Source organism: Uloborus diversus, chromosome 4, assembly GCF_026930045.1.
Source record: "Uloborus diversus isolate 005 chromosome 4, Udiv.v.3.1, whole genome shotgun sequence".
Taxonomy (NCBI): domain Eukaryota; kingdom Metazoa; phylum Arthropoda; class Arachnida; order Araneae; family Uloboridae; genus Uloborus; species Uloborus diversus.
Window position 1 is genome coordinate 82,639,842 of NC_072734.1, and position 250,633 is coordinate 82,890,474.

Here is a 250,633-nt window from a genome sequence, read left to right on the forward strand (position 1 = left end):
GCCCAAGCGAACACAAAATTTGATTAAATAACATTTCTCCAGCAAACACTCCATTTTTGTCCTCTTCTCACTGTGACCAAAATCTGACTAAGAAGTCTGTTGCCCAAGCGATACACACTGGACCAGAGCTCAGAGCCGACTGCTGCGTGGTGTGTTCGAAAAGCGTCGAAAGCGTGCTGGAGCGCACCGCTCAACAGCCAGTCTCATTACTTAATTTACACACCCTGTACATCCACACAAACATACTGGCAAGGCACCACCTCAATTTTTTTTTTTCTAACAGCAGTGTTAAGAGTCAAAATCCAGTTTATATTTCATCTACCCTCATAAAAATACGTGTATGTTCCCTATACAAATCCACAGCTTACGTCGGATCTCAACCAAATTTGACAGGGAGGTACTTGGGTGCCCAAGAAGAGAAAAATAGAGAAACGATTTTTCTTTCCAACGATGTAAATTTCAGTGAGAATAGAGTGCTGTATATTTGTAAAATTGATGGGAACCTTACTTTTGGATCAATTCTCGTTTTATTTACTTAAAAGTTTTTTCAGTGGAACTTAGAACTGAAAAGTTCATTTTCAGTTCTATTGTTTCTCCAGAATTTGAAATGAAATTTAACTAAACTAGTTGATATTAATGGCTAAATAATTCACTACTCTTGAAAAATTTGATATTTTCTTTGGTTTTTATTTTTGTACCTTGATTTCAGCTTTATATTCATCATTTCTTGATAAACAATTGGCTTTAATTAATGAACTTAAAGAAGAGGAAGAACTTCTACTTCCAGATGATTTTGATACCATGATGTAAGTATTTTTCTAAGGTCAAGATTAAAAAAAAAAAAAAAAAAACATTTGCTTGTAATTATTTACTTTATTTCTTAAACTACTCTTAGTTTAGATGTTATTCATATTTGTTATAAACTAATTCAGTTATAATAGTACTGAAAAGCTAACATTTGAAGAATAATTACGATTCATATTTTTTTTTAGGTTTAATTTTTGACAAACCTCACAAAAAATTTATTCCACTTTTACTTTTGAAACATTTCGAGTTCAGTTGGATGTGTGTAACTATAAATTTTTCTCAAAAACTAATTTACATATTTAATCTACAAAAGATAGAAAATTACTGAAATTTACTATCCCCGATTATTTTAATGTCAATGAGTTTAAGTTATTTTGATAGTAATTTATTTCAATTCTAAAATAAAACCAATGATTTTTGTTCTGATGTAACTGTGTTATATTGTGGCAATAAATCTTCGGAATTCAGTTTCTAAAAATTTACTGTTTTAGGAAAAATATACAAGTTTCTAATGAAGTGAGAAAAAAACTCTTAGAAGCAAGACCAATAAGTGTGAGTTTTTAAAATTTTTTTTAGTATTTAGTATCCAGGCTTGACACTAGAGAAAAAAGTAAGGTAAGATTTTCCACCCTGACCAAAATTTTAAGTGGGATTTTTTAATATTGAAGTGGGAGTATTTTTTTTTTTTTTTTTTTATAAATCTGCAGTTTAGTTTATCTCTTGAATGTTTTGATAAATATTTCCATTTACAAAATTTTTGCTTATCCCGAAGCAAGATATTTATTTAATGAGCATTGCATCGAAAGAATGCTGAACTTGTTTGTTGGACCAAAGATGCATCTTCTTTTAGTTATTGACCAATTTTTTTTAAAGGAAAAATTAACATTAAAATCTCTTTTTAGTGTCTGTTACTTAGGCAAGATTTTTTTAAAAATCAGTTATTTATTAAATGGTGTGCTAATGAAGTATTTATTTTCTTTGGGGAACTAGAAATAGAACATAAAAAGTTTCAAAGATAATTGAGCGTTCAGTAATACAAAAATATAAACCTATTCTATATTTTTTTTCCCGTCTCTCAGCATTTTATCTTGGCTCAATATTGGCGTGAGATTGTTCACGTTGGCAATGTCTTGGCCAATATTGGCACGATTTTTGCAATATTAAGCCAATATTGGCTTTCCATTGTATTAACAATATTGTTCTTAGATTGGCAGATAATCTTGTGCCAATATTGGCGTCTTATTGCATTAACAATATTGTACTTAGATTGGCACACAATCTTGTCCCAATATTGGCTTAACAATGCGCAACCATTATTGTATTTAGGCTGTGAGACAATATTGGCGAAAAATTGGTCGAATTATGGAAAGCCAATATTGGGCGGAAGATGGCTCTTTGATGTTCAACCGATTTTGAAACAAATCTGAAAAATGATTGATTTTCCTTAGTAAGCAATTAAACACTGAGTCTGATTACCTGAAACTCCACAAACTGTTTTAAAGCTAAGACAAATTTTGAACGTAGAGAGAGTCCTCAAAAATTGGAGTTATTTGAGTTCACTTTAAACGCTTTTGTAATTTTTTAAAACCCGGCGAAAAAGAAACTTCAACTTTGTCTGCTCTGCACATTTTGTGTTTTGTTGCTCTTCCTCGCCGCTGCACATGGTAAATGCTTTTGTCCGAATATCGGAGATATTTTCCTCAAAATTTTATTGTTGCCTTCATTTCTTAAATGATATTTTATCATTTTCATCAGTGAATTTTTTTAACTATGTCTAATCCACTCTAAAATTTTAAAAAGCGAAAGAGAAAAGCGTTATTGGAGCAACTCAATGAGAAAGCTTTCTTTTGCAGTGATGAACTTTGTCTTCCAAAATAAAAGTAATGAAATAAGGCAAAAAAATTTTTTGGAGAAATATTAAATACTGAATAAAATTCTGGATAGATATCCAACATTGAAGAAATTGCTGAAACGATGTGAAGCAGTGAAAATTTTGGATCGACATTGTGTTTTCAAAACTCGAAATCATAATCGAACAGTGACATTCTAAATTGCGTCAAACATTGAGAATTCTGAACTAACATTTGAAACTGGAGAAAATTCTGGATCATATTTGACTTTGAAAACACTGGATCAATATATAAAGATTCCAGGAGTTTTATTTTCATGATTCTAAAGTGAGAATGTATCATGAGACAAACTTTCCGTGAAAATTCAAATTTCTACTGGAAAACTGCATTCCTTTTCACAGTGCTCTATAACACCTAAACTTATTGACAATAATCTAGTAAACTTTTAGAAGTCTGAATGCAAAATCTGAAAGAAGATTTTACGGACTAGTTTTATGCTACCAAGTTCATTTCTCTACACAGATTTGCGTTTTGATGATCATAAGACTTTTGGCTCATTACGGAATGAGAATTAAGTTCCATGGTCTATTTTCAGCTGAGCATGTACGATTAAATGGCAGTAAAGTATTTAGCGTCAACCATTGTTACGGAAATAATTGAAGTTCTATCTGATAAAGTAGTTCAAGAAATGTATCCGAAATCGAATAAAACCAAGATGCTTTGATAAACTATGTTTTTACACCAGTGTTGAATTTTTTGTGCCAAACCCTTATTTTCTAATGACATGTCAAGAATCTCTTGAATATACATTCAACACCATGACGTTTTTCATATTTCAAGTTAGAGCTTTTTTCTAGAAATTTCGTAGGTTTTTTAATTGTTTCTACATGCATAAGTATTGAGCAAAAAGAATGGCTCAGTCATCTAGAAAATCTGAACTTTTATTGATAAATGTTGTGCAAATTCTACGTCTAACACTGTGGAATTGTCCATTTGCTTTACAAATAATTCTATTTATACCGTTGCCTGTAACAAACTGTTCTAGTGAATGTTCCTTTTCAACCTTATAAATTGTTTCACTTCATCTCTTTTGCACAAAAAAATTAAGTGTTCATACTCTTTCGTCTATTAAAAGTAGATTAAAATTTAATAATGTTGAAGATTTTGGAAATTTAAAGGTGGGGGGAAAAACATGTAAAGTAAGCCGTAAGTTCTTTTGCATTATGTATGGAATATTTTTTATTTGTTTAGAAATAAAAATAAATGTTTTTATTTTTTATAAAAATTAAGACAATACAGAGCTAAAAAGTGATGTCAGAAGTTAAGCCAAAATGCAAAGGGTTTAATAATCATTTTCAACTTTTTAAATTTTCTTTTCATTATAGTAAGTGGAAGTATTTTTTTATGTGTTTTAGTTTTCAAACATATGTACTAGACTGACTGCTTGTCCATAATTTCACTGCAATAAGTGCAACCTATATTTGCATCAATAATAAATGATTTTCAGATTATTCAGTGTTCATTGTCACCTACATTACATCCATTTTAAAAAATAAAAACTTAACAACTTTGTTTGCAGTACACTCAAACCTGTTTGTGTGCGATCCTTTTTCTTTGTGGTACATGAAAATTTCAATCAAATTGTGACTCGATTGACTAACTTGTCTATAAAACAAGTGCTCGGTAGTATTTTTAAGTGATGAATCGTTCTCTGATGTATATTTTAAAAGCGGATTCAAATGGTTGGCGAGATTCAAAGTAGTTGCAAAAGCAGAGCTGTCTTCAGGGTCCCATCTAACTGGTTAAGCTACAAAAAGTGGTAGGTACAGGGAACTCTGGAGTGAAAAGTGTCTTGAATTTGTTTAAAGAAGAAATTCCTACAGTTGTTTCGTAAGTTTTGGGTTATTTTCAAGTGAGACTGTGTTACGAAAGCATTTTTTTGTAGCTAATAGTGAAGTTTTGAGTGAATTTTTTTATGCGGTCCCTATCCACCACACAAAACTAGGTTTGAGTGTAGTTTGTTTCCACATTTATTATAATGAATGCCAATTTTGTGAAATAGATCTTATTATTTTTCTTTGACAATAATTGTTAGTTCATTATTGAATACTTTTTGTTTATGTGAAAATATTAGACATATGCTGGAGTATTTGATAAAGAAATTTTAAAGATCTACTTACTTTATTTACATAAACATGGTCAAACATTTTACTGAAGGAGTTAATTCTTGCAAAATTAAGTTGCTATTTCTGAACTATCCGGGGCAAAGAAAAAGGTACTTAAAAATGATGTTCATATTTAATTTTTTTAAATAGGAATAAAAATTCCTACCATTAATTGTTCAATATTGCAAAATATCTTTACTAATCAGTTATTTCAAATTTAAAAGTTTATTAATTTGAATGACAATGAAAACAATCAAGCACAGATTTTTAGCAACTTTTGCACTGTACTTCAATTACATTTACTTCCTGCGCAACCGTAGAATTGCAATGAAACCAAATGTGTACAAATTTTCTATTTGTTCGTCGAGGGAGAATTAACTCTAATCTGAATTCTGCTCAGGAACTTTTGTAACTAATATTTAGCAATGTTAGTAAGTTTTCAGCAGAATTCGGAAATATCCGATATTTTCAATTAGCACAAATTAAAGTCTTTAAAATAGTAAATGCTTCCTCAAATCACTCTTTATTTTCTTATGTTATTATTACAATATGTAGAATTAAAATTAAGTTTTCTTTTTATTATATTTCATTTTACATTTTCATCAATTTTTATGGAGTTAGCATTGACTGTTTCATTTTTCTTCTGTTAGCTACTTTTACAGTTAAATGATTCAAAAATAAAATATACTTTAATTGGTGCACAGTCATAAGAAATTCTCTTTTTTTCTGACCAACATTTAATAACTAGGCACTTTTAATATGAATTAAATTGATGATATTGTGAGATTCTGGGCTGTTCTGCTGTGGTCTGAGTGTTGTTACCACAAACGTTTCAACTGCATCTGCGGCAGTCATCTTCAGTGTTTACGTGGTCGAAGCTTCCAAGAAAGCGACTTTTAATTCCTTCTTCCTTTTCGTTGAAATTGTTGGAATCCTAACAATTTCAGTCCTGGTTAAAACTGTAACAGCTACCTACACTGTTGGCCACACAAAATGCAACACCAAGAAGGATAGTAGTCAGAGTGAAATGAAATTTTATACACGTGATGGCAATCTTACTATCAGAAAGTGATTACAAAAAGAGAACAAATTGATCATTTATTACTGGAGAAATCCCAAATGAATGGAGGTTTAAGTCTGCTGTCGAGCTACCTATTGCGTGAATGTACGAGGTAATACAGTCAAACATTGAAGCATATCCTATTACACAGGTACTAGAAATGTGCACCTAATTCCATCAAGCTCATAGCCTACGCAATTTACCATCTCAAGTGATCCCAGATATGCTCAATTTGTGACAAAGCAGGGTGACGCACTGGACATAGAAAGTGGAAAAGGAAGTCCCCTCACACCCTTGCTGTGTGTGATCAAGCAGTGTCTTCCTGGGAGCCCCACCATGAGTGCCAACACATGTGACTGAATAATGACATTAACGCTGTTTGGTGTCATGGGGACCGCAGGGTGACCTGTCGTAGTGCTGTGGATCAATATTAGAAGTGACTATGTTTTGTACATGATTGCAACCCATAAAGGCATCCCAGCTGTGGGTGGGGTATGCCGCTGAAAAGCAAAAGCATTATTTGGTAGTTCACAACGTGTTCTCCATAACCTTACAAAAATGCTATTTTTGCTAAATTCGATCTGGATTCATCGCTATGAGAGCAATCAGGAACCATTCGGTTGCTAACAAATCGATTAGAACTTGAACCTACTCCAAGTGTATGCGACCCTAATAAAGCCTGCTTTTTAGGAGCACACCACATCGACAGCTGTAGTGATGCTATGGGGTGCTATATTGTGTGTGGGACAGGATCACCTCTAACATTGATTCGCTGCACTATCACAACCTAATGGTATATTTTTGTCATGTGTTGAGACTCGTGTTCAATAGGGCAATGCAACGTCACACACAGCAGGGGGGGGGGGGGGGGGTCCGCTCCCACATTATCACCTTTTCTGACCTGCGTGATGTCATGATTTGTCACAAATTGAGCATATCTGGAATGACTTGACGGTAAATTGAACAATCTATGAGTTTAATTGAATTAGTAGTGCTTTACATTAACTGATAGGAATTGACCTATTACATCATATGAGACTAGTATACCTCAATGTTCGACTGTATCGTGTTGTACATTCAAGCTAGAGTTGATTCAACAGGGTACTTAAACCTCCATTCATTTGGGATTTTTCCAGTAATAAATGTTCATTTTATTTTCATTTTGTAATCAATGTTGCCATCAAGTGTAAAATTTTGTATCATTCTGACTGCACCTTCTTGATGTCGCATTTTATGTAGACAGCAATGTAAAATAACAATAATGGAAGCCACTATTTAACCAATATTGGTTTAAAATCGGCATGCAATAATGGCTCAAGAGTGTGATTGCAATATTGGCCAATATTGTCAAAATGTATCCCCTCCGTGCTTCAGCCAATATTGTGAGCCACTATTTAGCCAACGTAACGCCAATATTGGCATTAGATCGGCATGCAATAATGGCTCAAGATTGCAATAGCAATATTGGCCGATATTGTTAAAATGTATCCCCTACGAGCTTCAGCCAATATTGGGTGTAAATCGTACGCCAACATTCAGCCAACCAAGTACAATATTGCGCCAAGATTCAATGCTACTTGGGAGTGGATCAATTCCTGGATACTTATTTTCACTGATATTAATAAAATAATAGTTGAATTTATCATAAGCCATTCTATTTATACTGGCTGACTACAGTTTTTGTAACGTATGACTGCTAATTGTTGAACAGCTGGATTTTGGAGAAAATTGCTGGAATCCCATAATCCCATGCCCTAGTGAGAACCCTGATAATATCAATGTCATGCGAAATAGATACAGTATAACTCCAATTTAACTACTGTCCAGGGACCGGAAAAAGTTCTTGTTAAATCAAGGAACATAAGACATTCAATGCAGTGAAATCCGGACTAGTGAAATGTATTATTAAATTGAGGAGATCGTTAAATCAAAGTTACACTGTTTGTGAAAATTTTCAGGGTAATTTTTAAAAATTAAGTTGTTTTGATACCTTAAAATAACATTCAAGTGTTTAAAAAAAAGTTTTAACGATTGACTTAATTTCATTTTTTGTGTGTATCCATGCTAACTCATCAATAGTTTATCGAACACAAAAGCTCTATTTATAAATTTCATCAGTCTCTAATAACATCAAACATTCATAAAACTTTTAACCTAACAAAACTTCTTTTGGGGAACAAACCTTTTGTTTTACTCTCTAATTTGCTAAAATAGTTACCAATTTTTTACAACTTGAAGCAATGTAATCATTATTGTTTATATTTGCTAAAATACTTGCATAGTCATTTGTGGCAGACTCAAAACCTAATAATGTGAAATGTATAACTACTTATTTATTTATTTTTAGTGTTTAACAATTATGTTTTCAATTTAGATTGGTGCTGCAAGACGAATTCCTGGTATAACACCATCAGCATTAACTGTACTTTTGTATTATGTAAAAAAGAAAAACTCCTGTGAAGTATGTTAAATTTCAGAGGATTTATTTTAGTGAAAGAATACATCAATGTTTTACTTCAAGGTGTTCTACTTTCACATATTGCATCCTGGAAATAGAAGTGACACAACTCTGACAAAAAAAATCGTTGGAGAAACTAAAGGTTTTGGCCAATACTATAAGGGGAATTCAAATGAAACCAGGTCAATAGTGTTAAGTAACAGCAGAGATTTCATAATAGTTGGCACATTTATCCCATTGCGACACTAAGCGGTCAATTCCATCTTTAAAGAAGCTAGTAGGTTGCTATCGGATCTAGGACTGAACCCAGTCGCACACTTGATCGTCCACTGTGATATCCGCGATATTCGATGTGTCGTCTGCAAATAGCTTGTATTAGAGGTCCAAAAACATAAAAAGTCACACGGTGAAAGGTCTGCGTGGTGGATGTTCCAGCTCCACCCTTTCCCACTGAAACTACTACACTTCGTCTTCACCGCAGCCATATGTGGACAACATGCCTGGCCGTTTCGAGTTAATGGCTCTGTAAAGTGGCTTGATAACACTGGGCATTGATGGTGGTTGCCAGTTTCAGGTACTCAACAAGCAGTGGGCCTCCTCCCCGAGTGGGCCCTTGTAGTCAAAATAGGACATGTTTTGTAGTGGATAACTTGTGTGACCACCTTTAACCATGCTGTCACTGTGCAACATAAAACGTTGTGCATGCATGAGTCTCTCTACCAATAAATGGTGTCTCCATACATGCAGTTACATGGCATCGGCTAAATGTGAAGTTAGACGGCTATGTGTTATCTGCTAATGTGAGGTTAGATGCATCGACTTGGTTCCATTTGAGTGAACCTTTTCAACCAAAACTAGCAGTTGCCATTGACAAAGAAAAAAAAAGTTTTTTGAGCAACTAAAAAATGCATTGCTGGTCGCCAACAATAGCAGCCTACACTTTCTTCATTTATTCCCCCCCCCCCCTCCCGAGTAGTAATGCAAAATTTCCTATGCTTCACACTGATTATATATATAGAAAAAATTTTAAAAAATATATATTTTTGCTCAAAATTTTGATCTTTATTTATAAATTTCAAAAAAAAAAAAAAAATTTAGGTTCAGATCATAAAAATAAACCAGACAAACATGCATGAAAAGGTTTCCAGAAATATAAGCAACTTTTTGAAATATCACACACGCAAAACGAGAAATCTTGCACCTGAGAAAAAGAGGCTTAAACAGCTGCTGTTAACCCGTAACAGGGGAGATGAAAAAATAGTATGTAACTGGGGACATGTCTCAGAGGCCGATCTATTTACAATTTTTTGAAAAAAAAAAATCGTGTAATTAAGATACATTCCTGTAATTTTCCTTAGATGTTCTTTGAACTTCTATTAGCATGGGGAAAACATTTTCCAGTTTTGAATCAAAATGTACCTTTTCCAAGGAAAATTTTCTAGAGTCGTAAGGTAGAGAAAATCATATGCTGCAGTAAATAACTAACTACTCGTAAAAAAAATGAATCTATTATTTATTAATGATTTAATTTTAGTAGCTGAAAATTGATTAAATCATGTTACGGGAAAATTTTGACAGTCCTTTAACTATTAGTATTTCGCGTCATATTTTGAGCCTTCATTGTCCCTAGAAAGTTATTGCGTAACGTTTGAACATTTCAAACGAAGCCCAACCTTATCTTGAACTATTTACATCTCTTCGGCTTGATGCAGATAAGATAAATGAACCACCTATATCCTCGGTTCTAGCGTTGAGAGCCATGTTTACTACTACCGAAAATTGTAACACTGAAGGGGAAGTGCAGTCTCCCATACTGCTTCTAAGTAAAGCTTCAATTAAATTTAAACCAGATACACTTGCCTAAAGATAATAAGCTAGGGGGAAGCAGGGTTGTTTGGTTTATACCACGTTGGTTTAAACCAATTGTTTTTTTTTTTAAACCCATGCGGTTTTTTTAAGTGTTTTTTTTTTTAAAGCCAAAAAAAAAAAAAAAAAAAAAATCCATTTTACAGGTTTACATTAATTTTCCCACACATATTGAAAAATGTAAAATTCCATTTATGCTAAGTTCCCAGCTAAGTTGCATAGATAAATACTAAAATTGCAAAGTTGCTTCTTCAAAATGTATTACAAGCTTTAATTGAAAAAAAATATTAATATATTTTTTATTTCATATATGTGCCATAAAGCAGATTTCAGTCAACTTCCATCATTATGCTTAATTTGCATGATTAGTTAAGATTTACTAAGGATTGAATCTTTTATTGTAGATGCAATCCATTATATTGCTCACTCCTGTTGCAGGGGTGTGACATTTTTGCCCATTTATATGCACTTTCCTGGAATTTTAACTTGGACTTGTAAGGTAATCAACAGTCTAACTTAATTGTTTGCACCTAAAAATTAAGATTTGTTCTGCAGGTGAACACAAATGTTTTTTGAATCAAATTAAAAAAAAATGTTTATACTTCATATTATGATACATAATAGTTCCTTATGGTATACGCCCAAAATGTCGCCGGTCAAAAATATCGCCGGCCCAAAATTTGCTAGCTCAATTGGTACGAAAAATTTAAGTGTACGTCGATGCTTTTCAGCATAAAAGTTGCGAAAGAATATTAATTGCCTTTCAAAGTAAGTTCCTTCAAAAATTCCAAACGTTTTCTCCTGTCTTAATTCGTAAACATCAGATTAATTCCAGAAAATTAATAGTTTTCAGAAAAACATACGTTTTTCTGTATACTATTACAAATGTAAACATGCGAAAGGCTGCTGTAACGAAATTCTCTTTCTTGTTTAATCTGATTAATAATAATACTCAAGATGTAACGCAAAGGATCCAGATGTAACGCAAGGATTCAGACAAAAAATTGGTATGGAAGTAAAACTAAACTGTTCTAAATGCGAATGAAAGAATAGTGAGGCGCAATGTGAATATGGCAAGAGAATAGGTAGTTTGTATTTTTTGGCATAATGAAGTAAAAACAAATAACTCCTTCACTCCAGCATATTATACGGTAGGGACAGGTCAGCCATTTAGTGGATCAGGCGGAGTGGCCCCCAACTTTGAATTTTTTTTTTTAATATCCAAGTGGAAGTGGTTTTTATAGCAGTCGTATGAAATTTGCATTGGTTATACGTCCGTTATCCTCCCTCTCCCCTTTCACTGGAAAAATTCGAAATCACGGGCCAGAGTGGAAATAAAGTAGAAAAGTATCTTAATGAAATTTAATTTTCTCATAGATTTATTAACATCACCCTAAGAACTGTAAAAAAAAACAGCTGTACATTTTCAGTAAGATATACGTTGGTTAAAGTAAGATCAAAACTGTTCTGAGACTTTTTCTGGAAATGAAACTCAAGAAGTTTAACAAGACTGCTCGAGACCTTCCTCTGAGAGGACATTTGTATGTCCTTTGCGACCGGGATTTAGGGACAGCAAAACAAATGTTTAACAGAGATGACAGATTATTGCCGTGGGAACTCCCATCTCATATGAGTAGAATTCTGAAATTACGTCGAAATGTTCACCGTCAAATCTTTTGAAATCAATGAAACCCATAACTGCTAAAACAGGTGTCTTTCACTCAGATTTTTTAAAAACGACTCTACGCGATGACAAATATTTTCAATTCTCAACATTCATGAAATTTATATATTCGATAGAACATCAAAGACAATTTCTGAACAGCTATTTTATTGAAGGTTTTCAAGAGGATACTTTCATGCTTGCGAAGTAGCGCTTGTCAGCTGAATCATTTTCCAATTTTAAATAGAAAAGAAAAAATTTCGTAATGTATGGTGAAATAACTGATATCAATGAGATTATTCAGATCAATTTTGACCTAGACTTATTTTTAAAATGAGTTTCAAAAAGTAATAGTTCCAGTTCAATATAGCTTGGTAATTCAGAAAGAAAAGAATATTGATGATAATAATAATAATAAACAAATAAGTTTTTCTCTCTCAGAAAAAATTGCTGTTTTAATTAGTGAAATTTTACTACGCAAATTGTATAAGAATGCAAACTCAGTTTTTATTTAACACCCACGCTAGTTAAAGTGCTACAAAAATGAGAGGAATACACGACTAATTTAGATTTTATTGATATCTTGCTCAACTTCTCATATTTAAATTCAGTATATTTTTCATTGATTATTTAATTACACTGACTCACGTAAACGATTACGAAACACAACTTAGAATGAAAATAAAGCTTGTTTTCGTTTAATTTCACTTGGATGCTACATTTTTGTATGAATCCTCGCATTACTTCTTGAGATATAGCAGTCACATAAAACGATAAAAATTATTCAGTGATCCATCCTTTTGGGATGACTGAAGCCAAAAATAAATGAGCAACTCGCCCTTTAAGATATACCCTTAGACCAAATTTTGTCTTAACCCTTGTACAGTTGACCCTCATTTTACGCGGGGGTTATGTTCCACGGAAATGCTGCATAAATCGAAACCGTGTAAATTGAGACCTAATATTAGTGTCAAAATAGGGATTAGGTTCCGTAGATAAAAAAAATACTTCATTCTAGTGATGACTAATTGTATTGTACAATAAGTTTAATGTGTACTTATATCGATTTTTGTGCATAATATGCTTAAAGAAAAACTAATTTCGTGTTCTGTTTATGAAGAAGACCTGGCTATGATAGTCTTTTGGTAGTCATTAAGAATTTTTCTCTAATTCTTTGCGGAGCATTAACGCATCCATGATCACTTGCGTCATTTCCTTGATAGAATCTTCCTTCACTAACAAATCAGAAAGATCATTTCTATTGTCTATGAATGGTTCAAAATTTTTAATGTGAGCGTTTTTGGTTGTCGGAGTCGGTATCCTCGTTGGTTTTGACCTCCTTTGTCACTCCTAAAAGCTCTTCTTCCAGTGAATTCTGAACTGTGTGAGTTTAATCACTTTACTTCTGATGGAAAAAGCTCTGGAACCAATCGCATAAAATGTCTCCAAGGACCCAAGTTTGATTATTAGCACGCAAAAATGCAATTAGTTACGTGTAATCTTAAGGAGCTTGGGTTTTGAAAGAGAGGAAAAAGTTACCCGTTTGCATTGCCGCATCTGCGTAAAACCGAAACTCATCTGCGTAAATTAAAATAAAGGTGTCAAATCTTCAACCGCGTATAATCGAAACCACGTAAAATAAACCCGCTTAAAACGAGGGTCTACTGTATTACTTTTTGAGATATATCAGTCACAGATAATAAGAAAGAAAAAAAAAACATTCGATTGCTCCACCCTCTGGTGTTATTGGCCCCAAAATCTGTCCCCCTGCTGCTTCCTAATATTTTATTTGATTCCGTTCATCATTTTTTCAGCAATGACAGTCACGCATATTGATGAAAACGTTCAGTTACTCCACTATCTTGAACGAATTGACGCAAAAAACTACGCAGCCCTAAATCATATATGGGTACTTGCAGGTATCGTTCGAATTCTTACTACAGGTTTTGACGTAGAATGGCCCCAAAAAATCGGTCACATACAAACGCACACTATTCTTGAAGAAAAGTTTAAAATAATTTAGCGAACGTTAGAACTGAACGCTGTCAGAACATTTTACAGTTGGTAGATAGCGAGTCACAAGTAATAAGGTAACGTAACGCTTGTATTCTATTTGTTTGCTGAAAAACAGCCGAGAGTTGTGAATCAAAACGGAATAATCTTTTTAGAATTTATCAAGAAACTCAGTCCAGTCCCATTTTTAACGGAGACATTCATTAAAGGCAGTAATCATTTATTCTGCAAATTTTGTGTTAAACAGCATTTTTGTACATTTGCATTTTTCTTACCAACTGAATGAGCAAATTTTGGATCTACGACATTTTGGACCGCCGACATTTTGACCCCAAACCGTTCCTTATATTACAATGTAGGAAGATTAAAAGACATATTTTTAAATTCCCAGAACAAAATGCAAATGTATGTGTAAAAATTGATTGAGAAATATATAAATCTTCACATATAAACTACACTCTCCAATGGTGTTTTTTTTTTTTTTTTTGGATTCTGTGTGCTCAAAAGATTTTGATTGGCTATACACTTATGCAGCTTTATGATAATTGGGTGCAGATAATTCTTAGTCCCCCCCCCCCCCCTTTTATTCATTGGAATTGAGATTTTGGTATTTGCTTTGCCTTAGCTAACCTGTGCAGTTTACAAAAGTTACTTACTCATATTGTTTTAAAAAGAATGTCTATGCATACTAATATGTTAATCAAGTCAAACATTTCAATCAATATTTCCCCGCAGAAAGCTATTTTAATTATTTAATTTAGTTACAAGATTTTGTTATAATCTCTTTATTTAATCAAGAAATTAGGTATAATGTGACTATTGAATAACTGTTAATTACATGGAACGTTAATTACTTTCCGAAAATTGTTTTTCTCGCAAATAGTATTTAAACCAAAAACCAACCCTGGGGGGGGGGGGGGGAGTTCAAGGGCACAAAACAAATAGCTATTGGGGAAAAAGCATTCAATCGGACTGAAAATGAAATAGGGGTGATCGGATGAACTTTTGAGCGGTCTGTGAGACCACACCTCCACTGTTAAGGGTTAACATAAATCTCTATGGGGAAAGTTTATGCATTTTTTTTGCGTAGGATGATAAATAAGGTATCAAATTGTTCAAAATTAAATTAAACATAACATATTTTTTCCAGAAAGTCAAAAATTTTAAAAGTTAAAAGGTCCTTAAACTTATTAAAGGGAAAATCTGAAAAGTTTTTAATCCTAACTTTAACTTCATATGTCCGAAATAAAAATTAAAAAAATTCACTCTTAAAACTGGTTTAAAAAAAAAATTTGTTTAATAACTAACAATCTCCAAAATAACCGAATTCAGGGTCCTTCCATTGGGTGTAGTAAACAGCTTTTTTTTCTTTCTGATACCCTTCAAGTTAAACAAATAATCCAGACTGTTACTTTATGATTACTTTTGAATGCTACATCTCTTGTCTTATGTTTAAAAAAAAAAGTAGCAGCTATTTAGTCATAAGAAAATCTCCATTCTATCTTTCAATGTGGGAAATTTATCACATAGGGAGCAGAGGTTCCTAAACTGAGGAAAAGTTCAAAAAGCTTGTTTCGACTAAAGACAAAGAAGCGAGATAGCATAAAGCCAAGAAAAATTGAAGTTTTAAAAACATTCAGTATATCAAAAGTTATTTTGTTCAAGTTAAATGAACTAAAATTTTCTTTCTCAAATTCAATAACTGATACTCTCAATAGGCTCCTACTTGTTTGTATTTCACTCTTGAAACTGGAAAGTAAAAATATATTTTATTAACTTGAATCTATTTATACAACATTTGCAATCTAGAATAATTTTAGAAACAAATAGAACTATAATACATTGTTTCAAATTATTTTAATCTTGATGTAAGTTTTGCAATATGAGAAGGTTCTTGAGATGATATTCATAACTTAAATTAAATTACAATTGCTGCACATCATTTCTGTTGCTCCGCCAATTTCTGTTTAAGGCTCTCAGGCATTTGAGGTGGAGGAGGACGTGGCAGTCTCAACCAAACTTTAACAGCATCATAGATAAACCATTGTAATGCAGTGAGTGTACCAATCATAATGATTCTGGGTGTTAGACCTTTCCATAAACCTATAACAGAAGAAAAGTTCAAAATCACTTGTGACTCCCTAAAAAATTTTAATTACCATCTATTTTAACACCACTAATCTTGTGTTTATATGCCAAACATTAGCAAACAATGTCACAGTGCCAATATATAATCTTACTTGGGAAGAAGAGGTTAATTTTTTTTTCCAAAAAAAAAAAAAAAAATATAAGCAGCTAATGTAATAAAAAAAAACAATACAACATTGTAGTTGAATATTTTTTAATGGAAGACCATTATAATACAACCTTTGGGACTAAGTAATTTGTTAACCAAATTGAAATTAGTAAGTTACTAATTTCAAGTGGCACCCTGAATTGAAATTAGAGTAATGTTAACATTAAAGCTATCCATTTAAATTCAAAGTGAAATAGCACGCTTATGGATCATCTCCACAGTAAATAAGTATTTAATCGCAAAACTGGAATTAAAGGAGAGAATTGGAAATCTTTTGTGGCTGGAACAGCCAAATTATGTACTAAAGTCAACCACACAAATTTGTTTTGTTAACCAAAAAAAAAAAGCCATCCAGCTCCTAGCATTCATTTGAATTTAAGACATTTTGAATTCAAAATTTTGTTTTTTGCAGTAACATTGTGATTGGAGTCAAATGGATAATTTAATATACAAAATTCCCCCCCCCCCCAAAAAAAAAAAAAAAAATGCAGTTTCATACAAGCAAATTTTATCTTACCTTTCATGCCTAATTTTTTAGCAGCTTCAATAGCAGTACTTCCCTTTTCTTGATTCAATTTCGATACAACAGTATCAGCAGGATGAGATACAATAGCGCAAAATACACCAGCTACAACAACAAAATCGGAAATAAACAAGAGTTGAAGTATTTTTAAATAAGTTTCACAACAATATGGAAGTTTTCAATATAGAAGATTATTTTCTTTTTAATCAAAAGCTTTTTAGCTAAGCATTGGCAATATTTTCTTTTTGTATTACAAACAATATAATGCTTCATATCTTTTTTTAATGACTACAAGCTCAAAATATTTTTTTTAGAGTAAAAGTTAATTAGTGAATCACTGAACATCAGCACATAAAACCATGTCATTTGCAAAAATTTGTTATTTTAAAAATATAACTATTTTCAAAACAACCATTATACCTAAATGAAGCAGTTATTTTTTCCTTCCCTTTTATCAGATTTTTGTTAACTGAACTTCCTTTTAAAATTCAAAACTAAAGTCGGGTAATACAGGTCAGTTTTAAAAACAGTTCCAAGTTCCTTACCAAAGGCACAAATAATATTTTGTTTCTGTGCTGCCTGTGAGTATTATATATTATATATACCAATCATCATTTTCTATATAAAATTAGCAGCAACTTCTACTTTGAAGTTACATATCTTAGCCATTAAATGTTTCTCTTATTAGAAACTTGAATTTAACAATTAAATCTTTCGATTTAAAAAAAGAGGGAAGTACACAATAACAAACAGTGTATAAAATTGTTTGTTCAAAGATATTTCACTTGAAGTGTCAAAAGGAATATTTGTTTGCATATCCTAAGCATTTTATAATTCACTAGTTTGTTTGCAAACCAATGTATATTTTGTTGTTACATGCAATTGTAAAATCTGACCCTCCCCCTTTTTGACCCTATTGTACAAATACTGTACATCAAACATCACAAAAAATAAAAACACGCCACCTTTCAAAATTTCCCATCTTGGACAAGTTGCCACAATCTAAAAATAGGATGCAATGTGCAACATATTTATGAATGATAAATCAAACATCAGCAAACAATCAGTAAATAAAAATACACAATTTTTTTCTTAAAAAAGGTTTCATGCTTTGCTTACAAATATTACTTTAAATTACACTGTCAATCATAATTAGAGCTTAAATTATCATTTAAAGCACACAAGCAAAATAATCATACCAATATAGCCTGCAGCAAACGTTACAATAAGTTGCTCTCCCTTAGTACATTCATCTCTAGGCTTAGGTACAACATATTGATAAATTGCTTCAACAGTTCTTTCAAAACATGCAAACTTCATCATAGTGTAAGGTATCTGTCGCATCCATAGAGGTGAAATTCCTTTGTAAAAACTAAAAGAAAGTAATTACATCTTTAAAAAAGCATGTCAACATTCAAAAATTTAAGACAATTAAAAAAAAAAGAATTTAATGGTACATATATGTACAGAAACAGCATGACACATGTCCAAGTTCAGACTATTTCTTAGTTGAGCATGAAAAGAACCTAAAACATTTTAGGGAAAAATAATAAACTTCAACGAACTAAAACTTGTATCATAGGTATTTTCTGTGTTTAGCATCTCATTTTTAAGAATTTCTTGATGCTAATTTGTACTCTATGATTTGCCTTATGTTGGTTTATCATGCAAATCATTTTTGGCTTTTTAATCTGCTTCACAGATTGCTGAAAAAACTTTTGCATGTTAAGCACTGTAGACCAGCAGTTCCCAACCTTTTCCCCTATGCGAACCCCTTGAGTACTAGGTAATAGCAAAAAAAAAAAAAAAAAAAAAAAATGCACACACAGACAGACAATACAATTTGGGTGTTTTTTTTAAGTTTGATGTTGCTTCATAGTTTAGAACAAGACAAAAACATAATTACAAAATATAGAATTAAATATTGCTACGAACTAAAATGATCCCTATAAAATGAATGAAAAACAAATTCACCAAAAAATAAACAATTGTTCTGTATTGAGCTTCAATCAATTTGAAAAAAAAAAAAAAATGAAAATCCGATATTTGTGGAACTAAGAGGCCAAAGTTTAGCAGAAATTTTTCTGACACAAGGGTACATTGTCTCTATTATCACTAAATCAGAAGTTTAAAAATGAATGCCTTTAAAATACCTTTCACGGAACTGTCTCAGATTAAGTAAATGAACTTTTTTCTTACAGTATAATGAGAAAGATCTGTAGGTCTATCTTCTTAAAAAGGACTACAAGCCTAGCTATTTGATAAAGATATTTTTGCGTGCATTAATTGTTTGATGCTGAAGAATTTTCTTTCAGTTATGCTATAACTGCAGAGTAAAATGCATATATTGAAAAATAATAGAAGTGTTTGTTCAAAATACACATTTACTCTTAATTTTTACACAAAAGGTAATTTTTAACAAAATAAAGATTTTTTTGCTAACTTACCACAAAAGACATTTTCTTAACAAATTTCATAAACTCCTTATTTACATAGAGCAAATTAAGTTGCATGGTTAAATTCTGCTGTTTTTTTTTTTTTTTTTTTTGTGTAAACTTAACACCGCAAAACTTTTACTCGTGAAAACTTATTAATTTTTAATACTTCCTGTGGTATTTTTGGGTTGCTAGTAATTCTTTCCCTTTTTCGACTATAAAGCTCAAAGTAAATTGTAGAATATGTAGAGTGAAAAATATAGCATCAAACACAGGGCCGATCCTAGGGTGTCGGCCGCCCGTGTGCGAAGACCTAATGTGCCGCCACTCAAGAGTAATTTGCATATTTTGACTAATCTTTGACATTCATATTAATATTTCTTCAAATTTCTATAGCAAGTTCTAATTTAAAAAAGAAAAAAAAGAAAAGAAAAAAAACAAGAATGAAGAACTTATAAAAAGGAAGAAAAGTTTCATAATAAGAAATTTCTTAGGTACATTTTATATCTTTGAAGAAAGTAAGAGATACCAAAATTTACTAGTCGTAAAAACGCATTTTATAGTCTGTCTTCGGTGAGGTCAGAGAAAGGATGGAGGAGGGGGAGTCAGGGGAGGGGGGATTGCTCCCAAAAAATTATCGAAATTGGCGTACGAAAAATAGTTTTAGTAATCTTTGGCTGTGTTTGGTTGCAAGGAGAAAAGAGTCGGGTATATTCAAGGTGCATGGAGAAATTTTCGAAATTGACGTCAAATATTGCTATTTTAGGAACTTTGCTATCTTTGGTGACAACAAAACTGGGAAGCTTTGGCGGATCTTTCGGATATTTTTCGATATTAATATCTGAAAAACACAACTATAGACTTTTGTCCACATCACTTCGACGATTGATGGGTATATGCCCTAATGCCGTGAAAAATTACATAAGCCAGTCTCCTCTAGAGTTTTTTAGAAATTGAAGTCCCAAAATCGTATTTTAGGCATTGTTTGATAACGATGGAACAAAGAGCGGATGGGGGTTCAGTGTGCCCTCACGAAGTTTTTTGAAATTGAAGTCAATTTCAAACTGAAGGGGTGGGATTAGGAGGCTCTCTAAAGACGCTAATTGAGAATATCTTTGGTAGTAATGTTTGGGAATGGGTTTTGGGGCCCTCCATCGCAAAAATTTCGCAAAAGAAATACGAAAAATGTCATTAAGCAATTTTTGATGACATTAAGAAGGGCTGTCCTCTAAAAACACGTTTTGGATTTTAAAGCCAACATTTTCAGGCTATGTTTGATTAAGTTAAGTTGGAAAGGTAGAATCAGAGATTTAATTGTGTCCTTAAGATCGGTGGTTCAAACAGCAAAATTTTCCGAAATTTAAGTCCTAAAAACGCCATTTTAAGCCTTCTTTAGCCTCGTTAAGGAGGTCATGGCATCCTAAATTTATACTACCTGAAGCAAGAGCCCTGATCTGAAACCGGGCAGTTCATCCATGATTTTAGTTCGAAAAAAGTGCTGTAAAGGGGGAAATTACAAAATTTTAGTTCATTCATATATGTTTGATTCTTAGGGGAGTCGCAATTTTCTACTGTCTCTCCAAGCAGCCACGATTATTGAAAACAGAATTTGTTGTTTGAAATGCTTGCGAGAGTATCTAATCAGTATAGCTTTTTTTAAATATAATATATAAAATAAGTCTTCATTGTTTAGATCTATAAAAGCTTGGGGGGTAAGCATTAGTGGCCGCCCTGGGCCCTGAGTGCTCCTTTTAGAAAGCACCCTTTCATGCTTCAGGAGGGGGCCATTTCCCTCATCTCACCTCCCCTGTATCCATGCCTGATTACCGGTTCTGTCATAAATTTTGCAACCAAATGAAGCATGTGTATAAAGAGTAGATATTAATGGACAATGAACCAACACAATGTTCCCTAACGATCTATTTTTCTTTAACTGTGCTATGCTGTCAGGAAATCGGCACTTACTTTGACAATTGAACACTTAAAATTTAGCATTTATTTGACTTATTTAAGTTATCTTTTGAGAAATTCTTGAAGAATTTTGCTTGATTAAAAGAACTATATGATGCGGCCTGCGGCCGCCCCTTGCTTTGGCCGCCCTTGTGCGGTGCACACTCTGCACACCTGCTAGGATCGGCCCTGAACAAACAGTGTGATCTCGCTTCTATGCATTTTTGACTCAACACAAGAGCCGAGCGATAGCTCTTCCTCGGACTCAAATTAATGGTAAATAAAATAAACATCAAAATATTTCAGACGCTTGCATATGCTCAATACATACTTGCCAACCTTCGAAGGAAAAAAAAAGGAGATTTTACTAGAGGTATATAGGTGATTCACCATCGACATATCCTCGCTACAGAATTATGAAATTATGCTTTTAAATAACATGAATACTAAATTTAAAGCGAAATGGGGATTTTTTGCAGATGTAAGCAAATTGGTAGCAGGAAGAAAAAATATACTGCAAAGGAAAAACTTAAGTAATAAGGAGTGAATTTGCTTAAAGTTTCGTACATTCTCCAGTCTCAACAAGAAAAGTAGCTACAAAAATTTAATTACTAATATCTGGAGGGGGAAAGGAAATCAATATATAATGAAAATGCAATATAAAATAAGTAGGTATAGGGTAGCACATGTTAAAATAACTTTAAACATTAAAAATAATTGAAATAATTTCAAGATGCAAAAGGATCGGATTCTGCTGCAATTTTCGGCAAAGCAAGTGTTTCGTGCAACATGCAATGTGGAAAGCTTGTAAAAAATTAATTTTTACTAAATGAGTTATTAATTGGAAAAAATTCCTATTCTCTGACATTGGTAGACTAGAAAAGGGAGTCATCTATTGAGAAGAAAGTGAAATTTTTGAATGATTGACTGAAAAAACTGCAAAAACGGGAGAAAATCGTAAAAAATGGGAAATTGGGAGATGGAAGCAAAAAACGGGAGTCTCCTGCTAAAAACAGTAGAGTTGGCAAGTATGTCTATGTAACTTTTTCATCAAGTTTAATAGGGCTCGACCGATGGCATTTTTTGGCCGATGGGCCGATGCCGATTGTTCAAAGATGGCCGATTGTTTTCCTCCAAATGGCCGATGGCAAAAAAAAAAAAAAAAAAAAAAAAAAAAATCAAACAGAAATAAATTGATAAGATTGTCAGGGATTTAAAGGATCATTGGTTCATTTCACTTTACTTCCTTTCTACGAATAAGGAATTGTAATCACAAAAAAAAAGAGAAATCAGATTTCGACCAAAATTTCTATTTTATACTTCACAAGTTTTTTCGGCACATCTGTACATGCATATGTACCTAAGAACATATAGATGACCGAAATATCCATTTTGAACGCCTTCTCAGTTAATTATCACAAATTCTCTTGTGATGTCTTCATGAGCGTAAACTTGCGTCACTCAAAAACGTTATGAAATAGTAAGTTGAAAACTCATACGTACATAATATGATCTAAAAGTCAGGGGTCTGGCCAGATGATATTTGGGTCCGTTAACGGACCCTTCACATAAATCCGATCAACCAAAACGAACCTTTCACAAAATCCCGATCAAACAAAACGGACCTTTCACAAAATCCCGATCAAACGAAACCTTCACAAAATTCTGATAAACAAGATCGGATCTGTCACAAATTGTTTATTGAAAGAGCAAATTTGAAAGCAAAATAATGCATATTTCTGTGTATAAACCGATCATTTTTGGAACCTTTTTTTAAGTCAAATTAGAGGGATCAGCTTATACAAAATCGGCTAATTTTGAAAAAAAAAAGAAAAAATCTGCATTCTTGCGATGCTCCTGCAAGCGATAAATAATTGCTACTGCCAAATAAATATAATGGTTGTTTGTTTTATCACAGCTAATTAGCAGCGGTGTTGTTGTAAACTTTTCTGAAAAGGCATTGGTAAGCACTTCCCTCCCCCCCCCTGCTCATGATTTAATAAACAATAATAATATATATCTGCCAAATGAACTTAGAACTGCAAAGGGATAGTAAGGGTGAGGAAAAAATATGATCGCTTCAGATAGGGTTACCAACTTCGAAACTATCACCACTTAGCGTCTGGCGTTGAACCTTTATAATGACTTGATTAGAAAATATTCTCATCATTTTGTCGGCTTGTCAATATTTGCGTTTTTACGGTGCGGTGCAATGTTTAATTGTTATTTTGGGAGAAAATTATATGGATTTTGATTTTTCGATGCTAACAAAGATGATTAACTTTAAATAAACTCTTTTAATTACAGTTTTTTTTTCTTTAGATGTCTACATTTTGAAAAATGCAATCTTTTAACATCCGATATGAGAATCATATTTTGTTCTTTTTTCAAGCTAACTTCGCTTTATTAGGATTCAAATAAATGAAAAGTCTCTTTATTTCTGTTAGAACTCTCATTTCAAGTTTTAAAGCAAAATTCCATTTTCTGTTATGAGTCAAAAATTAAAATGCTGAATAATGGTTTATTTCATTTTATTATTATTATTTTTTTTGGGGGGGGGGGGGGGTCAACTGTGTCCACAGATATTAATGATATGTTATCATAGGACTTAAAAATGCAATTTTAAAATAATTTTATCAAAAATATTTCTTTTTACAAGCCGTTTTTATACTTTTGCTGCCTTCAATTTGAGAATTGCGATCTCTTTGCATCCTCTATGGGAATCCGATTTTTCGAATTTTTGATGATTATTACGCTTTGTTAAGAGGTAAACAATTTAAATATATTTTTATTTTTGTTAAAATAACGGAATTTATAAGTTTTTAAACGAAATTCTGTGCTTTTTAAGAGTGTCTTGGGTCAAAAAGTTGAATGCTGAACCCTATTCTGAATTTCGCTTTATTTATTTATATTTTTGTTACAATTATTTTAAAAATTGAACAGAAATATATCTAGTATAAAATTTAACATAATGCAGAATGGTAGATAAATATTGATACTTGAAAGAGCGATGCCCCCCCCCCCCCCGCCAAATATCAGAAAAAAAATCCAGAATGATTTTCTCGCCATAGAAGAGGAAAACACTCAACTTTAAGTTTAATTGATGCAGTTTGTGCCATCTCTAAATTCTAAAATTTCGTTTTTAACAATTTTTTTTTGCGAAATTTTTTGATTTTTCACAAAATTAATTCTTTTTTCCCAAAATTATTTGATTTTTCACAAAAAACGGACCCTGTGAAAAATCCTGGACAGACCCCTGAAAGTTCATGGACAAGCTGTATAAAACCTTACCCTGAATAGTTCACAATACTGAAGCACATCTATCTACAAAATAGTGACCTTGAACAACTATGCACTTCTGCCAACGTTCGTATAGCTTTTAGAAGCACTCCTGAAAGACATTTTTCGCAACCTCCTGTAAGGCCTCTTGCGCTGCTGCTTTAACCTCATGGGGAAGAATTCGTGGGGAAGAAGGCGACTTTCATTTTGAGGATGCACGGTTCGATTGGTCAATACTCTGATAAGACAAACAAATAACATAACGTTTCCTCGGGCTTAGCTCCGTGTGACTTTTACCTGTTCCCAGCAGAAAAACATTTGCATGGACACCGCTTTCTTCTGTCAGGAGAAGATAAAGCTGCATCATAGAAGGTAGCGAAAAATGGCTTCCAGGAGTGTTTTAAAATTCATATGAACACTGGCAGAAGTACATAGTCCCTCAAGGTGACCTTTTGAAGGTGGATGTGCTTCGGTAATGTGAACCATTCTGGGTAAGGTTTTTATTCAGCTTGACCCCGAACTTTTAGATTGTACTACGTACAATCCGTATAGGGTGCAGTTATGCTCCTCCTTGTTTGACAGCTGTATGATGAAAGAAAAGGAACAGCAGCCAAAAAAAAAAAAAAAAAAAAGAAAGAAAGGAAGATATTTAAAAAAAAAGGAAGAAAAATAAAGAGACTGTTTAATAACCAATTGATTTGTTTTTTTTTTTAAATTGAACATATAATTAAGAGTTCAGTAATACTGTAATAATGTATAGATTTAGGTACACTAAACATAGTTAAAAAACATTAAACTATGTTGTTTAATCATTCAAAAAAAATTAAGACTATAAATAATAATTTTATAAAACTATGAAACTGTCAACAAATTACGCATTTAAAGTGGAAAGGTTGCACATAGACATTTTTTACTCATTAAATTAAACAAAAAATGGTAACAGATAAATTACAATATTAAATCAAAATAGGAATATTTTTATACTTATTTAAAATTTCTGAATAGAAAAGTTTGTATTTTTCATAAAACTATAACAGTGACATAAATTTTGCTGAAAAAATAAATAGCCACGAAAAGAGCGAGGTTCTTAAAACGCAGCTACAATAAACAAACTCAATATTTACGCCAAGTTAATAACTGAATACATATACTACTTGATCTGATGTTTGCACACATAATTTAGTTAGTTAGGTGTTAGTTTTAAACTCAGAAGTACAACAAGAGTTTAATTTCAGAAATTGAGGGGAGTGGGAGGAGAGACACGCAAGTGTTCTCGAAAATTCAAGGAATATTCGTAAAAAAAAAGAGTTTAAAATAATCATAAACATTGAGCATAAAAACCCTTTCAAAACTTACACCCGAGTTTGTTTTGACGTGCAGTGGCGGATTTAAAATATAGCAAATGTTGCAGTTGCGCGAGAAGCCCCATAACCATAGGGGCACCGTAGGATTTACAAAAATGCTTATGATAAACGTTTTACAACTTCTGTGATAGAGAAAGAGGGCACCAAAATGTATTTAGACGGGCCTCAAACTTGTAACTCCGCCGAAGCGACACAGAAGAAAAGACTGCATTACTGTGAATCATATTACAAATATCGAAAAATTAAAAATTACCGTAGGTTCAGCGGGAATCTAATAAAATGATGCAAAAACCGATTTCGCCATCTTATATTTGTTTCCATAGTCTCCAATACGGCAATATATCACCAAATGATCGTCAGTCTGAGACGCTATATTAGTTTTGCTTTGAAATAAGTAATTAATAGCCACAAAAATGAGTAAACAGGCTTTTCGGAACACCCGATCGAAAACAAAAAGGGAAGTGCAAAACTGGAACGTACGCAAGTACACCCCACATGCAAAAATTTATCCTTTCTACAGCTTACCATTTTTGAGTTACGACTTTTGAAAGATACATACGTACATCCAGGTGCAAGAAACAACGCAATAGTTAACATTTTTGGTACCTGAATGCAGTATTAAACACTCTTTCAAGGGTGACTAAAATAGAAATTCATACTGAAATTTAAGTAAACAATTTTATATGAAAACAATAACTCCCTTTATTTTGTATTAAAAAGTAAAACAGCAAAGGTCTCTTTTTTCAAAAAACATCGGCCAATTCCATTGGCTTTTCGATGTTTTTAAGGCCGATGGACCAATGTTTCCTGCAAGTCAGCATCGGCCGCCGATGCCGATAGCTTAAATTGTTGAACCATCGGCGCCGATGCATCGGTCGAGTCCTAAAGTTTAATCAATCTTTCGGTTCAAAAGTTTCTGAGGAAACAGACGTGTTCAAATTATTTCATCCGAAGACATTGTAGTAGAGCTTTTTCAGCATGACTTCAGGGCGATGATAGGCTAAATTATTTAAGTGTAAAATATGTCAGGAAGTATGCAAATACTTAAATGATAAGAGTATCGGATGAGCGAGAGACAAATAAAAAAGGAGCAAAATTTGCTTGAAATCACTTGAGCATGAGGCATCATCAGAAACAGGCATGTTAAATTTCGTCCATTACAAAAAAAAAATTTTTTGCAAACCCTTTGACAACCTCTCGTGAACCCCCAGGGTGGGAACCTCTGCTGTAGACTAACAAAAATGCTTCATGCAGTAAACTAATGGAATAGGCATGTTTAAAAAAAAAAAATTTGGGGCGGCAAATTTGGAAAATTCCCAGATCTTTACAACTGTGTCATTTTCCCCGACAATTCCAGGTTTTTCCTAGAGCATACGAACCCTGCTAAATTCTACTATTATAGCACTTTTTTATAATTAATTGAATACTGGTACAGTACATCCTTCGTATGTTTGATTTTATACTAATGTATTTATTAAAAATAATAAGAATCAGATTGTGTATACTTGAGATGCTTACCCTCGTATGCCTTCATCTCTTAAGATAGCAGGGGCTACATTTCGAAGAAGAGGAGAACAACCAGGCTGAGTTTGAATTCTGACCTTGCATGCTTCCATAGGGCACAGTGCAATATCGGCAAAGAACTCGGCAGATGCACTAGCAGCTAAGTACAAAGATGTCCTCCAAGTGTAGGACAACTCCTACAAAGGAATTTTTTTTTAAAGCTAATATACTTTAAAAGTTTTTTTTTTTTTAATCAGTTATTGACTGACAGCTTACCTCACCAAGAATTCCACTGTAGATTTTTTTAAATACTTCATAAAAACCAAATTTTCCTAATCCTTGTAAAGAATAACCAATTGCTGTGGGAGCCCAGCCTTTACCAAGACCTCGCATGCCATCTTCTTTGATGGTAACAGAGAATCCATTGAAGATACTTTTGTATTTGGTAGGATTAGTCTAAAATTTAAAAACCCAAATGGGATTAGTCCAAGAAAACCTTTTATAAATTAAAATTGTAATTATAAAGATGGCACTAATTGTACGAGTTATTTTCTGCTATTTCAAGTTTATGCTTCAAACAGAGTCAGGGTTGAGCAATTTAAATCATAATTTAATTTATATCAGTTGACTTTTTTGAAAAAAATCACTGAGTTAAATCATGATGTAAAGATTTGAATTCTATCAGAAAAATGAATTTGAAAGGCATGAAGTTCAGGGTATTTTAATGAAAAAAACAAATAAACAAACAAATATTAAATATATAAACAAGCTAACCAAAAGAAAAGAAGGATTCATATTGCAGTTAAATTAAATACATTGAAACAGGAAGGGGGGGGGGGATGAAAGATTATAGCTATAAAATTAAAAAGAAACGAATTTGCAAAGGATATATGAAACAAGATGCTTCTTTTTAATGAAATTAAACATAATAAATAAGATTGGATATTTATATGTTAAGAGAAGCTATTTAACTATTAATTTAAAAATGAACAGCAAGAGTTTCTTTTTTCTTTACATTCTGGTTACACTGTATTAAGATCATTGTTAAAAATACATTTAAATGAGAGAGCAAAATGTTCTTTTTAAATTCAAAATATACTTCTTACCCCTGTGGCAGAAAGGCCACAACACACCTACAATGTCATGGACAACGAAACCCTAACCCTATCTCCCTATCCCAGACCCGAGCTAAAAAAATAAAAGCTGTGCGCAAAAAAAAAACTAGTCTGCAGAGAAAAAAAAAGAAAAAAGCTGTCTGCAACTGACATTTATTTGCATGAAATGCTGACTCAGGGAGAGAATGATCCCACACACCTGATTGTTGCCTGCCTGGAGCACTTTTAAACCAAAACAAAACAATCTTTTTCTGTGCACAAAAAAAAAGTCAGCACATTTCTGTGATGATAATAAATAATGTAGTGACAAATCATTTTGCTTGTTTGTTTTGTCATATCATTAGCAGTGGTGTTATAAAGTTCCTAAAAATGCAGTGTATCCCTGCTAATGACTTAAAAAAAAAAGCATTTATAAGCAAATTGAAATGTGAGCACTTCAAATATTGTTACCAGCTTTAAAATTATCGCCATTTAGTGTCTGGTGTTAAACCTTTACAAATCCCTTCCCTTTTTTGTCACGACTCCGAATTTTCGCTGAATATGTCAATGATATTAATTAATATTCATCATGCAAACCTGTTAAATGCAATTCTAAAATTATTTTACTTTAATAAACTTTTTTATTAACCGTTTTTTATACTTTTAGGGCTTTCATTTTGAAAAATGCAATCTGATTGCATTCGATAATCAAACTTTTACTCTTTTTTTTTAAAACCAAACTGTGCTTTATATGGAGGCAAATAAATGAAAAGTCTATTAAAACCATCATTTCAACATTTTAAAGCGAAATTCTGTTTGTGTTTTATAAGTTAAAAACTTAAATGCTAAATAGATGGTTTTAGTTTTGCTGCAACTGTGTCGAAATACAAATACAAATGTGACGACCAGCAACAGGCTCTGGGCTCAGCTAGGCTGGTCCTAGTCAACTAATTAGCAGACCTCGAAGTGGTTTTTTTGGGGGGAAAAAGTAGGAAATAAGGAATCAAAAATTTAAAAAGTAGGAAAAGTAGGAAAAAAATCACTTAAAAAAGTAGGAAAAAATAGGAAGAGATAGGACTGAAAACACGTCAAGAGGAAACAGATTTAGCGTAAACTTTATTTCTAATATAAAATAAACTAACAGTATTTTTGATTTAAAACTGTCCCAAAAATAAACTAACAGTACTTTTGAAGTATTAAAGGGATTTAATGAAAGGCCGATTCATAAAAACAAAATGAAAGAAATAAGCTGACAATTTTCAGTATGAAAAATAAACTGTTGGAAACAAAGGTACTAAATACAAAAATATGAAAATAAAATCCAAACAAAAAAAAAATTTCAACAATACAGTAATAAACATTTGAAGAGTGAAAGAATAAAATGCAATATAGCGATCGCAATAATAATAATAAATAAATAAAAAAATAATAACAATAATAATAAAACTCATATTTTGGTGCAATAAAATCATTTTTGTTAAAAACGAAAACATTACTTCGAGAGCACCCATTTATCATTTGAAAATACATACTAACACTTTCAGCTCCTGTTGTCATAAACTGCGATACAAAAAGAAAAGTAAATATTAATTTAATTTTAGTTGAAAATAATCAGCTACTGACATGCATTCTTGCCTAAACAGGGGCAGATGTTTGAATTTGAAAAGGAAAAAGACTGAAAATGCAGAACTAAAATAAATTTGTTCTTAAATATGGGACATAAAATTCATAATAAAATAATTTAAATTAAATAAATAACGAAATAGTAACTAAAAGTAAACTAAAGGGTTTGTATTATGTTACATATTTTTAGCATTCAACAAAATTTTTCTTTCAGGAACGTCATTTAGGGGGGGGGGTCAGAAGGGTCAATTTCTCCCCTCCCTGGCTTTAGAAAATTGATGCTTAACTAGACAAGTTTGTGTGGTTTTTGTTGTTTTCAGACAAAATTTGCATTCAGTATACATACTTCGCTAGGCATCCCCGGGGGAAAAAATCAAAATGACGGGCCAGTTTTAATTTTAATCAAGCAATAAAAATGAATATTGTTTTATTGGTTTGATGATTTTTTACCTCCTTCTTCCAAAATTTTTGTTACGGAATAAAAAGGAAAAAAATCCATGCATGGTAAACAACATTTTTACTCAATCCTCACCATACAACAAAAATATTCATCCGAAAATTGTTCACGAAATTGAGAGGGAGGGGGGGGGGGGGAGCAACTCCTCGATACTCATGATATATAAGATTAGAAAATACCCATTAAAAAGAAAAAGAAATACAGTACATATTTGCTTGTGGCTCTATTCCCCCCCCCCCCCCCCCAACTTTTAAAAATGTGAAGAAATAAAAACGGAATCTCGCATTTAAACTGATTTTCCGATTTCTCTCCAAAAATCGGGAACGTTTTGCCCATCTAGGTTTTGCCGAGTTTTTTTTTTTTTTTTTTTTTTGCAAATACACTCTTTGCAAGGAAAGAAACTGCAATTTTATAAATTTTATAATCATGTTTCCTATTTAGAATGAACAATAATCATGTTTATGTATGAAAAAGGTTAGTTTCTGCAATTATTTTCGAAGTGTTCCGCTTTTGCGAATTTCTGTTACATGGCGCTTTTATTTTGTACTAACATCAAGAAAATATGTACAACAGTGTACAGGTTTTTCATTTTTTGCTTCCTTACGTTCCTTTTAAGGTTTTTACATTGCCTTTCTGTTTAAATAGAGCTCCATTTCGCTTGTAATCATCTATACGAAAAATTGGTGAGAGAGGAAATTCGACTTTTCCGGCACTTTTTGAACAGTCGGGCCATTTACTTAAATTAAAGCTTCTAATTGACGGGTAAGTAATATATAATTGCATCAGAATGTGCCGGTATCCATTTCTTTGTTTCGTTAAAACAGTAGGACTGAAGTCGGGGCGGATAAAAAGAAAAGTCGATCATAAGCGCTAGCAACAGTAAAAAAGTCACTTACGAAAAATTTAACTTTTTAAACACGCAGACGCCTCGGCGTTCCTTCCAGAATTTACTGTAGTCAGTCAATGAAAAAGTTCAGGATCCGTTTGTTTCTTTTGCTTTTCAAAATTGAAACATGCAGAAAATTATCGGTGCGGCATTGTAAAAATAAGAATCAATGCACAATTAGAAGTGCTATACTAAAGAAAGAAAAAGTAGGAAAAAAAAAGGAAAAAGTAGGAAAATAAGGAGAGAGCTCTAAAAAATAGGAAAAAGTAGGAAAAATAGGAACTCTTCGGGGTCTGAATTAGTCCCCAATGAAGATCAATGGCCCTCTTAAAGCCATCCACTCCCTTGCTCATTACCGCCTGTTCCGGTAAGCTATTCCAAGTGCCTACGACCCTGCTAAAGTAGTAGTTTTTCCTGATTTCCAAGTTAACCTGAGATTTAAATAGCTTAAAAACAATGACCCCTTGTCCTGCTTTCCCCGCAAAAATTTAATCCGTTTACATCTTTCATTTTGATAAATTTAAATAACTGAATCATGTCCCCTCTGACTCTCCTTTGCTCCAGGCTATACATGTTAAGCCTATCTAACATATCATCGAACTAATCATTAATATATATTAATGATTGGTTTATTATAGGCTTCTACAATTCAATTCTAAAATAATTTTAAAAAAAAATAATTCTGTTATGATTCATTTTTATACTTTTGGAGCCTTCACTTTGAGAATTACGAAATTGCGATTTTTTTTGCATCCACTTTGAAAACCGAATGTTTCTAATTTTTGACGTTTAGTACGCTTTGTTAAGAGGGTAAACAAATAAATTCTCCTTTTAATTTTATTGAAATCATGAAATTTAGAAGTTTTAAACAAAATTCTGAGATTTTTTTTAGAATTTCAAAGAGTTGCTCAACCACTGCTTGAATTTTATTTTTTGTTTCAATTTTGGAACGGAAATACGGAAAAAAAGAACATAATTCACAAAAAACACCCACTTTGAAACTTCGTTTTACAATCCCCCCCCCCCCCCACCCTCATGCAAAATTATTTGATTTTTCAAAAAAAAATGAATTGATTTTTCACAAAAAATGGACCCTGTGAAAAATTCTGGAGAGACCCCTGTTCAATAGCCAACGCATGTTAGCAAATGTCAGGTGCCCACCAAGGACAGAGGGTGGGGACATCAGATTGCACCATTAAAACTTTTAGGGAGAGGTAATTTGAGAAAGATTTTGGTTTCAGTTTGGTGGGGTGGGGGGGGGGGTCTCGTTCTTGTGAGGGGGAGTGCTTCAAAAGAATTTAGGGAGGTGCGTCATCGTCTTTGGGGGGGGGGGGGCGCATCTCCTGCTTTATTTAGAAAAAAGACTTATTGAAACCATGCTCGAAATTTTGCAGACAGATTATGAAGTTCTAAGAGCTTGTCGCAGACAGCTACAAAACTCTTTGCCACTGGGCTTCTTACATTATTTTTTTTATCAAAATTCTAGAAGTTTTGTGTCCTTTATACTCAATAAAATACCCCACTTTTTTTTGTCATTTCCCCTCCTATTTTTTCTGACAATGGTTTGCCGCAGTATGGCCTATTAAGGCTCCTACGATAATGAATTCATTAGAACCAACCAACAGCGAGGTAGACATGTGCCAACTTGAATTTCCAAGGGTGTCCAAACCTACGCCTCTTTTTGTAAGTTTAGGAATCTAAACAGTGAGGCAGAGGGTACAAAAGAATTCGTTTGAAGCCCCTGGAAGAATACATTTCCCTTCTTATTCTGGTTTCTTTCCACTTTCATTAGCATGAGTGGACTGATGTGCATCCTTTCTTCCCTTATATCTCTTTTAGTTTCCTCTAACTAAAAATTCTTTAATTTTTTGGTGTTCAGTTTAACGATTTACCGGACGTTGGCGTTGTCAGAGGTTTCAATGGTCTTACCTACGGGTCTTTCAACATCGCATAAATAAGGGAGAAAATCGGAGCCTTAGAAAATTGGTCGTTAATTGAGGTGGTCTATATAATATAGATGTGGCCACTCATAGAAGTTTCACTGTATTATTTTAAGAAAAGGAGAAGATATACGTTTGGATGGTTAAAAAGGTCAGGGAAATAGACCCATTTGGTTATAGAACTTTATATTGCAAACTCATTTTACCCGCAATTCATTGTTGCCAGATGGGACAAAAATTACTGTATTACCCGGCATGCTGCAAAGTTTGGGGGGTCACATGATTTTCAATAACACTTGCCTGGTCTATTCCGGCATGCCGGAAAAATCGAGGTAAGGAAAAAAAAATACTGTAAAAATATATGTTCAGCTTAAAAATGAATATAAGTTCCATACATATCTTATTAGTATTAATAAACAGTTTAATTTTGTAAAAATATTTACTAACAATGCCATTTGTTATTTTAACTAGGAAAATATTCTTTAATAATGAATAATTTTATAAAAATTAAATTAAAACTTAAGTATGAGCAAACATTTAAGCAGTAGGTTACCACCCCTAAACCAGTGCTAAAGAATTTACAATAGCTATTCAATAAATAAAAAAATAAACTGACCACTCTAAAAGGAACCTAAAATAATTTATTTAAAAAAATTATGCACAAAACGCAGTAGTAGTAACAATGATTGCTTCTGAATTGATTACTTTATTGGCATATAATGAAATCCATTTATAATGACCTACCATAAATAACAGGCACATATTATATGCAATACACATTTTTTTGTTGAAAGAAGGTTACTTTCAGGAATTATTTATTTTTTTCCTTATAGTGGCTTGCATTCTGATTGGAACTGAATGGGGAAATTTACTTTTACTGTTTTGTTGCAAAATAAACCTTAGATTATCCAACATGCCGGAAAATTCGAATTTCCCGGCATGCTGGTCAACATCGTTTTTTCATGGCATGCCGGATAGTGTGGGGTAATACCGTAAAATTAACAATCTGGCAACGTATGTCTTTTTTTATTATATTGCTCATTTGGAAGAAGAGTGCCGCAACACAAAAATTTTTTTTTTCCCTTAAAGGGTTTTCAAAAGACGTATCTTTTTTGGAAAATAATGGCAGATTTTATGTTCTAATATTAGGGGGGCAAAGCAAATTTACTTTTCTTACAGCAAATTTTCTGAAGAGTTAGACTTCAAATGCTTCTCCTGTAAAATTTCATTTCTTCGTGTTGTGGCACTGTTCTTCCAAATATTTAAATGAGGATATATATTAGGGCAGGGTGAAAAAATGAAATTGAGAAATATATAAAGCCTATATGGTGGAAAAGTTGCCTCTTACCAAGCATATTCATTATACAAAATTTCAGCTAAATCAAATAATATCTTTAGCTGCCCATTTGACTTTGAATTTTAAGTAATGAACCTGATTTTTCAAACTGGCGAAAATGGAATGATAAAATATAATTACCTCTCATTCAGACCTGGATATGTACAAGCTAAGCAATTTATAGCTTAGGTCCCTTGCTTTGCTAGGGGCCCCCAACTCCCGGAAATTAGTATGATTCGTTCCATTAAAAGAAAAAAAAATTTCTTGAAAAAATAAATTTCATTTTCTAGTACTTGAAAATTCGGAAAAGTGTGGCTACAAAGCACAAATGGGAGGGGTAGGGAGAAGGAATGCCAATATATGTCAAATTAAGCTCCTTGCTTTATCATGCACCAAAAATGTAAAACACACCATGGTTCTTAAGTTTCTGAAATATATTACAAATTTTTGTGACTCACATCTTTAATATCTTGCTATTTATATGACTCAGAATCCAGTATTTTGGAAATTCTTTTGATATTTTTTGCTTTTGGCTTATACTTTTTCTGTATATTGTCAATCTTTTTAGCACAGAAAAAAAAACCACTACCTCTACTCCTTTTTGTTTTCTGCCCAACTTACAAAGTTGTCACAGGAGTGCATAAATTTACAATCAAGTACTAGAATATCAAAGATTGGAAAATACAAATGAAGTGAGTTAAATTTAATTATTCTAGAGTCCTTGAAAATAATTAGATAAGTTCAAAAATCCAAAGCAAAGTTGGGCTCCAATTTTATTTCTCATCAAGTGTATAAATTAAGAATTGTTCAAATGGTCAGTATGTTACTCTCGTTACTTATTTTCTAAATCTATACACCATTTATTTTAAAGCAATTTTTTTTAAACAATATATCATTTTATATTTAATTCATTGTTGTATTTTGTCTGTGGGTTGGAGTGGTGATTAAAAAGTAATTGTACTGAAAGTCAATGTGAGCAAGTAACAATGCATTGTCTTTTCTCTCCCCCCTCATACCTGAAACAGCTTAGGGCCCCGTTAAGTCTAAATCCGGCTCTGCTCTCATTTGAAACTTTGAATATTTGAAATGAAACTCTTGAAAACTAAATACTTAATATATAGTTAGTTGAATTACCTGGGCAATTGCAAAATTACTTTCAAACGTGTATTAAGCATGCTAATCACACACTTTACCAGCGCACTTTCTTTTTGCATTTCACTGGTATCAACTGTGTTCTTTGTTCTAGTTGGTTGTCCTCTTTCTCTTTTAAAGTAGTTCATTTAATTTGAATTATTTCAAACCATTAAAATGAATTACTTCAAATATAAATGAAGATGCTCTTTTTGCATATAAACTTGAAAGGAAAAAAGAAAAACAGGCAATCATAAGTCAAGGTTTTTTTTTTAGCATCGTAAAGGAGATTAGCGTCAATTTTTATTAGTGGAAGTGAATTCAAGTCAATTAAGGTCAAATAGTTATCTGCTTTGAAATTTCCTATAGGAATTTCGAATTCTTAAACAGGTTATCGAGTTTAGCCATTTTTCCATTTTAAAGTTGTTGAAGGCCCATCTCTATCGCACAATTTTATAATGTTGGTGAGCATTGACAAAAGAATGTTTTCTTGGCATGACAACGCTATTTTATTATACTGTAAATTGTACAAGTATTCTCTTCCAATCCAACATGCTAATTTAGATTTAATATTATAAATTATACTCTAACAACATATTCTGTTGGAATTTTCACGTTGTCTGATGGGCATTTTCTTGAAACAGAAACGTTCTATTTATTTGTTGTTAACCTTCGACAATTTCTGTATTCTTTCCAAACAAGCAGAACGAAATATTTTCGTTTGAAATTCTATTCCACATTTTGTAGATATACCATTGATCTGTACTAAGTTTATCAGGTGCAACCTCTGCCAAAGATACATCCACTTTTTGAAAGTTTACTACAGCCATATCTTCAAAGGACTCTAGTTTTTTTCCCCATTTCTAAAACACATCCTTGTGGCCCAGCGGTTATTTCCACTCAAATGGTCCATTAAATGGCTTAATTGTAATTCATTTGTGCTAAATTCATAAATAAACCATTGCAAAGAACGTCCAATAGAAATCTCAATTTTCCTTAGGACTTCACTTTTTTGCACTTAACGTACAGCACATTACTTAGAAATATCAATAATTTCCTTTTTAAAAGTTAATATGCATATTTGAATGCTATGAGAGCTACCAGACATAGGAGTTACAAGGATATTGTATTTTGATTTAAGTTATGGGAGCAAAACAACTTGGTCTTTTATTGTCTTTCTAGCTTTATTTTTTCCTTAATTTGAATCAAAATACTGTTCCTTCGACTGTCAAAATGCAGCATATTCTTATGAAAAGTGTTATTCCTCATTTTTTCTTTTCAAGTCAATAGGTATTTTTCTTCCTTTACTTCTGATTGTGACAATCAACTTCTTTGGCAATTATTCAAATACAAATGTAACGATCAGGAACATGCTCTGGGCCTAGCTTGGTTGGTCCTTGGTCAGTCCCTAATGAAGATCAATGGCCTTCTAAAAGCTATTGACACCCTTACTCAGTACAGCCGCTTCCGGTAAACTTCCCTAAACCCTACTAAAGTAAAGTTTTCCTAATTTCCATATTAGCCTGAGATTTGAGTAGCTTAAAACAATGACCCCTTGTCTGGCCTACCATGTAAAAATTAAAAACCCATTAACATCTTTTCATATTGATAAATTTAAACAACTAAATCATGTCCTGTCTGACTCTCCTTTGCCCCCAGGCTATATATATTCAGGCTTTTAAGTCGGACACCATTATCTATACATAAAAGTCCTCTTACTAGCTTAAATGAAGCCCTTCTTTGAGCCTTTGTAATGAAAAAATATCTTTCTTTGGATAAGGAGACTGAAACTGAACAGCATACTAATTACTAAAGATGAAATTTTACCAAATTCATATATATTTTAAAGCAGCATTGATTATAACTGATACTGATTTATCGGAGTCATCATTCTATGCTACATTTGGAAGTTTAATTCTCATTTACGATGCTGAAGAAAAACCTTTATTTATAATTGTGTTTTCTACATTCAAGTTGTTTATATGTAAAAACAGCATCTTCATTTATATTTGAAGTAATAATTTTAATGGGTTGAAATAATTCCAACTAAATGAACTACTTTAAAGAGAAAGACAACCAACTAGAACAAAGTGCGCTGGTAGAACATGTCCAATTAGCACGCTTAATACATGTTTGAAATTTTGCAATTGCCTAGGTAATTCAACTAACTATATATTAAGTATTTATTTATCAAGAGTTTCATTTCAAATGAGAGGTAATTATATTTCATCATTCCATTTTTGCCAGTTTGGGGAAAAATCATACTAATTACTTAAAATTCAAAGTCAAATGGACAGCTAAAGATATTTGATTTTTGCTGAAATTTTGTATGATAAATCGGCTTGGTAAGAGGCAACTTTTTCGTATATAGGCTTTACATATTTCTCAATTTCGTTTTTTTTCACTTCACCATAATATATATATATATATAAGAATTATCTGATTTAGACATTTCACTTGAACAGTTTAATTTTTTAATATCGAACATGGAACTGATGTGATATACCCCACCCTAGGCGATTTTTTCCTGTTGGCGCCAAGAAAACGATGTATGACGACATATGTCATACATTGTTCTTAGGGATGCTTTTTTAGCACCAACAGGAAAAAACCAGATAAAAAAACATGAAACATGATCAAAGCACTTCAGAACACAATATATATAAAACCAACATAAAACCGCAACAAAAAAACATCATGAATATACGCTTCAAAAATACCAGAAACTAGAAAGTTTTTGTACACAAAGAACAATTATTAGAAAGTATTTAAAATGCTTAAATTGACAAATTACTATAACAGCTCACCAATGAAATAAGTACCAATAGAAATAAAAGGTATTTTCCAACATGCATTTCATCGAACAAAAACTTTTCTCAAGAGTAAAGCGATTCAAATTGCGATGTTTTTAAAGCGGAAAACATCCCCAAAATCAATAACTATTTCAGCCAAAAAAGCTCTTTGTTACTCAAATTTCGACGTATGAAAAGTAGAAATTTCTCAACATAACATCCTAAACATAAACAATACAAAAATACCATACATTTGCTATCCAGACATGCTTTCAAAATACCTATTATATTTTACATAAAATAACACCTTTGTTGCGTCACGGGAAGATCCCAAGTTGCGTCACTGAACAGTTGCAGTGTTGCATCATGGGAAGAAATGCGCCTCTGCAAGAGCGCATTGCATTATATTATCAATTGGTTGTTAGCTGTTGGTTGTACCAACACATTGTATGCATGTCGCTAATGGCACATGTAAACGGCTTTTGCCCATTAATACCAATCAAATAAACAAATGAAAAGAAAGCTTGTTACTTGAGCATCTCTTAAGATTTTTCAACCTTTATATTTTTACTAGCTGCGTGCCCGGCATTGCACGGGCTACCTAAAAAATGTAAGAGCAGTCCAGTTGATGCTTTTGTAGTACACTGACACTAGTTTCTAGACAAATGTGTCAGGGGCTGTAATAAATGCACTGAGAATCCTACTGGTCAGAAAACAAATTGCAGTAAAATTATAAGCTTGTCATTATTTTCCGTTAAAACACAAAATATGATGTCTTAATTGAATATTTATGACTTGAATTTCTCAATGAGGTTGTTTCCTTTAGTCAAAAGTAATTAATTTGCAGATTACGGCAAAATAATCGAAAAGTAAACAACTTAAACACCCTGATTACAGGAAAAGCCTTAAAACAAAAGCCTAATTTTATTTCTTTATATTCGAGAAAAAAAATTGCAACAGATGTTTCTTTTCATTTTAATAAAAGCGTTCATCCGGAAAGTTGAGTTGAAGCACTGAATAATAATTTGAATGGAGGAAAGCCTTCGAAAAATATGGATTTTATTTTGAAATCTAAGAGTCATAATTAATAATTTTTAATTGATATCTCCGCTAATTATTATCGGAGGATTATGTTAAATAGCCAAACATGAAGACGGGAAGATGACGAATCCATCGATACCTGGTTCGATGGTCAGTTCACTGTCGTTCGGGAGAAGAAGCTTGGACATAGATAGATAGATAGATAGATAGATACTCAGATTTTATTAGTATAAGATAAAATGCTGGAGTCAACTTATTTTCAGAAATTCACTACCTAAAGGAGGCACGTTAATAGAATGTCTAAATAATTTGTGGCATCGACAAGAATTAACTTTTAGAACAAAATAACCGTACTATTTTTCAGGGTTGTTTGGTTTAAACCAATTGGTTTTTTAAAAAATGTTTTTTTTTTTTTAAAAAGTCAACAAAAAAAAATCCATTTTACAGGTTTACATTGATTTCCTCACACATATTGAAAAATGTAAAATTCCATTTATGCTAAGTTCCTAGCTAAGTTGCATGGATAAATACTAAAACTGCAAAGTTGCTTCTTCAAAATGTATTATAAGCTTTAATCGAAAAAACTATTAATATATTTTTTATTTCATATATGTGCCATAAAGCAGATTTCAGTCAACTTCCATCATTATGCTTAATTTGCATGATTAGTTAAGATTTACTAAGGATTGAATCTTTTATTGTAGATGCAATTCATTATATTGCTCACTCCTGTTGCAGGGGTGTGACATTTTTGCCCATTTATTTGCACTTTCCTGGAATTTTAACTTTGACTGGTAAGGTAATCAACAGTTTAACTTAATTGTTTGCACCTAAAAATTAAGATTTGTTCTGCAGGTGAACACAAATAATATTTCTTGAATCAAATTAAAAAGAAAAAGTTTATACTTCATATCATGATACACAATAGTTTCTTATATTATAATGTAGGAAGATTAAAAGACAAATTTTTAAATTCCCAGAACAAAATGCAAATGTATGTGTAAAAATTGATTGAGAAATATATAAATCTTCACATTTAAACTACACTCTCCATTGGTGTTTTTTTTTTTTTTTTTGATTCTGTGTGCTCAAAAGATTTTGATTGGCTATACACCTATGCTGCTTTATGACTATTGGGTGCAGATAATTCTTAGTTCCCCCCCCCCCCCCTTTTGTTCATTGGAATTGGGATTTTGGTATTTGCTTTGCCTTAGCTAACCTGTGCACAGTTTACAAAAGTTACTTACTCATACTGTTTTAAAAAGAATGTCTAATTCTGGTAGAAAAAAAAAAGACCTAATCTGGCTTTCATTTGATGAAATCAAAAATGAAGCCAGTATTTCGTATCATAAAAGGTCTATATATACATGCATACTAATATGTCAATCAAGTCAAACATTTCAATCACTATTTTCCCGCAGAAAGTTATTTTAATTATTTAATTTAGTCACAAGATTTTGTTCTAATCCCTTTAATTAACCAAGAAATTAGGTATAATGTGACTATTGAATAACTGTTAATTACATGGAACCTTAATTACCTTCCAAAAATTAATTGTTTTTCTTGCAAATAGTATTTAAACGAAAAAAAACCCTGGTTTAAACCAAAAAAACCTGGTTTAAACCAAAAAACTGGTTTTTTGGTTTTTTTGAAGGAAAAAAAAACGGTTTTTTTTTTACCAACCCTGCTATTTTTGTAAAATTAATTTACATACAGTAAAAATAAAGTTAAAAACTACAAGAACCCTTCAAGGATTTGTAAAAACAAAGAATTTCGGAAGTGAGTTTTTTTTTAATTCTAAAATAAAGAACTTACCTTTTTATGGTATAAATCCTCACATTCAGTCTAAAACAATACATCATATCACAATGGCACATTACAGATACACACCATGTTGGAGTTAACTTTTAACTAACGTTCAAGTTTGAAGAAACTGGCATTTTCTAATGTTTTTACTTCAAAACACAACTACTGAATTTAAACTAACACAAAATAAGGTTTCCTGTAAGGTATTATTGCACGAAACAACACGTATCTCTCCTGCGTGAAACCAAGTAAACAAGTTTGAACAGATCTAAGATTGTCTTCGGGTTGCTAAACACAGGTTAGTTTCGCCAGGGATGCCATGTTTAAAAAATTATCGCCTCATTGACGAGAAAAATATTTCAATTTTGTGCAAAAATCGGATGTTGCCAAATGGGGGGGGGGGATATCACATCTGTACCTCAAATATTACTGAAACGTTTGAATTTCAAAAAATCTATTTAAATCAAAAAAGTCAGATTTAAATATCAAAAAATCTGGTATAAAAAAAATTCAATATAAAACAAAAAAAAATATTTTATATTTAAAAAAGAAAAAAAATCATGACTTTTGTCAACCCTGAACAGAGTGAATATACTATACAGACACAGAATTAAAATTAAGGACTTGACAGAGAATACTCATAGCAAAAATAGAGAATATGGAATAAATAAAATAAATGGAACCATCCAATGGATAATCATTACTTTGCTGGAATAATATAATAACAGAATAATTTCTTTTATCATATAATGAAAGAACAATATTTCTACTCAAATGCAGAACTTTACCTGAATTCTACACTTCACTAAATCTAAAGGTACAACTGCTGTATGTGTTATGCCACAACTTAGAATACCTCCAAAGCCACATAGGCCATAATATTTCAAACTTCCGTATTCACAGCTTTCTTGTTCTAAAAAATAAAAAATTTTAAGGATGAAATTTTAGACTATGGAATAACATTTAAATAATACCATTGAAACAAAATCTGAATATACTAGCATTACAAAAGTTATAATCTACAATAATTGCATTTTTTTTTCTTCTTTTCTACAATAATTGCATTTTTCTTTTTCGTTCTTTTATCATTAGTTTTGATAAGTCGTTATTACCAAATGATTCGATTTCAAATTACTAAAACAACCCCCCCCCCACCCCTTTTTTTTATCTAAATATACAAAAGTGACGGTGTTTCTTAGTTTGTACCCGGTGGCTAGAAGAACCCATAGCACCTACAGCCCTGAAACTTGGCACAAAAATTCGAACACACCCCAGGCCAGTGCACCTCAAAGCCGAAAATCTAAATTTCGAACTAGTTTTTTCTAGTTAACTAATTAAGATAAATTTTGACTAATTAGAGTGTAAAAAAAATCCCCCACCCCCAAACATTATATATCGATAGAAAGGGTTTTCCTTCCCAAACAAGATGATGTTTGTTCCATTTCTCTCAATTAATTAGAACATGAGATATAAGAGATTCTAACTGAGCCAATTTTCAAGGTTTCTCTTTCGAGAAATTGCTATACCACTAGGTCCACTTTCCAGACAATTTTAAACTATAACTCTAGGTCCATTTTCCAGACAATTTTTTCAATTTCTTTCTTTTTAAACATTTTGGAGGAAGCTACCTTTGTTGCTTACGAATATTTTGCTGTTATTACTTTTATTTTAAATTCATTGTGCGTACGTTAATTGATTTTCTTTTTAAGTAGAAAGTCTCTTGGCGAATTTGGCGATGAATTATGGAGAATTTTACATTCGAAAGCTACTGCAAATGTAATTTTGATGTAATGTTTTTCTTTACATTTTTAGCACAGGGAGCACTGTGCGGGTACTGCTAGTTAAGTCATAAAATACTGCAAAACCACTAATGTCTTGATAATTGGGGTCAAAAATATTTTAATTATGCAGACCTGCCCAGTTCAAAAACAAAAAAGCAGAAGATTGTCTGCAAGGTAGGTTTCAACATACCAATACACATAAAGGGTGTCCTATCACGATTGTATAAACTAAGCATCTCTCGATTCCTCGTGGGGAGACATTACAAAAAAAAAAAAAAAAACCTACAGAAGTACATCTTTAAGATTCCCGTTTCTGGAGAAAAGTATAATGTCATATTTAATATGGGGGAGGGGGAGAATGAGTGTGCAATCAGCCATTCTATGCATTGCCAAGGCAGCTTCAATGCAAGCAACAATAAATTGAATAATTGAATAAATTGAACATCTTCAGATGCAAACTTAAAATTTTTAATGTTCATGCTTTTGTTACAACATTTATTTTTTCTCACAAACTAGAGATGAGTTCGGGCTCACTTTTGAGAGCCCAGTCCCGAAAATTTGAAACCGAGCCCGAAGGAAACTTTCTTGTATCAAAAACTGAGCCTTCTACAGTCTGACATGATCTCTGTTCATGAAAAATGTTACGTCAAATGTTCTTCATTAACAGAAGTTTCTAAATTTTCTTAAAATGCTCCACTTCGAAATTAATTTCTGTATGACATATTGCAATAGTAATCGCAAAAAAACACTATAAATAAACGTTAATTAATTTAGTTATTTCTTCTTTTTTGGGGGGGGGGGGGAATTGGACATTGATTGAACTGATTTAAATGTTGCTTTCATGTTCTCACAGTAGGAAAATGTTTATTTGCTTTGAATTTGTATGGAGATTGGCGTTTGAATATCTGTGCTGGAGCCCGAGCCCGAAACCTATTTCCGGTTCTAGAGCACGCTTCGGGCCCGGGCTGAGCCCGTCTCATCTCTATCACAAACCTTGATGGGACATCCAGTATATTTATGTACAAATAAACATAGGTACAAGATGTCATATAAGGGTCATTCCATGTCAACTCAACACACACATTTTACCTCAACCCAGTGGCGGCTCATGGGAGGGGTCGGAGGTGGCTGAAGAAGTGAAATTGTTGAGCATAAATAAGATTTTATGTAAAGAAGGAGATCCATGTTTAGAAGTTCACTGTTTAAAGCCAATTGGGTTTGGTCTATATCATTTTCTAGAAGCGAGTAAGTTGTTCCTGTTGGAGTGACTCCGTTTACTCTTGTTAGTAAGTCCACAACAGAGACCCACGGTACTTCAATCAATCAATCAATCCCCCTTCCCCCAAAAAATAGACCGTCAAAGAGACCTCTATGCTAATATATATGCTTCTATATATCCATTTCATATTTCTGCATTTTAGACGTTCTTATAGATTAGACGTGTGCCACTGGCGTAGCGGAAGGGAAGGAGGGCTTTACACCTTCCCTCCCCCCAAGAAGCACTAAAGCTATATGTATACATGCAAATTTAATGACCTTCTTTCCCTGTGTGGACACCCTCAGCTTGATACATGTAAAAACTTAACGAAAGATTGAACACAGACTAATTGTCAATGAAGCCTACATGACATAGATAAAGTTACCTAAATAAAAATTTCATGCATTTGAAAAACCGACTAGTATTTTAACATAACAATTTTATATATACCAGTAGCTGAAGCGGCAGAAATAACTCGAGAAGTTTCCATTGCAGATTTCATATCCATTGACCGACTTTCACCTTGAGCGGCTTCACAGCGGGCATGGAAAGGGGTACACAATTGGCTGTTTTTTGGCCGTTTCTATCAGTGATGAAAACATCTTGGTCTTAGAGTACCTTCAGAAGAAAGTTTGCATTGAAAATTAAATACTTTTACTTAAAAATTTCTTTAAAAAATAAAAATCTCGATAAGAGAACTAACCTCTATGCCCAACCGCCAGGTGGTCAAAAGCCGAAAAGACAAAAGAGTAATCTCAAGTACTGCAGCCACATTCAAAAGAAACAATAATGTATTTACAGAAGCAATAAAATTAATTGTTGCTAAGAACTATCTAATCTATTTTATTGTAGCAATAAAAGGCTTTTTGAAATATTTGACGCGTTACAACGATAGAGGTTGAGAATCTCCTAGAATAGAAATCAAATGTAGGTTTTTGGAGTTTTTTTCAACTCATGGAACAGATTCTAGCTTAAAAAATTAAAACGTCCGCAGAAGAGAGTAGTTTTTGAATCAAAATTAAGTTCTGGATTTATTTTGCATTATTTTCTTAAAACTTCAGTTATTATATAGAAATAATTTTCTCGGTGGCAACACTTTCATCCAAATTTCATAACATTTTGCGAATTCGGAAGCTTGGAATTTTAATTTTTGACAAGACTTGATAGAATTAACTATCTTATTGACAATGGCAGACGCTGAAGATATCGGGTAACTTATGAGATTGCATTTTTTTTTTGTGTCACAAATAAAATTTGTTGTTCTTTGCTTTGCCATGAATTTCTAATTCTGAAAAACTATCAGATTCGAAGGGGGGAAATAATGCTCTTTAAGCATTATTTGCAACAAACTTTTAAAGTTTATTGACTTTAATAATCATTTATCTGTTATAATAATATCTTAAATCTTTACCTTGTAGTGTTATAGTATGCTCAGGTTTTTTGTAACTTGCTTTATTGTCAGTATCACAATCTATCTATCTTGACATTCAACTTTTTTCATCGTGATGAAAGTTTGAACATTACAGTTCGAATGTATTTAAGATTTCTTAGAGTGTTTCATTCATAATGTTTTCACTGCCAGGTGTTGAATGAAATGAGGTAAATTGGGTTAATCTCTACGTAGTATAAAATGAAGTCTCCAAAAAGTGTCTGTTTGTGTGAGCGCGCAAAACGCGAGAACTACCCAGCCGATTTCGCTGAAATTTTCACAGTATCTTTCTTTCAGCCCCAGAAATATTTGCAAACCGGTTTGAAAAAAATTCGACGGGTAGTTCTTTTTTTATTCCAATTTTCACAAAAATTCCCCAAATATAGTGGTGAAAAATTACTTTCACATATTAATATTACATATTGTTGGAAAGAATAGAATTTTTTGCGTTCTATGGAATTTGTTACAATGCTCTAACTTTATTACGGCGGGAGTTATTTGTGTTTTTAAGCCCGAATTTTTTTAGGCTTAGTGAAATTTAGGCACTACACTTTCTACATTAAATCTATCAATAAAAAGTGAAGGAATTGTCCCACAGTTTTCTTTTTGACACCATTGGAAAAAAGGACATTTTTTACTCCGGATCTAATTCAACCTTTGGTTGAAAAAGTAAGCTTCTAACTCCAAATCTAATTTGAAAAATCAAATTTCCATTCAAGTTGTTGACCATTTATTTTCGCGTTTCCATGGTTACACTTTTTGAATCGATTGCATCTTTCACACTTTAATTTCTTAAAGTAATTTTATGTTTCCATGGTTATGCTCTTTAAATCCATCTTTTCCATTTTAATTTCTTAACTTTAAGAAATTAAAATGGAAAAGATGGATTTAAAGAGCGTAACCATGGTTGGGAGGAGCCGGTCGACGCTGTTGCTGCAGAGGGAGGCAGGGGCAAATAAAATCATAGGAACATCAAAAGCACCATCATTGTTTGGAAGGGAAATTTTGCATGATGTTTCTTTTTCTTTTATTTAAGCCTGATTGTTGAGCATAAGTCACTTGACATAATTTTTATTTTCATGGTAGACCAGGCAACGCAACTAGTTACAGGGTTTGTACGCTCCTTTAAAACTCCTCTAATACTCCTTCATTTAGGAAAATTTTTTGAAGGGCGCTTCAAACTCTTTCATTTTGGTTTTAACTCCTTCAAAACTCCTTCTTTTTTAGTTCAAGACTACACAATCTTTCTCTTTATCAGAAACTTAAAATACTTCAAGTGAGAACTAACTTCGTCACAAAGGCGATTTTAATGTAGTAATTTCGTGCATTTATTTTTTTGGATTTACAAATTGATCATAGTTAATTCATAAAAGTTGAAGGTGAAAATTTTATTAGAAGACTAAGACATTTCATAAGTGAAGTAAAACATGCTTAAATGGTGCTTGGCTATTTTTTCAAGTTTTATTATTGTTTTTTCCCCTACCACACTCTCAGCAGCAAAAGGCAAGTTGCCTAATTATTATTAAATATTTAAAGCTGCATAAGTAAATGTACTACACTAAGTGATTGCGTTAAAAAAAAAACAATTGTTTAATTAATTGCAGTTATCTTAATATATAAAAATCTTCTTTGCGGACGTTTGTCACCATAAGGCTTTTAAACAGCGGGACCGATTTTGATCAAATTTTTTGTGTGTAATTAAGTTGTGGCAAGCATGGTTTCGAAACGCGATGGATCGAATCGGAAACGTTTTTGTTAATCAATTAATTCATTTAAACATTGGATGGCAAAATCTCCCAAATGATTAATATTTATTTTAAACTATTGTTGAGCGAGAACTGAAATAAATATTTAACCCGTTGCCAAAGGACAATAAGAAAGCCAGCTCGGCTTTTTGTAATGAAATTTCCTACTGTGATATGTCAGTTGAGAATAGAAAAAAACATAGAGAGTGAGAGCGAAGCCTTCATTTTTTGAAAGCAACGATTTTAGGTCCAGTGATATATTTTAAAGTAAAGTACTGCAAGGTTCACGCAAAACGTGTATTATGTCGTTGTAGTTGAACCATGTGACCGGATCGATGCTTTAGGTTTTCCTAACCAAATGATCAGAAAGTACCATACCTAGTAACATTTGTTTCAAGGCTGAAATCCATCTGAATCTTGGCACCAATGTCAAGAATACTTTAAAGGTTATCTAAGTAATCAGTACATTATTCGCAACTCCAATAAACTATAGAGGGAGCTGCAGCCACTGTCTCATGGCTGACGAAAAAGGTAAAACAAACGCATGCCGTAACTTATTATTTGCTTTGACGCTTATTGAACGACAGTAATTTTTCATCGTGTTTGTAGGAAGCTTTCTTTTCTATTCTTCTGAAATAACATTGCACCAGAAACTGTCTGAAGCCTGTAATTTACCCCGAAGAAAATACGTGGAATGGAATGTTTTTCCTTTTTCTTTAGTATTGTTACGAATTCCGTAAATAGTAATTATTGTAGGAACGTAACCTGTAAATAGTTTCCCGTAATGAATATACATCCCCTTTTTCATATGGCTAAAGTATACGACCCCTATTTCCTTTTTGTTCATTGATAAAATTTGATAACGGTCTACTACTTTACAGAAGCTTGTGGAATATTTGAGAAATTTCTTTTCGGTGTATTTAAGCCGTTAGCGATGGATAAACAGTTGAGTTTCGATTGATATTTCGAACTGAGAAGATTTTTGCTTTGTTTATAGCGAGGCATTTCGCTGTGTTGTTTTCGTATTTGGAAGTAAATATGTGTGTAAACGTTGAGTTTACGGTGTTGTGTGAAAATTGCTTAATTGCTGATGAATAATTTAGCAGTTGTTGAAGATCTTTCCTGTACATAGTGTAAATAAATTTCCTGTGTTTTTATCAAGAACTGTGTCTTCATTTCAAGAAAGTGGAAGTCGCACCGAATCCGTTACAGTATTGATAATAACCGCAAGGTAGCGTATTCGAGCTCTGAAGTTGCGAATTAAAGGAAAAGATGATGGAATTTAAAAACGAAACAAATTTTATTTTTGTTCAGATAAATTACAACAGGGTAGTTCTGTACACAAAAGAACAGTACAGTGGAAGATCTTTATCTTTGGTGGAAAGAACAAATTAGGCAATATATGAAGCTTAAAAAGTTTTGGTTCAAAAATCGGACCACTAATCGGTCTGAGTTGGCTTCTCTCACTGATCGGCTGGATTACAGTAACGTGGTGGCTTGGCGATTTGGGGTATAAACAATAGAGTTGCGCGATCATTTGTTTACATTTTAAAGATACTGCTAATGTAATTTATTGTTTTTTTTGTTTTTTTTTTTTTGTTTTTGTTTATTTGGTAAAATATTTCAAATTGCAAAGGATTGTTTTTCGTTTTGAGGAGTTTTTAGTCATTTTAGTTGAAGAGTGTTTATTTTACATCGGGAGGGGGGGGGATGAGTGATTTTCGCATTAGATAAATTAAGTTGTAATAAATATATGCATTCTTACACCAAGCAGCTTAAAACATTTTCTTTTTACTTATTTTTTTCAACAAAACGGTTCAAACACTTGATAGTTTATAGAAATGTTTTAACTTTTCAATTTACAAAGTTTGAACAGAACAACGTTTGTCGGGTCTTCTAGTGATATTGTAAAAAGGGTCATCCACAACTGATGTCATGCTTTGAGGAGGAGACGGGCTCTTGAAATTGTGACAAGGGGAAGAGAGAGGGTGACAAAAAGTGACATCACAGTTATTGTAACAATATGTTTGTGAAAAATATGACGTGGCAAGAGGAGAAGTTTGGGGTGAAGTGTGACACTTTGGGATAAAGGGTGCTGATTGTCAAATATATTGAAAAAAAGTGTGACATCATTTAATGACACTCCATTAGTACTCCTTCAAAATCTCATTTTACTCCTTCAAAACTCCTCCAAAACTCCTTCATTTTTTTTCTGAAATTTTGTACGAACCCTGAGTTAGCTATAAGCAAAATCTGACAAATCCCAGGCGACTAAAAACATCTACCTTGGCCGGTGAATAGTTCTTTCAGAAGCCATGTCATATTGAAATTTCTAATAAACTCTGAGAAATAATTTGTTTGTTGTCCCCCTCCTCCTCCCCCTCCAAAAAAAACATTCCTGGTGCCTAAGATTTTTGGTTAATGTGATAGCATACTTCTCAGTGTGAAAAGTGATGCAAGTCAAACTCATGTACAACAGCTGCTTTCTAGTGTCTTCTCTGGAATTTAGAAACGTGTCTTGTTGCAGAAAAATAAATATTTTAGTGTTGTAAGTTTGAGTAGTTTCCGATAGGATTTGGGATTACAGTATATAGTCACCTAGCGAAAGGTGCAGAATTACTGTCTGATTTGGATTGTATGGAAAGGCCAATATCCGGTTTAAAGGCGTAAATGGAAGCATCTACTAGTTTTCAGGGATCGCAGCATTTGCAGATGTATGTTAGCCTCTAAATTAACCCTTTCACGGTTCTGAGCCATAAGTAAGATGCGTGAAATTCTTCTCCATGAAATTGTTTACTGGAGTGACCTGCAAGTAAGTGTCCTACCTGGTATCAATGTCTAGCTACGGCCCTGTGCAACAGATGGTTTGACAACTTACATTTAGCATCAGAAAAATATGTGCGAAATTCTTTTGAATGTTCTTGGTAGGGCGTGATAAGACCTTCAAAACAAAAACCATCAGAGTTAAGCATTCAAATGAGCAGAGCACCCGCATCAAATTTTTAATTTTCCCCTCATTCTGATGGGCTCCTCTTAACTGGACATTTGCCTATATTCCATACAATCCATGTTTGAAATGTATTTCATTTTAATGTTATTTAATGGTCTTTTTTATTTGACATATTTTTAGAAATTTTATTGAACATTGAATTACTTTTTATAGTCCAATTTATTTGGTGAAATTTCAACATTTAAATGTCCCATTTAGGATGGTTGTGGAATGTGGAGCCAAGTTTTCTATGAACTAACCACGACCAGGGCTCAAAAATTATATTGCCCAAGCTGATCAGGCATGAATCTTTTACCTTTACATGCCTGGCTGGGCATGTCATTTTTCAATCAAATATTTCAAATATAAAGAATCAAATGTAAATTTATAGTTGCTTAATGTCGCCAAAAATTATCATGTACCTGCCTACTCCTCTGGTTTTTCTGGGAGATTCCTGGACTGCAGTATTTTTCGAAATTGTGCAAATGATGTAAGGAACTTCTGATTGTGCTTAGAAAGATCGTGAAGAATGCTCATTCTTCCCATTATAACGGAAAAAAATTGTAATATTGCTGTATTTTCAGTAAGTTACCGCCCTACAGCCAGGGCTAAGGCAGAAATACATGAAATACACCGATAGCTCAGTTTTCGGCTTGAATGATTGAGCTGTCGTTGTATTTCATGTATTGCTGTATGTCACAATTCTCTATGGAGTTTTTCCTCCCAATAGATGGTGGCAGTTATGCTATCATAGCTCAAAATCACCCTCAGTCGCAGCGGTGCAGTTACGAAGGCACCAAGGGAGAAGGATTCTCTCTACTTTTTAACTGTTCCCTCACTTTAATATAAGCTTTCCAAACTTTTACATTCAATTATTTTGTGCTCAAATCTGAAAAATTTAGGTTTTAGTTTTTAAAAGTGGCAATAAAAAATAAAAATCGCAATAAGTTCTGAAAAATAGGAGCTGGCTGCTAAAATTTCTTACTTGACTTTTAGATTTTTAGAATAGGATTTGCCAACCATTGCAGATAATGCAAATGGAAAGATTATGAAAGAGGTAAAATAAAATACAGAGTATGAACCATAATAAAAACCTGTGTCTTCATTTCAATATTTTGAATTGTCACAATAAAAAGCAAAATATGACATGGTTTATACTGTGCAATTTCTTACAAATTGCTGTGTCTTTGTTAAAATGAGAAATAAAGAATATCAAAATAAGGCTTGGATCTATAAATTTTGAGCCCCTCTGCAACAAAATCTCAAGGGCACATCCCCAGAGTTCAGCACGAAAAATTTGCAATGTTATAAGTCTTAGTGCTAGTTTTTCTGCAATTTCTTGCGGCCTTGAGGCCCTCCTTAAGGGTGTGCCCCCTCCCCCCCTCTCCATCACGGTATACGCCCAAAATGTCGCGGGCCAAAATGTCGCGGCCAAAATGTCGCCGGTCCAAAATGTCGCCGTCCCAAAATGTCGCCGGTCCAAAATGTCGCCGTCCCAAAATGTCGCCGGTCCAAAATGTCGCCGTCCCAAAATGTCGCCAGTCCACAATTTCGCCGGCCCAAAATGTCGCCAGTCCAAAATATCGTCGGTCCAAAATGTCGCCGGTCCAAAATGTCGCCGGCCCAAAATTCGCTAGTTCAATTGGTACGAAAAATTTAAATGTACGTCGATTCTTTTCAGCATAAAAGTTGCGAAAGAATATTAATTGCCTTTCAAAGTAAGTTCTTTCAAAAATTCCAAACGTTTTCTCCTGTTTTAATTCGTAAGCATCAGATTAATTCCAGAAAATTAATAGTTTTCAGAAAAACATACGTTTTTCTGTATACTATTAAGAACGTAAACATGCGAAAGGCTGCTGCAACGGATTTCTCTTTCTCGTTTAATCTGATTAATAATAATACTCAAGATGTAAAGCAAAGGATCAAGATGTAACGCAAGGATTCAGACAAAAAATTGGTATGGAAGTAAAACTAAATTGTTCTAAAGGCGAATGAAAGAATAGTGAGGCGCTATGTGAATATGGCAAGAGAATAGGCGGTTTGCATTTTTTGGCGTAATGAAGTAAAAACAAATAACTCCTTCACTCTAGACAAGTCAGTAATTTAGGGGATCAGGCGGAATGGCCCCCGACTTTGAATTTTTTTTATATATACAAGTGGAAGTGCTTTTTATAGCAATCCTATGAAATTTGCATTGGTTATATGCCCGTTATACTCCCTCTCCCCTTTCACTAGAAAAATTCGAAATCACGGGCCAGGGTGGAAATCAAGTAGAAAGGTATCTTAATGAAATTTAATTTTCTCATAGATTTTTTACCATCATCCTAAAAACTGTAAAAAAAAAAAAAAACTGTACGTTTTCAGTGAGATATACGTTGGTTAAAGTAAGATCAAAACTGTTCTGAGACTTTTTCTGGAAATGAAACTGAAGAAGTTTAACAAGACTGCTCGAGACCTTCCTCTGAGAGGGCATTTGTATGTCCTTTGCGTCCGGGATTTTGGGACAGCAAAACAAATGTTTAACAGAGATGACAGATTATTGCCGTGGAAACTCTGTCTTATGAGTAAAATTCTGAAATTACGTCGAAATCTTCACTGTCAAATCTTTTGAAATCAATAAAACCCGTAATCGCTAAAACAGGTGTCTTTCACTCAGATTTTTGAAAAACGACTCTACGCAATGACGAATATTTTCAATTCTCAACATTCATGAAATTTATATATTCGATAGAACATCAAGGGGGACAATTTCAGAACAGCTATTTTATTAGAGGTTTTCAAGAGGATACTTTCATGCTTGCGAAGTAGCGTCAGCTGAATCACATTTTCCAATTTTAAATAGAAAAGAAAAAATTTCACAATGTAGGGTGAAATAACTGATATCAATGAGATTATTCAGATCAATTTTAACCTAGACTTATTTTTAAAATGAGTTTCAAAAAGTAATAGTTCTAGCTCAATATAGCTTGGTAATTCAGAAAAAAAAGAATACTGATAATAATAATAATAAACAAATAAGTTTTTCCCTCTCAGAAAAAAATACTGTTTTAATTATTGAATTTTTACTACGCAAATTGTATAAGAATGCAAACTCAGTTTTTATTTAACACCCACGCTAGTTAAAGTGCTACACAGGGTTCGTACGGGTCATGGAAATCCTGGAAAGTCATGGAAAAAGTATTAACAAATTTCAGACCTGGAAAAGTCATGGAAAATTAATAATTTTTATTAAAAGTCATGGAAATTTATTTTAAGTCATGGAAAATGTTTTGGGTAGTAAGAAAGTAACAATAACTAAAAGAGCGCTAGAAATATTGAGTGATTTAGTAATATTGCATATAAATTGAGCGATCTCAAAAACAAATCTGAGTTTTGGAATCCAATTTCATCCACTTCTGTAACAGCTGCTCGCCTTTTTTTGTAATGGGATTGTATTACTTGGACGTCGCTAATTTTGAATTAACCATTATTTTCAGCATTTATATTTTGTCTTCTGCATAGTAGTGGACTTGCATATTCTTGATTTTGTCACTCCCCTTCAAAAAATGTAATTCAATTGCATCCGAGTTTGTTTCAACTACTTGGTAAAAAATTCATTATTAAATTTACCAGAGTTTATCTTAATATGTTGAAGGCTTTAGAAAATGAAGAGTTTAGTCAGGCAATAGGACATAGAAATAGGGGAATTCTAATACTCTAAAACAGTGGTGCCCAACATACAGCTCGCAAAACTGATCCTTGTGACCAGCTGAAATATCTGGTTTAGAAAAATGAATTTACTGAAAAACGTGACTTTATTTTAATGAACGCATACACTGTCAAGTTACATGGGTGATTAGATGCACTAATGACACCAAAGGATAATGTTTTTATGAAGAATATTTATTATTAGAAACTAAGTAATGATTCATTTAATTTTGCCCTATTTATTGAATATTTATTTGATATTTAAACATCAGTTGTATTGCATTCACTATATTTTCATTTTGCTTGAATTTATATAATGAAGACACATACGAATAATTTATTAGTATCTGCAGTCTGTGCTGATATTTTTTCAGTCACTAGTAAGTGTTTCAATGAGGCAGTGGCACTCACGTAGCAGTTTTTCTACTGTCCATTTCCAGAAACGTTGTCAAGTTTTACTTTAAATAGTACTATTCTCTTCGTGTAACGAGGTCATGAAAAATTTTATGAAGTCATGAAAAAGTCTTGGAAAAGTCATGGAATTTTTTTATCCAAATTGAGTGTGAACCCTGGCTACAAAAATGAGAGGAATACACGGCTAATTTAGATTTTATTGATATCTTGCTCAACCTCTCATATTTAAATTCAGTATATTTTTCATTGTTTATTTAATTACACTGACTCACGTAAACGATTACGAAACTCAACTTAGAACAAAAATAAGGCTTGTTTTCGTTTAATTTCACTTGCATACTACATTTTTGTATGAATCCTCGTATTACTTCTTAAGATATAGCAGTCACATAAAACGATTAAAAATATTCGGTGATCCAGCCTTTTGGGATGACTGAAGCCAAAAATAAATGAGCAACTCGCCCTTTAAGATATACTTGTAGACCAAATTTTGTCTTAACCCTTGTACAGTAGACCCTCGTTTTACGCGGGTGTTATGTTCCACGGAAATGCTGCGTAAATCGAAACTGCGTAAATTGAGACCTAATATCAAAAATAGGGAATGGGTTCAAAATAGGGATTAGGTTCCGTAGATAAAAAAATACTTCATTCTAGTGATGACTAATTGTATGAAAAGTTTAATGTGTACTTATATCGATTTTTATGCATAATATGCATAAAGAAAACAAACTAATTTCGTGTTCTGTTTATGAAGAAGAGCTGGCTATGATAGTCTTTTGGTAGTCATTAACAGGGTTGCCACGCACCGGGAAAACCGGGAAAACCTGGAATTGTCAGGGAAAATGAAAATGGCCGAAAATCAGGGAAATGTCAGGGAAAATGAAAAATTGCATATTTCCGATCGTTCTTAGCGCCGCCTGCGGTCTATGACGTCAAAAAAAAAACCTTTCTGCCTTGTTTTTTTCGCCGCCATTCCCTTCCCATTCGTCGTTTTGTCATTCCCCTCTTTCTTCTTCCCCCTGCAGTTCTTTTTATCAACAACTCTGCCATTGGCACGTGCGCCATAGCAGTCGGCGTGCATCACAGCAGTCAGCGGCTCACAGCAGTCAGCGGCGGACATGCGCAGAAGGTACTTCTTTTCTTCCTCGTTTGAGCGGGCTCTGTTTAAGCGCTGCTTGTTTACGTCAGCAGTTCTGAAGTTGTTATGATGCACAGCACGTTGTTTTGTCTGGGAGTGCCGACTGAAGTTTTTAATGAGCTGCAATAATCTTTTCATATTTTATATTATTTCTTTAAATTAATTAATGAAATCGTATTATTCTAAACAATTTTGTTCTGTGAATTTAGTTCATGAGACAATTTTAAACTTAGAAAGTTTCTTTTTTACAGAAGTATCGCTAATCTTTTAGTATTTTGGTAGTGATCTTTTAGGACTTCCAATGCGCTTCTTTCTTTCAAAATAAAAGTAATCCGATTAAAAAAAAAATCTGCACATCAGAGAAGTTTCTGATCAATGCTCAAACTTTAACTTTATGACAGGTGCCCACAGGAGTGATTATGGCGCAAGTTGCGCCATCAATTTTTTTTTTTGGGGGGGGGGGGATTTTTAATTATTTATTTTACTTTATTTTTATTCAAATTATTTACTCATATTATTTTACTTTATTATTTTCATCTGTGTGTGTGTATTTTATTGGGGAGCGAGCACACTTTTTTTTCAAAACAATAATAATTAAAAATAAAGAGGTAAAAAAAAAATAAAAGAGGCTTAAAAATAAAAAAGCGCTAGGCGTTCAGAAATATTGGGGGGGGGGGGGGGTTGTGCTATTGAACTTGGGGGGGGGGGGAGCACCCCTGTTTTATGAGCAACAAACAGGGGAAATATGTGAAGCTAAAAGGTGCATGATTTTTTTACAGGCCAAAGTCTAAAAGCGCTTTGAGTTCAATGGATTGGAGGTGTAGAAAGCAATAATTGAAAAAGTTTAGGTTTCATGAGTTTTAGTTCAGATTATTTTAGCAATTAACTTTATTTTTGTGATACAGATGTCACAATTGCTAATTCTGCAGTTCTTTCACTTGATGTAAGGCAGTGGCTCCTCGCTATTGAAAATTAGATATGCTACATTTACATTAATTGTTTATTACAGTGATTTCTTCACTTGTGTTAGTACATTAGGGTAGTTCAAAAATACACTTTAAAAAAAAAGGTTTCTCCTAGAAAACAGGACACCACTCAATGTTTTTAGACTTGTGGATAGTAAAATACTGGAGGAATTTTAACTTCCTATTCCAACTGAAAGAGGATGCTCGACCCCCTCCCTCAAACTTCATAAGTATGAGGAGGGGGTTAAAAAAATTCATTGAACTGAAAAAACAATGTTACATACTATAATCTACACGAGTTATATGCATATTCATTGCAATAAAATAATTACTTACATAAAAAAAAACAGCTGGGGAAATTAAATGTTTCTAAATTTGACTTTTTCTATGCTACAGCTAATTTTAAATGGAGGGGTCATTGAGCACCCTCTTAAAATTTGAGCAAGAAGCTAAAACTTTTACAGCACAATACTATTAGTAAGTCTAAACTAGTATAATGTGGCCATCACGAAACTTTCTTCTATATTTTTCCTTTCTCTGATCCCTCCCCATGCTTGACGAGGAAGCAATATTCCTAACAAAAACAAAATTACACATGCAAAAACTTGACGACCATCCCAATGTCTGAATTATTGTAAAAACAAAACAAAGTGCGAAAATTGAAAGTTACTTCAAAAGCCTTACTTGAATGAATTACAAATATTTTATTTATTAACAAACATAAGATGGCAACAGTTAAAAATTTTAAATCATTGAGATAATATTTCTGATCATTTTAATACAATTTAAATCACGAGAAATACGCAGACGACAATCTACTTATTGTTGCATTAATAAAACTATTTTTATTCGCAAAAAAAAAAAAAAAAAAAAATCAACACCTCTTGGAGCGATCGGCGTCAAAATAGAACCAAAGCCTGTTTACATATGGATTCACATATATTCCAAATTTCAACCAGAACGTAGCATTACTTCTTGAGATAGGGCACTCAAAATGGAAAAAAAGAACGGGTGATTGCGCTACCCCCTTTTTAGCTGTTGACACAAAAATAAAATCAGTTCTTATACCCACTAAGGGCTACTTGCCGATAAATTGTTTTTTCATTCCGTTCATTATTTCTTGAGATACAGCAGTCACAATTGACGACAAAAAACGTTCTATAGCTCAACCCCCTTTTGAGTTATTGACACCAAAATTGAATCAGCACCTGTTCCTGTTAATACCAACATATTGACCAAATTTTGTTTGATTCCGCCAGTAACTTCCTGAGGAATAGGAGGCACGCGTAACTCGAAAAACGTCCCATTGCTCCACCCCCCTTGGAGAAATTCGCGCCAAAAACTAATGGGCACAAGTTCACATAGGGGCACATATGTGTACTAAATTTCGTTCGATTTCATGCGGTAGTTTTTGTTGTAGAGCGGCCACAAAAAACTGGTAACACACAGACGTGACACACATACATACACACACACATACATACATACACACACACATACACACAGACAGACAGACATTTTCCAAAAATGGTCGAAATGGACTCAGCACACCTCAAAACGTTCGAATCCGTCAAAATTCGAAATTCGAAAATTTGCACGAATCCAATACTTTCTTCTATATATTAGATATAGAAGAAAGTAAAAAAATAAGGGGTGTCTTGGACTCGAGCCGAGAGAGAAAAAAAAATTGAACCACCCTTAGTACATATTTTTGATTATTTCAGCTTGAGTAAATTAAATTTGGTAGGCATTGTTTGTAAAGTTTGAAAATGAGGTAAGTTTTATCAAAATTTGAGATGTATATATTAATGTTGCAAAATGAAGGTGGAGATTGATAACCTGGAATTTTTCTCAAAACCACCTGGAAAACCTGGAAATGTCAGGGAATTTCATTCTTGAACTTCCGTGGCAACCCTGCATTAAGAATTTTTCCTCTAATTCTTTGCTGAGCATTAACGCATCCATGACCACTTGCGTCATTTCCTTGATAAAATCTTCCTTTACTAACAAATCAGAAAAAAGATTATTTCTATTGTCTACGAATGGTTCAAAATTTTCAATGTGAGCGTTTTTGGTTGTGTGTCACCGGAGTCGGTATCCTCGTTGGTTTTGACCTCCTTTGTCACTCCTAAAAGCTCTTCTTCCAGTGAGTTCTGAACTGTGTGAGTTTAATCACTTTACTTCTATAATGGAAAAAGCTCTGGAACCAATCGCATAAAATGTCTCCAAGGACCCAAGTTCAATTATTAGCACGCCAAAATGCAGTTAGTTACGAGTAATCTGCAATCTATAGAAGCTTGGGTTTTGAAAGAGAGGAAAATGTTACCTGTTTGCATTGCCGCATCAGCGTAAAACCGAAACTCATCTGCGTAAATAAAATAAAGGTGTCAAATCTTCAACCGCGTATAATCGAAACCGCGTAAAATAAACCTGCTGAAAACGAGGGTCTACTGTATTACTTTTTGAGATATATCAGTCACAGATAAAAAAAAAAGAAAGGAAAAAAAAACATTCGATTGCTCCACCCTCTGGTGTTATTGGCCCCAAAATCTGTCCCCCTGCTGCTTCCTAACATTTTATTTGATTCCGTTCATCATTTTTTGAGCAATGACAGTCATGCATATCGATGAAAACGTTTAGTTACTCCACTATCTTGAACGAATTGACGCAAAAAAACCACGCAGCCCTAAATCATATATGGGTACTTGCGGGTATCGTTCGAATTCTTACCACAGGTTTTGACGTAGAATGGCCCCAAAAAATCGGTCACATACAAACGCACACTATTCTTGAAGAAAAGTTTTAAAAAATTTATCGAACGTCAGAACTGAACGCCGTCAGAACGTTTTACAGTTGGTAGATAGCGAGTCACAAGAAATAAGATAACGTAACGCTTGTATTCTATTTGTTTGCTGAAAAACAGCCGAGAGTTGCGAATCAAAACGGAATAATCTTTTTAGAATTCATCAAGAAACTCAGTTAGTTCAATCCCATTTTTAACGAAGACATTCATTAAAGGCAGTAATCATTTATTCTGCAAATTTGGTGTTAAACAGCATTTTTGTACATTTGCATTTTTCTTACCAACTGAATGAGCGAATTTTGGTTCTACGACATTTTGGACAGGCGACATTTTGGCCCGGCGACATTTTGGACAGGCGACATTTTGACCGGCGACATTTCGGCCTGGCGACATTTTGGACAAGCGACATTTTGGGCCGGCGACATTTTGGCCTGGCGACATTTTGGACAAGCGACATTTCGGACCGGCGACATTTTGGCCGCGACATTTCGGTGGCGACATTTTGACCCCAAACCCTCCATCACTGCACTATAGGGTACACAGATCCGGGCCTTGTCAAAATGTTAATAATCATGTTTCATGAAAGTGAAATGTTTTTTGTAGTGATTATAATTTAAACACTTATCTTCATATTAAACTTTTTGATCTGTTTTTAAAAATGCTCATATATATATGTGTTTTATTTAGGAAACTTTTTGTTGGAGGTTTGAGTTGGGAAACAACTAAGGGTATGTTTCTAGAAATTTCTACTTCCATTATACCCATATTAAAACTTGAATGTTTTACTATTTAACCTTTTGAGCTCAAAGTGATGTCCAACATTTGTACCAGAAGTACATTGTCTACCAAAGACTGATAAAAGCTTCAAGACTGGTAGCCTTTGGAACTGGCTCTTGCTCAAGGAGACTGTCCCAGATTCTCTCTCTCCTAGGCCCAATCATAAAATTTTCAAACACTTGATGACTAAGAAAATGCTTATGGTACCAATGTTCTTTCATCCTGAATTGAAAAGGTTAATAATGCATGTGCATATTTTTTTGAACACATATTTTATTCTTTTTTACTTAATAGCTGAAAACAGCTATTGTATTGCAATGCTAAGCAGCAGGGATTGTCACTGTTCAATGTCAAAAAGTTCGAAATTTTTGCATATGAAATAAGAGGGTGTTTCCTGTAACATCGAAATATGTTTTATGTATTGTAGTTCTTTTAACTAAGAGTCTGAAGTTGAAGATTTGTTAATGGCTTGTGTGTATGTGACATATTTAGGAGTTGTTAACTTATATACAAGAACATTGATAGTTATGTCTTATACTACCAAAATAGTTTGCAAAAAATTACCTTGGGATGGCAAGAAGGATGAAACAGTTTTAAATTGATTTAAGTAGTTAATAATGTATTAGATTGAGAAAAAATATTGATTTCTATTGTGAAATCATATTAAATTCTAGAGATGGTTATGAAGCCTTTCTCAAATTCAGGGTTTTTTTTTTTTTTTTTTTTGAATTTCCTCATGTGTAGTTGACAAATGCTGAAAACCAGTTATCAGAGATTCTGATCATTGTTATAGAATTGTTACTGGAAAAGTTCAAAAACTGACATTCTATGGAAGGCCTTGACTTTGTACACTAAACTCCTGATTATCAGCTGTCGAGTAATACGCGGGTCCTTTCACATTTTTTTAAAAAAAAAACTTATGATTGTGTTGTTTGCTTTTAGATTTTACACATATTTTTTATATTAATGTTAGTAGGTACAGTGTAGCAATGTTTTTAGTTATAATTTAAATGAATGTGTGAGTGTCATCAGTATTTTTTATCTATTGCCTACACTTAGTATTGTTTTTTTCCTATTAGTCGGATTATCCGTGGATTTCCTTTATCAGCAGTTACTGTGTCACCCTATTCTGCAGACTATTGGGAGTTTGCTGTATATAATGCGTAAAACTATCTGGCAGTGTGAAAACCATATTTTCTTCCTTTTTTAAGCATTCTATAGAATGAATTGAGAAGCCAACCAAGTATGAAATATATCTCTGATTTGTTTCAAATAAAGTGAAACCTCTTTAACCGGCCACCCTTGTTTAGTGGCCAGTCTCCCAGGACATGAAATTTATTGATCTATTCGTATAATAGAAAATCAACCCTTAAGAACAGCTACTCAAACCCCTCTTAGCACCGGGTTAATGGTCAGTCTGGGCTTTGAAATAGCCTGGTGACTACACTTTCTTTCTTTTTTTTTTTTTTTTGACTCATATTGTATCCTTTTGTTGGTGTGTGTGTTTAGAGTAAGGGGGGAGGGGGAGTTTGGCATTTTGAGACTTAGGCACGCCTAGGTGTAAACTATCATTTCTACAATTGACTGTTTTTTGATTCTTGATTGCAAAAAAAAAAAAGTGATCTTTAAGCGGTAATTTGGATTTAGATGAAGTTTTAAATATTATTTGTAAAAATGGTTTTCAACGCAGAAAATTTTGGAGAAAATTCATACCGTAATTCAAAAGCCATAGCTGCTGACTCAATTCGAGATTTGCTTTAACAAGTTAAAAATATATTTGAAAAGAAAAAGTACCTTGTTTCTATAAAGCTAAACAAATGCAAATTGAATCATTTTTTTTCTAAAAAAAGAGAAATAATGGAATAAAATCTTTTCTTTTCTTTATTTTCCGAAAGAATCATTTTAAAGTGTTGAGTTATATCATTAGTTGTCTTGTTCGAGTTCTATAATGAGAACCTTTAAAAGCGGCCACACCCTATGAGTGGCCACATTTCCATAGAACCGAGGGGTAGCCGCTCGGAGTGGTTTTTCTGTATCATGTAGCAAGGGGGGCGGGCGATTTTTAACGTACGACGCATTTTTAGATTTGCATTTTTACTGATACAAATCTAAATTTTCTGACACAAAATTTGCATTTTTCCTGATATCAAATAATCATCCAGATACAAAATTAGTATTTTTACTGATTCAAAGCTGATACAAAAAGGAATTTTTTATTTTCCACCCCTGAATATTATTTAATTTAAGAAGTAAGAATTTTCTGACTCACTTCAGACCAAATTAAATTTTTGGATAGCAATTTCATCTAAACTTTTCATAAAATTGAGTAATGGTTAGTGAATAGTCCTTTCTATTTATTATATAATATACATATTTTTATTGATCAAAACTGAATTCTTATCAGTTTTTTTTCTTTATTATTATCAGTATATATTTTTAAAATTTATTTTTACTTATTTTGTATCTGTCATTACTGTATTGATGTGATTTAAAAAAAATGCCATACTTTGCAGTAGAAAAATATTTTTGTTTAGAAATTTCTTTTTCTTATAGAAAACCTCCAGAGTTACTTTAGTCGCTTTGGAGAAATTGTTGATTGCGTTGTTATGAAAAATAATGAAACTGGTAGATCTCGAGGATTTGGATTTGTGACTTTTAAAGATCCTAATTGCGTGAACGCAGTCTTGCAGGCTAAGCCCCATGACTTGAATGGGCGCACTGTAACTAACCTTTTATTCTATATTATATTGAAGTGGTTTTCAATAGCAGTGGTTTCTCCACTGAGAACATACATTGAAACCCATTGTCTCATAAATGTTTTTTTCCCCCTAAGGGATCCTTAATTTCATTATTTTAAATTTTTCAGTTAGCTTGACTTACCATGAAAATGTGTCCAAAGCTGCTTTTAATGTTGAAAAATTAGTTTAATGCATATTTTGCATACTTAAAAAATCTTGTTAAAAATAAGAAGAAAAGATTTTTACCTATATGCTCAAAACTTAAAAAATAAAATAAATAAATTATTTTTTCGAATCTTTCTCTTGAGTTGATTATAAAATGTGTTGTTAATAAATTTTGAATTCTTTTTACAATTTGCTCTTTTTTATTTATTTACTTATTTAAAGAAAACAAGTGTTATTTTTCCCCCATAACAGTTAGAAAAACATATTTTCTGTTGTACCATGTTAACTCTCCTTTTGGCCCAAGACCGGCTCCTGGGCTTGGCGGCCGCCTATGGTGGCAGATTTTAAGGGCGGCAAATTTCAAAGTTGAAAAATTTTTTTTTAAGTACAAGTATCTGTTTCAGCTCTATAAGATTCAATGCCTAAAAAAATAATAATTTTGAGTGTGTACCAATGCTTGGATATACAAAACATAGTTCGGAATTTAATTAGAAATTCAGTATTTTTAGAGACTTCAGACTGCGTGATTTAAAACTCTTTTGAAAATATTAATATATGTTTCAGTGTTTTGAAATGCATTACTTTAATGTTAAAAACGATAATTTAAAGTGTACTTTTATACTTTAGTAAGCAGCATATTTAATAATGTAGCAGTTTTGATTTGTATTAGCAAAATAAAGTAACAGCAAAATCCAAATAAAACAGATATTTTCAGTATTATGTAATGATATATTAGGTGCATTTTGCTATCTATTATTGTTGTATCTGTGCAGATACCTCTAAAACAGTGGTACTCAACCCATGGGCCGCGGCCCATAGGTGGGCCACGAACAGCGTGTTACTGGGCCGTGGACACTGGTCGAGAATCTGAACCAAAATAAATCTTGGTCTTAATTTCCACTTTTTGCGAAAATTCACTTATTAGATATACTGTCACTCAAACTCTCTCTGGCTCATCTCCAATAAAAACAATTACGATTTTTCATATTCCTTAGGATTTCTCCCCTATAATTGAAGATGAAATGTAACGAATCAGACACTCCTTTAAAGAAAATGGCCACAGGAACTAGTATTAGTTCAAAGTTAAAAATGCTCCTCCTTTGCTGAACTGGCATGACTAACAATTGAATTGAGACACTTGAGGGGCTTTTCGACAAGCTACATATTTGAATGAGACGTTTCATTGCAATTTTTTTAAAACAATATAAAATTACTTAACTGTCCATTTTCAATGCAGATATCAATTCCTTCGTAGGGGCTAGGGGGAAAAACAGCGTCAAAAATCCCATGGAACTTTAACTTGTTTTTGAGTCTCCTTACAGCGAGTGAATAACAACAATAAGTTATGCTCTTCCTTAAAAATCAGTTTGAAAAACTTTCTTGTACAGTATATCATCAGTGGTGCCGCATGAGAGAAGAGGATTAACCTCTCTAGAACTTTGTTTAAAACACACTTTCAGCTTTAATACGGTATGTTCTTCACTAAAGGACAGTTATGAGCAGATGCTACACTCCTCCTCCAGAAAGTAAATTTCGGCTGTACAAGTAATATATAGTAGTTAGTGGGCCTCAATGGTTGTTCTCTACAAAACTGGTGGGCTGCACAACTGAAAAGGTTGAGAACCGCTGCTCTAAAAATGACTAGTTATAGTCACTTACAGTGAAATGAACCCTGTATATGAGAAACTTTTTAAGAGAAAATTTGTGGTAATTATATTCATTAATTTTTAATTAAATTTTTTACAAAAATACGCCCTTACATAGGTTAGATAAGTTATTTATAAAACATCTACCGCGAATTGAACATTTAATTAAGTCGCAAATCAAAGAAACAAGTTGTAAAACTTTCAGTATCAATTTCTCATTTTGAGCCCCACTGCAGATACCACATCTGTGCTTTGTACAACAGTACAGCGCATTTAAAAAAGACCATTTTTTATGTGAAGGATTTTGTTGGCCTATTTCGATGACAATATCATTCAGAAAATCAATATTTATCCCTCATCAAAATCAATATCAATCCCTCTGCAACTGAAGCCCATTAAAAACATGTATATTTGAAATAGAATAACAAAGTACAAGCTTGATTTTATTTTTGTTCATAATTTGCGACATTCTAAAATTCGGGAAAAAATTTCTCTGCGTTTTGTCAAGACTTAACATGCCTGCTGCCAAAAGGTTATGAACTCAATGTCACAAAAATACAAGAACACATTGGCAATCAAAAGCACTTGAAGCTTCTACTATTTCTGGCTTCCAATGTGATAAAATTTTCTGCAACCTTAGCTTTAGCAATTCGTTTCACATAGCTGATCCGCCATTTTAGAGCACTTTTTAGGGAGATCCTAAAAGCTCAGGATTTGGGTCTTAGAAGCTAAAAATTTGCATAGGTTAGTTTTAAAGGCACATCTCTGCACATGAATAAAATTTCATGCAAATCAGGGATGGTCGGGAGAGAACCTTTAGGCGACTTGACACGGAATGTCTTAGTTATTTAAATCACTTCTTAGCCCATTAGAAATCAGAATTATGAATTTATATCAAACCATAACTGTCATAAAATTGTACTTTATTATAAAAGATTCTCTTTTGAACCAACTCAATAGAAATTGAAATTTCTCTCTTTATCTAGTGGTGTTGTCCTTAAAAAAAAAGGTAGGAGATGTTTACAGATAGTACTAGCATCAGAAAAGGAAATCAAAAAATAGAGGGATGGGTGCATGTACAGTGGTGGACAAAATTATAGACTCAAATTTTTTTTTATTTTGTTTCAATTACGACATGACTCAGTTTAAATTATTTTCATTGAAGTAAAGATGAATAGTTGAAGAAATAGTTCTAAAATTAGTACATCTTATCAGTTAAATTAAAAAATTCATAAAATTAGAAAATTTGCAAATTTAATATTTTATTATTACGTGAAACCTGGACAAAAGTATAAACTCAAAGGTAAAAAATCCAGGATTACGAGAAAGTTTCGTTCCAAAATGTTAATTTAACGCCATAGAATGAATAAATGTTGCCATCAGTGATTGCTAAAAGTTTTGTTTTTGGAAATTTATGAGAAACATAGAAATGCACCGCTGGACAAAATTATAGACTCTTTTTTTTCATTTTTTCAATCATAATTTAACTCGGTTAAAAAAAATTTTGTTCCAGTAAAGATAAATAACTCTCTCAGCATGGTAAAGCAGGAGAGGCATTTCTTAATGGAAGATAAAACGCTGAAGATTACCAATTAATGCTGGAAGATCGTCTCTTACCTTTTGCTCATCTGATTCCTGGAGGTAACTGGTTATTTCAGCAAGATAACGCGAGTGTACACACAGCGAAAAGTACAAAAGATTGGTTCAAGCGCTGGGGTATCAAAGTTATCAAATGGCCAGCTCGTAGTCCGGACCTTAATCCGATTGAAAATCTTTGTGGGACCACAGTTCGCAAAGTTTATCATGATGGGCACCAGTACCAAACCACAGAGGAATTAAAAAGGGCAATACTTTCAGCATGGAACCATATGCCACTGCAGCTGTTGGAAACTCTTGTGAACTCTACATGCCCAGCCGCATATTCGAGGTAATTCTTAAAACTGGGGGCCCAACTCGTTTTTTAAAAGTTTGTAGTTTACACTAATGCCTAGATTTAATGAAGTGTTAATTTTTAAAACATTTCAAATGTTTTTTTTTTTTTTTTCAATTTATCTATGTTAATAGCAAAATTACATTTTCCTAAATCTATGCTTTTGTTTTACTGAAGTAATTGCAAATGTAACTTAAACTCAAAAAAAAAAAAAAAAAAATTTTGTCAGCTTATAATTGTGTTTATGCAGTATTGTAAGTTTGTAATTCAGCATTGGTTCATTTTTGGTTATTAAATGATTAAGTATTTGAATAAAATTCTACCAAACTTCAGAGTTTCTTACTTTTGAGTTGATTCTTTTGTCCAGGTTTCATGTATTATAAAGATATTAAAGTTGAGATTTTTTTAATTAAATTATTTATTTTATAAAGTTTATGAATTATACTGAATTTAGGACTATTTAGTCAGTTATTTATCTTTACTGGAACAAAAAGTTTTTTAACTGAGTTAAATTATGATTGAAAAAATGAAAAAAAAAAAATGAGTTTATAATTTTGTCCAGCGGTGCACTTATATGTTTCTCATTAATTTCCAAAAACAAAACTTTAAGCAATCACTGATGGCAACATTTATTCATTCTATGGCGTTAAATTAACATTTTGGAACGAAACTTTCTCGTAATCCTGGATTTTTTACCTCTGAGTTTATACTTTTGTCCAGGTTTCACGTAATGATAAAATATTAACTTTGCAAATTTTATAATTTTATGAATTTTTTTATTTAATTGATAAGATGTACTAATTTTAGAACTATTTCTTCAACTATTCATCTTTACTTCAATGAAAATAATTTAAACTGATTCATGTTGTAATTGAAACAAAAGAAAAAAAAATTGAGTCTATAATTTTGTCCACCACTGTATAAAGATTTTAAAAAGTGGGGGGACACTAATCAACTACTACGACTGTCTTAACCAAATTTTTCTGTATAATAGGGAATGATTTTTATAGTTTTTAGACTAGCAGACTTAATTGATACGTGTAAAATTTTTAAATGCTTCGTTCTTTTGTCTAATGACAACATCTGGTTGTTTTAAGACCAGAAAAAGTTACAGGCTGAAGAAATTTCATGAAAAATTTCAGAGTTCTTAAGTGAGAAATTTCCATTTGAGTATTTAATAAGTGAGAGCAGAGTTTTTTTTGTTTCTGGCAGGAGTTAGCCCCTGATTTCAAATTACTGGATTGAAATGAATAGATCAGAAATTCGTTGGGGAACTATCAAACACCTAGAAAAAAAAGGGGGCATATGTACCAAACAAAAGTTCATTGGATAAGCCGCCCCATGGTATACGCCACAGAAGAGCGTATCAAAACATGGCATCCCCCCTCTCTCTATATATATATACATATATAATAGAGGACCCAACAGACGTTCTGTTCAAACTTTGTAAATTGAAAAGTTAAAAAATTTCAATAAACTATCAAGCGTTTGAACAGTTCTGTTGAAAAAAATAAATTTAAAAAAAAATGTTTTGAGCTGCTTGGTGTCAGAATGCGTATATTTATTATAATTGAATTTATCTAATGCTCAATGAGCAGTTGTTTTATTAACTATTTTTCTCCCGTACTTGATGATTTGTTCCTTCAGCCATTATCAAAGGATAAAAACGTCCTCAGATATTAAGAGTAAAAATCTAACTACCCATCTAGAACAAACGGGAAATCCGACTGCTACATCCCTCATATGAAAATGAATAAAACAATCGAAAGGATATTGTTTAGAAAAATGATAAAGTTAAAAACAGTTCTCTGAATAAGCGAAAATCGCTCATCCCTCCCGATGTAAAATAAATACATTCTTCAACTAAAATGACTAAAAACTCTTTAAAAACGAAAAACAATTCTTTGCAATTTGGAATATTTCACCAAATAAACAAAAAATTCAGTACACTACATTAACAGCAGCTTTAAAATGTAAACAAATGATCACGTAATTCTATTGTTTGTAGCCAAAGTATCCAAGCCACCACGTACTGCAATCCAGCCGATCAGTGAGCGAAGCCAACTCCAACCGATTAGCAGTCCGATCTTTTGAACGAAAACTTTTTTAAACTTCATTATATTGCCTAATTTGTTCTTTTCACCAAAGATAAAGATCTTCCTCTGCACTGATCTTTTGTGTACAGAACTACCCTGTTGTAGTTTGTGTGGATGAAAATAAAATTTGTTTTGTCTTTAAATTCAATCATCTTTTCCTTTAATAATGTACTGATTAGTTAGATAATCCTTAAAGTATTCTTAACATTGGTGCCAAAACTCAGATGGATTTCAGTCGAGAAACAAATGTTGCTAGGTGTGGTACTTTCTGATCATTTGGTTAGGAAAACCTAAAGCACCGAGCCGGTCACATGGTTCAACTACGACGACAGAACACACGTTTTGCGTGAACCTTCCAGTACTTTACTTTAAAATATATCATGGGACCATTGCTTTCAAGGGAAATAAAGGCTTCCCTCTCTCTCTCTACGTTTTATCTATTCTCATTTGACATGTCACAGTAGGAAATTTTATTACAAAAAGCAGAGCTGGCTTTCTTATTGTCCTTTGGCAACAGGTTAAATATTTATTTTAGTTCTCGCTCAACAATAGGTTAAAATAAATATTAATCATTTGGGAGCTATAACCGTCCAATGTTTAAATTAATTATTTAATTAACAAAAACGTTTCTGATTCGATCCATCGCGCTTCGAAATCATGCTTGCCACAACTTAATTACACACAAAAAATTTGATCAAAATCGGTCCAGCCTTTCAAAAGCCTTATGGTGACAAACGTCCGCACAGAAGATTTTTATATATTTAAGATGTATATATATATATACGTGTGTATGGAGGTGATCATTTATTATAGTTAAAACGAAACTGTAACAAGCAACTGCATGATAGAAATGGAATTAACTTCGTGTTAAAAAAAAAGATAGGAAAATGCTATGTGTTACGCAAAAAACTAGTGTTGCCAGACGCCATCTACATTTGGTTGGATGAGAAGTTTTCAAATCATTCTGTTCTACTTATCAGTTCATCAAAATATTGTTTACCTTTTATCAATTAATTCCTTTTTTTTTTAATTTATCATCATTGAGACATTTTAAAACATTACTCAGACTATAGGGACTCTAACTCAGGCAAGCTAGCGATTCCTCTATTTTTCAGCCTCGTGAAACGTATGTTACCATCACAAATCTGGCGACACTGGAATGAACAACAAAAGCGAAAAGCGGTAAAATCGACGCAAACTAACGCAGGTTTAAGGGTGTGAGAAATTAAATTTAATGAGAAACCTGTTTCATGGTGCAATTTGATAGCTCTACTAGCGTTTATTAATGAATTTTAACATTGCCGATCGATTGGGCAAACATGAAAAACACTAAAAAAGAAGGGTGGGGAAAAATTTCTTCAGATATGCCACCCTGGAAGATACGTCGCAGATGTTAAATTTCAACTTTAAAACATGTATAAACCGCGGCTTATCTACCCGAAATTACGGTAAATGCTTTAAAAAAAAAAAATGTTGGACAGTCGAAAAATTTCAATTTCTGCACAAATCAATTTTTATTCTTAAAAATCTTTTTAAAAAATTCCTAACTAGTTTTTAAAAAGTTTGGAATGAGCAGGAACTGATGTAGCGGATTAGTATTAAACGAAGAATTGCAAACAGTGACATATTTAACTTTCCCAGCTACAAGGAACCTCCATAGCACATTGGCCCCAAAAGGGATCAAAGGTTGGACATGGAAAAAAGTTTGAAATTGGACAAATGTACCCCGAAAGCATATTGGAATGGGCCCCCAACTGTAAATCCGCTGTTGACTACAATCAATATCAGTTTACAGTACACACGTCCCTCGTATAACACGGTACTTCTACAACACGGTTTCGATATTACACAGTACAAAACTTTTATTCATAACTACAAGGTTTTGTCGTAGCACAAATTTTAAAAGGAAGAATTTAATTTTTTGTTCATTACAGTGTTAAAAATTTTATGATAACAACTGTAGTAAGTATTTACTTTGTTTTTATGAAACTTTCACAAAAAAATTGTTTGTCTTGGGCTCAAAAATTTGGTTTCCCCATATAACACTAACTTTTAAATACATACTTGATTTTTCTCATCAGTGCTCTAAAAGCAAAAAGGTGAATATTATTTTGTTTCCAATGCATTGTAAGAAAATAACATTAGGGTTAAACATAAGCTAAATTTGGCACACCATAAATAAAAAATGTATTTGAAACAAATATGAAATAAAATAAATAGAATGATTCTATTAATTTTGTTTTAAATTTTGTTTTGTTGTTGTTTCTCAAACAAACTTATTGCTACAGAATCGCTCAGATTTTTTTTTTCTTTTGGAATGCGTTTTGTTCTTAGTACAGAAAGAAAAGTGGATAAATTTTTTTTCTTGTTGTGCATAACAGTTTTAATTTGAGGTATGTAAAGTAATTAAGTTTTCTTTTTTATAACAACTCTTATTTTTAAATCAGTGGGTCTTTGTATGTTCTGGTTGCCAGTTTTCATTTGTATGTTCTATTAACCGAAATTTCAGTTATTATAAAATTTGCACCTTATGGATTGGTTTCAATATAACATGGTACACATTCCTTGATTTACATTATTTCAAGGTTTCTTATAATACGGTTTCAATATAACACGGAACATGGTTTCCATATAACACGCTACACATTGACATGGTTTATGATATGTATATGAATAATTAGGTTAAAAAATGAGTAAAAAAACATTTATAAAAAAGTCTCGTATAACACGGTTTTGATACTACATGGAACAAATTAACCGTGTTATACAAGGGACACCTGTATCTTCATGTAAAAGTAAATTGTCAAAAATAGAAATTAGACATAGAAATTTTATGTTCTAAATGTAGTAATTGATGTGTGATATTTGCTTTACAATTATGTTTTAAGCTTAGTTTAGGAAGGAAAACACATTTTTAGCTATTCCTGAATTTTTATATAACTTTTCTGACCTTCATTATAAAGCAACAATAGTAAATAGTGAGGGCAACTGGTACATCTCCTGGATTGTTTATTAGGCTGTTCCTTTTTATTTCTTTCCATCCTGTGAAACTGATTGCACATTATTTTTGCGTTCTTAAGTTATGTCTTTTTTTTCTAACTTCGCATTATTGCAGGCTATTATGTATGGATTACATCATTTATTTATTTTCCAGATTGATGCAAAGGAATGTACTCCCCGGAGTATGCAGAAAGTAAGTTTTTTTCCCATGTTTTAAAATGCTAAAATTTGATAATTTTCTTGGAATTATTTTATCAGCATTAGAATGTTCTTATTTCTGCTTCCTGGAAACTAGAGATAGTTATTTCTGTACCTCAGAGCCAGGCTAACACAAGTCACATATCCACTACTTTACAGGAATATGGGAAAACGTTTGCATGGTGTGTACAGGGAATGAGACTTGCGTTCCTTTAACACTGGTAATAATTACAAAAAAATTTGATATAGAATTACATTCATATTGTTAGATACAGAGTAGGGTTCAACATAAATTGCACTAATAAACTGAAAACCACAGTTTTCGGACTTACATTAGTCTTCTGGCTATGAGGTGCAGAATTTAAAATAAGTATATTTCTGCAAAAGGTTCTGGTTGTGGAAATGTAATTTTATCTAAGCTGCTTGTGTATTTGATGTGTTTATTTTGTGATTATATTTTTCTTTTCGTTTTTTTTTTTTTTTTTTGGTGAAGGGGGGGGGGGGGGCGGTAATGTCCTTTTTTCTCTTATTTATATATTTATGTAATATTTTTGTTTTGTTTTTGCTTAATACTCTAGTTTATAATGTGTCTCATTTTTGCCAGGTTGTAGACAATATTTATCCTTTCTAGGGGATTATCACTGCTCAGTAGGGCTGGGCAATGCATCAATACATAGCCAATAACTTATGAGCAGCCCACATCATTAAACCAGTTTAGAATTTTTCTCTAAACTGATGCATCAGTACTGCTCCAATGTACAGACACCGGTCCACGATTGTTGCTGTTTTAATCTCTAAATTTTTTTTAAACAAATGTTAAATTAGCATGTGTCAATCCGATATGGCTTAGAAACGAAAGTGTGTAGAGTTAGAACTTCTCTTATCTCAAAAGATCATGCAAGAAATGTACATTTGTGTCTAGCTCTTGATGAAATACATTAATAAACTAATTATTTTTAGCCAAAAAATAAAAGCAAAATTTAACAAGCAAAATAGCAACAAAAATTGCAGACATAAAGGGTGTTCCGTTTTAACCTGCAAGACCTCATTTTCACAATCGTTAGTCCTAGATGCATACTTCCAGTTGCAAAAATGTTCAAAACCAGATGCGGAGTTAAGATATTGAAAGTTTGAAATAAAAATTTAAAAAAAAAATACAAAATGTAACTTTTTATACGGGCTCCAGGTTCCCTAACTTATATTTAAGCAAATAAGCTCTATTGAAAAATAATCCCAATGCAAAGAGTTTGAAATTAGTACGACCAATATTCACCGAGATATGAAACGCAGCGTTTTGTGACTTACACCACTTTACACTCGCCTTCAATAACACCTTTCGAGGAAAATATAGCAGTTAACAAGTGTTTAAAATTATATGTGTGCGTAGAGTATGATTTTTCAAATTATTTGAGGTTTTGTGGTGTGTTTTTGCCTATCACGGCATAACATTTACATTTATTTTTGAATAGCAATGAAAAATAGAAATACTTTGGTTTTCTTACTTTGACTTCCTGTCATTCTTCTGAAAGGGCGAGAAGTTCCAATCTCATCTTCTGTATGGTCCCTTAAAACTTTGATGTGGAATATCTCTTCGACTTTTGGTCGCACAAATGTCAAGTTTTTTTGTGTCAGTAATAGTTTTCAATTGAGATTATTTCTCTAAATATGAGTTAGGGGACCTGGGGCCCGTATAAAAATTTAAATTTTGTATTTTTTGACTCATTTATCAAACTTTCAGTATCTTAACTCCACATCTGATTTTGAACATTTTTGCAATTGGAAGTATGCATCTAGTACTAGCGGTTGTGAAAATAGGGGTTTTGTAGGTTAAAACGGAACACCCTGTATATTTTGGTGTTACAAGTGGTGGAGTTCTTAATACAAGTTTCTTACAGGGGTCGATAATTCATGGTGTCACCCCCCCCCCCTCACCATTCTAACGTAAGATTGTGTGAGCTTGTGAATGGAATGCATGACTTTGCTTCCATAGGCTCACATCTTTTTGCATTGAAAAAATAGGCTCATTGTAATCTCAAATCATATGTCTACAATATTTTTTGAATCTGTTAATATGTATCTAGTATGATATAAAATTTTCATACCTTGTATTTATTTTGCAAACTTTAACCAAGCAAGTTAAAAATATGGCAATGTAAGGTTGGGGATGCATCACAATGTAGAAATTCCTACATTACCCAGCCCTACTGCTCAGATTCATGTATTTTTCGTAATTTTTTTTATCATTCTCTCAACTGTAATTTTTACCATTCAAAAGTAACAAAGAAAAATTCTGAAAAATGCATTATATTTTGAATTAAAAGCCAAATTTGTTGTATGACATTTTTAAAAAATCTAATATGTATATATACTATAAAAAATTGAAATTAATATGCTGTTTGATGTGTGCCTAAATGATTTCACATTTGATTGCATATTAATTTCAAAATGTATATTATGGTGTTAAATGTATTCATATATAGTGTTTAAATTTTTATAAATGAAATTTTCTTTCAGAGGGGTGGTAATAAAACCCCAAGTCAATCAAAAATATTTTTGGGAGGACTTCCTCGAGATATAACAGAGTCTGACATTCGAAATGCCATGTCAAAATTTGGAGAGGTAATTCAAATTTTTTAATCAAAATCTTACATTGTAATTTGTTGTTTGTTTCAAAAGAAGTATTATATTTGATTTCATTTTTGTACTTTTGTGTAATTGTGTTAAAATACTTTAGGATTACACAAACTTTGAATTTCTTTTTTGTTTTAGTGCAAAGCCTTTCACATGATTGATTGCAAAAATTAACGAAATAGTTTTTTAAAATGCATTACAATCTTGATATCTTGAATCTCTCAGGAAGAAAATAAAATCGAGATATTGAGTTTTCTAATCAAGGTTTTGATGAAATTTCTCAAGGGTAGTTCTCATAACTACTCATACAATATGTATTATGCTACATCTTCGCATAATAATGAAAAAGTTATTTTGAAATTTGTAGCAGTTTTGACTTTCTTTTTCCATTTATATACTTTAAAGTTGTAATTTTGTCTTAAGGCATACTTAATTTAAGCTTTTTATTAGCCATTTTGTAGGAGATAAAAACAGGGAATGATGAGTGTTGAGAAGACTTTCTAATCTAATAATGTCCCCTCTATATTTCCTTGAATATTTCCAGAGTGAGTTTTAAATAAAAGTAGAATGCCGTTATAACGCCGACCTATATAACGCAATTCTCTATAAACCACACAACTTTTCTGAAGTAAACAATCGGTTTTGAAGTTTAAAAAATCCTTGTTTTGCTTTGCAAACATAAAAATTGTTAGACTAATTAAATTTTGAAACAGTTTTTCATCTTTCCATCTTTATTCAAAGCTTTTAAATGAAAATTAGTACTCAGAGTAAACAGAAAATACCAGATGGCTCTTTAAAATGCAGCTGTTATCCATGAAGCTAGCAGAAGTGCACGATAATTCACTTTCTTTTGATTGTGAAACACATTTATTTGTGAATAGCTGATTGTAATGTTAGGACTTTAATACTCATTGTCGATAAAACTCATTCTGAAGTGCTAATGTATAGATATATTGTGAATATTTGTTTCAAAATTTGTGAAATGATTTGTATAATGCAAAAACCTATATAATGCAAAAGCTCAAGTCCCAAGATGTGCGCTATAACGGTCGTCTACTGTATACTAGTTCAGACTTGAACAATGTTTATTGAACAACAAGATGTAAATCTAAAAAAAAACAGTCTGTAAATCATAAAATGTACTAAAAATGTAACAATTAATTCCATCTCACATTCAGCTACCAACTGTGGCACACCATGTACTAGGTGCTATTATGTATGAGATGGCTAACTTAAAAAAGATGAAATCTAAACTGCATGACTATTATCAACTAAAGCTTTGATATAAAGCTATAAGTCCATTAGGAAATAAGCTGCTACAAGCTCATGATATTGCAGAGAGGCAAGTGGCACGAACAAGCAAGTTCAAATGCCGACGATGCAACAGCCTACGACGATGAGAGATAAGCAGAAGAGAGTGAACGTAAACCGGAAGCAGTTTAAATGTCCCAAGGTCATTAGCATATCCGAGTCACGTGAACATACACGTCACTGCTATTGCTGAGCACACGTGCCATCAGATTCCTTATAGAAGCTTCAATGTGACATCTTCCACTGCGAAGTTCCACTGAGATGAACGACAGTGAAAACAAACATTCCTTCGATTGATTCAACCAACGCGAATGAGTGCTGATAAGCGTTTTTCCCCCCCAGTCATGCAGAATGATTGATAATACATTGTAAGTTACGAAAAACATACTCTTTTACTATTGTTGTTGTGAGGTGATGAGATAGGAATATTTACTGTTTTTGCTAACAGGCATTTATGCCCGACAGTGATCACAAACTTGCGCCGATGTGCGATACTGAATACCTGCTACTCCAAAATCTATTTTTAAACCCATTTTGCATTGAAGCTGTGCCAAAATACTTTCATTGTCAGAATCTCAACTTTCAAAGGTTTTTTGTTGTTGTTGTTGGTATAGTCATTGATGTATTTTTTTGGAATGTTGCAAGTTTTTCATTAATTCACTATTTTGTAAATATTGGGATAAAAAAAAGAACATTCCCTCGATATTTGGAGAGATTTTAATGTGAATTTTTCTTTTTTTTTTTCAATAAATGGTTGATATCGCTAAAATATTGAGATTGAGCTTTATTCAAGCAAGCAAATGAAATGTTCTTCATCATTACCCTCACAACCAGTTATGTCCATATTTACAAACTATTTTTTGAAATCTTAAGCTTCAATGTATATATATTTGTCTTAGTCTCAACAATTTAAAATTGAAAAAATGGCTGAAAAAAGTTTAGGGTTTATGTGTATAATCATTTTGCATCCATAAACAGGAATTGAAACTTTATCTTTCAAAGAATTTCCCAATATTCTACAAAGAGTGGATGTAATTTTTTTCAAATTATTTTTACCTAACTAAAAATTTATTTTACAGTTTTTTTGAACGATCCCAAATTGCTTATTGTTTTCACTTTACGGTTGAATGATGTCCGTCCTTTGATTTTTGGAACTGGGAATCTGCGAACGCCACCGTACACTGGGCCCTGCAGGTGCTGTTCCTCTGGTGCTGATTCTACACCAGCAGCACTGTCCACCAGAATCCGCTCCTCCTGGATGGTTGTGTCCATATCCTACACACACCACATGTCAACTTTTGCAGAAAAAGTCCCTCTTAAATCAATTCAAACTTTTACTACTAGTCTTGTTTACTTAAATTGTTTACATCTCACAATTCAAGTTGAAGTGCGTGGGTATAGATCATTTTTCAGCCAAGAGCTACATGTGGTATAATTTAACTTCAAGAGATTGGTCATTAGCGTGTGAAATGGCGATCGTTAGACTTGAAAATTCAAAATTTTAGCTAGTGCCCAACCGACTTTTATACTACTTTAATATTAATAGTATACCTACTTTTTCAAGGAGTTACACTTTTTAATGAAAACAATTAGGCAATCTTAAGGAAACTTCATTGAATGCAATGGCATGGATAATAAAATGTTATATCTAGTTTTCCCGCCAAGTATCTGCCAAACTACCATCCTCCCTGTTTTCCTCTTTCATCATAACTCTTTTCGCTAGAATCTACCTCATCACCAACTCCTTACCAGTGAGGATAGATCCTTTAAATAGTTTTCTATTCTGTTTAACGGGTAGCTTTTTCCTCACCAAACAACTACCTCACTTTACAAAGCTTCCGGCCAAACAGCATTGTAAACAGTCTGCAGGCGCAACTCCTCCAGTCCTGAGCACTGTCCCCCGTAGCCACTTCTCCCGGGTCAGTAGCGTTCATATCCTACACACACCACGCTCATACACATACACACTCACGTCTTTACACAAAAACACATATGCCAACGTGCATACACACAGGTCTACGCAAACACACTAGCCTACACATAACAACTATACACGTAATCGCCCAAGATGAGAGGCAGGCTTGGAGGGACAGGAGCCGTTTCTAGAAACAAGTGTGTAGGGTAGTAACCAATGAGTAGGGTCCTATCGCAACTCGTGATTGCGAAAAACTTTATTTGAATTTAAAATTTCAGAATTCAAATTAATTTTTCTTTTTTTAAGTTCAAGACAAAATAGTGTATGGTATCACTAAACAAGTAATGGTGGCAATGAACAAAATAAAAATAATTTCCAAAAGATTAAAAATAAGCCACATCACGTACCAGTAGCGAGAAGTACAAAGCAGTCTTCATACTGGCAGGGGTTATTTTAATCGAGATTTTCACTTCACTTAATGGCTTCTTTTCTCGTATAGAAGATTATTTTACATTTTAACTGCTTATATTAATTATTTGGCGAATTATTTTTCATTTTAATCAAACTTTTTGTCTTGTTCAATATCTTGTTTTGTTTAAAAGTTCATTAAAAAGACAAAATAACGTATGGTATCACGGAATAAAAAAAAACCTGAGCTTAAACTTGGATGCGTTGGAAGATCTACAAAACTGTTGGATCTGTTTTAGTCTTGATTGAATTTCATTTCCTACGACAACTTTTGAATAACTGTTAGATCTATTTCATCCTTGCAATTTCAGTCAGAGATTAACAAACCCTATGAGCTGAGAGTAAGTACATAAGAATTTAGGATAAATTTGTGATTTGCAAACTTTCATTACTCTGGCCCATTATGTCCCTATGGGATGAATTTTTGTATATCTACTCAATGGCCCCCCCAAGAATATGTATACAAAAAATCATTACCATAGCCCTCCCCCCCCACTCAAGGGGGGACTGCGATAGAACCCCGGGAAGGTACAATTTGGGTGGTAAAAACGAGGAGGGAGGGGGAGGGGTCAAATGGCACAAAAGGCACATTAGTAGGGTACAAGGAATGTGTGGGCAAAATTTCAGCTTGATTCCTTTTTTGTCTACCCTGTAACCCTGTCAAAGAAAGTGAAAACTTTTTTGAACAGCAATTTTTTAACTTCCCCCTGATGGTCCTGGTGATCGTATTTTAGTATACATCGTCAGGGGCCACTAGAGATGAAGTATACCAAAAATCAGCTCCGAGGGTCTTCATGGGGATGAGATACAGAGGGGTGAAAACCCCAACTTGTTCTGGTGTGTAAACTGTCCATAGTCGCATTTTTAATTTTTTTTTGCCTTTCATGGTGGTGGATATTTGGCTTTGTTGGTGACTGGCATTTGGTTTTCTTGGCCGCCGGGATAATAATAAACCTATACACAGAAATAAAGGGGAAAAAAGTAATATTTTTGAAAAAATTTATGTAGTGTGAAAAAGTTGGATGTTTACATTCAAATTGTAAAATGTATTCTGTTACATGTATAATTAGTAAACTCGTGAACAGTAACAAAAAAAAATTTCTATTCAGAATACTACCTCAAGAGTTTTTCCTTTGGGGGGGAGGGGACAAAAACAATTTTCCCATTTCATAACCGCTTGCTTGAAAAATTTTTAGTTTTTGAATTTTTATTGAAGCAACTTTATTATTATTGTTGTGACTTATTTATGTTTTCAGATTTATTTTTGCAAGATGTTAAACCTACATTTTTGTTGTTGTTCTTATATTAGGAAAGTGGGCTAAGACAAGGATGCAATGTTCTAATTGAAGCGAATTCATATTCCTTAAAATATACGAATATATGCCACCCATATGCCGATATTTCATAAAATTTGAATTCAACCACCATGAGCACTGCAGCTAAGGTGATGTTTAGTTGATTGGTTAACATGATAATGATTAGATTGTGTGCGCTAGTCTTAGTTTACGTGCAAGAATTTCTATTTCACAAAGTGTAACTTTTACCTTCATGTATGATTTATTTCTTTTGATCTTATTGAAAAAGGAAAAAATGTAACTAACTATTAGCAACGCAAAAATCGTTCCTGATTTTCATTTAAGGGAAAAAAACCCCATGTCGCTTTTTTTTTTCAAGGGGGGGGGGATTGTACTCCATAACAAAGTTGACACAATTGTAAAGCATATGCTCCAAACACTGATGTTTGTGCATGTGTCAGTTATTGTCATAAAAGTGTAATAAAATTTTGTCCCTTTTTGTGACCTATCTTTTTCTAAAGTCACATTCCGACCCTGCATTATATATATTTCCCATTATTGGTTGGGATTTTTGTTATCTAGATTTGTGAGAGTCTACTGCATTGAAATTCAAAATCAGCATTAGCTTTTTTTTGGTATAAAATGTGACTTTGTTTGAATGGACATTCAACAAATGCTTTTGTCTGATGTCCCTTTTTTATGCTACTGTATAAAAAAAATTTTAATGTCAAAGTTCTGTGTTTTGTCATGTTATAAATTTTTATTTTTATAAACTTAAATGATCATCTCCAAATGTGTGTGACTGAAGAATCATATGCTAATGAAAAAACTTAAGTGTATGGGCAAAGAAGTTTTTAATTGAAGTGTTACTTTTAATGTTAAAAAAAAAATTGTTGTGCAAGCAAATTTGTAACGCCAAATCTTTTAAAAATCAGTTTTTCATTTGCATATCATGCTTGTGTTCTTTTAACCATGTTTTTTAATTTTATTACTCATGATAAAATTCATTCAATATGCTTGCTTTCTATTTTAAATTAGGTTTCTCAAGTCATAATTATGATGGATTCTGAAACAAAGAAATGTAGAGGTAAGTTTGAATTTAATCTTCAGTTTATTTTTATTTCTAGTCATGTTCTGTCTGCCTTACCTTTAAATCTGTGTAACATATGTTTTTGAAAAGTATCTTGGGTTTTTTTTTTCCTTTTTTTTACTTCCCTGTACTTAGTACTCAAAGTAATGTATTTGTGTATTGTGGCGTAAATGTTTTCACTTAAATATCTACCCATATTTCCTTTTTTTTCAATCCAGAATGAATATTGAGTTCCCCCCCTCCTCCCCCCCAATTTGTACCTACAATTAACGGTACATGCAGTGGACTTCAGGGTTCCATTTGTGCTTACGAATGTGTGGACATCCAAAATGCCTATTTTTACAGTCCACCAGTTATTTTTGAGTTTTCTTATTTAGTTTGTATGTGCATACTTATATGTAAGTGTATCTGGCTTAAGTCAAAAACGATATGTCGTAGAAAGTTGAAATGTGAAAAGTCTGTGTGGGGCCTATTTGTGCACCTTCCCTTTTGATTAGATTTTAAAGTTCAACAAGCCTACTTTCCCATTATACAATGTTGACTATCTAGTATCTGATCAAAATTCTCAAAAATAGCTAAAATCCCAAATGATTTATACCATATTTTAAAAAATATTTTAAGTCATTTTCTAGAAATCAAATGTGCCTCGCTCATTTAAAGAATTAGATGCGTAAAAAATAAATAAATGAACAAATAAAGTGGCAGCACCTTTTAAACAAAGCAGCAAATACATTTTTTTCCATTAGTTAGATCTTTACCCTCATTAAAAAAGAAAATTAAAATTAATAAGCTTATTAAAATAAATGCATCATATCAAAAAAAAAAATATTGTTTGTTTTTCCCCGTGTTTAAAATTATGAGTTCAATCATCACAATAATTATTTTTTACATAAGTGGAACCAAATAAGGTAGGACCAGTAAAAATTTGAATTTTTTTAAAAACGCTCTTTTTTTGGACCATTCTAATACAGAATCATTATTTAACTTGTTTTGAGTTCTTATAGTGAATAATTTTCAAAAATTCATTTTTTAGTATTGTGAGACTTTTATTTTTTATTTCAATATGTAGGATTTGGATTTTTATCTTTTGAATCGGAAGATAGCACGGATCAAGTATGTGCTTTACATTATGTCAGCATCAATGGCAAGCAGGTATAGTGATTTTTTAATTTGTATAATTGTTTTTCATCCTTTCTAAAAATTCTTAAGACATGATTTGTTTAAATGGTCATACAGTCGTGTAACAAAATTAAAAACTTACTTTGCAATTTTATGATGTTTTCTAAATAAGGATTTTTAGCTATGACATTCTAACTTATTAACCTTTGTTTTCAGTTTTGCTTTCATTTTCAGTAACATTACTGTGATTTTCTGCTACAAAAATAATTTATTGGTAGTTTGAACTATTTCTATAAAATATGTTTTGCCATACACAAGAGAGAGTTACTCTTGCAGTGCAACACATAAATGAATCTCAAATGCCATTAGTTCTTTATCCCTAATCGGGACAGCTGATTTAATATGTAGGTTTTAATGAATAGTAAATTGATATGGAGTAAATTTTTTAATGAGAACTATTGAAGATGTATTTTCTTTTGAAGATTGAATGCAAAAGAGCTCAAGCCAGAGATAATATGAGACGAAATCCTGCTCAGCCACAGCCACACATGAACAATCAGAACTTTTATCAACCTCCATTTGGATCATCTGCCATGGGAACACCTAATTTTCAGAGTAGTAACTGGAATCAGTCTATAGCACAATCGTCATATGTTGAGCCAGGTATTCAAATAATTTTAATTTAGTTTTATAGTTTTCTTTAAAAAGAAAATATATTGTGCAAAAGTTGCTAAATTATTTTGTTTTCTTAACTGTTGTGTAAATACTAAGTGACTCTTCAAAATGGTACCCCAATGTTGAAATGCTGATAAATTACTGGTTCTTTGTAATAGTGAGTATTTTTTTTTTCCAAGGTCTGAACGGTTGTGAAATAAAATCTACTTTGAAACTCTGATGGCACTGCATATAAATGTTTCTCAGCGTCTATAACCTTCTATCACATCAGGTTGCTGCTGTTGGTTCTGATAGTGTAGTGTGCATGTAAACATACAGTAAACTCCCAATCATCTGCAAGCGTCTTATCCACGACCTTTCACACTTTTAAACAGGGTTCGTACGGGTCATGGAAATCCTGGAAAGTCATGGAAAAAAAATAACAGAATTTCAGACCTGGAAAAGTCATGGAAAATTGAAATTTTCATTGAAAGTCATAGAAATTTATTTCAAGTCATGGAAAAATGTCTTGGACAAAGAGAAATGAACGCTAGCTAAAGGGGCTTTAGAAATCTTGAGTGATTTAACAGTATAGCACATAAAAGCTATTGAAAGTGGAAAATTGAACGATCCAAAAATCAAATCTGAATTTTTAAATATCATTGCATCCACTTCTGTCACAGCCACTTGCCATTTTTTGAGATGTGATTTTACTGCCTGGACATCACTTATTTTGAATTTCCTGTTATTTTCAAACACTTCTTATGTTTCATATTCTGTAGTAGCAAAATTTCACGTTCTTAGTTTTGCCACGCCCACTCAAAAAAAAAAAAAGCAATTCAATTGCATGCGAATTTGATTCCATCGCTCGTAAGGACTTTATTATTAAATTTATCAGACTTTATCTTAATTTGTTGAATGTTTTAGAAAATAAAGATCTTAAGTCAGGCAATAGAATACAGAAAAAGAGGAATTCTAATGCTCTAAAACAGTAGTGCCCAACATAAGGCACGCAAAACTAATCCATGTGACCCACTGCTACGTTCAATGTTGGGAATTAAACGTGTTCTGGAATTTCTGAACCTATTAATCTAAATGCATTTGAAAATATGCAAATTTGTAAATATATATATATATATATATATATATATATATATATATATATATATATATATATATATATATATATATATATATTTATATATATACTTTTGAATTAGAAGATTGATTCATTACTGAATGGTTTTTTCAAAAAAGATCTGGTTTAGAAACATAGAGAACTAAACGATGTGGCTTTACTTTAAAGAACCAAAATACTGTCAAGTTACGTGGATAATTAAAGGCACTGTTGACACTAAAAGGTATTTTTTGAAGCAAATTTATTGAAACTTAGTGATGACTCATTCAACCTTTGTCCCATTCAATATCATTATGCCTGTTTTTAAAAAAAAAACATATCAGACATTTAAGCATCATCATATTCGCTTCACTGCATTTTTACTTTACTTAAATTTACATGATGAAGACAAATAAGAATAGTTTAGTTTTTTAAGCGTGCACTTATTTTTTTTCCATTACGAGTAAGTGCTTCAATGAGGCTGTGGCATTCATATAGACGTTTTCCTAATGCTCATTTCCAAATATTACCAAGTTTGAGATTAAATAGTGCTATTCTCTTTGTGTAACAAGGTCATGAAAATTTTCATTGAAGTCATGAAAAAGTCTTGGAAAAGTCATGGAATTTTTTTATTCAAATAGAGTATGAACCCTGTTTAAAAAAAATTGTTCATAAAATGCACACATTTTAAAATAAACAAGTGTAAAATTCGTTTTTAGACATTCCTATTGCTTTCTTGCAATGACATTAAACCTCTCAAGATCACCAAAACCTAACTACTTGAAATTTGATTTTTAAATTGACATTACTTATTGCTTTACATTTTCACTGCTTACTGTTTTTTAGACCTACCCAATTTACTAATTTTTCAATCTCCACTACTTACATACGTAAATGAGTGACCAGACCTGTCTTGGAAAAATTGTGCTCCCCTCCTCTTTCTGTGTTTGAAGTAACCTAGATTGATCTGTAGTTAATCTGCTTGTATGATTTGCTCACAGATGTCTGTAATCTGTTTGCTGTAATGAACAATCCTTTTCAGCTTTTACATATACTGTCATTGTTTAAGCTGTTGTTAAAATGTCTGTGAGTGCTTTTGATCTTTTTAAGCACTCTGTGCATACACTAACAGCGTTTTCACATAATTTGCAGATAATCCACAAATCCGCCTATCCTCAATTGGCATGCAACCCTATTCTGCAGATAATCGTGAGTTTACTGTACTTCGAACAGTAGAATCTCCCCCTAAGTGTGATTATGCTGTCATTTGATTTTTGTATGCTAAGGGGTGCAACGTAGCAGAAATTCATCAATAAACTATCTGCTTGCCCGTTGTTGCACTGGCTACCTAAAGAATAAAAGAGCTGTCCAGTAGTTGATGTTTTTGTAGCTCTCTGGCATCAGTTTTAAAACGTGTTAAGATTAATTACGTGAAACTAAAGCATTAAGACTTAATAAATACCATTAAGCATTAATATAATACCAAGTCATCAGATTCCAATTAAGCTTTAGTTGAAATTCTTAAAAACAATCTTTTTTTTTTCAACTCTGTTGCACTTAAAGAAATCCAAACAATCTTAATTTAATGTGTTCTTTTAACTAAACAGGAAGGAAAAGGAGAGTTATAATTCGAAAACTCACCCATGTGAAGGGAAAAGTCCAACAAAATAAACACAATTAGTCGCACATCCTAAATTTACTGAAGTATGAGGCTGGTAGTAATAAACTTACACAACAATAAATAAATATAACTAAAGAAATATTTTTCATATGCTGAAAAGAGTTAAGAACTTTCGCTGTAAAAAAAAAAAAAAGGGCAGCCAATAAAGAAAGGTTATGCCCAAATAGAGCAACCGATCAACCCGGTTGGTTGTTTTGATGATGTCAGTCCCACTGAAACAATTGTTAAAATGTTATTTGTTAACAGAAATGTAAAATAGCAACAGATATAAATAAAAATCATTGCTTAGAATAAAAGAGAAACAAAGCTAATTTATAATAAATTTCTAAACGAAAAAAAATGTTTTAAAGAGTAGTTTTAGGATTTATATATCCGAATAAAAGATAAATTAAACTAATGAAAAATAAAATTCTAGATGGAAACGTTTTAAGATTTGGACAGCAACCAAAAAAATCCCTTTTAAAACAATTATTAGAATTTTATTTGCTTACTCATATGCAAAATGGCAACAGGAAAGAAATAAAAATGCCTGAATAACATAATGTTAATCAACGTTTTAATTAATATCTCCGCTGATTGAAGTCGTACAATTACTGGTTTTATTGCTTTCTCTGGAAAATTTGAAATCAATCGGTACCTTGTTCGGCTTTCAACTCACAGCAGTTCTCGAGAAAATCAAGCTTCAGACTTTCAGACAGACGCGAACAGATTTTAATAATATAGATGAGCAATAGGAAAAGTTTCAGTAACACATGGAAATGTCACTGAAACTTTGAAGAAGGACGTACAGATGTTCATAATACATGCCGGCTAACCATCACTGCTGAAACTTTGATCCTTATGATTTCCATTTTTTTTGCTCATATGAAAATCTGGGTCAGAGGACAAAAATTTGTCTCAGACGATCGACTAACTGCCTACAAGGCTAACTGGCTGCCTTCTTTGACTTGGGTTGGGAAAGTTGATGCCACATTACCTCAAATATATCAGTTAACTGTGACTATGAAGAGAAGAAGCTGGATGATAAATCTAAATATTTCCAACAAAGCAGTTTTCATTTTCACTGTAGTTTCCTTCTACACTCAGATAGGATCTTGAAAAAAGTAATCCATGTACAGATGTGTCATTCTCCAAATTTCACATTTTACCTTTAATCTTCGGCCTCCGGAGAAACTTCTCTGCTTTTTAAGAAAAGAAAATCACTATACTTTATGATTGTTAGAAATACGGCATAACCTTTGGGATAGCCTGAGGACCCTTGAATTGGGAAGGGCTGCTACAAATCAAGGTGGACCCCTTCTCTGTTTGGTGGCTAGGCCCCCTCCACCCCTAAAACTTTGCCAAATTTAAACAACTCGGATTCTGAGCCAGGCCCGTGCAAGGAAAGGCCTTTAGTTTCCAACTAGGCTGATCTCTCGTCGGCCCTGTGATTGGGAACAAAAAGCTTTCCTGATGGCCCAAAGTACACTCCTAGAACAAACAGGGACGTTCACATTCCGCAATCTGTTCTCGTGGTGCTTTGTACCATTGCAAAAACCATTGCCATGCATTCCATCAGCGAGCATCGTTTATATTCTGTTGGATATGCCCTTCGAAAGTGCGCATCTTAATAAGCTTTCTTGTGACATCATTTACTGCAAAGATTGAGAGCTGGTGATAATGGATGAATTTCAAGCTGGTCACCTAATTGCTCTTTCTCTTCTTTTGAAACAAAATGAAATCACTGCATTCCATCAGCAAGCAGCGTTTATTTTGCTTTTTTTACATGTGATGCTAGCATATGCGTTTGAGTTATAGAATTTTGTGCTGTGTATTATTTGCAATTATTTAAATGTTAAGTGTAATTTCTTTTCAGTTTTTTTTTTCCCTTACGTAGTTTAGTTTTTCGAAATACAGGTCTTTTTTCATCCCTCACTCTTTTATGATTTGCTCCATCAATATATAATTCTTCATAAGAAAATATAAAGTTATAAAATGCAAGAAAATGTTTTTGGGACAGTCATTAAGTTTTAGAAAGATGATTGTGTTTTGCAACATTAAAATCAAATTTTATTTACAGGAAATGCTTTTAATGGTTATCAGAATTATGCCCCTCCTGCTGCTGCTCCTAGTGCAAATATTTATGGCCAAACCATGCCTTCTTATAATAGCATGCCTGCTTCACAGTATTCTGTACCTCCCTACTCAAGTTATGGTAGTTTATTTTTTTATTTACAACAGTTTATTTGCAAATACTGAACTTGCAATTCTCTATATTTAAAAATGCTGTTCTTGAAAGAAGACTGTGTGTAAATACTTTGAAAATATAGATTAATATCCTAAACTTGTAGTAGACTTCACAAAAAAGATTCACAAATTAAAAGAAAATGCAAAAGTGCGAGTTAACTTTTAAAAGACCTAAATGATGCATTTGCAAAGGAAATGCAATGATCTGACTTATTAGCATGAGTAGGGATTTCCAAAAACAGCTGTCCACATTACAAATTTCTTTTTGACCAATACCTTCTCTGAAATATCCCGCTTTACACCCAGTAAGGATCCAATCCAAAATTCTACTTGCTATGATCTGCCTCTTTTCTTTTTTGTAGGGAACTTTCTTATTGCAGTTTTAAAGTAAACGGAATGAGGGATGTTCTTGGTTAATGTGAATGCACCAATATTGCAAATGAGGATGTGATGAAAGTGTGCAACAAACAGCAGCTGCCGACTCATTTCCCCTTTGTCACATAATGCTATTTCATAAACTGTCTTTTATTGAAAAGTTTCCCATGCTAAAGAGTTTTTTTTTTTCTTGTCACTGCATGGTTTAATAAAATAGGAGATAGAGGATTTTTGATCTTTAATTTAAAGGCAAAAAATAAATGATCGTAAAAGTTGTACAATTTCATTTAACATGTGCTAAACTTTTGGCAGTACAATATTTAAAAAGCACACATGTAAGCAAAATCCAATGATAATTTTCAAACACTATTTTAAAGGCAAGAGCAATTAAACTTTGGTTTTCACAGTCATTTTTTCGCACTACTGAATATTAGTATAAATAAGTTTCCGTAATTATTTCCTGCAAGACAGGAAAATCTATCAGGGTTCGTATGCTCCTTCAAAACTCCTCCAATACTCCTACATTTAGGAAATTTTTTTGAAGGGCCCTTCAAACTCCTTCATTTTGGTTTGAACTCCTTCAAAACTCCTTCTTTCTTTGTTCAAAACTACATAGTCTTCCTCTATGACAGTAGCTTGAAATACTTTGGTTGACAACTTAACTGTGCTACAAGAGCGAAAAAAGTGATTTTAATGTAGTGATTTCGTATATTTATTTTATTTTATTTTTTCATAAAGATGTGATTGAAAAATTGATCATAGAAGTTATAAAAGTTGAAGGTGAAAATATTTGAAAATATTATTAGTTGACTAAGGCATTTCATAAATGAAGTAAACCATGCTTAAATGGTGCTCGGCTATTTTTTCAAGTATTATGATTATTGCTTTTCCATCCACCCCACTCTCAGCTGCAATAGGCAGTTTGTCTAATTATTATTTAAATATTTAAAAATATATAAGCAGATGTACTATAAGTGATTGTGTTAAGAAACAATTTTTTAGCAAATCACAGTTATGATATTGAGTCATCCACAATTGGTGTCATGACTTGAGAGGGAGACGGGTTTGTGAAATTGTGACAAGGGGAAGAGAGAAGGTGACAAAAAATAACATCTAGTTATTACAACAATATGTTTATAAAAATATGACGTGACAAGAGGAGTGGTAAGATAAAGTGTGATACTTTGTGACAAAGGGGAAGAGGGTCAAACATGTTGAAAAAAAAGTGCGACATCATTTAAGGACAGCCCATTAGTACTCCTTCAAAATCTCATTTTACTCCTTCAAAACTCCTCCAAAACTCCTTCATTTTATTTCTGAAATTGAGTACGAACCCTGTGGGGGGGGATGCTAAACATTTTAACAATGATTTAAGAGTAACCAAGTACATAATATGCATATATCTTTTCTGTCCATCTATGTTTAATCTGAGTATTACATTCTTAATTTACATTAACAGCAAGAATATCACAGGAGCTCATAAAAGATTAAAATCAGCTGATTGTAGTACTTCCAAAAAGCTTGGGAAACCCCTTCTTTAGCAGCAGATTGATAACATACGCATATACATGCTTACATTTTAGATTTAACATAAGCATGATTGACAACATGATATAAAAGTTTTTAATTTTGGCTTACCTTTTTTAATCCAAACTTCACTTGTAATTTACACAGTCTAGATTTATTCCATCTGAAAATTACAAATTAAGCACTTGCAAATAAGGTTTTGACCATAATCACAGTATCTGCAAATAAACTGTATTATTTCTTCCCCATTGATTTGCAACTTTTTTTTTTTTTTTGTATTTGTTTCTTGTTTTGTCAAACTAGTATCTTCAAAATTGATGTGTTTTTGATTTCTTGATTCATTCCAAATTTCTTATGGAGTTATTTTTATCTGGTACGGTTTGTGAATGTCTTGCTGAAACTGCTGTTGCCTTTTTTTCTTTTTTCGAAATGAATTTCAATCATGTAGTAACAGTTTTCGTTATCAGAAAAACTAGTAAAAGTGACTGATCAAATGAAAATGAAATACATCAGATATTAAACAAATCTAAAATTTACACTGACTTTCTGACACATGCAAATTACGCAAGAACATGATAGGATACGATAAATTAAATAGCTTATGCACCCTCTCTCATCTGGCAGGGTTGCTCATTCAGTAAAACCTCAATAAAGCGTTCCATGAAAACCTTCTATGGTACATTTGATTTAAATTATTTGGTAGATTATTTTGTATCTTTAATGTCATAGTTTATTTATTATTATTTTTATTTTTTTTTTAGCATTTTTTCGTAACTTTTAGTCTTATTTAATGGATTGCTTTGTTTAAAAGCAATGCATTATTTTTTTTTATTTCAGCAATATTAGTTTTGGCAAGATTTAATGAGCAAATAAATGCTTTGTTTTGACCAGTTTTTTGCAAAACATTTTGAAAATGAGCCAAATTTTCCATGTTATGATTATTTTTCCGAAATATCTTTTCCGAAATTAGAAAGATAGGATTTAAAGAGCTCAAATAATGCCATAATTTTGTTTAGGAAAATTCGTTAATTTAAATAGTTTTTAGCCTTGACCGTAGGTTTTTGCGGTTTATAAAAAGAGTACAAATTCTTTGCCATTACAATTTATCTTTTCACCTTAATAAAATTTGAGGCAGTGAGAAGCAAAGGGACAAAATTAAAAATTTGGAGTTAACCAGTCTCCTCTGTCTTGGTGCAAAAGATAGTGAAGTACTAGTAGCTCTGGGAAGTGCTGCTATACAGCATGATTTAGAAAAAAAATTCAAAGAAATGTAGGACCTAATCTTTAAACGCATTTTACTCAAAACTTGAAAATGTCCACTTACCTCCCTTTGCTTTTTACTGCCTCATATGATGTGCAAAATAAAAACTTCAAAAATATTTATATGCTATGATTCATTAAGAATTTGGATTTAATTTTTTTTTTTAAATAAGCCTATTTATACAACAAACTTTGCTAAGCACTTTTTTACATATAAAGTTATATGCTTCTTGATATAATAGTATTCCGTTTTAAAATGTAAAAAGTAAATTAGCGGTACATAACTGTGTAAATCTTGTACTCCAAATTTCACGGTAAGAAACAGATTTTATAAATCATTAAAATGAAACCAAATATTTTTAAGTTTTACTAATGTTTATAGTTTTTATAACATATAATAAGCATATTATGCTTAATTAAGCAATTTTTTATTAAAATTTTCTTTAGTTTGATTTTACTTAATTTTAACATTAAATGGTTTGAGAAAATTTCTTTTAAATGCAATGCTATATTTGATCCTTAAAGAACCAATTCTAAAAAGTTGTAAATTGGTGAAAAAGTAATTACTACATTAATTTTGTAATGGTGTTTTAAAAACATATTTTATTAATTAAATTGGCTATTTTGTTCATTAACATGGATGTACTCAGTATCTATCCATATCATTTAATCTCACAATAAAATTTATTTTATAAGGTTCTCAGCAGACAAACATTCCTTCACAGTCTACCTATGATTATGCTCATCAACCTATGAATAATATGTCTCAGCCATCTACCCCATCATATTCCCAAAATTTTTCTACATTCCCTGGAGCAAAGAATTCATCTCCAGCTATGCGTGGCCGCCCATATGGTAATGGACTTTATTGCATACCTTATTTACTAATTAATGTATATTAATTATTGATTAATTTCAATAATTGAAATGGAATTATTACAAACTATTAGCCCTTCCTTTAACAATATATTTGACACCTAGAAAGCTCTCAGTTTTTCGTTTTTTACTATGCTGAAACTTTATTGTACCCTTCAAAATAAATACAGTGAACTCCGAATTTTCGTTTTCTGTCAGACCATTGATATAAAACATACCAAGTGGGAAAACGTAAAATCAAAGATGGGACTAAAAATCTAAATATATTGTTCAATAATTTAATCTAAGCCAGTGAATTAATGGACAAAATGTGAAAAATTGGCTTGTATTTTGTTTTTAGATACAATTTCATTTATAGTAAATTCTGTACTAAAAATGTTTGTAAATTTGCTTCTTGGTTAACATTTGCAAGTAAAAATTATTTCAGAGTTTTTATTCTTTGAACGACTTGATTAGCTGTGGGGACATTATCCAATACTCTCTTCGTCTTCATCACTATCACCAGAAGCAGGTATTATCGGATATTGAAGGAAATCGTGACTTGATGAAATGATACATGCGTCATCGTCTTCTGAAAGATTTTCAAGAAGAGTGTTAGCAGCTCTGATCCTCAATTGTTGTGAAGGAAGATGGGATGATCGGAGGAAAACCTTCTTACTTTTTCCCCCTCTTGCTTTTAAAGATTTTCAAGACTGCTTCTAACAACTATAAAACGAATTTATCTTGAAAAGAACAAAAAGAAAAAAAGTCTAAAAAAAAAGAAGGAAGTCTTGATCTTGTAGATGAAAATTTATTTTGATTTGTTAGTAGAAAAATGTATTAAGCAGAATTTCTCAAAAAAGGACACTGTAAAATCCGCTATATGTTTAGATTATCAGTCTATCGCTTTTCAGTTACCAGCAGAAAATGGTGTCGGAAGCAAGATAACCTATGAAATGGACAACATAAAATGGGAGTTCCACTGTATTAGATTGTTTTTCATTGTTTTAAATTGAAACTTTAATATTATTTCTGACACAACTTTTCACAAGTGTGAAAGAACAATCACTTATTGGTCTTCATTCAAGTTTATTATGATGCAATTAAACATAAAGGTGATACTTTGTTTAAATCAGTCCCCAAATTTGGCAGTTTGTAAAAATGGCAAGAAATAAATAACACATTTGTCTCTTGAAGACACAAAAAGCACATAAGAAGGAAAAAATAACAGGTACAAGAAATGGAAATTCCAGACAAAATAAAAACTTTTTGAATTGAAGAGGACTAAACCTTGCTCACTAAGTTTTAAAAGGAGTAAAAGTGATAGAGATTTAAGAACTAAGGTAGAAGTGGGAAAATATTCAACTAAATACACCCTGTACTAGAAATATAGACCTAAAAAACAAATTATAGTAAAAATACAAATGGGGAGCATTTATATTTCATGTGTGTGTGATAATAAACAGTACATGAAAAGCAAGTTAGGGGGAATATATTAGAAAAAACATGAGTTAAATTGATTTAGATTAAGCAGAATATTGGGTGTCCCATAACTGTAGACAATTTTTAATTTAAAAATAATGGTTTAGGTTTAGAAACAGTTACAAACAAGAAAATTTAATTGTGTTTCTGTTACTTCTAACTTTTTAAACACGCAGTTTTCCAAACAAAGCGTTAAGTTTTATATTATCTATGGGGAGAGTTCATACCATGCTTGTTCCATTTGTGCTTAGACGCCCTGGGCTGAAAGTATTGGTTCCCATTTTCATATTATTCTTGAGTAGATATTGCCACATGTTTTTCGTTAGATTTAAGTCCGGACTAAGCAATATCCAGTCCATGACAGTGATATTATTCATATTGTACTACAGTAAAACCCTTCTAATGCGGACACTAACGGGACAAATTTTTTTGTTCACAATAGAGGAGTGTCTGCAGGACAGGGGTTTAATAATGTTATTGGCATTGGAATCGGGGAATTAAAAAATGCCCATATAAGAGGGGTGTCCGTTAGGAGGGGTTTTACTGTATGTGTTTATTGAGTTAGATTAGACTTATTAGTAGGCACTTTGTCCAGCTGAAGCACACAGTTTGGTCCATACCAGCAAATACTGCACCAGAATAAAATGGTCCTCTAGTATTTGTTAACAGTCGTAAAAGTTAATTTTTTTTACTACAAATTGCGAAAAATGTTTCTCCATTGAACCCAAAACCATCACATAACTCTTAAGTTGAAACCGTGCAAAGAAAATAATGTCCAGTGGTGACAAATGGCTGTCAACAATAGTTTGTGACAAGAAAACGTGAAACTTGGATTGGTTTAATGGACATAAGTTTTTCTGACATGATTTAGAAAGCGGACAAAGAAGTTTTTCCACTAAACAGCAAGGTGGAGGGTCAGAAATGACTTTTTGGTAGACAATGGTGGGTTTGAATTCATTTGAACAAACATGTTATTTTTTGCAAAAATGTAGCTCAAAAGTAAACTTCCTTGACTGTCAGCAAATATTAGAGGACCATTTTTTTTCTAACAGGGGATTTACGGGGAGGACCAATTTGTTTATTTCCTCAAGACAAAACATCGTCTCGTTTGGAAAAACCACACGTTTGGAGTAATTAGATGCCATAGAAACGCAATTAAATTATAACATTTGTAACCGTGTTTCACAACCTTAAATATAATTTATACATTAAAAATTGTCTATAATTTTGGGACATGCTATTTTCTGTTTTCTAATAAATTAATCCTAATTAGTGTTTCACACACTGTTTATCATTCTACACATATGAAATTAAAATCACCCCCATTTGTATTTTTACTGGGTATTGTATATTATGCTTGTGTCTATATTTTTAGGACAGCGTGTATAACTAAATGTACCTAGTTAAAGCCAAACAAAACAAGCCATGCTGAAAGTATTGAAATGATTTTGATCAATCTGAAATAAGTTTGACCAATCCCTTCGGGAAACAAGTACAAGTTTGAATTTAAAGTGCTCATATGTGCAAAAACTAAGGTTAATCGACCAATCCCTTTGACAGAACCCAAAATACCTTCACACCTCTTTCTGACTAAGATTGGGGCAGGTAGGAGTCCACCACAGACGGGCAGTTTGAGATTAAAAGAATTAAAACATATATCCTCTTTTTAAAGCTTATAAAATCTGATGCAATTTGGAAAATGATTTAACTTTTCCTGTAGAAAAAAGCAACGTAGAGAATTTTTTTCTTTCACTCCAGGTTAAGAATGACATTTATTTCAAGTTATATTTATTTGTTTAAGTTAACTTTCTATGCCACCAAATAAAATAATAATAATTTAGTTTTATTTTAGATTAATAAATAAAAAATCCAGTTTATCCGCTCAGTTTAAAATTTTAAGACTCTGTATTTAAATTGTGATCTGAGCTTTTCACACAGATTGATAAAATTATCTAATCCTAATCCTGAATTTTTAATTTTTTAAAACTAATCATGAATTCACTTTTAATTTAGTACCATTTCAATAAGTACCATCGGTTTATTTTGTCTGATGTAATCTCAAATATTGCATAGCCAAAAAAATACTTTTCTTCTTTTAGTACTTCAGAACAGACATCGGAATGTGAGAATTGTTGGACTTTTCCTTCTTCCAACTGTCTCTGCAATTTTTCCTGCAGTGAAAACTTTTCTGCTGTTACTACCTGACAGTGTCACATGTGGTTTTCTCTCATCCAAATATGATTAATGCTATGAAACTAAATGTTAAATCACCTATTAAATTTTTTTAAGGAAAAATCAGGCATTACCCCACCCTCTGGAATTTGAATATGAACCATAAATAATATTTGTAAATAAATTTTTCTTACATTATGCATGGAAAATTTATTTCTTAATTCATTTATTTTCAATTGCACTTCAGTTTAGATACTGTTAAATCCATATTTCAATAATTTTTGTTCCCAAACCTTGAGAGAGGCATGAAAAACTCATAGTTTAAGATTGTAAAATTTTATTCTTGTAGATTCAAATGCTGGTTACTCTCAAGAACCGTATGGATCTGCTAAAATGTATGATGACTTTTCATCTAAAGTTCCAACCAAAGGTATGTTTTTGAATCAAATTTGTAAAATTGAAAATATTTAATGTAAATGCAGGTAGATTTTTATTTCTAATTTTGTATGTGTTTTACAAAGTTTTGTCTATATTTGTGTGCTCTAAAAACAGAACTGTTTCATGTTTAATTCCAATGCTATTTTTTTCTATTAAAATCTTTAAGAAATGAGAAAAATGTTTTTTTGACAAGAAAAGGTTTGAAATGCTTGCTTAACGAGTACTCAGTGTTTCACTGTCACGTAAGTCAAAAAAAAAAAAAAAAGTAACAAAATTGAAAATCAATCCCCCCAAAAAAAACTGGAAATTTACACATGAATCCTGAAATTTTCTGTATGAGATTTCGCAGGAACTTAAGAAGTTTTTTAAATGACGGAGAAATAAAAGTTTAAATTCTCCAAGTTTTCATTTCATACGTATTTCAAATGAGTGTTAGATTTCATACATTTAAAGAAGTTTTATTCTAAGCTTTGCATTTAAGATTGCTTCAGTACCTTTACTAATAATAAAGCTGAAAGTTTGGATCTCTCTCTGTTAGGATCTCTGTGACGCACATAGCGCCTAGACCCTTCGACCGATTTTCATGAACTTTGGCACAAAATTAGTTTGTAGCATGGGGGTGTGCACCTCGAAGCAATTTCTTAAAAATTTGATTTTGTTCTTTTTCTATTCCAATTTTAAGAACAATTTCCCGACCAAAGTTATCATAAGATGGACGAGTAAATTACCAAGTTATAACGTGGAACCGTAACATGGGCAAGTCAATTGACAAAAAATTCACCATACATTATTTGTAAATATACAGGCGAACCAAAAGACTTTTAATTTTCCACTACCGGCAAAGCCGTGCAGGTACCACTAGTTGAAAATAAAACATCTGCAATTTTTCGAACAGTTGTTAATGTATTTAAATAGTTGCATCATACACATTTTCATCTGTTTTCTTTTTTCAGAGTTTTAAAGTTTTTAATTTTACTGAATAATAAATTTAGGTTCTAGTTTTAGTCACTAAAAATAGTCACTAAAAAACCTTTGAGTTTCTGTAGAAGTTCCAAACTTTTTCTCCGTAATTATCCAATTATCTTAAAACCTGTTAGTTTGTGACCTATGTTTGAAAGTAAGTATCAAACAATATTCCGTGAAAAAATATCATTGCATTCGGTTGTGAAGATATCAATGTAATAATTGACAATGAAATAGGATTGCTGCATCTCTCACTGAAGCTCACCATATTGTTGTCGTGTTTTTCCGCACTGTTAAACTCCTGATAATCATTTTGGAAAGTTAAGATGTTCAGGATGTCTTCATGTCACATGTTGTAGCTTTAGAAAACACTTTGTTTTCGAAGTACAATTTCATTTGTACATTATTTTTCGAAAAATATCTTAAGTGCATTGCTGATGCATTATAATGAATTTTAATGTTTTTTTTTCTGATAACAAGATTATTGTGTAAATTTAAAAAAAAAAAATCCTATTGAATATGAAAATTTCTTCACTTGAAAATGATGAAAAATTTCAAGATACCTTCAAATATAAACATGTTCATATTTATTAAAACCTAATCAAAAGTCAAATTACTTTATACTTTCTAACATAAATTATAAAGAAAATACTGAGTTATTTGAAAGAATTTTAGTTAAAGCATAGCAATTTGCTCAAATTTCAATAGTATGGAGAAAAGTGATGCAATTTCTTGAAGAATTCCATGTTTCCTGCACCACTGAACTGAACATTTTTCTTCTTTACATTTAAAATTGCACATCTTGGTTTTATAATATTGAAGCATAATATTTTTAGCTAGTCTTAATGCTTTCATTTGTACATAGACAGTAGGAAAATGTAATTTCAGCGCATTACAGCAAATATGCAGCATCCTTTAAGCCTCTACTTTTATTTCTTTTATATCCTAAGCAGTGGCTACAAAAAAAAAAAAAAAAAAGTAAAATCTGTGACCTACTTCCCCCAATTAATTCTAATTTGAATTCCGAAACTTTGAATTCAAATTATGTTTTTCGCAATCACGAGTTGCGACAAGACTCTAATTAGAGTTATTGTTTCTAGAAACGCCCCCCCCCCAAGCATGTCCCTCCTCCTGGGTGGTTACGTGTGTATAGTTGTGTGTGTAGGCTTACGTGTGTGCACGTAGGCGTGTGTATGTGTGTAAAGGCGTGCGCACATAGGGGAGTGTATATGAGCATGCGTGTGTAGGACATGGACGCCACCTCCCAGCAAAAGTGGATTCCGGTGGACAGTGCTCAGGACCAGCCGCGCCGCCGCCGGTGGACGGTGGTGCTGCAGCCCTGGTCCAAGCTGAAAAAGGAATCGTAACGTCAAGGACAGTCAAATGAAGGCAATAAGCAATCGTGATTGCTCAAAAAAAAAAAAAACATGCTTAGTAATTACTTTCAGTTATCATTAACAAAAATATTTTTGCTGTCCAGTATAGTCATGTACTTTGTATTACTTGGTATACTTCTTTAGAAAATTTGAAGCAAAATGTGTCAGAAATTTAACTTGTTAGCCAAAATAGAAATTGAGAAACTATTTTGGTAAGGCTAAATATAAACCACATACCAGAAACGATGGTTACATAATTATGATTTTTAAACTATTTCATCTTTAACATTTTGTTTATATTTGAAAAGCTGTTAGTTTAAGCATCAAAAATCACTTAAAATATCGTTGTCTGAATTGAGAATATTTTGCATTTGAAGGGCTCAGGGCAAGAATGTGATATGCCACATGATGTGAATTTTCAGTAAGCCAATTTCCAAGTTATGAAAAATATTTGTAGAATTTTTCAAAGGTATATTATGCATTCTATATTCTGCAATACTAAACCAGATATGTTTTTCTCTAAATGATATAATCCATCGTCACGTTTATTTCCAGTTTTAGTTATAAGAAACAAAAATTTTGATCAAAAGGTCACTCCTTGTAGCTTGTCACATTTCTGACTTGAGCCCTTCATTTTTGTATTTTAGTTTATTTTCTTTAAAAGAGGGGTTGCTTAATTTCTTCTTCTTTTTAAATACTTTTAGGCCCAAGTTATGACAATGCAGTTCCTTCATTTCCCAAATCTCAAGGATATCATCCATATAGACGTTGAATGGTTATTCGTATATCTATTATGATGCATATTATTTGAATATGTTTCTTTTAATAAAGTTTATTATATTTAAATAATTGCTTTTAATCAGCATGAGATATCAATGTTGTTCCACTCTTGTTCTATTTGTATCAAATGATGCATTTTTTGTTTCACTCAAGGAATCTAAAAAACCTTTTCCAAAATTAAAGTGACAGTCGGTTTTCATGCTGATCCTCTTTTTTAAATAAATTAGTTTTCTATTAAATGGTATGAACTTATTGAAAAGAAAAATAAGAACAAGCTATATATATTTTAAGAATGTCTTTACAAAACATTCTTATTTTGTCTGGCCTGGATAATACATTTTATTGTTTTCAAAAACTTACTGATTTAGGGCATTTATACAAAATTTATTCTTTACAGTACTCTTTATGCTTAGGATTTTTTGAACATCCTAAACAAATATCAATGTAATAATTTTGAAATTATATTTTTCAAATTGGAAATAAATAAAAAGGTTTTCAGTTTTGATTTTCGCTTAATTTTGTCATTTCTTTATACATCAATTAGATTTTAAATGGTTTTCTTTGGTCTCTTTGTTTGTATGGTTCATTTTTAAATGTTCTTTTTGAGGAAATTTTACATTTATAACAAAAGATACATGGGTCATTATACAAGAAACGTAGGTTTTTGAAGTTGGAATTCATGAAAAAAAATCTACAATTTTTTTAAAAGTTACTTTATATTGTTCCTTTAGGCACCTTTTTACTCTCACATAGTTAGTCACATTCTTTATTGGTTATTTTGTAACTTTCTTTTGTAGTTTAAATTTTTTATGTGAACGGAGGGTAACGGATAGTAAATATATATTTTAAATTTTATTTTTAAAACTTTTCATTTAAATAAACATTGCATCTTGTATGAGGAACACGACTTGAACTGATTCAAACGTACACATCTTTCTTAAAATGGATTTTTAAAGAAAGTTGTATGCTCCATTTCTGATTGTATATCCTCCATTACATCTGTACATTAATGGAGGATACAAATACTTATGTTTTGCTATGATCATTGCGTTGATTTAGGGTTAACTCGACATGTTATTTAGAATTTACTTGATAAAAAGTGATTCAATTTTAACTATAAAATTTTTTTTTGTATACAAACAATTCTTTCCTTTTTAACTCAAGAATGGAGAATGTACAAAGTTAAGGACCTATTTGACTTCAAAGACAATAATGCTGAAATTCTTTCACCCTAAGTTCTTTAGCTTCACTATGAAGACCCAGAGTTGAAAAGGGCTAACTTGTGATTCTAAACCTCTGTAATGAGCTGCCAGTGCTGCCGTCTAGGAAATTCTATTACTTAAATCCTGAACGGAGGATACAAGAAATACTGTGACAGTGATTCAAAAGATTATGAATGCTATCCTTTTTTTTTATTTTACAACATCATTCTTTTAACCAATTAAAAAACATCAAATTATTTAAATTTCACTATTAAATCTGTTACATTTTTTTGTATTGAATAAATAAATGAAAAAGTACATGGGAAGAAATGTGTTGGGACATGTAACGGAGGGGCATACAAGTATCCCTCTGTTCAGTGAAAAAACGCATTTAAAAATTTTTATAACATCATTAATTTGTATTGATCATTTTCAAAATTTGTTCTATTTTTCTAAATCTCATTTTAAAAAAAAAGTGCTTAAAAATAAATATTTTTGAAACTAACCACCTTGGGCCTAAAAAAACTCGTTTTTTGTAGAATGACTCACATATCGTTCTGTAACTCAAAATGTCGGGGGGGGGGGGAGAGAAAACTTTGCTTGGACTTGGTATTTTTGGCACAATCACCTTCCCTCTAAGAACAAAATTTTAATTTTAAATTGAAGCAGAGATAAATTAAGTGTATAATACTTTTCAGAAAATCATTTATTGGGCTATATGATACATCATTTATTCATTTCAAGAATTTTTTTCTACCTGTACAAATTAAATAAAACATTGTACTCATGAGAAAGTTTCGACAAATTTATATTTTAATCATCCCTAAATCAATTTTTATTGGGTTTTTCATGTTGTCTATAGGTTTTTATGTATATTAGGGTGTCCCCCCCCCCAAAAAAAAAAGTCCATTTTTCAAACCACACACCCTCTAATAATTTTCCTTTTAGATCATAACAATTGTAAAAAAAGTTTCATGCGATTTGAACAACAGCAACCTGGGCTGACTTACGCCAGAAATGAAATTTCATGTTGATAAAACATTGCCCCTTTAGCCCCACATATACCACAAAAATATTTATCCAACTTGTGTCCATCAGGATGCCTAAAATTTATGATTTTCTCCAAAAAATGGATTTTTTTTTTGGTTTTAATCTTTTAAAAAACTACATATACATTTCAATAAAATATCAAGTTCAAAAATCATTAGCAAACACATTTCCAAATCAACATTAAAAAAAGTAATATATTTTAAAATGAAAAATGTAACTTAAACGTAAAAAAAAATCCCTATTTTGAGTACTAGGTGGGAGACTTACATATTGCAAGAGAGCAAAAATTTCTATTTGGTGCCAATCACCAAGCTTACTGTTTATATTTTTCTTCTGAAAATATATTACAAATTTTTATAAAAATATAGGAAAAATCAATTTGTTGAAGAAAATTATAAAATTCAAGCCTCCTGCTGGACACTTCAATATTTTTAATTTGGATAAATATTTTAGTGGCACACATGGGGCTATAGGGGCAGCGTTTTATCAACATAAAATTTCAAACTTCCGAAAAAAAAGTCTATTTGGCGTAGTACACACACTTCCAAACGCAAGTCGGCACAGGTTGCCATTGTTCAAAGTATATGAAACTTTTTTTACAATTGTTTTGATCTAAAAGGAAAAAATATAAGAGGGTGTGCGGCTTAAAACATAGACTTTCGATTTTTCGTTGTCACCCTAATGTATTTAGAGTCATTTTCATCATCCTTGAATCAGTTTTAATAAGTTCTGTTATAACTTCTGTATGCACTTGCAGAAATTAAAAGCGGTTTTTATTTAGAACTTTTATAATGTGTAAATTGAGCATTTCATATTTTTGTTGCAATCTCATGTTCTTAAATTACCCCTTTACCTATTTTTGTATCAAGTCATTTCTTGAAAATGACTTACTTTGACGGCATTCATTTCTCAGTCAATCACCACGCCACTTATGTACCCACACATCTTGTTACATTTGCTTTGTGGGTTATAGATGTTTCATTGTCACTGGAAATCATTTTAGTAATTGAACATATAAGAAAGTTATTGGTGTAAACATGTTTTTTTATCACTATAGCTTCAGTGATTTTGTTTATTTTATTACATCTGTGGTTTCTAATCTGTGAGGTGTGCCTCCCTAGGAGACATGGAATTATTGTAAAGAGGGCACACAGCTGATACCAAAATTTTTGAGCAAAAAATAAGTAATGCCAGAAAATAAGAATAGCCAAAACTTGATCGCTATGATGTTCGAGTTTGTTAGACTGCCCACACTAAGAACAGCGATATCTTTTTAATGACACCAAGGTTTGAGAAAATTTGTACTCAATAACAAGCCCACACATCTCATTCAAATTAAGACAATTCAAACAGATTATTTCTTCTTGCTGAAAAAATTAGTATAAATGTGGTGGATATTTTTGACAGTGTTCGATTTTTCCAAACAGGGCAGTAATTGCTGCCCTTACCCATCTTTCTTCAAGTTTTTGTATTGAGTCTCAACTGTAAAAAACACAAGTAGGCGACTTAGCTATCCTCCAAAAAATGCCACCCCGGACAATGGTCCTGGCTTGTTCCCCCTAGATCCGGCACCAATTAGAGATCCAATAGTATTTAGTTTTTCTTTCCAATCCTTTTAATGCATTTTCTACTTGGCAAAATGCATTCAAGGGAAACTTTAAAAATTTACTCTCATGCCTTTGTAGGTATGACTAGAGATGGTCTTAGCTATGACTTGCATTTTATGAATATACTTTTGTTGCTGGTCTGCTAACAAAATTGTTTGACAAGATTTGTTTTCCCCAAAATTTTAAAAAACTGAATCTAAAACTCTTGACTTTGAAGTCAATTAGAAATATGTCTCAAGAAAGTTAATATTCTATAAGAAAATATGTACTATGAGTTCTATAATTACTGAGGCATTACATAGCTTGCACGTGAGCTTACAGGAACTCATGTTCTGTATTTCTTTTTCAATTTTATTTCTATAATTTATTTGACAACTTTCAGGCAATGGTGGTTTACATATGTATGGAAACTTTAGAGGACTCAAGGGTAACCACACTTCTATTACAAGTTAATATCTGCTCTGAGGACTTGTGCAAATATAAATAGTAATAATTTATGAATTGTTTGGAGAGAGGGGGGGGGGTGCATTTTATATTGAACTATCTATTATTGAACTATAAGCTGGATATAATTATAATAATATGGTTTTATCCTTTTTCGCTTTTTCATAAAAACGAGGCACTTGGATCAACACTTAAGCTGCATATATTTCCGCTATATTCTGATTTTTGTTAGGTTTTATTGTTTAAAAATAATTATGCTGATTTAACTATCCTATCAAAGGAAATAGTGTTCGAATACATTATATTTACCTTAGCATAACATCAAAATATTTTTCCTCTCCCAGATTGAACAGCTGTAGCAGTTCTAAAGGACATGTTAATTTAGAGGCAGTTAAGTATTACTGTGCTGAAACTAACAAAAATTGTAGAATCTTAAGAGTTAGGAAAAAATTTTAGGTGGCAGACAAATTATTCCTCAGAAATTATTGGAAAATTCAGCGTTTCTGAGCGATTTTTGTTTTAAAAGAACTAGTCACCAAGGTTTTTTTTTTTAGTCGCCTGTGAACCCGGATCTTGGATTTTGCCAGAGCCTACTTATGTGGTATTGTTGTGTCACAGAGAGATGGCCGATGAACTAGTAGCATAAACAGTACACTTCACTTTATATCAGCAAAAATCTGCAAACAGTAAAGATTTGTGTTCTCACATATCTTACATATTTTAGAATTTACTGTTTTCGCTTCCAGTTCTTCTATCACCTCTTCATGTCACAACTTCATAAATTGTTATGATATGTGTTATATTAAAATGCTGAAGGCTCTTAACATAACCTTATTGACATTTCTCCTTAAAAGCTTCCTCGTTTCAATTAAGGTTGCAAATACTGATTTCGAATATCAATAGTATCAATGTTAGTTTCAGAGCTTTTTAACAGAATGTCCAAAATCGGCTGTAAAACTGATGAAAAAGAAAGAATCATTTCAGGCTTCTGAAAATGATTTATTCCATAGTCTGAAAAATAAATAATTGCAAAAGGAATGTAAGAAAATAGGCGTTACATAAATAGAATAGAAAGGATTTAAGAAGGTTAATGTTCGATTGAGAACATGCATGATTTATATAAGGATTATGTTTTAAAAGAAAAAAACACCTGAAACAGAGCTTAAGCAGGTTCTAAATAGCAGAAAGTGAGCATTTCATTGAGAAACACATTCTACTGCTGTTAATAATATACTCCAAGGAAAGTTAGGAATTTCAAATATTTGCATGAATAACTATTGAAGTTTATAAATTTAGGAATCTCTGAATCACAGTTTCACCTAGATATACATTGAATACTTGATTTAATCTAAATTTTGTTGAAATTTAGAAAGTAAGTTTTCATTTCATATCCAATTGTTGCTAATATTAATAAGGCAAATATAACAAATGTAATAGGAGTTATACAGCAAAATTTAAGTCTTTCTCAACTGTTTTCTTTTTTGGATATCAAATGTAGGGGAAGGCCAAGTTCTGTGTGTTCAATTTTACTACTGTCCAACAATTGAATAACTAATTGCATTGAACTAACTTTAAAAGTCCTGCTGGGTTTTTGTAAGTATTCAAAATGCAGTATAATAATAAATGAAAAGACACTTCACTGTCCCAACATTTAAATAAAGGGTTATTGTATTTTGCAAAATAATAATACTTTATCAAGTGGTTGGAAGTAACTCAGCAATATAGTAAATAACATAACTGCAAATAATTCCAAAATTTGTAAAGTTAATATTTAGCAATCGATATTGAAAGATTACAGAAAGAAAAATATGGTTTCCCTCAATAAAAGTAGTTCCTTCTAAAGCATTTTTTTTTTTGTATCTATATTTGAAATCTAAGCATGAGAGCTAGTTTGATGTTAGAATCGCATTTTGTGGATTTATGACTAACTTGACTGCATCAAGTGGCAAAATCATTTTACTGGATTCTGTAATAACAATACTTCTCCCGGCATTTATCAAATGCATTTACGTAGTTTTTACTAAAACATGGGGAGAAGAGTTAAATATAACAGAAATGTACAGCAACGGTTTTAAAAAAAATGCAAATGTGTTGGAGAGGGGTTACAAGGAACACCCTTTTCAGTGCAAAAAAACGTGAAGTTATGTATTCAAAGAATAATTTAAAACTAATTAATTATCAAATATGAGTTGTAGAGAAAATTTAATCATTCCAAAAAGAAAAAAGGTTTTCCCCCTTGTAAATTCATATGTGCAAGTAAAAAGAAAGAAATGTACAACCCCTCTAATGCAGTATTTGTTTTAATTGCCACAATGGGTTTTTTAAGGTTTTATTCCTCCTCCTCCCCTTATGTGTATGTTAAAACATTAAAAATGCATGAAAATATATATATATATATAGAGAGAGCAATTTAGAAGAAAAAGAAAAAGCAAAGGTTTGTTTTTCTTATATCAACTTGAAGTTGTTTCTAAACTGAAATGTTCTTCATGCTTTTATGTTTGCGGTATTGTGTACAACAAAAATGTGTAATGTAAGTTGTAGACATTCAAAAAAGCCCATGCATGCAAACTGACATCTACTAGTGTTCATGGTTAAAGGGACTTTATTTATAATTTCAATATTTTAAATAAATATATAAACTTTAATAACACAGTTAAGATAAAAGCAAGCTTGAGATTTTCACTAAGTGCACTTTTTTTTTTTGCTGTTTGAAATTAAATATCTGCTAGCCTTACAATGCTAAGATATTAACTATAATCAAATCTAAATGTGCTCATTCTCTTGATATTTATCTTGTAATTTATTTCTTAGAGCTGTTATCAATTTTCCAGTTTATCACAATGATAACATTTTCTAAAATCTCATACTCTTCATTTTGTTCTCATTCACCTAATTAATGTTTCTGGTATAGTAATAATTCATTTTAACTGTAGATTTAATAAATATAAATTTTCAAGCTTGTACATTTGAATGAAACAAAACATTTAAATGATATTGCACTAAAAATACTTGATAGATTTTAAAATTATTTACCAAAAAACTAAAAATGTTTTCTTTTCAATGCTTTATCTGTGTTGATATTTATAATGCATAAAACATTGTCATCACATATATGCTCACGAGTGAAGCTTGGTTTTTAAAGCATACAAATTAAAATAACACCCAACAAATATTTCCACTCTAAGTCCTGCTTATTTGTGGTATATCATTGCTGCATGCCCTAAATTTCCTTTGAAATTGATGGCACTTGTGCACCGGAAGTTGACAGTCTATATACATTTTTGAGCAAGAACTTGATACTTTTTAGCCGTAAGTTATAAAAATGGAGTCCTTAGGCACCTCTTCAAATTTCACACGATCTTGAAACTTGCTCTTAAAAGTTCTTTGGACACATAATTCAAACCTTTGATGTTACACCTTTATCTATTAGGCACTTGGAATTTGCTTGCCATTGCTAACAACTTCTCTAGTGTTATTCTTACCTGAAAAAGAAAAAAAAGAACCATCAGATTGCTACTTTTTGTTTTGAACGATACACTGAAGTAAATACAGTCGAACCTTGATATCTTGAACCTCCTTATCTCGAAACCCTTGATGTCTCGAAAAAACATTTTTCCCCTGCATTTTCTATAAAACCCCCTATGTATTTTCCATAGTTATCTCGAAATTTATTTTTCGAAACCCTTGATATGTCGAAACTTTTGCACAGAAGCAAGTTTCAATTGTTTTTCTTCGGTAATTTTTGTAGTAAAACCAGTCCCGGGGACCAGTTTTCATCTTTCTTCTTGGAAATTTTGTTATTAGGGGATTGAAGCAAGATAATAGGGGAGTGTTGGTATGAAAAGGGTGCTGCGTTTTCCCCAGAGTAATCTCCCCCCCCCCCCCTCTCGAATCTTTGTGCATTTCTCTTGAACATGTTGTCCACTTTGAGGAAAGAGGTTTGATTTTTCGCCAGTCAGTTTTCAAGTGAAAACGGAAAATGCGTTCCTCATTTTCATCATTCTGCTTTTTTAACTCCTACAAAATAGCTGCTGAAAACTTTTTGAATGTGGGGAGCTACTAGTTGAAGATAAGAATTTTTATATTTTTAGGTTTAAAACCAAGTTGAAATTGTTGTTTATTTCAAAATCTCTTCCTGTGAACTTTCGACAATTATAAAATTTCAAATCTAGTAAGATATTGAAGACTACTTTATTGATCGTAATTCAAAGTGGTCTCATTGTACATATATAAATGCATATAGAGTATGTGTGTGTAATTATGAGAGTTTCTAGTGTAGTTTTTTTAAAACCTTGATAACTGAAAAACTTGATATCTCGAATGTTTTTCCCGTCCTGACAGATTTGTACTGTATCGAGGTTGTACTGTAGTCGACTCTCGCTACAACGTGGGTCGACTTACGTAAAATGGCTGTAACGCGAATTTTTCAGGAGAAACGAATTTTAAAAGTAATGTGAGTTTCTTGCCTGAAAAAAGAACATTTTCTGAAGGGAATCACTGGGCTTAAGTATCGCCTTCGTTATTGACTACTAAATATTAGTATCATGAATGAACTTTCTTTTTAGCATCACTGAAAGTCTAAGTTTCACTCATCGTACTAATCTAAACATCTCTTTGTTGGTGTAAACAAATAACCACTCTGCATCATCTCTTTATTATAATTATGAAGTTAAGTAAATATAATTTCATAAAAGCACACTCTTTGTCTACAGTTTGAAAATGGAAGGAAAAAGAAAAAGTTTCTGACAAGTAAAAAAAGGGTAAAGATTTTCAAGATGCTTCAATAACTAAAAAGTGTGTCCAATATAGCTACTGTATCTAATGTACAGTACTAATATAGTGCTGCTGCACTTTATTATTGCTGCATACTATGGGCATGGTACTTTTTCATTTTATGCCTCTCACTCATTGGTTTTTTGGATCGTAAACATATTTTATGTTGAGTATCACAGCCTAAAAATTCAGTTCTTCATGCAAAAACGGTAATATGAAGTTAAGAAATGGGTTAAAATATTTTCAGGGATGTTTACAAATGTCCAAAATAAATGTATATGTTTATAAAAAATTTGTATACAAACCCTTTTTCTCAACACGAAATTTCGACTTTCGCGAGGGGGGTCTTAGAAGGCATCCCTCGCGTAAGTCGGGACACGACTAGTTTGAATTTTGATTGTGTGAGAACTGAAAATCTGGTACTTGTAGCTTACATGTTCTTTCCCAACAATTGAGGATTTAGACAAGTGCACAACTGAAAAGTATTGCAGTTATTCTTACCCTTTTTTTATCCTCACATATATAATAGCAAATTCACTGATCGAGTAACCCTCCTGACGTCACCAACAGTGAAAATCATGCCATATCAAGAGAATTTTAAAATATTTTTTGGTAAGGTTTGACATGCAGGGAAATGTGTTATTTTGACAAGGCTGAACTGGATCCAATCTCTTAACTGCTTTACTGGTAAGACTCATTTTATGAGAATGAAGAAACGAAAAAGTGGTCAACAATTGCACTATATACTGAAGTTTCGGGTTAATCCACCGGAGCTGGGGTTAAAGTGTCAACTATCAAAATATCACAGGCAATTGCTTCATTCAAGTGGAGAAGCAATTTTTTTCTAGTAACTCCAATACTCCTTTATTTCAAAGTTCTCATTGGGTTGGCTCTAATAGAGTTTGACTGTATATAAATCTCATTGTTTAAAAAAAAAATCCACAAAATATCTTATTTGCGAAAGATTGATAAATCGGTTCAAAAGGCGAAATTCATGTAAATTTTGGTAAAACTAATTATCAGATGTTGTTATAATATGAGAATGTAAGGATTTATTGGTGGAGTAAAAATGTGTCTTGACTACTTTGCCTAGTGTTTTAAAAATTTGACAATTTAAAAAATAAATAAATAAAACATTTTTTTTTACAAACACTTACCTCTGCTAAACTTCTAATCCTTTCTTCTAAATTAGAGACTACTATGGAAAATTCTGATGGCACTATGTCAGAAAATTCACCTAGTCTTGAAGGATATTATTAAAATAAATATTAGTTCACGTGTATATGTTCTTGTATCGCATTTATAAGTTCATAATATACAAATACAAATACAAAAGTGACGACCAGCAACAGGCTCTGGGCCCAGTTAGACTGGTCCTAGTCAATTTACAATCCCCAGTGAAGATCAATGGCCCTCTTAAAACTGTCTACTCCTTTGCTCATTACCACCTCTTCCGGTAAGCTGTTCCAAGGTTCCACTACCCTGCTGAAATAATTTTTCCTAATATCCATGTTAGCCTGAGATTTAAATAGCTTAAAACAATGACCACTTGTCCTGTTTTCAGTGCTAAACTTTAGCCCCGTAACATCTTTTGTTTTAATAAATTTAAACAGCTGAATCATGTCCCCTCGGTCTCTTCTTTGCTCAAGACTGTACATTTTTAGCCTTCTAAGCCTGGAATCATAATCTAAGTGGGAAAGTCCACTTATTAGCCTTGTAGTCCGCCTTTGAACCCTTTCCAATACATTAATGTCTTTCTTAAGATAAGGAGACCAAAACTGAACAGCATACTCCAAATGGGGTCTTACCAAACTTCTATATAAGAGCAGAAGAACTTCTTTAGATTTATTTGAAATAGATCTATTGATAAACCCAAGCATCTTATTGGCTTTATTGCTAGCAATGCTGCACTGTTGGCTAAACTTTAAATCCTGACTTATTAGGACCCCCAGATCAGTAACTTTGTCTGCGTGACTAATGACTGAACCTTACAAATAATAACTTGTACACTTATTTCCATGCCCTAAATGTAGCACTTGACATTTCCCAACATTAACAGCCATACCCCATTTATCAGCTCACTCTGTAATATGATCTAGATCCTCTTGCAGCTGATTTGCTTGTTCTTCATTTTCTACAGTCCCCATAACTTTGACATCATCAGCAAAACAATTCATGTTCCCAGAAATATTTTTGTGAATATCGTTCATAAAGACAATGAACAAAACAGGCCCTAACACTGATCCTTGAGGAACCCCGCTTAAGACCTTACCCCAATTAGAATAATTTCCCCTTACAACTACTCTTTGTTTCCTTCCAGTCAGCCAATTTTTTACCCAAATGAAAGTTTTCCCTCCTATTCCTATATCAGCTAATTTGCTAAGTAGAGCAACATGCGGTACCTTATCGAAAGCTTTTTGAAAATCAATGTAAACAACATCTACAGGCTTCTTATTGTCCAAAGCCATGGTAACTTTGTCATAGAAATGTAATAAATTAGTTGCACAAGATTTACCTTTCCTGAAACCGTACTGAAAGCTAGTCAATAGATTATTAGTCTCTAGAAAATTTACTATCTTAATTTTCATCAATGTTTCAAAAATTTTGCAAACCACCGAAGTTAGATTCACAGGTCTATAATTTCCCGCACTCCCTTTAGACCCTTTCTTTAAGAGCGGTGTAATGTTAGCCAGCTTCCAGTCCTCTGGCACTGTCCCCGAATTATAAGAAGCATTGAAAATGTTTGCGATTACATCTGCTAATTCCTCTGCACATTCAACTAAAATTTTCGGATAAATATTATCTGGCCCCGGAGCCTTAGTCTCTTTAATTTTTTTCAAATGAAGTAAAACGTCATCCCTGGAAAATACAAAGTCCTCAAGCTGTACTATAGCTTGTGTCTTGTTGGTGTCAACTGTTGAGATACAGTTATCGTTAAAAACACTCGAAAAAAAGTTATTAAGAACATTAGCAATATCACTATTGTCCTGAATTAAAATTCCATGCTCATCAACCAGTGGCCCAATATGGCTATTTCGAATTTTCCCCGAATTAGCGTATGCAAAAAACCTCTTGGGATTCCTGTTTATGTTATCTGCCAGTCTTTGCTCCAACTCTCTTTTCTGAATCCGTACCAAATACTTAAATTTACGCCTTGCCTTACAATATTGGAGCCTATCTGCACTGTGACCTGTTTCTCTAAACCTATGAAAAGCAGCTTGCTTGTAATTTAGAGCGTCTTTAGTTTCCCTGGAGAACCACATTGGCCAAATTTTAGTGTTGACACCCTTTCTCCTAAAAGGAACATGATCCCTAACCGTATTCGCTAGATTTTCCTTAAACTCTGCCCACTGAAGATTCACATCGCTATTGTCCAATCCAGAAGAAAAAACTGCTTTCAAACTCTGCCGAAGTGCCACAAAGTCAGTATTTCTGAAATTGGGCACAAACCTAAAATTCTCTACTTTGTGCATATCAAATTTAATCCCAAACCTAATACTGTTGTGGTCACTATCTCCAATGTGTTCCCCTACACATAATATGTATTTTTTGACATTTCTGTGTTACTGAAATAAAGTGCTGTTTTCTTTTCCTGCTACCTCAAAAACGTTTTAGTTGTTACAAAATAATACAGTATAGGACCCCAAATTTGGTAGGACATAAAAATTGGCAAATTTTCGTTGTCCAAGATTTGTAAATCTGACAAAGTGAAAAGCTCAAAAATCAGGGAATTGTTTTGAAACCAAAAATACTATTTTTCAGCATTTTTGTATACGAAGCAAGAATGATACTGGTTTTAAACTTCATACTATCATTAAATATCATCATAATTTATAGTTTTTTTTTTTTTTTTTCAGGTAAACTGAACAACACTAAATTATTTTGTGATCTTTCAATGAAATTATATGCCAAACAGAAAACACTTTGCTATGCTCCAAAATCAGTTACCTACTTCATGGATAACTTTTGTAGCACAATTAGACACAAATGAAATGTAGTTAAAAATATTGTTTTATTGCCTTTTCAGCATCCTGCTTTACTAATATTTAATTTGATCACAGTTCTAGTTTTAAAAAAAGGAAAGAAACACACCTGCAAACACAGTACTTGCTGTTTAAAAAAATCGCTATTTTGAATTTGTGTGTTATGTAGTCGTTGCACAGTAAAGTGCCCAAAATCTAACACCCAAAAACACTTCCTGATGTTTACATTTTCAAGTAAAACAAACATTTAAAACATCACAGATTTCTTCAAATAATTTAGACTGAGCTTCTACCTTAAGAAGAAAGGGAAACTAATTTTGAATTGTTTTAGAAAATGATAAGTGCTTTAAATACTTGTTTCATTTAAAGATGTCAGCTTAATGAACTGCTTTTTCAGGGGCCAGCTTTAACGCTCTTTATGGTGAAGTAGGAAATTGTAGTTTTTTTTTTCTATTTTAAAAAATAACAATTTAAGCTTCTGCTCTCATGATCTGTTGATGCAATTTTCACGTTATTTGTCACTTTCGATTTAAATGCTTTTGCAATCATGAATTGGTTTCGAAACACTTTTGAAAAGAAAGGTTTAGCCATGTTTTAATTTACACCTTTTTTTTACTAGTTTGCTTTTAAACTAAATTAGTATCAATAAATCAGGGTTCATACTCTATTTGAATGAAAAAACTCCATGACTTTTCCAAGACTTTTTCATGACTTCAATGAAAATTTTCATGACCTCTTTACACGAAGAGAATAGCACTATTTAATCTCAAACTTGGTAATACTTGGAAATGAGCATTAGCAAAACGTCTATATGAATGTCACAGCCTCATTGAAGCACTTACTTGTAATGGAAAAAATATAAGTGCACACTTAAAAAAACTAAACTATTCTTATTTGTCTTCATCATATAAATTTTCGTAAAGTAAAAATGCAGTAAAACGAATATGATGATGCAATGTCTGATTTCTTTTTTAAAACAGGCAGAATGAAATTGAATGGGACAAAGGTTGAATGAGTAATCACTAAGATTCAATAAATTTGCTTCAAAAGTTACTTTTTAGAGTCAACAGTGCCTTTAATCATCCACATAACTTGACAGTATTTTGGTTCTTTAAAGTAAAGCCACATAGTTTAGTTCTTTATGTTTCTAAACCAGGTCTTTTTTGAAAAAAAATTAGTCAGTAATGAATCAATCTCCTGATACAAAAGTATATTTGTTTTGTTTACAAATTCGCATATTTTCAAATGCATATAAATTAATAAGTTCAGAAATTCCCGACATTGAACGTAGTAGTGGGTCGCATGGATTAGTTTTGCGTGCCGTATGTTGGGCACTACTGTTTTAGAGCATTAAAAATTCCTCTTTTTCTGTATTCTATCGCCTGACTTAAGATCTTTATTTTCAAAACATTCAACAAATTAAGATAAACTCTGATAAATTTAATAATAAAGTCCTTACGAGTGATGGAATCGAACTTGCATGCAATTGAATTGCTTTTTTTTGAGTGGGCATGGCAAAACTAAGAATGTGAAATTTTGCTACTACAGAATATGAAACATAAGTATTGAAAATAACAGAAAATTCAAAATAAGTGATGTCCAGGCAGTAAAATCACATCGCAAAAAATGGCAAACAACTGCTGCAGAAGTGGATGTAAAGGGATTTCAAAATTCAGATTTGATTTTTGGAACGTTCAATTTTCCACTTTTAATAGCTTTTATATGCTATACTGTTAGATCACTCAAGATTTCAAATGCTCCTTTAGCTACTGTTCCTTTCTCTTGGTCCAGGACATTTTTCCATGACTTGAAATAAATTTCCATGACTTTCAATGAACATTTCAATTTTCCATAACTTTTCCAGGTCTGAAATTTTGTAATTTTTTTTCCATGACTTTCCAGGATTTCCATGACACGTACGAACCCTGATAAATCTGGCACTTTAATTTCTTAGAGCTTTATCAAGCATATTTTGCTTTTAGTTTATTTTATAGTTCCATTCTGAAGTGACTGAAAGGGCAAATCTTTGTTGAAAAAAAGGTTCTGTACTGCACACAACAAAATTTAAACATGCATATAACAGGATAAAAAAAGGATATATCATCACCTTGGAATGTTGCTAACGAAAACTTCGTCTTTGGCTAAAAGCTTTTGGTGGAGCAAGTGAATTCTATATAAAAGTACAGCAGTAGACAAAAATAACAGGACGAGACTGCAATTAAAAAATTAATAATTATAAATTAGTCTATACAATTATGCAAATGTTTCATTTCTGAGTTGAAAAATAAAGGCACTACACACAAATTAAAATATTGTTAAATTAAAAAAGTATTGTTATTGCTAATTATGAAAAGACAAATGAAATTTCAAATTATAACTCAAAGAGTTATTGTCATGATTGTTATTGTAGTAACATTTTTTTTTTTTGAAAAACCTATTATATATTTAAATAATGCTTAACTATTATATATTTAAATAATGCTTGATTACTACTTCTATTTCCACTGAATTTAGCAATAATGAAATTGCTAGTGAGTACTGGAGAAATCAACTAATACAGATTTATCAAAATAAAAAGCAGCCCACAACCGTCTGTTTTGTGATGTTTCAATGATTAATGCAGTATGAAAAATAATATGATTCAATAAACCTTACGATGTATTGAAAGGTTAATTATTATAGTGAGAAGAAAATTGATGATAGATCCGTTTATTTCAGAAACCAGCTAAGCGTCAAACATTTAAAAAACATTTTTACCGTTATATGAAAAAAAATTCGAAAAGGATTACAATATTTTAAACTGAAAATGAGAAAAAGTTAGTTTTTTTTTCTTTATAAAAGCTCTGTAATTTCCATTGAATTATTTAATATGATGTATAAATGTTTTCCTAAAAGTTAGAAAGTTATACGCTTGACTGATTTCTGAAAAAAAAAATCAATTTTATTATATTAAAATAGGTACAAATATGAAATTACTTACAGAAACGTGGAAAACATAAATATTAGTGATATACGTGAAAGCCTGAAAAGAGAAAGTAAAATATTTAGGACTAAAATATTTTATGAATCTAAAAGGTGCAAAATTCAATTAATGAGATAACATTGTTTCTGTGTTTAAAAATCATAAATATATTTTAAACATATGAAGCACAACGTCTTAATTACAGTTTAATGTTTTTGTACACTAAATTTCAACAAAAAATCTATATTTAACTTCAACTCTCGTCTAAAAAAGTAGTGTTAAAATTTGTTACGCAAATAACACTTACTGAGAGAGCTCTTTAACCATATCCTCAACTTTATAAACATAACCTACAAAGAAAAAGTAATAATTTCAGAAACATAAATACATTATACAAAATTCACTAAGCAAGATTTTTAATCCTACAATCATGAATTGTTGAAAATATTTCGAATATCAAACTGATCGAAACAGATTTCTAGTAAACTAATGGATTCATTCATTATGCAAGTAGTGATACCCGCACAGCTTTGCCTGTAGTAGAAAATTAAAACGTCATTTGGTTCGCCTGTATATTTACTTTTAATGGATGATGAATTTCTCGCCAATTTGCTATGTTCATTTGCTCGCCCGTGTTACGGTTCCACGTTATGATAATTTGGTAATTTACTCGGTAAAATGTTCTTAAAATTGGAATAGAAAAGGAACCAAATCGAATTTTTGAAAAATCGCTTTGAGGTACACACCCCCATGCTATAAACTAATTTTGTGCTAAATTTCATGAAAATCGGCCGAACGGTCTAGGCGCGTCGCAGAGATCCAGATAGAGAGACTTTCAGCTTTATTATTAGTAAAGATAAAAATCTATTAACTGTGATTCAAATTTAATCCTTTAATTTGGCAAATAAAATTTATTTAAAACATAATTATTGAGTTGTAAATAAAGGAGATAAAATCACTTAACACTTCGCTCAACTTATTTTTCCACTACCCAAAAGAACAGGGAACTGTATGTTGGCTGCACTGCAATGTGCTTATCATCGCAGGGAAACTAGTATTCCTAGGAATCTTCATGCAGCAAATTTATTCGACGCCCTCGCCTGTACATGTATTTCCAGCACGGAGTACTCGAATTGCGCCTATCCACTGAATCAAAACCTTTTGCTGATTGCTTAAAGTAAAAAAATATGATTTTTTATGTCATGTGCGAATCCGAACTTTACACTTCCATAATTAGTCCAATTTCAGTATAAAATTTTCATAATCTTCTTTTTCAAGAAATATTTCAAAAGACTTCTTCGGCTACACAATTTGTTGAATTTAGTGTGTATGGATGGTTGTTAGTATATGTCATTTGAGTGATTTTGCCCCATTCTGGCTTGTTTACTTCACTATTGGACAGTATTAGATAAAAATCATCTGGTGCCCTCGGTGTTTACCAGGTTTCGAAAATATGATGATATTTTCGAAATCCGATATTTTCGAAAATATCCGATATTTTGATGTATCTTACCACTATTATATATGCGAAAGTTTGTATGTATGGATGTTTGTTACTCTTTCACGCAAAAACTACTGAACGGATTTTGATGAAACTTTACAATAATATAGCTTATGCATCAGAATAACATATAGGGTAGTTTTCGTCCCGTTATGAGGGGCAAAACCCCCTTAGGGGGGGCAATAAAACACAATTTTCGTATAAATTCTCTAATATGGGAATGAAAAAATACTTGCACATATTTACTTTATATGTCTATGGAAAGCTCTGATTTTTCTGCTGAAGATGGCACCTGTTCGAAATTTCTAAGTAGAATAAAAAACGAGTTATGAGCTTTTTAGTTCCATGTTCGAAGGCTTTCCTCAACTCAATACAGTATTTAGTGTATCATCTCAACTCCCTGTCGATAACGACAATTGTTGTATTGTTGGCTATCTTTGCTTTTCGTGACTGTTCAAGGCTTTTCTCAAGTCAAATCTTGAAGTAAGGTTTTTGCACAAGATTGGCAAATAATACATGGATTTGGCTGTTTATTTTCTATTTTGATGCAACTTTGAGGCAATTGATGCGGTTTCTTTTATTTATTTGTGTTGACTGGGTATTTAAATCGATCAGCAGGAATCTAGCCAAACTTTTTTTGTGGAATCATTTCAATACCTAAGGCGTTTGGCAATTTTTTCAACTGTCGCTGTTTGCGAAGCTAAAGAGTACGCAATACTGTTTCTCGGTTTTCACCATGTAACCAAATATCGCCATTTCTATAATATTTCTTTCTTTAAATTTGTTAACACGTAAAATAATTCGCCAACTAAATCAAGCAAATTCATAAACAGCACAAAAACTTCTATTAATTTGTCTTTGCGCACAATTTCAAACAATTGCCAAATTTTTACTATTTATTGGAAACACATCGGGTGGCAACATTTTATAATCACCAGAAGTATCTCAGTATTTGGCGACACTATCTTTTCGATGAAAATTAGTAACACACAGTTTTTCAAAGTAGGGAGGGGGAGCCTCATATACGATTAATGCAAATTTAAAAACATTTTAAATCACAGTAAGGGATTACGGGCGGCTACGTTTTTTAAAAGTTTGTACTTCAATAGCAATATAGAGAAGGTTTTAGAGTATGTTCGAAAAAAAAGGATAAAACTTTTTAAACAAGTGAAGTTTAATTTCATATTTTGGAAATTCCTCAAATTTGTAAATGCTTAAGTATTGTTTTTTCGTTTCTAAAAGAGTACTATTTTGTTCTTCATACTTATTGCCATTTTACTTTTATGGGTTAGGAAGAAGCTCCGTTTTTGATCACGTCAAAGCGGTGTGTTTTAAGTTATTTCAATTACAGCAGAGAACGAAAAAAAGTAGCGATTGTTTCTCATAATTATTTCAGACCCCGGCAACGCCGGGTATTTTTGCTAGTATTGGATATTTTGATATCTATCTGATATTTTCAATCAGCACAAACTCAAGTCTTCAAAATAGTAAATGAATCCTCAAATCACTCTTTATTTTCTTAAACGTTGTTATTACAATATGTAGACTTAAAATTAACGCTTCTTTCATTATTTATATCTAATATTTCATTTAAAGTTTTTATCAATGTTAATGTAGTTCAATTAGTATTAGCTGTTGTACTCATTTTTCTTCAATTAGCCGCTTTTACACAGGTATATGATTCAGAAATAAAAAATATGCTTTAGTCAGTGCGCAATCATAAGACATTTTCTTTCTTCTTTTTTTTTTGACCAACATGTAATATTTAATGAGAGGCTTTTAATATGAATTAAAATTGTTACATTACTAATTATTTTATGAATATAAAATAAGAGGAATATATTATTACTTTGCTGTATTAATGATGTATTAATACACCATAAAAATATAATGCATAACTTTTTGTTATGTTTAATAATAAATGAACAATATTACCATGATTAATATAATTTTTGTATTGAAAATACCGTAGTTGAGAAAAAATATCAAAATATCATGATATTTTCAAAATAAATATCGGATACATATATATCATGATATATCGACTGATATATATCGGCGAACCCGGGTGTTTACTAACCCAAAAAATTGAAAGTATTCTAAATACATTTTGATTTCAAATCCTGATATCATAAAACTTCAGATGATAAAGTATTAGTTACATAACTACTCTTTGGGCATACGAAAAAGGTTTCAAGTAAAATAAAACAGGTATTTTTACAAAAAAGTACGTTATAGGAACTTTCTGGCTCTAAATTTGATTTCAACAGGTCAAAAAGTACCCGAAAGCCATTTAAACTGCGGAGACAGCAATTTCATTGCAAACCAATGTTATTTATTAGTAAATATTTGAAATATTGCATTTGATAGATTGTACTGAGTCCGGGGCGATAGTAATTTAGATATAACCGCAAAACTTGGGATGTTCTGAATGTGAAGTAGGGAAACAAAAAAAAAAAAAAAAAACTTTCCTCAAACTTTGTATTTTAGCTTAAATTAACAGATCCAACCTCGCATCTGAACAATTACAAGGAATCTAATCTTTAGAACAAATTTGAATAAGAATCAGAAGAAAACAAAGTTAACCTTTTAGTCAATTCCCTTTTGTCAGAATCTAGTGATCTATAACTAAAGCAGGAAGACTTCTCGATCTTTGAAGCTTTTTTGTTTTATGTAGTGAAAATAAATTCGGAAAAGTCCTTAACTTCAGTATTGAAACCTGTGCAAGTTGACCACTCTCGGTGCACTACTTTTAGTGGTCAGCTTATAGAGGTTGAATTAAATGATATAGATCTAATTCAGTGCCTGAAAATAATGGTCAACTTAGACAGGTGGTAACTTAGAAAGGTGGTCAACTTTACAGGTTTTACTGTACTTACTAAAAATTTAAAAAAAAATTAAAACGTCAATTTTGAAAACTCATTTTTACGGAACTTTTTTTTTGAATTGGAAGTAGAACATTACGATGGAAGTTCAATTACTTTCTTACAAAAAAAAAATTGTTCTTCGTTCGTGGAATGATAACTGCGGGAATGGTAGCTGGAAAGTGCTATTCGGGTCGGATTTTGTTGCAAATTTGCAAAATTTTTGAAGATCAGATTTTCTTGAAATTTACAAAAGTAAGGCGAAAGGGTAAGAAATCAGAACGAAATCATAACAAAAGCTATTCGGGGGGGGGGGGGTTAAATCACACTGTGCATAAAAAAACTTACCTTTGAAATAATCTAGCTTGCATCGCGATGGTAAGGGCTTTGACGGAGCTGGAGATTTTATGAAAGTGGGCGGCATCTCCCCCATCCGTCCGAGGGCCTCCACTTCCGGCGTGGCAGCAGGGTCCGATGCGGATGCCGGCATCTCATCGGTCAACAGGTGGCTGGAGAGGCCGCTGCTCACTGAGGAATCTTCGTCCGCCAACTTGTGTGAAGAAGATAGTTTAAGTTTTATAAAGTTCAATGAATTATTAAGGCATGCATAATAATAATAGACTAATCTGGGTTCACACGCCTCAGGGAGTTTTAAAACTTCCTCAATTTTAGAGAAAAATTAATTTTTACTAGGAAAAAGCACGCCGATGAAAAGGAAAACAACGTTTTCTCGTATGTTTTCGAAATCAAAATGCGTCGATGTCTTCACTGCAGTAAATTATCAGTGCAGCGAATACCAATACAGCGAAACTACCCTAAACAAAATTAATATTCAATCTCGTTTTAATTGCAATTACATTGCTTGAATTATGTTACAACGTAATTCCCGTTACAACCAACAAAACCTGAGGTCCTTTGAAATAATTGTAACGGGATTTTATTCGTTTGTGTTTTTATTTTGTGGAAGAAGACTAATTTTCTTATTAGTGCTCTGGTTTCTGTGCTTTTCAGACAAGAATCTGGGAGTTGAATGCTTTGTATTGCAAACCTGCATTTATCGACTTGTTTGCTCGGCAGCATATACCTTTCAAACATTACTTACATTTTTTAAGAACAAACTTCGCTAAATTCGGGGTTTTATAGCCAAATACACTCGGCAGGATTTTATGTAATATTGAGAGCACACCTGGAAAACTCAGGGAGATTTTTTTTTTTTTTTTTTGAAATGTATATATATGAGTATAATCCCTGAAATGAAGTTGCAACCATAACTCAAATTTAAAGTACCTAAATAGTAGTACTTTTAGAACTAATAGTAAGTAATTTAGGAGAAATGGACAATAAGTTCGGAAAAGTAATTGATCACTGGCAAAAAATAAATTGCGGCGAGATAAAATAATAGCTTGTCGATTGTTCTATCACCTGATGTGCGAAATACTTCATAGCAAAGTAATTTAATTTAATCAGCAACCTGTATACACTTAGTTTAAAAAAAGCCGTGCTGTACTATTGATGTTGAGATCGGTGATGTAAATACCAATGTCAATGTTGCTGAATCTACAACTGCTGAAAATGAGATGGTCTTGTTTACATAACGAACACCAAAGAAAGCGATAACAGATATTCTTTGTTTGAATAAGCAGTATGTATTGAACAGGTACGTACACCACATTATATCCAGGGAATGACCACATTTCAGAACTCTTTTTCGAATTTGGTTGTTTCCTTCAGTCAAAACTACTACTTTTAGTTATTGAAGTTAATTGAATAAGCAAAAAAAAAAAAGAAAAAAGAGAAAGAGCCAGAAAAGTCTTATTTTCCCCCAATAGTCACTTTCTAGTTTTTTTTTCCTTGTGTTTGATTTTTGAAATAAGATGTGATCTTTATGACGTCAGAAGTGATGTACTTTGGTGTGCTATTCCATTGGCGCACTGAATCTTTACGCATTGTTAAAAAAAAAAGGTTGCCATCAAACAGTAATATTAACAATAAAATTAATAGAAATGATGATGAAAATTTTGAATGAATTCTATTCTGAAGCAAACATGAAATTCATTAATATTACTGAGCTATAATGTTTTCATTATCGTTAATATTTTTATTATAGCAACATTTTGGCTTTATCCAATGCCAAAATGTTGTGCTCTGCACTGATGGCGTCAGTGAATGGCATTTCATCTCTTGTGATGCCATAAGCAGAAGCGTAAAAAATGAAAGTGACTGATTAAACATTTTTAAAAAATACTATTGTCAAAGTATTTAAAAAATGGTTAAAACCAATATTTTTAAGCATGCTCTTTCGGAAAAAACCTTTTAAAATTTCGGAAACAACCCAATTTGCATAAAATTGTTTTGAAATGATTTATAAGGCAGTCCCTAGCTATTGTAAGACTGCAATTGCTTTTAGTTCTAAAAATTTCAAGTGTAACAATTTTCATTCAGTTAATATTAAACAGACATATTAATTCAAGATTTGTGTACCAAAGTCAACAAGACATGTTTGACCTTGCAAAGAAAATGACACAACTCAAAGTTTTGAAAAAACGTACTAACTATTGATTCAATATCTAAATTTAGTTCTTCTTTTCTAAATTTAGCACAAAACTCGCAAAAAGTTAGCTCACACACCTGGTGCATGGTGGTGTAAGAACAATATAATCAATAGTGACATATCATTAAAATTTCATAATTTAGAAAAAAACCTTGATTTTTAAGTATGCCATTAATATAAACAACAAACCAGTAAACACCATGTCATAATTATTTAGCTGGTATTGTTAATATTCGAGATGAAATCGCTTAAAACGACAATTGCGTAAATCCTTGATTTTCTCTAATGCCTTTTTCTTTTTTGAACCGAGTTATTTCCTTGCCGGGGTGCAGTGTGAGCTATGTAAGAAGCAATAAAATCTGTACATACCAGCATTATTGCAGGCGAAACTTCACTGTCGCTGTCGTCCGGTAGGCCCAATCCCTGTGAAAACAATGCTCGATGAGGACTATTCACTGCTATATCACCAAACATCATGCAGATAAGTATGAGTGGAAATATGCTTTTATTTATAGCGCAAGATTAAATGTTACCTCATTTATCAGAATTATCAACACAAAATTGTATCAGACTGGTGATAAAAGATGAATAACTTTCCCACTTCTAGGAAATCATGGTTTTGTTCGAAAGTATTCAAAGTTAGTTCCATTAACCCTTTCACGGGTCATTTCTCGTATGGTAAGTAATATTCCAAAGGTTATGAAAGGGTTTGAATGAAAGAAGAAACTTGCGTTACGAAAATATGTTACTAAATACTAAAAGGTGCCTATTTATATTTTAGGTTTGACATACTAACAGGATATTTATATCTTATTCTTGAGTTGAATGTTTTATTAGTGAGAATATAATGAAACTAATATCAAGCATGTACCATGATGCTGATTAAAATGATTGCATATACAAGAAAATTTCCTTCGTTTAATTTTATGTAAAATACATCTCAAACTTTGAAATGCACATGTATTTCTCTTTTTTTCCCCCCCAAATGAATCTTTTTGAAAAGGGGTTGGGGAGATAAAAGTTAGAGCAAAATGCACGCTTTTTTTTTTTGGTATACAAAGAGTTAATTTTTTCCTAAGCACTCAAAGACCGCTTAATGCCTTCTTTGCAAGGTGGACAACGTTCCGCCTATTTATTCAAAACCATTCGTCAAACAAATGTTTCTGTTTGTGTCACTATATCTTCTGCCGAAAAAAGGTCGGTAGTTAGGGGTTACATTACTCCATATAGAGTCCGAATGAAAAGTTAAAAATTAAAATAAAAACAACAACCCTATTTAAATAGGTTTACTAGTTCAATAAACTCAACAAATTAGATACAGAAAACAAATGAAAAATAATTTTATGTTAATAATACAGCTTTTCTGTAATGTTTTTCATTGACTAAACGAAGCAAATCAAAATTCCGCAACCTGGTCAAAACGAATGATAGCTAATTACGGTAATATTCGCCAACATTGATAATAAAATCATTTTAGCAAAGGTATTATTTTTATTCTTAAAATTTTTAATTTTTCAAAAAGAAAATTATCTATTTGAATTCTTTTGTACGCAAAAAGGAAATAATCGATTGGCAAATTTTGCAACCAGATAGTAGAATAAGTACACAGAAGTGAAATCGTATAAGAGACAAAAGGAGCGTTAATCCATAAAATTTATAATCTTAATTAAGCTTAATTTGAAGAATATTAGAACACTAGCGGTACCTGCACGGCTTTGCCCGCAATAGAAAATTAAAAGGTCATTTGGTTCGCCTGTATATTAACAAATAACGGATGATGAATTTCTCGCCAATTGGCTATGTTCATTTGCTCTCCCATTCCACGTCACGATAATTTCGTAATTTACTCGTTCATCTTATGATAATTTTGCTCCGGAAAATGTTCTTAAAATTCAAATAGAAAAAGAACAAAATCAAATTTTCGAAAAATCGTTTCGAGGTGCACACCCTATGCCACAAACTAACTTTGTGCCAAATTTCATGAAAATCGGCCGAATGGACTAGGCGCTATGCGCGTCACAGAAATCCAGACATCCTCTAGACAGAGACTTTCAGCTTTATTATTACTAAAGATAAAGATTTTTAAAAAATTAATGGATTAATAAATCTTTATTAATCCATAATTTTTGACTGGAACTGGAACTTAATTGCAGCATGTGAGTGACGATGAAAAACTGTCAGCAAATTTTTCTATCGCCACCGACAGCTTGTAAAACAATCTTTACGGCCGAGTTATGCATACTGCAGTGAAACATGCTTGCTGCGGAAGGAAGATTTATGCACGGCATCTTTATATCAACAATGTTTTTCTTCTATTTTTTTCCTTTCTTGTCTCAAATTTTACCAACACCCGACACACAAAGGAAGGGGGGTTATAAGTTTGACGTGTATGTGTCATTCTAGCACCTAAACAGATACACCGATTTTGAAGGGAAAAAAAATGTTCGAAAGGAGAGTTGATCGAGAGTGTTCTTAGCTGGGTTGTGTCTTCAGATGACATTAATTAATGAATGTATTAATTAAGAACCTCTAAAAAGATTTTCGCGATTTTTGCAGTGAAAAACATATTTAAAAAAATTAAAAATTTAGTACCAAAATAAAGAATTTTTTTTTCTACGTCTGATAGAATATGTTTGGAACTTCCATGTTGTATAGAATTCGAATTATAACTTTTTAAGCAGATTTTAAATACGGATAAGCCTTTATTCACACGATCGGTAACCGAATTCATTGTTAGCCGACAAGGACAAGGAAAGAAAACGCAAAGATTTAAAATGTTTATCTGCTGCCAATTTATATTTGTTAACAAATAAAATACTTGTAATTGATTTTTAATAGTATCAGGCTTTTGGAAGGATTTTGATACTTTCCTCTTGATTCTACATTTGCGACTGAGTCGTTTTTTTTTTTTTTTTTTTTTTGGAATTTTTAATTTTAGTTTCTTGTGGTAAATTCAAACTCATATTAACTCATGTTATTGCTGTGCTTAGTAACAACACATAATTGTTTTAAACAAACTGCATGTGTCCAAACATCGTTTATTTCTACCTGAAAAGGTTTAAGCAACTTTTTTTAAAAAAATTTGCCGAATTTTTAGATTTGTGGGCGGGGACAAAGGGAGAGGGGGGGGGGGGTCATGATCAGTGTCACGCCGTCGCTATGTGCAAGGTCGTGCGGCGCTAAGTCAAAAAAGCGCCGAGCTCTACCGATCAAAAATGCTCCAAATGGGAGGGGGGGGGGGCTTTATCGGAAAAATAAAATTGAACTTGTTTATTATATCTAATGGTGGCGGTGAAATTATACCTCTCATTGAAACAAACAACCTCGTCTCTCTAAAAAGAAAAACTGAAAGCATGTGATGCTAATTAATGCATGCAATAGCATTTTTCTACTTAAAGTGAAGCCGTGAATGCTATTTCGGTATGTTTACTGGGTGAGTCTGAACTCTTAGGAGAAACTTTGATGCTTGTTATAGGGGAGGATAAAGCGAGAATCATGAGGAGTAATTACAAATACAAATGTGACGACCAGCCACAGGCCCTGGGCTCAGCTAGGCTGCTCATAGTCAGTCCCCAATGAAGATCAATGGCCCTATTAAAGCTCCCTTGCTCATTACCACCTCTTCCGGTAAGCTATTCCAAGTGCCCACAACCCTACTAAAGAAGAAATTTTCCCTAATTTTTAGGTTAGCCTGAGATTTGAATAACTTAAAACAATGACCCCTCGTCCTGCTTTCCGTGTAAAAATTTACCCCGTTTACATCGTTTGTTTTAACCCGTTTGTTGTTACCCGTTTACATTTTGATAAATTTAAACAACTGAATCACGTCCTCTCTAACTCTCCTTTGCTCCATGTTATTTATATTAAGCCTATTAAGTATGGTATAATCTAAATTTGAAAGTCCCCTTACCAGTCTAGTTACCCCTTCTTTGATGAAACCTTTCCAATACAGAAATATCTTTCCTGAGATAAGGAAACCAAAACTGAATAGCATACTCCAAATGAGGTCTTACTAAACTCCTATGTAAAGCCAGAAGAACTTTTTTAGATTGGTTTGAAATACATAGATCTATTGATAAACTCAAGAATTCTGTTGGCTTTGTTTCTTGCAGTGCTGCACTGTTGACTAAACTTAAAATGCTGATTTATTAAGATACTCAGATCAATAATATTTTCTACTTGATTAATGACCGAACCCTGTAAATGATAACTCCTACGCTTATTTCCATGATCTAAGTGTAGCACTTGGCATTTCCCTACATTAACTGCCATACTCCACCTATCTGCCCACTTATGATCTAAATCCCCTTGAAGCTGTTTTACTTGTTCCTCATTTTCCACAATCCCCATAACTTTTGCATCACAAGCAAACCCATTAATGTTTCCAGAAATATTTTCATGAATGTCATTCATAAAAGTAATAAACAAAAGAAGCCACAAAACTGAGGAACCCCGCGTAAAACATCTCTCTATTTAGAAGGATTCCCCCTCACAACTATTCTTTGTTTCCTTCCAGTCAGCCAATTCCTAACCCAAAGTAGAGTTTTTCCTCCTTACCCCAAAGACTAGGGGGTAAATGGAAGCAGTGATTTATTTCTCCATGAGGTTGATGTTAGTAAATTATCGCAATAGAATATACAATCAGTTTAGAAGCTTAAGAAATTTTATACCAACAATCCTCAATAAACTACCCATCCTTTGCTTGCGATCAGCTGGGTTCTCCAAAGGTAATTTGAAATAATTTAAAAAGAAACGAACTGATGTGTGCATCACATGACTTCCTTTTACTCCAATTTAATGTCATTTCCCCGTTACTGGCAATTTTAATGTGATTCAATAGTTTACTCTCTAAATATCACCAATAGGGGCCAAATCGAAACACATTTTTTAAAAAAATCGCCAAATTTGTCGCCAAGTTGGTGACAAAACTTGGCGGATAAAAGACTGGCGATATATCGCCAAGTGTCCGCCAAATTATAATACCACTTGAGTTTACATCGAAATTAACAATGATTTCCCCCCCCCCCAAAAAAAAGGGGCAAAAGATCCTTTTAAAAACACCCGAATGCAACCGAAAGGGGAGGTGCAACTTTCTTGGACATACCGTTCTTGAGTTATGCGACATACATACGTACATACAGACTTCACGAGAAAATTCGTTTTAAATAACTCGGGAATCGTCATTATGGATATTTCGAATGTCTATACGTTCTTAGGCACTGATCCAAGTGTGGTCGAGTCGAAAAAAAACTCAATATTCATTCGGGTGTGAGTAAAATGGAAATAAAGGTCGATTTTTGAGTGAAAATTTTTTCGCGAATACAATACTTCCTTTTTTGGAAGTAAAAAACCGTGAAAAAAAAATGCGCTAAATTTATGTAAAATGCACACAAAAAGTAATTCCTATCGAAATTGAACTTTTAAAAAATAGGATGAATGACATAATTAGTTACTTCTATTTGTCTCAGAATACAGTATTTGTGAGGTAAATGGAAACACCTACATTTACATCAAAAATAGCAGATAAAGTGATCATAACTGAAATGCTTTAAATAATCCTTCAATTGACAAATAAAACTAGTTGAAACCGGTTACATTGCATTTGTAGACCAGCTAGAGAGGAAAACTAGAGAGGATCACTTAATTTTAGAAAACAACTTTTTTCATAATGTCATCTTTAAACAATGCTAAATCTACACAATAGGGTAGTTTTCCTCAGTCAAAAGTACCACTTTTAGTCACTAAAATTGATAGAGTGAGAAAAAAAAAAAACATGAAACGAGGAAAAATTATTTTCAAAGCGTTTAATTTTTAATTAATTTTAAATGTCCGATTTTTCAAATAAGGCATGGTCTTTATGACGTCACCAGTGATGAAATTTGGCACGCTGCTCCACTGGAGTGCTGGATGCTTACGCTTGCTGTCTACCGCGTTTCCAGATTATGATAATTAAGAAGCGAATTAAATAATTGCGCTCTACGCTTGCTATCAACCATATCGTTGCCAGTACATGTGAGTAAAGAAGAAAATTAAATTCATATATCGCTCTGCGCTAATGGCATTTCATCACTTGTGATGTGATGGGCAGATGCGTCGAAAATGTAATTGAATCTGCGCACCGATTAAAATAATTGTTAAAAAATATTAAACTTTGCCAAATACTATGATTTTAAACATGCTCTTTCAGAAAAAATACTTTTAAAATTTTGGAAGAGGATTTTTTTCCCATTAATCCCAACTGACCATACTTGTAATACGTTACTTATATATTATGTGTATATGTTTCAAAATAGTCCAAGCATATTTCAACAGAATTTGATTCAAGTTCTCCAGTCAAACTTGGCCACCATACAAAACTCGAAATAGCTAAGAGAGCAAGAATTAATTTCCCAACCTCGCATTTTTTGTTTAACATGCTATCACGTCACCAACTAACCGTCGTCGCCACTAGTTACTACAACAGCTACATAATCAATAATCCATTATAGGGAGCAAAGAATCAAGTTGAATGTCAAAAAAAAAAAACTAAAGCGATTTTTTTTTATATCAACAAGTCCGCAGTTTTTGCACTTAAGGTGCCTTCTTTTACGGGATACAGTTTCTAATTTAACGTTTGAAAGCAAAAAAGTATCTCGCGAAAAAAGTTCTACGGAAAGTCAAACAGTATTTCAAGAAATATACTTTCATTTTTAAAGTGAGTTATTACATTAACGCATATGCAGTATGCACGAGCAGATTACATTCCCCTTTAAAGCAATATATCTACTGCCGAGTTACGCATACTGCAGTGAAGCACGCTTGCAGCGGAATAAACAGTTGTACATTGTATTTTCCATTACTTTCAATGCTTCCCTTTAATAATTGAATGTAAATCGACAATTTAATACAGATTTAGGTGAAAGTATTCAAAAATAGTAAATACTCGTATATAGACAAAGAGCAAAGTCCTAAGACAAAATGACAAAATACTCCTTTTAATAATAGAGTGAAAAAAGACAGATCTCACGTTAATTTTTTCTAACATAGCAAACGATATATATATATATATATATATATATATATATATATATATATATATATATATATTTTTTTTTTGAATGGGGTTGTTTTCTTCAGTCAAAAGTAGTACTTTTTGTCACTGAAATTGATAGAATATGCAAAAAACATGGACCCAGAAAATACTTTCATTTTCCCAACAGTTATTTTTTAATTATTTTTTTAAAATGTCCGATTTTTGAAACAAGGCGAGGTCTTGATGACGTCGCAAATGATGCACTTTGCCGCATCCTTCTACCGCGATTCCACGTTATGATAATCAAGAAGCGAATTAAATTTGCGCTCTACGCTTGCTAACAACCATATCGTTGCCAATTCACTTGAGTAAAGATGCGAATTAAATATTTTGCTCTGTGAGTGGCAACACAGAATAGCATTTCGTCATTTGTGATGTCATCGGACAGAAGCATAAACATTAAAAGCGTGCCGATTTAAGTTTTTTTTTAAGTATTAATCTTAAACAAATTATTTAAAAAATGGTCAGATCCTATGTTTTTAAGCATGCTCTTTCAGAAAAAAAAAAAAATACTTTTAAAATTTTAGAAACGACCCCATTCGGAAATATAATAAAACCACTCGTTAGTAATGTCTCCGAAGTTAAAAGTTCTTTCGAAACTTGTCATGCGTATATACTTCTAAGTATACTGACTAGAAATTTTGTGATGATGAATTTGTTATGATAGAATCAGACAACCAATGAGCACACCTGCAAAATGAAGGTGTGTCGATAAACTTAAGATGACTAATGAAAATAATTATTAAAAGTCGTTAGTACCTAAGAGTTAAAAACATCTTCTCCAGAATTTGGTAAGAAAAACGACTCTGTCAGAAAATTGCTTTAATTAAAGGTTATCATATGATTTTTTTTTAATACGCCAACCAGATATTTCATTGAATCCCTAATGTTATGTTTTACAGAGACTTATATATAACATATTAATTTAAATCCTAAAAGGTATGGTGCAACTAAATCATGGGTATGACTAAATCACGGAAAATTAACTTCTCGAATAAGCATCCGTACCTTTTAACTTAGTGAACAAATGCATCTTCAGGTTTTGTCAGCGCGTCGCGCATGAGCAATAACGTAATGGTACCACTGTTGGGTGAGATTAAGCACTAGTCTTAAAAATTCTTTGTCACACATTAGAAAAACATACGGTTACCCCCCCCCCCCAATAATATATCCATTCACAATTTTAATACCTTTTGAGTCTCTAGAATAATCTTACAGACGTGGTTTACACTAACCACGTAAAGGACAGATTTTGTGAAATAATCCTTTAAAGTCATAAATATTTTAAAACATTCTCCCTTCAGAACCAATCCAATTTCAGTTTAAAACCCAATTAAAACGTAAAGACTCAAAGGTGGAACGTACTCCTTTATTTATTTACAAAATGTGAACACTTACCGGGTCCGTAGATTGGATCCATGTCTGTTGTATGATTCTAAATGCTGAATCCCTAGACAGCATAGATCCGAACACGTACTGAAAAGAGAAAAAATAAACTTGTCAGACAATTTCAAAAAAAAAAAAATCGTAATATTTGTCATTTTAACACTTTTAATTGTTAAACAAGCGTTGCGTTTCTAATTGTTAATGTCATCACAAGCTTTTTAAGCTGTGCCTTTATTTGTTACTAGAAAGTCGCCCGTCAACGTATGTCGGGTGAAAATTGTTTCTACATTTGAACGAAGCCATTGCCTGTTTGGTGATATTTTGATAGTTGCAACTTAAACCCTAACTCCAGTGGATTAACCCTATAATCCAGTAGATAGCGTTAATTGTTTTCATTTATTCATTCCCCTGAAATGACTATCTTACCAATAAAACAGTTAAGTTTCCGGACTGAGTTCAGCCCTGTCACAATAAAACCTTTCCCTGCATCTTAAACATTACCAAAACATATTATCGAATTATCATGCCGTGTCGTGACATTTATTGTTGAAACTCGCGGGTAACTTGATCATTGGCTATTATTTATGGGTCATTCTTCAAAAAGTGTTACTTTTCTGTCACACGCCTTTTACAGTAAAAACTTTAAGGAACAATTCATTTAACAATGATTTTTAATTTCATCAAAAATATATCTATTCAAACCTGGCAACAATTTTTTAATAATAATTTTTATTTTAGTATGTTTTTGGTTCACAACATGTGAATTCTCGCCCCCGTAGCATGTCACACACCTTGTGTGACTGTTTATGTTGCTTAATAACTTGTTTAATTAAAAGTATATACTTATTCATTTTTTATTCTTTTCACAACTGTCTCAAATACTAATTGTTTAAGTATATTAAGTTTTTTAACCTTATGTTTTAGTTCGTTTTAGAAGGACAAGGAGTCATGTCACACAATAAATTCTCGCCTCCGTTACCTAAACACAAAATGCCATTCCTCATTAACACGTGGCAGACATGACATCACATTTTATTTTCCATGATACAAGGGAGTCCCCTTGCTTATTTTCAGCCATAGTTAAAGTTGTGAGATTTTTGTCGAAAAACAAGAAGATAGATTTTGCTTTAAAAACGTAGTGTGGTTATTCTGACTTCTCACCTCCGTGAACTTGAATTTCAGGGATGTAAATTAATGTACGAAAAGAAGTGAACATGTTTTCATATGCTTAACATGTGCAGATTATAGCAACGAAGAAACAAAAGTTTTCCATGAAAAATGTATTTATTAGGACTATATTAATGGAAAGATCCTCACCTCCGTGACGGACTTTATCAATGTCATTGTTTCTAAGGTGAAAATAACTGATGGAGGGGAACTAGATCAATAATAGGCATTCTAGTAAAATTATAAATTGCCAGTATACCCTAAAATTCACTAAATACTATTTTTTAACATACATTTGAAACTTCTAATTAAGCCGCACTTTAATTAAGAGAGCTTAATGTTATGTACCCACTAATCATTAAAATAGTTGATAGTCTGCACAATTAACAAAATTACTACTTTGATATTAAATTGGCCTCGATTTTTAAATATTAAGTTTTTTTTCTTTTTTTTTATTTCCGTGAACAAGGCATTTTTTATTTATTTTTTTTATTTATGAGTAAAATAATTGGAACTTAGCTGGGCCATTGTTTATGGTTACTTCCAGTAAGTAACGCTTTCATGTAAGAATGAAAAAAAAAAGAAGAAAAAAAAGGAAAGGTTTCGAAATTGAAGAATATTTGCTTTCAAAAGTTACGTTTTCTGGAGAATGACCCTTATACTGTCCAACCACGAATTGCATGGAATTTTCAAATGTCCAGATAAGATGAATCTGTGTGAATAAGGGGGAAAAGTGAAATTTTGATGCGCACATTCCACTCATTTGAATGAGACTCTGCTTCTGTAAAAGCTGACATCGGAAAAAAAAATAGATTGGTCCATTTCCGGCTATAAAACGGATGTTCGTCTTTCCATACAATCCGTGGTATGAGGTTGATGAAGTTTAGATTTCGAAAGTGAAGTCATAAATTGGCGACCATTTGGTGGCAACTTGTCGGCGTTGAAAAAGAGATGCCAAACTCAGAGTCTGTTTAATAATATTGACAATATTTGCGGTAGTTCCAGATCATGTTAAATCATTTTAGCGGTTATTATTAACAATTTGTTTAACTGTCTTTTATGGGCTAGTTGTAGCTAAATTATGAATAGTTTAAATTATAGTTTAACATTTTCTTCTATCATTCTTTCAAGGTTTTTGCAATTATTTGTTATAAGAATGTTATTCCCAAAGTAGTAGCATCTGCTATGGATTTCCGTTTTTCGATACAGCTTTCTACTGTGTGTTTCATAGTTCATTACTAATGCAAGTGGAATAAAAAAAGAGTTAATATAAAAAGTCCATTGGAACAATAGGAATTTAGAATAATAGTTTCTTACCCGCGTACATGAGTACACAAACGCATTCCTTTCCCACAAGGAAAGATGATGGATTAAAGTACTAATTTACATGAAGTTTTGAAAAAGAATGTTCCACGGTTTTTCTAATAGAATAATTCAAAGATACATATAAATAATCCAAACTGCGGCACTTGAAATCAAATTTTTTCAGCTCTGAGAAAATCACCGCCATAGAAACTTTCAAAATTTGCTCCAGATGAGCCCAAACTTAAAAAAATATTTCGACTTAATTATTTCGCTTCTTTAAAGGAATTTAACCACTAAATTGACTCATTTAAATTGCTACACATTAATTGAAATTTATTTACTGCTGATTATTCCGGTAGGATACAAACTGCACCATTCCTGGAGGAAACAGCTCTCTGCCCAATCTTCCAGTCACCCATGGAAAATAATATGCCACATCTACTTTGTAACACTTATTATAATTCGTGACTAAATGATCGTTGAACATTCAAATACTAAATCGGTGCTTGTGGCGTTAAGATTCGGAAAGCTATTCGAGTTAAATTCAAATCGGCTAACTCGAATACAATAGACGAGCGTTTCCCAAACTTTTTTAACCAGCAGACTGGCAAAACCTTTTTAAAAACAATCCTCGAACCGGTGAGTTTTATTAAAAAATTATTTATTTATTGCAAAATTCAATAGAACTTTCGACTCGTGACCCATTAAAAAGGTGACAAAAAAGCTGGCGTACCGGGGAGGTTTCTTCAAGATTTTATTATTATTATTATTTTTATTTTACGAATAATCAATAAAGAAAGACATGCATAAAATTTTACTTGGCTTTAAAGAGCTCACAAAAATATTTAAATGCAAAAATAAGTAAATATTGTAAAAATTCTGCAAAAATAAATTAACACTTGAGAAAAATCAGAGAAAAATTTAAAAAATAATCAAATTCACGTAAAAAATGTCATATATGATTTTATCAATATGTTTCTTTTTTCTGAGTAAGGAAATCATTTTAACGTAGATGAGCAAAAATTTCTTAGGACGGGTCAAATTTTTCTGCGGACCGGTACCGGTCCGCCGGACCACTGGTTGAGAATCACTGCACTAGACGAGAATAGAAACACCTCTCTAAACAGGAAAATGAGGTCATAGATCTAGTGGATCCAAGCATGCATGTCCGAGGTGATAGAAAGAGCTGTTAAATTAGACACGTTGGATTTAAGGAAATAAACGCCGGAAAGCGGAAATAATTTGCAGTCTTGCGGAAATTTGACTCGACAATCTGAAAAAACTTATCTAAAATAGTTTCTTGCATTACAACATTAAAAAGATGTAATAAAATAAACAACTTTATTGACTTTTCTTTATGACTGCTTATTACGCACTTTTTACCTACAACGTAAGTAAGGCAACATTTGCTTCTAGGTGCAAAAGTTTTTTGCGTATTTTTGAAAACTTATTCGCTATTTCCTTTTTAAATGACTGGTGACACGTTTTTTTTTGAAGTACGAGTGCGGAACTTCTTTAATCCGAGCTAATTAAGACCGGGAGGAGTTCGAACTGTTAAGTGGTTCGGATTACAGAGCATATTGTGAAACCTCGATTTTACGTGTCTCACGGGACTGGGTTTAAAAAACGTAAAATGTAGAAAACTAAAGTACTGGAAGCACTTATTTACAATTCGGAAAAAATTAACATAATTAGAATACGGAAAAACGGCGACCTGATAGAAAAAACGTGAAATCTGGGGAAAACGTAGATTCGGGGGACATAAAGATGGGGTTTCACTGTATTATGCTTTTCTAATGTCCTGTTCATAACAACAGCTAGAACGTGGCTACAATGGATCATACTTGTTACAGAAAAGAGAGAATGGCTTTGCAGCGTAAACTATTGTTTATTTAATAATAGTAAAGATAGAATATAAACAGTATTACAGTGAAAAATTACTTTAAAAAAAAAATATTTGCAGAGCATGTATTTCACATCGGCGGCTTTCGAATTAGTGGACGTTTGAGTTATAGGGTTCGAATTGAAGTGTTCGAGTGTATTTGGATTGACAGTTCGTCAGTTTACAAACTCCATACTTCCTATTTAGGAAGTGGGCAACCTTTCTGGAGTTTAAGAACCCTTTTTTCTAGGTGTAGGCAATTTTTTCTTTATTTATTTTTTAAAGCCTAATCTTACATAGATGATGTTCGAAAACATGTAATAGTCATCAACTGTGATACATGTCTTTATTGGGAAAGTAAAACACTTATTTAATGTATAGCTACATAACTAAATAAAATAATAAAAGTTTAGTTTCACTGGGTTACATAGATTTTCTTATTCGACAGGAAAAATCATTTCTAATTTAATGTTTAAAAGCAAAACTTTTTTACGAAAACCAAACATTGTTTCAGTAATTGACTTCTTTTTAAAGCGAGTTATTACATCAACGCATATGCACCAGCAGATTACTTGCTCCTTTAAAACAATCTCTACTGCCGAGTTACGCATACTGCAGTGAAGCACGCTTGCAGCGGAATAAGCAGTTGTACATTGTATTTTCCATTACTTTCATTGCGTCCCCTTATTAATTTAATGTAAATCGACAATCTAGTATAGATTTAGGTGAAAGTACTCAAAAATAGTAAATATGTGTACAAAGCTCAAAGTTCGAAGATTAGATTTTCCTGATATTAGGTGAAAAAGACAGATTTCAAGTTTTTTCTTTCTTTCTAATATTGAGAACGATATTTTTTTTTTTTTTGTGATGTAGAATTAGGAAATTTAATAAAACCACTCGTTAATAATATCACTCAAACTAGAATGTTTTTCAAAATCTGGCATGCATATACCCTTTAAATTTACAGTTGAAACTTTTTAATGATGAATTGTTATGATAAAATGGGATAGCCGATTGGCAAATTGAAGATGTGTCATTAAACTATAACGCAAGTATAACTCGTATAACTCTACTGAGCTGCCGGTTGCCACCCCTGAACTATTTCAATTGCAAACAAATCTAGGAGACAGCGTTCAGATTGTTTCTCAAATAAATAAATGAATAATAACTAATAAATAAAGCAGTGGCGTCACTACAGGGGGGGGGGCGGTCCACCCCGGGTGTCATCCGTCTGGAGGGTAACACTCAAAGTCGAATTGCAAGTTTCTGAAAAATATAAAGCTAAAAGGCATTTTTAAGGCTACAAATTTAAACATTCTTCGGGGGGATAACCCCCAGAACCATCTCTCTTTCACCCTACATCATGGGGTGAATACCATACTAAGGATTAGGTTCATATTGTCAGTACTTAGATTGAAAATTGTATGATTTTCATGCTTACATAGAACCCTAGAAACAGAGAAAGGGGGTAGGTTATAAGGAACTAAGTTAAATTTGATACAAAGAATGCTAAGTAATACCATGTCTTGAACTTTGTTTGGCAATTTAGCTTACTAAGTGCAATTTCTAACTTAATTTGTATAAATAATAACACATTATGTATATTTTTGGTTTCCTATTTTATTTTTTTAAAGCAGATTTTGAAGCAATTTCTTTAAAAAATAGAAACATTAGAGGAGCCAGTCATTTGCTTGGAGGGAGGAAGGAGCAACTATTTCTCCAATTGCAATTTAGCCATTTGAACTATCAATCGTATTGCTAAAACGCCCATATCAAAGCGACATCATTAAAATTAACACGTACTCTCAAAAAATTCAAGCACGGGATCTGAGCTATTATCTTTAAAATTTCTTAGATTAACAGAAAGTGCACTTAGTACATTATTTAACTCATTAGTTTGTATCGGAAAATGACATCACGTTCTCTGAACATCGCTTATTGTTTTAAGCTTTCATTTCATGAAGAATTTTCCGCATGCAATAATAATTTTTTGCTTCATTTTACTCACTTACTAATTCATTTTTATTCCCCAGCACATGTAGCAGGGTGAGAAATGTAGGTCCGAAGTGAGAGACAAAAGCAATGGTAAAAGTAGCAGTGGAAAAAAGCACAGCAAGAACTGTTACCATTGTCCCCCCCCCCCCCTCAGCATATCCTCATCCCCTCCTCATTAATAAAAAGAAAAAAAAACACGTTTTTCAATTAATGTCTTTTCTAGTTTTTTTTCAACTAATAATTCAGTTTTAAAGTGTCCACATAACAGTGTTACAAAATAGTGTTTTACAAAAAAAAAAGTTCTCTTTCTCCACCCACACACACATGCATACACACATTTCGTGTCTTTTTCTTCACTTTATATAAATCACACATTAAAATTATTTTAAAAGAAAACTGTATATAAATTAACAGTCAAGTCATTACTTCTCATACCACTTTCAGTATTTACATTTAAACCAGTTTACTGAGCTGTATATATATCCTACATTTTATCCAATTCAAAACTACTACTTTAGTTATGCATGAACGTTCAAATATAGAATATGAGTAAATCTAACCAACGTTCCACATGAAAAACATCGAAGATATAGGACACAATTTAAAAACTACGTTCACCCTAATTCCCTAGGAGAAAGAGAAGGAAACATCTTTTAGAAACTAGAATAGAAAGTAATAAAAAATTAATGTTGGTCACTCAGTGCAGATATTTGATGAATACAGGAAACATTCCTCGCAATAAAAATCAGCCAGCAACCTAATTTTATCTACAATCGGTTCTTCTGGGTTAATAACTAAACAAAACACGTTCTGGAAGACAAATCGACTGCAGTAAGCCGCGTACACTTATTCTAGTCACGTCCTTGTGTAGAAGCGTGAGAAACCCTACAGTGCGAAGTGCCTGGACAAAACGTCTGGGTAGATTTTAAGTAGTAGGACAAATAGGTCTTTCTGTGGAAATGTATTGTATTTGTGTTAATAAATAGAGCCAGGGTTAAATGCACTAAAAATCATGAAAATATGCGTGTATTATATCCACTAAGATGCCTAAAATATGCATTTAAAATACATAAAATATGCCCTAAAAACTTTTAAAAAAAATTGCTAAAAAATGCAGGGTGAATGACTAGTTATGGGCTGGTTTTTGGTTTTTAAAAATTTGTATACAAATGTTGCAGTTCTAGTTCCTGGAAAAACTAACTCTAACGTGGTCAGAGCTTAGAAATTGCACTTTTTATAGCTGTGATATTTTCAATAATTTTTAATTATGATTCATTTATATTTTTCAAAAAAAAAAAAAAAAAGAATACATTGGTTTTATCAGTTCTTCACCCACTCGCTTAGTTATGGTCTCATTAAAAACTAGTAATGGACATGCTTGCTGAATTTAATTATTTTCAGGAAATACACAAAAAACGTATTCGACAATACTGAAACATTTACTTACAATATAATACAATATAGTATCTTGACTTTCCAATTCGAGCAATACAGTCGACTCTCGCTACAACGCGATTCAACTTACGCGAAATGGGTATAACGCGAGTTTTTCACGAGTAACGAATTTTAGAGCAAACGCGAACTCCTCGTCCACAACAAGAATTTATTTGGAAGGATGTATGGGCTTCGTTATTGACTACTGAATATTGATTTCATGAATGTTATTGCATCCCTTGAGCATCACTGACAGCGAAAGTTCTTACGTTAAACTTGTGTATGCATCGTGTTGTTAATGCATCAAATAATCATTCAGCATTTTTCACAAGACTGAGACTAAGCACAGTAGGCCTTGTCCCCCATGGGTTGTCGTGCCACTGGGTTTGGTGTTTGACCTTTCATTAATTTTTTTTCATTCTAAATATTAAAATTGATGAAATACAATGGCCCTTTAGATGGCTGTTTCGTCTAAAGTTTGTGAAGATGGAGAGAAAAAGAAAGTTTCGGACAAAACAAAAGTTTAAGATTCTTGATATGCTTAAATAACGACAAAACGTCGATGGTAGCAGGAAAATAAGTACTCGTATGAGTGAACCTTCCATACATACCATTTAAAATACCATTCAAAACAAAAAGATATCCGTAAAAATTCAGAACTTAGTTTCAACATTGAAGCTTGCAGAGTTAAGGCAAATTCAATATTATGAAAATGAAAGCTGCTCTTGTATTGTGAATTAAGGAGATCAGAAAGAGGGGATGTTGCCATAAATGGAAACGTTATAAAAGAATAGGTGAAGCAATCGTATTTGAAAAAGTATTAGATAAGAAGAACGTTTTGATCATGGAGCATAAATAATCATCTGCGGTTTTTAACTCATAAATATTATTAACTGTATCTACTATACAGTACTATTATAGTGCAGCACTTTATTATTGCTTTACACTGTGCGTACCGTTTTGTTTTATTTTGTCTTCCCTCCCATCGATCATTCATTTTGTGCATCTTGAAGTATTTTATGTTGAATAAAACAGCTTTTTTCATTTTTTTTAAATGCAGTAAAAATTCAGTTCTTTATGTTAGAAACTAATGTATTGTTGAGGAATGCTTTAAAGCAGTTTGAGGGGTATTTACAAATGTCTAAAAGAATTTGACATGTTTCTAAAAACATTGTAAACATTTTTCCACAACGCGAAATTTCGACTTACGCGAGGAGTCTTGGAACCCATCCCTCGCGTAAGTGGGGACTCGACTGTATTAAAATTTTAAAAATTCATCTTGCAATTCGCATTTGAAGGGTTCGTCCGTACAACAACGAAAATAAATAATTAACATAGATAACTGTACTGATGTATTTTTTATTTCGTGTTTGCCAAATTCAGTTTTTCTTTAATCCTCCATCCTAAAAATTAATTTTGAGTAAGAATGACCAAAAAATGAATTATGATCATATGTGCCCATAACTAATATATTATAGTTACTTCTGATTGACTAATTATGAGCGCATTAGCTTAAAAGAATCTTAATATCTCAATTTATAGCAAAAATATAATAGACCTATACGATAGAAAAAAGTCTAAGGAAAGAGTACGTACCAATAAAACTTTTCTTTTAGTATAACATACTTAGATTATTTTCTCGTTTATTGACTACGATGAAATAAAATTTAAGGATTGTATTCATGATGAGTCATCGTAAAAGTAATAACATATATAAATAAAACGAATAACTGGGAGACGTGTCTGAACCTGTTAGTAATTGCACCACTAAGACGTGCGTAGTGGGAGGATTTTCAGAGTTTAACCTCTCCCATTTAAAAAAATTAATAAATGAAAACGAACTTTTGATTTTGACCCAATTCGCAGCTAATCAAAATTATACGATGATGAAACAACGGTTGAATTTCTCTGGCAGAACGAAATGCATGGAATTTGTTGTTTGAAATAGCAGAAAGATGTTGCTAGAAATTTCCTATCAATATTACTTTTATTCGTAGTGTAGAGTTAAATACTTAATTAAGTGTTAGTTCATTGATTGAAATTTAAGTCAGATGTGATGAAAATAGCACTTATGCACTCCCCCCTTTCCCACTGTATTAAAAAAGTTGAATGTCGCTTTACTTTAAAAAAAAGTGTAGAAAAAATTAACATTCTCCTCTTTAAACTGAGATGAGTTATTTCACATGACTCGTAAGGTTTTTTTTAAATCAATATATTTTAAAACTTTTTAACAATGTGATGAAGAGTGGACATTTTTTAACCCTTTTCCCTTTGAAAAATCGCTGCAGCGTCTTACCTTTTCGGAATCCGTGTAGACGCCGACGGCATTGGGTATGAATTTTGCTATTTTCTCTTTCGTAACTTTCACAACATCAGACACATTTATTAATATCTGAAAATATAAGAATACACAAAATTTTGAAGAACTGTGCAATTTCATCATAAGAAAAAATGAGACATTCTTATTTCCTTTTTGGAAATCATGACAATCTTTCAAGATAAACATTCAATGCACATTTATACATTTTAAAAAAATTGTGACGGAAGCCGTCCAATTTTTGGAGTTAACAGAACATACTTAATTGCTTGGAATCGAATTTGTTGCTCACCAAGAAAGTCTGAAGTGAAAATGAAGACTGAAATTTGATCCTCGTGGTTTTCTTCTTCAAATGTGTTGGTTATGAGAATTGTTCCCATAGAAACGTTCCCGATTTTATGTCTCAGCTTTGATTGGTAAATGTTGCAAACATGTCCATAAAAATTACAAAAAAATTGGTTCGGATGAAAAACTGTTTTATTTATTTAATTAGTTTTTTGTTGAAATGAAGTCTAAAAATAATAAAGCGTTAGAACTATATAAATAAAACAGGTATGTATGCATGTTTCTTATGAAAATCCAGTTTCCGTCGGATCTCGACCAAATTTGGCAAGGAAGTACTTAAGCATCCGAGAACGAACGGGGAAGGGGGGGGGGGCGGTCGAATGCCGAAAAAATACGGAACCGATCGAATTTCAATTTTAGGGCCCGAAAATGGTATTAAATGTATCTTTCTGCCCGAAATAATTATCCGATTGCATTGATTTAAGTCTCATTCAAAAGCCCACGAAAAATACTCCTGAAGTAGATTTACTTCCTTCGAATTTTAATAAAAGAAACTATCAATGCTGTAAAATCACCAAAAGAAAAGTTATAAGCATTTTTAAGTATTGGAACATCAATATTAAATCGGAAATTTATCGTCTGCCTCGAGCTCAGCTTTAATGAGATTGAATAAAATCATTGAGAAGAAAAATTGCCCCTATTTTTTTTCTCGACTGTAAAAAAAAGTTCTTGTTTTTGCTTTGAGGTAAAAATTTTACATTTTGATTATTTTTTGGCCACATATTTTTTTTGTACTGCCAATAGAAGGTAATTAAGGTTTTTAGTTATATTATTGGAGGGTTGCGTTTACTTTTTTCGGGACTTTTCGATTTGCCGTTAACGTTATTTACGAATTACATACATTTTTTTTCAATTATCACGAAATTTCTTGCTGGCACTTTCACTATTTGCGACTGAATTTATGTTCTCAACTTATCTGTCGACAAAAACTAAATATCACCACAAGCTTAGTGCTGAACCCGATCTGAAAATACAACTTTCATCCTTAAAGCCTGACATTAAGGTTGTAGTTGTCATAGTAAAAATTTGGCATCACTCTTATCATTAAAACTAAAACTTTAAAAATTTGTTTAAAATCAGTTTTAGTTGCTTATAGAAATTTGTGTTAATTTTGAAATGCTTTTTAAAAGTAGAAAAATATTTTTAAAAAAGCGCTTTTTTTGAAAATAAACCATTTCTAGAATGCTGCATGCAAGCTGTACTATTGAGGAAAAAACAGGGGTTCCACGGAAAAAATTCGACATTCAAAAAGGCACCACTTATCAAATTAAGAAACGTTGGTCTGCCCTTTTAGAGAGTCATGCAGTTTGTATTATTAAAAATAGAAATTATTACTCTTGCACAAGTTTACTTCTTTCGCCTACTGCTAACTGAAGTAACGGCATGCAGAATCATAGGTCCATCCCTTTGCATGGTTGGGTAAAAACAAAGAGTTTTTAGTACAGACGCGTCAGTATAATAAAATTTTTATTATTTGCTATTTTGATGTGTGTCTCGATCCCCTCCATTGCCTATTTAAGGGCAATATCTCACCAATAAATGATTAATGGGACATGGACCATGGAGAACTAATACGATAAAGTTACAGAGCCTTTCTACCTTCTCATAATGCTCCATTTTGTTTCTTGAATTAGGCAAATATATTTCAATATTGGAGTAATCTTTTAGAACATAAAATTCGAATAAAGTACAAGAAGCAAGGTGAGCAGTGATTTTGAGCAGTGGTTATTTTTGAACGGTTAAAAATAGAGAACATCAGATTTCAGATGGGAGAGAAGACATTTTATCTCTTGGACGTACGTTACGTTTTAATACGTTAGGTTTAATACGTTAGCGAGAAAATTAGATCTTATTCCAGCATATGATCAAAAAGTAAGCATTTTTAGCATGTTATTCAAATTATTTATTTATTTACTTATTTTTGGTGCTGTTAATTGGTGAAACTTTTGAGTAAAAAGAAAAATTAACCTAGACTTGAGCTGTGCGCCATTGTTAGTTGAACTCATAAAATTCAAAAATTTTTAGCATTTTAAAGAAAATAAACCGTTGAGAATTCCTTCCACCATTCAATTATGACTAGGAGCTTAACCTTACTGCAAATCAAAACACCTTTTCCACATTCTCATGACATCTATTTTTTTTTCTTTTTGATTTGATTAGCGAAATTGAATATTTTCAACTGTTGGAGCAATCTTCGAAAAATATGAATAAAGAAAAAATAAAAACATTCAGGTTGTGACTTTTCCTGAATACCTTTCCCTGAATTGAGAGCAGGCTAAAACAATGGCTGTTAAACAGGGGTAGATTAGCTTCATGAAATACAATGACTACTCTGAGACGTCAAATGGGATATGAATTAAAAGACGTCTCAGGAACGTCAATCTATAACGTGACATGAAATGAATGACATCTCAAGGACGTCAATCTAAACAGGTACATGAAATGATGACGTCCTGAACACGCCAAAGCCTTCAATGGATGAAAAAAAAAATTAATGACACCTCCCAAGTGTCACTATGTTAAGGGGATAAAGATATTCTAGTTGTTATTTATGGGATTTTACTAGCATGTTAATGGGTTAAATACACTTATTGTTAACACGTTTTTTTTTTTTTTTGAACAATCAAGATTGATTTTTGATTCACTTTGCCATGGATTAATGCTTCTTTACCATTTTGCTTTGCAATTAGTACATATCGAGCCACGATCTAATGCTTATGTGACGATTTTTTTTTTTAAATTTATTTACGTAAGATAAATTCGTTCACTTAATAGATTTCGTTCAGTTACTAATAATTACATTAGTACTACAATTAATAATACTAATTATTATTGCGATTATATTACAATTATAAATCTTTTTGAATCTTATTGTTGATATTTCAAAATGTTTTGTTTCCCTCACTCAAAGATTCCTTGCTCAATCTTGATTTCAAAAAAAAAAAAAAAAAAAAATGTGGTTGGAATAGAAAGAAACGAACCCAAGTTTTTTTCATCTTTTTACCACTTTCAAAACATTGTTATGAACAATAATTGAGACAGATCAGCTTCACTCGTAATTTACGATTAAATTATTCAAATTTACTACGGATGATTTTTTTTTAAATCTATTTTCTTTCACAAACCACTCAGTTGCACCTTAGAAGAGTCAGTTCTTTTTCAGTTCTTCGTTGCCCAAAATGTTATAAAACAATGCCTAGAAAATTGAAAATGGCTTTGCTTGCCAAACCTCAATTTAGATTTCACTGGAAATCTTCCAGTTTCATTTATGATTTATTGACCTTGAGTTTTCTGACGATAAGCAATAAAATGTACAGAAGTTTCAAAATCAAAGATAAAAATAAATTTAATGTTATACACAAAACGGTGGCGTTAGGATACCAGAGGTTAGGGTGAATCTTGTAGGCATGAAATCGATATTAAACACGAGGATGAGTTTCATGTACACTAACTGGTCTCTTGGATACAAGCTTCTGAAATTGGTGTATTGATTTTCTAATACACAGAGGCTAAAGAAGCATGTAAAGAAGCAATTATAGTGTCAAACACGTTAATGATTTCGCATCAGTTTGTTAAAGACGTCTAATAGAAAGTTTGCTATTTATGGGTTACGTTTGGTATTGATTTTGGTTTGCGTGGCAAATAAAAATAGAAATTTATAGGAAAACAATTAGAATGTTTTGAGACGTACGAAAACCAGTAAAAAAATCAGTAGGTTTTTAAGTACATTTTTAGAAATTTGAAAAGAGTAATTGAAGACTTCGGTTCAAGACAGCTCCACTTTTTGCCGAAGGGGACGGGGTTTCACCGAGACATAATCATTAACTAAACATTGATAACGTTATACTATTTTATTGTAACGTCCTTGAAATTGGTTTCACAAAGTGAGGATAGAATATAAAGATAAAATCTTTAAAAACAATAGTTTTTAAAATGTTTTTTTATTTATTGCACAGAGATTTTCAATTATGAAAGAAAAGAATCCAAGAGACGAGGATAAAAAAGTTCAAGAGTATCATAAATTTTGATTAAAATTTTTATACGATTCCGCTTGCATGTAACTGCGATAAAGATTAAAATTGAAACTTGGTGTTCCATAGGGATAATAGGATCAAATTTAACTCCTAGAATAGACAGGGCAAAAATTTCATTATCAGTTTCTCTCATTATAGTTTTGCTTTTTCCTTACTCAGAACAACCTTTCCTCTTAATTTTTGATTTTATTCCTGTAGTTTATCCTCACTTTCTCGCATCTGCAAGGGTTGAAATTCAAAAATGTTTTTCGTTTTTTGAAAAAGCTAAATTGAGTACTTGGGACTCGGTCAAAGTTTGACCAGAGCAGTTGTAAAATCTAAATATTTACAAGTCTCACCATTTACAAGTATCAGACTTAGTATTTTTAAAAAAATTTGCTAAAATATAAGTTAATCGTTTTTAATACTCCTTGACTTATAAAATACGACCATGTTATATATGTAAACATTAAAAAAAACTCCACTTGTAAAATTAAGCAGTGTGAAATTTAGCTATGCAGATTTCCTACCAAACTAGAAATAACCGTCCCTACCAAAAACTAGAATCAGATTTTTAAGGGTAACAAAAGGTAATCTATTTTTTATACATAAACTATAAAATAATTTCTGCTATCAGAAATTATTTGTGATTGAGTGAACATCACAATGAGTTAGAATGGTTAGACGCTTTCATGCAGTGGCAAGGAGGAATTATGAAGAACATCTTTTCAAATATCAGTTGGTTATAAAGTTCACGTTAAACAATTGAGACAAAAAAAAAAAAAAAAACCTTCCTTTGTGCGAGCGCCCTACAATACAACAACATTTTAAGGTGTACTTGAGCCCCCTCATTATAACCACAGTTTGTGCCCTTGGCAGGTGTAAAAGTAAACATAAGCAGAAAAAGTCGGCTTATTCTTCATCCGCACCCACAATAGTCTCATTTGTGTATTGGCGCACTTCCAAAGAACTTTAATGTTTAGGAATTATAGCTGTATATCTTAGCTTTTTTCCACCCACAAGAATCCACCATCAGAGACAGCCGTGTCCAGCCTATCTTTTCGGTAGACATAGCCCTGAATGCAGCAGGGCCGTATACAAAAGGGGAGGGTGTCTTGGGGTTCAAACCCCCCCCCCCCCGAAAAGTTCGGTTTGACATTTAAATATTTGTTTACATTAAAACATTTCCAAATAAAATTGTTCCAAAACTCAAATGTCTTTCATATGTATATTAATTGCATAAAACGCTTTCATAATAGATAACCCGACAACTTCAACATTAGCACTAATAGTCCCACATGAAAGTTTTTTAACCCTCCCCGAAATTATTTTCTGTTTACGGCCCTGAAACGCAGCTATAAAACTTAAGAAAAAATATCTTTAGAACCTCCACTTCTACATTAGATGTCATCGCCATTCCGTTTCCGGCAGTTTATTGAACGACTCAAAATCAAAAAAACAATATTTTATTCATAATTTTCAATACTTAATTCCATAAAACTCAAATGCGTCTTCCAACGTAAAAGTGCTCTTTGTTGATACATAAATATGAAATATTTTTCGCACGCAAATGCTCTTCAGAAAGAAGCGTTAATAACTTGTGAATTTACCTGCGTGTATAATATCATTAGCGGAAATCCAATTCAGTTATTCCGTGTTGTGCAAGTGTTTCGTATTTAAATGCAAAATGAATTATGGATTTGAAAGTAGCATCTTTTAAAATGTGGCTCTGGCTTTAGAATTTTGCTATTTGATTATGCTTTGCACAAAGCTGCTAGCTTTATTTTATGTTTTTCTATTTTTAAACTTACTTCATAATTTGGAACACTTGTTTTTAGACAATTGAAGCGTAGAAAAGTGGTAAACATATTTATTATGACGATTTTTTAAAATTAACATTTTCAATTATTTAATTTTTTATTCATATTTATTTTGTTAGATAAACTTATTCGGAAATGATGAAATCGAAATGGTCGAAAGTAATTGTTTTGTTTTACGTGCATTTTATGCTTCAGCAACATCAACGGCGCCAGAAGATGTTCATTTCGATGAAGAACATCAACTGAAAAGCTGCTTCTCCGAAAGAGTACCCCTTTGCATATTCAACAGGAAAAAATCAGGAAAACTCTAGGGCTGGGAATTCAATGAAAGTTAGATATCAATACACCTTAGCCCCTTCTGTTTTCTACTGTGGTTGCCATACTAAGTAAATTTTAATTGACATCAGAAACACAAAAACTGGGTAGTTATAACAATACTACGCAAGTGGTGAGTTTACATACAAAAGATATGTAATCGATTTTTGGAATGGCTACAATATACAGTTATTGGTAGCATTCCGTTGTTACCCTAAAAATAACAACTATTCTGCCGTGTGCATCAGGTAAAAGGCAGTTACTACACATTTTTAATTTTATTTTTATTTAGTTATTTATTTTTTACACTTTTGTCATCTGTTGTACGTTAGTTTAACTATGCAAGCTTTCTTATTCGGTTTCCGCTGGAAAAAAAAGCGAATAAAATTTTTAATTCAAACAGTTCGCTTTTGTCGTTAGTGTTAAATCCAAAAACGTTTCTTCAAATATCTCAAAAACTCATTTCTGCAGATACTGCCTTTTAGCTTTCTACTGTAATATAAGAGTTAGCAAATGGCTTTAAAAAAAATTAAAGGCAGAAGTTAAATTTTAACTGAAAATTTCGTTTTAAAGAAAGAGAATATGTTGTTTGGACAAAAAAGGTTTTTATAGGCTGTCCTCCTAAAAGCATTCAAAGCCTCAACGCCAGTTCGTGAACACCTTTCCCTGACTTTTTTTGAAACCAGATCTCGTTTTCTTTCCTTTTGTATTGCCTTGTATTTAGGAGGACTGAAATGGCAATGAAGTTGTCCTGGTATATATTAAAACTCGGATCATTTCACCAACTACCTTAGGATGATAAGCAAAAATTGAAACAAAAATGAGTTGAAATAACATTGACTTGGGACTTACCTTAGTTTTATGTCCGAATATGTTTGAGTAGAAAGCGAAGTAGTTTTGAGTGATGAACAGATGCCCTTGTAGAAGGATGTCAGACACAAGTGCACATGAAAAGTCTGAAAAAATATACTCAATATCACTTTCCTTTTCCCTAATAGAATGGAACATAACACTTTAAAAAGTTTGTTTCTGTAAAGGATAAAATAATCATAATTATTTCGGTTATTTTAAGAACATTTTGTTAATTAGATTTAAAAGTTTTTTCGGAACGTTGTTTTAACGTTTTGAAAGTAGTGCTTATAGCTATCTTTTGCGACAGCCGTCGATATATCGAAATGTGAATACTACAACTGGGTAAATACAAATTTGGCAAAAGATGGGTAGTTGCGAAGAAAGTTCCATTAGGTTAGGTCCACAACATACTACAATTAGGTAGCTGTTGTAGACAATTCACAGGTGCTACTTAGAATTTTCAGAACTATTTAAGTTGATCATCAGAAAAAAAAAGAAAAACTAGTCTATAACTAAGCAAGTTCACATGTATAGAGTTGTTCCAGACAGCAGGGTTGTAAGATTGGAGCTACAACTAGGCAAGTCAACATGCCTAGTGTTAGCGCAGTCCTGTAATAAGTCTTCACTTTCCGACCTCACGATCCATAGTTTGAGGATCACGACACATGGCTTAGCTATGTCAGAAACCACTTGGTCTATATTTTATTCAACCTTTTTAACCCTTTATATTTCCTGTATAGGTATGAGATTTACTTGGTGTCTTTGAATAAATTACTACTGTGTCCGTTTATAAAAGCGATTTTGAATGCTTCCAGAAAAAACATATTAGAGTGAAAGGGGAAAATATTTTCAATAGAGAACATAGGCGGATTTAGGACTGAGTTCCTGGGGAGGGGGGGCAGGATTTTTTTTCTTTGAGCCACATTTTTACTGCTCCCCACTCCCATACTTTTGTCTGTTTCCTGTGATGCATAAGTCCATGCTTTACTTTTTTGTGTGTCGTTTTCATAGAGGGAGCTGGTATCAAGAGAGTGATGCAGGGCTCCTTTTTAAGTGGGAAATAGAGTATCTCCAATTTTAGGGGGCCGGGGGGTTCTTCCCCGGAGGAAATTTTGTAAAACGAATATAAAATTCTGCATTTTGAAAGGTTAATTGGATAGACATGGAAATTGATAACTAGATTAAGCAGTTGTACAGTATTGTTCAAACTTTGTAAGAAACAGCCATTTTAAGTTTGAAAGAAAAAATAAACTATAGATTTCTCATTACAACAACCTTTTTTTAATTATAAGCAGTGCAGAAAACGAAAAGGAATAGAGGTAGTGTATCATTTATTTCCCCTGGCTTATCAGAATAACAATATGCAGTAGAAGTGATTGGAGCCCACTTTGTTTAGGATTTTCAAAGACTTATCTAACTATTTTCAAGGACTCTAGAATAAATAAAATTATTTAACGCACTTCATTTGTACTTTCCAGTCTCAGATATTTTAGCACTTGATTGTAAATTTTCACAAACCTGTTCTAACTTTGTAAGAAATAGCTATTTTAAATTTAAAAGAAAAAAGAAACCATCGATTTCTCATGACAACTTTTCTTCAGTTGCAAATGGGTCAGAAAACGAAAAGAAATAGAAGTAGTGTGTATTTTATTCCGTGCTAAACAGATAGACAATATGCAGAAGAAGTAAGATAAAAGCAATTAATACAAAATAATTTCCAAAATACTGCAATCTGGATTGAATAAATAATAAGATATGAAATATGTGAGTCACAAAAATTTATTTCAAATAATATGTTACAAACCTGAGAACTATGTTTTTTACATTTTTAATACAGGATCTGGCAAGGAACTTAATTTGACACATTTTGGGATACCTCCCCCTCTACCATTTGTTAGAAATTTTAAAATTTAAGGTTTGTAGCCACACGTTTCCAAATATTTTAGGTTTTCAAGCACTTAAAAATGAAATTAGTTTTTTCATGCAATTTCCATTTTTTAAGGAACGAATCGTGAATATTTTTTGGGAGTTAGGGACCCACTTCAAAGCAGGGGCCCTAAGCAATAGCTTGTTTATCTTATAGGAAAATTTGGCCCTGTTTGTAATTCACTCTTACCTGCAGATTTTTTCTTGATTTTTTGTAATTTTTACGAAAATTCGTCAGTTTTTACAGTTAAAGGATTTTTACGATTTTACCAATCTTTGTTAGGTTTTTATAGACTTGTATAAAATTTCAGCAAATTTTTCCAAAACGTTTGATGACTCAATTATTTAGATTTTAACAATGACAAGGATTGACTCACTTAGATGATTATGACTTACCTTACTTTTGAAGCAGTATTTATTAGGTAAATAAAATCGTACCCTCCCTCTAAGTAAAAAGATTCATAATACTCAGATAACTGAAATTTATTCAGTTTGCGATAGTATTTATTTTCTCTCTCTCTCTCTTAAAAAAAAAAGTTCTAATTTGTTAAAATAATCGTCAATTATAAAGTGTTGCAGCTTAATGCCTCGCTCGTTTAGCCTAAATTTTCATTCATTTACTTGCCCAAATGGTTTTCAGTCCAAAATAGTAAATTTAGACACATTTTCAGCACCCCAGTGACAGCTGTACTCTTTGTATTTAATGTTTTTTTTTTCCTTTTTTTTCTCCTATCAGAAAAGGACATTCACTTTTCTCTTCATTTTCATTTAACTATTCAAAAAAGAAAAAGCCATGATTTTTTTTTGTTTTAAGACTTTGGAAGATGTGTTGTTAATATATAAAGTCCTACTTAAACTGGGGGGCATTGCTCCCTACGCCCCCCCCCTATAAATCCACCCATACCCTTCTGAACTATTCAAAAACGAAAAAATAATTTTTTTTTAAATTTTTTTGGAAGATGTGTTGTTACTACATAAAGTCTTCCCAAAACTGGGGGGCATCGCCCCCCTCTGCCCCCCCCCCCATAAATCCGCCCATGATAGAGAATTAAGAAGGCATAACAAGAATAGTTCTCAATGCATATATACAGGGATAACTTTTAAGTATTATTAACTCCAAGCATTAAATAACAGCATCTCCATCGAAAACGGAATGCTATGTAGGCTAATGTAGGTCGCTGCTTTGTATAGTAGGCAACAGCACATTTCACCTTCTACACCCTCTAACACTGCTGAGTCCGAAACGCCATTTCATGTTGAGCAAACGTTCAGCAGACGTAACTGTCTCTCTTTATTCTCCCTCCACGTAAGAATTGCAAAGTATTTTTGCTTCTTTCAGGCCAGAAGGGACTAGTACGAAGGAAATTAACCAGCAAAATGAGCCCACGACTGTACTACAGTCGGATCTCTATGTAAGGTTACCCCTCGCGGGACTTCACGAAACTGACCTTATAAGCAAGGTGACCTTATAACCGATTCATATATATTTATGACATGTGTGTATGGAATAAACATGTATATACATTAATTCTTTTTAAATTTTAAAACGTTCAAAAAGAAGGCTTTATACTAGTTTAATAGATTTGAACCAATTCAAACTTTTGGAATCAATAAGAAATTTTAAAATGATTTTTTGGAAACTTTCATGTAGAGTAAAGCTGCTTACAAATATGCCCAAGCAATGAACTGATGTGCAGCTTACCTAACTTAAAACTATCATTAATACTGAACTAATCGGGAGGGGGGGGGGCACGACAGTGCCGCCGCCAAGTCGAGCGCGAAGCAAACACTGCCGTACCATCCTTTACTGGAACCATTTCGCCGCATTTTCAGGCCCCTATTTGAGAACCTTCTGATGAGACCAGAACGCAGAAATTTTCGTCATCCAGTGAGCTTTAATCACATACTTAAAGAATCTGAAATTTCGAGTCTGTAGGTCATTTTAGTTCCGAAGTTAAGTGAAAGCAAAGTTTCGCATTTATGACACTCACTCACTCACGATCATCAAAATAGAACTAGTACTTCCCATAAACTCAGAGAGGTGAAATTTGGTACAGAGTTAGGGTTTAATGGCCACATAAAGGGAAAACTATAAAAACTAGGATAATCGAAGATCTGGCTATTAGACCAAACTATTAAGAGATCGACATACCGCTTTTTACAAAAAATATTCAACTTGGTTGGCCGCTTCATTTGATGTCAAAAATCGAAAGTCTGAAGTATCTAATGAAGAACCCTCAGCTGGTCTCAGCTGTATTAGAGATATAGTAATGCCCCCTTCTACTATTGGTACAGAAAAAAACCGACTGTCATTGCAAAAGTCCAGCTTAGTGGGACACATCTTCTAATTTAATTTAGCCTAACTTTAATCTACTCGAATATTACACAAATTAAATGTTTCTACAAAAAGAAGTGAAATCCCACCAAAAAACATTCTGTAAAAAACTAGCCAAGTCTCGATGGAGCTGTTTGTTTATCTCTAAAAAGTAATGAAATCTAGACAAAGTTATAACAAGTCGAAGGTTCCTTACTGCGATTTTCTTTATTGTTATAGTTAATGTTGTGTGACTTGGCCGTTAAAGGGTACACAAGGGAACAAAACCAGGTGCTCCCATGACACGATTGCACCAATCTGTCGCCAGAACCGCTACCATTGACGATGGAAAATTGCCACTTGGAAAACGTGTAAGCAAAATTGACCTGTACCCACTAACGTATAAACGAATGTTTAACGGCCAAGTCACACAACATTGACTTTAACAATAAAGAAAATCGCAGTAAGGAACCTTCGACTTGTCATAATTTTGTCTTGATTTCATTACTTTTTAGAGGATAAACAAACAGCTCCATCGAGACTTGGCTAGTTTTTTACAGAATGTTTTTGGTGGGATAGGTTTTTTCTTTAATTTAAACACAATGGTTTTCTAATTGTTTTCCGAAAATTTGAAGCTTCGTCTTCTCATGACTGGTAAAAATGTGCAATATGTGCACTCTGAGTGCCCTCGTTATTGCTTCATATTTTAGTGTCGCTGTCGTAAGACTCCCCATTCTACTGCATTCGGTGCACTACATGCTACGTTAATAGGAACACGACTTTTCACTTTTTAATGATCGTATATTGCGGAAAATTCTTGGAAGTGAATCTATTAAGCACTGAAATCATTTAAAGAAATTAGACAGAAGTGACCTTATAAGCGATTGATGTACTGACTTGACCATTTATTTGATAAAACATAACATAGAATTCCTATTCAATGAGCCGGGACTTTAGAAAAGTGACCTTATAAGCATGCGGGGTGACCTTCTATCAAGGTTTGACTATATGTATAGTTCCACGACTGATGTTGTTATTCCTGAACAGGTGAAAGTTTATACAGGCCCGTCATTTCAAAGTTTTTTCGGGGGGGGGGGGGACAAAGCGAATATATTCAATGCATTTTATAGGAAAAAAGCATCGAAATACATGATTACATTTTGCTTTTAAAATCCAGGGGGTCATTTGACTTCCTTCTTCCTAGATTTTAAAAACAATGATTGCCCAAATGACGGGCCTGGTTCGAAAATAGTCAAACTGATGAGCAAGATGAAAGCAGTCAAAAAAAAAAAAGAACCCTGTCTGTACTAACGACTTTGTTCAACAGTTGACCAAACGGTTAAGATAAATTGAAGGTAGGTTCACCATCAATGAATGAGTGATGAACAAAGTGGCTTGCGGGGCAACGCTTCCAAACTGAGCAGAAGCTCAAAGAAACCGACACAACTCACTTCAAATCATTGGCGGCAACGATATAATGTGCATGATGGAGGACGCAATACAAGTCAGTCGCCACAGAATACTTTGTTCCACGAGTTGAACAAGTGATCAAGGAAAATCAAAAGGAAGTGACTAATAAACGACTTCCAAAATAACTGGGAGCTCACAAAAAAAGTCTCAATTTGCTTCAAATCATTGGCGTAGACTATCACCAAGCTTGTTCACAGATATGACAAATTCCCTAATCGCCAAGGTGATTACGTTGAGAGAAGTGTACATTACTACTGGTTATAAAATTATTTTTATATTCAACCGTCTTTCCTACCTTTATAACCTATCAAATGTTGGGAAAAAACAGATCTGGTAAATTTATTAATTTACACTTCAAAGCAGATGAATATTGACAAGATGTTCGACGGGAAAAAATAGCTCAAAACAGAATAAATAAAACATTACTGAAGTCATTAAGACTGAAAAAGGATGACCTGAAATGTATGCAATCACAAGTTCCTTGAACGGCAGACGAGGAAAATATTTAAAAGAAGCTAGTTGCGCATGCAAAGTCGATGGAAACAGGAAAAACGTTTCTGGTAAAATCCTCTCAAACGAGCTGTGTCTGACCTGTAGCCAAAATAAAAGTTATATTGAGCTGCTTTTTTTAATGTAACACGCAATTCATGAGCTGACGCTCAGTTTAGTTTGTCAATACTTTTTCATTATTCGTCGCATTGAAACAACACATTTAAAGCATGGCATTTCAAAATAAATTTAAATTATGTCAGATCAATTAAAGCTTATGGGAAAAATTGCCAATGCAGGGTCCTCAAAGGAGGGGCGATCGCCTCCATCATCCGTCCCTTGTATCCGTCCCTCCCTCAATAGAAGTTATTGGTTTGTGATAAATCCCTACTAATGACATGGGCAATATCAAGCGGTTTGAATAGTACAAGTACGTAGATTGAACATATTGAGTAGCAATAATAGGCTAAGATTATCCACGCATACTCACAGTTGAGGAGTTTCTCATCCTGCGGCACTTCCGGGAACCTATGCCTGAATCGTCTGTCCTGCAGACGTAGTAGGCGGGATCGATGTTGTAGAGAAGTGCTGCTGGACGAAGTTAGAGAGACACTGGGCATACTCACACATCGTTTCGCCTCCAGACACCTGCAAAAAGAAATTGATGCTTGAGCAATTTAACATTTTTATATTTTCGAGTTTTATCAAGCAAATAATTTTCACGAAGCAGGAGCATCAATGCTACTTAAGAACTGAACTATACATGTCGTCCCCTTTTCGATTAACATCAAATTTTCGCTGATTTCGTATCACTTAAGCAGCGGTTCTCTACTTGTGGGGCACACCTGGAGGGCGTAAATCATTTCAAGGGGATGGGTGAGGTTATATCAAATAAAATAAAAAATAAAACAATCATTCATTCAATTTTGTGGTCACAACATTAAATAAATAAAATTTTGTGAAAGTGACTAATAGGGCACGCTAACCTCACCTTGATCCGAAATGACTTCAAAAAAATCTATTTATTTCTTTGCTTCTTGAATTTCATATGTTCTAGCAATAATATGTTCAAAATCAAATTTTGTGTATTAGTGGTAAACTGAAACTTTTACTTTTTAACTAACTTTAGCTATCCAAATCAGTTCCATTTTCCTGTTGTATAAACCACGTACGGAGAGAAGGGCGTGACCACATGTCAGTGTTCAAAGAGGAGGGGGGGGGGGAGACAGAGCTTGAAAAGTTCAGAACCCCTGACTTGGAGGATGCCTGAAAATGCGATTCGCATTTGCTTGTTCTGCAAATTAGGAGGGAATTTGTACTTAAATAAACGAGCCTATTCTCCATATGCATTATATTAACTTAGTTTTAAATTTTTTCAAATACTCCTTTATTACTTTCTTCTATATCTAATATATAGAAGAAAGTATTGGATTCGTGCAAATTTTCGAATTTCGAAGGATTCGAACGTTTTGAGGTGTGCTGAGTCCATTTCGACTATTTTTGGAAAATGTCTGCCTGTCTGTGTGTGTGTGTGTGTGTGTCACGTCTGTGTGTGACCAGTTTTTTGTGGCCGCTCTACAGCAAAAACTACCGCACGAAATCGAACGAAATTTGGTTCACATATGTGCCCCTATGTGAACTTGTGCCCATTGATTTTTGGCGCGAATTCATCCAAGGGGGGTGGAGCAACGGGACGTTTTTTGAGTTACGCGTGATTGCTATTCCTCAGGAAGTAACTGGCGGAATCAAACAAAATTTGGTCCATATGTTGCCAGCAACAGGAACAGGTGCTGATTCAATTTTGGTTTCAATAACTCAAACGGGGGTTGAGCTATAGAACGTTTTTTGTCGTCAATTGTGACTGCTGTATCTCAAAAAATAATGAACGGAATGAAAGAAAAATTTATCGGCAAGTAGCCCTTAGTGGGTATAAAAGCTGATTTTATTTTGGTGTCAACAGCTAAAAAGGGGGGTAGCGTAATCGCCCGTTCTTTTTTTCCATTGTGAGTGCCCTATCTTAAGAAGTAATGCTACGTTCTGGTTGAAATTTTGAATATATGTGAATCCATATGTAAACAGGCTTTGGTTCAATTTTGGCGCCAATCGCGCCAAGAGGTGCTGATTTATTTTTATTATCATTATTTTTTTAGCGAATAAAAATAGCTTTATTAATGCAACAATAAGAAAGATAAATCGTAATAGATTGTCGTCTTCGTATTTCTCGTGATTTTAATTGTATGGAAATGATCGGAAATATTATCTCAATGATTTAAAATTTTTAACTGTTGCCATCTTATGTTTGTTAACAAATAAAATATTTGTAATTAATTCAAGCAAGGCTTTTAAAATAACTTTCAATTTTCGCTCTTTGCTTTGCTTTTGCAATAATTCAGACATTGAGATGGTCGTCAAGTTTTTGCATGTGTAATTTCGTTTTTGTTGGGAATATTACTTCCTCGTCAAGCATGGGGAGGGATCAGAAAAAAAAAAGAAAAATATAGAAGAAAGTTTCGTGATGGCCACAACATACTAGTTTCATTTGAAATAACTACCCGATAACAATATACATCTGTTTTATGTCGAAAGGGCAATATTAATTATTACGTTAAATGATTTTAATTTCTTGAAAATTACAACAAATTTTGGAGCAGATAAAAGTAATGTGACTGATTACAGGAATTTCATTTTAAAAAATAAATAAAAAAAACGTAATGTTTCAGAATGTGTTCAGTTTAAGATGTAAAAGCAGTAAAGTTTCATCGCTCACCTTTAAACAGGAAGCGGGTTGTAACAACATTGAACGAAACAAGGTCGTAAATAAAGATATAAATGTGCGAAAAACTTGCTTTGTAATTATTAGGAATTGGAATTGAATATACAGGGTGTCTCGAAAGGTTGTTGACAAACTTAACATGCTCGTGTGTCATCTCATGATCAACACGATTTGCACAGGAACATGTGTTCGCAAACGCAATGCGGGCGCACTACACCCACACAAATTTAGACACTGACTGACGGATGCACAACATGTCACATATCTATTACACAAATACGGTTCTACACAACATTTTAGTTTTTAAGGAAAGTCTAATGCAGTTGATAAAGTTTACATCCCGCCAGCTCTCATAATCACGCTGCAACGACAACGCAGCGATCGGTGAAATCTTGTCAGAATGGATTGTTATTGCGACGATCGGTACGTTGTCGTTGCGACAGGTGTATGTCAGCTAAAAGCAGCAAATTTCAAAAACAGCTATAAACCTTCCTTGAAAACTAAAATGCTGTGTAAAATCATCTTTGTGTAATAAATATGCGACATGTTGTGTCTGGTTTTGTCTGCATGTAACGCGCCAGCATTGCGTTTGCGAACATACGTTACTATGTAAATCTTGTTTATGGAGACACCAGCATGTTAAGTTTGTCAACAACCGTTTGAGACACCCTGTATACTAAACGCCATATACAATGACATTTACTAGACATTACTCGTTCTACAATACATTGTAAACTCTCTGAAACATTCGAACATTTTCTTAACATAAAATATTCGAAACTATGATATTTTCAAGAATATGTCCACTTGCCGTGATTTCCGGCCTAAGGCAATTGAGCCATCAAAATATTAGCATGATGAAACATTTTTCATCGCATGTATTCCGAAGGAGATTATCTACACTCGACTGTGTTCTTATTCATAGCTTCTTGATGTTGCACCACACAGAGCAATGTCGTTCAGCTCTGTTCTTTTAACTGGGTGTTTAAGAGTCATTTTTTTTAAAGCTGGACAAAGTGAATGGGAGCCTGATAGTTGACACCTTCGATTTTCCTGAAACTTTCAGAATATGTTGCTAGTATTGTGATAAGACAAAGTGTAGCTTCTTTCTTCTCAAATTTGACTTGTTGGCAATTCAGTGGAGGTCAAAGTTTAAGGACGTGAGAAAAAAGAGCTTAATATATGATTCCTTTGCTTCAAAACCAATGAGTGTACCAAGCCAATTTTTTTTTTGTGGATACTACTTGATACTAGGTACATGCTAGCCGAAATATTTTGGTCGCTCATTCATGGCTTTGAGGGCAAAGGTCAATTGAAAATGCTATTTTTTTTACTTTTTTTGCCTTGTTTGGGCCCGGATATCTGCTAAAGCCGTGAGTAACCCTCGGAAATAAGTATATACCTAACTACTCACCACAGTATAGTACTAAGAAAAACATGAAATATCATGGGTTACTCTTTGCTTTAGTAGTTAAACGGTCTCAAAGTCGATGATTTTTTAAAAATAGCCAAGTTTAGACGTCAATAACTCTGATCGCGACGCATCAACAACTTTGGGACACAGCTGTAGTTATAGTCCAAGTGGTCTATTTTAAGGTCCAGGTTAGAAACCCATGGCAACTAATAAACTTTTTTAGTTATACGGCCTCAAAGTTGAAAATTTGAGCTATAATTTCATTTTTTTTTCCAATTACTCTATGATTGGTGAGTTAGTAACTTAGAAAAACATCTGTAATTACATTCAAAGTGATATAGTTTTAGACTCAGGCCAGAAAACTTTGGGATCTAATCATCTTGCTTAACACTCCGTCGGGCGCAATATGTTGTAGAACATGATCGGGTGCATTGAGCCTGGGAAGCACACTTTGATCTTTTCTACGCATGTTCACATTTTCTTACGAAAAAATTGTCAACTACAAACACCAAAGAATAGAAATAAAAGTTTTCCATGATTTTCGAATGTAACATAAGTTTATTTGTGAAAATGAATATACATTGATTGAAGCTATTGAGGTGGCGTGGCTAACTAAAGAATTCGAGCCGTGCCTAATAGATCAGATGCGCCCGACGGAGTGTTAATTAAACGGTCTCACAAAAATGATAATTTTAACATAAAGTGTCAAGTTTCAACTAAGCTAATCCACGAAAACAAGACTTTCAGACACAGCTGTAATTGTGCTCCAAGTGATGTAGTTTTAGAATCTGCTTCATACCCATGACACTTTTAAAATTTCAAAAAAATATATTTTTAATTCGAACTTTTACTTGTTGAATATAGTTAATAAGCACGTGTTGAGTTTTCTCCCTTTTCAAAATGTATTTCTGATTTTTTTAAAAGTTTCGTACTTTATTTTATAGATGGCAGCATTAAATTATATGTAAAACTTATAAAACCGGATAGTAGAGTGGCTGATGTAGCCATTTTAAACAAACAACACTGAACCGAAGCTTTGAAAGGCGGAGCATTCAAAACAAAATCTATCAACAACCAGCTTTTTTTAAATTTTTAGCAGAGAGAATGTTGGCCAGATATTGTGTAAAGGTAAGGTACTGTTTTTTTTTTTTATGTTAACCAACTATTTTTTCATTTAAGTAGTTTACAAGTACTAGTGTTCAAATAGTTGTACTATTTTAATGAGACTTAACACGTGGTTTAGTAACAAACTGTATATAGTTTAACAAAATATGTTCAATTGAAAGTAAGGTAGACAAAAATTGATTCAAGTTTCAAAAAATAATCAATATAATTTTTTTCTCGTTAGTCAAATAAAATATTTTCTGAAAATTGTGGGCAAAGAATCAAGGTAGAAAATGTTTGAGACCTATTTTCGTGTTGATTTACTTTTTTTCTTTTTTAACAGAAAAAAAACCACTGCATTAGTGGACCGCTATTGTTCAGGTCTGATATTTTACTTTACCCCTAAGTTGCATATGAGAAGTACAAAAAATATGCATAGTGCACTAAACAAGGCCATCCTAAGTTCGTGACCTCATTTAGGATTGACTACTCCAACTTTTGCACATTCATTAGATAACATATTTCCATGGAAAAAATATAATTTTCAATTACGTTTTCCTACACTGTTCTAAAAAAGAAAGGCAAATTGGCTAAACTAGGAACATTGGTCTCCAACTCTGAAAAAAAAAACCTCCGAAAAGAAACCATTCTCTGTTGCCAATAGGATAGCATATTAAAACACATTTGACACGTTCAATAAACTTGTAAAAAAAATCAAATTTCCTTCAGCGGAAAGGTGAAAGTACAATTGTCACATTTAAGACACTGATAAATTGGCATTTTATGATTTTTGGTCACTCAGCACAGTTCGTAGACATATGTTTAGCGTAGGCAAGACAGGATCATATCCTCCACCCCATCACCCGGTGTCCTAGTGAGGACACTGGGCTGATAAGGCTAACCATGACCTTGATGGGCAAAAATATGCTTTTCTAGGTTAAAAAATCAAAGGAAAAAGCAACGGTTCACAGCGGCATTTATGTTTTTTTAATTCTTCAACTACATAGATTGGGCTTCAAGAAAAATAAAGAACTATTTTTAAATACTTATAAACGACAGTTAACCATAACGAAACAAAATTTAAAATCACGCTGTCTTGACGTCATCTACATCAACTACATCACTTAGGGTATGATTACAACTGTTTCTCGAAGTTACTAACTCATCAGTCATAGAGTAATTGAAAAAAAAATAAGTTGAAATTATAGATCAAATTTTCAACTTTGAGACCGTGTAACTAAAAAAGTTTATTAGTTGCCATGGATTTCTAACCTGGACCTTAAAATAGACCACTTCGACTATAACTACAGCTGTGTCCCAAAGTTGTTGATGCGTCGCGATCAAAGTTATTGACGTCTAAACTTGGCTATTTTTAAAAAATCATCGACTTTGAGACCGTTTAACTGCTAAAGCAAAGAGTAACCCATGCTATTTCATGTTTTTCTTAGTACTATACTGTGGTGAGTAGTTAGGTATATACTTATTTTCGAGGGTTACTCACGGCTTTAGCAGATATCCGGGCCCAAACAGGGCAAAAAAAGTTTAATAAATAGCATTTTCAATTGACCTTTGCCCTCAAAGCCATGAATGAGCGACCAAAATATTTCGGCTAGCATGTACCTAGTATCAAGTAGTATCCACATAAAAAAAATTGGCTTGCTACACCCATTGGTTTTGAAGCAAAGCAATCATATATTAAGCTCTTTTTCTCACGTTCTTAAACTTTGACCTCTACTCAAGGGCAAACAAATCAGTTTTTTAAAAAAATAAACTTCACTTTTTCTTATCATAGTACCACTAACACATCCTGAAATTTTTACGAAAATCGAAGACATCAACTATCAAAAGTGTCCAAGCTTTAAAAAAATGACTCTTAAAAACCACGTTCTTAAAACACGTAAGAAATTGACCAATTATGTCGATTTCATTGAAAAAAGATGATCAGTTCCCAACAGTTATTACTAAGTATTTGCTGAAATGCTTATATACTGTTTGACCACGGATTGTATGTAATTTGGCAATGGGCTAAGTTAAGACGATTCCAACTGAATGGATCTAGCAGCGACAAGGAAAAATAGCGACGGGATTTTGATTCACATGTTTTATAATGTCACTATTGCCTAATTAATTTATTGCATTTTCTAAGTTGAAAAAGAGTGGGAACAGTTTCTATGGAAACAACAAAAAAAAAAAAAATACAATGTTTTCATTTCGTCAGGAAAAGTAGAATCAAAATGGTATGCACAAAATTATGTTGTTAAAATGTACCAATTAATTTTTGTAGTACGGATAAAGATCGTATATAGATTAGGTTTAAGAAATGATTCGGTGAACGAACTGTCATTTGCACAAACTGTGTCTAAATAGGCAAAAGCGCACATCTGTGACAAACAAACTCCCATCCCAGCAAACTAACAGATGTGTAAATTTCTGCCTATAAACCGGACCCTTTCCATGTAATCGATGGTCAGACAGTAGGTAGTTATCTATCTATATTAAAACCAACTACTGGAAAGTTTATAATACATGATGAGCAGACAGTGAACGGAAAAAAATAACGAAATAATTTATTTGATTAAATTTATTTGTGAAATTGAATTTCTGTCAAAAAACAGTTTGCATCTAATAGCATACTCTGTGTTGTAAAGGGGAGTTCATTAATGAATGTAAGCAAAAAAGTAAACTGGCTCTAACGAGAGAATTTTGCTGCTGAAATTGAAAAAGTCTAATGACAGCAGATAGTTGCCTTCATTGAATGGACAGTAGCTAATCACATAAAGCACGTGTTCACAAAAGAAATGCAATAAGTCGAGTTATGTAAGCAGTAGGTAATTCAAAGCAAGGAATTCCGAAAAAAAAAAAAACTGTTTATATGCCATCATAAATATGTGAAGTAACCCGCTTTCCACTAGGCAAGCAGTAAGCGAAAATTCTACCTAAAATGATCCACTTTTTTCCCCTGCACAGGCAATTTTCTGAACGCGATTGAAAACTTCCAATGCGCCGGCTAGTTAGGCAAAGTAAACGGTGTCTAAATAAGTTTCAGAAGATAGCTAGCCACTTTAAATTTGACTCAACGGACAGTTAGTTGCTGTAATGAACATCAGCAGAGAAGACATGCGCATTAAACGAATCTCAGTAGCTCATGTTTTGAATGCGTGTCATCCGATAGCTATTCATCTTGAATGAAACTAGATGTTTAGTCACTTAAAATGAAACTTAGCAGATAGATATACACTTAAATAACACTCAACAGGTAGTAAACTTAAGCAGGGGTGATAGTTCACTCAAGCAAAATTTTCGGAAGCTCCCCCTCACCCCCTTTCCTGTAAAAACTCTTCAAATTTCAAATATGCATTAAAAAACTCTTTGAAATCACTGACAAAAATCATTTTCAAAAGTTTTTTTTTTCAAATAATCTCTCAGTTTTAGAATGTTTTGTCAGTCCAAAATTTTTGGAAACGGCAACCCAAAATTTTCAGATCACAAAAATCCCAAAACTAAAGGCGAAAAGTAGCAATTAACTCCATTTGAAGAAAAAAAACTCCTTTTCTAAGAAGGGAAAGGATGATGATTTGATGACAGAGAAAGACAAGATATGCACTTAATTCTTAACGCTTCAAAATATTAGAAACCTTAAATTTGAAAAAAAAAAGATTCCTCACCAATTATTTTTTTAAAACTCAAAATATAAAGCGTGAAATAGGCTTCACTGAATTTTTGAGGTGAATTTTCGATTTTTAGAGAGTGAAATAATAGGCTTGTTTCGTTAAAAATATCCTGAATCTCCAATGCTATATATTTTTAGCGATTTTATTTCTATCAATTATGTTTGTTATAAAAATGTTGTAAGTAGCCGTTTACCGTTCTCTTGTAACTGTCAACACTCAGTGATACAGATTTAGTAGAAACACCCGCGAACTTTTCAAGATGTCTCTTTAAATGCATAGAAGACAACTACTAAGAAATAAAATATATAGTAAACTTATTTTGAAAACTGAGGCGCCGACTTCGTGGGTGGTGTGGTGCTCGAGAGCCTCACGCAATGCTTGTCGGAGTGCACAGCCTCCCACTCCCACAATGAATTGGGAAAGAAAAAGAACGGAGCAGAAAAACCAGTTAGAAAAGACAGTAAGAAATAATCGAGAAAATCTTAGTTTTTCCGTAAAATTTTTGCAAAATTAAAAAATTTATTGCTTAAGATCTAAAACTTTTCCCTTCTCTTTCAAACGACAAAAACGAATCAGCGATTGAAGATTTGTTCTTACCTATTTATTTGCATATTTTATTGTGCTTCATAAACTCAGTGAGAAAACAAAATGCCTCTCGTGGTGTAAATGTGAATAATCTCACATTTTTCACAATGAAAGCTTATCTTTATCTTTCATATAATTTCTTGCGGCACTCCTTCATTATTGTTTAAAAATGTACCAAGCAATACGTGATGTTTCTGTGTTCCAGAGGTTCATTTTCATAAGAAATAAACTTGTCTCTCCCCCCCCCCCTTTGCAAGGGTTTTGAACTTGGAATTAGAATACATCCACTAACTTTCAAAACCCGACACCATAAAATGAAACAAATAATCTAACGTTGAATTAAAATTTTGTACGAGGTGTTTACTAAATGGGAATATTCTTACAAAAATCACTCCCACTCCAGCTGGAAAAGAAGAGGGGGGGGGGGGACTTAGTGCATTTGATGAACATGCAACGAGAAATTAATTCTTTGTTCAATAATCGCGCTTCATAATACTTTATTAGAGTTGTGTAAAGGGCAAAACTTAACATAACTTAAATTACTTATTGTTTGATGCGATCTATACTGAAAAATTAATTTTATTTTTGTAGCGAGAGTCTTCCTAGTCTTTTTTCGTATATGCTACGGTGAATGTAATCTGAGACATTTTGACAATAGCCGGTGAATGCTTACTTTCACATACCAAAAGACATCGGCGTAAGACCGAATATTTCCCGGTGATTCACCGGTGAAAGTCGACATTTTCCAATTTCGGTTTTTCAGGGCAGCATATATATTGCTAAATAAATTTGTAAGTTCATCTCTTATTCTAAAGATCGCAAGTGTCTGAATTTTTAAGCTCCTAAAACTTAAACAATTAACTCATAAAAAGGGAGCAATTTATGCATCAAAAATCAACTTTCTTTTCAGGAGACTCCTTCTCCAAAACCTGTCAATGTCTTTAATACATTCAACGCCCTAAAAAGAAAATGTGTGCATTTTCTTTTCCAAATTTTCAACGGAAAGTTTCGGAGCTCGATGCGTTAAACCAGATTCATAAAATTTCAGAATATTTAAAACGAATACATAAAGAACTATTTAATATTCATACGAATACATTACGAACTATTTCCTATTCATATTCATGTCCAAGTGCAATCATCCGGCGTTCTTCCTTTTTCATCTCCCTTTTTTTTTCAAACTCTTATTGCTCTCAACGCCAGTGGCAACTAAAAGGATCCAGCCCAACAAGTCTCTCGTAATTGATCGCGGAGACAAGCGGACAAACGCTTAAAGAAAATCGAGAGAGGCATCGTGCCGGTCTCCGCTCAATTATTAAGAGGTCGTTGCACCCGAAATTCGCCTTCACGGCGGTCCAGAAATGACCGTTTTAAACTATTTCTGCTGCTATTTTTCATTCCTAAAAAAATAAATAAATAAATAAACAAAATCCAACCGCCACCAAGTACTATTTAATAATCTGAAAGTTTCCGTTGCTCATTTGAAAAACGCAATTTTGTTTTCTCCATGACTTCCGGATAATCCAAACAAATTCGAAAAGTTTTGAACAATTGCAGTTTTTTTAAGTGGAAAACAATAAGCAGTTTTCATTCATAATTTGTTTTTAAATTATTCATTATTGTATGTTGTACTGAAAGCAAAAGTTTTGATTTGACTAACAAATGTTCAAATTACGATTCACCAGCTTTAAGGGAGTTGGTACCCTGTTTACACGTAATGTTAAATTGCAAAACTTTTATTTACCTTTTTCTCAAAAATTTTTACTGAAAGATACTTACAATTTTCAATGCTTTCAAGAAATATGGAACTGTCTACTAAAGTGAAATTTTAAGACAAATTTGTTTATTTCATAATATATTAAATGTTTTACCAAGAGTCACTTTTTAAAGAAAAAAAAAAAGATTGTTTTTGACTGTAAAAACAGCTGTTTATTAAAATGTGTGAATCTGCAGAAATGAGTTTTTGAAATAGTGAAGCAATGGTTTCGGATTCAATAATAACAATACAGAGAAATTTTGGAATTAAACGTTTCTTTGCAATTTTATTTTAGCGGAAACCAAATAAGCAAGCTTGTACACTAAAGCTAAAATACGGTTGATGACAAAAATGCAAATAAATAAGTAAAAAAGAAAAATTAATTTGAATTTTGACATCTTGAATTCAAGTTATGTTTTTCGCAATCACGAGTGTGTGTGTGTGGGGGGGGGGGGTATGTGTGTTTGTGTGTAGGGGGTATGTGTATGTGTAGGCATGTGTGTGTGTCTGCGTGCAGGTATGAGTGTGTGGGTAGTTGTGTGTAGGCATATGTATGTGTGTAGGTGTCTGTATGTATGCGTGTGTGTTTGTGTGTGTGTGTAGGCGTATGTATATGTTTGTGTGTACGTGCGTGTATGTATGCGTGTAAGTGTAGGATATGGACGCAACCTGGCGACGGTTTTCGCTAGAGGAGCAGCATTGTGAGGTGCGACACCCGGTCGACGGTGGTGCTGCAGAAGGTGCTGGTGGGAAAATAAAATCATAGCACGCCAAAACAGTCAAATGAAAGCAATAAGCAATCGTGATTGCTCAAAAAAAATCAGTTACTGCCGTATATTTGCCCACAGATGTATAGCTGTGCTGCAAGAACGAGATAATTGATTCTCTGGTCAGGGCAAAGACTATCTGCATTCAAAAATTCACTGTTACAGTCTGTCCACTTTATTACAGTTTATATTAATTTTTTATTCATAAAATTTCTGCAAAAAAAAAACTTTTTTTAGGAGAAAAAAAAAAGCACACCATTACCACGAGAACTGTTAAATTGAAAGAGCGGGGAATTAACATGGAAGTTTTGACCAAATACCGAATATTTGGTTAAAATTTTTAACCAAATATTCCGTATTAGGCTAATATGGTTAGGTGTATCTCTAGTAGTTAGGCGCAGTAAAATCACTTACCAGGAGATATACCACTTTTACACTGAACGGCAAATATCATAGTGCACAGTTCGATAAATGTACAGCCCACGCCATTTCTAACAATGGCATTTGTTGCCAAGCGTTACAAGAAACAAACCTACGATGTTACGTTAAATGTGCAAAATAAATCGATTTTCCCTTATCTTTGTTATTGATATGGTTCAAATAGTTTCCGTTACATTATAAGATTAAAAAACATAATGTAACAGAAAGATACAGTTTCCGTGTAATCTTTTCCGTGTAATAAGTAGATCACCTGAAAGATTTGGAAACTAATTTAAGAAATAAGTTACTTCATTGTAAGTTTTCAAAAGAATACATGAATGTTCGAATCTATGAATTGGAATCTTTACTAATAATAAAGCTGAAAGTCTCTCTGGATCTCTGTCTGGATATCTGTCAGGATCTCTATGACGCGCATAGCGCCTAGCCCGTTCGGCCGATTTTCATAATATCTGGCACAGAATTAGTTTATAGCATGGGGTGTGCACCTCGAAACGATTTTTCAAAAATTCAATTTTGTTCTTTTTCTATTGTAGTTAAGAAAATTTTACAGAGCAAATTATCACAACGTGAACCAGTAAATTATCAAATTATCATAACGTGGAACAGTAACAGGGGCAAGCAAATGAACATAGCGAATTGGCGAGAAATTCATCATCCCGTATTTGTAAATATACAGGCGAACCAAATGACATTTTAATTTCCTACTACGAGCAAAGCCGAGCGGGTACCACTAGTAAATGAACAAAAGAAAGAAGTTAGTGACTGAAAAACGCTTGGTTTGCTGGAGAGACAATATCTTATACTTTATTGCACGTACTTTAAAAACATTATATGGGGGGAAAGTTTACAGCTGGATAAGCTAATTTAACAGGAAAATTTTAAATAATTTTCTGTGCCAGGGATAATTTTTCTTATTTTCCTTTAATAAATGAGAATATATGTTCACCGTCGATTTGCATAACGACTCTGCAATAAATTGTAATTATATGATATCCAACTGCTTTAACAGTTAGAAAGATTTTTTTTTTTAATTAGGATGAATTTTCTTGCGAAGAGCAGATTAATTAATAATGGTTTACATTTGACAAGGAGAAAACATTTGGCGGTCCTTTTCATAAAATTCAGTCATATAGTTGAACTTAATTTGATATTCATTCATAAAAATGGAGAAATGTTTCAACTTTGCATATAAAATCAACTTGAAGTTAAGTTTATATAAAATTTGCAAAATTTTCAGCCCGCGAAATCTCCAACTCCTTCATTTTTGCAAAAATAAGTGATTTTACAGTATTTCTGAACAGAATCTAAAGTTTTTGGACTTCTTTTGAAATCAGCGTTGCCACAAGCATTTTATAGTAATTTTCGTTCCTTCAAAATCAATTTCAAGACGAGGATGAATTTATGAAGCACTATTTAAAGTTATCTTATTTTCTACGAATAAATAAAAATAACTACACTCAGTTTCACTACTTCTTTTCAATTTTGTGTGAATTTTTTACAGTGGATAAGAATTCAGATTATTTACGCCTGAAAATAAATAAGTTCTGAAGACTTATTTATAGAGGGTTACATAGTTACTTTTCAAAAAACAATTCCTGATTTTGATAAAAATAATCAATGTGAAAAAACTATCCATTGCATCCACTGGGAGATTAGTCAATTGATAATGGGGTTTTTCCGAAATTTTAAAAGTATCTTTTTCTGAAAAATGCATGCTTAAATTTATTATAATAATTAAATTAAATTATTATGATTTAATTAAATAATTATGATTTAACCGTTTTTTAAATAATTTGACAAAGTTTAGCATTTTTTAACAATTATTTAATTTGGTGGGCGGATTGAAATTCATTTTTTACGGTTCTGCTCATGACATCACAAGTGATGAAATGCCATTCACTGAAGCCATTAGCGCACAGCGCAGATTATATTATAACCTAACAACGCAGTTGACAGCAAAGCGTAAACATTTAACACAGCAATGGAGTAGCGCTTGTGACGTCATAAAGACCACGCCTTATTTCCAAAATCGGGCACTTAAAAAATTTAAAAAAAAAAAAACTATTGGGAAATTAAAAAAAAAAAAAATCTGGCCCCATAATTTTTTTTGAGCAATCACGATTGCTTATTGTTCTCATTTGACCGTTTTTGGTGTCCGTGCCTTTTTCAACTTGGACCAGAAGCCTTTGCAGCACCACCGCCCACCGTCCTCTGCTGGCGGCGCGGCGCGGCTGCTCCGTTTTGAGCTATCCGCTTCTCCTGTTCGGAGGCGTCCATGTCCCACACACATGCACGCTCACACACATACACGACTTTACACACATACACTCACACACGCCTACGTGCATACACACAGGTCTACGCACACACACAACTATGCACAAGTAACCGCCTAGGAGGAGAGGCAGACTTGCGGGGGGGGGGGGGGGGACAGGAGCCGTTTCTAGAAACAATAACTCCAATGAGTAGGGTCCTGTCTCAGTTCGTGATTGCGAAAAACATAATTTGAATTCAAAATTTCAGAATTCAAATTAATTTTTTAATTTTTTGTTAATTCTATCTATTTCAGTGACTAAAAATAGTACTTTTGACAGGAGGAAACAATCCCATTCTTTCTGATCTGATTTAAAGGACATTTAATTTGGAATGAATGATGTAATTAATACTGGCAAACTGTTTCGACTCATTTCACATAAAAACGTTAAAAGCAGATTTTAGGGGAGAGGAGAAATTTTCCGGTTGAATTAACCGACTGATTATTCGCTCTCAGAAGGACTCTTTACTAGGTCATGGCCAAATTTCAATGTCAAGCATTATTTACATCAATCCACAAACGAATTATTTCTAATCGACACGTGAAAAATTGACACAAAATAACACAAACCTTGTTTTGTTCTTTAAATTTCCTCGTTAAAAACACGCTATTTAAAGGAAATGCGTTTCTCCGTGACATTTTACTGATTGTCCTATGAAACTGTTCAGATATACATTGAAATAGCTTGGATCACTGCATTATAACGCGTTGGTATTAAAACACATAATTACGATCGATAAAATATAAACAAAACAGTAAGCGATATTCAAAGATATTAATATCAAATGAAAACGTTTAATTTCATAAATGAATTTTAATAAAATTATAATCATTTGAGAACAAACATAAAATGAATTCGCAATCCATGTTGCATATTTGATCATTGAGTATAATACACCTAATTGAAAGTTGATGGGGAAAAATCATCCAATTGTAAAATAGATTAGCCATTAAAAAAAAAAAAAAAAAGATTAGAAATGAAAACTGTCTGAAAAAACTATTATAACTTCAGCTTATGACTTTTGCTTTTTTGCTACATATTCTAAAGAAAAAATGGTATTGGATTTCTGCGACAGACAATACCATACATGAGTCTAGGAAAATAAATACAGCAATTGCTTCCGAAATTCTAGAATGTTCGTCATTTCCAAAGTTGCGTGATATGGTTCAATCAAAGAAACGTAATTGCAGTCTGACATATCGTCTTTCGACTGGGATTGACAAAACACGTCAATCTTTTCCGTTTGTTGAAAAAAGGAACTCATCGTTAATCGATACTTTCTATAAAAGAGGGAATCAACTAATCTTCAGTCAAATCTTTTATCAATAATGTTTTTGGTATAAAGAATAACGACAACGTTATAAAAGGTCAAAATTTTCAAATGATTGTAGGCACGTGTTTCCGGGCTAGTAGGACACGCTTTTCAACATTTACTAAAACATAATAAATTGCAAAAATGTTTTTAAAAATATTTTTAAAAAAAAGAGGATTTTCAGCAAGTTACCACCCTATAGCCAGGGATAAAGCAGAAATACATGAAATACACCGCCAGCTCAGTCAATTCCAGCCGAGGACTGCAGTTTCGTACTTATTATCACTAATAGTGTATTTCATGTATTTCTGCCTTAGCCCTGGCTATAGGGCGGTAACTTACTGAATATACCTTTCTTGCCCTCAATATTCGAGCTGAACCGAACCATTGGTTCGGTCACTCGTCTGGTCAGTGCTAATTTTGTATCAGCTACCAGTTTGTTTGGCCTCTTGGCTTCCTTAGGAGGTTTTTCACCTCCAGCTCAGTCAATCAGCCGGGCTCATGAGTGCTAATAAGCACGAAACTGCGGTCCTCGGCTGGAATTGACTGAGCCGGCGGTGTATTTCATGTAGAGGATCTTTAAAAATAAATAAATAAATAACGCATTGCGCTAATATATAGCAGCCAGAGACCCGAGACCTGATCGCAATTGATTAAAGCGATGTGCTACATCGTGGATTGGATCGCTTCATGAGCCAGATAATGTCGTTTTTGAAATACTTTTTTTTTTCTCCACGGGCCAATTTTTATTCAAATTTCCAAGAATAAATCATCTAAACTCATTGCAGGATTTTGAAACATAGTTCAGTTGTTGCATTAAAATCAAAAAAGAAAACTTTCATTTTAGCATGGTTAATCTCAGTGTTATAAATATTTCTCAACTTTTTTTTTTTTGCTTCCTCAATACTTAAGCAACTATTGCGTGTTTTATAAAATCTAACATCTTCATAACTCTTTTGTTCTCGTTGCGTTGCAGTTGAGGGGGGTGGGACGTCAACTTCCGAAATATTTGGTTTTTTATTGAAAAAATACAAAAGTAATGTGAATTGTTTCAAAAATACCTTTTTTCTTAATGACACTCCACCAAACCTTAAGAGGAGATCTCTCGCAGCCTTCATACTATGACTGGTGATTTTCTAGATTGGGTGTAAGATGAGGCATAACCAAAAATGAAAAGAAGTGGTCATTAGGATGCGGTAATAAAGATCTGGTTATTAAGGCTAACTGGCTCCCGTAAACTCATCAAGAAGATTAAATTTACAATGTATACCTTTATGGGTTTTTTTTTCTTATCAATCTTAAATGGTGAGAATTAGTAATCTGGAAGTTTTTGTACTTCGGTGAAGTTTTGCTTTTAAGTTCATCTGTATTGATGTTTTTCCTAAAAACAATGTAATTTTACACCCCCTCCCTTTTCAAAAGTAAAATCTGCTTTAGTTGAGCCTTGAATGAACGCAAACAATTTAACCCTGGTGACGAAAATTTATCCTCTTAATGAATATTAAAACAACGAGTTAGCTTATTCTCTTCGTCATGGCAACATGGAAAACCAGAGCAACATCAACTTTGATCAAGTTACAATAATAAGCAGTTCGTGAATGCTCATAAGGTAGCTGAAATATGCAAAAACGCGAATTTAAAATTAGCACAAAGACTAATTCAATCGCTCCGAATTAAGACCAAATTGTTTCGTAACACAGAAACGAATACATTGAAGTTGTTTTGAGGCTTCTTATCATGGTGACAGAGGACTAATATTTTCCTCTCCTAAATGAGGCTTCATTGAGTTCGTTGTTTCTCCAGACGTTTAATTTAATTCCCTTTTTTCCGTTCGACATTCATTTTTGACCTTGACAGGACAAGGTCAAAATGACGGGTGATCAACTGAATGTTTAGGCAAGTTCTTCTTACGGAGGGCGGACGCAGAAACATCAATAATTATGATTTAAATACCAGTCGTCTTTCCAAATGACATAGTTGCAGTTACAGAGATACGAGCGTGTCACCGTACAACTAGGTTAAAACATTGTATTTAAACTTATGTAAAAGGAAGAAAAATATTTGTTTCTCAGTTTCATATACAGTGAAACTCTGATTTTAGGTTTCTCAAGGGACTGGGTAAAAAACAAAGCAAAATACGTAAAAATACGTAAAATACATTGAAAGCAGAATTCAAACAGAAAAAAAGGAAGTGCAGATGACTTTTTAAAAATGCATAATAGCCTATTTAAGCCCGTGCTTCATTAGAACAGTGAAGAAAATTAAGAATTGTGCTTTCGGTTTTTGTTATCCTGAATTCGTAATTGGTAGTCAAAGTACACGTCCAGCAGCAAAATTTTCTCTAGCAGTCTGCAACGCAGATTGAAAATCCAAAGTTGGTCTACAGAATAATTCATTGAATTGTTCGTGATATCTAAATCGGCTCCGAGAAATACTTAAAAATAAAGTGCTGAAATTAAGCACTACAAGTACCTTAGAGTTGTTCAAAAAACTTTTTTTCAGTTAGAGTCCAGGGCACCCCCTATTTTTTTTAGACTTACTAATAGAATAATGCTGTAAAAGTTTCAGCTTCTTACTCAAATTTCGGAGAGTGCTCAATGACCCCTTCATTTAACATTCGCTGTAGCATAAAAAATGTCACAAATTTAAAAATATTTTCCCCAGCTGTTGTTTTTTTTTTTTTTTTGTAAATAATTATTTTATTGCAATGTTTGTGTGCATATTACTCGTGTATATTATAATATGTAGCATTGTTTTTTCAGTTCAATGTGTTTTTAAACCTCTTCCCATACTTATGAAGTTTGGGGCAGGGAGTTGAGCACCTTCTTTCAGTTGAAATAGGAAGCTAAAATTCCCCAGGATATTACTTATCCACAAGTCTAAAAATATTGAGGGGCGTCCTGTTATCTAGGAGAAACTTTTTTCTTTACATGTATTTTTGAACCATTCTAAAAAAAAAAAAGTAGATGCTACCATTATATCCCGGAAAACACGGTGCAACGCTTCGTTCATTGAAATTCAATCTTTTTTTCTTAAAAACTATTAGAATGTTTCTCCCCCAAGTGAGAAATAATTTGCTGACTTTCTTAAGAATGTTCCACGCACGTCGCGCTGTTTCTGCTACCGGAAGTAGACGTTTGCGTTCTTAAAAATGGAGGGAAATACATTATAATATGCATCATTTTCTGATATAGCGCATTGTAGGAGTATACTTCCTCCTTTGAGAAATCCTAACCCTAAATACAATGCTTTTTTCCTTTGTACGTAAGATTTTTAAAATATTTAAAACTTTAATTTTTCCTATTATTGGACTATATTATTGAAATAATCTTACATTACATGGTTTCATTCGACAGTTTAAGTACACAAATACGTAAATAAATAATTGAAAGAGATTCTGTCAATTTTATGATTTAAAACGAATGGAAAAATTGGCGAAGATCTTTTGAGACATTTTTCATTGTGTGAAAAAGAATAAGCTGTTTCGTGATTTTAGCATTTATGACCTAGGAGTAATAGTACATTTCATTGTTTTAATACCCTAACATAACTCAGAACTAGTATGTTGTGGCCATCACGAAACTTTCTTCTATATATATTTTTTTTTCTGATCCCTCCCCATGCTTGACGAGGAAGCAATATTCCCAACAAAAACAAAATTACACATGCAAAAACTTGACACCATCCCAATGTCTGAATTATTGCAAAAGCAAAGCAAAGAGCGAAAACTGAAAGTTACTTTAAAAGCCTTGCTTGAATTAATTACAAATATTTTATTTGTTAGCAAACATAAGACGGCAACAGTTAAAAATTTTAAATCATTGAGATAATATTTCCGATCATTTCCATACAATTAAAATCACGAGAAATACGCAGACGACAATCTATTACGATTTATCTTTCTTATTGTTGCATTAATAAAGCTATTTTTATTCGCAAAAAAAAAAAAATCAACACCTCTTGGAGCGATTGGCGTCAAAACTGAACCGAAGCCTGTTTACATATGGATTCACATATATTCCAAATTTCAACCAGAACGTAGAATTACTTTTTGAGATAGGGCACTCACAATGGAAAAAAAGAACGGGTAATTGCGCTATCCCCTTTTTAGCTGTTGACACCAAAATAAAATCAGCTCTTATACCCACTAAGGGCTACTTGTCGATAAATTTTTCTTTCATTCCGTTCATTATTTCTTGAGATACAGCAGTCACAATTGACGACAAAAAACGTTCTATAGCTCAATCCCCGTTTGAGTTATTGACACCAAAATTGAATCAGCACTTGTTCCTGTTAATGGCAACATATGGACCAAATTTTGTTTGATTCCGCCAGTTACTTCCTGAGGAATAGCAAGTACGCGTAACTCAAAAAACGTCCCATTGCTCCACCCCCCTTGGAGGAATTCGCGCCAAAAACCAATGGGCACAAGTTCACATAGCGGCACATATGTGTACCAAATTTCGTTCGATTTCATGCGGTAGTTTTTGCTGTAGAGCGGCCACAAAAAACTGGTCACACACAGACGTGACACACACACACATACAGGCAGACATTTTCCAAAAATAGTCGAAATAGACTCAGTACACCTCAAAACGTTCGAGTCCGTCAAAATTCGAAATTCGAAAATTTGCACGAATCCAATAGTACTTTCTTCTATATATTAGATAGAGAAGAAAGTAAAAAAGTATAAAACATGAGTCGAATTTCAGAGCATCTTCTATTTCAACAAGGATGGAGAAGTTAATATTTCATCTATACTTTTTGTTAAACAAATATAAAAATTTCATTAAGGTTTGCTTTAGTAACTTTAACGAACAAAAAAAAGCAATCTTCTTAGAATCAGGCTTTTGTAAAGGGGGCAATGCTCCCTACAATGACGGTACATATTCCGAAAACGGTACATATTCAAAAATAATCTATTTCTTTCAACTTACAGGAAGCCAAACGTGTACTTTAACAGCAAAATCTGAACTCTGGGATACAGAAAATGAAAGCCCAATTTAACGGCTTAACGAAGCATTTCTCTCGAAGAGCCAACTGCACGATGATCTACTTCAAATTCGACACATTTATTTCCCAGTACCACACTCCAGATACAGAATTGAAAGAATAAATAGCTGAAATTATCATATTCGATGTCACCTTTAGATGCAAATAAGTTTTACGAGATGTTATGAGGGCGTCACTATCTAGTAAAAATTTTCAGCGATTTTTACTTCCTTTTAGAAAAAAGGAAGTATTGTATTCGCGAAAAAATTTTCACTCAAAAATCGGCCTTAATTTAAATTTTTCTCACCCCCGAATGAATGTTGAGTTTTTTTTTCGACCCGATGTCTCGTGGATATATGCCTAAGAACGTACAGACACCCGAAATATCCATTTTGACGACCCCCGAGTTGATTACAACGAATTTTCTCGTGACGTCCGTTTGTACGTATATAGTGCCATGTCCAGGTAAAGGGCAGTAACTGCATATGTTTATTGAGCAATCACGATTGCTTATTGTTCTCACTTGGACAGTTTTTGAGTTATGCGACACGCATGCGCACATACATACATACGTACATACAGACGTCACGAGAAAATTTGTTGTAATTAATTTGGGAATCGTCAAAATGGATATTTCGAGTGTCTATACGTTCTTAGGCACTTATCCGCGTGTGGTCGAGTTGAAAAAAAAAAAAAAAAACTCAACATTCATTCGGGGGTGAGCAAAATGGAAATTAAGGTCGATTTTTGAGTGAAAATTTTTTTGCGAATACAATACTTCCTTTTTTGTAAAAAGAAGTAAAAAATCTGTGCTTTTCTACAGCAATAAAGTTCGTCTGAACAACAACAACAAAACAAAATATAAAATAAAATAAATAGAATTATTTTATTTATATTATTTCATATTTTGTTTCGGCTTCATTTTTTATTCATCCTTTGCCAAATTTTGCTTACGTTTAATCCTAATGTTATTTTCTTACAATGCATTGGAAACAAAATAATATTAATATTTTTTGCTCTTATTAGAACACTGATGAGAAAAATAAAGTATGTATTTAAAAGTTAGTGTTATACGTGGAAACGAAACTTTTGAACCGAAGACAGATAATGTTTTGTAAAAGTTTCATGAAAACAAAGTAAAAACGTATTATAATTATTACCATACGTTTTTTAACAGTGTAATGAACAAAAATTAAATTTCTTCTTTTAAAACTCGTGTTGCATTAAAACAGAATAGTATTTAAAATCAAGTTTTGTACCGTGTATCGAAACCGTGTTATAATAATCGCAAATTTGGTACCGTGTTTTATCGATACCGTGTTGTACAAGTACCGTGTTATACGATGGACGCCTGTAAAGGGAATTAGTTTTTCATAAAAGCAGTACCGCAACACCATTCCAGTCAGCTCACCCCCGAATGGAGTTTTTTTTTCTTCAAAGCATGAAATAGTCCTTGACATTTTTTACAGGAGTCAACTTCATCTTGGAGGAATTAACGATAACGAAAGCAGCGAAGCCCAAAATAAATTCCACAAGGGTAGATAATTTAAATGAAGATTGAAATGGAAGATTTCAGGGGGGAAAGAAGAGATGTGTACTTTTTTGGGTTTTTAACCTTTTAAATTTTTGTTCTTTTAAATTAAAAGAAAATAAGTGCAAGCATTCAAATGTAATATTAAATCAAGATTAAAGATGCATAATATAAAATACCATATGCTTATACTATTGTCATTTTTAAATTAAATTTAAATACCTTCAATGAGAAATCCTCCGTCACACATTAGGATATTTTCCTTTCGATTCAACAAAAAGCACGGCATAAAGTCTTCTTTACAGAACTTTAAAAATAAAAGTCGTTTCTCTGTGAAACGGTAACGATGGGACTATTTTTGGATAAACAGCAACAAACAATCATCTTACATCCGCTTATCAATATATTTTTTTTCACCAAACTTCTTCGAATCTTTCCTGGAAGACTTCCAGATAAACAGCTCAAAAGCACGGCCCCAAAATGGCCAAACAGATAAAAATAAAAACGCAGATAAAAATAAAATTATCAGGTCACGTTGACCCGCTTTTAATATCACCATTAACAATACCGTTTGTCATACAAGAGCTATAAATTAATCTTTCCATTTTCGGTGAGAAAATCAAAAACACAATAAAAAATTAAAAAATGTGAAAAAAAAAAAAAACAGTCGAATGCCTCCATATCCAAACCCAGTTTTGCTGATAAACTCCTATTGTTAATTGTTCGAATTTTTTCCGCTTTTTTTTTCTGTCTGTTCGATATGTCTATTGTAATTGATATCGTTGAATCATTGAACTTCATTCGTATTTTATTTTTAAAAAACTGTTTAAGGTATTTTTGAATCTTAAGTGATACGTATCATTTAAAATAATTTTAATATTTAATGTGTTTTATTTGAAAAAAACACTGATAAAGAAATGAATAAAAAATATTTTACTTAATTTACAAGGCATTTAACTTGAAATTTTTGCGGAAAAACACACTCAAAACCCATTTATAATCTGTGAATAATATTTTTTCTTCAAAATACAGGCTGTCCGAAAATACCTCAGCACATTTTAAAAATTCACAGAGAAAAAAAAATGTATGAATATGCGGTTTGCGCCTAATACTTCGGTTTAAAAAATTTTTATGACATCGTAAAAATGGGGGGAAAAGGGAAAAAATATAGTTATAAGTAATCGCTGTATCGTCACAGAAGACAAATTGATTCTTACTGTGACGATACAGCCATCAGTGTTAATTACTTATAATTAACATTGATGGCTGTATCGTCTCTTTTTTTTTTTCCTTTTTCCCCCTTTTTATACGATGTATTAAAAAATCTTGAAGTTGTGAAGTATTATGGCACAAACCGCATATTGATATGACAATTTGTTGTTTTTCAATGAATTTTTAAAATGTGTCGAGGACTTTTCGACACCCTGTATAATTGTCGCCTCAGAGCTACAGTGTAAGATAGCTTACTATTGTTCTCAGATTTAGATATCTTGTTGATCTGAGGCGACGATATGAAGTAAGAACTCCCTAAAAAGTTTTCTCGTATTTAAAAAATAATAATTTGTACGTGTTGTGGGGGTGACCTTATGCTACGTATAAAGCACTATTTTTCAATTACAAAATGTTTTTTAGAACGTCGATAGGGTAACGGCACCAGTAACAGACAGGGATCCAGTAACAGGCAGTCATAAGTTTGGATTAAATAATAAGAACTTTAAGCGGGTAAAACTGATGTTGCTGCGTCCCTTGAATACGGTGCAACCATCTTGTGTTATCAAAGTGAAATTTATGAACCAGTTGGTATTTACGAGACAGTAGTGGAAGGTTATGAACAGCCACCACGAGATCAGCTGGTGTTTAATGTTCATTTGAATTAAATAATGCTTTAGTTCTAAAAATAAAGAGCTTTTGCAAATTTTGAAGAGAAAAGGGGAATTTTGTCTATTACTCAACCTTTCCTCATCCTATCTGTTGCAGGGTATCATCAAAATTTTCGGTTTCTGTTACTGGGGGTCGAACCTTTTTTTCGAAATTGCGCAAATAAATATAGAATTAACTAATTCAGAGGATCCAGAAGCAGCCAAACGTTAGATGAGATGTAGTTGCATGAGAGAAAATTAGTTTTAAAATTCTAAATAGATTAAAAGGCTCAGAAAATTGAGTTAACCTGAGAGCGATGTCTTAAGCAAGTCTGTTACTTGTCGTTACCCTATTTCATCGTATGATACATAATGGTTACTTATATTTAGGCTTGCCAGGTTTCTAAAATGTTCAACCGGGACACGGGGATACCCCCCCCCTCGTAGCGATTCAAAAAGAACCAGGGGTAGTAGTGGAAACAAGTAAAATTTTCTAAAGATAATGAAATTTTCAGAAACTATGAGAAAGCTCGGCTCCCCTCCCCGTAAAAACTTTTGAAATATGCTAACAAAAACTATTGCAAATAAAAATTTTAGAAGTTTTTTTTTCTTAAATAATTTTTCAGTTTTAAATTGTGTTGTCGGTCCAAAATTTTGGAAACTGCGGAACACAAACACCCTTGAAGGGAACACACCCTAGGCTAGTTTTTAGCGTGTTTTAGATGGTAGTTCATTCTCAATGCTATGAAAAAATACTAATTATGAACCTTTACCAGGAAAAATAATGAATGACACAAGCAGATAAATTTAAGCATTTTATTTCTTACGGGTTAATATTTGTTAGTAACTTCAGTAACAAGAAACACTTCGAATGAGGAATAAAAACTTGGACAATATTTACATGTAGTTTTCATTCTCTAGGACTTTTTTTTAGAAACTCTTTTTTGGTTTTAATGCTGTTGTAAAAATCCTCACAAGCTGATTCGATATTAATTTTACAAGTCTATGTTTCAAATGACAAAGTAATTATCCAAAAAAATCCTTCCCAGTAAATTATTTTAAGACTTTTTTGGTCATCTAATCAAATTGATCTTTTTCCGGGACCTGAAGTAAACCGGCCGGGACAACGAGATTTTGCCTAAAATCCGGGACTGTCCCGGTCAAACCGGGACGTCTGGCAAGCCTATTTATATTTGAATGCATCACAGTTAAAAAAATAAGTTAAAAGTTCCGAGAATAAAGTAGAAATAGGTGCGTAAAAACGTCACATTTGCACAACTGAATTCCTAAAAACGCCTGAGGTGGCTTCACGTAATTCGCAGAAAACAGATATTATGACTAGAGAAGTAAAACTTCCGGAAATTTTGAGGCGTCGGGGGAAAAAAAGAAATTTCTGGAAAAAATGAGAAGAAAATTTAAAAATTGATTTTTTTTCCGAATCAAACGGTATTTAATTGCTATATTTTCTTAGAAAAGAAAATAATAATGGAGAAATAAAAGATGTATGGAATCCATGTAACTATTTCTTTTTTTAAACACAAATCCTCACAAAATTTTTACTGTTAAAAGAAAGCACATACATTAAATGAAACTGTATTAAAGTTTTCACTTACAACTTTTCCACCAACTGATATTTTTAATGTATGCGAAGTCTGTTTTGGGTATACATTTACAGTGTCGATGAGAAAAGTAGCAAATAATACTTTGGTATGAAGGGAAATGAAGATATCTTAGAACTTTCATCAACAAAGTTAATGTTTTCATAAAAGGTCCTTAACAAAAAAAAAAAAAAAAAAAAAAACATTTGAAAAAAAAAAAAAAAAAAAACATTTAAGTGCTAGTGGTATAAATTTTTTAACGCATAATTTTGTGCTAGAAATTTCAAAATGTTCAATTTTTTCTAAGTTGAAATATATTTCTTCGGAAAAAACTGAAAAAAACAGATTTTCCCCAAAATTTCCGGTTTTTTTCCCGACCATTGCCATCCTCAATTATGACTTATAATTAATTACTCACATAAAAATCAACAATTACTTTAAAATAATTTTAAAACCAATTGAAGACATCAAGAGGAACTGTAACTGCAACTTAATATTGCGAAAACCTTGCCCGAATATGCTGGAAACTGCTTTTAGTCTTACCATTGAACTGACATTCATTCTTCATTACGCGTCTACTAGCAATTACAGCAGTCAATTAACTCAGACAGTAAGGCCACTATTTATTTCAAGTCATGATGGCGTCATGTTCTGCGACTTGAAAAATTATTACGAAAGGTCAAATCGCCAACTTGACGGAACCAGTTCAGAATAAAAAATGTTTGAGGAACCCGATTTTCAAGCAACCAGTCGCTTTTCCCTCAGGATAGTGTTAAACAGATGCATAGAGACTTTTCTGAGGGTATTTCTAAGCATTTGAAACATTCCAACGCTACATTAGTTTCACTGCTACAACTTCATTTAGCAATTAAAAATTGGGGAAAAAAAGACAATGCACTGGTATCTATTTTCTGTCACTGAATTGTCTCTGTGTGTGTGGGTTTTGTCAACGTCAATTTTCTTAATATTTTAACATTTTAAAATGATGACAGAATTTTTCTTTTTTTTGTCATTTTTCTTCTTTTCTTTTGTTGTATGTGCCTAAAATATTAAAACCTCTCAAAGAATTGAAATGTACTTTTCTTTGACGAAATAATACAACAGAAGTGATAACATCATCACATGAAGATTTTTTCCCCCAAGTTCAAAAGCATAACTCTCAAATTCTAAACCTTTTTCACAAATTTGCAGTTATTGTTTTGAAAAAAATATTTTACTTAGAGGCTACTGGCAGTAGTTTAATATTTCATTTCGTATAATGTGATTAAAAAAGGAAATTACGGTTGCAAACTTTACCGCAAATTTGTGCCTTAATAAAGCACTATTTTAATACACATAATGAAAGTATAACTTTTATCCTGAACCTAATTCTTGACACACTGATTTTACAAAATTGTCCTTGAAACTTAACATACTACTTTTATTCCAGTTTTTGAATTTTTTTTTTTTGACTTTATTATACTGATTTCATGCAAATTTTGTTACAAATCTGCATCGTCAAACGTTGTTTTCATACATAACAATTTTTCTTAACACAACTTTTGTTCAAAATTAAACAACAATGCTTTGCTTATACACAATTTCTATTGACAATTTGTACAGTAATAAATTATTTTCATTCAACTTTTAGAGCAAATGTGTACCACATTACGTTTTTGTTCGCAATTTTCATCTCCGAATTAGTTATTTTATCGCATGCATAGCAAATATTCTGGCTCCATTTCTTTGATGCAATTTTCTTTAAAATTCTATATCATTTCCCAGCATTTTTGATTTGTGACTTCGTTTATTTCAATTTGTTTAATGCGATACATTAGTTATTCTGATCACACAAGCCAACCAATAATCATAATACAGGGTGTCCGAAAAGTCCTTGACACATTTTAAAAATTAATAGAAATGCAACGAATTATCATATCAATATGCGGTTTGCGCCATAATTTTACCATCGTAAAAAGGGGGGGGGGAGAAAAATTATAACTTATATACTAGAAGCTGAATCGTCACAGTAAAAATTTGTTTCTAATTGTGACGATATAGCCTTCAATGTAAATTACTTATATTTGCACCTTTCTCTCTCTTTTTCTTACTTTCTTTTACTTTTCTTCCTTTTTTTTTATTTTGTTTTTTACGATATCATAAAGAAATTCTTAAACCCGTGAAAGATTATGGAGCAAACCACATTTTGATAGGACAATGTTACTTTTTTATGGATTTTTAAATTGTGTCAAGACTTTTTCCGGACACCCTGATTTTTTTTTTTTTTTTTTTTTTTGAACAATCACGATTGCTTATTGCTTTTACTTGACTGTTTTGATGTGCTATCATTTTATTTTCCCGCAAGCACCTTCTGCCAGCACCACCGTCGACCGGCTGCTCACGATGCTGCTCCTATAGCGAAAACCGTCTTCTGGTTGCGTTCATGTCCTACACACACGCGCATACATACATACACACAAACCATACACACACATACACCTACACGCAGACATCTACACATACACACGCACCAATACATACACACACGCATACATACAGACATCTACACATACACACGCACCAACACATACACACACGCACACATACAGACACCTACACACACAAACACATACACACAACTACCCACATATTCATGCATGCACACAGACACAAACACATATACCTACACACACATATCCCGCCCCCACGCACACAAACACTCATACACACAACTACCCACACACTCATGCCTGCACACAGATACAAACACACATGCCTACACACACATACACATACCCCCTACACACAAACACACATACCCCCCCCCACACAAACACACGCCTACATACACACACACACTCGTGATTGCGAAAAACATAATTTGAATTCAAGATGTCAAAATTCAAATTATTTTTTTTTTCTTTTTTGAAGATATCATAGCAGCTGAGAATAACTCAGCTAAACTTAATAGATTTTAGAGTTGACTTACTGTTAACTCGTGTTGAACTATAATTTAGAATTTCGTAATGTTTGTGATTATCTTGTAATTTGCGTTGTAGGTGTAACTTTATTTTATTTTATTTTGCTTACTGTTTGCTATGTATGTGTGTGTTTTTGTTAGTAAATCTTATCTATCTTATCTTAATTTAAATATGCTATTTTCTTAAGATATGCCCCTATTGTCACCTGTGAGAGAATATTTCTCACATAAAAGTTGATGGTAAGTAGTTTTTTTTTTTTTTCGTAACTTTCTACCATAATACGTTGTGTTCAGACAAAATTTACCACTCGTCTCCTTACCAAGAAATCCATGAGAAAAATTTTGTTTTAATTTGTTGTTCTGAACCAAATTTAAACTCAGTTTATTTTTAATTTATTTATTTATTTATTTATTTTTTTTTTTGCATACATTAATTTTTTGATTAAAAATGCTTTCCAGGTCAATACAGAATTTATGAGGTCATTCCTTAAAATACATGTACGTACTCAAAATATTTTACCAGCTATAGTCTAAACTAAAAGCTAAGGACGGATACAAGGGAGGGCCGATCGCCCTTTTCTTGAGGGAACCTGCACCGGCAAATTTTAATGAATTGAAGTCTTAAAATGTAAGTGTAGGCCATTTATGACGATGTTAAGAAAAGGAATAGGATTCAAATCTCCTCTCCTGAAACTTTTCGGCATTGAGGTTTCATAAAGGTAATTTTAGACGATATTTGGCGATGTTAGGAGAAAAAGTTTGGAAACCTAACCCCCCCCCCCCCCGAGCATTTTGTAAAATGACTAGATAAAGAGGCGATTTTAGATACCTCAGGAAATGTTAGGGGAAAGAATGGGTTCAGTGACTATGCTGTGTTAGTTTTTCGAAACTGAAGTTTCACAAAAGAGCAAATTTTAGACGAACTACCGCGATGTTAGAGGGCTTCGAAACGTTTGCCTTTAACTATTAAGAAATTGAAGTCCTAAAATGCTATTTTAGAATACCTCTTTCAACAGAAAAAGAAAGGAGTACTTTCGAGAAACTCCTTGGCTAAACTTCATATTTTAGTTGCTTTAGATAAAAATCCTACGGCATCCCCCCCCCCCCAAGCATGCTTTAATCAAATACGCATGAAAAGAGGTTAGTTAAAAAATCAACCACTCCCCTTCTTTAAAACTTTCTGCATCCGTCCTTGCTACATAAGAGCGTAAGATTTTGCTGAAAATAAAGAAAAAGGAAATCCACTGATTTTACATGTTTCTTCTGAAAAAGCTATTTTTTTCAAGAGATAGATTGTGTTCTCAGAAGTTTTTGGCTTGTTACAACGGAAGTTACAATTCCACAGTAAGAAAATTACATACACATTTATGTGTTTGAACAGGCGTTTCTTAATATGCAGGTGTTCAAGATTTCAATGAAATAACACTCTCGAAATAAATGGAACATTTTCAATCCAACGCCGAGTTTGTTTCCGTTCCATAAGCGTACGTTATATTACGTATGTTATTCATTGTTCATCATTTATTGGTTGGTTTGATTGGGTTTTCTGACGCAAGTGCCTTAATAGGCTATAACGGCGCCAATCATATTTATTGAATAGCTGACATTTTTTCTTTATCTCTGCAGTTCATCTTATTTAAATCGTACTTTTTATTAGTTAAACATTTGCTACTGTATTATTGATGCTTTTTATCTCCGTCAAAGTGCGGTAGGACAGGCAGGTAGCAGTTAAAATGTGTTAAATGTTTTGGTCCCTGTACACCCGGTAGCTGAAACAGAGCGACGCTGCAACGCCCGTCGCAAATTCTTGAGGAAGTCTTGATTATTTCTGAACATTAATTTAAAAAAAAAAAAAATTGTTTTCCGCTTTCTGCAAGAATCTGTTGAATTTAAGAAAGAAAAAGAGAAAAAAGACCTTAATCTATGCTGGAGTGCTCAATGACTGTGAAGTCAAAAGCACTTGCTCTTGCAGCTGCCTGTGCCTAAGCTTAACATTTTATTTGGAAGATTTTATCCTGCATTTTATTCGTAAAGCAACCTATTTGAAGTCTTTCCTTGGTAATGATTAGTAACAAACGTTACGAGGTTACGACTAATCTAATGAGGTTTACGTAGGAGACTATTTTTGTGTGTGGTTTTATTATTATTATCATTATTTGTGTCGCAGACTGTTGAAAGAAATTCAGCTACAGGCTTGTCTACACTTTCCGAAATGCATCCTCAAATCTCACAAAATTTGTATCGTATTTGACGAAATGGCTTTATGAAAAATACTCTTATTCTCTTTACGTTTAATAGACGAAAATTGAGGTTTGCGAATGAGTTTCTGACCCAGCGAGATGAAAGAATCGTCGTAAATGACGAAATTTGACGATTGAACAATCTTTCAAAGTGAGCGATGCATTTTTTGAGAGTGTAAATAAGTGTTCGACAGATTTGTTTTCTAGTTACTGTAGTGGCACCTGAGAATTGTTTTTGATGGAGTTTTTCGAGGTAGATATTAGGATGGATCCACATAAAGACCGCATTGAAAACAAGAGAAGCATGGGATACCTTGGTCAAGCGTTGACAAAGCAAATGTTTTTTGAAAAGTGTCGCTTTTTTTTATTATTATTTTATTTCTACCACAATAAACTTTAATCGAAAACTCGCCGCTACATTATGTGTTAAGTTGCACATTGAGGAGGTCATGATTTTTTATCGCATTTCTGCTCTCCCCCGCTCGATGTTTTTGACTCTTCCGCCGAGCACCAACAATGCTGAGAAGCACTGCACCTCAAAACTTCAATACTGCTTAGATTTAAAAAAAAAAGTGCTTCACGGGACGCTTGGCAGAAGTGATAACTTTCATAGGATTAAATTATTATCATTATTTAATCCTATGAAAGTAACAATTGGCCTATGCTAGCTATAATAAGCAACGAAATTTTTGCATTATATAGTATCTTAAAATCTTGCAAAGACTGCATCAAGTACAGTTCCGTTCAGCATTTGAAGATCGTTTGGGTTGATTGTATATTTCGTTGCGAGTGTTGTTGCGTCTGTTGCTCTGATGTTGATGCACATCTGCAACGACTTCCATTTGAATAGCTCTAAAATAATGATTTGTAAATAAATATTGAACGTTTGAATACGTAAGAGAGTCAGAAAGGTGCTTGCTGCTTAGATTTTTATTCAAAAAAAAAAAAAAATGAAAAAAAAAAAAAAAAGAACCGATTTTAAAATTGCTCTAAATGAAAAATAATTTTATTCTTTGATTACCATTCAGACTACTTTTAAAGATAAGTTTTGATGTCGGCGCAAAAACAATAGATTAAATGACGCGTCGTTTCTAAATATTTCGTTTATCAGAAAAAAACACTCAAACTTACGAAACATTTTAGATTTTACTCTGTGATGAACAAATTAAATGTTGATTTATTATTTTTGCTTTCTCGGCCGTCCCCAACCCCTGCGTTAAGGAGTCTGCGAGGATGAAGTTCGTTTAAAATGTGTACACCTTATCACAGTTCAAAAACCTAAATGAAGCGAGATATTTTTAGTATAACTAATTGCAAAAATGTTTTTGTTTTGAAAATAAATTCAAATATTAAATGCTGTTTTGAATATATATTGTTTACAATGTTACTGGTATCATATTGTATTATTAAACTCATCTTTCGTTAGGAGATTGCGTTATGTTGCGACGATCATCCATCTTCTGTTAGTTTCATTACTTTTTCTACTATCACTTAACGTTTAAAGCTGACCCAAAGAGTAAAGAAACAAAATTTCCCAGACCATGCACGCTTCTGTCGTATGCGCGAACGAAAGGAATGCCAGACGAGAGTTGCGCGGTTACGCGCGTTATGTCCCAATTCGGTTTACCTTCCTATAAGGAGTAATCACTTCAAAACCGATAACACATTAGCCTGACTATCATTCAACAATTTATTTTATTTTTTGAATCTATTTTGCACATTATAGAACTTTGCATATACAACATTATTTCCTTCAACTAATAATATTTGAAAAACTTGTAACAAACAATGGTTTATCAAAATAAAATGTGTATTCCACATGTGTTTGCCCTGTGCAAACAGTCGCATTTTTAGTTTATGAAATAATAAAAATGGATCGTAACAAATACCCAACAATTCGACGCCCTCGAACGGTTACGTTTCAAAATCACACATTCACTCTCCTTGCCCAAAGAGATGATTTCTCCGAAAAAGTTCGAACACGACCTTCGCATAACAACTCAATCTGGAAGACATTTTCACTCGTGGAGGTCAACTTGCAGCCCGGGCCGTGATACGAACAACCCATTTTTTTTTTTTCTTCATCTTCTTCCAGCTTCCCCCATGGCTGCATTTTAAAACAACCTTGGTGAAGGCTGAATATCAACGAGTAGAGGCGATCTAATATTCCGCTTTTGTGTAATACTTGCAGTTTTACTTCGTTTCGATCGAACGGCTGTGTTCCAGATCAAGTTTAACAGAATGTTTTATAACTTCAGCAATGATATCCTGGAACAAGGCCACTGAGGTACCCTGAACAAATCAATTGAGCCTGATAACACTGTGGCAAAAAATACCTTCAAAATGCCTCTGACTTAATTTTTGCCCTTCTTTTTGTAAAATGGACTCCCAGAATCTATATATCAATACTGTTTTTTCTTATCACGTCCCTTTTTCAGGAAATGACCCCCCCCATTTTCCCCCTAGTTTTCGACTGTTTTATAGCCATTATTTTTATCTTTGGGTAAAAGAGCGATATTAGCCATTAACACTGTTCTTAGGGGCTAAAAAGTGCAATGTTTGAAAGAATGAACATTTGGAGCAAGTTGGAAAACTAATAGGGGTATTACTCGCTAAAATGTTTTTAAAATCATCAAAACCGATCTTTTTTTTATGGCTTGTTTTACAATTTTTTCACCTATTTTTCGGCATTCACCTAGAGTATAGGGCTCACTTCTATGAGCCCCATGTAAAAAAAAAATCATGGTTTAAAATTAAAAAAAAAAATGAAAATGGAAGCATCGCATTTTGTAAAGTCACAGAGTCGCATCCCAGATCTTCAGCGAAGAACCTTCCAGTATAATTTAACTTACATTCCGAGATATAATTATGAAATTATGATCAAAATTGAACTTGGGTGTGCTTATAAAGTAGCATTCATGTATCTATATTATTATAAAGAGAGAGGGCGGATTTTTGTATGTTTATATGTTCGAGGTAATCTCTGGAACCATTGCCGCGATTTGAAAAATTCTTTCATTACATGAAAAGTGTATTCTTAGTGAGTGACATAGGCTATAAATTATGCATATATGTACTTATACTATTTTTTAAAACCAATAGTTTGTCTTCGCTACCAGTTTATGTTTCGTACTGATCTATTGTTATCTACGTAAACACAAGCGCTGATTGTCCTGCTCTTGCAGTGTCAAAATAGTTGAAGGTCTCCTGTGAACTGAATGCTTAGGAATATAATCAAGGAAAAAAAATCACGATGGTGACATAAAAACCGTCAAAACCTTTCCATGCATTTGAGGATGCAGAGGATAAGGTATATAGCATTCTATTAGCCTTGGACATTGCGAACCATTTAGAGTCGAAGAATGTTAATGTATCAAAATTTATTCTAAATAATTATAACTGGGTTTCGCTTCGAGTAAATTAGTTTTTGAATTCAAGTAGTGCAGATAGATGATATTAATCCGTTTTTCTAGAAGTTGTAATTTTGCATGCATTTCGGGCTACCCTTTGAGTTTTTTTATCTATACTAATGTTACACAAAAAGAGGGTTTATTTCGCATGTTTATATGTTTCTGGTAATATCTGGAACCACTGCACCTAATCAAAAAAATGTCTTCTTTGCATGAAAAGCACAAACTTGCACAGTGCCATCTATACTCATATTATTAAAAAAAAAAGAGAGCGGTTTTTGTATGTTTATATGTTACGGACAACGTTGATACATTATTGCAAGCTACTGAATGAGTACGGTCAGGTGGGGTGGAATGGGTATAAAACAGGTATTTTTTAAATAATTATCAAACTATTCAAATCTGATATCCAACAATTAAAAAATCATGACTGAGTTTTAACATTTTAACAATACACTTCACATATCCATAGTTATTACTACTGAAATAATTTTATTATCTAGTGAGAAAGCTGTTATTTCAAAGTATGTTTTTATACCTATTCCACCCCATGGGGTGGGGTGAAATCGGTAGTATTATTTTTAATTAAATTTCAGAGTGAAAACATGATTTTATTTAGTATGTTTTTTTATATAAGGGTAAAAATCTATTGAACAATATAGTCTGTAATTTCACTGCAATTAAAGGTATAATGTCCACAATTATTGAGGATTGTCTGACTTAGTTTTTTGATGAGCTGTTCTTCTTCAATCTCCATTTTTACATTACTGGGGAAAGTGGAAAATTCTTAAGAATTTTTGCAACATAAGCACAAGTATTTAAAGATTCTATAACCTGAGCAATAAAATACTCTTTAAATTTCTTAGCAATGTATTCAACTAGCACCTAATCTCCTGTAGATATTGTGCATGAGCTTAGTGGAATAGAAATTTGATCAGACTGGTTTTCAATTTATTCAGTCAGCTCTGGCTTTGTCTAGTGGTTGCTGGGCATGACTCGTATTGGGCGGTAGGCAAATGATAATTTCTTTATCGATAGCATGCTTTGCAGTTTCATATGTCAGATGGCTTGCATGTCTTTTCAGATGCTTTGCGAAAAGTTTGAACCATTCTTCAAAGATTGTGTCTTACATCCAATCAGATTTAGTGCAACCATAAGCAACTCCATAACATAAGGATTTCAGAATATAAAACTTTCGATAAAATGAACGACTTACCTCAAAGAAATACTTTTAATGAGAAAAATGTTAATTCCACAGCCTATATCATTAAGCCTAATAGTATACCCATTCCACACCACTTAATTTTTTTTAACATATTTCTTAAAATGTATGGAATTTTTCTTTTCTGATTTTTTTAGTTGACAAAGGAGACATCCTTAAATGAAAATATCAGTAATAAAATGCTATCTAAATTCAAACAAAATCCTGAAAACAAAGTTTCAAAGATATCAGTTTTGATTTATACAATGTAACTTTCAAGAAGGCTGCCACTAAACGGACTGTTTCCATTCAGTTTTTTCTTGTACCAAAATAAAGTCAAGCTGTTGTAAATAAGATGAGTATTTTTATTTTTTAAAAGCGTTGGATTTTTTTTCCTGCAACTCAAAGATTAATAAACTACCCATTCCACCTCACCTGACCCTGCGTTTTCTATCACGCAACCAAATTAGTAACTGATCAGCTACCCGCCTATGATACCAGAACGGAAATTAATGTTTACCGGCATACCAGGTGGAACTGCAAAGAGTTAATGAAATTTAACCAAAATCAACAGGCAGACAGAAAATGTGTGTGTGTGTTTAATTTTTATTTAATTGCAGCAATTTTTCTTAGATGTCGAAAAGCTGACCAATCCAGATTTAAACCCTTCAGAAAGACTTCGTAAAGAAGTAAATAAAAGTAAAAAGAAGTAAAGAAGTACATTTTAATAAGAAAAAAAAATAAGCCATTCGGAAAGCTTCTTCAAAAAGGTCTGCCCTATAATGTATTAAGGATGTTCTATGAGCCACTATTTGAATATAAGAAGTCATGCATTCTAAAAGAACTGAGAGAATAAGACAGCATTGAGAGAGGTATCATCTTCGCATTTGCCCCCCCCCCCCCCGGTGACTCTTACCAAACTATTCCTGTGGTCCCCTTGATGAACGCATGCAGATATACTTTAAGCCTGTTTTTAAGTCGTCTTCTTTTAGGAACTTTGTACGATCTCTGCATCTTAAGAACACTTTTAAGAGCCCATATTCATTATATTAAAATTAAAGGCGTTATTCCAATAATTTCGTTTCGAAACTTTAATTTGTTTTATGTATGTAATGGAACTGGACCCCAAGTAAAATTAATATGGTCTAATATGATTTACTGTATTATTCTTACTGGACCAGCAGCAGGTCAGTTAGAATATTTTAAGAAAATGCACATTTCCATTTCCAATATAAGTAATTACAATTTCCAAAGAAAATTTCTTATGCCATCACCATCATCAAAACTGAAAGTCAAACGTACAACGTTCGTTTTTGGAAGATTATATTGTTCACGGGAAAGTAAAGGTTGGTCTCTCTTGATTAGGAAATGAAGTGCACCAATTTCTTTCAAAACCTTATAAAATCGAAACAAAAATGTTGTAAACCATGATATTTCAGACCAAAAAAATGTCTGCATAATATTTATTTAAGACAGATAATTTTTTAACCCGAACAAGTTCGGGACGAGCCCCTAGTATATTTATATTTTTGGGGATACACTGTCTACATTGTTAATCGCTTCTCGATATAGATAAAGACAATGGGGGCAGTGAATGTCCAAGAATATATATTTTCAATAATGCTATACTATAAACATACTTAAGCTCATTTAATCTTAATTATGTCTGTGAGTGAAAGTTAAATAATACGGGAAAGTTCTTTTCTGAAAATTTACAGCGCAACTCTGACTATGCAAAATGCGAATGCATTATTTATAAATTCATTTATTTTTTTACAACATGAAAATTTCTTCGCTCATGGAGGCTCATGGGCGTGAGTCCTAAATACTCTGGTTTTATGCCAAAAACGAAGTGAAAACTTTGTAAAACAAACCTCTACAAAAAAAAGATCGGTTTTGACGATTTTAAAATTATTTTAGGGAGGAATTCAAATATTAGGATTCTGAAAGTTTTTTGGCTTTAAACTGTCGCACATTAAAAAAAAAAAAAATCTCACCTTTAGTTTTATCTATAAAATTATTATTATCTTCATTTTTTCAAAAAGGACTTGTCAAACTTTCAAAATAAACGGCTCATATAATAAAGCACACAAGAAAGTAGATGCCATTAAATCATGTTTTTATCATTTATATACATTATAAATTCTAGTAGAAAGCAATAGCAATTTCCATAATATGCAAACTAATCGAGCGAAAAAGAAACTGCACGTGAAATACGTTTGCTGAAAAAAAAAAAAAAAACTAAGCGGATAAGACTCGACCGATTAATCGGCCTGGCCGATGCATCGGCGCCGATGGTTCAACAAGTTAGCCATCGGCATCGGCGGCCGATGCTAACTTGCGGGAAACATCGGCCCATCGGCCTTAAAAAACACCGAAAAGCCGATGGAATTGGCCGATGTTTTTGAAAAAAAAGAACCTTTGCTGTTTTACTTTTTAATACAAGTAAAGGGAGCTACTGTTTTCGTATAAAATTTTTTACTTAAATTTCAGTATGAATTTCTATTTTAGTCACCCCTGAAAGAGTTTTTAATACTGCATTCAGGTACCAAACAATTTAATTGATGCGTTGTTTCTTGCGGCTGGATTACGTATGTATCTCTCATAAGTCATAACTCAAAAATGGTAAGCTGTAGAAGGCTATAAATTTTCGCATGTGGGATTTGCGTACGTTCTAGTTGTGCACTTCCCTTTTCGCTTTCGATCGGGTGTTCTAAAAATCCTATTTACTCATTTTTTGTGGCTATGAATTACTTATTTCAATGGAAAACTAATATAGCATCTCAGACTGACGATCATTTGGTGATATATTGCTTAATTGGGGACTATAAAAACAAATATGAGATGGCGAAACCAGTTTTGTTTAAATTTGTTAGATTCCCGTTGAACCGACAGTAATTTTTAATTTTTCGATACAGTCGAGTCCCGACTTACGCGAGGGATGCGTTCCAAGACTCCTCGCGTAAGTTGAAATTTCGCGTTGAGGAAAAATATACGCATACAAATTTTTTAAAGCATGCCAAATACTTTTAGGCACTTATAAACACCCCTGAAACTGCTGTAAAGCATTCCTTAACTTCCATAAAGAACTGGACTTTTACTGTATTTAAAAATAAAAAACTGTTATTTAACATGAAATCCTTAAGATGCACAAAATGAATGACCAACGGGAATAAAAGATATAAAATAAAACAACACGGTGCATACTGCATGCAGGAAAATTAAAATGATGCACAAAATAGTACTGTACAGTAGATACAGTAGCAATATTTACGAGTTAAAAAATGAGGATACTAGTGATGATTTATGCTCCAAGATCAGATCGTTATTCTTATTTAATACGTTTTTTAAATACGCTTCACCTTTTATTTAAAACGTTTCAATTTGTGGCTACATCTCCTCTACCTGATCTTTTTATTAATCCACAATGCAAGAGCGTGCGTAGCTTCCATTTTCATAATTTTTACTTTGCTAGACTGCTCTGCAAGCGTTATGTTATTTGCTTGTGATATCAGAGTATTGACCAATTGAACCGTGCATCCTCAACATGAAAATCGCCTTCTTCCCCACGATGAAGTTAAAGCAGCAGCGCAAGAGGCCTTACAGGAATTTGCAAAAAATGTCTTCCAGCAGTGCTTCTAAAAGCTATACGAACGTTGGCAGAAGTGCATAATCGTTCAAGGTGACTATTTTTTAGATAGATATATGCTTCGGTAATGTGAACTATTCAGGGTAAGGTTTTATACAACTTGACCTCGAACTTTTAGATCATACTACGTACGTATGAGTTTTCAACTTACTATTTCATAACGTTTTTGAGTGACGCAAGTTTACGCACATGAAGACATCACAAGAGAATTTGCGATAATTAACTGAGAAGGCGTTCAATATGGATATTGTTGTCTATATATTCTTAGGTACATATGTGTGTACAGATGTGCCGAAAAAACTTGTGAAGTGTAAATTGGGTGATCGTAAAATAGAAATTTAGGTCGAAATCTGATTTTTTTTTTTTTTGTGATTACAATTTCTTGTTCGTAGAAAGGAAGTAAAGTGAAATGAATCAATGATCCTTTAAATCCCTGACAATCTTATCAATTTATTTCTGTTTGATTTTTTTTTTTTTTTTGCCATCGGCCAACGGCATCGGCCATCGGCCATCGGCCATTTGGAGGAAAACAATCGGCCATCGGCCATCGGCCATCTTTGAACAATCGGCCAACAATCGGCATCGGCCCATCGGCCAAAAAATGCCATCGGTCGAGCCCTATAAACGGAAAGAAAACTTACCAAGTCATAGTTTATGTACAAAGTTGTTTTAAAACATAGATAAAAGATTCTTTGAATATTGCATTCCGCACAAATAAAGAAAATTTAACTGCACAGAATATTCCATCACCTAGTGGAAACGTAGACGGTTTCTGTTGCACTAAATATCGAATTTTTAAGGACCTTCCATTAAATGTAGGATCAATCCTCTGAAAAATCTTGGCTGCATGAATTTGTTCGCCATTTTGCAATTAGTTTTTTACTTGCTGGTATGACGGAGCTGCGATCTCTTTTTCGCCCGGAAAGTAATGAGTTAAATCTACTTACAAGACTAACTTTTCTGCGACACTTTCAAAACAGCAATAAAGAATAAGCCCGATTAACTACCATACAGATAAATTTCCAAGAATTAATGAGATTAAAGGATTAAAAGACCGGAAAAAAATTGAGGATTGAAATGAATTTCAGCATAAAAACTAAAAACAAATATACTTTTTTTTAAAACTGCTCTTCGTTTCTGAGAAATCAGAGCTTTATGTATCAAAAAAGAGTTATGATCTAGGCAGAATAAATGACAAAGGTAAATGTATAAATAAAGGAAAAACTTAAAAACGAGCAGAATGAAAAAAATAAATGGATAATTATTTACTTACGCAGATGTATGAAGACATATCTAAATGTATTCCACCATTTTAAACCTGCGTCCTCGATAAAACTCTTTCCCTGCATTTAATTGCAAATCAATTCTGATTTACGAAGATTTTTTTCTTATTTAAGCAAAATTTTTTAATTTGTTAACTATATCACTATGTGGGTCATTTAAAAAGTTCTCATTATTTTCCATTGCTCTAAGGTTGTTCCTTTACGCATTTGATTTTTCCCTTCAGTAACTTTAACTCCAGTACATGACCCATTTCTATTAGTCATTAGGATTTTAACCTTTCTCATTACTATTTTCTCGTTGATCATAATTTTCCCTTAGCCATCATTATTTCCTCTGCTATCATGTTGTTTTCCCACTTTGACTTTAGATTTTTTCCCCCTTGGTCAATCGAACTGCATTTTTATATTTTTGACTTTAAACTGCGCTCTCGTCTCATACTGACTCGTGCAGAGGCATTTGTTCTTTCATAAAAAAAAAGTTTTTTGTCCACAAATATAACACGACTTTCTTATAATTTTTCGAAATCTCAATCAACTAGGTCCAGAAGAAATGCCGTGGCACATCAACGATACATGATCAATATCACGTACCACGGTGTGTCCGGTTCGGTATACGCCCAAAATGTCGCGGCCAAAATGTCGCGGACCAAAATGTCGCGGCCAAAATGTCGCCGTCCCAAAATGTCGCCGGTCCAAAATGTCGCCGTCCCAAAATGTCGCCGGTCCAAAATGTCGCCGTCCCGAAATGTCGCCGGTCCAAAATGTCGCCGTCCCAAAATGTCGCCGTCCCAAAATGTCGCCGTCCCAAAATGTCGCCGTCCCAAAATGTCGCCAGTCCAAAATGTCGCCAGTCCACAATGTCGCCGGCCCAAAATGTCGCCAGTCCAAAATATCGCCGGTTCAAAATGTCGCCAGTCCAAAATGTCGCCGGTCCAAAATGTCGCCGGCCCAAAATTCGCTAGTTCAATTGGTACGAAAAATTTAAATGTACATCGATGCTTTTAAGCATAAAAGTTGCGAAAGAATATTAATTGCCTTTCAAAGTAAGTTCCTTCAAAAATTCCAAACGTTTTCTCCTGTCTTAATTCGTAAGCATCAGATGTATTCCAGAAAATTAATAGTTTTCAGAAAAACATACGTTTTTCTGTATACTATTAAGAACGTAAACATGCGAAAGGCTGCTGCAACGGATTTCTCTTTCTCGTTTAATCTAATTAATAATAATACTCAAGATGTAAAGCAAAGGATCAAGATGTAACGCAAGGATTCAGACAAAAAATTGGTATGGAAGTAAAACTAAACTGTTCTAAAGGCGAATGAAAGAATAGTGAGGCGCTATGTGAATATGGCAAGAGAATAGGCGGTTTGTATTTTTTGGCGTAATGAAGTAAAAACAAATAACTCCTTCACTCTAGCATATTATTACCTTAGCGACAAGTCAGTAATTTAGGGGATCAGGCGGAATGGCCCCCGACTTTGAATTTTTTTATATATATACAAGTGGAAGTGCTTTTTATAGCAATCCTATGAAATTTGCATTGGTTATATGCCCGTTATACTCCCTCTCCCCTTTCACTAGAAAAATTCGAAATCACGGGCCAGGGTGGAAATCAAGTAGAAAGGTATCTTAATGAAATTTAATTTTCTCATAGATTTTTTAACATCACCCTAAGAACTGTAAAAAAAAAACTGTACGTTTTCAGTGAGATATACGTTGGTTAAAGTAAGATCAAAACTGTTCTGAGACTTTTTCTGGAAATGAAACTGAAGAAGTTGAACAAGACTGCTCGAGACCTTCCTCTGAGAGGACATTTGTATGTCCTTTGCGACCGGGATTTAGGGACAGCAAAACAAATGTTTAACAGAGATGACAGATTATTGCCGTGGAAACTCTGTCTTATGAGTAAAATTCTGAAATTACGTCGAAATCTTCACCGTCAAATCTTTTGAAATCAATAAAACCCGTAATCGCTAAAACAGGTGTCTTTCACTCAGATTTTTGAAAAACGACTCTACGCAATGACAAATATTTTCAATTCTCAACATTCATGAAATTTATATATTCGATAGAACATCAAGGGGGACAATTTCAGAACAGCTATTTTATTAGAGGTTTTCAAGAGGATACTTTCATGCTTGCGAAGTAGCGTCAGCTGAATCACATTTTCCAATTTTAAATAGAAAAGAAAAAATTTCACAATGTAGGGTGAAATAACTGATATCAATGAGATTATTCAGATCAGTTTTGACCTAGACTTATTTTTAAAATGAGTTTCAAAAAGTAATAGTTCTAGCTCAATATAGCTTGGTAATTCAGAAAGAAAAGAATACTGATAATAATAATAATAAACAAATAAGTTTTTCCCTCTCAGAAAAAAATGCTGTTTTAATTATTGAATTTTTACTACGCAAATTGTATAAGAATGCAAACTCAGTTTTTATTTAACACCCACGCTAGTTAAAGTGCTACAAAAATGAGAGGAATACACGGCTAATTTAGATTTTATTGATATCTTGCTCAACCTCTCATATTTAAATTCAGTATATTTTTCATTGTTTATTTAATTACACTGACTCACGTAAACGATTACGAAACTCAACTTAGAACGAAAATAAGGCTTGTTTTCGTTTAATTTCACTTGCATACTACATTTTTGTATGAATCCTCGTATTACTTCTTGAGATATAGCAGTCACATAAAACGATTAAAAATATTCGGTGATCCATCCTTTTGGGATGACTGAAGCCAAAAATAAATGAGCAACTCGCCCTTTAAGATATACTTGTAGACCAAATTTTGTCTTAACCCTTGTACAGTAGACCCTCGTTTTACGCGGGTGTTATGTTCCACGGAAATGCTGCGTAAATCGAAACCGCGTAAATTGAGACCTAATATCAAAAATAGGGAATGGGTTCAAAATAGGGATTAGGTTCCGTAGATAAAAAAAATACTTCATTCTAGTGATGACTAATTGTATGAAAAGTTTAATGTGTACTTATATCGATTTTTATGCATAATATGCATAAAGAAAACAAACTAATTTCGTGTTCTGTTTATGAAGAAGAGCTGGCTATGATAGTCTTTTGGTAGTCATTAAGAATTTTTCCTCTAATTCTTTGCTGAGCATTAACGCATCCATGACCACTTGCGTCATTTCCTTGATAAAATCTTCCTTTACTAACAAATCAGAAAAAAGATTATTTCTATTGTCTACGAATGGTTCAAAATTTTCAATGTGAGCGTTTTTGGTTGTGTGTCACCGGAGTCGGTATCCTCGTTGGTTTTGACCTCCTTTGTCACTCCTAAAAGCTCTTCTTCCAGTGAGTTCTGAACTGTGTGAGTTTAATCACTTTACTTCTATAATGGAAAAAGCTCTGGAACCAATCGCATAAAATGTCTCCAAGGACCCAAGTTCGATTATTAGCACGCCAAAATGCAGTTAGTTACGAGTGATCTGCAATCTATAGAAGCTTGGGTTTTGAAAGAGAGGAAAATGTTACCTGTCTGCATTGCCGCATCAGCGTAAAACCGAAACTCATCTGCGTAAATAAAATAAAGGTGTCAAATCTTCAACCGCGTATAATCGAAACCGCGTAAAATAAACCTGCTGAAAACGAGGGTCTACTGTATTACTTTTTGAGATATATCAGTCACAGATAAAAAAAAAAAAGAAAGGAAAAAAAACATTCGATTGCTCCACCCTCTGGTGTTATTGGCCCCAAAATCTGTCCCCCTGCTGCTTCCTAACATTTTATTTGATTCAGTTCATCATTTTTTGAGCAATGACAGTCACGCATATCGATGAAAACGTTTAGTTACTCCACTATCTTGAACGAATTGACGCAAAAAAACCACGCAGCCCTAAATCATATATGGGTACTTGCGGGTATCGTTCGAATTCTTACCACAGGTTTTGACGTAGAATGGCCCCAAAAAATCGGTCACATACAAACGCACACTATTCTTAAAGAAAAGTTTTAAAAAATTTATCGAACGTCAGAACTGAACGCCGTCAGAACGTTTTACAGTTGGTAGATAGCGAGTCACAAGAAATAAGATAACGTAACGCTTGTATTCTATTTGTTTGCTGAAAAACAGCCGAGAGTTGCCAATCAAAACGGAATAATCTTTTTAGAATTCATCAAGAAACTCAGTTAGTTCAGTCCCATTTTTAACGAAGACATTCATTAAAGGCAGTAATCATTTATTCTGCAAATTTGGTGTTAAACAGCATTTTTGTACATTTGCATTTTTCTTACCAACTGAATGAGCGAATTTTGGTTCTACGACATTTTGGACAGGCGATATTTTGGCCCGGCGACATTTTGGACAGGCGACATTTTGGCCCGGCGACATTTTGGCCCGGCGACATTTTGGCCCGGCGACATTTTGGCCCGGCGACATTTTGGACCGGCGACATTTTGGACCGGCGACATTTTGGGCCGGCGACATTTTGGGCCGGCGACATTTTGGATCGGCGACATTTTGGACAGGCGACATTTTGGGCCGGCGACATTTCGGCCCGGCGACATTTTGGATCGGCGACATTTTGGACAAGCGACATTTTGGACCGGCGACATTTTGGACAAGCGACATTTCGGCCCGGCGACATTTTGGACCGGCGACATTTTGGCCGCGACATTTTGTCCCGCGACATTTCGGTGGCGACATTTTGACCCCAAACCGTCAGGTTCTCACATAAAGGGTTACCTCTATAGTGGGCTAACGCCCTATGCGGTGCAAATGTGCCACCTAGACTATAAACGGCCTCCACTCCCAGCCATGCAGACCCACTACATGTCCTCCTCATTATTGTTGACACTCGGTGGAACAATGAAAAACAAAGAATTCGCAGGAGATTGGGAGGAGGGTAAACGCAACCGGCCAATCAAAACTTCTACAATGTGCACATCATTGGAGAGTTTTTCGCACGTTTTTAGTTGAAATTTATTTCTTATTGTAAACGAACAAAGATGCTTCACGAAAAAAACTTGTTTAGCCAACGCTTGAATATAGTTTTTCCCCTCTTCAATTGTTTTTAACCGACTTTGAAGTGGACTCGTCGTCAAGGGACGAATGCCAACTATCGTCAGGTGTAATGTAAAATTTAAGGCGTTATGCTGGAACGCTGAGTAAGAATAGAGCTAGAACGCATGATAAGGTTATTTTTCGGCTGTAAGGATGAATCGGTATTGACCAACACTGTTTGACGATCCCAACGGTCTAGCTACCAGCGCACAAACTTAGCTGAACTCGTAGCTTACCTTCATCCCGAGGACTTTAATCCCGATGAGGCAAGAATGTTATCAGTTGTGGCACCCTCCTCCCTTCTTGTTTCACATTTTCTCAAGTTAACAGACACAGTTCCTGCCTTACAGATAAACGAGCACGCACTCTACTGTATAAGCTCTATGTGATAAAAGGTGGGAATGTATAGTACTTTGAGACGTTTGGGTAATTTGACAGAACTGCCATCCAGAAGTGGATTCTTCGTGAACGATACTTCAATGCTGTCATTATTTGTTGACGATTTCTGAGCAATAAAAATTTAAAAACTTTGACAGAAGAGAAATTCTGATGAATGAAATGAGTCTTTTATTCTTGAGAGATTTTGCTTCATACGGAGCAGCTTTCTGAAAGCCGTCATCTATCGAATGTATTCAAAAGCTCCATCAGAATCCAAATGCGCACAAGCCTTCATGCGCAATTAAACATGTCAATATGATACATGTAAGAACGACTGGATTAAGGAAATGAATGTTGTTCCTTGGATGTAATAAAACGTTTGGGTTGTGAAGCGCATCCCGTGCAATCATCCCTGACTAAAGATCGTATGCCTATTAATATGATGTCTTACTCAACATGCTTGAAGTTTAGAAGCTTCACCTTTGTGGAATCTTTGAATGTTCTATCGCGCACTGTTCATATTTTCATACATCGTTCACTGTTGAAACTGGATTGCATAATGCATGTGGCACCTTTCAGGGTGAAACACTTGTAACACCAGTGGGGGTGTCACAGAAGTGCCGGAGTCGGTCTGATTTTGGGATAAAGGAGTTGGAGTCGGCGTTAGGAGTCGAAGGTTTGAAATTTCAAGACTCGGAGTTTGCCTTCTTTTGAACTGCCCAACTCTGCCAGTGCTAGTGAAGTCGGAGTCTGACTGATTATGGGGTAAAAGATTCGGAGTTGGAGTCGAAGGGGTTAATATTCCCGGAGTCGGAGTTGGTCATTTTCTTTTAAAGCAGCGGTTCCCAACAGGTGGTTTGCGAACCCCTGGGGGTTCGCGAGAGGTATAAAGAAGGGTTCGCGAAAATAATATTGTAAAGGCGGAATTTTAACAAACTTGTTTGAGATGAAGTCTTAAGTTCAAGCGGGTTTTTTTTTCATTTATTCATTGGTCTGTCGCACATTTGATACTTTTGCATGAAAATTTTGACTAATTTTACGTTTACAGAATTAAATGTGTCGTTACAAAGCGCGAGTTTTACTACATTCATTAAGAATTATAGAAAATAGAAGCCATGGCGAAAACGTTCCACTTGGGAATACAATGTATTCAAATGAAAAAATATGAATTTTTTGTTTTTTTTTCTCAGAATCTTTTGATGAAAAATTCAGTTAAACATGATGGAAACATTACATGAAGCAGATTTGAGCGTCTGAAACATCTTTAATGAACATTAGATATTTAGTTTCTTTATCATTTGAGTGCAACAAAGAGCTATTGTGCTTCTTTTATAATGTGCCGAAAACGTGCAGAAGTGTGCTGTCGTTTATTGCTACAATTTTCACACTGCATAGGCTACAATTTATTTCAAGCTTTATTGTTGAAGCAGACAAAAATGGCAAGTAACTCAAAAATACGATAGGAAGAATGAGAAAATAAATTACTTTAGAAAACTTTCCTGGGTGAAGCTTGCAGAAGTGTGAGGTTCGCAGTAAAAAAAAAAAAAATCAACGAAATTTAACCATACAACTTAATTTGCGCTAATTAAGAAATGAATTCAAGTTCTCTTGTAATAAGTAAGTTGAAAAATATTTCTGTTCGTAAAAATTATCTTTTGTGTAATAATTACAGTTTAATTATAGGCATTTATATTATTTTTCAATATATGCATTTTATTCCGCGCATTTAGTACAAGGACAAGAAAATTTTTAGCTCTCAAATGATTAATGTAGCCCAGTATATCCTTTTCAAACAGCTGGACTAGGAGTCGTTTAAAAGAATAGATAAATTCAGATAATTTTTTACTTTTCTAGAAGAAAAAAAATCCTTTAGTTAATCTGAAAAAGTTCTTTGGAAGGTATTTTTCAAGATCATTCTTTATTTGACTGCTGATTTAGTGTTATACGCATAAATGTAAGACTAAAAATGTGAGAAATTTGAGCAACAGTTTGCGCTATTTTGTTCCACTAATCCCATTTTAAAAGTTTTTTAGAAATTGACTGAAGCTCAACAAAAAAAAAAAAAAAACATTTCATTTTTTTCTCTTTTAAATTTGACTTTGATATGCATTTATTTTCTACTTATTATTTTAGTTTGTAGCAATGCTTGTTCTTCTATTTTTTGCAATTTTGTTTTCGATCCTGTTGTGAACTATTGAGTAACATCCAACTTGAAGAAAATCACACACACACACAAACAAATTTTATTATGCATGTGTGTGAACACCAGTGTTTAAGCTGGGTTCAAAAGTTCTTTAGCATAAAAGCTAAAATTGTGGGACAAGTTTTAGCAAAATGCTAAAATGTTATGTATTTACATATCTTTATAAATATCTCAGTGCGTTTCATCTCCAGTTGAAAATAAAATTCTTATTTCATCTCTATGGCATCCTTAAAGAAATAAGTACAGCAGCTATTTATTTTTAACGTAAAATTAAAAAAATAAGTAAGTAAAAAAATGAATAGTAAACTTATTAAAAGTTGATAAATGTTCTTCTTTAAAGCAAGAAAAAGCCCCTCCCCCCTCACCATCTCTTCTATTTTTTTTAAAACTGTTTTTAAAATTTAATAAATAAAAGAATAAAATAAAACAAAATGAATGGAAAATGTATTAAAAGTTGGTAAATGTTCTTTAAAGCAAGACAAAGTATTACATTACCCCACCCCCACTCAAACATACGATTAACACTATACTAGTATCACATCTCACCTGATGCCTTTTTTTTCCAGACCAAGTGTTTCTTTTTTAATCCGAACTTCACAAAGTGTACTTGATTAATTCACTATCTGATAGGAAAGTTATGATTCATTTCATCCCTACCCCAACCTTCAATTTTGAAGGGAGGAAAGAATTAGTTTGCCCCAAGATCATATTAATATAGTAGATTCCCCCCCCCCCCCCCCCCCCCCCCCCCCCCCCGCCCTGTGTTGTTTCAGTGTTTTTCCATTCTTTTCACATTAAACTAAAAATAAATCTAAGTATCCGATCATATTTCTGTCCACATAAAACTGTCTTTCTACAACATTAGGAGTGCAGCTGTTTTTTTTTCTTTTCTTTAATGCTAATTTTTTTTATTTCAGTTGTAAAAGAGAGTAATGCAGCGAGATCTATTTATACATATATTAAAAGCAGTTATAGATCAAACAAATTTTGCTAGTTTGAGCATAACCTTTCATGTTGTTAAGCTTCATTCCAAATTGCCGCCCCCCTTCCTCCTCACCCTACCGTCCCACTTTCCGAAAGAAAAAAAAAAGCTGCAAATGAGTGGTTCTATTTGTTTTTTAAAGTCTTTCTGACTTTTATTTTTACTGAACCCCCCCCCCCCTCCCCCTATTTACAAGCCTTAGTCACTACTGATGTTTAGCAGCGTACGTCTCAGTTTATTATGATTATACTTTTACGAGCCAGCTTTTTTTTTTTTTTTTTTTAATACAGTTTTGAAGGGGGGAAAAAGATAAAATGTGGTCGTGCGGCGGAGGGTGCGGTGGGGGGGTACCAGTCTAAAAATTCATGTCAGCTCATTTCAAGCATGATCAATTACTACTTACTAGACCATCCCCAGTAAGAGAACCCCATATTTAACTTGTTAGAATCTGAAAAATGTCATTATTTCATCAGTCAAATTTTATTTAAAAATTCATAAAAATATGATCCCATTGAGATCTGAACTTGAAACTTTGCACAAATGAAGATAAAATACACAAAAATTGAGAATTTTTTTTAAAGAAAATCACTATACGTTTTCTGAGAAATTCAAATTTAAAATTTAAATTTAATTTTTTTAAATGAAAATTATTTGAAATTAGTCATGTGGCATATCCTATTAAACAACAACCAATGTACTTTAAAATGCTTCTTACTAAATCTTTCTATCTATATTTGGTGCTGAGTTATCGTCCATTTTATGTTCAAGCATCCGTGAAAAAAAAGAGTTTTTCGAAAAATCAAAGTCTCATAAATAAAAAAATGAAATCGATAAAAATCTAAAAATTTGGACTTTTGATTAACTCGAAGGGAGCTAAATTTCAAAGAAATACAAAAAAGTGAGGGAAAAACTTTGGATCACTTGACATGGAATGACCCTAGATTAAAAAATAATCGTCTGCCATATTGTGATTCGTTTACGATTTTGAGTAATTGCTTTACTTTCTAGATAAAGCTTTGAGTTCTTTAGGGTGCAATAATTTTCACTGAAATATCTCCAAGCTCTTATTTAATGGCTTTTTAAGTTACGAAAAGCTTTGTTTTGTACTTTTGAAATATGGACAATAAATTAAAGGTGTGTGTAGTAGCACAATATTGAAGCAGAGTAAGATAAAACGCAATAGCTGAATCAGAATGAAAATACACACACACACATTTTAAAGTTAAATAACCTAACTTCCTGGAAATAAAATGATAGTAATGGCGAATAGTTTCCGTGACTTGCTCAATGCGTCATTTGTATGTATTAAAAAATATATACTACTTGCCGATTCTGTAACTGGTGAGTTTCCAGTACACAGCTTTTAGGAGTACGTTAGTACATATCCAGTTACATTTTTAAAAAATCACATAACACGCGCATTACAACCATATAATGTAAGTTTCGAAATGGATTCGTTTTCGGGCTGGAATACGTTTTTAAAAAGGAAAACTCGTCGAAAGTCGTGCTGCGAAAGTATATAAGATGTGTCTTGATTTCTATTTTTTGGAAACAGTATTTACTTTATTTTAGGTGAATTTGTACATAAGGTAAAGATGAAAGTTTTTACGTCACGCGTTCCTCCTTTTTAAAACAATGTACGCATAATAATAAAATGGATTTCGTTAAATTCTAGCTACCAAAAAATAAAAATGATAATTGAGGAATTTAATTGACAAAGATGTTATTTATGGTTATGAAAAGTAAGCGAATTTGTAACAATCAAATGCATAACTTTTTCAGTGCCTCTTCTTGACCCTCTCAGAACCAAGAAAAACTACACCTTTAACAAAGTGTTCCAGAAGTGTGCTCGAAGGGTCCGGAATTCAGCTGTGTTATGGCACTGGATGGTCTTCTGCCGATTTTTATGACTATTAAGACTTCTAAGTAACAATGTACAACAAAAATTTAACCATAACTGACAGTGTTGAAAGTAAAAGAGGAGTACGCTCACTTCCGGAACACTCTGTATAGTTAATTTAAAGAATTTAATTGTTTTGCCTTCTCATTTTTTATGTTACTTATATCTTTCTTAAGCGCTTACGTTTATTTCCAAAAGATTTCTTTAACTTGGGGTTCTATCACCTCAAAAGCTTTGTTAGAAAAATTAATCATTTTCTATTATTTATTCTTCTTTAATTATTAATTAAAGAAGAATAAATAATAGAAAATGATTAATAAAAATAATTAAAATGATAAATTTAATTATTTTTTCTTCTTTGCTATTAAAGGAAAAAAAAGAAAAAGAAGAATGTTTATGAAGAGCAAGAAGCGTTTGTAATGAACAAAGCAAATAAAATAACATGTTCCCATTCCCACGAAAATTTAGCAATTCTTTTAAATATTATATTTAAAAAGTTTAACCACCGAGTTCTGAATTGTGGGATGAGAAAGCACATTCCTCAGTTTTGATATGGAAAAGTAGGTTTGTTTCATGACAGAGTCAAATAGCGTACTTAATTGTAGCATAATATGAAAGAAGAATCCGTAGTGTGTTATAGAAAAACAAAAGCAGTAATTCTAAGCCAGGAACGCAAATCCCTTTACTGTATGTAGCACACGAAAGAGGACTTCATAAATGTGGGTAAGTTAAGTTCGTTACTGTTGAACTACTGTTGAACTTACTAAATCACGCGATCTAGCTCAAAGTATACACAATTGCCATTGTTAAAATTTTCTAAACCCTAAGAATTTTTGAAAAACAAAAATGATTCCAACGCTTCTGCCACTAAAGACAAATAATTTGACAAGGCTTTATACTAAAGTAAAGGTGTCATTTTAAGCACGTGTCCATTAAAATGCCGTTAAAAATGTTTTATAAGATTGGATTTAATGATATTTTTACGATGAATAACAACTAGAAACCATTGTTTTAACAAAGTAGTCAGCGATGTAACGAATATTTGGTTGCGTTTAGGCTTTCGGCCTATCTGGTATTTCTGCTGAATATTCGATAGGCAGAATAGTTAATAACGAAAATTCGGCAAAATGTAGTCAGCTTTTTAGCGGAGTACAATTAGAATAAAAATATTTGTTTGAATGAGAACTTAGAAATGTTCAAGAAAGAATTAAGTAAAAGTAAATAATAGTGTTATGTTTTTACTCGGTTTTGAAATAATGAGAAAAAAAAACTTTGAAAACAGATTCTTAAGAGTTACATTATATAAGAACCTATTGCAAGAAAATGCACACAAATTTTCAAGACTATAAATTTGTAGAAACACCAAAAACTTTTCTTTAATATCAAAAAGGATGTTTCATACACTTAAGGAGAAGCTAACTTCCTATGTGACAAAAGTTCCGACGTAATTTTATGTAATATGTGTATGATTGTAAAAAGTTCTTATGTAATAAAGGTAAACTTATGTCGTAGAGGTAGCTTTTAAATATAATACTTTAGAACATTTATGAGCCCATCCGACATTTCTCAAGGAAAAAAAAAAGATGAAAGTGACGAAAATGTGTGTGTGGGGGGGTTGGGGGGGGAGGGCAGCCTGAAAAGAAGTTTTAGTAGTCTAAAAATCTGTGAGTAGCCCCTTTGAAAATGAAAAAAAAAAAAAAAAGAAGTTGTAACGTAATGTTATTCGCATTTAAAAATAGCGAAGACCTGACGCGTGATCAATTCCATATAAAAACTAGTTTTCAAAGAATCAAATGAGAAAAAAAACACCAAAAAAGGGGAATAGTCCCATTTTGATTTTTAACCATAAGAATGTTTGAACTTAAAAAAAAATTATGAAACAGTCAAATACAATATTAAAAAAATCTAATTGCTTCTCCCCCCCCCCTTTTTTCACGATGCTAAATTTTCATTCAAAAAACAAAGGGTGAAAATACGCTTGACTGCACTTTCAAGGAGTATTTTCGGTTTTCATTGAGTGAAATACACCTGTAGAGGTGTTAAATATATCTCCGATTAAAACAGTAAGTCGTTGATGAAAATACTTAATTAATAATTTTGCTTCAATCATGTGCTGGCTGAATGCCCTTTGTGGCAAAGATCGTAATACACGTGCTATATTCTACAAGGAATAGCGAAGTAAAATTCGTGAACTTGAAGAACAAAAAAGGGAAAAACGCGAAAAACTGTTACACCTATAAGGAAGGAAAAGAAGGAAAGGAATCGATTTTTTTCCCATTTCCTTACACAACACCTGTAAGCGAAATTTCAGACTGTTGTTCCGAGTCATTGTCTGTGCGCGCTTTTGCGTGAGGTAGCTCTCTGCAAGCACGCAAGAAAAAAAAAGGCTGCCTTCTTTCCCTCTTCTTTATAATGAACGGACACATAAATTTGCATAATGATCCCCCACTTTGCGCTAAAAAACACGACTGCGTTGCTTTTAGGTGTTGCATATTGAGTTTTCATTACTATTAAATTTAATTACTGACAAAAATATACTAAAAAAAATTAAGTACAGAAAACGTAAAAGTATTATTTACACTAGGATCTCTTAACCAGGGATTTTCAACAGCTAATGCGCGGTAAAATTTGGTCGGTTTTCTGAGATTTTTACCTGCTTGTGTTAAAAAAAATTTCATATTCAATAAGTGATATTAATAATATTTTATACGAGTTACATTTGAGATTCCTTTTACAATGTTTTGTGTTTTATCTCAAACGGTTTATTTGCTTATGTATAGCAATGACAAAAATTACTATTGAACAACATTTATACTAATGAAATTAAATCACAATAAAAATCTTGACTTATGTAACAGTAATTTATTAACTACTAGCTTATTACCCGGCGTTGCCCGGGTGCTTCTCAATGCAACATATCATTTACATAATTAAATGGATGAATTCTATCTAAATGACAGTAAAAAACTGCATTCACACCACTCTAGGCTCAAATTTTCAAAAGACTGTAAATAGCACAGAAAATTGAGCATTTGCAGGAAAAATAGCATCAAGTAAAAACGAAAAAGCATGAGACATGTTATCGGGGTTCTGTCAACGATATTCTTTGGTTCTGCCGTGTCCACTGGCACGTTGTCTGCGGTTGAATCAGACGGGCGGTACATCCAATGTCTTAATGCAGAGACAAATGATTGTGTTTCATATCTTGTGGGACAACCTTTTGCGTGGTGCTTCGAATACGAAAACCGTTGTGCTGCCTTTGACGGTTTTGTATACCTCAAGACATTAAAGCATGCTATAGTACTCTTCACATACCTATTATTCTGGGGAAAAAAATCATGGGGTGTTTTCCTAGAAAGAGTCGTGAATAAATTCAATGGCTTTTATCAGTTACAAATATGCAAAATGTGCCACCGTTACAATATTTTCAGATATGAAAATCATCCTCAATGGCCCAAAAGCTAAACAGATAGTCTACTGTTCAGAAAATAAGGAATTCGGTCTCTGTTATTAATAGCCGTTAACATTTCGTTTTACGGATAATTGGCGGTGTTTTTACTTTCAAGGTTTCACGTGTTCGGTAGACTCATTTTATAATTTTTTGTAAGTGTTCAGGAATGTAAGCACATTCCGTAGAAAACGTTCACTTAGTATAAATAACTTCACAAAATGTGTCTGTTTGCCCTTTCCGTGGTGATTTAGTAGCATGCCGTGGAGTAATATTAGATAAGTGTAAATTGTATAAAAAGACGTACGTCAACTACATTTTATTTCCTTTATTTATTTCAAATTTCTATTTTCGTAGGTAAAAATGACAGTTAGATATTAATATTGGCGTCTTGCAACGATTCAAAATTTGTCTAGATTAAAATTTTATTTCAAATTTTTAAAACCTCACACTTGTCGTAAATGTTGTACATGATAACTCAAACTGATGCCGGTAGTAAGAGCACTTATTTGAGTTTGCTGCTCTGAAGTACTTCTTTGAGAATATCGAAATTTTAATTTGCAGAGACACAGTCATCATTAGGGGTAGGAATGGTTCCACTGAATAATAGTTGCCATAGAAACAGTTACAGTTATTATTTTAAGATACATAAAGCATTAAAAATGGAGTACGTGGACGCGAACTTATGGAACGAACTATATAAAACCCGTCAATTGAACTGCCTTATAGAAAAAGAAATAGGCGTGCACATTTTGGTCACTATCCGCGTCGTTTTTTTTTTTTTGATTATTTGCAGGCCAAGAAATTAAAAGAAAGAAAAAAACCGTCTTGTTTCTACTTACAACTGTATAATAGACAATTCTTTTGTTTATGTTTTACAAAAGCTTGTTGCACATTCTGTTCCCCATATCCGCAGCTTCAAAACGAAGGAAATGTATTTCCGCGTTTAGAAACGTAATCCAAGAACTAAAAAGGTAAAATTATTTAAAATTTTCTAATTCTTAAATTTAACTCAAATCTTGCTCCTAAATAGAATTTTTAGTCCCCCTTCCAGCAGCAAAATGAAATACATTTTTGAATGAACCCAACCTTAAGCATGCAACATAAAATTATCCATATGGGAAATAGGTAAATTTCACATGCATTTAAAGTACTTAATCGCCTGGCCCTTCTGACTTATTGATCGTGATACAGAACTTAAGTCTCACTGGAGATTTTAATTTCTTGAAGTTTAAAGAATGATGTATTGCGATTAGCGGATATACGTGAGATACAAATTGTTTCACCTTATCCCTCCACTGTGAACAGAGTTGTTTCTATAACACTGATACGTATCCATTTTTATCTTACAGAATTTTTTCAATGACGGTTGAATTACTTAGTGGTAGTTACAAACAGTAATATTTTCCGATTGTTTCAATAAAAGTTATCGAACTGAGAGTCTTGTAACTGGAAATGGAGCTTTGCTCAATTAATTTCACGATGAAGACTAAAACGAAAAAACTTTATAACGTAGGGTAATATTTCATCATGCCCATTTCAGTAGCAATCTCTTCGTGTCAAAAGTTGCCTCATGCCCGCGAACTGGTTTAAAATTATTGCTAGTCAGCGAAGATGCTCCTTCAGGTGTACTATTGCTTCGAGCGTTAAAGTAATGTAAAATTTTAAACGATTAAGAAATTTGTTCACGTAAAAAATGGAGACATTTTATGCATTTTAAAAGTTTAAATGTAAATTAATATTTTTTTACATTTTTCAAACTTTAAACTTTTACCCTTCTAAAACTATGAATTCCGCCATATTAAATTTTCGTGTGGTTTCGAGTATAAAGGTGCACAGCCTTTTACTCTACCACACATTAGCAATCCTAGTATGATAGTTTATGTACATGTAATGAACCAAATGACTATCCCCCTCCCCCTTGGAAGATAAATTCAATCTACGCTACTACGCACAAAAATGATTATTTTGCAATTCATTAGCCATATTAGTATTTTTACCCCTGGTCTCCGATAACCTGGAGCGATTTCTGTGAAACTTAAGTGAACTGAATTAGGTAAATCATGGAATTGTATAAATAGCATATACATATTGATTTGTTTAAGGATAATACAATACTAAATTATACTTCCGATGCAATGATGTCTTTTAATATAAATTTAGTATTCTAATTGTAAAACTCTTGAAGATTTTATTTCGATAATACCTATCTCATTTCGGTATTTTCTGTGCTGTTTATGTATAGAAAATACAGATCTAAATTTCGTTTACTGTTACGGTATTATTACTTGAAAACTTATCAGCGAAATTTGCAAGCAAATTGAAGAAGCACCACCGATGCTGATTTCAATGCATCCCTGTGTCTTTGCAGGGTGCAATTTAAGAACTACTGAAAGACAGCATTTCTTTTTCGTTCGGCTTTCTTGCCAAACATGCTATACGTTTGTCGCTAATCGACATTAACAGCCATTGTTGAGAATACTTTTTGTGTTGATTGCATTTAAAATATCTTTTGGTGGTTACATGTTGTTAACCATTTTCATTTGCTTTGAACCAAGGTTCACAAATACCGAAATTGAACCGAATTACTTAAAGATTTGACGTAAATCAAGCAATAGTATAAAGAAAATTTACAAATTGTAAATTGGTTTGATAAGGATCATAGAACATTAAATAAAATTTCTGTTGCAAGGATGAAATAGATGTGGTTTTATTAAAAGTAGTCTAATGTTGAAACAGTCGAAGATTGTACGTCAATATTGAATGCAATAAATACTATTACTTTACTCATGTTTGTATTTTCCTGCTATTAACGGGATAAACACTGATCAAAAATTACACGAAGCCTTACTGTTGTGGATTTTATAATTAAACAATATTTAAAAATTATAATTAAACAGTAGCATTCAAATTAAGTAGCACCATGAGTAGCATCAATGGACCCCTGGGACCTCGTAGGTCGCAGTTTAAGAAACGATGTACAGTATCATTTATTATATTTACGGCTTTCTCGTCAAACATGCTTCAACGCTCATCGCTAAACGGCATTGACGGCCATCGTTTAGGATACGTTTTGTGTTGATTGCACTTAAAATAGCTCCTGGTGGTTATATGTTGATAACCGTTTTCATTTGCTTTGAACCAAGGTTCACAAATTTAACGATTAAAGTCAATCTTTGAAGAAACTTCATCTAGGGCAGTTTTTTACGGACTTTTCATTTAGACTAAATTCATAACTATACAAAAATTAGTTCGTGCAGAAAAGAGCAATTTTATGACTCAAAATATGAAATTAGACCTCTCTGGGTGTTTTTAAAATTCCAAAAACCCGCCTATATGAATTCCTGAGCAACAATTTACCTTTGTGCCAAATTTGGAAAAAATCCGACGAAAACTCTGGATTTGTATAAGGAACATACACACATACCCACAAACATACATCCATTTTTATATATATATAGATTTAAGTTTTTTTTTTTTTTTTTTTGTAAACAAAAAATCAAGAACAGTTTCAAGAAACATATAAATGTTTGAACATTATGATTATTTTTCTTCACAGCAGATTAATTATTGCTTAAAAACATCCTTCTTTTTTGAACTATAAATTTATTTTAAACGCAGTTCTGAAAGCAATCCGATGTTAGCGAAAAATATTCCATAAATATTTTTACCAACTGACAATTAGCACAAGCTTAACTTGACTTGACAATGAAATCTATGGCTGCCTGTTGAACGATTTTTACTCTTAAAACTGCAAAACGCGCAAAAAAAATCGATGAAAACCTCAATTCACTCGTATTTTCTTCTATCACTCCTCTCTCCTATCTCCGTACTTTTTAAAATTCTTAAGTCAAATATAGATACATGGAGCTTTTCGCCACAAAGTTTTCGTCTGCTGATAATCCTACCCGCTAAACATTTCAAATAGCAGCTGGAGACACTGATGAGGAAGAGGTGGGGAGGCTGAGAAGGCGTTCATTTTGGCACTTCCGCATACAAGCAGCAAATTACAGATCGCGTGTGACAAAGGCTTCTAATAAGATCACGTGAAGATTTACTAAACACAGTGGAGCGAAGCTAATGCCTATTCAGAACACAAGATGCCATCCATAATTAAAGAGTTGTTCCTTTATGATTCTTCGTGTATTTCGGTAGCTTAAGTCAGTGTTTTTTTTCATTTGCGGATATGTTTCGCGTTAATTTTTAGTTTCGTTTAAAAATGTAATGAACAAGTTTTTAATTGAAGAAGCGTTTTCTTTTTGTTTCTCATAAGTTTTGAAATTTGTTTTACTTCATTTAAAAACAACCTTTTTCAAATACGTAATACTGCCTAAAAATTATTTATGAATATAGAAAAACATTTTTTAAAAACTCTTTCGGAATAATGTTTCAATGCAACAAAACTAGTAAAACAAAAGAATGACTGAAATGCAGCCAGATTTTGCGACATTGGAAAGTTTTGACTAAGGTTTCAAAGCCTGAGTTAAAAGGACCGACTCCGAGAATTTTAGAGCCTTCGACTCTGATTCCTTTACGCTAAAATTTGTCTGACTCCTACTCCATACCATTGGCAGAGTTGCGGAGTTTGAGAAAAATGGCCGACTCCTATTTTTTTTTATCCCAAAATCAGCTCAACCCCGACGCTCTGGTTTTAACTACAATAATCGAAGTTCAAAAGATACTGAAAACTAAAACAATACTAAATATCAAGGATGTTTTAGAAATTCCATAGGTAACGGTGTTTACGACTTGATTTGACGCGGTTTCTCAGAAGCAAAGTATGTTTTCATTCACTGTTTAGAATGCTCACATTTTAAAATATTAGCACCAATCGAAAGAACGAACTTTTATGCGCATAATGGAATTTGTTTGGAACTTTCAAGTTACACAGACATGAGTAATAACCCTTTCTAGCAAATTTATAACACAACTTTAAACCTTTATTTACACAATAGGGAACAATTTCATTGTTGACCAGATAAGAAAGGAAAGCTCAATTATTTAAAATTTTATCTGTTGTCAGTATATATTTGTTAGCACTTATAAAATATTTGTAATTGATTTTATCAAAAAAAAAAAAAAAGGCTTTTAAAACAATTTCCAATCTTTCCTCTTGTTTCTGCTTTTGCTATTAACAAAACTTAGTAATTGTGATTACATTTTCTTTTCCGTGGTTTTCCCATAGAAAAGTTATCTGGAAAAAAAGTAAATGTATTTCAATTTTTTATGCGTTCTGACCCCAGAAGTTCATCTTTACATGAGGCCAATAATTGGGGTCGGTTTTTTTTTTTAATTAAACTCTAGTTCTTGTATATATCCATCTATTTATATGTATATATTTGAACTTTTATGCAATATATCTATATATATCTTTCTATATGTTTATATCTTTTTTTTTCTATCTCCGTGGGTGTAAAGGTGAACGAAATTCCCTCGATAAAAATGTTTTCGCCACATCGCGGACTGAAAGTCCTGTCAACAAACAAACGTTCCTAACAAACACGTTCCGAAAACAGCTACAGAGCATTTGACGTGAATGCTCTTTTCTCACATGTATTTGCGCGAGTATATTTCTTTTTGTTGAAACCTTCCAACGAACAAATGCATTTTTTTATGTCATCTAATACATATTTGATTTTAATACTTTCGGATGCAGCTGGAACGTGCCATTCAATGTGACAGACTCTATGAGACTTGAAAATTATTTACAATAGCTTTGAAGAAATATTTCAGAGTTGAACATTAGAATTAAGTTAACACTGTAGCTAAAAGAAATAGACATAAAACTTCAGAAAAATAATTCAGTACTAAGCCCTCAGGTCTTAAATTTTGACATTGGTATGAGGCAAGTGAACTTCATTCATTCGCGAGGTTTAACCAGGCTACGGAGTCGGACTGAACTTTAGAGTTTTGGAATCGGAGGCTTTCAAATTCCGGGAGTCAAAAGTCTGTCCTTTCCCTTTCAACTTCTCGGCCCCGGGCTTAACTTATTCTTGACAAATAAAACATATTTTCTCAAAAAAAAAAACTTTTGTCTAATTTTCGTACATAAAATAATGTTATTTCTCATGGGGCTGCTCATTGGCACCTTACTATTTGCAGACGGTTGACCTAGCAACCATTCCTTTATGAGACTCCTTTGAAAATGCCATCCAAGTATGGGTATTATATCGTACCCCCGCGAAGGAGGTGACACAACTAGAAAAAAAAAAAAAAAAAACAGCAGTGGAGGAAATAGAGGTTTTACGCAATAGGCGCTTTAAGCTATTTAATTTCAAATATTTCAATAGCGCCCCCCCCCCCAAATGTAATGTTTACTGGTTAGTTTTTACTGTCTGTTGACTATATCGCCTTTATGCCACCACGCTCCAACTATGTAGGTTAGCTTTGTGCGAGTTTTGTGGCAAGAAAGAGAATTAATTTTAAATTTTGGGTCAATCCCTAGTATACGTTTTTTCCCCTTCAAATTTTGAATTGTGTCACTTTAACTGCCAGGGTACGAGGCAGTCATAGCTAAATCGGAGCAAGTCCATCTCAAATTTATCCACTTAAGCTCAAAACGTAGTAGATTTTGGCTACCGGAATGTTATGTTCATAAATTTGGCGCTTGGAGCTAAAATGGGTTAAGTCATAATGAACTTGATTTACCTCAACTCTGAATGCCTCATATCTCTGGCGGAAATGCTAAAATCTACATAACTCAGTACAGAACGATTGAAAAAAAAAAAAAAACGTCGACAAGCAAATAAAAGATCATAAATCATCATTTTCTTCATTCATATTCAAAATAAAAGTTGGAAGCATTGTGAAGAAGCTTCTTGTGTTTTTCAGAAAAGAAAACTAAAATCAAGCATAGTCGAAACAAGTTTTTCTCGCGAATTTTACGTTATTTACTGACAATTTTGCAAACGGCGTGTTGAAAAAATAACTGATTTTTTTTTTTTTTTTTTGTCGGGAGCCAACGATCGTGAGATGAACTATAACTGAATGTTTGAGAAAATATTTCAAATGAAGACATAACATTAAACCGAAAACGTGAAATTTCTCAGCACAAAGTAATTGTTACCAAAGTATAGCGAAACAGAATTTTTTTTATTTGAAACAGTTCATCTATAATGAACTATATAATCTTAAAATTGGTGTAAAGTTCAGTTCTTTTAAATTACATTTTTAAATAAACGAATAACGTATGAAGTCGTATCGCATCAACGCAACAAAAAGAATCAAACTAAAAAAAAAAAAAAAAAAAACCGGCACGTGGAGAAAATTAAGGTTTTACGCTTTATATTACTTTTCTCAAACACTACAGTACGTATCAAACGTTTATGACGTTGTGTATATTGGTTGGTTTTTTTTAGTCAAAATTTAATGAGCGTACCACAACTTTGAGCATTTTTTTTTTCGAAATTATGAAATTTTAAGTACATGTGCATTAGGGTGGTTCAAAAATACATATTAAAAAAAAAGTTTCTCCTAGATAACTGAACACCCCTCAATATTTTTAGACTTGGATAGTAATATACTGGAAGAATTTTAGCTTCCTATTTCAACCGAAAGAGGGTGCTCAACCCCTCCGAACAACATCATAAGTATGGGGAGGGGAATTAAAAACTACATTGAACTGAAAAAAAAACAATGCTACATATTATCATATACACTAGTAATATGCAGAGACATTGCAATAAAATAATTATTTACAAAAAAAAGAAAAAAATCAGCTGGGGAAATTAAATGTTTCTAAATTTGTGGCATTTTCTATGCTACGGCCAGTGTTAAATTAAGGGGACATTGAGCACCTTCTTAAAATTTGAGATCGAAGCTAAAACTTTTACAGCATAATACAATTAGTAAGTATAAAAAAAAAAAAAATAGGGGATGTCCTGGACTCTAGCTGAAAAAATGTTTTCTTTGAATCACCCTAGTGTACATTCATTATAATGTTTATACGACACCCCAGATGCCTTATGTGAACTAACTTAGTGCTACATGAAATACACCGCCAGCTCAGTCAATTCCAGCCGAGGACTGCAGTTTCGTGCTTATTAGTACTCATCAGCTCGGCATAGGATTAACTGAGCTGGAGGTGGAAAACCTCTTAAGGAAGCCAAGAGTGCCAAACAAACTGGTAGCTAATATAGAATTAGCACTGACCAGACGAGTGACCGAAACAATAGTTCGGTTCAACTCGAATATTGCAGGCAAGGCAGGTATATTCAGTAAATTACCGCCCTATAGCCAGGGCTAAGGCAGAAATACATACTTCTATGTATTAGCTACCAGTTTGTTTGGCACTCTTGGCTTCCTTAAGAGGTTTTCCCTCCAGCTCAGTTAGTCCTATGCCGGGCTGATGAGTGCTAATAAGCACGAAACTGCAGTCCTCGGCTGGAATTGACTGAGCTGGTGGTGTATTTCATGTATTTCTGCCTTAGCCCTGGCTATAGGGTGTAACTTACTGAATATAACTTAGTGCTAGTTTTGTGCCAATAAAGCACTTTTTTTTTTCACATTTTAATGCTGTTTCACTTCTGTGATCGGGAGGTGGCATTATTTCTAAATCTAAAATAAACACCTCCTTAAGCATAAAACAACTCCACTTAAAATGTGATAATGAATCAAATAAAATTATATTTAGTCTCGTGTTCTGAACTTATTTTTAGTTCGCTTAATATATGTAAATTAGGCACAGCGCCAGGCTGAAATTCTGAGAAGGATTAAATTAGATTTTGAAGGAAAAAATGTTGTCAGGATAATAAAATATTTTTTTCAGATTATATCTACTGCTTGAAGCTAATAACTACTGAGGGTTCGACTATGTAACGAACATTTCGTATTTGTTTTTAAAAAGGTTCCAAAAGTTTTTCTTAGTTGAACTGGCAAAAGTATCTTTCATCTATACAATTCACAGGGTTGGGGTTTTGGACGTCCGAAACTGATTTTAGACAAGAAAGATTATTTTAACCGTTCAAAGTTGGCTAAAATTGTTCGAAAGTGTCTTAAACGGTCCAGAAGCATGCTAAAACTAAAGGAGTCAAATCTAATCACTTTGCATTTACTGGAATATTAGAAATGCATAAATATAAATATAGTACGGCCCGCTTAGTAGAATAGCCATTTTGTCACGAAAAACTATTCTAATAAGCGGGATATTCCATTAAACAGGATCAAAAGAACACAATTGAAAATGTATTATTTTAAGCAGGATATTATTTTAACCGATATTCTAATAAGCGTGCTCGACTGTATCAATTAGTCGTAAATAAATATTTTAATTTTTTTTTCAGGAACGTTAATTACGATACCTAAATAAATTAGTTTATATATTTTACGTTAAAAAATAAACAAATTTGTCAATAACTCAGTTACATAGAAACTTCTTCCAGTGAAAGTTATTAGTGTGATGGAAAAAAATTCACTATTAAAGTAACTAATTTCAGTTCCGTTCATAACTCAAAGAAGTTATATTAATGTGTAAAATTTAGAAGGAAAAAAGCTTCTCAAAAAAAAAAAAAAAAATTGGTTTCTTTTGCTCATGTTTTGCATGGTAAAACACTTCATGGTCAAAAACTTCTTAAAAATCCTAGATTGAAGAACAATAAATTGATGATGACATTCAGGCACTTATATTTTAAAACTAAATTTTAAACTTTGATCCATATTTTTAACTAGTAGTACCCGCACGGCTTTGCCCGTAATAGAAAATTAAAAGGTCTTTTTGGTTCGCCTGTATATTTACAAATAATGTATGGTGAGTTTTCTCGCCAATTGGCTTGTGCCCATGTTACGGTTCCACGTTGCGATAATTTCGTAATTTACTCGTCCATCTTATGATAATGTTGTTCTTGAAATTAGAATAGAAAAAGAACAACATCGAATTTTCCAAAAATCGCTTCGAGGTGCACACCCCCATGCTATAAACTAACTTCGTGCCAAATTTCATGAAAATCGGCCAAACGGTCTAGGTGCTATGCGCGTCACAGAGATCCTGACAGACAGAGATCCGGACAGAGAGAGATCCTGACAGACAGAGAGACTTTCAGCTTTATAGTAAAGATATAATATATTCTGTAACTACAGTAAAAAAAAAAAAAAAAAAAAAAAAAAAAAACAGGAACTTGATAATTTTTGGTAAAAAATAACTTTTGCTTTCAATTAAATTTTAATGTTAATAAAACATTACTTCAATGTATTTTATTTATTCTGCTTTTGATATCTGCTCACATATTGCGATTTTATTAAAAATACAGTTTTGGATGAGGCCGTCAAAATCATGGTTTTCAAAGTAGTGTCCGAAACTTAGTCAACCTTGCAAACCTCCAATTACAAAGAGGAAAGGACACCAACAGTCGAAATAAAAATTATGGGCATGGTCTTATGTATGGTAAAGTGTCAGTGTCATGGTGATAATTCAAAATATAACACCGAAACATATATAAATGCGCAAGAAGACGTATTTAGGTCTCCATACGCGTTTGGAGCAAGAGTTCTCAAACACTTAATCTAGAACACACACACACAATTTTCTCAGATATCAACATAATCAAGATAAATTTTGAGGTAGTTTGCTGGACTTAAATAAAGAAATGCGCAAAAAAAAAAAACCCTTAAATTTACGATGTTGTTTAACAGGAACATTTCAAAAACTTTAAACACTATAACTTAAATTAAACAACTATAATTTAGGAATACTTTTTTAAAATAATATTCTGAGAATGTATCCAGATCGTTCATATTGTGTCAATACTTTGTTAACTTTTATTTCAAAAATGAAACTTTTTTTTTTTTAAGTCTCGTAATATTTGCTAATGGTAGAAATGCATCGAATATTTGGGTGGCATTCGGTATGCTGCATATTCGGCAGATAAACCGTATATTCGGTTCAGCCGAATACTTTATCATTCGGCAACAGAATAGTAAACAAATTTATATGTTTGACAATTGGTAAACAAACTCATTTTTTATACAATGAATAAAAGTTATAGTGTGTTACCATAGTACAAAATGAATTCAAATTTTTACTTATTAATACTGTCTCATTCAAAGTACTAATTTTAATTTTAGAGAAAACACTCGGATGTTAAATCATCAGTTTCTATTGTGAATTGTTCAGTTACTAAGGTGACTAAAATAGCAGAAAATCACTTTCATAAATTGTCTTGATATTTAAAGCACCTTGAGTTTTCATAAATAATACAAGATAATTTATTTATAACATTGCATGTTATCATGATTTATCAAAATCTTAGATCAAGAAAGAAATAAAAAGTTGTACAGAATTCCTGATAAATTAGCCATTTACCATAATAAATTGCTTTCGTCACACATGGGAATGATGTCATTTATTTATTTCAGATTAATTTTAATACTTAATGTAAATAAATTTAGGACGTTAATGGTATCTACAAAATCAAATAGGTCCTTACGATGCTCGACTAAATCCATTTACCATTATGAGCTACCCCACCATATTGCTTGTCCTGCGCTTAACGTATCTCTCATATAGCTTTTATTTTAGTGAAACAGTTTACGTGAACACTATAATATCAAGTGAAAATTAAAAAACAGTAGGGTCTGGTGGGGGAAAGTGGTCAATGGGGTAAAGTGGTCATACGTCAAATAAATGGCTATAGCTTGGAAATAAATGTTCGAATGAATGTAAAAATTTTATTTTAGAGTAGGGCAGTTAGAAACTACATTTTGAATACAAAATTTTACAACTGGCAAAATTTTATTTGGTTAAAAAATATATTTCGCGTGAATATGAAATTTTTTTAAATCTAAACACCTATTTTAACTTCCTTGGGAAATTTTGTTTGTTAGAATTAGGAACAGATTGACTGCACAGGAAGCTTTCTACATGTCTCAAGAACTCTTACTCATTAGTAGTTAGCTGAATCTATTTTAGGTAATTTTTTAGAACAATTTAAGTAAGATGGGGTAAAGTGGTCATAATATTAGGCTTAACGAATATTGTTCTTCTAATGTCACTTAATCTTTAAGTATGAGGCAGATACAGATTAAATATTAGTTTTACTTAAATATTTATTGTTTTTACAGTAAACGGGGTTAAATATACGAGTATATGCGTATATATACGCATAAATACTCGTGTAGGCACGTACATAGGCGTATTCACATAAATGCGCCAATAAATGCGTATATGGGTATGTCCAAATATTTTTTTTATTCACACAGCATTAACATTCTACTATACACTTATATATTCGCTTATACTCGTATATACATGAAAACTTATATACTCAGGTAGACATGTAATATACGCGGTCGTACTCGAGTAGACACTTACATACAAGCATAAGAAATACAAGTATACAGGGTGAGTTTAAACTCTTGTGCAAATTATTAAAAGGTGTTAGAAGGGAGGATAAGAAGCAAGAATCATAAGGAACATATGGTCACAAACACAATGCTGACGCGCTACATGCACGCAAAGCCAGAAACTGATGGATGCAAAAAAAGTCACAAATTTATTACACAAAGACAATTTTACACAACATTTTAGGTCTCAAGAAAGTTTTCAAGAGAATGATGAAATTTGCGGCCTGCAGCTGTAATACATGTGCGTCGCAATCACAAAGCACTCTCTGTTGCAATAACGAGACTTTTGAAAAACTTTCATCAGCCGCTGCGCCTTTGTTGCGATGTTACTACAGGCCGTAACTTTTAACTGCTCTAAATATTCTTAAAAACAAAACTATTAGGTAAATTAAAATTTGTGCAACAAATTTCTGCCCTGCTTTGCATCCATCAGTTTCTGGCTTTTTGTGCATGTAGTGCGTCAGTGATTATAACTTCCTTATGATTCTTAGCTTCTTATCCTTTCATCTCACACCCCTTTGATTTTTGCCCAAGAGCTTAAATTCACTCTGTATTCCGACATGTATATGAGCGTATATTCTTGTGTATACATACATGTACTTTTCTCCGCACACACCCCACCACTTAGCTGTAAGCCTTAGGTTCCACCGTCCGGGGGGTCCGCGTAGCGGGCCCCCCGCACGGCTGGGTGCGACGGTCGATAGTCGTCTAGGCCACGGACGGTCTTGGTGCATATTGCGCCGGGAAAGGTGCCCGTGCTGGGCGTCAGTCCAGCTGGGAGTTTACCCCTTAATGTGCGAACCTTGCTCGCCATGAGATACGGGATATCTCTCCGTACATACATACATGTACTGGTGTATGCATGTAAATGTACGTTATACGTCTATACAGGTATATGATCGTGTTTACGAGTTTACATGCAAAAATACTTGTGCTTCCATATTATATATACGTGAGTAGATACATACCAAAGACGCACTGGATGTATCCACGAATTAACTCGTGTATACCCGTATATGTATGTATGTACACATATTTAGTATAAACGTCTACTATACGCATATATACTCCAGTATGCACGTATTTTCTCGAGATACAAGTGCATACGCGCATATGATGTTCGTTTATACGCGCATATACTCGTATACACATGACACGTGTATACACGTGACACGTATATACACGTGACACGTATACACTCCTGTAGGTAATCACGTATACATGCTTATGTACTCGTATATATGCTTATATACTCGTATATACACGCATATACTTGAGTAGGCACGTGCATGCATATATCTGGTGTATACATGTATCTGCTCATATAGGAACGTGTTTACTCGTGTATAACACGACACGAATCTATTCGTGTATACACGCATGTACTCGTGAATATACTTATAACTATAAAAACAACCGAAATATACAAGTTTTAGGGTTATTTAAAATGGTTTTGCATCTATTTTTAACCATGACCACTTTACCCCATGCTATGACCACTTTCCCCCACCCCATGGGGTAAAGTGGTCATAAAAACATAGGGAAAGGAAAGTGCTATAAAACTACTAAAATCAATGTTTTGCTTCCTAAAATTCAATGTACCGTGTTCTTTCATAATGCAATGTAAAATAAGAATAAAAAAAATTTAAGTGTTTAAAGAATTTGTTGTATTTATTATCCACGTAAGTTGAAAACCTGCGATTTTATGACCACTTTACCCCACCAGACCCTACATAGTGTAGCAAAAAATCCCCCCCCCTAAAAATATAGGGACAATTGACATATTTTTAATTAATTACATAAATACGACACAGAAAACTAATATTTTAAACATTGACATTTCATTAACTATAATAATGCTGCCGACAGTTATATAACAAATTTACTTGAAACTTTAAAATAACATGAAAAGCCCACAAAACAATGTTAAAAATCAAAAAGAGTCTCCAAATTAAATAGCAAACTGAACTCACAAAAAAAAAAAAAAAAAAAACCCTGGAAAATTGAAGACATAATATTGCTCAAAAATTCTAAACAAAAGACCGTTAATAAGTCACACCTTTCACTCAAAATGAAGGGTGATGCTGAAATTACACAGTGGATTCTAGTTGGAGAGGGTGGTGAGTTGTATAATTAATTACACTGAAAAAATAAAAAGACAGTACAAAATTTGCAAAAAAAAAAGCATGTTGTAGAAATTAAATTATCGTTGTTTCTATTTTTTACTTTTCAGCAAGAACGGCATATATTCATCGCATCTATTCATATCAGGAAAGAATTTGAATGGTTCAATAATTTAAACTTTAAAAACATAAAGCTGCTGAAGACATGCCATAAACTCAAATTCAAGACAGTCGAAATCAAAAAAGCGCAACAAACAAACACCAACATAAAGAAAAACACGTACCGAAGTGATCTGTTTTCACAACACGAGAATCTGTTGCAACATTCCGAAATTTGCACAGAAGCCGGGTGGAGAGCGCTTTCGGAACGTCTTCCGCGAACGATTGAACGAGCATCGTCTGCGCCGGCAAGGCGAGGCGCTTACCGTGAAAGTAAGTTCAGAGGGGAAAACCGGCAGCCGATTTGCGCATTCGAGATGAAGCAGACATGAAAATCGAATTCGGTTTTCAGAAATGGAATGTTGCAGCGGAGCGTAAAAGAGTTTTTTTTTTTAATTTCGCTTTGTTGAAAAAAAAATTCTTTTTTCTCCGTGGGATATTCTAATGCGTAACTGAAATAACACGAAAAAGTTTTACACAATTTAATTAATATAAAGTTTACACAATTTCGAGATTTTTTTTTTCAAACTTATTTAAGGTATAGCGACAGCAATTTTTCTAACACTAGCAGCCAAAATGAATTTTCTTTGATTTCAATAACAAAAACACATTCCACTAGAACGGACCAATTTTTAACCTAACCGCCAGGATTCACAACTAAATGTTTTAAAATGATCTGAATGGCATGTATATTGTCCTTTTCGTGGAATATAGATAATATATCTTTTGAAAGAATCATCTTTACTACAGTTAAGTTTCTTTTTTTTTTTTTTTTTCATTTGATTTTTACTTTCTGTGTATTTCTCACATTTTACGTTTTCCTGTATTTTAGGATTTCTAGCGCAGTCCCTTTTAGAAACGTAAGAGTTTCTCTGTATTGTATGATTTTTTCATATAAAAAAGTAGCATTGTTTTAAAACAATTTAAAATAACTAAAAAATAACAATAGATTTTAGTAGTTTATCATTTAAATTCATTTTCCTATTTAAAATTATTTCATACTGATGTGACCACTTGTTTAAAAAAATTATTTTGTACCTGAAACACGAGAGGGTAAGGAAAGAAATAACAACGTCAAAAAGCACAAATTGCAGATTACTACAGACACGTGTTTCGGCGTTACAAGGAACGCCTTTTTCAATGCAAAAGAAATGAGCTTATGGATGAAGCTCATCCCTATACATATTTAATGCCTCATTGTAAAAATCTCGGCCCCCTTCATGCTCGGGACCTGAGCCAACTGGCGTCTCTTCTCCCTCCCACCTCCCCCTGTGCACGCCCGACTACATTTCCCTATTCCAGATTGATGAATCCGTAACAAGGACGAAACTGCTAGTCTCTTAAGTGATGACCGGGCTGTCGGTATAGTGCAGGTAGTTCTGCCTTAGCCCTGACTTAGGGGCGGTAAGTTACTGCTTATTAATTGCCAATATCAAAAATATCAATTTTTCAAAATGTTGTCATGCAGCTTCTTAATTCTTTCTGGCACTGTTTAACTTTCACGCCTTACCGAGCGAAATACTGAACTTTTCAGGAGATTGTCTCATGCTACGTTAGAAACGTATATATAATTTTAAACTATTTTTTAATACTTGAATTACAAGTGAAATTGCTTGTTTGAGCTCTAAATAAAAGTACTGATTGTTGAAAAATAATGGTTACAGGCTTGAGGTGAATGTGATTGCTATAACTCAATACTAGGGCGTTGAGTGACACTGGTTGTAGTTACAATGAAAAGTTAACTAAGTCGGACCTCCATATATCGAAGTAGCAAATTGCCGGAAAAAAATTCGATATATGGAAATTTCGATGTATAGAAACGATCTTATTTTATCATAAAGCTCTCTAAAACATTAATATTAAAGCTAATTTTCGTGCATGAAACCCTATTTCTGATTTATACGAGCATTGGATTAAATGAAAGTTAATAACTGAAAAATTAACAGAAATTACATTTTTGTGCCTTCATACATCTTCATTCTTCGGCAATTCAACCTGATTCGCAGCATGAGGGGATTTTTGTTTTGACAATGTAATCGAGAGAAAAGTGAAAAATCAATCTACTTAATTTGAATTATTTTTACTGAAGCTAAAAAGACTAGGAATGATAATCAACAAACAAAAAGAATAACTTGAAACTGATTTTACAGTGTTACTGGTTACAACTAAGATTTCAAATAAACTTGAGGGAATTTAAGAAGTCCAGAACGGAACAACCTATCTACACACTCCTCAAACCCAAATTTCTTATGAGTTTCTTAGCAACCTTTAGTAAACATAATTTTCTTCCCTAACCTTCATTTTTCATAAGACAAACAGTCTAAAATAAAAAAAAAATCTACGAATATCTCGAAAATTTTTTCGATATATAGAGATTTTTTCGATATATAGAAACAATTTTTCTATGTAATGAACATTGAAATTTGCTGGGATCTCGATATATAGAAAATTTCGATGTGTGGAAGTTCGATATATGGAGGCTTGACTGTATTTCGTGGACAGAGATATTTAACATTATTTTATGACAGAGTTTGACCAAATTTAACTAATGTTATTCCACGGTACAGATAAAATATGGGCGTTGTAAGTTGTGGTTATCACATACATGAACCACAGTCTGTCGCGTATGCAGAGGGTTAAACTCAATATTAGTAGTCGTTAGCCGCAAATGGGTGATCACTTTATTGAAAATGCCTACCAGAAAAACAAGCGACCATATGTTTCTATATTCATTAAAAATCATACTGTATATCGGGCTACAACAACACGCTTCCAATACTGAGACGTTCAGCGCATCAGTTGACTCTACCTTAGCAACGTTATTCAGAACAAACTACCTTTTTTTTGCGCTGAATTTATTTAAAAGAAAAAAAAAATGCTACCGAGAGTCAAAAGTGACTACAATTTTTTGTGACTCTGGTACCCAGCAGCTAATATTCAGAATTCTTAGTCTAGAGCTTTACTGGGGGCGGGGAGGGATTTGGGGATCTATCCTCCCCTCCGAAACTCAGAAATTATGTGTCAGCCCCACCCTCCAAGCATGTGTAAATCAGGTACGAAGTAAGAGAGAAGTTAAAAAATATATATTGCGCCCTCCTGGAAAAAGTTCTGGATCCACCCTTGACCACAGTTGAGGGATTAAAAGCGGGTTCCAACACAGCAAAGGGACATTCCATGTGACGGTACGGACATTTTGAGTAGTTTTGTCACTAGATTTTGTTTCATAAACAAATAATCCAAGCTAGAAAGTTATTTTTTGACAGCAACAGTAAACATTTGTCATAAGAACTATGTAGAACATCAAAAGTCAATTTGAAGAAAATAATTGAACGACATGCAATAAAAAAATGCAGTGACGGAACGGGACCCATACGAGTCCCGATCCGCCACGGGCAGTTATTACGTATTCATCAATTATTTTATTGAAAAACGATAAGTTGGATGTTCTACGAAATTCTTATGACAAATCCTTACTGTTGCTATCAAAAATTAAATTCTAGCTTGTTTTATCTCCTTTACTAATAATAAAGCTGAAAGTCTCTCTGTCCGGAGGATGTCTGGATGTCTGTAGGATATCTGTAGGATGTCTGTGAAGCGCCTAGACCGTTCTGTCGGTTTTCATGAAATTTGGCACAAAGTTAGTTTGTAGCATGGGGGTGTGCACCTCGAAGCGATTTTTCAAAAATTCGATGTGGTTCTTTTTCTATTTCAATTTTAAGAACAAAAATATAAGATGGACGAGTAAATTGCGAAATTATCATGACCTGGAACCGTAACATGGGCACAAGCCAATTGGCGAGATACGAAATGATCATAGCGTGGAACCGTAACATGGGTACAAGCCAATTGGCGAGAAGATTTACCATACATTATTTGTAAATATACAGGCGAACCAAAAAACCTTTTAATTTTTCTATTACGGGCAAAGCCGTGCGGGTACCACTAGTTTGTTTATAAAACAAAATATACTGAAAAATGTCCCGTTTCACGGAATGGAATGGCCCCAAAGTCGAAGCATCAGGATAAATGCAGTACATTGTGAAACTTTCGATACTTTTGTATCTCGATTTGTCATTGTTTCAGGCGGAACAATATGGATCCAAACCTTTCATGAACTAATTTATATCAATCTCAGTAAGGGCCTTTTTCTATTCTCCTACTGATGAGCTTTCCGTTCTTCTCTATGACCGGAAGGGCCACTTTCTTCCATCAAAGAACAAAAGCCTTAGATCTCGGCGATAAATCTTAAATCGAACGTAGCTGGAACTCAGAGCGCACGACTTGCTTTGTGATAGTAACCGAAACAAAAAAGATTTAGAATCAGTTAGTGAAACCTACTGTGTGTAGGTAACGGACCGCCATGCATTGTTTTGGTCAATGTTTTGATGGTTAAAAATTCTGATCAATAATATTAGTCTAGATTTTCGAATTTGTTCGTACGTGCAATCACTCAATAAAACTCTTGAGAAACGATTTCTATTTTGAATTGCCCCTTTCATCTCTTAATTGCTTTTTTTAAGGGGCTAGGTCCCCGTGCTAGCTTTGCTCGCCACCTCCAAACACCATCTGCTGCGGCTTTTGGCACACAGTGGCATAACTTGATCACAGAGAGATGGCTAATGAACTGAAAGCGGAAACATAACACCTCATTTTGTAATAGGTCGGATCAGCGAGCACGTGCAAGCAGAAAAGTTTTTATTACATACACGATCTCGCTGATCAAGTGATAATACCTACTACAAAATGCAGTGTTCTATTTCCGCCCTCTCTCCGTGGTCAAGCTCTGTGCCAAATCCTAACTACTGTATGCCAAAAGCTCAGACCATAAGCAAAGAAAGAATAGTTAATATTGCCTTGGAGGAGAGGGATAGAATAACCACATTGTCCACAGAAACAAAAAATACTTCGAATCACATTTCTCAACAGCTTCAAAAAAAAAAAAAAAAGAAAAGAAAAGCTGCAAGAAAGAGATCTTGACCAAGCTTTTGGAAATGGGTGCGGTCTACACAGTTCATCCCCTCAATCGTTGAGAACATGATGCAGAACAACAAAAAGGCAAACTGTTCCAGGAGCACAAAACATTATGCCCTCAATTCAAATTTCGACTATTTTCCAGAAATTCCGGGTACCAACAGCAAGTTGGGTAAAACATTTATTTGCTCAGGGCACTGCACTTAACTGCACTCCAAGGTCTCTCGTACCTAACACTGTACGTGGTTTAACCATAGATGTAGTATTAAAAAAACACACAATGAGAAGTCAGTTACATGGGCATCCGATACCATCAAGCAGACGGGCAAGCGTTCAAAAAGCACATGCGCGCAAACATCTTTTGCAGTAGCCATCCTCGTCACTGATCTTGAAGGCTACGCGCTTTTGGTAGTTTACTTCAAGATTCAAGCGTTCAATGGCGATCGGTGATTGCGAGTATGAAGTTCTGTATCCAGTTATATTATATCTATGGATGTAGCCTGTTGAATGGAGAACCTTAAGCTAGCTTTATTTTTTGATCCAGAACAGGAGCTGAGCTACTCCGGATTCAGCACCCTAAGAAAAAAAACTGCATATTTCCATGAGAACTTATATGACATTGTGACCACGATAGATTTTAAGTGCGTCATTCACCATTAGTATACACGGATTTTCTCAGGACATCAAAAAGAAAAAAGAAAAAGAAAGAAAAAAACCTGGGAAAGAGTCGAGTGTTGTCACTATTGCTGGGTGTTAAATGTTTCCATTTTCGATCAAATTCAGGAAATAAAATGGAGGGATTAAAAAAGGGCTTCTTTCTTTAATTCATCAATGTTTTAATTTTAAAAATTAAATTACAATAGACAGAGATATTTATTTTGAATTGGGTTATGATTTCAATACTCAGGGGCGCCCCGAACTTAAACTTTTAGGAGGACGGAAGTTCTGAATTTGCCGAATGGAACTCCAAATTTTACCAAATCGTCAGACAAAACTTGCCGAATAAGGACATTTTTGGAAAATCACAATGACCTCCCGCGACCTTCCAACGGGGCACTCCTGTCCATATTGTCTGTTGGTTTTCGTTGGTTCAGGAAATAAAATATTTGGTTTTATACTCTAAAAATAGTTACAAATTATGTAAACGCAGAAACCTTAAAATATGCAATTTTATCCATGAAAGTTTGCCATAATTTGATATTTATTCTTTAAATCAAATAAAATTTCAAATCATGTGCAATCTCCTACAGGAATAAAGTTATATATTTACACGAACGGGCTTAAATAAGATCAGATAAAAATAAAAGTATGATCAGCTGCCGATGCAACTAAACTTTGTCATAAATCTCAAACGGCATCTCCTTCACGGTTTTATAACACCAAAGAATTAATCCCTTCTAATGATACCTTTCCAGCGAAAGCCAGAGTACATCGCTTTAAATCTTGTCCTCCGAGTTTATCAGATTCAGGTCATCCGATATAACGGTCATTGTTTTTTAAGGTTCTTAAAATACAGAGGTTATTTGGAGGTCAAATGTAGTAGCCAAGGTGTGGATATTCCACTGTAACACGTCCATTGTATTTCTACTGTCCATCTGACGACCATTCAGCGTGACGAATGGTGAGCGGTAATTTAACGAATCGTTTTTGATGGGTAGTGATAGCCAAATGGAACTTTTAGAACTCTGTCCAAAGGGAATGCACGAGTGGATAAAGGGTTCATATCAAGTAATGGCTTTTTGAAGATTCATGCGCAATTTTAAATAATTGAAAGTCCAAAAGGGATGTAGTTCATGGTGGAAAGTTATAAAAATGAAATAATGGTATTTTTTATGTTGGTTATAAATGTTTTAACCATCATAATAACAAGATATATTAATTAAATCTTTAGTATCATTTCCAACGTAAATTATTAATTATATATCTTCAATTTAGTTTAACTTGATTAACATGAATGCGGTTGCGGTGAACTTTTCTTTTCAGCGAGAATGTTTTGACTGACGCTTTTCATGTATGTCTTGGCTGCTTTTTGATGCGACAATCGATTCGTCTGCAGACACATCCTGGTCGACAGATCCAATGCGTTTATTCAACAGTTCATACGATCAACAGGCGTGTCACACTGAATATTTTTGTGAAAGCAGATACTTTTCTCCCTAGCAATCCCCATAAATATGATAATGTTATCTTCATAAATTTATTTTTCATCGATGATTCAATAAAAAACCTTATTCTTTGCCCCACCCCCTCAACCAATATTGAAAAAAAAAATCACTTCGGTTAATAAAAGAAAAAGAGAGACATTTCATCCTCTCAACTCTCAAATTTTGTGGGTTCAATATCATTCGAAACTTTTCCTTAGATACCTCTACGCGCAGGAGCGCCCCTGACTTAATTTTGGGGGGGGGGGCGGAAATTCTCAATTTGCAGAATGGAACTCCACATTTCGCCGAATGATGATTATTTTGCCGAATCGTCAGACAAATTTTGGCAAATAAGGAAATTTTTTGAAGGCCCTAGTGACCTCTCGTGACCCACCATCGGGGTGCCCTTGTCTCTATGAACTGTTATTTCAAATTATGTTTTTTAATTAGCGTAGTTTTCTGACTAATGTTTCAATACATTAGAGATGATTTAAGTCTCTACAATAATGCCTGGTGTCTTCCCGAGAAATTAACCATTAGTTTAACCAATGGTTTACCATTCTTTATTTACGAAATTATTTCAAGACCTTTGCTCGAATAGTTTGAGAGAAATTACTCATTTAAAAGTCTCCATAACAGTCCCGATTATCTGCGAAGTTATCTATGGATGACAAGATTCTGCGACCCACGAATCATGCTGAAGAAATTTCTTTTTTTCCACGAAGAGATATCAAGTTCCAAATGCTGCTACAAATATGAGATATATATAAATATAAAACGTATTTTTGACGAAGAAATTCGGCTAAACATTCTTGTTGACGCGGACGTATAAGATCCGCGTCAACTCTTCGACTACATACCGTCCGTGAAAAGATCGGCCAATCAAACCCTGCATGAAGTCTGTTGTACTTGCTCAACTGTTATATATTCACATCTATTGCGATGTTCTGAAAAATACAGCTAAGTAATGAACAAACTAATTCAAGCTATAGGTTTTGTAAAATATTTTTACAACTGCATCAAAATTACAAAACTGTAGAGCTTTAAAAAAATTTTTTTTAATTGAATAGAATTTTTATACAATGAATAGAAAACTAAAACATTTAATTCTTTTTCTGATAAAATACAATGATGCGGCAGGGACAAGATTATCTAATTAATTCGATTTTAAGGAAGCACAAATCTTTAGGAGGAAGTAAAAACAAAACTTCAAGCAACATAGGTTCACTAATAGAGGAGTAGAGTTAGAACTGATTGAAGAGTTCATTATAAACGAGTTTTACTATATCCGTTGCACACTCAAACGAGGTTTGGATTCATGTTTGGGCGATTCCACTTTGATATAAGCATCGATTGTTGCACAAAACACTATAAAGACTCCCCATTCATCTGGATCTCCAGTTTATCCGGATCAAATTTGTAGAATTAAAAAAATTAACATTTACTTAAATAATAATAGTACTGACCCAGACGAGTGACCAAAGCAATGGTTCGGTTCAACTCGAAGATTGAAGGCAAGACATGGTATTTTCAGTAAGGTACACGAAACTGCAGTCCTATCAGTAAAGCACGAAACTGCAGTCCTCAGTAAAGCACGAAACTGCAGTCCTCAGTAAAGTACGAAACTGCAGTCCTCAGTAAAGCACGAAACTGCAGTCCTTGGCTGTAATGACTGAACTGGCGGTGTATTTCATGTATTTCTGCCTTAGCCCTGGCTATAGGGTGTAACTTACTGAAAAAAAAAAAATGTTTATTTGTTTATTGTTAAATTAAAAAGAGCAAGCTAAAATCGGGAAACTATCGATTTCAGGTCGGGAAGAAAAAATTTCTGGGATTTTGTCCCGCGACATTGATTGATCCCTCAAATTTGTGCCTCGTTTTTTGAACTAAATTCCTCGATTAACGTGGAAAAACAGACTGTATTTATCTTAATTTTAGAGCATAAAATGCTCAACACTTTCATCAAAGTGAGTGTTTGTTTAGTGGCTGCCGTGTTGTGAAAATATCGGTAGTGATCAGAAACTCGACATATTTCCGAAGTTCAAAACTGGTGTTGGTCACGTTGTTGCCCGATTTCGGGCCCCATGCTGTTCTTAACTTTAATTATGTAGTAGAAAATAGACACAAATACGAGACAGATATTTTTTTTCCTTTTTCCGAAAAACATCGGCAATACATCGGCATTCAGATGCTTTTCAGGGCCTATGGACCGATGTTTTCTCCAAGTTAGCATCGGCGGAAGATGCCGATGGCTAAATTTTTGAACCATCGGAGCCGATGCGTCGGTCGAGCACTACTGATTTAAGAACGTTTTGCTTATAAACCGGATTATTTGGATGACCGTTTATCAGCAAGGTCCCATTTAGTCCAGATAAATGTGGTTGTGGTTCATATTATATCCTTGTTTCGTTATAGGAATATTATGAAGGGTATGAACTCGACCTCTATATATTCCAATCAAATTTTGAACATTTCTACAAACAATATTAACATTATGCTTTTTAACTCAGCAACGAGCATATCTTATGAGATACGCCCGTTACTGGGCAAATATTATTTTAATATTGTTCCTGGAAAATAAAATAAATAATAACTGCATTATATAGAAGTGTTAAGTGAACATACATGTTCTTTATTAATAAATGCATGGAAACAAGAATCTAACATATTTGGAGTCATTGTAAGCTGTTTTGTGAAACATAGATACGTCTGTTAAAGTGGAATTGCTCATATTTGTTAAAACACTTTCAGGCGTTTGTCAGAAGTCTTGAAAGGATTTGAATCTTAACAAACAAGCACTGGTAAATAGCAATCCGTGAAACAAAATGTCTGATGCTCTAGCTTGGATTATGAGAACCTCAGTACAACCTAGTTTATCCGGACGAAGGACCAAAGACAATCCGTATAAGCGAAAATCTGGTTAATAAGCAAAACATATTCTTAAATAAGCAGACATCTCTTATTACAGTAAAAAACAATGCTGTGCAACAAACTACATAGTACCGTTTCTCGTAAATACTTTATCATTTATAGTTGAGCTGCGGTGGAGTCGGGCTGACGCTCCAAGTACACCGTATTGTTAGTTTAATTAGTGCTATACTTTATTGTACGTTCTATGCAGGAGTTGTACGCATAATAAAAACAAAAACCGACTGTTTGGCTTATTAATAGTCTCATTCTGGGACATTCATTTAAAAGGATTATTAAAGTGAATATACATTTTTTAACAACTTCTATCCGGATAAACGGGAGATCCGGATAAACGGGAACCGGATTAACTTGGCTCCACTGTACTTAACGAAATACTCCTTCTTCAGTCAGGTATTACAAGAACTCTTTCCACAGAATCAAGTACATGGACAAAAACTCCACATAGAAAAATTTACCAGAGGAAAATTTCCCATTTCAGCCACAACCGATAAAATTTCATAGCATTTTTACACCGCAAATATTATTCCTCTATACAGCTTCATAAACCTGCTGTAACTGACGTCAAAACGAACGTAACCTTTACCTGACGAACAAAAAGAAAGCACAAAGCATTTCTGTCTCTTCATTATTTAGAGATCACGTGCCTAGATATTAGCGTCCTTCGGCCGCAATTTTCCTCTTTATGTCAAGAGCATAAAAAATTGACACCCATCAAGTCTGCAAACACACAATTTCGGCTTTTATTTTCCCGTTACCGAAACCCTTGTTAGTTGGCATAAAGAATGAAATTATATTCATTGGAAATTTTTTATTGTTAATACCAGCACAACTTCAAAACGCGCAGTAATTGAAGATGAAAATCTTAAATTTTCTATGACATGGAGAAACTTTGAATTATTGTCTATCCTTTGTCCGTGTTTTTTTTTTTTTTTGATACAAAATTTTACTAATTCTATTAATCATAGACATAAACATCAATGACGCATATAAATTGATTTTGTGTAAGTTCAACAATTACGCAGGAACTTTACGTAACACAAATAAAATCTACCCTTTCTTTTGAAATACATGTTGCAAAACCTGTCCTGAGTTTGCATTCTTTTTCTTTCCATAAAAGTTTTTAGAGACATTTTTGACGCAAAAATTGCCCTCGTAAACCCGTTATCGAGAAATAAAAGTCTTAAAATCTGCGAAAATTTTCAGAAGAGTGCCAAATTTAAGGACTTGGCAAGAAATTGATCACGCAATTTCACCGCTTGCCTACAAATCGTGTGAAACATATATTTAATTACTCAACGAAATTCGCTAAAATTTGGCGAGTTTTCAGAAAATTTCGGTAGACTTTAAGACTTTATATTTAAGACTATTGGTCAAATAATTTATACCTCCAGAAACATGTTTTACAATGCTGTTTCGATTGCTCCCGATTTATTTTTTTTTTCACTATTATATTAGAGTGTGGTTTTTTGGTAAGGATCAAAATATAAAAAATCAACTTTACGAAAGTCAAAATTTTACAGATCAACAAATAACCGGAATTACTTATAGTAAATTAAGTTTTTCTTTTTGTTGGAAAATGCGGCATGTCAACTTCCTGTATATAGAGAGGGCGATGTGTCAATTGTGGTGAGGGTGTGATGGTGAAGGTAGTATCTATTGAAATCAGTATACGTGCCATTAAAAGTAGTCGCAAATCAGTGGCACGACGAGACTCTGAGCGTGGAGGAGTATATTATAAATGCTGGTTCTTTAAGAATTGCGAAACGAACATTGCACATTCGGTTCCGACTAGGCTGACACGATCCTGTTCGATTAGGAAGACTATTCAAGCTATGAATATCTCTGTGAAGGATTTTGCTTTCATGTCAATCAGAGAATCACAGGGCAACTGCATGTTTGAGTGTTAAACACTTTATAGCTTCCTAGAAGGGTGCTCTCGAAAAGCGTCACAATGCGTTGTTACGGTCTGAAGTTACCCAGGTGTTTTATTTTCAGAGCAGAACTTATAACTCTAAATGTTGATACCCGAGCGTGAGTATTTTTTTTTTCTACCTGGAACAGGATTGTACTAGCCAAGTTGGAACCGAGTACAAAATGTTCGTAGTTCTCCAAGAAATACCATTACGAATACACTCCTCCACAACACATGACAGTGCATACCGCATCACTCCTTTGAAACTTCTGACATCACACGTAAACTTAACAATCGATACCACTTCCGTCACCACCACGACTCGTACACGAGACCAACTCCAAAGGAAAAATACGGGATGTTGATATGTCGCACCCTATACTCTGCTCCGAACTCATACGCTTGTCTTTGGGTAAAAACCAAATATTTTCCAAGAACGTAATCGTAAACATTATAAAAACTGAATATTTTTGCTCCAAGTCGAAATTCAAGTGTTTAAAAAAAAAAAAAACTCTTAAAATTGCTTTTAAACAGTGAATGACTTCTATTGTCAGTAAAACTTTCAATTTGTATGAAAAAATATGGTTTGTAAATAGAAAAATCTTGAACTATTTTTGTACAGCATACTAAAAATTTAAAGTTTTTAACTGTATGGACCTTTGCTGCTTTAGAGTTACTTTTTTACTCAGTCACAATATAACATGATGATTTTATATTTGGGAAAATTTGAGTACTTTAAAAACGAAAGCTTTCTCATTTATCATGTAATAAGAAAAACGAGGGTTAAGTGGAAAAACTAGAGAATTTCCTTAACTTGGCCAAAAGTATTGGAGAAAATTCTAAATGTTTTGTTTGTAAAAAAAAAAAAAAAAAGGGATTTTCAGTTAGGATCCTCTCAAATCTGATGACACAAAGGTCTAATAAGAACCACATGGCGAGTTTTCAAAAGGAAATGCAAAAAAACTACAGTGTCACACTTCATCTTCTCCCTCCCTACCCCCTTATCACATGTCACGTTATTTTTCATAAACGTACTCTGATAAAAATTGCATTATGTCACACTTTTCGTAGCCCCCTCTCCCATTTATCACAAACTGTCACAATTTCAAACACAAGCACTTCCCTCTCCTAGCTTGACATTATTTATAGACAGCCGCTTTCCAATTGGTAAGAGGAAGGTCGAAAATTCTACCTGCAATAACCCGCTTTTTTTTCCCCTAACGGGGAATATTTTTCTTACCCATGGTAGTAAATGCTTATAATAAGCCTGTGTTTGGTCTGTTTAAACGTGCTCATAGCAGCCCAAAGAGGCATAAGCCAAACAATATTCTCCCCTCTGTCAGCAAAAAAGGGGGGACATATATTTAAATTTGAGAATTAACGTTTAAAAAATAAAAAAGCTCCTATACTTGCTCTTTAGTTTATTACCTCTGTTTCTTTTTTCCGTCAACTATCGGTGGTATCCGAGTCTTTAATAGCCACTTTCATCCACCGTGCCAATCAACTTAAAAAGTTTCACTCAGCCGTCTGGAGTCATTGATAGAAATTTTCGTCAACCGGAACTTGTCGCATTCTCCGCATCGCCGAGTATGAGACCTAGATTTTTGTCTCTTCTCCCCTGCGACGCTGGATTTTTGGCGAGGTTCCTACGGCAATGAACAAAAGCTCATAGCCGAGTCAGTGGGCTTGGGTTTTTGCACCCCTTTTGACTCACAGCCAAACGACTCCATGGTGATCACATTCGTACTTTCCTCATCAAGTCGCAACTGCTTCGTTGAAAACTTCTTCATACTTTCCGAAATTAATTCAAAAACGTCTCCAGCAAAGTGAAAAGAATATTTACTTCCGGACAGGCACGTATCCAGGAGACCGACGCATCCAACAACGCGTATAAATACACAACTAGCTTTTTTTTTCTTTAATTTTGCATTGACAACAAGGCTGTAGTCATTAAGGTGAAGGATTCAGAGGTTCAAACTTCTCTTAAAATTCAACACGACGTTTCACTTTTGTTTACAATGTACAAAAAATTGTAGGGCCAAGGGGGCCTGATCGGTAAGGCACCGGGCTAGTAACTAGGAGGTTCGGGTTCGATACCAATCGGTCGAGGATTCTCCGTGTTCCCTGAAGTTGACAGGGGCACATTAGATTGTCGTTGTCAGAAAGTCCTCCATACGAATCAATGCCTCTGGGGTTGCTGAAGTGGGAGTTGTTCGGCTTCTGGCTTGGTTGTAAATATCATGTGCTGTTTGAACTAATGCGAATTTCCACCTTCCACCTAAATATCAAGCACAAATCTTTATTCCCCCCCCCCCCCATTGAAATAATGAAAAATAAATATTTAGGGTCTGAGAATTAAAATTTTTTTTTTGAACAGGTTTTGTTATTTTTGTTTTCCCCTTAAACTCTTACTTTAATGAAATCTAAAAAAAAAAAGAAACTGAGTTGTGTTTTCCACCAATTTACTAAAGCCAACAATTTACTGATTATGACCATATTACAAATTGTGACATTCTACTGATCGTGACTTTGTTACTGCACCAGTATATTTTTAATCATTCTTATCTTTAATCAAGACTGTTTTTGAAAAATATGTAATAACTTTTAATCATTTTGTAATTAATTCTCCTTATCATTTATGTTTTTGAAAGTAACATCATTTTTTCTTCAAAATTGTGCTTTAAAAAAAAAGAAAACGTTTTTTTTTTTTTTTTTTTTCAAATTGCAATCAACCTTAATTATGTACCAAAAATGCTGATTTTGATGGTGTTACTGTATTTTGACAAAATTTCAATCAAGTCAGCTATTGTTCCGGGTTTCTTAGTTGGATGGCGTTGGAAAGTCACTCCACATCTCCTACCAAAACCGAGAAGGTCTTGTCACCATTCGGGGGAGAAGTAGAAGAGTTGTCTTCAGTCGTCTTCCCCTAAATGATGCTAGTGAAAACGAAATTCGCCCTCACTGCCACAAATCGACTAGCAATTGCTACTCAGTCTCGGTGATTCGAGTGGTATTAGTAACAACAAAATTTTTAAAAAATCCCATTTTTCTTGTCCAACAGTAAGAAATTTACATTCAATTTAAAAATGATATTGTGCCCATGAATATTCATACATCTTGCATTACCCATTACAATCATCAAGACAGGAATAGTGTTTAGACAATAGTAACGTAAAGTAGGAAGTAAACATTTTTGGAGGAAAAAGAAACTGAAAGATCATCTAGAAAAAAATAACTTTTACTGCCTTTATTAAATTGTTTGTTTTATGGTTGTCATGAAAAAATGCAAGCTTTCTCTTTTAAAAGCATTTTATCTTAAATTAATTTCTTTAACAAATATAGCTAACTTATAAACACCATACATTATTGCTATCATAATAAAAACTTCACAAAAAAATTGGAAAGGGTTCATAACCTAAAAATCCCTAGCTTCTACAATAAAATTGTTTGACATCACAAATTCACAAAAAATGATTACTACAGATTCCAAAGTAGAACATCGATAAACTGAACATCACCCATTGAAAAATGAATGTAAAGTTTGTAAACACAAGGAATAAAAGGCAGGGCCGACGAAAAGCCATGCCAGTCTAGTCGGAAAATAGGAGCCCGGACCTTGAGGGGAAGGGCTGGCTCAGAATATAAGTAGCATAAGTTTTATGGAGAGAGAGGCCCAGACTGACAAGGGGCCCGTTACGCCTTCGGTTGCCTCAATAAAAGAAAGAAAGAAAACAATATTTCAATTGTAACCATAAATGAAAATTTCGGGTTTGAAATTTGAAGGGCGTTTTGACCCTTAAAAATATTTCTGGCTACATCGTTGGTTACCATCAAGACTTTTAGCTAAGCATATTATCATTTCAAATGAAAGATTTGACTATATGTATGGTTGATTTATTGTATGCTAAGCACTATGTGATCCAAAAATCAATAGACCTTTCAGAACCTTATAATTATTTAAATATTTACAATAAAATGATGTAGTTTGCACATAAATTCTCAGAAAAATCGGGGATTTTTTTTTTTTGTTTAGAATGAATATTTATTTACATAAAAGAAAAAACAGCAATAAAAAACTTAAAGGGAAAGCACATGTCCTCTTGTGTGAAAACAATAATTTTTCCAAGATACTGAGTCCCCCCCCCCCCCCAAATGTCAGGCCTGATCCATCGTCAGCAAAATAGCATTTCGTTAAAGGAAAATGGTGACGTGTACAGTGGGGTAGTTCAAAAATGCATGTTAAAAAAAAAAGTTTCTCCTAGATAACAGGACATCCCTTAATGTTTTAGGCTTGTGGATAGTAATATACTGGAAGAATTTAGCTTCCTATTTCAACTGAAAGATGGTGCTCAACTCCCTCCCCAAACTTCATAAGTTTGGGGAGGGGACTTAAAAATACATTGAACTCTAAAAACAATGCTACATATTATAATATACATTATTAATATGCATATACATTGCAAAAAAAATAATTATTTACAAAAAACAGCTTTGGAAATTAAATGTTTCTAAATTTGTGGCTTTTTCTACGCTACGGCTAATCTTAAATTAAGGGATCACTGAGCACCCTTTTAAAACTTGTATAAGAAATTAAAACTTGTACAGCATAATACTATTAGTAAGTCTAAAAAAATAGAGGACTCTAGATGAAAAAACAATTTTTGAACCACCCTAATGTACAGGATCTTTCTATAAGGCACGGATTCTGATTCAACAGCAGACTTTGACAAAACTTGTACACTTCGTCTGCAATTTATTCATAAAAGACTTCCTCTTCCGCTTACATCTTTTCAATTTACCTCTTGAAATTTCGATAAGAAACATCATTTATTATCTTTTCTTTGCATTCCCTAAAGGTTCGCATGCATAGCCTTCGATTGCTTTGTAAACAAAACTGTAAAACTTTGTTCCCCAACAATATCTTCGATTGTTTGCTGCCGCCATTTTTACTATTGATTGTTTAGTCTAATCGTCAGTGATATTTCATAATCAGTTTTATCGTATTTAATGCCTCAAAAAGATGGCTGTCTGCCAAGGAGAGAAAAGAAAAGTATGGCCAACCTTTTATGAATCATTAAAAGCATGGCTGAATAGCGTTCTGTGTCTATTACTTCAATTCCTGTAATATAGCAATCCATTTCGGCTAAGTGGTTCTTGTTTATCACGTTAGTTGCTATGGTAATGAAAATATTTTTTTTTCTCATTAGGCAAATGCGTTAATGAAAGATTCACTTTGGCGTTTAGATGCTACCGGAAGAGCATCTATTTTCTAATTAAGATTTTAAAAGCACTAAAATTAATCGAAGTCGTGCAAAATTTAAGATTTAAGTTTTCAAGAATGAAGCGTTATTCCTCATGTTTTCGCATTACATGAAAAGTGGAGAATATTGATTCGGGTGGTTAGTTAATTTTTCGCCATTTCAAGTCTTTTAGTATTGAAATAGCGAAAACAAATGAAGTCCTAGTACTGCACTCTCTTGGCAAGTTTATCAAATACGTTTCCTGCTCTTTATTTTAGCAAAAATTTTGGCTATATGAAAGGGATATTTTTTGCTCTCTTCCCAATGAAACCAAGTTCGAGACGATGCGATAATTATATCGAGTAGAAAGGTCCATTCTAAGATCCTAAAATTAAATATCGAATAAAAAAAACTATTTATCTTCAAGAACTATCGCAACTCACTGCAACATTCCATAATTATGAGGTTAGTTTGGAAGCTATTTGTAATATTGTTGATGGTAGCATACCACTGTAGCATTCTATGCAATATTTCAAAATGATAGAAATATGTTGAAGTTGTGAAGTACAACGGGGAGCTTTTAAACGTTGAGAAAAAAAAAATTCTACTTTTAATTTGCCTTACTTGTCTATAAATAATTTATATTGCATCCAATACAGATACTGATCGCAACATTTTTTTTACTGAATTTAACTCCGGGGCAAAAGTATAACAAGTTTAAATGGAATCTCTCTTTTTCAGCGCTTGTTTTGCTTACTGTTTTACATCGAATGTATGCAGTAATGTAACTCTTGTTAAGCTAAAAATGTTAATGAAATGAAAGAATATTTTTGTATTTCCCGTACTTCAGGTTTCAAATATTACTTTGTATGTTTTGTGCTTCCAAAGCTATATGTTAATAATCAACGAAATATTCAAAGAACAAGTCAAATTTTACCACTTGCTTTTTTTTTTGTGTTTTATGAGAACGTTAGCTTCATATACGTCAGAACGTATATGAAGCTGTTTGAAGCTTTCAATAACTTTTTTCGAAACCTTACAGCAACTTGGGCAAGGTATTGTTTCCCTCTGGTAAACGACAAGCTCATTTTTTTTCATTTTATTTGTTACAAAAGCGTTAATAATGCAAAGTTTTTTTTTATACTGTTACTCCAAATGCATAAACAATTCATCTAAAACGTAAACTTTTTGAGTTGATTAGTTTGAAATAAAGAAAACTTGTATCAGCATGCATTTCAGCCCCAAAGCCTTTATAAACACTCCGGAGAAAACCGTTGCAAAATGAAAATTCTTTGTTATTCAAAGGTAATAAAATTACGTGGGATGAGATTATTTAGTGATTAATTGGCATCATTTAGTGGTCAATTATATGCTTGAATGCTAGAGTGTTAAAAAAGGAAAATTAAAATGCACATGCTTTTTAGTTACAGAAATGTGGAATCAATATCGCACAAAAATCAGAAGTTTAAAAAGAGGACCATGTGACTAAGGTGACCATTTATCTTTTTCCTAGAAATGGGGCATTTTACATTTTAGGCAAACTGCATGAGCATTGGAAAAAAATCGGAGTTTTTAAAGTGATTATTGAAAAGGAAAACATAAATTAACACTTAAAATTCATACATATTCTTTAAAGCACAAATTTATTTCAGTACGTTTTGGCTCTAATTTTAAATAAGAAAGAAATTCCTGGTTGGATTTCACGTAATTTACTTTTATAAAATCAACAGCGATTTAAGAACCGTCATTTCTAACTGTTCGTTTTCGCTTGCTCCCAAATCAATCATTAAAGAAAATACCTTTTCTACCGGTGTATTAAGGCAGAACAAAGATAAAATATGTTCAATGATCCGGCAAACTCTTATATGATTTTGATAAATACATATGAAAATACTTTGACGAGATCACTCAACGCCTTGCGGTTGAAGCATATCCAGTGTTCCATTTGATTACTTCAAAAACCGGACATTTCAGCGTCCCGGAACTGAAAGCTAGGACAACTAGACAGACAATTGCACCTCAATTGGAGTCACGGAAAGTCACTGTGACCTCCCAAAAGTTTCCATATTCGGCAAATTTTGTTTAACGATGCGGGAAAAATATCATCATTCGGCAAAATTTGGAGTTACTGATTTAGAGTAAACAGGGCCGTAACCAGAAAATAATTTCGGGGAGGGCTTAAAAACTTCATTCAAAGCTTTGCGCTAATTGTACTAATATTCAAGTCGTCGGGTTAGCTATTATGAATGCGTTTTATGCAATTAATATACATATAAAAGACATTTGAGTTTTGGAACAATATTTTTTGGAAATTTTTAAATGTGAAAGAACATTTAAATGTCAAACCGAACAATTTTTCGGGGGGGGGGGGTGACCCCTGCTAGAAGAAAACCAACAGAGGATAGATTTCCTTCAGAGTCAATTGCATAGTCAGTTGCTTTGCAAACATGAAATCCTAACTTCAAAGAGAACTTTTAGACTAAGAAATCAGGAGAGTTTGATAAGAGAAGAGTATAATGTCCTAAATGTTGAGCCTGCTTCAAATGAGACCCCCCTCCCCTTTATACGGCCCTGAGAGTAAGTTTCACATACGTTCACAGAAAGACCCTTTTTTCAATAAATCAAGGGACTTACTCATTCTTGATCGAAGGATCCTCACTCTTGCCCTGGTATGTGTGTCTCCTCTTTTCCTGCCCGGTCCAACTCAACTTCAGTTTGAGGGGCATGGCCAGAATCGGGAGCATCGATACAAACGATCGGCAATCTTAATCGAATGTGGTGAATCGAACTCTCTCTATCATCGACTGCTGAGCATCATCTTCCGAAAAAGAGTTGTCGTCACGTGACTCCAAAGAGCAGTTCGGAAAAAATCACTCCTAAGGTAACTGGTTAGCCATCCTAGACCTTGGTAGCTGAGATAAGACCTTATCAATGGCTGGGCGTAATATCCGAGCCACATGCATATGCTTTACTAAGTCAAATGTTCGAGAAGATAAGAGACTTCAAGAAGAGTCACCTTCGAAAGAAAAATTGTGATTATGTGAAGGAAGTTAAATAATCAGAATCGCATATTTTTCTAAACAAGGAACTATAATAAAACTTTTATTTTGTTTCGCAAAGAAGTTTGAATACATAAACAGTTGATACAATGTTGCAATATGGAAATGAAAAGGGGACAGCACGAGTGAGAAAGCATGCTTTGATTAGCGTTGAACAACTATCGAATTCTGTCGTGACGATGCATCATGACGTAATGGAGAGGACTTGAACCAGGGTTCCACGGAATCATAGGGCTCCCTGGACCTTTAACAAGGGTTCCATCAGTGTGATCTATTTGCTTAAACAAACCGCCAAAATTTTGGGAAAATTTTTACTTCTATAAAAGATTGATTTTTAATGAAGGTTTGCTTATAAAAATAAATGCAAATAAACATTTTATTTCTTGCTTTTATTTTTTATTTTAATAGAATATATTTCTAACCCCCCCCCCCCTTCTCTCTAAAAACGACTTTAGCTACCTTGACATTCATTATCTTATTAAGATAGTTGTGTTGTGGTAAAATAAAGATCAAAACATAATTTTGTAAGTTACAGTAGTATAAGGACACCTTCACACGAGGCAACTTAATTGAATCAACTTTCGAACAGGCGGTTATCAGGATGTGTAACCAGACAGAAAAGTGAAGGAATCATCCGCCATCCGTCACTCGACAGTCAACTCATCAAGCACATCAGGCACACGTGTCGCAACCATTCGAATCCTGATGTTTTGAATCAACTTTTTAGTTGATTCAACTCATCGGGACATCGCAAAAATTTTGCCTTGCACTGGAGTAAGCTGAGTCATTCGGTTCAGTTTTAACAGTGTTGTGGAACAGCTGTTCGAATAAATTCGGCGTATGAGAAGAAAAGCTGATTCAGCTAAGGTGCTTCGTGTAAACACAACGAAAAACGTCAGTTAATTATTTGACAGGCAACTTTTTTGGAAAATTAATTCAGCTAACCTCCTGTGTAGAAGGCCGAAAGCCTTGATATCCTATTTTTCTTCTCTTTGATCAAGAGATTCCTTCAAGGAAACGGTAAGCTCAAAGGATTCTCCGAAGTAAAAAGTACTCCTGATGTAATAGAAATTACATCATGATATTTACTCGTATTCTTATCTGTGATGTCGATTCTATGTAGTAGTTTCTCTCGATACTAAGTAAAAGTACTGTCAGTGAGGGTTAGTATTTTTTCATGAACCCTTATCTTCATATATATAATAGCGAATGATCGAGTAACGCTCCTGAAGTTATCAACAACGAAACTTGCGCCACGGCATGAGAATTTGATAATATTTTTCGTAATGTTTGGCATGCAGGGAAAGGCTTTATTGTGACAAGGCTGAACTGGATCCGGTCACTTAACTGTTTTACCGGTAAGACAGTAATTTTTGAGGAGAATGAGGAAATGAAAAAGTGGTCAATTATGAACGCTATCTAGTCACTGGTGTTTAGGGTTAATTCACTGGAGTAAGGATCAAAATGTCAACTATCAAAATATCACCAAACAGGCAATTGCTTCGTTCGATTGTAGAGTAAAAGCAATTTTCACCCGTCATACCTTGACGGGCAACTTTCCTAGTTGTTATAAATATTATACCATGATACAAATTTAGTAGTGTGTTGAGAGAAATACTAATCATGACATAAATTTCATTCCTATTTTGTGATCTGACGATGTCAAAATAAGTATTTTTATCCGAACTAACTCGTATCAAAGGCAACCAACCCGGATAATCCGGTAATAAGGGTAATAAGTAAAACACATTCATAAATAAGCATAATTTTCTATTATTACAGCATAGAACGATGCTTTTTAACAGAATTATACAGGAATGTTTCTTGCAAACACTCATTTATAGTTCAGCCGCAGTGGTGGCTGATTGACACTCCAAGTTTGCCACGTTGTTTGTTAGATTACTATAATATATTGTACGACCTATGCGAGAGTTGTACGTTCAATCAAAATAAAAAGCGAATATTTCGTGCATTCATGATTCCGTTCTTACAGTCATTTAGAAATTATTATTTATAAGTGATTTTTTTAACTCTGCAAATTTGATCTGAATAACCCGGAGATTAGGATTAACGGGAGCCGGATAAACGAGATTATACTGTACTGCATAGTGCTATAGTCAACCTCAGTATTGTTGACACTCGTGCTTCGACGAATCCGCTTTAAACAGGTTGAAAAAGCAGGAGATGCATTGGTTGCTGTAATCAAGCTTTGACGAAAGTTTTTTTTTTTTCGTGAAGTGTCGTTTTTTGTTACTATAAACGAGAAAACCGTACAAAACTTAGAAATCCGCTTTTTAATTATTTCCAAAAGCAATGAAAGATATTAGTAATTATAAAGTTAATTTTGTTAATGCTAGTAAAAGTTACCAAACTAGTTTTAAGGCAGAACTTAAGAAATGTGGATTCCGCCAAAATTTTATAACTACTGCTATTTTTCATTGTTTTTAGCAAACAATTACGTCACTTCCGCCACATAAAAAGCTTACGGATCAGAATTTTTAAGCCCTCGCATAAGATTTTTCACTTCAATAAATGATAAGATCAAGGAATATAATAATACAAATCAATTTCAAAATTTGATACACATATTCTAATATTTTGCAGTTAATTAGAAATATTTTTTATTGTAATGAAATGATAGTTTGGGTAACTAATGTTTTAAGTGCTAATTGAGATCTACTGATGTCCAATGCCGCACTTATTTAGTTAATAATTTATGTTTTTATTTAAAGTGAATGATACAATTTTTCAGGTACACGCCGGGCGAAGCAAATGAGATAAAGTGAAATTAATATGTTTTGTTTATTCATTAATTCATTTATTAAATCACTTATGTATTCACTCGCTAATTTATTTGCAGACTTTTATTAATTCACTTATTTGTTCAGTCATTCACTCTTTTACTTGTCTCATACATTACATTACATTATTAGTCTCATATATAATAATTAATTTATTTATTAAATTCTTCATTTGCTGTTTCATTATTTATTCACATTCTTTTATTTAGTCATGCATTAGATCAAAATTATTTTTTATCAAATAGAAAATATTTTTTACAATTTTTTTTTATTTTTCACTTTGACCCGTGAAAAAAAAAAGTTAAATTTATTTTTTCTTTCTTTCTTTCTTTTTTTTTTTTTTTTTGAAAAATACAAGTTTACTACAAAAATAAAAAATAATGTTTCAATGCAAGATTTATTGTAAAATATATTATTCTCTATATTATATTCTTTAATTTTCAAAACAAATTTCTAATATGTTCAGTTTAAAGGAGGTACGTTATCTTAACTATTTCACTTTGCTCACGCATTCCCCTACCATAGTTCTTTTTCTTCTAAATGAAAATGTCACGTACTGCGCTGAAATCAGAAAAGGAAGTTCTAAGCCTGTACTTTACGTTTCCTTTTAGTAATACTATTGCTGCAAAGAAGGCAACTATCAGTGCGATTCGTTAAAACCTTGAAAAATCCGAGTTTCGAAGGATTACAATAGCTTCGTTCTCTTAATGTTTAAGGAGTAAAAATTACGATTAAGACTATGAGAAACGGCAAATAATGCAGGTTACGTCTGTAAATTCTATTATCCTCAAAAATTAACCGAAATACAATTACATATTTAAGAAAAATAACTTAGTTCGATTATCTTAACATAGAAATTTAGTTATTAAAGTTTTAACACTATTTCAATCACAACAGCGCATTTTAGAGTATTTGTTTATTTTAATATGATTACAAAAGTATTTTTCGTAACCATTGCGATTGCAAAAAAAAAAAAAAAAACATTAATAGAAGCAAATGGGGTCGTTTTCGAAATTTTTAAAAGTGTTTTCTTCTGAAAGAGCAATCTTAAAAGCATAGGATATGACCATTTTTTAAAAATAATTTGATTAAGTTTAATATCACGGGACGCGGGAGCGTCCCGTCCCGCCAAGGAAACCAAACGTCAGCAGCCAACAGAAGCAAATCCACCGCCAAAGACGAAAGAAAATAAAAGCGACCAAGAACAAGATTACACGACAGAAAAAGTTGGGGTTTTTTGGGTTTTTCACCCCTCTGTATCTCAGCCCCATGAAGACCCCCGGAGTTGGTTTTTAGCACACTCAATCTCTAGTGGCCCCTGACGCCGTAAACCAAAATACAATCCCCTAGATCAACAGGGGGAGGAGGTATTAAAGTTATAAAATCGCTGTTCAAAAAAAAAAAAGCTTTTCAAAGTGAAGTGGTTGCTTGGTGAGTAAAAAGCTTCCCACCAAACAAGATAAACAATTTAAAAGATCTATCCATGTTTCTGAGGAGTAGAAGGTGGGAAGAGGTTCTAATGGAAGTAGCTGTGATGAAAAAGGAGAAGAGGGAGGATGATAGTTTGGCAGATACTTGGCGGGCAAACTAGATATCATAACGTTTTATGGCTGAGGTTTTTTGAGTTTAGGATGCAGGTTGTTTTTCTTTCTTTTTTTTTTTTTTTGCGCGGAAAAGTTAAAGGTTTTCTAGACGGGGAAATTTTTACAACAGGGTTGTTTTTGATGAGTTAAAAAAAATATATATTAATCGGTGTGCTTTCATTGTTTACGCTTCTGCCGATAACATCACATATGATGAAATGCCCTTCACTGATGCTATTCACAGAGCACAATATTTAATTCACATCTTTACTCACATGTGTTGGCAATAATATGGTTAATAGCAAGCGTAGAGCGTAATTTAATTCGTTTCTTGTTATCATAAAGTGGAAACGTGGAAAACAGATGGGCCAAAGTATGTCATTTGTGACGTCATAAAGACCACGCCTTGTTTTCAAAGCCGGATATTTACAAAAATTTAATTAAAAATCAAGCGTTGGGAAATTGAAAATTTTTTCTCGCTCCATGTTATTATTATTATTATTTTTTTTTTTTTTTTGCTTGTTCTATCCATTTCAGTGACTAAAAGTAAGTTCAGTGACTTTTGACTGAAGGAAACAACCCCATTAAAATCATTACTACACCTCTATTTAAAACGATTATGATTGCCTGAAAATATATATCGATTATGTTTAGACAAACGGCTTCGTGCAGAAGTTCAGTCAATTAATGGCTGTTATAATATAAATGATTATAATTGTTAGAATATTGGAGGTTTGCAGAAAATGTTATATAATTATGAGAAGTTCTAACTGTTTTGGAGGAAAAAAATCTTTTTTTAAGTTCCAGTTGTTTTATTTTAGACTTAAGTTACATCTTTTTAAGTTTGAATAAATGCTTACATATTAGAAGGAATGCAATAATAAATTATAGTAATCTATATCTACTTCAAAACTAAAATAATCGAACCAAATTACTTTTCTTAAAAGTGTAATAGTAGTTCGATTGTTTTGGGTCAATAGTAATTACAGATGTAACTTGCGCCATTTACTGTTTCCAATTTTCTTAATCGTAATTATAACTCTATAAGAATTCGGGGAACGAAGTTACTGCAATTCTTCGAAACTCAGATTTTTGTCAAGGTTTGCGCTGGTAGCACTGGTCGTTGTCTTTCTTGCAACAATGGTATTAGCAATAGAAAACTATAAATACAGGCTTAGAATTTCTCTCTCGTGATTTGAACGCGATAATTGCCATTCCTATCTACAAGAAATGGAACCTGAAGTAGGGGAACATGGGGCAAAGTGAAATGGTGAAATATTCACTCTGCTTTTAGCTCCACCTATCTGGTATTATTTGAGCTATGTAGCACCATATGTAGTCTATTCCAGTCCGGAAAAAAAACCTTCCGAAGATTAAAACATTTGTTAATACAGGCAATTTTAAAAAATTGATACTCATACAGTAATATTTTGTTGTTAAGTCAAAAATTATTTTTGTAACTATAAAATGATTAAATTCTTGTTATCATTTGTCATTAAATTTGTCATTTTAAATATTAATTGAGACCTTCTAATATTCAACGCAGTAAAAATTTAGCCAATGCCGAGTTGATTTGTATTTTAAATAAATTGTACAATTAGTCAAGTTCATACGAGGCAAAGTGGATGGAGCAAAGTGAAATAGTTTGTTTCATTTACTCACTCAATCATTTAATATAAATTACTTACGTTTTCATTAATTAATTAGTTTACATTCCTTCATTTTGGAATTCACTTATTTTCTTATTCATTCATTCTTTTACTCGCTCATTTATTTTTCTTCATATATTAATTGATTTATTGATTTAATTGTTCGTTTATTGTTGAATTATCTTTTCATTTATTCATTCAACCTTTTATTTACTGATTCTTTTGATCAAAAATGTTTTATAATCGGATAGAAAATATTCCATTAGAAAAATATTTTATTTTTCACTTTGCCCCATGAAAAAAAAAGTGAAAATTTTAAACTTTTTTTGAGGACTCAAATTTACTGGCAAAAATAAAAAATACAGTTTCAATGCAAGTTTTATTAATGTTCTTTCTCCAAGTACTGTAATTTACAAAACAAATTTCCGATTTGTACATTTTGAAAAAACTTAGTCATCTTAACCATTTCACTTTGCCCCACATTCCCCTACTTTCCCCCAATTATGCTGGAGAAAATATTTTTAATCCTAAAAGCAAGAAATAAATTGCCAAAAAAAAAAAAAGCTAAAATTTTAATGACTGTTTACAGAATGTATCGGTAATATAAAAACAACAGGGAAAACAATTTCTGACAGTATCTAAATAAAATTTCAAAATATTAATAATAAATAAATAAATAAATAAAAATAAATAAATAAAATAATAATAATGAAAGCAATGAAGCATTGCAATAGCTTTTTTTCCTTAATTTGATAACAAATAACTTATAAACTTTTTTTTTAAGGGAAAAGTTTATCAAATCTTTTTCTAGATTTTATATTATTTTGAAAAAATCCTTCTTTTATTCTTTTATTCTCCAGCTATAAAAGCAATATTTTTTAAAGGATATGAGCATTATTATTTTAGAAAAAAATATAAAAACAAAACTAAAATATGCCATTAACCAAGTACAATAAAACGCCTCGTCTTTGTGTTAATTGTTCAAGATTTTCCAACTATAATAAACAAAGAAAGCACTTATTTATGATGAATTGTTAGCATAAAACATAAATTT

General features: G+C 33.0%; 4 protein-coding genes across 10 annotated transcripts in view; 2 read left to right on the forward strand and 2 right to left on the reverse strand.

Moving 5' to 3' along the window:
• LOC129220134 (protein MTO1 homolog, mitochondrial-like) overlaps positions 1–9,299 on the forward strand; it is a 114,300-nt gene extending 105,001 nt beyond the window's left edge. For all 4 annotated transcript variants that reach the window (XM_054854481.1, XM_054854480.1, XM_054854482.1 and 1 more), the window contains 3 exons: positions 710–806; positions 1,299–1,359; positions 8,257–9,299. In XM_054854481.1, the coding sequence (XP_054710456.1) occupies positions 710–806; positions 1,299–1,359; positions 8,257–8,352 (254 nt within the window). In that variant the 3' untranslated portion in view covers positions 8,353–9,299. The remainder of the gene's footprint in view (positions 1–709; positions 807–1,298; positions 1,360–8,256) is intronic.
• Positions 9,300–15,632: 6,333 nt separating this feature from the next.
• Positions 15,633–44,979, reverse strand: LOC129221457 (phosphate carrier protein, mitochondrial-like). Its single transcript, XM_054855939.1, is given in 8 exon segments — positions 15,633–15,985; positions 16,696–16,806; positions 17,901–18,073; positions 27,248–27,429; positions 27,509–27,688; positions 42,127–42,251; positions 44,828–44,951; positions 44,953–44,979. Coding segments are annotated over 8 exon segments (1,086 nt in total). The 3' UTR covers positions 15,633–15,821.
• A 484-nt stretch (positions 44,980–45,463) lies between these two features.
• Positions 45,464–99,330, forward strand: LOC129220112 (heterogeneous nuclear ribonucleoprotein 27C-like). 2 transcript variants are annotated; one of them, XM_054854452.1, is made up of 12 exons: positions 45,464–45,587; positions 60,235–60,275; positions 62,878–63,044; positions 72,054–72,092; positions 74,612–74,716; positions 80,756–80,804; positions 81,877–81,959; positions 82,409–82,589; positions 87,438–87,572; positions 91,463–91,621; positions 95,625–95,705; positions 98,757–99,330. In XM_054854452.1, the coding sequence occupies exons 1-12, from the start codon at positions 45,565–45,567 to the stop codon at positions 98,822–98,824; spliced, it is 1,131 nt and encodes a 376-aa protein (XP_054710427.1). In that variant the 5' UTR covers positions 45,464–45,564; the 3' UTR covers positions 98,825–99,330. The 2 variants fall into 2 exon arrangements, with proteins under 2 accessions (XP_054710427.1, XP_054710429.1); XM_054854454.1 differs by lacking the exon at positions 87,438–87,572.
• Positions 99,331–105,035: 5,705 nt separating this feature from the next.
• On the reverse strand, positions 105,036–243,270 carry LOC129219709 (GRAM domain-containing protein 2B-like). 3 transcript variants are annotated; one of them, XM_054853994.1, is made up of 12 exons: positions 243,122–243,270; positions 154,362–154,519; positions 147,673–147,776; positions 140,307–140,402; positions 130,240–130,317; positions 122,139–122,192; positions 119,567–119,768; positions 115,161–115,203; positions 114,872–114,913; positions 113,999–114,103; positions 109,066–109,150; positions 105,036–106,617 (listed from the first exon to the last, which is right to left on the reverse strand). In XM_054853994.1, exons 1-12 carry the CDS (start codon positions 243,229–243,231, stop codon positions 106,555–106,557), a joined length of 1,140 nt encoding a protein of 379 aa, XP_054709969.1. In that variant the 5' UTR covers positions 243,232–243,270; the 3' UTR covers positions 105,036–106,554. The 3 variants fall into 3 exon arrangements, with proteins under 3 accessions (XP_054709969.1, XP_054709970.1, XP_054709971.1); XM_054853995.1 differs by lacking the exon at positions 243,122–243,270 and adding an exon at positions 223,415–223,557 and having other exon boundaries at positions 105,037–106,617; XM_054853996.1 differs by lacking the exon at positions 243,122–243,270 and adding an exon at positions 156,639–156,994 and having other exon boundaries at positions 105,037–106,617.
• Positions 243,271–250,633: the final 7,363 nt, after the last annotated feature.

Excerpts from the sequence above, each read along its gene's own strand:
- LOC129219709 (XM_054853994.1), bottom strand. The coding sequence starts at position 243,231 with ATGCTCCCGATTCTGGCCATGCCCCTCAAACTGAAGTTGAGTTGGACC. Across the intron at positions 114,104-114,871 it reads TTTATGTTTTCCACGTTTCT|TCTCGTCCTGTTATTTTTGT; the intron begins GTAAGTAATTTC and ends TTTTAATTGCAG. Across the intron at positions 106,618-109,065 it reads GGATTAGAAGTTTAGCAGAG|GTAAGAATAACACTAGAGAA; the intron begins GTAAGTGTTTGT and ends TTTCTTTTTCAG.
- LOC129220112 (XM_054854452.1), top strand. The coding sequence starts at position 45,565 with ATGGCAGACGCTGAAGATATCGG. Across the intron at positions 74,717-80,755 it reads CCATGTCAAAATTTGGAGAG|GTTTCTCAAGTCATAATTAT; the intron begins GTAATTCAAATT and ends ATTTTAAATTAG. Across the intron at positions 80,805-81,876 it reads TGAAACAAAGAAATGTAGAG|GATTTGGATTTTTATCTTTT; the intron begins GTAAGTTTGAAT and ends TTCAATATGTAG.